This window comes from Cydia amplana, chromosome 25 (assembly GCF_948474715.1).
Source record: "Cydia amplana chromosome 25, ilCydAmpl1.1, whole genome shotgun sequence".
NCBI lineage: Eukaryota > Metazoa > Arthropoda > Insecta > Lepidoptera > Tortricidae > Cydia > Cydia amplana.
Genome location: NC_086093.1, coordinates 7,548,481 through 7,789,884, shown reverse-complemented (window position 1 = coordinate 7,789,884; position 241,404 = coordinate 7,548,481). Strand labels below are relative to the sequence as shown.

Below are 241,404 nucleotides of genomic sequence, written 5' to 3'. Positions count from 1 at the left end.
ATCGATTTTTCGCCCCCGAAAACCCCCGTATAGCAAATTTCATCGAAATCGTTAGAGCCGTTTCCGAGATCCCCGAAATATATATATAAATAAATATATAAATAAATAAATAAACAAGAATTGCTCGTTTAAAGGTATTAGAATAAAGATACATACATTCTTTTTTTTATTGATAGAGTATTTTTTTAAATAGGTAAGTGTTTTTAAATGATTGATTTTGCTAAATGATAGAGTCTTATTGTCTATAATAGTGTTTAAATACAAAATATAAGTAAAATTTGTATTTAATTTATCACAATAAATAACTAGGTTATATCAAATAACAATCCTGAGTCGTAAAAATAAAGCGTGGTATATTTTAACCAGTTTCAACAGAGGCCTACTATACCGCGGAACGAAAATCTAAATTTCTTTTATCTGCCTCTCTATCACTCTTGCATACTCGCGCGAAAGAGAGACAGATAACAACATTTCAATCTCAGGGTTCCGTGAACATTGCTTACCGAACTCCAGTGCAACGGAACAACACTGCTTCGAAATTTGAATTGACTCGATTCTGTGACGTCACCAATCGATTATCGTGCATTAACCTACAGTCGCGAGTACAGGCTAATAGTTAGAAACCAATTAACCTTGACCTCAAGACGTATACTTACTATGCGTAATATGAAAGCGCGCTTATACTGGTAAATAGAACCTTGAATCGCTCAAGCTATGTAAGCGCTTGGAATATAACCCAGCGATTACAGTGCAGTACCGTAGTCCAGCGATAGTGACATTACATAGACCATATTTATATACCTATAAGGTGCATCTATGATCAGTTATTTCTAGTACGGGAAATTCTTCCCCTTACAATAAATTTTCATTAGAACATGTACCTTAATGCAATGGATTAAAGTCCATTATTGTGTTTCGTGTGTAGATGTATGTATGTATTTAGATACATATTTGTTTCCGTAACGGTGAGAATTCTGATTTCGATTCAGATTTATATTTATTTTACATATGGATGCCATCGACCAAATATAGTTTTATATGAAAATGTACCTAAGATGTACCTAATTAGATTTTTGAGGATGGTGTTTTGTGAATCGAAATGTGTTTCATTCATAAGATAAATAACTACTAGATATTTACCTACTTAAGTGATAAAACTGCTTATCTTCGTAATTACATAACGATAATGTGAATATCTAGGTATACATAATAAATTAATAATAGCCTACATATTTAAATATAGGTAGGTACATATATATGTATGTAGTTAAAATGTATTAATGAATTTTAATTTCAATATACATGTGGACGACAAAATAGTGATACTTAATAATATATATTCTTGGTTCATTTAATTAGGTATTAAACTCTATCTATAAATATACATGTCTTTAAACATTATCAATCGTTATCAGTAGGTTTGTATTGTAATTACATTGGGTTACATTGTATAGTCAATATCGAGTACAAATATACAAAAATAGATATAAGTAATTAAGTATTTGTATTATATTTAAAATCCTAAAATAGGTAGGTATAGGTGAACCAGGATCTATTGAGGGTGCGCCATGTTGCGGAATTTCACTGGAACTATTTTTTTCATACTACACTGAATTGTCACCCTATACATGAGAATAACAGCGCCCTCTTGACAATTATCATATATTACTGGTCAGGCTATTCATAATTCATAACAATACTTTATTTAATAAAACTAAAACCGCCTAATGTGTACCGGTCCTACGCACACATTGAAGACGTGTTCGTTTTTCAAATAATCCGAACTTAGCACCCGTTCCAAATTATACCTTAATTACTTTACGTTAAGGTTGAGATTGCATTGGATTCTATTTTTATTATTAGGTGTGTGTACAATACGTGTAACTATCGGGATTACGGTATGATATGATAAATATTATTTTTCTACTCCAGCACTTAAATGTGTCAATTAAATGACTGACAGTGATATCTAAAGCAATGTCATTTGAATGCTTTGTCTATAGGCTCATAAGATGACTGCTAGCAGTCATCTTATGAGTATAATACAACTGCTTTATTTTTTTTAAAGATACAAGTTCCGATCATCTTGATTGAAAGAGGTATGTTTTCATTTACAATAATAACTCTTTTTTTTTTAAATAATAACTCAATTTTTTTTAAATAATAACTCTTTTTTTTAATAATAACTCTTTTTTTTTAATAAAAACTCTTTTTTTTTAATAATAACTCTTTTTTTTTAATAATAACTTTTTTTTTTTTTTTTTTTTTTTTTTTTTTTTTTTTTTTTTTTGCTGCAGCTGTCATAGAAAAAGTAATGTATGCAACAGCTCATAATTGGTTCTTAAAATTCTCGGGTCTTTTTTTACAAAACTCGACTTTTTTTTTTTTTTTTGCTGCAGCTGTCATAGAAAAAGTAATGTATGCAACAGCTCATAATTGGTTCTTAAAATTCTCGGGTCTTCGACCCTTGAATTTTAAGAACCCTTATTATATCACTGTTGCATAAACTACTATATTACTACGTATTGCAGATTTTCTGGTTTTAACTAGTATATAACTAGATTATTTAGTTGTAAAAAAAATATTGTACATAACTACCTTACCTATAAGTGTAAAATTATGAACTATAAAAAAATGGTCGAATTGGCAACCACCTCCTCTTCTAAAGTCTGTTGAAAACGATTCCTACCTCCTAGATAAATATTAAAGATAACCAATATCATTTATATAATGACACATTATATACATAACGTTATAATAAAGAATTAGTAGTGGGCGTGTCATAAAATAAAATAGTAAATACATAATTTACATAATATGTCGCCACAAACATAACACGTATAGGTAGACCGGCTTGAACATATACTATGTACATATGCCGATGACGGACATTTTTGTACGATTATTTACATTATGCAGAATTAAAGTAGATGTGGCCAATTCCGTAGGGACTATTCCGTCCACGACCGTGTATTTCTTTGATTTTAAATCGTAGGAAAAAACCCATTTGCTTTTGATTGTTGAAACGGACGAAATAGTCCCTATGACGGAATTAGCCACATTGACCTAAGCCCGTACCATGAGTCACTACAGTGTCAAAACTGACATACGCTATCGAGAACGTAATTTACTTTCTATACATCTCGTTCGCACTAATATGCGAGTACGAGCGAGATGTATAGAAAGTAAATTACGTTCTCGATGGCGTTTATGTCAGTGCCAATAAACTGATGGTAGCCGTACTTACCTACATATTTGAAAACCCCATAAAAAAGTTAGTTATATGGACTGAAAGTGATTCCTGTAATACAAAATAGCCCCGTATCCTGAAGAACCTATACTTTAAACTCTTTAAAGGTAAGTAATTAAAATACATAATTCAAAGGATTACGGCAGTAAATATAAATAGAAGTGTCTTGGTGTGTACGCGGCCTAAACAGCAATTTCAGCCAAATGGATACGACGCGGGCCGCGACACACGGGGCGGGTTTGTATTCCGCCATCATTATTATATTACTTTATTTTAATCATACATATGTATTACTTTTTTATTTATCACTACATAGTATAAAACAAAGTCGCTTCCCGCCGTCTGTCTGTATGCTTCGATCTTTAAAACTACCCAACGGATTATGATACGGTTTTTTTTAATAGATAGAGTAATTCAAGAGGAATTATTATTTTGCTAACCCGTGTGAAGCCGGACATAATAAACATGTACCTTACTAGCTACCATGATTTTCACACTGACATATTTGCTAACGTTTGCGTAGCTTTTTCTATGCATCTTGCTCGCACGAATATGAGTAATATGCCAGTACGAGCGAGATGCATAGATAGTAAGTTACGCACACGCTAGCGAATATGTTATTCTCAGTGTCAAACTGGTAAGGTAAGGCTATATATAGTCTTATAGTTGTCCAGAAACCTAAAAAGTCCTTCCATATCCATATATCTACCTATCTATCTATCTATCTAATCTAATACCTTTAAACGAGCCATTCTTGTATATATTTATTTATATATATATATATATATATATATATATATATATATATATATATATATATATATATATGTATTTCGGGGATCTCGGAAACAGCTCTAACGATTTCGATGAAATTTCCTATATGGAGGTTTTCGGGGGCGAAAAATCGATCTAGCTAGGTATCTCTGGGAAAACGCGCATTTTTGAGTTTTTATACGTTTTCCGAGCAAATATCGGTCTCCCAGATATTACCTAAAATCAAAATTGCATTTGTGTTGGCAAAGTAGGTACCTATCAAAATGCAGTACAGAACAAAGAGTGCAGAAACCCCCCCGTGTGGCCGCCGTGACCCGCTCGCTCCAAATGAATGTGCGCGGCCCGCGCCACACGGGCCGGTTTTACCTAATTGTGTTATGGCTTTATAATTCTTTGTTATTGTGGAAAATATTATCTGTAATTAATAATGCTAGGATTTTAACTGTCACTTATTATATCGTTTATTGTATAATGTGTTTTAAAAAGATCTGTGAGGCTACCACCAGTTTGGCACTGACATAAACGCCATCGGGAAAATAATTTATGTCAGCGTTTATGTCAGTTTTGACACTGTCAGTGACTCATGGTACGGGCTCAGTGTAAATTTCATTCGATAGCGTTTGCGTGCGTTTGCGTTTGATGGATTTTGAGTTTCCAAAACGTCTCGCTTGGCACGTTGTTCAAAATCCCATAAAAAAAAGAGACTTAACATGAAATTTACACTAGGGGTTCCGTGTGGCTACCACCAGTTTGGCACTGGCATAAACGCTATCGCGAACGTAACTTACTTTCTGTGCATCTCGCTCGTACTCGCATATATTATTATTTATTAAGTATGTCAGTTTTGACACTGTTACTGTCTCATGAAACGGATAATGAAAACCAAAATTTGTATTTACATTTATTTTATTAAAAAAATAGCTAAGTAGTAAGTTACATTTTAACATAATTTGTGGTGCCTGTTGTAAATTACATAATATTACATTTTAAATAGGTTACTTTAGAACAATTCAGGTCAGTTACTCTTTATTTAACATCATAACAATTTGTTACTAGTTAGAGATGACGTCACGAAATATTGTGATGAATACGCGTATATTATGAGTTTTTGATGATTTTAAATAATGGAACGATGTTTGACCTTGTTTTTTCGTGTGTTTTGTTAAAACAGATACCTAAATATATTTAAAAATTGGTGTAAAAAATTTAATTTAATAAACAACGTATTAAACTATAGTTCGTTTTTTTGCATTAGAAAAAAGGTAAACAATCTTGACGTGTCTTTTATTGAAAAACACTTTTGAAAAATAAATCACGGCAAATATGTATGTGACAATTATAAATCATATACTTACGATTATTTACATTATTTTGCTTTAATAAGTACGGTTACCATCAGTTTGTCACTGACATAAACGCCGTCGAGAACGTAATTTACTTTCTATACATCCCGTTTGCACTAATTAATAATATGCGAGTGCGAGCGAGATGTATAGAAAGTAAATTACGTTCTCGACGGCGTTTATGTCAGTGTCAAACTGTACGACTACCATCAGTTTGTCACTGACATAAACGCCGTCGAGAACGTAATTTACTTTCTGTACATCTCGCTCGTACTCGCATATTAGTGCAAACGAGATGTATAAAAAGTAAATTACGTAGGTACTCGATAGCGTAAATGTCAGTTTTGACACTGTCAGTAACTCATGGTACGGGCTCTTGTCAACTTAAAAATTTTAAAATAATAAATAAATTTTTATTTTTAATGGTAACCGTAAAGTAATAGTTACTGATTTTTAAAAAAACGTTTTCCAATTATAAGACACGTCAAGATCGCGTAGACTTTTTCTGATGCTAAAAAAAAAGAACTTACAATAATCGCAATTAGCTTATTAATACAATAATACAGGTAAGGTTTTTTAGAAACAACTCCGCGCAGTCGGTTAGCGGAGGGTATTAAACGGAATTCATTGAAATATATTCCAGTAAAAAGTGGACAGGGGAAACTGTGGAGTCGACTCGCAGTGTGAACATTTTGGTTATCCCACTAATCCGGGGTTAAGCGGTTAAATCGTTAACCTAGTGTCAAATTAATATATATATATATATATATATATATATATATATATATATATTTATACAGTCAACAACCCTATTGGACTTATGTGCTTATTGTGTCTTTTTTCTTTTTCCTTGTTTGTTTTTTTTTGTTACTGTATGTTTTGCGACAATAAATGACTTTTTACTTTTACCATAAATTGTACTGGTAACCATGGCAACTCCAGGTTTAATCGGTTAACTCCGGGTTAGTCCCATCCCATTAACCCGGGGTTAAGTGGTTAAATCGTTAACTTGGGGTCTAATCAACTAACTTAATTTTTAATCGGTTAACCCCGGGTTAGTAGAATGGAGCAAGTGAGCCTTAGGAGGTGCACAAATCGCGCGAGGTAATGTTTTCGGCAGGTTTTCGGCTACTTTTTGACACCAAAATTTTAATTGTGTAGCTGTCACGGTTCATGAGATACAGCCTGGTGACAGAGAGACGGACGGACAGACGGACGGTGGAGTCTTAGTAATGGTCCCGTTTTACACTTTGGGTACGGAACCCTAAAAATTGATGACTGAATTAATTGCTTTTATATAAAGTAAACAAAACTAATAAGTCATAATTTTAGATTTTTATCATAAGTACTATACTAGCGACCCGCCCCGGCTTCGCACGGGTTAACAAATTATATACACCTAAAACTTCCTCTTGAATCACTTTATCTATTAAAAAAAACCGTATCAAAATCCGTTGCGTAGTTTTAAAGATCTAAGCATACATTCAGACAGACAGACAGGGAAGCAACTGTTTTATACTATGTAGTGATAGTGATACTTGTATGATTAGAATAATAAACGCGTATCTATTCCCGTCTCTGTTCCACCCATCCTTTCCCTCGAAAAGCCTCGGCGACAAAAGTTTTAATTATATCTCTTGCTCCCTCCCTCTCCGTACCACGTCGTATATCGCCGTCTCGCTCGCACGCCAGACCGCTCTCCTAGGTTTTGTATTCGGACTTTTTATAAGATTGTGTTATTGGGGGATAGATGATTTTAACCGACTACGGTGCGTTTAGGAGGGTAATGTTTATAATACAAACAATGATTTATAACTCAAGATAGGTTATAGGCGTTCCAAAATTGAAGCGCTTAACTTGTGACAAATTGGACAAGTTGCCTTTAGTCGCGGCTGGACAAGCGAGAAATGTGCACGTGCTAACGAGCTCCCGTACACCGAAAGAGAAAAAGACGACCTTACGTTTCACAACGAGTGTGACAAAGATGGATGGAATGAGAAAATTAATCAAAAATAACAGATTTCTTCGTAGGCACATAAATAAATATGGAAGTATTTTTTGTGCTCCTCAAGTATGAGTACCTATAACCTATCTATGGTTATATAATATCATTGAATACAAATAAGATTAATCCATAGGCTACGGTGGCTGCTTACCATTAGGCGGTCCGTGTGCTTGTTTGCCACTAGAGGGTAGAAAACAGAGTTTCAAGTTTTATCTATAGTTTGTCGAGGGACTGTCTCATTTCACACATAGACAGAGAGAAGCATACTATCTTTGTCTTACACTAGTACTAGCACCCAAAAGAAAAGGATAAGTATAGTTTTACTGGTTCATACTGACTGACAAATTGGTTTGACCAACTATAATAAGCAGACATCGAATTGAAGGAAGCAAAATTTAATGACAGGTAGGGAGGGAGAGGGCGTTACTATATCGATAAATTAAATTATCGATACCTACTTTTCCCTAATAATATTTATTCTTCGATTGTAATTGTATATTATTTGTAAGTATTATTTCGGGGTCGATTATGAAGTTTACATCGAATTTATTTACATTTAATTTTAGAAAAAAATGTTGATGAGACAAGTTTCAAAAATCCCTATAAAATAAAGAAGGGAATTATAGTTTGTCAAAGGACTTGTCTCATTTCAAACATAGACAGAGAGAATCATACTATCTTTGTCTTACACTAGTACTAACACCCAAAAGAAAAGGATGAGTATATAGTTTTTATTGTTCTTATTTACTGACAAATTGGTTTGACCAACTATAAATTAATATTACTTTTCAAATACCTATTATATTTTTACAAATCAAATTAGGAGTGGTATTACATATCATATGAGAGAAGCATCGATGTAGGATCGCCTTAGATATGTCAATAAATTTTACGCCCAAAATTACGATGTCTGTATATGCAAATATGTATCTACCTACCTTTTAAGGGGCCCACTGACCAGTCCGCCGGACGATATCGGCCTGTCAGTTAGAACAAAAAGTTGACAGCTCCGAACAACTGACAGGCCGATATCGTCCGGCGGACTGGTAATGAGTGGGCCCCTTTACATATGTTGTACATAGGTACATGCAATTCCACGTCTGATTCTATTCGCTTAATTTCAGTGTATTTTTATGTATCTGTGTCGATTGAGTATATTTTATTGGTTCTACTTTTATGGGGACCATAAACCTGGCAATCCGGACAAATATGCAGTAAAAACAAGTGCGAGGCGGACTCGCGCGCTGAGGGTTCCGTGTCTATTAAGAGTCACATCACACTATTCCAGCCGCTATACAATCCAAGTCACGCTCTCATTGTAAAACAACATTAACCATATCTACCATATTATTCATAGTCATAATATATATTGTTCTGAGCCCGTATCATGAGTCACTTACAGTGTCAAAACTGACATAAACGCTTTCGAGAACCTAATTTACTTTCTATACATCTCGCTTGCACTAATATGCGAGTACGAGCGAGATGCATAGAAAGTAAATTACGGTCTCGATGACGTTTATGTCAGTGCCAAACTGATGGTAGTGGTACTGTATAAAAATCTAAGAATGTCCTACTTATAATATTTATTTATTTATATAAATAACCTACTAGACGACGAAATATAAAACAACAAAACCAATACGAGTATACACGAAATACATACAAACAAAACCGATATACAGTCGCCATCAGATACATAATATATATCGGAGCGGCCAAGGTGCTCACAAATGTCTGAACATGACTCTATTGTAAAGACGCTAGAGTGCGTGTTCAGATATTTTTGAACACATTGGCAGCTCCGATATATCTGATGGCGAATGTACCTACCTACTTATTACTTATATTATTATTGTTGTCAACTACTAAAAGATCAGATGTCCAGCTTCGATCAATAAATAAGTAGAGTAAAATGCGATTGCTATAAAGAATTAATAATTTCGCCCGCTGCCCACTTTTGGTGCTAAATCGGATAAAGCTTTGCTCCGCACTTTGTATCGAACGGTTTTGATACTTTTATTATTTTCATCAATAATAACTCTTTATTGAAATAAAATTTTGGTACACACGGGATAGTTACACCATTTAGGGTCCTAGCTAAATTGGTTGTTTCATACTTACGCTATGGAATATCCAATTTAGCTAGAACCTTAAATGGCGTAACAATTACGGAGCGTGACTGTACAATGCTCAACATCGCATCAACAGTATCAAACAATTTTGTTTGGTAAGTAATTACTTAAGTAGTTATTTCGAATGCTTCAAAAGTTAACTCAAATTTAATCTAGAATGCTGTGGGTACTAATTAGCTTCTGCTAACGCTGTAAACCTAAGACGGAAGTACAAATCCAATGTTTTAAAGAAATATTAATTTTGTAAAATATTTTTCACGAACTAGGTACATTTAACAAATATTTTTAACTGTCGATTTATTCTAGTCATAAATAAGTGTCATGATTTAAGTTTTTTTAAATAATTTCATTGATCTATTTTTTAGGATCATAGCATAAATTCAAATAGACATAAAACATAAACATGTCATATAATATTTATTGAATTTGGTTATTATTAAATAAACGAATCTGAATTTGAATATATTAAACAACTTTAAGTATTTGCATCACACTTGATATTTTTTACACCCATACTAAAATGCAAGAGTTGCAAGTTACAAGTATCAACCATAGTTCGTCGTCGTACACAGCAGGTCAATATTGTGTCTATGCCAACGCTGCACGTCCCTAAATACAACACACATGCCCCTTTCCAGCAAACAACACGGTGTACACCGTGTCGTTCGTACTAGTACACATTTAAACTTTAAAATTGAGAAATAGTACTTTAAAAATTATTAACCTTTTATAATTACGTGAAATACGTTTAGTTGTAAATAAAGTTTATAAAAATTATGAGAAAAATTATAAAAAAATAAAATATAAAAACACAGTGTCAAGAATTGTTGCACTTTGAATGACGCGTTAGTCAAGTACAAACTTAGTTTTGCCGTTTTCTTTATTAGCTTTAACCCTTATTTTCACACGAATAGGGTTGATATTTGTGTGTTTCTGAGTTAATAGGAGGTATGTGTATATTGGCAAGATGGTACACATTCAAATTTTTTATGTGTGCGTGCCGTGTATAAGCTGGAATGTCTTCCATTTTGTTTGTTGGTTTAGTGTGGATGCGTTTCAATGACATGTAACAATTATTGACAATAATCAGTGAGTTTACGTTTTTAAGAAGTTTTTATTTATTTATTTACTGACATTCGGATTCTAATTGAGAAACATTATTGCATGTACAATATTTAATAGGTACAGTCACCAGCAAAAATATATGACTGTGGGCAGCCATGCAAAAATTTAATTACAACTAACAAAAATAAAATAACCTAATAACTAAATATATACTAAACTAAAACTACCTAAAAAGTAAAAACCTACAAATAAAAAATTGGCCCCAAGTCTGTGCCGACAGGTAGGGTGCCCAGAAGGCTGGCGGCGTTGCCGCGCTGAACGGCAACGCCAATGCGTTGGACGAGGTATGCTCCAGCCTTCCGGTCACCCGTTGCGTCGATAAGGCGCTTGGCCAACTCCCTATAAACGCTGTGCGCGCCTTGACCCCACGGCCCAAGCGTCTCCACCGCAAACGGCTCAAACATGCAGCCGCTGTCTATGGCTGCATATTTGCGCCGCTTGAGATGCTCTGCCGCATCGGCAGCAGCGCCAGCCCTAGAAGAGGTCCCTGGAAGATGGGACGGCGCGAGGGTATCCACGCACGTGGCGTCCCAGACGAGTGGTCGACCCAGCCTCCAGGGAACCAGCGTCATGCCATCTGGTCTCTTCCCGTCGTCACGCGCTAGCCCCGTCGGCAGAGACGAAGGCCCGGCGCAGTATGTCATTAAGACTGGCGTGGCGTGCCATGCGGCCGGCGCTCTTGGTGCAAGAGAGGCCGTGAGTGCCAAACTTTGACACGTCAGTGCCGCAGTGGCAACGGTGTGGGGCCACGCATGCCGCCCCCAAGCGCAGCGATATTGCGAGCCTAAAAGTACTGCTCGTTAGGAGAGTGCCGAGATTAGTGGAAGGGAGTGCCTGCAGCCATGCGCCGGATTCCCATTTCGTTCCAGCAAGAAGACGAGCTCGCTCTACCGGGCTGGTGGCCGTTTCGTAAAGATTATCACGTACCAGCACGCAGAGCGGCTCGTCCCATTGATGCTGCGAATGACGCATCTCGGGCAGGTCCTTGTTGGGGCAGGCAGCCTTCCAGCTATCCACTGCTTCTGACAAAAAAGGTAAGTCCAAACTGTTGACTTCGTTGATTTTTAGAATTTTGATAAATAAACTTTGAATACTATGAACCGAAGAAAGGAAGGCAGGTAATGCGATACTAGAAATTTGACGGATCCCAATACCACCGTGTCTGATGGGCAAGGTGGCTTGGGTCCATTGACGGTTGTCCAAATGAATGTTCATGATTGAAAAAACTGTATTTTTTATAAGTTCGTCTAGTTTGGCCAAAAGTTGAGGATATTTCCAAAAGTGACTGCATCGAAGGGCATACGTAAATTTGGGTACAAACAAGCAGAATTTAATGATCGTGTAAGCCATGTGCGGGTTAATTTGGAGTAAGCGGTCCGAAAAATAACTAAAATTCTGGTTCTGTGCATGTACATAATATCTGTACTTATCATAATATCATATAAATAAATAAATAAACAAGATTTACTCGTTTAAAGGTATAAGATAAAATAATACTTATTTTATACAATTAAAATAAAATATAAATCTTAAAATGTAAAAAAATATAGGACGATATACGATACGAGCGATGCTAACGACAGTAACGACTGAAAAGTTTATAAACATAGCGGCCGGCACGCTTAACGTAATTCGAAAAAGATGTAGGTAGGTACCTAATATTATTTACATTTTACTGATGCGAGCGTGATGGGCACTTTTGCGTCGGGGCGGTCGCGGAACGATTTTTTCTGCTAGTTTAGACCAAATGTAATTTATTGTGTTATATTTAAGATTTCTTTGGTCATTAGGTACCTATTTAATTTAGATCGTATCTTTTTTTTAACTTACTTTTATTGACGTGTAAAACTCTCATATTTTTACTGATGCATTGAAATTCTGATAAATGAAAAGTCTTCTTCTAAATCACACAATTTCTGATTCAAAGTTTAATAGTTTTTTTTTTAACTTTAAAAATGCACCTGCACCTACATCCAAAATATTAAAATATGATTAAAATACATAATAATAATAATAACGCCGTATCCATATAAGCTAGCGTTCGGCGCACGCACACAGACGCGAGTTGTGCATGTGTGCGCATAAATGATGGTTGAACGGCGCGGGGTTAGGAAGTAACAGATATGTCGATTATTAATTACTGGAAAATTGAAGATGTTTTATCGACTATTCAAATAACTTGAGATTAAGAAGCTATTTTCAGAAATTAATATGTTTAGGTATTTGTTTTTAATTAAACTGGAGAAATATAATTAGGTATTAAAGATTTCAGTCAGAGCAGTCGTGGTCATTCAGGTCGTTGTATCGTAATTCGTAATAATTATTTAAAAAATCAAACTTATCATAGTGAATTAAATCTGTTATAAATATCTTAAGGGATTTTAAGTTTGCGCAAATAATTTTCTTAGTTTTGTCAAATTTAGATATTTAGTATGTGAACAGAAATAAGTACAACCCATTATTATTTTTTAAGTTGTATGAAAGTTATCTTAAAATTATGGTATCTAAATCGTTAACTTATGTTGTTTCTAAAGAAAAGACGCCACATTGGCTAAGAGCAAACCTAATAAATCTGTATTTTTAAATTTTTAGCTATTATTATAGTTTAGCATAGCCAACGCGCCGATTTCCCCGAATGTTTTTTTTTAATATAATTAACTGATCGGCGATTGGATCTAGTCACACCTGATGGAAAGTGACCCAAATATACAACGCGTTCGTGTCTGTCCGTTCGTCTGTCTGTTAGAGCGCACCGAATGTTAAAAACATGATAATTCACGGCGCAAACACTAAACTGACGATTTTACTGCGCACTCTTACACGGACGCCCGCCACATGCACTGGCTAATGGATTTTGACAGATTTGTATTATAAATATCTAGGAAACATGTAACTCAAAAATGCGCGTTTTCCCAGAGATAAGACCTAGCTAGATCGATTTTTCGTCCCCGAAAACCCCCAGATACTAAATTTCATCGAAATCGTTAGAGCCGTTTCCGAGATCCCCGAAATATATGTACCTATACCAAATATAAAATAAAATAAAAAAACAAATTACAAATTGTTACTTATACAAAGAAAATAGAGCGAATAGAAAACTTGCATTTAAAATGTACTCGCTCTAATTTATTTGGAAACTAAGGAGCGATCACTAAGTATGCGGGGAAAATATCGATATTATAATTTATCGATATAGAAGTTATAGAACCTCACTACATGTCATTAAGTTGTGCCCCCTATAATCTGATGTCTTATTATAACACATTTATATTAGTTATCTTTAATTATAAAACAAACTCAACGTGATATTTTTTACCTGACGATTTATTTATAAATTTTACGTTACAATACCAGGTAAATGGATTTTAGACCCGACAAATGAAAGGATTGGGAATGAAAGTCGAAGTTTAAATAGGATGGCTTTTAAATCATTAAACTATCAGCCGTATTCGAACAATAAGATACGTCAAATATTCGATATTGAAACGATATGGATCGGATATGTATGTCAGTGTCAAACAAGTGTCAAAAGTGACGTTTCTTCAAATAAGATGGTAGGATCCTAATCGATGTGCTATACGCGTTTGTCAGTGAGGGACAAAACATAGACATGCGACACTGTGATTGGTCGAATTTATTTGTTGCCCGCACTTGCCCCCCATAATATAGCTAGTCAAGCAAATCTTGTCAGTAAAAAAGGCGCGAAATTCAAATTTTCTATGGGACGATGTCCCTTCGCGCTTACATTTTTCAGATTTGCCGCCTTTTTCTACTGACAAGATCTGTTTGACCAAGTATACATACTAATTTATGGTGGGTAATAAAAAACAATCTGTGACGATGACAAGGACAAACAATAATAGCGGTTTCGCTGCTACTCCTACTAAAAGATACATAAGACTATCCCGTTCGGTCATTTTCCCCCACCCCTCATGTCTGATCCAGTTAAAATACTAGATTCATGCAAAAACGTCACTTTTGACACTTCTTTGACACTGACATATCCGATCCATATCGTTTAAATATCTTATATTTGACGTATCTTATTGTTCGAATACGGCTGTATGTTTCTGTTCGTCGTTAAAACCTCTTTAACAAACCCTTACGTACTCAATGGGATACCCATTTTATAAGCTTTACCCATTTACATATTTTAGTGGATTCGCATTGATTGTGTCGCAATTATTACGTGAAAATCAATATTTGGGTTATAGTTTTTTAATCGTTTCAGGTGTTGAAGGGTTAACGAAATAGGGATTGCCTGAAAAAAAGGACATTTTAACCCTTTACCTATGTTTTATTTAGGTACCTGTTTTAGGTAAGTAATTTTAAATGATTACTGGATAAAAAACGTTCATAACTAAGTAAACCTTTAATATCGTAGATGGGTTAAAGTTTTGTCGGAACCCTTTTTGGATAGCGAACATTTTCGTTTTGTTTGTTATTTATTTTAATAATGTACCTATTTCATTAGTTTTAGTTTCATATTTATTTAGTTTTAAGCTGCTTTGAGGTAAAATTTGTGAATTAAGAATGTTTTCGGTATTAAATAAATATTAACTATGTTAAAAAAAGTTGAATTAATAACCTCTTTTCCTCCAAAGTCGGTAAATAATGTAACAGCGCTGCACCTTGGCCACATTCCAACAAGCATCTCTGATAATATGCCAAGTTTAGAAAACATCAGCCATATAATAATGTGCCTGGGAAATTAAAGTTTCATTATTATTTAAACTAGCTTTTGCCCGCGACTTCGTCTGCGTGGAATAAGTAATTTGGGTACCTTACTTTTCAAACAAATTTGTTTTTTATTCATCCTTCTTTTCATCTCCAAATTGGTCCACTCTACAAATTTTCACCCCATTTTTTACACCCTTAAGGGATGATTTCGGGAATAAAAACTATTAATATATCCTTCCCAACAACTTAAACTATCCGCATACCAAGTTTCTAAATCGTTTCCAGTGGTTATTGATTCCCCATATAAATTTGCACCCCCCTTTTCACACCCTTGAGGGGTGAGTTCTGGGATAAAAAGTATCCTATGTCCTTTCCCTGAACCCGAATTTCAACTAAATCGGTTCAGCTGTTTAAGCGTAAAGAGGTACCAGACAGACAGACAGACACAGTTTCGCATTTATAATATTATAAGTATGGAGTATGGATTTGTTTATAAATTTAAACATGTATTTATTATAAATAAATAAATATTTTCCTTTTCCTATTCGTTATCGATGTATGAACATGAAGTAAAGATGAAACATTGCCCGACAGAAGCCTTGGCGGCGGCCTCGGCATTTTTTTTTTACCTATTAAACATAATACACGTTTTAATACGATACCATGGATTAGCCTGTACCTGTACAGTCACCTGCAATAATATGTTACTCTTCGAAGGCCGCAAAAATATGTGACACGCTCTTATGGCTCTACAAATCAGATCGTGTCCGATATCTTTGCGGCCTTCGTTGTGTAACATTATTATTGCAGGTGACATATTTTTTTCCATATCTGAAAATGACCTAAATGACAGACTTTTGGATTGAGTTATTATTTTATTTCTATTGTATGTAAATATAATGTTATAAAGAAGTCTTTTATAGATTAGGGTCGATTTTATATAAAAAAATGTATAAAATGTATACATGAGATAAAATTTTATTTAAAAACTTGCATCAATTCAAACTAATATTACTTAACTACTGGGGCCCGTTTCTCAAAAGCTTGTAACTTGTAATACAAGCTGATGTCACTGTTTGGCAGCTTTTGTTAGAAAGGGACTTCCACTTGTATTACAAGTTACAACGTTTTTTAGAAATCTGGGCCCCTGTTCTATCAGAATTTTTGTAAACATTCAATATACAATAACTAAACAAACTAGTAATATAAATAATTATATAACCAAACATTTATTTAAATAATAACAAATTATAGGCACAACTTAAGGGCCTACTGCAGCCGCGTCTGGCGCTTCGTAAACCACGCCCGCTAGTTCTTCCCTCCCCGCTAACACGCACACATGGAAACGATTCGCGCCGCACGTGAAGTTTGTGTGACCTTTTAGCACCATCTAACGTTACAGAAGTTAACTACCATTATACGTGGTCGCTGCGGTCGGCCAGAAACTTAAATTCGGAAAAAATTGAAACAGATGGCGTTGTTACTTGTTCATAATAGCAAACAATAAAATAATTAATTCATAAACCTGCATATTTATTGTTGTTTTGGAAGATGTTAACATCATAAAAGCAGCAGCGTATATAGCATATAAGTTAAGAGTATTGATAATAAGAAAATAGCACAAGAACAGAAAAGAGATTATTTTTGATAAAATATGATGAAAACAGATTTACTTGATTACGCTCACCTGACTTTGCGGTCACTAAATGCAAATTTCAACCTTATTGTTATGGGGTTACAATAACCCTGGGGTTGCAGGCGTCCATGGTCGTTATTATTATAAATGCTTTGGTTGAAATGCTTTTTAACCCTCGAATTTTTCATAGGTACAGTCACCTGCAATAATATGTTACTCTTCGACGGCCGCAAAAATATGTGACACGCTCTTATGGCTCTACAAATAAGATCTAACATGATCTACCGCAAAACGGCCTTCGGTGTGTAACATATTATTGCAGCTGACTGTACTCGTATTCATTGTTGTATAGGTAGGTATTAATATCTTTTATCCGATCGATTTGCATTTATTTGAAATAAATCACAGTGTTTAGTAATTATATGTTTTATTGAATAAGAGATTATTTAGGTATGTAAGGAATACAGGGTGCCTTTTTAAAACACTAATTTTTAGGGTTCCGTAGCCAAATGGCAAAAAACGGAACCCTTATAGATTCGTCATGTCTGTCTGTCTGTCTGTCCGTCTGTCCGTCCGTATGTCACAGTCACTTTTTTCCGAAACTATAAGAACTATACTGTTGAAACTTGGTAAGTAGATGTATTCTGTATCCGCATTATATTTTCACACAAAAATAGAAAAAAAAAATTTTTTTTTGGGGGTTTCCCATACTTAGAACAACTGAAACTCAAAAAATTTTTTTTCATCAAACCCATACGTGTGGGGTATCTATGGATAGGTCTTCAAAAATGATATTGAGGTTTCTAACATCATTTTTTTCTAAACTGAATAGTTTGCGCGAGAGACACTTCCAAAGTGGTAAAATGTGTGTGTCCCCCCCCCTGTAACTTCTAAAATAAGAGAATGATAAAACTAAAAAAAATATATGATGTACATTACCATGCAAACTTCCACCGAAAATTGGTTTGAACAAGATCTAGTAAGTAGTTTTTTTTAATACGTCATAAATCCCCTAAATACGGAACCCTTCATGGGCGAGTCCGACTCGCACTTGGCCGCTTTTTCTGGATAATTTTGAATTTCAATTGTCAGGGGTGCCTACATTATTTTTTAATACATTTTACAACGACAACAAACAAAAGTTCAAATTCGCCGTATTTTTATTACCCGGGTCGATCGCAACAAAATAGAAAATCATGTTTTTCAAATCTAAGCGTTATTGTAATTTATCTCAAATAACCAAAAAGTCAATCTGACTAGAACTTAAAAACGAACTGAATTATTTTAATATGTCGATTTTTCTTGGTGACCCAGGAGAATTTTTTTTTATCCCATACAAAAAGAGCGTATCCCAATCGCGTATCGGTTTTGGTTTTTACTTATAAGTGTGAAAAATATATTCTACCATATACGAAGGATGTGTGTTTTTTCATGTTTTATATGTCTTTTTGTACAATAAAGTGTTTTACTGCTACTAATATATCATATTAACGATTAACTAAAAAGGTATTTACATCTAATTTAACTGGTAAATTATTAAAGTCCGCTAAAATTAATATATATTCAAAAAAATATTTGTTAATATGTCCCAAAATCATGGCTCATTTTTTAAGTCTCCTGACTTACCAAACATATCGCAACGAAGGCAAGGGTACAACGCGGCATCGTGAACCTAATAACGTAACGTTTCAGTTACTTTTTTAGTCGCCGACCATTTTATCCGGGGTACGAAAAGAGGTATTAGATCTATCCTGGGTCTAATATGTTATAAAAACATAGTTTTTTGAAAAATGTTCGTAGGTAGTACACAAAATTTACATTTTCTTTTAAATGTGATTTGGGTCATCGTTCTCCCTGGTGACTTTTCTGGTGACCCAAGAGACATCAATTTTATTATGACTCAGGAGACTTTTTTTCTATGCACTTTGATTTTTTTGATGCGCTAATTTTGTAATCTAAAATAACTTTAAACTGCTGATATACTTATATCACTTTGCTGATGAGTGGAAGTGGAATTTAAACTTAATTTATTGTTCTCTCCCTTGACATTTTGGCATACATTTGACATGCTGCAGTGCACTCCTAACGTTAATTAAGACATAATTTTTAGAAAAAGCTTTAGGAAAACTCACTCTTGAGCTTAAAGCGATTAAGTCCTTATCATATTATGTTAGATTTTTAGTACAGACCCCAAATCAGTGAAAATGTGTCTTAGCCAACTAAATTTGTCTCTGGGAAAAGTACGATATCCCTAAAAATTGTACGTACATTTCGCATTTTTCTGAAGGAACGGAATTCATAAATTGGGTTATTATTATTTTTTCAGATTATTTGATTGCATTGACATATCACCAAGATAGATAGAACATTTAAGTTACCAGAAGAAAAGCATTTATGTTCTTTTATACAGTGTGGAAAAAGTAGGTTCGATTCCCGGGCGCGACTAAGCGAATTTAAAAAAAAACAACGTGTTGCATTCCGGGAGTGCCGACAGAAGTGAAAACTCAATGACTAGTCCAAAATGTCTGCAGCACTATGTATAATTGACCCATCCTCCTTTCTATTGAAAACTTTTGGTTCCGAAATTGCTGGTCAGTGAGCTTGTTTAAAATTCGAAATTCAAATGTATAGCGTTAATTGTTTAAAATTCGAATAGAAATTGTAAAGTTACCTTGCAGACCTCGCGTCTAAATATATTTGGTCATGATATTTTGAGTTTTATTCACCAGTACTAGAGTTCACTTTTATTAGCGATTTCATCAAGATGTAGCTTTATTGAATTATATTTGAGTGATATAAAGTTATAATACTGTGAGATCCTCGTATTTCAGCCCGTACAAGATTATAACCTTTTTCATGTAATGTCATTGAGTTTTTCTTTATTGATTTAAATGCCATCTAAACCTTACGGTCACATGATCGCCTTACGCTGTCTCGAGTTTATCATTTTTTCCCCACCTCAAAAAGTGCCTAGCGCCGCTAAAGAAGTTTTCACTTCAAAAATCTTTGAATGCAGTTGTTTCTTTAAAAAACAATAATGTTTCATTTAAGTAAAATGAGCAAACTTAAGGTTTTAAGGCACTTTCCCTCCAGGGCCCATAATTTTTTTCCACCCGGTAGTAGACAACTATTTTTTTCGACTAAATGAAGTTTTATTAGATAAATCGTTGATCACATGGTTCGTTTCACACATCACATCAAATCGTTTGTCATCACAATCAAAATTTGTCAAAAGTAATGAAATTTATGCCATAAAAACATAAATAAAACATATAAATTCAACACATTTTTTTAATAAAAATCTTTCTCGATGATATAAAAAAGAACATCGACAAATTATGTTCAAAGAATTAATATCAAAACAGATGTCATAATTAGGATTGGCTACTTTAAGAAAAGGACAGAGAGATTTAATCCTCTCGCTCTGCACGTTTTTCTCATTCCTCCTTGTCAAGCCAAAATAAACTATAAAATGATAGTAACACAGTACATTGTAATATTCACTTTTTCCACGGTATCATGTCATTGTAAATTACTTATGTGAAATTGTAGTGGCGTGCGACTTTCAAACCGGAGGTCACGGGTTCGAACCCCGGCCCGTGCAAGTGAGTTTTTGTAAGTAGAGACCTTTTTTAGTGGTACTTAAATATAATAACTTTTCGTATTATTGAAATAAAATATTTTATTCAAACAAACTTAATAATATAATCATTAAAACGAATAATATCAATTAGTTTTTAATATTTATTCAATTATTTTAAATTATTTGAGCATGAAACATACTAGATTTATTTTTATCATTACAATAGAAAAAAAGCAAAAAATATATTCTTATAGATATTTTATTTTCAAACAAAAATAAAGCAAAAAGTTACGGTTAGATTCTGATGGCTAAATACCAAACAGCTACCGATACATTTCAATATCTGTCGAAATTTCCTAACCCGTTGTAACTGACAAAGAGTATAGATTTCGATGTAGCATGACGTAGCTAAGCAAAAACGCACACATGCGTAACGTATAGGCCTGTAAGAAGGCACCATCATAGGTTTACCTCCGATTCCGTTACTACTCAATGGAGTTACGACTCAACGTTTATTGGATATTAAAATTTTACGTAATTCGGAGCGCTGCGCGAAGTGACATAGGTCTTACCTCTTTGAGGCACGACGGCCATCTAACATTACTGGCATAAAGGATGCATTTATGACTTTGACGCATGACAGAAAGAGAAACCGAACTGCGTAAAATGGGCGTTTGCTGTTGAATTCATAAAATCAAAAATCGGTAATAAATCCATCGGTAAAGGATAATAAGTTAATATTTAGTTCTTTGAAAGTTAAGACGAGATGAAAACCTTTGCTGTAAGGTGGATTGTGCTGGATATGGATGTGTTTTCTAGTTGCACGAAGCTAAAACCGAAAAATGAACACGTAAGTTTGGATTTATTTTCTATCGAGAAAATTTTAAGCATTCGTGTTTCGACTACTACGAAATGTCTTATCATATAGTCAAGAAACATATATCCGAAAATCACTACTGTTTGTTTCCGGGGCTAGCCACTGCCACCTTTCTAAGATCCTGTTATTTTTCGATGCACGGCCTTAACATGCTATCATATAATATCATAGCACCCATTACAAAAAGACGTAACTCCAAAATTCACCATTAAAAAATCGATCTTAAACAAACGTGAATAAGGTTGAAAGTTAAATGTGGTTATAGTATTCTGCCGTCGTAAGGTAAATGTGCCGATGCCGTTACCTCAACTCGTCCTTGACTTGTGATACGAAAAAAAACTGGCACAAAAAAACACGCTCGAAAACCAGAAATTTGGGAATCCAGAGCGATGATTATTTGTGTCATTTAATTGGATTGTCATCATTTAAGGTTAATTTTTATTTCAATATTAACATACCTACTTTTTTAATAGGATTGAAAGTGTTGAGATATTTATTTGGCGCCTTTTGATTTTGATATGTTAAACAAAGGTGTAACGACATATACACAGCGTGGGTCTGGGTATGTATGTATGTTGTGTAACATTTTATTATTATACTTAATGTTTAAAAGGCATGCAAAACTTTTACACATATTTATATATGTACCTATATACGATTTTAATTATTACTTAGTACCTATTAAAGTTATTTAACTACTAATAAACGTGTTAAACAGACTTAGAAAATTAGTATAAAATAATTATTTAATAAATATTGAGCGAGCGCAGTGTGCGCCGAGCCTTACACTGCTAATAATAATACGAGGTACATACCTCGTGCGCGACTCTGCTAACGCTAGGGATTGACGAGTGTCGATAAACTTGTCGATAATAAGTTCAAGGTGGTCTGAGCGTCATACCTACTTACTGATGTGTCGTCGGAAACTTTCCAAACTTGCGAAATTTTCACATAGGTAGTAAAAACTGGGAAATTTTTCATATTGTATGTCCATATGGGAATTGAAATTTTCCATTTCCAAAATAAAGTTTCCTTTGTTTCCTGTTAAATTTTCCTGAAATTTCCGAGAAATTTCTTTTTGGAAACTTTCCGTTACTTGCTTTGTTAGTAATATTTGTAGTTATACTCATATTTAGAATTAAAAATAGTGAACTGGGAGGGCGTATATATGAGGGCGGCTATATATATTATATACCGCCTTATCGTATTAGTTGTCTTATTATAATAGTTTCGTTTGTTTTTAAATGTATCATATTAAATATATTATTTTGAAAGACTAGCCTCTTCGACACTCGTCCTATCAAAATAATTTATCAAATGATTGGGAATCAATCAATGAAATAAAAAAATCGCAGAATAAAGAATTGAATTTATTGATACTATATTGATCGTCTGTTCATAGCCGAGGTGTGGTACGTAGGTTGCCCTGAAAGTTTCGGGAATTGGAAAAAATACGCGTTTAAATGAAATAAAAGTACTTTTATTGTTTTTCAAAGTATTCTCCTTTGTGTTTAATGCACTTTTTCATTCTCTGAAACCAGTTTTCAAAACAGTTATTGAACTCTGAACTGGGGGTTGACGAAATGGCCATTTTATAAGCGTGGACTGCTTCTTCCGCGGTCTGAAAACGCTGACCACGCAACCGATTCTTTATTTTCGGGAAAGTAAAAAAATCGTTGGGACTTAGGTCGGGGCTGTACGGAGGATGGTCCAGTAATTCGACTTTTTCGCCCTTCAGATAGTCGTTTGTTTTCTGAGCAGTATGAGGGCTGGCATTATCATGGTGTAGTATAATACGGCGGTTAGGGTTATTTTTTCGCAGTTCAGCAAAAACAATCGGTAAACAAACGCCTATATACCAATCGGCATTGACAGTTCTTCGATCTTCAAGAGCAATAGTCGCCACGTGACCCGATTTGGAGACAAACGTGGCTACCATTTTTTTGATCGTGCTGCGAGAACGAACAACTTTTGTTGGCTTCGGCTCGTCTTCGTAAACCCATACTCGAGATTGGTTTTTGGATTCAGGCTCATATGCGTAAATCCATGACTCGTCACCTGACACAATACTAAAAACGGCAGTTGAGCTTCCTCCATTAAATCTTTTTAGGGTTTTGTGGCACCAATTGACACGGACCGTTTTCTGCTCGTCAGATAACAAGTGAGGAATCCACCGGGAAAACAACTTCCGCACGCCCAACTCTTGCTGTAAAATAACTTGTACCTGACTCATTCCAATGCCTAAAGTCTCCTGAATTTCCCGATATGTAACATGCCTATCTTCTTTTATCAGTTGGCGAACAACATCGATGTTTTGATCGGTAACGGCAGTTTTCGGTCGACCCTCACGTACGTCATCCGCAAGAGACACACGGCCACGTTGAAATTCCGAATACCACCTGTATATTGTCGTCTTCGAAAGTGCTTCACTACTAAAAGCAATAGTCAATCGGTCTCCACATTGTTGTTGTGTTAATCCACTTTTAAAGTCATAATAAATCATTGCTCTAAAACTTTCGCGGGACAGCTCCATTTTCACCAGCGACTCAACGACTTTAAAAAACAATTGAAAATAGAACATTGTTTTTTTTTTCTAAGTGGCCAGTGTTTTCGAATAATGAGACTATGCTTGTAACAAAGAGGTATAACACATGTCAAATATACGTTCCTAAGTATGCAATTCCCGAAACTTTCAGGGCAACCTACGTACTGTAGAAAACCAGATATTTGCTAACACTTTTTAGTTGTTAATTACAAGCGAAAAAAACACGATTATACATATTTGTTTACCTACATTGTCATCAATGTCATCATATGAGTTAATTATTTATCTCATTATATTTACCCTCTAGCCCATACGTCAAACCTTGCCAAGCAAAATGAAATTTTATTTTGTCAACACAAAGTTCAAATTAGAATGGAACAGGAGACCTTTTTATCGGTCTCTGGGCGGCTAGAGGTTAAGTGTCCTCGTTAAAATGTTTAAAAACATTAATACAATTAAAAAAATATACACTATGTATAACAATAATGTCAATAATCTCTAAGAAATCGAAATAAAATCAATTTAGATAACCAAGCAAAACAAAATAAATAAGAACAAAGGAATGATCTATCGATAAGTTTATGATACCTGTCTCCGCCCTAGCTACCGTATCCATTTAGTTTGACAAGCATTCGGTTTCATATATCCGCCACGGCGATGTGTGCTGTGTGTACACGGTGTGAGTGTGTGCGTGCCAGGGCTGCCGATAGAATGCTATTTGTAGGGGTATGTTGTTTTAGTGATATTTACTCAAATAATGATTTTTAATTTAATTTTATTATGATATTTGATGTAATAAATAGGGAATTTGTGCTCGTGTCGATTGATATTGATAATTATTTGAAGTGACGTTTTAGGTGTACCTACATCAGGGGTCACCAATTAGTTTGTTCAGGGGTCCGGTTTTTAAAATATGATGACCATCGCGGTCCGTTTCTACTTGAGTTTCTTAAATAAGTACCAAGGAAAAGGACCAAGCACTTACTTTGAAATGAAATTGTAAATTTAACAAATATGTTTCATTCAAGATCAAGAAGTAGCAAAGAATGGAGGGTACGGGCGGGAAAAGAATTAATGAAATTAAAAAAAAAAACATGTCTAGAGTTCACTTATTAGTCAGAGATGACATTTAAATTAAGGTTGGCAACAATGTATTTCATACAATATTTTTTAAGTTGTCATTACACGAAGTATCGAAAAAGTGCCAAAAAGATACTGCGTGTATGCACAAATGCTTTTTTGGGGAATAGACTAAAGACTTGTCTTGACAACTATAAGGTAGGGTTTTAAAGATGTGTGCACGATCAATACACGTGTTAATACATAACTTATTACCAATATTTCGTGAAGCGCCAACCCTGAGTGTTTTCAGATCAACTGTGAGTGTGTGTGTGCAGACCGCAACGCACACACACGTAACGGTAATACGATAATTTTTATGAGTAGACAAACTAGCGTTGCCGCGCGGGTTTGCTTGCTGTATCCTTCAAACGGCAGTATTGAGCTAAAGAGATGATATATTTCAAATGAAAACGAAACGTTATATCATTAAATAGTTACATAAATATAATTCAATAAATAATAAGTATAGTACCGGTCGATTATTTTGAAAATTATAATTAAAATTACTTTTCAAACAACAAGTTAAGTAGGTAAGTAATTTATCGTGAACTCTATGATGCTTTCAAAAACCGCAATTACGGATAAATAATTAGGTATTTTGTTAGGACTAAAATGATTATTCTGAGAAATTGTTATTATTGAGTAATATTAACGTCGATATTGATTTAATAATGACATTCAAATTTCGAACATGTCTGAAAAACAAATGAATTAGATTTGACCTAATTTTTAGTATCAGTCGAGATGACGTTTTTCGAAATGTGATGTCAATTGCAAACAGATGCGATTAAAACGTTTCCTGAATACATCACAGGGAACATAATTATAATATGTGTGTAGCTGTGTAAATAAAACAGTGTTTATAACTGTAGGTACATATTTAGGCATTTCAACGACCGTGTGATGTTTTTATGAAACTCGCTTTCAGCTCGTTTTATAAACCCACACTCGTGTTCTAATGCCTTTCATTATGTAGCAGTCACATAAACTCTACTATATGAACACTTTTACACAAAAACATTAGTGTGGCTATCACCAGGCGGTCTAGCATGAGTTGCGTTCTCGCGCGACTCCATACATCTTGCGCGACTTCAAGTATGGAGTCGCGCGCGAGAACGCAACTCATGCTAGACCGTCAGTTTGGCAGTGACATAAGCGCCATCGAGAACGTAATATACTTTCTATATGCATCTCGCTCGTACTCGCAGATTAGTGCAAGGGAGATGTATAGAACGTAAATTACGTTCTCGATGGCGTATATGTCAGTTTTGACACTGTCAGTGACTCATGGTACGGGCTCTGAAGTGGGCGTGACCGAGTGACGTACAGTTAGGTTAGGACGATATACTAAGTAGATGAATATTGTATAATATGCTAAACAACATATTATCGAGTTGGTGCTAAACTTTTGTAACACTAGTTGCATTACATAGCCTGTTCTAAATCTGCTAGCCTAGTCGGCAGCATCATAGACAAATATAAGTAAAGACTGTCGCTACTGACGAAAAATTTATTACTAATTAAAACAATTTACAACTAATGTTATTTAAGCAGTAGGAGTTGAAAATAGACTTCCGGTGCATCCGGTTATAATATTATCCGAAAATTGTTTAGTATTAAAGTTTTACTTTGCCGTGACATCTATTGTCAACTAGCAGAACTGTACGGCTACCATCAGTACGGCGACCTTCAGTTTGGCACTGACATAAACGTCTCGTTCGCACTAATATGCGAGTAAGAGCGAGATGTATAGAAAGTAAATTACGTTCTCGATAGCGTGTATATGTCAGTTTTGACACTGTCAGTGACTCATGGTACGGGCTCTGATAATGGTCCGTTACTTGACGCTAGATGTCGACTACGAAATAACGAATGGCTCAAATCATTACTCTCTTTTGTACGCGTCGGTTAAGAATGCCCCGGGTACTCGACATAACTTCACAGCTGTTTTTGTGAGTATAAGATAACATTCTACGATTACTTATCGGCACATAACGATAACTTATCCAACGTTCACATATATAGAAAAATACTTGTCTGTCTGTAGTGTAGAATAAGTAATAGTATTACCGTTATTGGTTGTTCCATTCTTAAGGGGCCCACTGATTAACAGTCCGCCGGACGGTATCGACCTGTCAGTTGTTCGGAACTGTCAACTTTTTGTTCTAACTGACAGACCGATATCGTCCGGCGGACTGTTAATCAGTGGGCCCCTTTACGCTATGGAATGTCCAATTTAGGGAGAGGAGAACCCTAAATGGCGTAACAATGACGGAGCGTGACTGTACCTATCAAATATTGATTTACTAAATACTGTCCAATCTTCTTCCTCGCGTTGTCCCGGAATTTTGCCACGGCTCATGGGAGCCTAAGGTCCGCTTGACAACTAATCCCAAAAATTGCCATAGGCTCTAGTTTTTACGAATGCGACTGCCACCTAGCTAACCTTCCAACCCAGTAAACTAGCCGAGTAGCCGTATTGGGATTAGTCCGGTGTCCTCACGATGTTTTCCTTCACCGAAAAGCGACTGGTAAATATCAAATGATATTTCGTACATAAGTTCCGAAAAACTCGATCATTGGTACGAGCCGGGGTTTGAACCCGCGACCTCCGGATTGCAAGTCGCAGCTCGTATTAAACGTGATCGTATTATGCGGGACAATATTTTTTTTTAATGTGGGAGGCATGGGGTCCAGTTTAGACATAACATGGTAGTTGATCTAGTGATAACATGCGCGTTGCCTTAAGCTATGTTTTGTTTATGCTTTTTAGTGTGAATAAGATACTTTAACATGAATAAATGAGTGACAGTACGGCTACCATCAGTTTGTCACTGACATTAAACGCCGTTGAGAACGTAATTTACTTTCTATACATCTCGCTCGTACTCGCATATTTGTGCAAACGAGAGAAAGTAAATTACGTTCTCGATAGCGTATATGTCAGTTTTGACACTGTCAGTGACTCATGGTGAGATTAAAAAAAAAATTAAACGTGATCGTATTAAGCGGGACGATAAATTTTTTAATTTTGTTAAATGTGGGAGGCATGGGGGTCCAGTTTAGACATAACATGGCAGTGATAACATGCGCGTTGCCGTAAGCTACGTGTTGTGACCGTGGTGACCGGAACATGAACAATGAGCGAGGAAGCGGCGAGTAAAAATATACGGGACGGGAGAAAGGGGGTAAGTACGAAATTTAGTTTTTTCTGTATTATAAAAAAAGCCTTTTTATTTCTGGGTAACAACAACTTAATTTTTAGCTTAAATTTATCTATATCGTAAATTACTCCAGAACCCTCCTAAGAGGTATAGGCCTTTTTTCTGTATTAACACAGAATAAATAGTTTGTTGGAAGAAATTTTATATTACTAACTAGCGACCCGCCCCGGCTTCGCACGGGTTAACAAATTATACGTACCTTCTATCTTGAATTACTCTATCTATTTAAAAAAACCGCATCAAAATCCGTTGCGTAGTTTTAAAGATCTAAGCATACAGACAGACAGACAGCGGGAAGCGACTTTGTTTTATACTATGTAGTGATACTCAAGTGATAGTGATATCCTACGCAGATGACCCACTATGGAAAAGGCTTATAAGCTTTTAACTGCCATATAGGTGTACATTTGGTTATTTTATCTATGAAGCGGGTTGTATGTGTTACGTTACGGCCCTATGGCGTTTTCCTTAATAAGTACTTTTTTTCCCACCCTTTGATATGAGGATCCTGTGGTAGTTTATACATCTATTTGCCTATAGTTAGTCATATTATATTATTTTACTTCAAGTATAATAAAATTATAACCGAAAAAGCACATGTTATTATCATATTTTATAAATACATACAAGAAAGCGAAATTACTCAAAATTTTAAAAACATGACTTACTGTACTTTACCATATCGCCGCTAGAGACGACCCTAATTCGTTACCTGCGCGTGTGTGCGATCACTGCGCGTGTGTGAGTGCTGATAAACGCTAGGGCTGCCACCATTCAACATCGAATGTCAAGGCTAAGTTTTAATTTTAATGTTTACTTATTGATTTATTATCTTATTGTTTATAATTTAATTGGAATTGAAGGTGATGGTGCAAAAAGAGTGAATTAAAGCCTTGAGTGTTTTTTTTTTCCAATAAACTGGTAATCTGAAAGAGTTATATCGTAATTGTCGTAGCATGCCAAGTTTGAATCGTGTCAAATAGTATCAATTTTATTAATTTTGTGATTGAATTTATAAAATAGGTCTGTTTTTAGACGAAGTTCCGGGGATGTAGTAGCCAAGATGACAATAGTTTGATGCAGAAAACGAAACGAAACGCAAACATAATGTCTCTCTATCGCACTAATGTGGAAGAGTGATAGAGAGAGACACACATAGTTAGCGTTTCGTTTCGTTTTCTGCAAACGATTGTCATCTTGGTGTATCTTTATTTGACGTTCATAAGCGCATTGTAATATGATATGCCTACTTGAATAAACTATCTTTTATCTTTAAATAAATAAATAAATATCATGGTCTTTAATGGGTCTTTAGGCCTTTATCTTATCTTATCTTATCTTGGCTAGACCCCCAGGAACCCATACCCAGGATAAACAAACGCATGGTCAGCATTAAACGCATATTCATAACAATTATATGAACACGAACAAAACCGAATCTAAAATCTCACGTGGGGAGGGGGAGAGAGGGGTTTCGGTAGATATCATATTACGCAATAAATACACGCCCCAGCCCCTTATTCATTTTATTCACATCCTCAAATTTTGGGTTTCATTCATACTAGGTATTCTGTTTACAGACATCTGATTGTTTATTGTTATACTACTGACGAAATTGGCTTGCAAGACTAGGTATATTTTTGTACGATGGAAAAAACAATAAAATAATGATTATATCGGGTGGTGACAGCCCTTGCCGTTTAGTTTGCATTCCGTTCGCCGGCGCGCCACAATCAAGTGCTACGATGGAAATAACAGGACATGCCCGTATATTAATAAAAAAAAAGCATTTTTTTAACTAAGTACTATGATAAACCGAGAATGGAGTCATCATAATAAAACCGTCTTTTGATAATATTTGTTCTTTTTTAAATAATAGAAAACGCGTAGATATATATAACCTGTGGTTCACGATCCTAGTTATAGTAACAGAAGTTGCTAAGCGGGCGAGGTGTTCAAAATTATCTTGACACGCTCCTATTCTCTTAACAATAAAGTCACGTCAAGATCATTTTGAACACGTCGCCCGCATAGCAATTTCTGCTGCTGACTGTACTTATTCAATGAAATTTAAATTATTTTTAATTAGAACAGGGTTGCATTTGTTTTGTTTCGTTCAATTTTTAAACAAAAAAAAACTCTATTTCCTATATTGTAGATATAATTTTCACTAGCAAATTTTCGATTTTTCATTTATATTGCTAGGCCTGAGGATACCTGCTTGATCGTGTTTTTAATGTATTTCCGTACATCTGTGTCTGTAAAGCAATCCAAATTTTTTTATTCTAATTTATTTATCTATTCAAAATAATCAATATTCTTTTATTTACTTGAAAACAACCATATCCACACCGTTCTTTCGCTCACCCACACACCTGCACTGTTTATTCATTATGTAAGCACGCACACAGACACACGCACACACAGGCAACTTTTTAATTTTAAAATCGTACCAACATTAAGTAGCGAGTGATTAGAGTTGGCTTTACCGACTTAGGATAGATAGTTATGGTTTATGGTGTTTAGAATAGGGTATTTGACATGTATATGACTACTAGTGAAATCAGTTTCTTTTATCGAAATGTCAATACGATTTTCGAACTGTGAAACACTAGCATGTGACGTCACAATCAAATTACCTACTCTTTATAGTTTTACACGAGTTTCAAAATAGAAATTGTGTCTAAAATAACTCTCGTAAAGGCTCTCTTTATTTTTCACAAACTGATGAGAAAGCTGCAGTTTATCCACATTGGTAAAGTTTCGCATGCAAATTTTGAGTTGTAGTCGTGCTTTGAAACCCTCACAAATTTTTTGAACCACTCGCTCCAGGGACCGGATATCGGTATTTTTTGTATGGGAACGAAAACGGTATTTTTTCGTTCTTTGCTAATTATTTCATTTCTAATTGGGCAATCTAATAATAGGAAGGCGTTACTTAAACACACAACTGAATCCTACATTTCGAGTAGGTATAAAATAATTCGAGAAATATGGTTTTTTCGATGTTTTTGCAAAAAACCGGTTCCGATCCCTGCTCGCTACGATTGTTGATAAATTAAGATATTTCTCTTATTGCAAGCGTCTATTATAGGCTATTATGATAGTCACCAACGTATTTAAAAAGGTTATTTTATTAAAAAATCTGCATCCAAAAGTTCGTAACTCTATGATCGATACTAAAAATGTTAATTCACACAGGGCTGCCAACTTCATATTTAAACAGCTTATATATTATACATATATAATGTACATATCCTACATTATTAAGTGTATGTATATGTACCGTTGTACTACTTCAACTGTGAAAATAAAATTACTTTCAAGTCCAATTTATCGATAACTAACTTCTGCCCGCGACTTCTCCTGCGTGATGGGATGATTATGATGATTGATAAAAAACTATCTTGCTCTTCCCCGGGTTTCAAACTATCTACATACCAAATTTCATCTCATTCGGTTCAGCGGTTTATGCGTGAAGAGGTAACAGACAGACAGTTACTTACTTATTTCCTCGCGTTGATGTGGTAAAAAAACTTGTGATTCACTCGTAGCAAACTTTGATTGACTCGCGTCGCGCGCCTTGAAATCCTCGCAACGCTCAAGATTCAAATGGGGTTGAAAATATTTTAACCTTTTCACCTCGGATATATACTACATATATATAAACTCGTAAGTAACCTATATATGTAGACAAATTAATTTTAAACAGGACGGACACGCGATATCTGCATTGTATGTGTATATGTATATTTGCCGTATATATGTACACAAATAAAGTAGTTCCACGGTTTGTATGTAATGTCTTTGCTGTAGGTAGTTGGGAAAATAAGACTTATTTTGAAATGACTAGGGATTCCCTATAGCCTTACCACGACTGCCTTAGCACTAGCCACGGACTAGCAGTGTCAAACTGACATATTCGCTAACGTCGGAGTAACTTACTTTCTATGCATCTCGCTCGCACTAATATGCGAGTACGAGCGAGATGCACAAAAAGTTAGTTAGACATAGACATGATAGACATAGACACGCACACGCTAACGAATATGTTAGTGTCATTTCGCAGTAAAATAGTCAGGAAAATAGAATAGCTAGCTGTAAAACATTATAAATCTAGACCAAATACGACATTACGACATTTACAATTTTATAGTAGATTGACTATTTACAAAACACAAATTAAAATATTTAATAAATTAATTTGATTTGTTACCAAAAGTTGTATAAAAATATAGACAAAGGACTTTAGTCGTTTCCTAAAAAGTCATATTTGCGCGAAGTGCCTGCGGCGGTACGTAATACCCAACAATGACTACGTAGCTATGTATAGCTAGCAAGCTATACGGATAGCTACAGAATGAGCTTGGGGTCGGCTTACATGGTAGCTTGGTATTATTATTATTTAGATTGTTTTAATCATCAGATGATTATTTACTTTACATTTCAATAATATTTACTGGAAAAACCATTTATTTACATAATTCAATATACTTAGGTATATATATATAGGTATACCTACTCCTACTACAATACTGAACTAAATTAATAATTAGCTTAAATCTAAAATAGGCCCTTGCTTGAGGCATTGTACCAAGGATGCTGGCGGCATTTCCTCACTGTATCGCAATGCTGATAGGTACTTACGTTGTGCGAGGTAGCCGACAGCTCTTCGGTCACCAGTTACGTTTACTTACGTCAACCAGATGCAGAAAACTTGTGCGCGCTGGGACGCCATCCATGGACCTAAAGTTAAACGTTTTACATTATAGCCCTTAAATATTTTGACGTAGGCTCGGAAAGTGCGGGAAACTAGCACCATGTACCTACTTACAGTAAAATGTATTTATGTATTTTATTGTATTGTCGCATGGCTGCCCCTGGCATTCACGGCGCCATGTGAGCCCCCGCGGAACCAGCCAATACGCAGTTTGTCAAACATTTGAAACGATCTGCTTCCTCGAATTTGGATCAAATCAATAAGCATCAGCAACGCTCTGCCGCGCGGCGTTGCTTGCTTTTTAGTTTTTACAACATTCAGGGAATATGCTTAGGAAAGGAACAGGAAATGTGGAAAAATTCAGTGTCATTGTGGTATTGTTTGCAGACGTTTCTGCATTTAGGTGTTGTGTGTAAAAAAAAACCGGCCAAGTGCGAGTCGGACTCGCGCACGGAGGGTTCCGCACCATCAACAAAAAATAGAGCAAAACCAGCAAAAAAACGGTCACCCATCCAAGTACTGACCCCGCCCGACGTTGCTTAACTTCGGTCAAAAATCACGTTTGTTGTATGGGAGCCCCACTTAAATCTTTATTTTATTCTGTTTTTAGTATTTGTTGTTATAGCGGCAACAGAAATACATCATCTGTGAAAATTTCAACTGTCTAGCTATCAAGGTTCGTGAGATACAGCCTGGTGACGGACGGACGGACGGACGGACGGACAGCGGAGTCTTAGTAATAGGGTCCCGTTTTTACCCTTTGGGTACGGAACCCTAAAAACTGATAAGTGATAAATAAAATAAAAATAAATAAGGTACCTATATTTCACGAACTTACATGTGTTCAAATGTCAATAATTTATATTTTTCTATGAATCAACACTTCTTGTCGCCTAGCTACCACTTCAATATTATATTATTTAATGCAATTTCATTAATATTTAATTTTCTTTTGAATATTTTTCAAACATATCATCACATACTATCACCATCTATTGGAGTATTGGCAATATTGGCATAGTTGCAAAACTCCATTGTAAGAATACAAAATATGTTTAATAGCAACATCTATTGAAATACCTACGTATTACTAAACTTTAAGTGAACTCGTAAAAACACGACATCTGTGGGATATTGTCTAAACTACTAGCATAGACTAGTGTACAACATTGTAACTAACATAGATGAAGGACGTAGTAGGTTGGCATTTTTTTAGTAGATGTCGCTGCAAACCGTACATGTATGATGGTATTATACGGTTAAATAGAAAGGGCGTCAAATTGATAAAAACCGGCCAAGTGCGAGTCGGACTCACGCACGGAGGGTTCCGCACCATCAACAAAAAATAGAGCTAAACAAGCAAAAAAACGGTCACACATCCAAGTACTGACCCCGCCCGACGTTGCTTAAGTCAAAAATCACGTTTGTTGTATGGGAGCCCCAGTTAAATCTTTATTTTATTCTGTTTTTAGTATTTGTTTTTATAGTGGCAACAGAAATACATCATCTGTGAAAATTTCAACTGTCTAGCTATCACGGTTCGTGAGATACAGCCTGGTGACAGACGGACGGGCGGACGGACGGACGGACGGACGGACGGACGGACGGACGGACAGCGGAGTCTTAGGGTCCCGTTTTTACCCTTGGGTACGGAACCCTAAAAACGAGTTTTTGATAACTAGTTTTAAATTTGGACGGGTAATACTGCATAACAATGTTGCCAGAAATGATATTAATCGGCTTATCACACCGGATGTTTCTGAACGCATCCAGCAGTTTTCATTTCCACCCAGTGTTGCCAGATGGTCACAAAAGTCACATTTTTCGTGACTTTTCGCCTTCTTGTGTGACATGTGCGTGACTTATGATTTTGGGGCAATTTTTGTGACTTTTGAAGATAGTCGATTTTTGGACAAGTTTAGTTTTGAAATTCGTATTATTTAGGAATGCTCCCAACCAAGCTTACTAAGTCCTTTAAATTTGACACTTTGCACTGACCCTTGACGATACATCAACAATCATGTTTATCACTAGGTCTTATCATAGTCATGGTAAAATGAGATTTGTTACCTTGACGTGACGGTGTTATATAGTTTGATAAGAGTTTTTTTTTGTGTAATGAATCATTAGTAATGATTCATTTCTTTTAGTCTGTATCTATACTACTCATTGTACTACATCAGTTATTGTGAGATTTTTGAGCGCTCTAAAACCATTAATTTTAGCCGGGGGTAAATTATTTACGAATATACTTTTTTATTTTCTTTTGATTAAAGATTCGCAGACAGGGAAATCAACACCACACTCGCGTTCGCGCTTTCACACCACGATTCACGCACATAGTCTGGAGAGGGCTTAAACAGTGTAAACTTTAAAAAATTTCTCTCGCACTGACTGACTGTGAATTGTATCTTGTTAGTAGTTTGTGGACTCATGTGACTGGGTTAAGTTTGGTAGATTAAGGCGTGTCCAGACGAAGACCATCCCCCGCCAATCCGACCAAACTATCCGATCAAACCAGGACGCGCGGACGCAAACACCAATTTGGCCAGTTTTATCAATTTAAATTTTATGGTGATATTTGACCGCTGTTAATTAAAAAATGCCGCTAACCGCGAAAACTAGCGTCACAAATTGGTATTCTTGCGTCCGTACTCCATTATATCGGTACTATCGGTCATAATCGGCGAGCCAAATTGGCGTCCGCGTCCGCACGTCCCGACCCAATCGGACAATTCAATCAGACCGTCGAAAAATTTTCCTCGTCTGGACAGGCCTAAACTATAGTCTGTCAAGCCATTTCATTAAGTAGAAAAAAGCGTCAAATTTAAAAAATTTAGGCGCGAAGGGTCTATCATCCCAAAGAGAATTTAATTTCGCGCCCTCTTCCACTGACAAAGTTATTTGACTGACTTTATAATAACTTATTATGGTAATTTTTTTTTCGTGTTGAAAACGAAAAAAAATATCAAGAAATAAAAAAAGGAACTTACAATTCATGAAATCGATCACATAAAATCATATAAGGTTAGTAGAATTTTTGTGTAATATATTATTTTCGGAATTTCTTCTATTAAAATCGATTTACCAACCCATACTATAAAAATGTGACTTAAGCAGCAAAAACGTGACTTTTAGGGAAACGAAACGTAACTTATGACTCCAGAGCCCTGGCAACACTGTTTCCACCGGTCTGACGTTTTGGGCCGAAAAATTGACAATATTGCGAATTTCCACATATTAAGAATCATTGTTTACACAATAATTATAGTATTTTATGATATAAGCGGATAGTTTTGTAGTTTTTCAACAGTGTTTGGAGTTATTTATTCACCGTGGATCCGGAAGCGAGCGGTTAGTATTTGTTTATTACGCTTTCCTATCGGTACGCAGAATCGGTTTAGGTCCATATTTAGTGTTCTATATTTATTTTCGAGCCGAAAAATCAATAGGGATCACGTCATTTATTTTTATATAGGAGGAAAAATTATTTTAACATGGGGTGTTTTATTTCTTGTATAAACATGCTAGTTATAAATGAAAATATTAATGAATGTTTTTTAGATTTGGCGGATTATAAAGATTTATATAAGTGCAATTTTTATTTTGTATGCTTGTTTATTTTTAGGTGTTAATTGGCACCTTCCTTTTCTTGCTAAAGCATATCTTAAAAACTTATATTAATTTATTCTGCTTGTACGTTTTTTGCAAATTAATAGGATTGCAAATATTCTAAACTTTTAGGTATTCGAATATTCGACTTTTTCTGACGACAGATTCGAATTGCAAGACCTACAAATTATACACAAATATATGCAAGAAGGGCCTTAGTAAAGTTTTTACAAGCTTTTATTTTATTTAACTTGCCCTGTTAGTATGTATGTTGTATGTTAGTGTGGGTCAAATATTGGAAGCTAAATTTTACCCACTTCCAGATTTTCGGATTGAGTTGAAATTTTGCATACATGTGTCTGATGATCTGATCTGATGATGGAGACAGTAGGGGGCCATGGGAACTCTGTGATAAAACAATGTGTGTTTGATGTTGTTAGAATTATCTCATGATTATGAGTTGACTGTGGAAAGAAAAGTACAGTCAGCGATAAAATATTGTAGAAAAAAGTCGGTTCGGGTTTGAACCTGTAACCTTTGGATTGAATGTTGTTCGCTCTTACCGCTAGGCTACCAGCGCTTCTTAAGAGGAAAGGGGACGTCCGATTCTTCATACAAACACAGTCCTAATTTTCCTCACTATTTTCACACTATTTGACATATATTATTAACCGTAGCTATGCATCATTAGATTTTTTGTTTATTGTAAAAATTAGGAGCAAAAAACAATTTCATAAAAATTTATAAATGTAATTTGTAAAAGCTAGGAGAGCTTTTATAATAATTAAAAATGCGAAAATAATACATATCAAATTGTGTCAAAATATTTCCAATTGGGCCATTTTATTTGTCCTTTACACTTTTTTTTTAATATTCGGATTTTTTATATTATTTCTACTCAGAATCATGAGGGCGTTTTTAGGGTTCCGCACCCAAAGGGTAAAAACGGGACCCTATTACTAAGACTCCGCTGTCCGTCTGTCCGTCTGTCACCAGGCTGTATCTCACGAACCGTGATAGCTAGACAGTTGAAATTTTCACAGATGATGTATTTCTGTTGCCGCTATAACAACAAATACTAAAAACAGAATAAAATAAAGATTTAAGTGGGGCTCCCATACAACAAACGTGATTTTTGGCCGAAGTTAAGCAACGTCGGGCGGGGTCAGTACTTTTTTTGCTTCTTTTTTTGCTTGTTTTGCTCTATTTTTTGTTGATGGTCAGTCCGACTCGCACTTGGCGGGTTTGTTTTTGTTGTCCCCTACACCTATTTTTCAAATTTGGTATTTTTTATGTTATTTCTACTCAGAATCACGAGCTCTTTCTATCCTAATAGGAGAAAAAAAGTGTCCCAAGATTTCCATACATTTTTCGATCTTTCCAAATATTCCGAAACCGCCATACAAGGTCTATAAAAAAAATGGTAACGGAATGGGAAAAAAATCTTGGGACACTTTTTTTCTCCTATTAGGATAGAAAGAGCTCATTATTCTGAGTAGAAATAACATGTAAATTCACAAATTAAAAAATAAGTGTAGGGGACAACCAGTGATGCGATTTATTTGAAATACTTCTATTTAAAATGCAAATACAAAATGCAAAATACCTATTTTGTATTTTGCATTTAAATGCCTTTTAGTAAAAAACATTTTGTATTTTATTTGAAATACTTTTCGAGATGTATTTTGCATTTTTAATATTCATTTCAAAATGCAAAATACTTTGTGGTTAAGTTTAGTCAACATTACCAGTCAAACAAAATGAAATGAATGAATGACGCTTGTATTGCAGAATTTGACCGATAGAGGCGCCTGCTAGCCATGCGCGCCCTTTTTAGGGTTCCGTACCCAAAGGGTAAAAACGGGACCCTATTACTAAGACTCCGCTGTCCGTCCGTCCGTCCGTCCGTCCGTCCGTCCGTCCGTCTGTCACCAGGCTGTATCTCACGAACCGTGATAGCTAGACAGTTGAAATTTTCACAGATGGTGTATTTCTGTTGCCGCTATAACAACAAATACTAAAAACAGAATAAAATAAAGATTTAAGTGGGGCTCCCATACAACAAACGTGATTTTTGACCGAAGTTAAGCAACGTCGGGCGGGGTCAGTACTTGGATGGGTGACCATTTTTTAGGGTTCCGTACCCAAAGGGTAAAAACGGGACCCTATTACTAAGACTCCGCTGTCCGTCCGTCCGTCCGTCCGTCCGTCTGTCACCAGGCTGTATCTCACGAACCGTGATAGCTAGACAGTTGAAATTTTCACAGATGATGTATTTCTGTTGCCGCTATAACAACAAATACTAAAAACAGAATAAAATAAAGATTTAAGTGGGGCTCCCATACAACAAACGTGATTTTTGACCGAAGTTAAGCAACGTCGGGCGGGGTCAGTACTTGGATGGGTGACCGTTTTTTTGCTTGTTTTGCTCTATTTTTTGTTGATGGTGCGGAACCCTCCGTGCGCGAGACCGACTCGCACTTGGCCGGTTTTTTTCTCCTTTGGTCGGAGTGCGCGCCTTATAGCCGGTTTAGACTCGCGACTCGGCTCGCGGCGCGTCCTGTGGCTCGCCTCGACACACTCGCGTTCGGCTTGTCATTCGGTTATAAACCTTATGCCGTGCCGTTAGTGTTTAAATTATATTAGCTCGACGAGCTTGCGAGCTACGAGACGAGCCGCGAGCCCATTGATACGCGTATTGATAAATATGACCAAAATGTCATGCATAAGGTGCCATGTTATTAGACGTTTTTGTTCGGCTCGGCATTGTGTCACTATTTCTCATGATAAATACCTAAAATAAATAAAAATATCTGAGATTTTGTCAAAAGGTATTTTATTTTGAAAAAGTATTTTGAAAATACCTATTTTGCATTTAGCATTTGAAATACAAAACGCAAAACTATTTGGTATTTTGCATTTGAAATAGTAAATCTGAAAAGTATTTTGCATTTTGTATTTAAATGCTTTTTTAAAACCATTTTGTACATCTCTGGGGACAACTTTAAATAAAATGGCCCAATTACACAATACCATAGAGAAATATAGTAAGACAAGAGTGCTCACTCCATAAATCAGTTAGACTATTAATTTCAGTGTCTACATCTAGCATCGAGTAGCGGAACTATCAGTACTGCTACTTAACAATAGATGTAGCACCAACCGGAAAGTGTAATGCTGAACAACATAAGACTTTCCGGTTGGTGCTACATCTATTGTCAAGTAGCAGTACTGATAGTTCCGCTACTCGATGCTAGATGCTAGAATAGTCTTTTTGGTACTAAAACTGATGTATGGAGTGAGCACTCTATGTATTTTTTTCTCTATGACAATACAATACAAATCCTCTTTATTGCACAACCTCAGATCCTCAAAATAAATGTACATACTACATATGTACATGCAAACATAAATAATACATATATGAAGACAGAGGTAAACAACAGATGGCCTTATTGCTAAAGAGCCATCTCTTCCAGACAACCTTTAGGCAGTGCAAGAATGAAACTCCTAAATTAACCAATAATGTTAATATCTAGAGAGGAAAATGGGGACTACTTTTTTATGGTGTTTTCTAGGGGGTCGTCCACTTTCGTCTAAATCACTACATAGTATAAAACAAAGTCGCTTCCCGCTGTCTGTCTGTCCCTATGTATGCTTAGATCTTTAAAACTACGCAAAGGATTTTGATGCGTTTTTTTTAATAGATAGTGATTCAAGAAGGACAGACAGACAGCGGGAAGCGACTTTGTTTTATACTATGCAGTGATTTGTTAAACCGTACGAAGCCCTCCAGTACCATCGGTCCATTTTCCCAATCTGTCTACTTTACCAAACGGTCTACTTTCCCGATCTGCCTAATTGCTTTTCTCAATCCGTCTAATTACCTATCGGTCCACTTTCCCGATCCGTCTAATTACCGATCGGTCCACTTTCTTTATTGGTCTACTTGACCAAATGGTCCGCTTTTCCGATCCCATGAAAAACATTTCATGTAAAATGTTGCCAAGATGAAACCACAAGGCTCGGACTGTCAAAAAGTTATCAGATATCTTGTAGAGCCAAACTCTGCAAGCCCTAACATCACAAACTCTACACCTTAGTCAAAATACGTGGCTTGGCCGTTTTGTTACTACAAAAACAATTGTATAATAAAAAATATGAATAGATTTCAACTTCCGCCCATGTGACGGTAGCGAAACGGCCAAGCCACATATGTTGACTAAGGTGTAGAGTTTGTCATGTTAGGGCTTGCAGAGTTTGGCTCTACAAGATATCTGATAACTTTTTGACAGTCCGAGCCTTGTGGTTTCGTCTTGGCAACATTTTACATGAAATGTTTTTCATGGGATATTGTTTACTGGAATGATCCCAGACATTTTGTTCGTTGTAGTCACAAAACGGTAATTTGCTGCAACGCAATCAGTTATATTTCATTAAATACTGTCAGAACAATGACGGTGTCTCACTCGCACCTGTTACAATACTGATATGTCGGTCCTTTGTGGTTGATACATATTGACTTGGCATTATGTTGGCACTAAGCGTTTTTGGTATTCTGAGAAACTGGTGGTTTGCGTGTAAAAAAAATACATTTCGCGAATCGCCAAATGAAAGTTCGCGAAGTTGGTACTATGCTACGAAACGAGTGAACCAATGTCGAAAGTAGACAACGTGCTCAAGTAGACAGATAGGGAAGGTAGACCGTTTGGCAAAGTAGACAGACCGGGAAAGTGGACCGATAGTAAAGTGGACACATCGCGAAAGTGGACCGTTTGATAAAGTACACAGATCGCGAAAATGGACCCTTTGGTAAAGTAGACAGATTGGGAAAGTGGACCGATGGTACTGGAGGGGTACGAAGCCGGGGCGGGTCGCTAGTTGTAAATACATAAGTCAAACCGCTTATTTTTAATTAAGATTGAATTTCCAATGATCATAAATTTTGAGATGCGACCACATCTATATATAGCAGGCAGGGGACTATATGTACTACACTATACGAATACTATAAGTTAACACATTCATTGCCATAAATATTTGCCGCATAAATACGGCATGGCTTAAATGGAGATCAATCTCCGGAACTCTTTGTGATCCCAAAATGCCCATTAGAACAAAGGGAAAGCTCTATAAGACAGTAGTGAGACCTGCATTAATGTACGGAGCTGAATGCTGGACTACTAAAGCAGTACACGAGCAACAACTACATACGAGCGAAATGAAGATGCTTAGATGGGCAGGTGGTGTGACACGGCTGGACAGGGTCCGCAACGAACACGTGAGGGGATCGTTTAAAGTAGCGGAAAAAATCAAGGAAAGCCGACTGCGCTGGTTCGGACACATTTCCAGGCGAGAGGATGACTATGTAGTCAAAAAGGTCCTGAACATACCCAACCGATCCAGAGGACGAGGTAGACCCCCCGCTACTTGGTGGACCAAAGTACAAAAAGAGATGAACCAGGACAGCCTAGATACGCAGACAACCCAGAACAGAGCTCTCTGGCGCAAACGTACAAGGAGACCCGACCCCAGATGAGCTGGGAAGAGGGTTGGCCAAAGAAGAGAACACATTCATTGCCACCCAGCCTAACATGACATCCGCGCCAGGGCACAAAAAATCGTCAAATAAAGCTGTAGTACCACGATCCCGACTATCGGGTCGTCCGGCTTGGGAACGAAATCATAAAATACCCTATAGTCGGATTTCGGCACTGAATGTTTTAAGATAAGAATGTGGGCGCACAACCGCACAGCCCACACAATAGGCTGTATATAGCCTATTTCTGGTTATTTTTAAACAAAGCCCGTATTTAGGACAGTGCAGTGCTGACCTCCGTTCCCATTGTGAATAAAGTAGGGAACCGGGCTAGTTACAGTCTGCAGCAGAAGTTGCTAAGCGGGCGAGGTGTTCAAAATGATCTTGACGCGACTTTATTGGATAATAAGATCGTGTCAAGGTAATTTTGAACACCTCGCCCGCTTAGCAACTTCTGCTGCTGACTGTACCTAAACGATCTTTATTTTAAGCTTGGTTATGCCTGCGAGTCCGCCTGCATGGGATGGTTATGACTTATGATGATTTATAAAACATATACGAAGCGCGCATGAACTAGGCATGAACTATACTTTGTCGGATTGTATGAGTTATAATCCGTGCCAAATTGCAGCTTTCTACCACTAACGATCACTGAGCCTCGGACAGACAGACTGACATAGAGAAACTATAACGCGGCGTACTACGTAGGCGAACAACACGCGAACGCGAAGCGAAGCGATGCGGCGCGGGGTGAATCAATCCTTTGATACATATAGAAGTGTCCTACGTCTACGTGGGCGATCTCGTTGCGAACGCGAACGCCGTGCGCCCGCCGCGCCGCTTCGCTTCGCGTTCACGAGTTGTTTGCTTACGTCTTGCGTCTTAACCTTTTGGACGCCAATGACCGATATATCCGCACCGTAGGTTCAACGCCAAAGACCGATTAATCGGTCACAGACCCCAGAGCAACATAGACCTACGTGCATATGCATAAAGTTCAATTTCAGTTTTGACATTTCAACGACGTGGCGTCTGAGTGACAGCTTTTCTGTTTGACACGGCGTCGAAAAGGTTAAAGACGCAGCGTGAGGGTTCCTATAGTTGACTGCGAAACTCTAAAAACCTTTTAATGTATATTCTAGAAGTGGCGGGCGGCGAAAGCTGGCGCGGCGTCGCCCGCTCGCCGTCCCGAGAGTCTGTCACTACGGACTTATCGCTGTTCAGCGTGTCCAGCGCGGCCAGCGACGCGAGGGCTCTGAGACTACTGGCATGCAAGGTAACTCGCCTGTCAGGGGCAGTAACTCGCCTGCGAGGGAGAGTAACTTGCCTGTAAGGGACAGTAACTCGCCTGCGAGGGACAGTCACTCGCACGAAAGGGACAGTAACTATAGCCCCTAACTTCAGTCCTGCTTCGTCAATACACTTATCGCTCTTCGGTGTGTCCTGCGCCGCCAGCGACGCGCAGGCTCTGAGACTACTGGCATGTAAGGTAACTCGCCTGTCAGGGACAGTAACTCGCCTGCGAGGGACAGTCACTCGTACGCAGGGGACAGTAACTAGCCCCTAACTTCATTCCCGCTCCGTCAATACGGACTTATCGCTGTTTAGCGTGTCAGCGCGGCCAGCGACGCGCGGGCTCTGAGACTACTCGCCTGCAAGGTAACTCGCCTGTAAGGGGCAGTAACTCGCCTGCGAGGGACAGTCACTCGCACGCAAGGGACAGTAACTAGCCCCTAGCTTCAGTCCTGCTTCGTCAATACGGACTTATCGCTCTTCAGCGTGTCTAGCGCGGCCAGCGACGCAAGGGCTCTTGAGACTACTGGCATGCAAGGTAAATCGCCTCTCAGGACAGTAACTCGCCTGCGAGGGACAGTCACTTGCACGCAAGGCACAGTAACTAGCCCCTAACTTCAGTTCCGCTCCGTCAATACAGAGTTCTCGCTCTTCGGCGTGTCCAGTACGGCTATCCAACGGTTGTCCTTATCCTCCTAAGGCCCAAAGGTCCTACCTATAGTACCTATTCGGTTCGATGTAATTTAAACCGTGTTCAATTGGAACAGAGTCGCTTTTGCTTTGTTTTCAAACAACGCCAAATCAACTCTATTTCCTACAGTTTAGGTTAAATTTCAGTGGCAAATATTGGATGTTTTGTTTGTATAGCTGGGCCTTAGGAGGACATATGAGGATATTTTGTTCGCTATTGCCACTCAAGAACTTTTCAGCCCCAGTGGCCATCGGCTTTAGCAAATATATCGGCCTATTGCCATCTAAGGGCCACTTGCACCATTCATTAACCCGGAGTTAACCGGTTAAACCTGGAATACCATGGTTATCAGTACAATTTGACACTGGGTTAACGGTTTAACCAGTTATCCCCGGGATAGTGGGATGGTGCAAGTGGCGCTAAGTGAGGTAACGTTGAGCTATGCTTTGCCAGCCATCTTGTATACCCTCATTTCTCAATATTGTTATTATTTATTTCCGACTACATGCATGTTTCTTTTTTTTTTGTTTTTTGCAGGCCGGTCAGGGTCCGGATCCGAACTTGCGAGTGGCCAGCCCACATCCCGAAAGCAAGTTACTAAAGTAAGTCATTACTGTTTTGTTCAACTAGATTTTTGTGATCTGTCAGAGGTCAAAAAGATATCGTTATTTGTATCTTTAACCCTTAAATGCATGATTTTTTCTTTTTGCCCGAAATTAATATATGTGTTACGTAATTCTTTGCTGATTATGGGAAAAATTGTAAAAAAAATATAACATCGATTTTCACTGCGAAATCAGTGTTTGAAGTTGCATAGGCTAAATCATATTTATGTAAATATATAATTTTCAGTAAGAGATATATGATAAATTCTACTATCATCAGAAAGGTACACTATTTGTGATACACCTATGATAGAGTTTTTAAATATAAAATAATTTCAAAACCCAAAAAAACATCCAATATCACATACTAAAAATCATCAAATTCTGGATTTTTTAATATTTTCTGACATTTCGTCTTAAAACGAATGTAATTTTTATAAATTAAAATATTGCGTAAATTTATATAAAAAATCGGAAAGCGGATTAGTTTTTCTTATGATTAGGTATAAATAGTCCCAATTTTTAATAAATCTTTAATTCTTTGTAATGTACGCTGCATCGTACACCATGCATTTAAGGATTAAAGAAAAACTTACCATACAAAAGGCGGACTTAATGCCAAAAGCATTCTCTACCAGTCGTTATTGTGGGACTAGTTTTTTAGGGTTCCGTACCCAAAGGGTAAAAACGGGACCGTATTACTAAGACTCCGCTGTCCGTCCGTCCGTCCGTCCGTCCGTCCGTCTGTCACCAGGCTGTATCTCACGAACCGTGATAGCTAGACAGTTGAAATTTTCACAGATGATGTATTTCTGTTGCCGCTATAACAACAAATACTAAAAACAGAATAAAATAAAGATTTAAGTGGGGCTCCCATACAACAAACGTGATTTTTGACCGAAGTTAAGCAACGTCGGGCGGGGTCAGTACTTGGATGGGTGACCGTTTTTTTGCTCTATTTTTTGTTGATGGTGCGGAACCCTCCGTGCGCGAGTCCGACTCGCACTTGGCCGGTTTTTTTAATGTTACTCGTTTGTTTTGTCAGACGGCCGTCATCAGGGCTGCCCCTGCAGACGGCGGACGCGTGCAAGTCCCTGCTGGCGGGCTGCGCGGCCCTGTGCGCCGCTCTAGGGCTCCGGCGCTCGCTCAGCGCCGATGACGTCACCGCCGACAAGCCGCGCCCGCCGCGCAGGTACATTACTTACGGAACTGCTACCTAGGTGGCGCTGTACCGCGCGCGAAGAATCCTACATCGCGGTGTTAAGATTTTTCCGGGAAATATGACCTCTGCGTCGGTACTAAGGATTGGTAAGCTTTATAAATCGTTGTACAGCATTAGTACACTGTCGCTGAGGGATGGAAAAAAGGCATTTTGTGACTTTAGACCTCTGCCTGGCATTTTAGGCATTTTATGCCAGGCAGAGGCCTAGATACTCTAGATAGGCCTCGGTAAAAGGTCCGAGCATAGATCCATGAAGCGTATTCGCTAGGTGCACCACTGGTGCTGCCCTCATTTTGTCGGACTTTCTACGTTAAATCTTATGGAGTAAAATTAGTTCAAGCGGCTGCCGCTAGTACTAATGTCGGACATTCCATAAGATTACCTGTGTTTGTGACGATCAGCGCCACTTCCCCCTCCACCGACTTCGCACCTTCCCAATAAGATACTGACAATCGCACTTTACTCACAAAGCGCTCCTAACAAAATGGCAAGCTAACTTGACGTCACTATTGCTTAGAAGCCATTTTTATGTATGGAAAACAATTTAAAGTCTATTTTTTTATTCGGTAGACTGAAATGACAGTTAATAGTATGAAATGACATTTCATGTTCATACTATTAACTGTCATTTCAGTCTACCGAATAAAAAAATAGACTTTAGTTGCAATACATTTTTTTTTTAAATAAAATGCAAGGAATCGAATGGTACCATAGTACCATATTTTTGCCTTTTTGGATGTTGTATTACTTATTCCCATATAATTAGGTATTTTTTAAGTTCCCATTTTTTGTGATAATTTGCTAATATTAATATTCTATCTATTTAACTAGACCAAGTTATAAAAATCCAAAATGTGTCACCCGTATAGACCACTAGACCAGCATGTTTTTTTTTAGGGTTCCGTAGCCAAATGGCAAAAAACGGAACCCTTATAGATTCGTCATGTCTGTCTGTCTGTCTGTCTGTCCGTCTGTCTGTCTGTCCGTCCGTATGTCACAGCCACTTTTCTCCGAAACTATAAGACATATACTGTTGAAACTTGGTAAGTAGATGTATTCTGTGAACCGCATTAAGATTTTCACACAAAAATAGAAAAAAAACAATACATTTTTGGGGTTCCCCATACTTCGAACTGAAACTCAAAAATATTTTTTTCATCAAACCCATACGTGTGGGGTATCTATGGATAGGTCTTCAAAAATGATATTGAGGTTTCTAATATCATTTTTTTCTAAACTGAATAGTTTGCGCGAGAGACACGTCCAAAGTGGTAAAATGTGTGTCCCCCCCCCTGTAACTTCTAAAATAAGAGAATGATAAAACTAAAAAAAATATATGATGTACATTACCATGTAAACTTCCACCGAAAATTGGTTTGAACGAGATCTAGTAAGTAGTTTTTTTTTATACGTCATAAATCGCCTAAATACGGAACCCTTCATGGGCGAGTCCGACTCGCACTTGGCCGCTTTTTTCAGCGCCACGTCAGAGTTGGGGCTGTGCGCGGCGCTGGAGGCCCTCACGCTGAGCTCTGCCTCCCGTTCCTGCAGCACCTGGGTCGCAGGTTCGAGTCCCATTCCACCTCTAGCTATGCTAAACACACATCGAGATACTGGGGTTGGCCGGCAGTATTTAGCAGATGGCGCCATCATAGCTTGCCCTGTCAATCTCTAGGATTTTGTCTAATTTTTGTTTTTTTTTAATGCCCTGATTGCCAGCCCTTTAAGCCAAAGGGTTCATAAATTACGTCATCTATTTTTGAGCATCCAAAAATCATGCTTCGAATGACCCCATTTCCTCCTACGTCATGCTACCATCACCCGATGTCCAGACCCCCCCCCCCCTAATATGAAATGACGTAATTTATGAATAGCCCCAAATCTCAGAAAAAGGGGCAAGCTATGATGGCGCCATCTATGCAAACCTTTGACAGTTGCCAATCCCATTCTAAGAACCCCAAATACAATTAGGTTGCGTTGTTTTATCACAGAATCCCTATCGCCACCTCCTGTCTCCATCATCAGATCAGCTCGATGGTACCATAATATTGCATTGTCACCCGACTTACACATGTTTGCAAATTTTCAGCTTCATCGGAAACCGTGAAGTGGGTCAAATAAACTTGCAATTTTTGACCCTTACAAACATAAATAAATAAATAAATATTAGGGAACATCTTACACAGATCGACCTAGCCCCAAACTAAGCGAAGCTTGTACTATGACTGCTAGGCCACGATATACATACTTATATAGATAAATACATACTTACATCAAAGAGATTAACCTTTTGGACGCCAATGACCGATATATCCGCACCGTAGGTTCAACGCTCAACGCCAAAGACCGATTAATCGGCCACAGACCACAGAGCAACACATACCTAAGTTCAATTCCAGTTTTGACACATCGGTGACGTGGCGTCAGCGTGACAGCTTTTGTGTTTGACACGGCGTCGAAAAGGTTAATAGAGAGTTACTGTCATGGTAAATTATGTAGTACATTTACTGCCATCTTTCGACAGAAAATTAAAAGTTTTAGAACGCCATTTGACTTTGATCCTTATGCTCTGGTTTCCCTATGATAGCGGTGCCGTCATATAGCGGCCGTCTCCATACAAATACTACGACATCCATATTTAGCCGTATTATTTAGTATGGAGACGGCGGCTATATGACGGCACCGCTATCCTAGGAAAACCGATCTTTATTCTTTCACTGATACTCGTATGTGTCGATTTGTTAAATGTCAAAAATGTACGGCATCTATTCGACAGTAGGCCAAAGGTATGGCGCCACCATACCTTTGGCCTAGTCTCGAGTTTTTCTCAGAATTTCTAAAATATTATGTGTTTTAGTGGGCGGGTCGCAGCTGCCGTCTCCTCAGCGCGCGAGTGTCCAACCCGCACAGCGACTACTCTCCGATAACAAAAAGGTATGACACATTCTAAGTCACTGTTCTGAAACTTCTATCTCAGACCTTATATTTTTCTTAGTTTTCATTTAGGTATAAGTTTCTCCCAAAGAGCATTAAGAAGACATAGAGTGCTCACTCCATGCCATACACCAGTTTTGTTACCGGTGTTTGGACCTCTATTTTCGATAGGTTCTAGCGTCAAGTAGCCGAATTTTCATTACTGCTACTCGACAATAGATTTCGCGGCGAACGAAAATTATATTGTTCAACGATTTTCAAGTAATATTATAACCGGATTAACCGGAACTCTATTTTCAACTCCATACTGCTTATAATATTAGTTATAAATTGTTGAGCAATACACTTTTCGTCAGTCGCGACACTCGTGACATCTAGTGTTGAGCAGCAGTACTGATAGTTCCGCTACATGTAGACGAAAGTAATAGTCGTTTTGGTAACAAAACTGATGTATGGAGTGAGCACTCTTATGTCTTCTTAATTGTCCTTAGTCATAGAGAAAAAAATACATAGAGTGCTCACTCCATACATCAGTTTTAGTACCAAAAAGACTATTAGCATCTAGTATCGAGTAGCGGAACTATCAGTACTGCTACTTGACAATAGATGTAGCACCGACCGGAAAGTCTTATGCTGTTGAGATAAGACTTTCCGGTCGGTGCTACTGATGGTACTGATAGTTCCGCTACTCGATGCTAGATGTAGACACTGAAATTAATAGTCTGAACTGATGTATGGAGTGAGCACTCTTGTCTTGTCTTACTATATTTCTCTATGCCTTAGTATATGACATATATTTAGTTTAATAATAATGATGTGTATGTCAGATTCGTCAGAGCTACATAAAGCGGCGGCTGCTGACCACATACAAGGCCTTGGAGAGAATGTCGCAATCGGAGTTCAATTTGGATAAACTGGAGGTATTTCACACCACTTTATATGTATATCCACATATTTTAGTTTGCAGGAAATAAGTTTGAGTTTGTAAAAATAAATGGAACGAAAAAAAAGTGTTATAACTGGTTTATAGCTACATAAAATTGAATTTTATTCAGGAAGTGAAACTGTTTCTTTCGGGTATTTTCGGCTCCGTTCGACTCAGCATTGCTGCAGCGGTTTAACTGAAAAATTAAATTATCACAATTGATGACAATGATAACTTTGACAATTTGAGTGACGGATTTATTTACTATGGTACGATATTTTTTATTATTCTATGAAAATTCATAGAAAAGACATATCGTATATAAAGGCATGGTATTGGTATGTAAAGACAAGCAGTCGGGTGACAAGCAAAACTCACTAATTAGGTACAAAAAAAATATTTAAACAAAAATCAACTTTCTTTTAGTATTAAATATCTGGGTGACATAAAAACTCGAAAATACGCGTTTTCCCAGAGATAAGACCTAGCCTAGCTAGATCGATTTTTCGCCCCCGAAAACCCCCGTATAGCAAATTTCATCGAAATCGTTAGAGCAGTTTCCGAGATCCACGAAATATATATATATAAATAAATAAATAAATAAACAAGAATTGCTCGTTTAAAGGTATTAGATATGGTTCACTATGGCTATGAACTTGTGGTGGTAATTAGTGAGTTTTACTTGTCACCTGACGATATTCACCCCAAGAGTAAGGTCAAACTAAGGTCGTAAGTATATTTGTTGAAATATCTTCAATCCTCGATTATTATATAGTAGCAAATGTCGGACATTGTAAATAAATATATTCTATTCTATATGATAGGGTGCTATACATAAGAAAGGGACAGCATGATTCGTCCCTGAATCGTTATTCCTCAGTGTAAAGCTTTGGTTTCCTCCGAAAACGGTGCCGTCATATAGCGGCCGTCTCCATACAAATACTACGACATCCATATTTAGCCGTATTATTTAGTATGGAGACGGCCGCTATATGACGGCACCGCTATCCTAGGAAAACCGATCTTAAGGCCTGAGTGGACGCTCGCTCGGCGACGCGTGCGGCGTGGCTGTGGGCTCACTTGTGATGTGAGCAGCGTGCACTAAGGCCGCTCCTATACGTGCGCATTTGTTTAACATGCACGCCGCACGCCCCGCCCCGCGGCACGCACAACAAGAGCGTGCACTCAGGCCCACAGACAATCCAACCTCTAGACATAGCATAGTCGCGCTACCCCCTCTGCCACACATACGGTAGCGTTACTCCATCTTCGAGTCAATCCCGTGCCGTGATTGGTCCGTGTCTTTGAACGGACCAATCACGGCACGGGATTCGCTCACCTCGTCCCCCCGCACCCCCGTATTTTTGGCAGCATCGGTTTCATGAAAGATTTGGCCTAAGCTCAGTCTAGAGGTTGGATTGTCAGTGACTCAGGCCTTATACTTATTCTGTGCTGGTAATGTTATGGTTCAGGCGGCGGCGGTGGCGTCGGCGCTCGCGGCGGAGAGTGGTGCGGGGCCCACCGTGCACGTGCCCGCCGTGCACGTGCACGCCGCGCCCACCGTGCACACACGCTTCGTGCACCCAGGTTGGAACCACGAAACTTTATTCCCGATATTACATGTCACATTTTTGAAGTGAAAACTGCTTGTGACGGGGAAAAGATGTTAAACTCGCGACAGGTCACGTGACCGTAAGATTCGTAAGACGTAAGACGTACACGTGACCCGATCGAAAAACTGTTACAATGTCATTGAGTTTTCACTTCTGCCGGCACTCCCGGAGTGCAACCCGTTGTTTTTTTTTTAGATGGGTCACTAAGAGGAGCTATGAGATCCCGTGATCCTACGTCAAAATGATCTTAGGTGACCTTCCCTAACTTTTTAATTAAAAATTATTGGCATTCATAGATTTTTGAAAAAAAAGTGACATTGTTTATTCCAATCGATTTCATTTCTATCCAGAATCTAAATCTAAGAGACCAAGGAACCTAGTTTAGAGCATTAGCTTAAGTGTGTAAAAATAATTGTAATTTAAAATCCTTGTTGTGACAATATATGCTTTATCTATCTATCATTAGAAAAGTCAGAAATAAAAGTTTTTATCTACATATTTACACCGTTATAGTGTATACTGCTCGCCCTTAGAAAAACTCCTAGTCCTACTAAGTTGGCATATAGTCGAGAAATTGGGACGGGTTCCACCGTGGCGGGGTGGCCAAGGGGTTCAAGAGGTTAGCCCGGATGGCTAAAGACGCCGGTTCGAATCCGGCCTTCACCACTGGAGGGCTTCGTCACTTTTTTAGGGTTCCGTATCCAAAGGGTAAAAACGGGACCCTATTACTAAGACTCCGCTGTCCGTCCGTCCGTGCGTCCGTCCGACCGTCCGTCCGTCCGTCTGTCACCAGGCTGTATCTCACGAACCGTGATAGCTAGACAGTTGAAATTTTCACAGATGATGTATTTCTGTTGCCGCTATAACAACAAATACTAAAAACAGAATAAAATAAAGATTTAAGTGGGGCTCCCATACAACAAACGTGATTTTTGACCGAAGTTAAGCAACGTCGGGCGGGGTCCGTACTTGGATGGGTGACCGGTTTTTTGCTTGTTTTGCTCTGTTTTTTGTTGATGGTGCGGAACCCTCCGTGCGCGAGTCCGACTCGCACTTGGCCGGTTTTTCTTTAATATATTTCAGTTCAAAAACTAAAGTTGTCAAGTAAAAGGAATCTATAATGGTACATTTTCACTTGCAGAGGCTTGCGCCCTCGCGCTGACGGCGGCCGACCTGGAGCGCGAGCGCGGCCGCCCTCTCAGCAAGTACGAGAGGAACATGATGATATTCAACTGGCTGCACACCCTAGACGACCAGGCACCTTTCTAGGCTACCTACAGGCTTCCTAGTAACTGAAACCTATCAAAGAGCATAAAAAATAAGGAATCGCGCTATAAAATGACCCGTTTTCGTTGTAAAATGCGTTACAGTAAAAAAAGGAGGGAAAGGGGCGACGCCCCCTATCTTCCTTCAGGAAGTAGGAAAGGAATATGATAATCTTCAACTGGCTTCATACCCTAGACGACCAGGCACCTTTCTAGGCTACCTACAGGCTTCCTTGTAACTGAAACCTATCAAAGAGCATAAAAAATAAGGAATCACGCTATAAAATGACCCGTTTTCGTTGTAAAATGCGTTAGAGTAAAGAAAGGAGGAAAGGGGGCGACGCCCCCTGTCTTCCTTCAAGAAGTACGAAAGGAATATGATATCTTCAACTGGCTTCACACCCTAGACGACCAGGCACCTTTCTAGGCTACCTACAGGCTTCCTAGTAACTGAAACCTATATTGGTCGAATCAAAGAGCATACAAGATAAGGAATCTCGCTATAAAATGACCTGTTTTTATTGTGAAATGCGTTAAAGTAAAAAAAGGAAAAGGGGCGACGCCCCCTAACCTCCTTCAGCAAATACGAGCACAACTAGCACAATATGATGATCTAGGTATCCTAGTAACCTATCAGGCTACTCAAGAAAAACAAAGTGTTTTTTTTTATGTTCCTAAAAATGACCCGTTTGCAATTTGCGTTAGACTATAGTCACCAAACTTTAAAACATAATCGGCATAATCCTTCATTGTCAACATTTTGTGGGAGCCTTTCGAAAAAAAAATGTCTCAAGATATAATGCATTAAAGTCAATTTTTTTATTCGGTAGACTGAAATGACAGTTAAGTAATAGTATGAACATGAAATGTCATGTCATACTATTAACTGTCATTTCAGTCTACCGAATAAAAAAATAGACTTTACCTAAATGGAAGAATCTCGCTATTATCATTATATTACGTTAAGCATGTTGTAGTAATAAATAAGTAAGATAGGGGCGAAGCCCCCTAGTTTCCTTTCCTTAAAAAATATACATAAGTATACGTACAAAAAGGGGTCACCAGGGGCCCCTTAGTCTCCTTGAGCAAGACAAAACACAATATGATGAATTGATACGTATTTTAGTGCAAGAAAATGTAATGACAATGACAAACATGATACCCTCCTAAGGCATGGCTGGGCCTTTGGGACAAATGAAACATCCAAAATTTGCCACTGAAAATTGAACCTAAACTATAGGAAATAGAGTTGATTTTGCGTTGTTTGAAAATCGAATGAAACAAAGCAAAAGCGACTGTTCCAATTGAACATGGTTTAAGTTACATAGAACTGAATAGGTACTATAGGTAGGACCTTGGGCCTTAGGAGGATACATTATAAATATATTTACAGAAAAGGAGCGATGCCCCATAGCCTCCTTACAAGCGCAAAAAAAACTAGGGGCATTGCCCCTTAACCTCCTTAAGCGAGACCTACATAACTTATTGGAATATTATCTTACTAATATTATAAATATGTGAAGTGTTGTGTGTTTGTTAAAGGATAATTTACGTCCCGAATACATCCACTAAGGGGGGTGCGACGCGGTTTACAATGGGGTAGGCAGTAGGCAACTGTCAACGGTTTGCATAGATGGCGCCATCATAGCTTGCCCCTTTTTCTTTGAGATTTGTCTTAAAGGGCTGGCATCCAGGGCATTAAAAAAAAACAAAAATTTGACAAAATTCTAGGGATTGACAGGGCAAGCTATGATGGCGCCATCTGCTAAATACTTCGACCGGCCAACCGCATTTAGTACGAGAGTATTAAGGGAAAGGCGGTTGCCAGTTGCTACAAATGTAAGGTTCCAAAAAATTTCTCTGAAATTTCAGGAAACCTTCACATGAAATAAATACATTTTCCATTTTGGAAATGTAAAGTTTTATTCCCCATATAAATTAAATTTATGACAATTTTCCGATATTATCCTATAGGTATGAAAATTACGCAATTTTGGGAGATTTGTGACATCAGTAGTTGCTAGCAGAGGCATCATGATGTGTCTTTTAATTGAAAAACACGTTTTAAAAATAAGTCACGGCAAATATGTAACAATTATGAATCTAATACGATCATTTATATTCTTCTGCTTTCATAAGTAATAGTTTTTGATTTTAAAAAAGCGTTTTTCAATTAAAAGACATGTCATGATCGCTTACCTTCTTGCAAGTTCTTTCTAATGCTAAAAAACGAACTATAGTTGCAAGCAAGGCTAGTTTCAAATAAATTAAACCACTGTGGGCGGGCGTTTTTTTTTTGTTGTCCCAAACACTTTTTTTTCAAATTTGGGATTTTTTATGTTATTTCTACTCAGAGCGAATCACGAGCTCTTTCTATCCTAATAGGAGAAAAAAAGTGTCCCAAAATTTCCATACATTTTTCGATCTTTCCATTACGCGACCACCATACAAAGTCTATGAAAAATGGTGACGGAATGGAAATAAAAACCTTAGGACACTTTTTTTCTCCTATTAGGATAGAAAGAGCTCGTGATTCTGAGTAGAAATAACATAAAAAAAAAACAAATTAAAAAAAAAAAGTGTTTGGGACAACAAAAAAAAAAACTCCTGGTCTACCGGTCACTCCAATAGCATTTATCAGGATTGAATAATCCTAATGATCTCATGAATGTAAGATTATATAATTATGTTGAAATAATATATTGACATACTACAATGTGAGTTGTAAAAGTGTTAGTCTATGGGGTGTTAAAAACTTTGTGCTTCAGAATAATTCTCTATACACGACATTTTCAACGTTCTGTTTGGCCCGATAGTTGATGACTGGTAGAGAAGGCAATTATAAGTCCGCCGTTTGTACATTATTTTTATGTTTTGTGCAATAAAGTTTAGGTAAATGATATTGGTTGTCAACCGTGCTACTGTAGCTACCACCAGTTTGGCACTGACATAAACGCCATCGAGAACGTAGGTAATTTACTTTCTATGCATCTCGCTCGTACTCGCATATTAGTGCGAGCGAGATGTACAGAAACTAAATTACGTTTTCGATAGCGTATGTCAGTTTTGACACTGTCAGTGACTCAGATTGAATAAAACTTATGAAAAGAGCCATTTAAACGTTGCTCTAATTTAAAGCCATAGAGAAATATAGTAAGACAAGAGTGCTCACTCCATACATCAGTTAGACTATTAATTTCAGTGTCTACATCTAGCATCGAGTAGCGGAACTATCAGTACTGCTACTTGACAATAGGATGTAGCACCGACCGGAAAGTCTTATCTCAACAGCATGAGACTTTCCGGTCGGTGCTACATCTATTGTCAAGTAGCAGTACTGATAGTTCCGCTACTCGATGCTAGATGCTAATAGTCTTTTTGGTCTGTTTATACTACAACGGTTTCACTCACTTGAATTCAAGTGAGTGAAACCGTTGTCGTATAAACAGTTTAAAATATGTCTCACGAAAGTTTAATATCGATGAGTCTTTTTGGTACTAAAACTGATGTATGGAGTGAGCAATCTATTTAAAGCCCAAATTTTTTAACATTTCATAAACTAATTGACATTGTTGTTTGGTATGGTTTCATAATAAGATAAATAATTGTGACGTTATCTATGAAAAGGGACCTTATTGTCGATGGCGGTTACTCCATTATTAACGATGCTCCGATATAAATACAATGCCGCGCGACGCTGTGCGGCGTAAGCGCCATCGACAATAAGGTCCCTTTTCATAGATAATGCCCCAATTTTCAATGTATATAATGTCATATCAATATTATATTACACTGGCCGGCAAAGCATTGTCTGCCGAGTAAAGTTTACCATAGCCGAGCGCCAGCGAGGTCGCAATATTCACGAGTCAGTCTATGCCTGTTCTCAAGCCTGTAATAAATTATAAATGAATTGTAATTAATATAATACGGCAAAATTAACCTACACTTGAGTTCTAATTTATAAGAGATGTCACGTATGTGTAAAACTCCTTTTTTAAAGTTGGTTTAAGCTTGCGTGTTATGTCATCTATGTAATGTTTAGATAGACATGTTTATGTAATAAATCACTAATTTAAAGTAAAATGGTATTTTATTTATTGCGTTCCTATTCCTAGGTTATAATTTTTATTGTCCGAGCGAAGCGAAGGGCTCCATTGCAGGTTGGGCAAAATGCTTACGTCCGGATTTTTTCGTCTAGTCGTATTTTTCAACCGATTCTTGTGAGAATTATAAGCTATACTATCATAAAAAGAGAGTGGTAACTCCATACATCCGTTTTCTTACCAAAATGGGAATTGTTTCGTAGTCGACATCTAGCGTCAAGTAGCGGACATTATCAGTTCTGCTAGTTTACAATGGATGTCGCGGCAAAGTAGAACTAATGCTCAACAACTTTCAGCTAATTTTATAACCGGATGCACCGGAAGTCTATTTTCAATTCCTGCTTATAATATTAGTTGTAAATTGTTTTAGTAGTACATTTTTTGTCAGTAGCGTAACTTATGCCATCTGGTGTCAAGTAGCGGTACTGATAGTTCCACTACCTTGACGTTAGATGTCGACTACGAAATAACTCGTGTTTTGGTAAGAAAACTGATGTACGAGGGGCGTTCAAAATATTCTCGGTATTGATATCTTACGACCTCTTCTAAAATTTCTTTCGTTACTGGCCGCTAAGGTTTATTCATTGACATTAAAAAAAAGTATAATTCGAACCGAGATAGTCTTTTGTTTTTCTGCAATTGCTGAACAAACATGAACATCCTGTGCGAATTGACAATGTTAACTAAATTAGAACATCGATGCGTGATAAAATTCTTGACAAAACAGGGTAAAAATCAAAAAACCATAAAAGAGGAAATGGATTGTGTTTACCGTGAGTCTGCTCCTTCTTTATCTACCATTCAAAAGTGGTCAAGCGAGTTTAAACGCGGAAGGGAGAGTATTGAAGATGACCCTAGACCTGGCCGGCCTGTAGTAGCTACTTCACAAGAAAATATTGATAAAGTGGAAAAACTTATATTGGAAGATGGTCGAGTGAAGGTAAAATCTATAGCACAAGTAACCAATCTCTCTATTGGTACCGTACATGATATTATCCATGACCATCTTAATATGTCAAAAGTAAGTGCAAGATGGGTTCCGCGAATGCTGACTCGGCTTCAAAAAGACATGCGTGTAGCTTGTTGTTCCGATTTTATTGACCTGTGCGGTGAAAATCCTGATGAGGTGCTGCAAAGAATAGTTACTGGAGATGAAACCTGGGTTCATCATTATGACCCAGAGAGTAAACAAGAGTCCATGCAGTGGCACATTAAGGGTTCAGCTCATCCCAAGAAGTTGAAGGTCATCCCTTCAGCTGGCAAGGTCATGGTCACGATATTTTGGGATTGTGAAGGAGTATTACTAATCGATTATAAAGAAAAAGGTGTAAATATCACAGGACAGTACTACGCTAACATTCTACGTCAATTAAAGGATGTAATTAAAGAAAAGAGGCGAGGAAAGTTAACCAAAGGTATTCTGCTTCTGCATGACAACGCCCCCGTCCATACTGCTCATATTGCCAAGGCAGCTATTGTTGAACGTGGGTTTAAAACTGTTACTCACCCACCGTATAGTCCGGACTTAGCCCCCAGCGACTTCTTTTTGCTCCCCAATCTTAAAAAGGATCTGCGTGGAAATAAATTTTCTGACGATGAAGCATTGAAGGCGGCAGTGGAGGAGCATTTTTACACGAAAGATAAAAAATATTTTTACGAGGGATTAAAAAAAATAATTGATCGATCTTTTAAGTGTATGAACATAGGGGGGGAGTATATTGAAAAATAAAAATATCAAACTTTTCGTACTTGTTTGTTTTCATTCTCATACCGAGAATATTTTGAATACCCCTCGTATACCACTCTTTCTTTACTTATATCCTCCTAAAGCTTTGGTTTCCTCCGAATGCGGTGCCGTCATATAGCGGCCGTCTCCATACAAATACTACGATATCCATATTTAGCCGTATTATTTAGTATGGAGACGGCCGCCATATGACGGCACCGCTATCCTAGGAAAACCGATCTTAAGGCCCAACGAAAAATTGAGTATGTAGTACTATGTAGTCATTACGGACCCTACTACCCTAGTTCTACCAGTAGTACTATTGTTTTATACTCATTCAGACCCAAGTACTTAGAAGACTTTTTAAATGTTATTGTACTTATAGAGCACCTTGTACAACACTTCGTTTTTTTTTACGAACTTGTTAAAGGGCTCACAAAAAAAACAGTCCTTTAGAAGTTCGTACACGCCAATTTCAATAAGCTCGAAATTTGAAAACAAAATGATGGGTTTTCTATTAAGAGTATTGAGTGCGAACTACTGGTAGGACCATGGTACCCTATGACTACACAATTGTTGTAGGAGCTGGGTCTGAATAACAAAGTCAATAAGTACTATAGGTAGGGCCTTGGGCCTTAGGAGGATATTTCTCTATGATACTATACGTAGAATTACTTTCCCGATTCAGTTTTTGAAAATTGCTCATCATGGGGGAGCAACGGCGGTTCGCGAGGCCACAGAGAAATGTAGCATAGAGTTCTCACTCCATACATCAGTTTTGGTACCAAAACGCTTGTTTATGTTCGTAGTCGACATCTAGCGTCGAGTAGCGAAGTTATCAGTATAAGGATATTTGTATAAGGTAAATAAAACGAAAAAAAGTTTATCCAAAATGATTTTATTACAGTTTAAACTTGCCCTTGCATTACATAAAATATATTTTGACTTTAAAGCACTCATAAAAACAATAAGATATTATTACATAACATAATCATTTAGCATCACTAAAGCGCCATTTGCACTAACCCGAGGTTAACCGGTTAAACTGTTAATCGTGTCAATTTACAATGGTAACCATGGTAACTCCAGGTTTAACCGGTTAACCCCTGTGTCAGTGAATGGTGCAAGTGGCCCTAAATATTATTTCAGATGTGTACAATTTGGCAAAATTCAGTTTTAATGATTATGTCATGTAATATGACAAATGCTACATTTTGAGAACAGCCTATATTACTGAAAGACCTTTGACACAGATTTTTGGGCGTTTTCAAAATGTACATCACATATTTTACAACTAAAATAAATACTAAATTAGGTTTTATATATGTTTTTATCTAAACTATACTTAAATCCAAAAATGCCAAGGGCACACAATTTACAGACTAATATTTTTATACATTTTTAAACCAAAACGAGTAACTTATTTTTATTAATGATACATAAATCATGGTATATACAAGTGGGAATGAATCTTCACATATAACGTGATATGTTACTTTTAAATAAACTGTTTTACTTTTAATTTACTTTACCCATAATAAAAACTACAAAGAATTTAATGTAGGAAGAATTTTCGAGTTAAATTTTGAAATTGAATGTTAGTAAAGAATATTACTGCGGTACTAATGACGTAAGTACTCAAAATTACAAAAAAAAACATTTGAACATGATAACAAAATATATACAATCAATTCAAATAGAAAAGAAATATTAGTCAGAATGAAATTAGTGAAAACATTACAGTATATTATCAGAACGTGTTTTAATTCTATAATTTTCCTGTTCTGAATGGTTAAAAATAAAAACAAGTTCTAACTTCAGAATCTTCAAAACATAAACTTAAACTGTTTTATTTTTGTTTTCGACTCATTCTAATAAAAATAATAATGATTCATCTAATCTTGATCAAGTAAGGTAAACGTACTAGTGCTCGACATGCTAATGCCCAATAGATGACACCCTGCTGTCACCTCTATTGACAATGACTTAAGTATCAAGATGACATTTACTGGGACCGCGTCGAGCACCAGTACGTTTACCTTATATTGTTGACAATTTGATCATAAATAGTAGATAGTTGTAATGTTACTTGGTAAATATAGAAAAACAAGTGTTATGGAAAACTAAGATGGCATTTTCCTTTCTGATACTTTATTACAACAACCTTTACCTTCTCAAAACGGTTTACGTACTGTTATCAACATTTTGCTAAGGTAAATGTGGATAATTCCGTCATAGGGACTATTCCGTCCACGAGCGTATAGGTATTTCTTTAATTTTCAATCGTAGGAAAAAAACGATCTGCTTTTGATTGCTGAAACTAAAAGCAATCGCTGCTTTGTCGATGAAATTATCAATTTTGTTCGTTGTTCGAGAAAAACGCTAGTAGACGGAATAGGCCCTATGACGGAATTACCCACATTAACCTTATTGATATTTTGAGAAAATAAAAACAATATTTTTCTGATACAGTCTTGCAAGAAAAAGTGTTTTTTTCATTGTTGATAAAAGCTAAAGTAGAATGCATACAATGGGCAATACAATGTAATTCAGTTTGCATATGCATTGCCTGTTGATATTTTTACAAATAGTTTGTGAAAAATCCTTTTAGCTTTATCAAAGACATAATTCCTTCGGTATATTTCAGTGATAAAAATGACCAGTTTTGTCATTTTCAGTGTATTTTTGTATTTTAGATTCATTCAAAAGTGTGGGTGGTGTGACAAGCGTTTCGGAGTCGGATTCGCCACCAAAGTTACGGTACATTTAGACGGCGCGCGAACTCGTATACGATTTTAGTTACATTGCTCAAATGACGCAATGTAATGAAACTCGCATGCGAGTTCTCGCACCGTCTAAATGAGCCCTCAATTACATATCATTATAGATATATGTTGCTGGCAGTGCCCCCCGCGCGCCGCGGGTGCAATATATCAGTAAAAAATATCAACAATTGTATAAAACTGTATATTATCGGCTATGGCATCTGCGTCGACAGAGTATAATATCGTCAAACCATATTTTGCTTTATTGAGATCTTTTTATCATGTTGAAAACACGATATGATTAAATTTAAATGTCAGTATGCCAGAAGGCTACTTAAAAGAAATCTTTTTTAATTTAAGGTTCATCCACACCGCAGTTAAATTTCCGGAGCAACACAGTAACATTAGGTAAGTTACCTAATATTACCGTGTTGATCTACAAGTTAACTGCGGTATGGACCTTAACAGACAAAAAATCTACAACATTTTAAAAAGGTTTATAATAAATTCAAATTTAAATCTCAATAAAGCACTGCACAAAATGTCTACACTATAAAACAGCTTAGCATTCTGGCAACATATGACCTGATGATATTTGACTCTGGCAACCCAGACTTGACTATTGTACATGTGGAGGACAAGGGGGAATGTGAGTGTGTGTGTAAATAACTCTGTATCTAAGGCTATGTGTGTGGCGCGGGGCGCGGGAAACGGAACAGGGCAGGCAGCGTTCAGTCTTATTAAACAATCTTGTACCTTCCGATGGAAATGTGGAGAAATTCAAATGCAATACTATTAAGCTTAGAATAAATTTGAAAGTGGAAAAATTACTGTCTTGTCTTGTTGTTCTAAGCTTGATAGCATCGTTCGCAGACGTTACTGCTTGTTAAAAAATTTAAATGCATAAAATCTAGTTGGATTAAGCAACTCTGCATGACATTTGCTAAGACAAAGTGTGAAATGTCATTATAAACGTCAATTTGTATAAAACAATGACGTAAAGTGAGAACTTATGTTACGGAACTGACTGCCTAGCGACAGCAACAACAAATTCTACAGAGTTGTTGGGATTTAGAGTTGCTAATAAGCTTAATCATCGATTTTCTTTCGCATTTTCTCGAAATCCTCATCAGAAGGTACACAGATTAATATTAGTGGCAGATTCGACTCGTAGCGCTTCTTGGTGTGTGTACCCGGTGCACAATGAGCCACGGGTACACAGTGGACCGGACCAGTGCGGGCCGCGGCTGCGCACTGGGACTGTTTAGCGGGCTTATAACTAGCTTACGATTAGTGTTCTGCCAGGAGCCTTAAAATTTGTAATCAATAGTGTTGAGGAATAAAGATCTAGTTATTTATTCAAAAGCAAGGACGCTATGCACGAAGAATTGCGTACATTGACGCAAATGTTCCTATCTCTATCGCACGCGCGTAATTATATTGCTATCCTGCCCATGTGCCAGCGGTCAAGGCCACTGTGCGAGCGGGACTACGATATAATTATGCGCGCGCTATAAGAGATAGGAAATAGCGTCCATATTTTAGAAAATGCAATGCAATGGATGAGAATTTATTTCAAAAAACGAAATTTGATCTTGGTTATCAGTTTACAATTTACATGTTCATTCAACTGTTGTAGTTTATTTTTATATTTTCATTACTCCGAGGTAAACTTTGATTTGAATAGTGACTAGTAGTTTCTTTTTAAGCTATATTTTTTTAAATTCAATTTTTTTTTACATTTCTATTTTAATGATTTAAAACTTTTAAGGCACTTGGCAAAACAAGAGTGTAAAGCCTGTGTCTGGCTTAATGTTTCAGGAAATATATGTAGAGAAGTTCCCATGATTTAAAGAAAATGGTGTTTTAAACAATCACATTAACAGATTACCAACCCTGCATTATATATTATTGATAAATCTGTTAAATGTAAAAAGATAAATATTAAATTAACATGAATATGGAAGACAACTATCAAATCTAAATAAAATCAAAATGTTATGCAAGATGGCACCAGTGACCGACAGGGCACCAGTATCCAACACACCTATTTTTTATCCAAGAAAATGAGGGTAGGAATCCGATTTCTTAATGTGGCTACACTGAAGTAGCTGCAGTGTTGCCGCATTGGGAGATCAGTTTCCTAGCCTTATATTCTGTGATAAAAAATATGTGTCGGGTACTGGATCTCTGTCGGTCACTGGTGCCACTACATTACTTTGATTATAAATTCAAAACTACAAAATTAGCAGTGGTCTCCGAGATGTAGTCTTCGAGTATAAAAATACAAACATTAATTTGCAAATGTTTTCGCAGTAGAGATATTCAAGTCTAGACACAGGCCTCACCTCAGTAAAACATGTTAAACATTGTCATAACACTTATGCTAAGTAAAAAATGGAATCAACACATGTTACATGTGAACACACTTATTTAGGGCGGCCATTTTGTTTTAATGTGTATACTTTGCAAAAATGTAGTTTTATCGTGTACTGAAACAAAAAAATAATTATAAGTATAGCCATAAATGGAATCAAAACCATATGCCAAGTAATGCAATATGGATACTCCATTTGAAAATTATTCAGAAATTATGAAATTTTCTTCTAACATGTTTGCCGATGTTGAAGTCTACAAATACAATGTAGGTGATAAAACGTATATTATTTAACAGTTACAACATTTTATAACTGACCAGGCTGAACTAAGCTCATGGTTTAAGGTGTATCCACTTCACAGTTGACTTCTGCAGAGCAACATTGAGCAACAGTAAGTAGGTAAGTTGCCTAATGTTACCGTGTTGCTCCACAAAATGTGTACTGCAGGGTTTACTAATGAATGGGCCAAAAACGTTTCCCAAAGTATCACATCCCAAACTATGTTTCCCAAATTATCATTTCCCAAAAAAATGTTTGGCAAAACAACTTATCGCAATTTTTCAGTTAGCAATAGTCTTTTTTGGCAAATTATTGTTTAGCAAATAATTACTTGGTCAAGTTTCATTTTATCAGGTATTATTTAGTCAAATGTATCATTAAGCATAACTTACATGTCCCAAAATATTACATGGCATACAATTTACATACCAATAATAGAGGGCAGTATTTTTATTTTTGCTTTCATTTGAAATACTTTATCCCGACCTTGGTTTTTTTTTATCATTTTGGTTATGTTTTATGCAAACGGATGTAATTTTTTGAACCATGAATTCTATGCATTTCGCTCTTACTGACATATTAGTGCGAGCGAGATGTAGGTACTATAGAAAGTAAATTACATGGTTACGTATATGTCAGTGTTGACACTGTCAGTGACTCATGGTTCGGGGTACTGAATGGTAACCGTAAAGTTCCAATTTTAAAAGGCACGTATTACTAATTAATCGAATTTGGGTAGTTTAAATAAATAGAAATGGCTACTAAAATTAATAGTTTGGCAACAAAAACGGAGCCTTAAAATATATCAAAATGAGTTGTATTTTAATGCCGTTACAGCTTTTGATTATTAATTTTTAGACAGGTACCAAGTATTTATTTGGCAACTGAATTAATATATTGGAGACCATTTATGAAGCACATTTAAAAAAGAAAACGGCTATCTATTAATTAAAAAATTAAGTTCTTTTAAAATATTTTGTTTAGTCATTACACGGTCAACCTAACACGCTCCTCCTCGCTTCGCTCGTCGTCGCACCTATCTGTTGTCTCTAGCAGAATACAGTGATAACTATTGAAATAAGTAATTAAAAATTTAAAGATCTAATGGTATGACATTTCGATGATTAAAAATTTAAAAAACATAGTAATTTTTTTGGTACTGCATTGTACCTACCTACTATAACTTAATTTATGAAGATTACCCCCAATCTGCATTACACAGAACTGTGATTTTTTGTATTATTTCCAGTTAGAATCACGAGCTCTTTCGACCCTAATACGAGAAAAAAAGTGTCCCCAAAATTTCATACAAATACAGTAAAAACGAACGAACGAACGAATTTAGGTTCAAATTTAAATAGTGATGCCTATTTGCCAAATCTGCGAAGTAACAATTTGAGCAAACATCTTTTTGGAATATAATATTAGCCAATAAAAAACGTTTGCTAAATAAGTTTTTGTCCTAATAACATTTGACAAAGTAAAATCATGCCAAATGATAATTTGACCAAATAAGTTATTGCGAAATGTAACTTTGCTAAAGGTTCCTTTGGGAAATGAAACTATTGCGATAAGTTTGTTGGGAAGTGAAATTTGGCGAAATGTATTTGGGCCAAACGGAAGTACACCGTACTGCAGTGTATGTATAGACCTGTATAAAAATAGGAAGTAAAATCCCATTCATATATTATTGAAGTGTTTCAGATCCTATTATAAATATGAAATAGCCACTATGACACATTTAAGACATTGAATATGCCTCATAGCCTCCAAATAACAATAGTGTGTTCACATACAACATTAATATCACAACGACATTAAAAATGTCAAAAAAAACTTGAGAAAACTGAAAATTCTATAGAAATTAGATTGTGCGGAACCGTATACGGGTCGGTGCTACGCGACAAAGTCCAACGGTCGATTGAAACCTCCTTTCCTATTCATGTACTGTCGGTACTTTCGTTTTAAAACAACGTGGACATCACCTTCAACATTATCTTCGACTTTCTTACCTTTTGTCGTGTCGAAACCGCAAAAGCCCATAACTTTCAACATTTCTTGTTCCTCGGGAGATTTTCCCTCCAAATCAGCAGGGGTGACGATCGGGCGCTCCCCAAAAGTCTTCTTTTTAGCTACAAAAGACGAAGACGGCCCTGGGGAGATCGAACGCGAACGGCGTCTTCTTGCGGGCGAGGGCGACCTCCTGCGGTCCGGGGAGCGTCGTCTGCGGTCTAGGGAGCGAGACCTGGATCGCGTGCGCGGTCTTCGCCTCTCGCGGTCCCGGTCCCGGTCGTGATCTCTGTTTCTCCGCCGATCTAACCGATCTTCCCGCCGCCTTGGACTTGGCGACCGACCCATATTTCTCTGCGAAAATAGATGATTGTAGCTCAAATATGTGTTATAAGTAAACGGACTAGTAAACAATCATTAATAGCGTTAAGCTTACCTTTGTTTTATGTCAACAGTTTTAAAATTTTGAAATTAAACAAAAAGATAACAGTAACGCACAACCTACGCGTACGCCATTTTTGCAAAATGTGCTGCAGCGTTTTGTTCATTCGTTCGTTAGCCAGGGGGTCATGCATTGTCAATTCAAAATGACAAAACGGTTATTGAAACTTTGTTACTCAATTATTATTTTGTAATTTATTCAGTTTGTATCTAAAATTTAGATAACACAATTTTGACAACAATAAAGAAAAAACGACTGTTAAAGATAAATATCTTATTTGCAGTGCAATAATTATTATTTGCAGGTTTTTGCAAGACATTTACTTAAAGCATAAACAAAACGGCACACGTTCCATTCTACGCAATTCAGGCACTACAAATTCAATTTGGGCGAATGCGTGGAACGGAACTATAATGTTGCTAGTTTATAGAACAAATAAAATAGTGGGGTAAAGATTAAATTAACATTTATTTACTTCATTTACTAATCAGAAATCAAATATACAATAAATTACAGATATATGAATCTATATACCTACACGAATTCATATTAAAAGTTAAATGTGTCTACAATGTCCTTATGAGCGCCAGAACCTTATGTTGGGATTGTTGAGTTGGATGCCATGTTGTTGTGTTTGTGGACCTCAAGTCTGCAATATTATCCATTAGTAGCGATTGTTCTTTATATTAATAACAAGTAAAATAGCATTTTTTTTCTTTTCACAATCCTTTTTTTACTTTAGTATAAGGTATTTTTAAATTTCGTATGGCATCCCTCTATTATGACCGCAGCGCCATCTGGCTTGTCAGGCGGTTGTATTGGAACTAACATGCGCGACAGCAGCGACGCTGCGACCGTGCGGCAACGAAACGAAACTACGACATCGATCTGGCGGCGGCTGGTTGACGGGCCTGTGCGAACGAATTACGGAAATAAACGCGTTGACGCGTAATGTCGGTGGTGCTAGTGCATTAAACTATACTGAATAACGTTCTGTGCATCTAGATATTATAATGTTACTTCGTTTATGTGCTTAGTGAAAGAAATATAGCTACTCGCAAAAAGTGAAGTGATTTGGTGTAGTGTTCTCAGGAAAACCTGACTTAACGCCTTTGGAGTCGACTGCCGGTGCGTATTGCGTGCGATTAGCATTCATTGAACATGAAAATGTTTTAATTTCTAATTAGAACGCTATTGTTAATGCAGGAAATGCTTTCTTTTGCTGGAAGTCATTTAGGGTGTGTCTGGTGCTTGGTCCGAAATGGGTCATTTATTGTAGGAACGATGGTATTTGCGGGCAAGCCGCCGATTTATCGGGACGTCCGCCGAGCTTTTTATCTCATTGACATATTAAAACACCTTTTTTTCTTGATGTTTTTTCCGAGTTTTATGTGGAAACTAATGAAAAACGGCATTGAAAATGGCTTTAAAGTAGAGTAAGAATGTGTAGGTGATGTATATTTGGGCGTGCCATTTATCAATTGCATGTTATCTACCTCAATAAGACTATGACATCATCGTCGGGTGCGGGCGTATTGCTAACCGGCCGTGTTTGAAACACACCTATATTCTCGAGAGGATATAGAACGCGTAGCATTTTATTTCCGGTGGGTTTATAGAACAAAATTTAGTTTGACCCTTGGGTCAACCGATTGGGTTTGGATTGGTCACAGATAGTAGTTTCACGCTCTTGAGTTAGTACGAGTATAACTACAATGATTTAATCAAGGCCTGAGCTTTTTTATTACGAAATTGCAATAGTGCAGCAATAGCAAGGTGTGCTTTTGCATAAAAGGTCAATAAGAATATGCATTGAATAACAAGATTTCTGATCAGTACTTAGCATATTTTTGTTTACAATTATGGTAATCTATCACAAAATATTGAAATTTATATTTTAATTATGTTTTTTTACTTTTGTTTAGTTCCCATCAATGATGTAGTTGCTAATAGAGCAATTTTCTTTTTATCTTTATGTTTCATGACACAGAATAATTTCTAGTGTGACAATGATTAATTAATCATTAATTTTATAATATTTTAATCTATGTAATCACTAATCAATCATTTACAATAGGAATTTACTTCCAAGTTTCCAACCAAGTTGACTTACAAAAAAAGCAATATGACTTGACCGCTGGCCGGAGGCTAGAAATCCTGCAGGATGAATAGGATGATGTAATTTTTAAGTGACACAAACCTTGATTTTATTTTTATGACATGCCATCACTGTTATTAAGTTATATGGTCTTTAAATTTAAAAGGCTATAAAAAAACCTTATTCTGATTGTGATTGTTATAACAAATTATTAATTATTATTATTAATTATTAGTGGTTATAATGATTTTTACTAAATGCTCAAACAAAAACCATTATAGTAACCATAACTTGTAGAGTCAGACCAAGCTAATTCTGCAGCGATTTTGATAGCACAGATTGTGCAACTGTTATGTTTTATGTGTAAAAAAACTGGTATTGCCTAAGTATGTTGTTCGCATTGGGCAGATTAGAGGGCTTAGCTAAGATGCCAAGCACATTTTGGCTAAGCACCCAGGTCTCCCAATGAGAATATTTTAATTACTTTACCTATAAAGTACCATCATATAATAATATGATCACGGGCCGGAATTCTCATAGCTAAAGATTATTTTATTGACAATCAATATCTGACACACCACGTAAGATTAATGTAATTTTTTTATTGTGTTTTCTCACTCATTTACAACATGAGGCAAAATAATTTAATCAATACAATATAATAAAACCAATAGGGCATGTTACCGCAACTGGAGTTATCAATTTGGTATGATAAGGAAAGATTAAATTATGTGCCCAATACGGTTTATTTGTTGATTGTTGCAGTTCAGCGGTTTTTATTAGCTTTAAAATATGTTATTGTTATTTTTTACATTTTTTATTCAACATCTGTTAAATTTTAGTGTTTAATGTTGAATGTTAGCATAAGAGAAATTAAATAAGCTGAAGAGTGCATACACAGATTTTTTTGTAATAATTTAATAAGTTACATGGGAGGTATGATATTACTTTGAATACTATAGTTCGTTTTTTAGCATTAGAAAGAACTTGCAAGAAGGTAAGCGATCTTGACATGTCTTTAAATTGAAAAACGCTTTTTAAAAATCAAAGACTATTACTTATGAAAGCAGAAGAATATAAATGATCGTATTAGATTACAAATTGTTACATATTTGCCGTAACTTATTTTTAAAATGTGTTTTTCAATTAAAAGACACATCAAGATTGTTTACCTTATTTCTAATGCTAAAAAAAACGAACTATATAATGGATGGAATCATCATCATGGAACACATCATCATCATCTTCCTCGCATTGTCCCGGCATTTTGCCACAGCTCATGGGAGCCTGGGTTCCGCATGGCAACTAATCCCACAATTTTTTACCAAAGCGACTGCCATCTGACCTTCCAACCCAGAGGGGAAACTAGGCATTGTTGGGATTAGTCCGGTTTCCTCCACCGAAAAGCGATTGGTAAATATCAAATGATATTTCGTACATAAGTTTCGAAAAACACATTGGTAAGAGCCGGGATTTGAACCCGCGACCTCCGGATTGCAAGTTGCATGCTCTTACGGCTAAGCCACCAGCGCTTAATCAGAAAATTAAGATATTATCACTTATTTTTCGCCAAATTCCCGACGGTTGTCATGCCGCATAACACGTCTCGTTATTAACAACCACACAGCCGCCGGACCGTTAACTCATCCACTATTTATGTACTTGCATTGTCCAGTTTTTGTGCTAATGTCGTTTTTTCGCCGTTTACACGAACCGCCGTCTAAACGGGTAATCTCACAAAGGCAAGATTGCTCGTAAAATTACGAGACGTGAGCACAATGTTTTTTGCTTTTAACTACTTTTTGTCATATGATAATACTAGTGTTTTGGCCGAAGATTCGGTTTCGGATAAAAAACTGTCGGCCCTTTCTGTTAATCCAGAGAAGAAATCACTACATATAGTTCGTTTTTTTAGTATTAGAAATCAGGTAAACAATCTTGATGTGTTTTATAATTGAAAAACATATTTTAAAAATAAGTTACGGTAAATATGTAACAATTATGAATCTAATACGATAATTTATATTCTTCTGCTTTCATAAGTAATAGTTTTTGATTTTTAAAAAGCGTTTTTCAATTAAAAGACATGTCAAGATCGCTTACCTTCTTGCAAGTTCTTTCTAATGCTAAAAAAAACGAACTATAGTATAAAACAAAGTCGCTTCCCGCTGTCTGTCTGTCTGTCCCTTAGATATGAGCGCCGCGCCGGCGCGCCGCCGCCGCCGACGAAATTTTCGCGCCGCCGCCGCCGACGCTGCGCTATCAGCGTGGCATCGGCGTGACCTTGGTAGCTAGTACTACTTTCAGAATCAGATAATATGTTTTTAATCGAGTTTAGATCATTAACGGCGCCACTTCAAATAGTTTATAGCCATTCAAAAGGTATTTTAGGCCCAATATAATTCAAAAATATCGAAGGCAAATGCAAACTTATCTGTCTAGTAATCGCGCTACTAGTCTTGGGAAAACGAAATTATTTAATATCAATTTTAACATCAATATGCTTGTAATAAACATACTGATTTCCTTCCATTTTTATTGTGGGACATTCCACATTACAATTTATAGATTGTATATATACGATAGTCAATAGACATATGTCAATCACAATGAAAAAATTAACTGTGATCAACTCTGGCTAACGTGAGACTCGAACCCACATCTTTGGATTACCGATCCAATGCATAACTAATTTTGCCAGCTAACCATCATCATTTACCGCGAATTTAACCATTGCAAGCATGGTTAAACGTCTTTAAAAGGTATAAAATTGGGTTAATTTTGAGATATTAAGCGTTTCCACGTCCAAACGTCCGGCCGTTGGCTTCGCACGGAAGGGCGTCGGAATCGGGTCTCAATTAAACTTGGCCACTGTTCAAATTTCAAGCTTTGCTCTCTCACAGCTCAATCTTTGGCTGTGCATCGCTCGCATGGAATTAAACCGCTATCTGAACCTGCAAGTTTTTGGCCCTGGTTGGAGCTCAACTTTCGGCCTGTTTTAAAATGCTTGAGCATTGGGCCTTATCCGATCTTAGCTCCATTGCAGCTCGGCCTTTGGCGTCGCACGAATGCGCCCGCAGGAAAGCTCCAGATCTCTTTAACACTATGGCTTCAGTCTTTATCGGCCTGTACCCTCGCTCTGCTCTCTAGCAGCTCGGCCTCGCACTGAAGCGCGCCGCAATCGGCGCTCCAGGCGTTCGGCCGACAGCCATGCTTACACTTGGCTTTCGAACTTAGCTGTATGCTTACCTGCAGCTCTTCCTCTGGCCTCGCATTGGGAGGCGTCGAAATCAAGTCTTCGGTGTTACATGGAGCTCGGAGTTGGGCCTCACTTTTTGATATAAATCGGTTTTATTGGGTCGATATTGGTTAATGACGGAGCTCAATTTTCTTTGGACTGTCGACAAGACGTTTCCCTGATCATAAAGAAATATAGTAAGACAAGAGTGCTCACTCCATACATCAGTTCAGACTATTAATTTCAGTGTCTACATCTAGCATCGAGTAGCGGAACTGTCAGTACTGCTACTTGACAATAGATGTAGCACCGACCGGAAAGTCTTATCTCAACAGCATAAGACTTTCCGGTCGGTGCTACATCTATTGTCAAGTAGCAGTACTGATAGTTCCACTACTCGATGCTAGATGCTAATAGTCTTTTTGGTACTAAAACTGATGTATGGAGTGAACACTCTATGTATTTTTTTCTCTATGCCCTGATACAGCCAAACCGCAATTTTTAACTTAGCACAAAAGATAAGGGCCTCGCTAAGATCTTCCGGCCAGAGCCTCGCCAAGATTAAGACCGCCTCTGATGCCGCGCAATACCTCATATCCACAGTTTATATGATATCAATTTTTTTCGTAATATTATTCAATAAATTATCCTTGAAAATAAAAGATGCATTTATTTCATAACTTTCTTACAGCAAAAACATGTTTTTTCGGTAAAATTTTGGTTTGAATTCTTTTTTCATTAATCGAAGGTGTTTCAAGGCCACGCCGCCGATTCGCCGCCGCCGCCGACCTATTTTGACCGGCGCGCCGCCGCCGGCTATATGCATATCGGCGCTCATATCTACTGTCCCTATGTATGCTTAGATCTTTAAAACAACGCAACGAATTTTGGTTTATGTATAATTTGTTAACCCGTGCGAAACCGCATCAAGCGTAGTTTTAAAGATCTAAGCATACATAGGGACAGACAGCGGGAATCGACTTTGTTTTATTTTATACTATGTAGTGATGCCATTTTCAATATTATCCCGTTTTCGAAGTTACCCCTATTTTCATCTCGGACGTCAAAAACTTGCAAGATATGACCCATGGTAACACATTTAATAATACTATTTACAAGATAAAAAAAAGCTTGTAAAAAATTAAATGTCCGCCATGTCTAGTTACGTAACAAAGTAACATCGATCAGAGTAGGTATGTTAATGTCGACCAGAACCCATGGTACGCGTGTCCGTTTTTTGAACTCTTTTTTTATGATAGGTTATTATACTAAAGAGATAGTCAGCCGCTTGTAGTAAGGTTCTTATGGTGTAGCTAATGTAGCTAATCGTACAGGTTTCAAGGTTAATGGGATTTTAAGAGAGTATAGGTTTATTCACGAAAGCTGGCGCGGATTTTATATGAGAATCTAGGATCAGAAAAACGCCCGTCATTTTGAAAACAGGGTGGCTGCTATAGTTATTGTGGCCACTTCAAAGTAATTGGACACTTAACAACAAGACTTCTATTGGCTTGTTGAAGTGAAAACTTCTTTAGCGGCGCTGTGCACTTTTTGAGGTGGGGAAAAAATGTTAAACTCGAGACAGCGTAAAACGATCACGTGACCGTAAGACGGACACGTGACCTGATCGAAAAACTTACATGTAATGTCATTGAGTGTTTCTTTATTGATTTAAATGCCAGCTAGTGAGTTTCGCTCTAACTGGTATTAATATAACTCGAGTACTAACAGTGATGTGCTTAGGGGTTTCAAGTAATTAACGCTAACGCTAGATGGCGTTAACCTCAATTATACATAGTGCATTTTGGTCTAGTCATTGAGTTTTCACTTTTGCCGGCACTCCCTGAGTGCAACCCGTTGTTTTTTTCTTTCTGATTTGTTAGGAGTGGCCAATAACTCCTTTAAGGGGCTCACTGATTACCAGTCCGCCGGACGATATCGGCATGTCAGTTGTTCGGAGCTGTCAATTTTTTTGTTCTAACTGACAGGCCGATATCCGGCGGACTGTTAATCAGTGGGCCCCTTTAGCAGTCACCCTAACCATGATCTAGCCAATCTAGGACCCAATGGACCCATTAATGAGTCGAAAATGTTCGTTCACAGTGTACGGATGTCATTGGGGCATATATTTAATCGTTGTGGTATACGGCAGCTATATGTATATACAAGGTGTTACACCAGCCACTGAAAGTGGGATGGGCATACGTTGTGTAGGTCATATTGAGCAACTTTTACTATGGAACCAACCCCAAAATCGCGAATAATAAATTGACTCTCCCATACATTTTGGCTGGCTGATGTTGATATCTTGTATGAGTTGTATGGGAGTGTCAATTTTTTTTTCGCGATTTCGAAGTTGGTCCCATAGTAAAAGTTGCTCAGTATGACCTATACAACGAGTACCCACCCCATTTTCAGTGGCTGATGTAACACGTTGTATACATACAAGCGATCCGCCCCGGCTTCGCACGGGTTAACAAATTTGATATTATACACAAACCTTCCTCTTGAATCACTCTATTTAAATAAACCGCATCAAAATCCGTTGCGTAGTTTTAAAGATCTAAGCATACATAGGGACAGACAGCGGGAAGCGACTTTGTTTTATACTATGTAGTGATACAAGTATATACCGTGTGTGTAGTGAAACGCGAACGAGTATCTACTCGATGGAAAGTGTTTCTCCATTTAATAACAACCATGTTCGGGCGTGACCAGTTTTTATCATAACATAGTGCACTAACTAGATTCGCTAGGTGCACGACTGGTGCTGCCGTCATTTTGGCGGACTTTCTACGTTAAATCTTATGGAGTAAAATTAGTTCAAGCGGCTGCCGCTAGTACTAATGGCGGACATTCCATAAGATTACCTGTGTTTGTGACGATCAGCGCCACTTCCCCCTCCACCGACTTCGCACCTAGCCAATAGCACGACGTGTAAAGTATGTAGACTTGTCTCTGGCAAGAAAATTATTAAGGTTTAAACATACTATAGATGCATACACAACACGTCCCAGGTTCTCTGCGTAGACAGTATGGAATTGTATGTAAGCTGTCGTCTTGCTTATTTGGCGATTATGTCACGGGCACGTATGCCCTCGGTGATTTTTAAACGAACAATCTATGGTATATTTTTCTTTTTTTTATTTTATTTCCTAATTGTCTCGATCAGTCGTACCCTAAGTGTGTTCCGCGGAACCCTAGGGTTCCGCGACACCCCTGCAGGGGTTCCGCAACAATTTAGAACACTATGCTTTAGTCGCCTCGAAAAATCTTACTATGCCGCCACCGTATTGTAATAGGGTCCCATCAAGTATTTCGCTTTCCAAAAGGGTCCCGTCAAAAAAAAAGATTGAGAACCGCTGGCTAGATGGCAGCACTACATCTTTCGCTATACCGTAATACGTTCTGCTCGCCCTTTAGAGTTGGTCAAAGGCGCTTATTCTTTCAAAGATTGCATACTTATACTTGAAAATATCGGACGGGTACCGCCGTTGCTCGGTGGCTTAGTGGTGAAGACGCCGGTTCGTTTCCGATTTCAGCCACCGAAGTGCGTGGTCACTTTCTTTTGTATACGTGTGTAGTTCTTTTTTTTTTTTATTTAACACCACATATGTCATTAATTTCAGTTTTCAATATGAAACCGATGTCCGATCCGATGCATCATACAGTCCGTCTCACATGTAAAGTATGCATTATCAACACTGTCCACAGACAACTCCTAGACCTTATTTACATACACTTAAGGTCCATCGATGATCAATATAAAGTTGCGTTAAAGTACAGATGGAAGTACCTTCGTGATCTGATGTCATTTGGCGTTCTGCCAGATGTGTCATAATATCGGGAAATATCGCTCAGTGGTTTTGAAAACATTCACGTTTCCGTTTCGTTCTGAACCTTGAACCTATAATAGGTGATATATAATATCATATGAATGTACATGTACAGTAAAATGGGTTATTCTAGTTTGTTTAATTTCTACCGAATTGATAAATTGAATTATTTGTGTTATGTTTTTACGTCACCCTGCTACGCGAGTAGAAAATCCGACTATACCGACTCGCATTTGGCCGGTGTCCTTATTATAAATAACAATATTTTTCACACCTCCTATTCGGAAAAGAGCTTTTTCTTCCCTGCTAGGAGGGATCAAACTGGCACTTTTCCTCCCTGCTAGGAGGGATCAAAGTAACACTTTTCTGTTCACTATTTTTAAATTTTGCACATTATTTTTTCAGCTTAAATAATCTGTTTAAGCATCAGATTGTGTCAACACTATTTTTTTATTTATTTTACTCATAGTTGATGTAAAAGCAGTATGTGTCACACGGTATCAAAATTATTTCGTCTTGGGGGTACGCCCTTGACGGAAATATATCATTTTGATCCCTTATAACACTATTGCACAGTCCCGCTCATTAGAACTTGCTGAGATACCCTTTGTTGTGGTCACGGCTATTTTTAGACGTTACGATAAGGAAGCGGTTACTATTTGCTATTTTGTTATGTGAGAATGTTAAAGCTACATTGTGGCCAGAAATAGCTAAACGTTTAGTATGTTTTAATTGTTTGAGCACTACACACATAACACACACACAGAGAGCAATAAGAAGATTTTACGATAGTCCTTTTTAGGGTTCCGTACCCAAAGGGTAAAAACGGGACCCTATTACTAATACTAAGACTCCGCTGTCCGTCCGTCCGTCTGTCACCAGGCTGTATCTCACGAACCGTGATAGCTAGACAGTTGAAATTTTCACAGATGATGTATTTCTGTTGCCGCTATAACAACAAATACTAAAAACAGAATAAAATAAAGATTTAAGTGGGGCTCCCATACAACAAACGTGATTTTTGACCGAAGTTAAGCAACGTCGGGCGGGGTCAGTACTTGGATGGGTGACCGTTTTTTTGCTTGTTTTGCTCTATTTTTTGTTGATGGTGCGGAACCCTCCGTGCGAGAGTCCCACTCGCACTTGGCCGGTTTTTTTAACCCCCTACGCAAAAAGAGGGAAGGAAAAGTTTGACCGTCATGTGTGTCTGTCTGTACTCTGTAGGACCGTAGCTCTTAAACGGGTACCGATTTGGAAGCGGTTCTTTTATTTGAAAGCGGGTTTACTAACGCTGGTTCTTAAACATGTTCTACCAAAATGGCAGATTTTTTTTAAATATTTTGTTTATACTTTATATAAAGGTATCGGACTGGCAGTTGTTCGGAACTGTCAACGTTTTGTTGTAACTGACAGGCCGATACCGTCTGGCGGACTGTAAATCAGTGGGCCCCTTTACATGAATACCTGTCGTAAATATGGACGCATCAGAAACAGATAAGCGTTGTACGGGGACGTCTGTGTGGTGAATAAAAACTGATGATAATATACGCGGTTTAAAGAGATAACCCCTTATTTTTTTACCTCCTACTTGATTTTTTAACACGCTTTTATTAGGTCGACCTGTATGTAATTTGTTATGGAATCTTGTATGTTAAATTTGATCCACTTCCCGGTTTCCGATTGAGCTGAAATTTTGCATACACATGTGAGTCGGGTGACAATGCAATATTATGGTACCATCGAGCTGATCTGATGATGGAGACAGGAGGCGGCCATTATTAGGTCGACCTGTATGTAACTAACTTGTAATGGAATCTTGCAAGTTAAATTTGATCCACTTCCCGGTTTCCGATTGAGCTGAAATTTTGCCTGCACATGTAAGTCGGGTGACAATGCAATATTATGGTACCATCGAGCTGATCTGATGATGGAGACAGAAGGTGGCCATAGAAACTCTGTGATGAAACAACGCAACCTAATTGTATTAGGGGTTTTTATAGAATTGTCTCGATGAGTATTAGTTGTCTGTCGTAAGAAAAGTACAGTCAGCGTTAAAAGCGTGTACCAAAAATGATTTTTTTGCCAAAAACTTATTCATAATACATAAGTATACCCGAAATAATAGTTACTATACATAGTAATATTCCTTTTGAAAACCTTTAAATGCCTTTGTACCTACTTCTAGGTATATTCACGAATGCAATTCACTCATTATATCTTTACAATAACACATAAAAATATGTCAACCCGATTCCACCTCGTGATTACACACTGCGGTATCAATACTGATAATTATGTCGTCCAAATAAAGATTTATCGCTCGCTATCGCTTGATAAGTAATAACTCGAGGCGAGGCGTCGTAGAAAGTAAACTTGAGTGCATTCTAGTCAGTCAGTAAATATGAATTCTAGTAATGTCATATAGTTTTATAAAGTCGGTTCGTTTTTGCTGAAAGTTATTTATTTGCAATTAATTACAGTAAACACAGGCGTTGTCGTGTTTTTATTATGGACCATCTACAAAAAGGCTTTCTAGAATTAGAACATAATTTTTTTGAAGTGAAAACTTCTTTAGCGGCGCTGGGCACTTTTTAAGGCGGGGAAAAAATGATAAACTCGAGACGGCGTAAGGCGATCACGTGAGCGTAAGCCCCGTAAGGTGGCCAATCATAATTTAAATGGCATTTAAATCAATAAAGAAAAACTCAATGTTATTTGACATTTAAGTTGCGGACTCCTTTTCAAGACTCTTTACCTATGTTCAAATAATTTGACGTTGTCATGGCAGTATGTAAATAAACATGGCAATGAAAAAGTGTGAAGTTATGATATATAAGGCAAACGTGCAGATGAATCGCCTAATGGTAAACGATTGCCGTCGCAAGAGGGGTTCTAACTGCTGTCATAGAGAAATACATAAGTAAAGAAAGAGTGGTAACTCTATACATCAGTTCTCTTACCAAAACGCGAGTTATTTCATAGTCGACATCTAACACCAAGGAGTGGAGGGGGGGGGGAATTCTGCAGCTTATTGTACATGCGACCTTGCTATCATTTAGTATTTAGTCACGTAAAGGCAGACCTGCAGACGGTCTAAGTGTGATGTCATTATGACACAACGCTCAAATTGCTCTATTACGAGACAAATCACTACATAGTACAAAACAAAGTCGCTTCCCGCTGTCTGTCTGTCCCTATGTATGCTTAGATCTTTAAAACTATGCAACGGATTTCGATGCAGTTTTTTTTAATTAATAGATAGAGTCTGTGCGAAAAGAGAAGAGTCGTGAAATGTATGGGATCCAATACATTCTACGACCTTTCTCTTTCTGCACAGACTCTACAGCAGTGGTTCTTAACCTTTTCAGTCCGGTCACCCCTATGACTAACTAGGAAAGCTGATTTTACCCCTCCTCCCAATGGTATTAAAAAATAAAACGTGTACGTTTGTTGTATTGATATAATTAGGTTAGCTTATTACCCCCGTAAAATACCAGTTTTACCCCCACGGGGGTAATTGCCCCCAGGTTAGGAACCACTGCTCTACAGTGATTCGTCAAGAGGAAGGTTTATGTATAATTTGTTAACCCGTGCGAAGCCGGGGCATCATGGACCTTATTACGAAAGGCATAAGGTCCAGGACATTTAACAGTGTGGGCGATGGACCGATGGTATAAAAAATATAAAAATTAACCGCGAATCTAACCGCCAAACACCCATATCATATGAAGGCGCCAAGTCGCCAACCGAAATCTTCCATCCCGGTCACACCAATGGCAGTCGTCTCCCGTCTCCCTCTAATCAGGATTTCGAAGGACCGGTCGGGTGAGTCCGGTTTTGGTGCCAAAAAAAACTGTTTATACATGAAGTGACATCGCTATGTGTGAGTATAAAGCGTGGGTTCCGTCGGGTACTTTAAGTTTTTAACGCTCTCGTACAATCGGAGTTAAGCTCTCATTTAAAAACTCTATTAAGAAATGCTGTACTATAGTTTGTCAAAGGACTGTCTCATTTCAAACATAGACAGAGAATCATACTTTGTCTTACACTAGTACTAGCAGTACTAGCACCCAAAGGAAAAGGATGAGTATAGTTTTTTTGGTTTTTAGTTACTGACAAATTAGTTTGACCAACTTTCTATAATTGACACCATTTTCATTACGTTTTTTTAGATATATAATTACGTGTTTATGAAAGGATTTGAATAATTATTGACATTATTATTTCAATATTTGAAAGGTTTTCTATCTCAAATTCTTAGACAAGTTTTTCCAAAATCGGTTCATCCGTTTCATTGCGTTGGGGTTTTTGTTTATCTTTCCATTTGTTATGAAGTAATTTTACAGCTAAATCGTTCTCGAGTATTGACCCCATACGTGACGTTATCTATGAAAAGGGACCTTATTGTCGATGGCGCTTACGCCTTTGTTAACGATGCTCCGATATAAATACAATGCCGCGCGACGCTGAGCGGCGTAAGCGCCATCGACAATATGGCCCCTTTTCATAGATAATGCCCCAAACTATTCAGTAATGTTCATATTTTTATCGACGAATCACTCTTCGTTATCACAGGTTACGGTGGGGTTAACTTGTATCAATCAATAGCTATATTAAATTAACTTGTTGCAATGAATGAAACGTGACGTAATGGAATGGACATTTTGGGACATCTTTTTTTAATGGCGGGATGGAGAATGCTGTCGATTCTGAGTAGAATGTGCCCAAGAACGCCCAGATTTGAAAGTTCAGTCCAGGTTTTCAATATTTATTTAGAAAACGCCCGATTATGAATTATGTCTTGTTGTTGGGACTATGCTTTTGATGGCAGACATGGCAGTACAGTGTAGAGCTTATAGAGTCATTGCGCTCGTTTTCATCCACTTGACGCATTAGCGAATAATATACCTATTTTATTCTATGGTTCTAACATTTTGCTATTTATTTACTGGCCGACTGTTTTTCTGATCGGCGGAGCCGGAAAGCAGCAACTTCGTTTAGCGCAGCGGTCCGAAAGTTAACGCTTTCCGGCCGGAGAATATAAAAAAATTCTTTACAGTACATATGGGGCTACTTTTCCGTACTAGTGCGTAAAATAGCACTTTTCGTGCGTATGTCGAAACTTTAAAGTGCCATATGTACTGTAAAACGTTGTTCGATACACGTGCGAATAGGTAATTCGCAACTCGTGTCGATTTAAAACACTCCCTTCGGTCGTGTTTTAATTTATCGCCACTCGTTTCGAATTTCCCCTTTTTCGCACTTGTATCGAAAATAACTATTGCCACACACCTTTTTACTGTTACTTCCCTGACAGTGCGTTGTGTTTTTTTTGCTTGTAAGTAAAATCCATGTTGACGTGTAAAAGTGCCCTTGTGGCCTATTTGCTGAATAAACGTTGATGTTTGATGGTGTAAGTCAGCCATACTCTAAGTGTGTTCCGCGGAACCCTAGGGTTCCGCGACACCCCTACGGGTTCCGCAAGAATTTAGAACACTATGCTTTAGTCGCCTCGAAAAATGTTACTATGCCGCCACCGTATTGTAGGGTTCCATCAAGTATTTCGCTTTCCAAAAGGGTTCCGTCAAAAAAAAAGATTTGGAACCCCTGGTGTAAGTAAATAAATATACTTAGTCGTAATTAAATAGGGCGCAAGTGATCGATCGTAGTAACTAAACCCCGGTAAATATCTCGGATCGTGTGATCCATCGCTTTCATCCCTCGTCTAACAACCCGGGGAAGTAAATGAAGTAATTACTGTGCAAGGGTTCGCTTTGGAAAAGGCTCATAAAGACTTCGTCACACTGGCGCGTTTTCCGGGCGGCGCGTGAGCGGGGCGCGCCGCTTCACTACATAGTATAAAACAAAGTTGCTTCACGCTGTCTGTCTGTATGTATGCTTAGATCTTTAAAACTACGTAACGGATTTTGATGCGGTTTTTTTAATAGATAGAGTGATTCAAGAGGAAGGTTTATGTAGGTATAATTTTTTAACCCGTGCGAAGCCGGGGCGGGTCGCTAGTTTACATATAAAACGTGCCTGTGTGACGAAACCTTAAAACTTCGGCGTTGTGACTGGACTGGCTTAAAAAGATTACACGAATTACAATCTTTTTAAAAACAGGATATCACCTAGGCCTTTCATAGAATCATTAGTTTAAAATAGAAATGATGACACCTCAACTCGTCTCGTGTCACTATAATGACCGTCCTTGTCATACATCCGTATGTATAAACTGTTCGTACTGACCATTGTATGGAAGTTATCAGAGCATGCAGATTGACAGATTCAATGCCTGACCTTACTTGTGTAGCGAAATAGATCAAGTTTACAATCAAATTGCTAAATTGATTTTTCTGACTAAATTTGTACAGATAACATACGTATCACTATACATAGTATAAAACAACGTCGCTTGTCGCTGCCTGTCCCTATGTATGCTTAGATCTTTAAAATGACGCAACGGATTTTGATGCGGATAGAGTGATTCAAGAGGAAGGTTTATGTATAATTTGTTAACCCTTGCGACGCCGGGGCGGGTCGCTAGTAATGGGATTATACCGTCCATTAGCGTTTTTCTAGAACAACGAATAAAATTTATAAATTCATCGACAAAGCAGCGATTGTTTTTAGTTTCAGCAATCAAAAGCAAATGGGTTTTTTCCTACGATTGATTATGGCTTTCCCCAAAATTGGGGCCGAACGGATGCACTTTTAGCTACCTGTAGCAAAGCGACGAAATCGCGGAGTGAGACACGCCTGCCTCAGGTACTTTATAAAACCTGTGGTGTGTTGTGAATTCACGACCACCCAAAGACATCGGCATAAACAATCCAATGTCCGTAGATTCTAAATATACATTTAATGGCGCTCGCTGCCGTTTCCAGACCTATTGTCAACTGTTAACTATAAGTATAGGCGATGTATTAATAGCTTATTGACTGCGTTGGGTTAAACTTGTATCGTATTTTATGGCATAGTGCGTGGTGAGAGAAATAATCGTACAGTTGATGACAACGCAATGCGTAGAATAATTCTGTGGCCCTAGTGAGAAAGGGTAGCGCAGTTATGAAAGGGCGTTAGTTAGCGTTAGCGCACCGTATCATACCATGACCGTGCTGTGAACGTATCAGGCACGGAATGTAACTATGCCCACTACACCGTGTCCACATTTTTTCATATCCGTACATAACGGGTTTAGTGCCCGTAGTAACTGCGTATCATCCCCATAGCATCCGTCTATAATCCCCGTAGCATCCGCGTTTCATCCCCTTATAGTACCCGCGTTTTATTCGCGAGAGCCAGACTCGTCAGAAAGAGCGAGCGTATGGTTATCATACTAGCAAGAGCGAGCAACAGTTACGGCAACGCGTTTATAATGGGCTTAGAACGGTCACCATACGCGCGGTTATAACCCGTAGGTACTTCAAGTTTGTAATTATGTATAACTTATTAGTAGAGATGCCACGAATATTCGGCAACTATTCGGTATTCGGCCTATTCGGCCACTTTGCCGAATGCATTCGGCCGAATGTTGCCTACTATTCGGCCGAATACCGAATATCTGTTGCACCTACTTAAAAAGAAAAATTTCACAATAAAAATAACCAAAAACTATGTAGGTATATTTAGAATGTGTTCTTGGAAAGTTGTTAAATACGAAGACCCTTTTTTGAGCATTTGTTGATTAAAAAACATTTTATTTTTATCATGAGTCTGTTTTGTTTGACTCTATTCATTAATGCTGTCCAACAAAAATACATCTTAGGTAACGTTGAGCTTTGTTAGCGATCAGTTTTCAAAATAATTGTGACTCAAAATGTTCGCATGTCATGCCGAATATTCGGTATTCGGCCAAAACCACTATTCGGGGCATCTCTACTTATTAGCGTCCAACCGCACACAACACTATTCCTTATCTACACACAGTACACACACACACATTAGTACTTCAAGCATGTTACTTACTAGCGTAAACTTTCACGAAACATGCCCTCGCTCATTTCACTGAACCGAACAGTGACCTAACCCTAATCCGCCTAATTCGCCACATGTACCCACTAGCCTACGCCCATTGACGGCGACCTTGCCAGCTATTTCAGTTAATACATCTCCAACCGCACACAACACTAACCCTTATCTACACACGCATAGAGACCACTTCCGTATAAAGCTGTAACATGTTATAATGAAGCAATCTTCAATCTAAATTAGACTGTAGGTTATTATGATTAGGTGTATTTTTCTTTGACACCATATGGTATAGGTTGCAACAAGTCGCGTATTCTGTACACTTAGCAACGGATTTAGGTTTTGTGAGTGATCTCATTCGTATTTACTTAGCGTGTGGATTGATGTAGTTACTGCTAGTAATGTTTATATTCCGTAGTGGACTGTAGATTATATGGAGTTACGTCATATGTTCTCATACATTAGTACATTACATATATATAGAGAGAGCGATGTTTGCACCTATATCTTATACCTTTCAACGAGCAATTCTTGTATCTCGGAAACGGCTCTAACGATTTCGATGAAATTTGCTAGATGCGTTTCGAGCGCGAAACATCGATCTAGCTAGGTATTATCTCTGGAAAAACGCGCAGTTTAGTTTTAATATGTTTTTCGAGCAAAGCTCGGTCTCCGAGATATCTTATCTTTATTAAAGACTTAGCGAGAATAGAAAAGAATGTATTTAAATTGTAGGTACAAATATGTATGTACAATCTGTCTGTGTAGATTCGATATTATATATATTCCATAGTGATCATTTTAAGCATTCCTGCCCCTAGCTTAACCATAGAGAAATATAATAAGACAAGAGTGCTCACTCCATACATCAGTTCAGACTATTAATTTCAGTGTCTACATCTAGCATCGAGTAGCGGAACTATCAGTACTGCTACTTGACAATAGATGTAGCCACCGACCGGAAAGTCTTATGCTCTTGAGATAAGACTTTCCGGTCGGTGCTACATCTATTGTCAAGTAGCAGTACTGATAGTTCCGCTACTCGATGCTAGATGCTAATAGTCTTTTTGGTACTAAAACTAATGTATGAAGTGAGCACTCTATGTATTTTTTTCTCTATGGCTTAACATAACTTTTTTTTTTCAGATTGTGCATGGTGCCAAGAAGACATCCTTCGGACTGATAACAGGGAAAAGCTACAGGGTAAGTTATTTATATACTTTATTTCACCCTAGGCCCGTAAGTGGGATTTTCTTCCCGCTACGCGAGGAGATAATCTCACTTCCATGCCAAGGCAATACGTAAAACTTTAGCCAAACCACGGGCGGTAATTCGTAAAGCCCCAGATCTCACTACAACCTCAACTGCTGAGGAGTAGGGTTTGCTCCCGGTACTGAGTTTGTATGGCGAGAACCTCCCGGTTCTCGCCATACAAACTCAGTACCGGGAGCAAACCCTACTGAGGAGTGAGGAATCTCCTGGGAATTTGCGAATAGGTATAGCCAGGGGAATGATATTGCTATAGATTGACCCTCAACCTGTATAATGGCCAGGGAATGAGATTTTTGTAGAATGGCCCTTGAATGGACCAGATTTTTTCTCTTAAATAAAAAAAGAATATAGAGTCGCATCAAGCCAACTCTGCGTGGCAAAATGTGGCAAAGTCATAATTCATGTCAAATTTGTATGACGTTTATAATGCCACTCACTCACTTGTTCTATTCAAGTTTGTACAAAATTAGCTTAGAGGGACTCTAAACATTGTCGTATTAATGTATATGTTACAGCTCCACACTAACAGTTTAAACTAATTATACCACCTGTGAGAACTCATTGTTTAACTACTAATGACAACTGTACCGTTATGACACGCTATTATGTAAACGTTATAGTATAGTATTTAATATGTATTACGAGTAAGAATAAAAAGGATTTGTTAATTTATACTATCAAGTTTAAGATCACAGGCTATTTAACTTTATTATAGCGAATATAGCGGATCATCGAACGTAACGAACAAATGAATGAAAAAACATACATACAATCAAATAGTCTTATCTTATAATCAATTAGTATTAAAATCGATTAGACAACATGAAATCTTATGTCTATATCACAAAATCTTAAATAGGGTATTTGACTGTATTTCAAATAAATTATTTCACACCATGCATGAAATAAAGCACCTGAAAATTATTAGAAAAACATAGATAGCAGTTATTTTTAAGCACAAGTCTTATTTAATAAATCGGATAGAAATATAAAAAGTAGGTGAGTTGACCGTGACGTCACGATGTAATGTTTCATATAAAATAAAATCCATATTAGCAAATCGTTTTGACAGTTCTAAAAAAGAAACTGATTTTGACTAGTACCCTATTGTTGTCATCAAATTACACGTCCGTTCGCTTCCGCATCTCTCACTCAAATACCACTCGAAATCAAAATCGTTATCGAACTTCGAAATTTGAATTAGGAACGTTACCCGCCATCTTGCGAGTTCCGCCGCGGCCCCAATTGGACGCGTCCTGCGGAACGCCGCATCCGGAACCCACCTGTGCAGTGCCTGACAGTGTTGTCAACTTGTCACATACAATTTTGCCTGGCACTGCCTGTGACGTTTAGGTCGTTTAGCTAGTGTTCTAATGGCAGACCTAGTTAGTGATACAGCTTTACTTGGTTCTTCGACATATATGCCTGCTCTCAAAACTGAAATAAACGATTTATCTATCACATACTTAAGATGTCTTACAAAAAAACAAGTGCGACTCGGACTCGTCCATCTAGGGTTGCGTACTTTTTAGTATTTGTTGTTAAAGCGGCAACAGAAATATTTCATCTGTGAAAATTTCAACTGTCGGACGGACAGACAGACAGGCCGACGGACGGACAGCGGAGTCTTAGTAATAGGGTCCCGTTGTTACTTTTTGGGTACGGAACCCTAAAATACACGGCTGCAAATGTTACAGTTTCATCTATCTATAGTCAGAATCATAGAGTAATAAGTAAGCACAGAGTGCCAACTCCATGTACATCAGTTTTCTTACCAAAACGTAACGTACGTTATTTCGGGTGAATCAACTTTTACTTGTCACCCGTTGCCATGGTTACGTTCTCCTGGGTCACTCTTTAAAACCTGATTTTTAGGCATTTACATTCACCAAACACGCTTTTTTGTGATATATACTTATAACCCCTTTCCATTGAGGGTCGTCTACCAAGCGTGTCAGAAGGTGGTGTACAATGTCTTCTAACGAACTATGCTACTATTGTCTCTTGGCTGACCGGACAGAATAACAACAAGAAATAGTTGATCCACCCCCTGAAGTAGTCGACATCTAGCGTTAAGTAGCGGATTTATCAGTAGGCACCGGTACTCGACTTGAAAAAGCCTAATATTCAACAATTTTTAACCGACTTCAAAAATAGGAGGAGGTTATCAAGTTATCATCATAACTTCGATTCCTAACCCCTCAACAGGTCTAGCATGAACCTACGCCCAGTGACTCACGGGCCGTTGAACTGCGGGGGCGACAGGCCCTAGGCCTAGGTTAAGGTACTAGGTCCCATTCAAATGTAAATGAGGCATGATAATGCGCGAAGCGGTTTATTTCTGAACACGCACTTCTCGAGAGCAATGGAATAGGGTCATTTTGTATGAATTTTTCCATGCTACATGACCCGTTTTGCACTTACGCTTTGCGTTACGAGTGTGCACTGTACAAGATCAAGTCGTGATATTCCAGAAAAATACTTGCAATATATCAAGTGGAACACAACGAAGGACTTTTACGCAAACGGGGAATTGTTTAGGATACGTACTTTTTTTTTCACATATTAATCACCTTAATATTACTAACCGTTTGTGAGATACATTTTGTTAGTCCAAAAATCTGTATGTTTCAACCCTAGCAAGTAGATCCTGTTGAATGACATGACATGTGTCAATTTAAAATGTAAATAACTTTGGAGGGTTGTCACTGATATAAAAATATTTCATTTTAATGATTTTGTTTTACTGTTTAATCCAGCTTTACGATTATAGTAACTCGATTGTAGATCACTTAGATAACACTAGCTAACGCTCAGTCTCTAGAAATGTTCCACCAGTAGATTAGATTTATTGGTCATGCCTAACAACGCATGGGGTCAGTCAACCTTAAATCACTTAAACCGCTTTGTTTTATAAGTTTAAATAATATTTCAGGCCATTTGATGAAAGATGCTTACCCGTAAAATAAATCCCATCAAAAACATTTCATATAAAAAGATGCAAGTTTCGCAACGGAATTCTTCTACTACAGAAAAGTTTAGAGATGTAATGTGAAACCAAGTCGGTTATTTTATTCAGTGCCAGGGGGTGTTAAAACCGTATCAATAAGATATCTCTAATTTTTAATACATACATATAATGACTTGGCCAGATGCCAATAAAGATTTGCATGCAAACATTAAAATAAATTACTTTTTACCCCGAGCCATTAAACTAATGCCAGGCAAAAGCAATATGAAGAAAATATTAAACCTGGCAAGGTCATAAAAGTCACGTTATTTCAGCCCCAATACGAAAAATAATCGCCATAGAGTCTAGACTTACCGGCGGCTACCTATAATTACTTAGTTACTTACGGTATAACCTGTTCCCGTACCATGAGTCACTGACAGTGTCAAAACTGACATACGCTAACGTCTACGTAATTTACTTTCTATCTATACATATATCTCGCTCGCACTAATACGCGAGTACGAGCGAGCAAGATATATTGAATGCGAAGATTGAATCTTCTTGCTTAGACAGTCAATTATTTGAACAAGAGTTCATATAACCACCATGTCCATAACTCCAAATGAACACACCATAACATAACAGAGGCCTGACTCATCTCTGACGCCATTCAAAAATTAGTCTCATTATACCAATTATGTTTATCAATGCTCGACTATACAGTCGCCGCCGTCAGATATATCGGAGCGGCCGAGATGCTCAGAAATATCTGAACACGCACTCTAACACCTTGACAATAGAGGCGTGTTTGATATTTGTGAGCACCTTGGCTGGTCTGATATTATATGATGGCGACTTGACTAACAGCAACACTTAACTGACCAAAAATGAGCTTTATGTGTTTACGATAAGGGTTATGAAGTGTCAGCTCGACGGTACTTGAGGTCGACGACCTCAGAGGGCTTTCTTTTGAAATGAGGTCCCGCTTGCAGATTCGCGGAATGGCGTTGTGTTTTGGGACAAGACAGTCGTTGTACTCGGGAGCAATGGAAGTGGGTCATTGCGTATGGGAATTTGAAATGCAATTCTTAATTCTGTTCCTATTACGGGTTTCCACACGATGTTTTTCTTTACTGTTAAGCAAACTGGCTTTTATGATCCAAAATGCGATTACAAAGGTTTTCTTTATCACATAACTAGCGACCCGCCCCGGCTTCGCACGGGTTAACAAATTATACATAAACCTTCCTCTTGAATCTCTCTATCTATAAAAAAACCGCATTAAAATCCGTTTCGTAGTTTTAAAGATCTAAGCATACATAGGGACAGACAGACAGCGGGAAGCCACTTTGTTTTATACTATGTAGTGATGTGTATAGTTAATGTGTGTGTGTCATTCTTAATGAAGAACAATTATGTGTGTTCTTCATTAAGAATGAAGAAGAATGTTATACTAGCTAGTACAGTTAGCAGCAGAAGTTGCTAAACGGCCGAGGTGTTCAAAATTACCTTGACGCGCTCTCAATTATCATTCTCTTAACAATAAAGTCGCGTCACGATCATTTTGAACACCTCGCCCGCTTAGCAACTATTGCTGCTGACTGTATAAAAGAACGTTATTAGCACAGGCAACTATGTAATCGTATAAAAGAAACCAAACCTATTGTTTTACCGCAGATAACGGCCGTATAAAGATAAAGCAATTTGTAAGTGGGGCCAGAAATCTCGGTGATTACGGCAATTATCGCGCGGTCGATAGGTCGGCGCACTCGAAATGTGACTACATATGGCTACGTATGTGTGTGCGAAAAAGGCACAGCCTGCCGGCTGTTACACATTTAGTTGTATGATTTTTTTTAAGGTTCCGTCACACAGGCGCGTTTTCCGGCCGGGGAGTGAGCGGGGCGCGCCGCTTTTACATATAAATCCGCGCGGAAAACGCGTCTGTGTCACGGAACCTTTAACCCATTTAGCGTTAATCACGAGAGTACACGTTGTCGTTTTGCCTCTACGAAGCATTTCCGCTGCATACCGGGAAATCCATGTTATCAGCTACGACGTAGCGCTACGACCGTAGCTCAGCGGTGGATGTGTTAAATATTTATTATGAGATTGTGTGATGTAGGTAAACGGCCGCAAAAAGTCACATTTTTGCCACGCCGGCCGCACTCAGGTAATATAATCATCATCGTCCATTACTTCACAACGGTTATCAACGGTGACAGGTGCGACAATTGATGATGATGAGCTACGACTACCGCTTACCATTGGGCGGGCCGTATTCCTGTTTCTGTTTGCCACCATCATTGTATTGTAAAAAAAAACAGATATTTCTCTTGCGAAGTTTATGACAATTGTCACAAGAAACACGACAATTGTCACGAAATTCCGACACAGCCCTAGTAGCACGGTCGTATTTTTATCGTTTATCACCATGCCTGTCACGTTCTAACAAGTATGTAAGTGCGAAAGTGACGGGCATAGTGATAGTCGATAAAAATGGAACCGTGCTGAGCCCCCAGAACTCATTTCCTGTCAAGAATTACCGAAAATTCTTTTAAATCTTGTGACAATTGTCAGAAACTTCGCAAGAGATATAATCTGTTTTTTTCCGATATAATAATTTTTTTCTTAAATAATACAATGATGGTGGCAAACAGGAATACGGCCCACCCGATGGTAAGCGGTAAGTAACCGTAGCCCATGGATGCCTGTGAAGTCAGCAATAGTGATGTTTTACAATTGGCGCACCTGTCACCGTGGTGAAATTGGGGCCAGATGGTATAATATAATCCATAGTGATCCCATTTGGCTGCTAAGTATACAATTTAGCACATTCCCCTGGATCGTTTTACTGTACTAATACATAATAAACCATTTGATTATTTATTTTAAGGCTGTGCTCTTAATTGCTTAGTAATTTCATCTCAATTAGTGTTCCGTTAGACTTCCTAATAAAATAAAAATCCACTACTTGAGACACCCTTCCCATGTTTTGAGCATACTAAATAACACCCACGCCAAGCCAGAGCAAATAGACATTTATTTATAATAGATTAGGGTTTATATTACGATGAAGAATAGAGGAAAAACTCCGCTTAATAGGGGAGAGGTTTTTATAGTGGCATGTTTCGGGGGACATTTATTATTGACGGGGGAGGGTCGGGAAGGATGGAATTCAGGGGCATACCGCTATACAATGCTATTCGTGTAATGTACCTATTGGTGTCAACGTTGCATTTTTTTTAATTTATCAATCGACAAGTGAGAAGGGTTGTTGACTTGATTGTATAGGTAATAATGTTGGGAGAGATATGGTGTAAAAGTACTCATTTACACCACTCATATACAGTAGGCGCTCGTTAATCCGGCACCTGTTTTTTATTTCGGAATATTGGATTTTGATTTTTTGTGGGAAATAAAAGCTTTAATATCTGGGCGACATGCGCGTTTTCCCAGAGATACCTAGCTAGATCGAGTTTTTGCCCCCGAAAACCCGAAAAAATTTCATCGAAATCGTTAGAGCCGTTTCAGTGATCCCCGAAATATATATATGTATAAATAAATAAATAATTATACAAGAATTGCTCGTTTAAAGGTTTTAGATATAGAAAACAAATTCTACACATCAAATGCAACCGCTCTGTAATCAGGTTGTGTAAACTGCCGGATTGTAGAGTATAGGTCACTTGAGTCGCTAGTTACCGGATTACTGGGTGTGCCGGATTGTAATACAGAGTGCCTACTGTTACAGAATAAATAATAGTACTAAGTACAGAAGACTCACTCTCTAACAAAACGCGTCTGTTACGATCAGCACAGATATGGCCGCTAGGTGGCGACAGCTCCACACGCGGCTTATGGCTTTCCCCAAAATTGGGGCCGAACGGATGTACTTTTAGCTACCTGTAGCAAAGCGACGAAATCTCGGAGTGAGACACGCCTGCTACTGGTTAGAACTTTATTGCAATAAGTTGATTTCTATTATCGGTTACTATAAAGTACATCATCAAATCTATATAGTATAAAACTACCCACAACTGAGCAAAATAACGTCAGTAACAACGATAGAGGAGTTCATTCAAAAAGGTTTTCAGGGTAAAAACTCGATCTCTGACACGGAACCCGCAATGTATGCTAATAGGGAAACACGACGGTTGACGATCGATAATTAACTTTGGCGCCCAACGTTGGGTACAATCAAATGAAACGCCAAATATCAAGTTGAAGAATATACGTGACTATAGTAGGAAAAAAGAACATATTTGCAAGGGCAGACTCCAAAATCAAACCCTAAACTGCTAACTACAAGTACAGTATATCAGCTCAGTTTAAAAGCTTATTCTGCGCAAATGCGTCACGGAAACTCAAGCCGATATAACAGTAAGCTGCTTTCTTATTCAACAGGCTTTGTTGACCTAAAAATATCCTGGACTATAATACCTACAAGCGGCTTAGTATTTATTTAACCTTTTATTACTAATAGTTTTTCAAAACTAGGGACTAAATAATATTATGGGCATATTTACGAGTAATTTACTCATGGACAAATTTAGTAGAACGCAAAAAAAAGGTTTAATTACTGGCCAGCACCTAAAAACGGAATTTCAAAATTAAGTCACTAACTAATTAAACCTTTTCTTTTTGCGTTCCTCTAAATTGTTTCCATGAGGTATATCAATATCCAAATGGGTTCTGTGTTAAAACGTCTAGACTTGAGTTGTGTTAAAAAAAAAAGTTTTGTTGAATAGTCTAAGAACGCCTTTTTAAAAAACGACTAATTTTACTTACTTAGCCATTGTTACTTAACTGAGACCTGTGCCCTGTTCATCAAAAGCTTGTAACTTGTAATACAAGTGGAAGCCCCTTTCCTTTCTAACAAAAGCTGTCAAAAAGGGACTTCCACTTGTATTACAAGTTACAAGCTTTTGATAAACAGGGCACTGTCCCGTACCATGAGTCACTGACAGTGTCAACACAGACATATACGTCAACGTCTACGTGATTTAATTTCTATACGTGTCGCCGCACTAATATGTCAGTACGAGCGAGATGCATAGAAAGTAAGTTACGTTCACGCTAGCGTGTATGTCAGTGCCAAACTGGTGGTAGCCACACTGTTTACACTGGGCAGAGGCAGTGCAAAGACATCCCTGCAGCCTACCCTACCGATCGATATTTTTGGCGCCCAAACGCGGGGCCGTCCTTCCTTGCGGGTTATTGCGCGCTGACCCAAATATGGCTCCTTTGTCTGCTACTGTAACTAATATCGTTAAGATACAAGGTTACATGCTTTCTTTTCTTTTTTTTATGATAAAGGAGGCGAACTAGTAGACGGATGAACTGGTGGTAAGCGATTACCGCCGCCCACGGACACCCGCAACACCAGAAGGGTTGTTAGTGCGTTGCCGGGATTTAAGATGGGAGTACGCTCTTTTCTTGAAGGTTTGAAGGTCGTATCGGTACGAAAATACCGCAGGCGACAGTTAATTCAATAGTTTAGATGTGCGAGGCGGGAAGTTTCTGGAGAAACGCACAGTTGATACATATATAAAGTATAAAGTCAACTTCGTTACAGCTTCCACTTTTGTGAAGAACACAATAGCTGTTAAATTAGAAACCTTTCTCAAAACGCCTACGTGAGAAACACAATTACTGTCCAATCATGATTAATCAATACCCCATCCTCCTCCCCCCCCCCCCCCCCCTCTCTACCACGCATTTCTCATCTACTCACTCCGACTCGCACTTTTCCGGTTTCGTACCTTCTCACAGTGACAATAGTATGATGTCCATTGAGAGTTTCATATTGATTGTCACTGTGACAAGGTACGGGTAGGAAATTCAATTCTTCGACTGTAGGGCGACTTCGACTACAGGTACAGGAATATAGAAAGTAGGTAATTGGTTAGGTTTTTATGAGTCAGGAAACGACCTCAGGTGGGCTCGGATAGACGGTTAGTAAATATTTATACTATCGTGAGTGCTTATTACGCGTACAGGCGAAGTCATAATGTGTACGTATAGGAATATAATATATACACTCCACGTTATAGCATAAGGAGAATGTTGTATTAACACAATTCTGTTACGAACCAAAGCTAAGACTGTAGAATGTATTTAATTAAGGACAATGTGGCTAATTCCGTCATAGGGGCTATTCTGTCCGCGAGCGTATATTTCTTAGATTATCAATCGTAGGAAAAAAAACATTTGCTTTTGATTGCTGGAACGGAAGCAATCGTTGCTTTGTCGATGAATTTATATTTTTTTTCCGTTCGAGACGGAATAAAAAGAACCATCTATTTTCGCATAATTAATATTATAAAACTGGTGTAAGACAGTTATTCCCACAATTATTTGTGTTACTAGGTATTCGTGTAATTAACATGGCGTGTCTTTCACCTGCTAAAATGGCTATAAATGGTGTAAATCATTCACAAAGAATTCCTTTGTTCCCTGGAAAGGTAAACGGTTTAAGTCACAAAAGACACACTATAGGTACTTAGGGTCGGTTGCACCAAACCGCCTGTTACCGTTAAAGCATTCGTAAAATTTTATTGTATGGGAATTTTCATAGTTCTCCGCCGAGTGATGTTGATCAGTCTGTCAAATGTGGTTGGTGCAACTGGTCCTTAATCTTTTAAGGCTTGGCCAAACACAGAGCGCGACGCAGCGCCGCGTGATGCCTGTTCAAACAGGGCGCGCGCGGACCGCGCTCTCAACACGCCCTCATCGCGTGCGCGAACGCGCCGCGGCCGCGCGGGAACGCGGCGCGGCCGCGCGCTACCGCTCGCTGCCTAACGTCCGATCCGACTGATGTGACCCAGCGCGACGCGGCGGGACGCAGTCTGTTTGACGTCGGTAAACTGTTAGCATGTGCACTGCGTCGCGCTCTGTGTTTGGCCAAGCCTTTAACGGTGTCTGTTAGGGGGTCCGCTAGCTCGCCCTCAGTTTTAAAATTGAAAACACCTTGATAAATTAAATACAACAGCGATATCTAACGCATTAAAATGGGTTATTTCCTCCGGTTACCACCAAGTTGTTACCCAAGAATGCTAATTAAAATTATGAAATTTCGAAGAAAACCTGAACAGTTCTCACAGAAGCCCTTATCGAAAAAAAGAGATTGTTCTATCAGATCACTATACATTCATAAAAGATGCTCGCAAAGATGGCCGCAAAGAAAAAAAAGACCTTGGTATGGTAGTTGTTACCCGAGTGGTAACAGAACTGATATGTTACCAGTTGTCACAACTGGGTGGTTAGGTACATAAAATCGCATGTACAGCGCGATCCATTTTAGAAATGAATCTGAAAACATTTACCGTCTCCGCACTGTCGTGGGTGAAAACGAAATGCATTTCAACAAAGAAAAACAAATAAAGGAAGACTAATTGAAAGTGCTCAGAGCGTCTACCGCGAACCACGTCTGACGTGTTGCCTTTCTGTCGCACTTGTAAATTCGTACGTAAGTGTGACAGGGAGGCAACACGTCGGACGTGGTTCGCGGTAGGCACTCTGAGTTTTTACGGTTTTGCTTTGTGTATGTAAATGAGGACATGGGCTTGCATCATCCTTTCAGTCTTTTGAACTATAGTTTAAAGTGGGTAACAGTTGCAATACGCCCCCGACAAGTCAAGATGTCATAACGAAAGCGAGACGGTTATTAAAACGTGCTGAAATAGAAAAACTGCTAAACGGATAATACGAATACAATTCAAGCACTCAAATAGGAACATCGTACTTTCAAATACAGCCATCATCAAATAAGGCCATTGCCTAGCTAACGTAGCATTGCAACAAAAAAACCGTATATAGCAAATGCGGCATTTACATACATACATATAATCACGCCTATTTCCCGGAGGGGTAGCCGGGGTAGGCAGAGACCACGGATTTTCACTTACTACGATCCTGACATACCTCTTTCGCTTCCTTCACTTTCATAACATTTCTCGTACACGCTCGCCGGTTTAGGGTGCTCTTATAGGCCGGTTACTAAACTTTAAATTGTTCGAGAGCATCACATTATATCCTACAGTATATTTGTGTTTGGAATATAATAGAACACTATTTTGTGAATGTATGTGTAAAGTAATCTCTAAAAAATATATTGAGATTTTTGGAAAAAAATTTTTTAAAAATTTAGTTTTTAAAAAGATGTAAACATCAAATTCTACAGTAGCGATTTTTTGTTCAAAAGGCATAACTAAATATTTTACACTGTAAGTAAAATATGCACCACTTTTTTAGTGGTGCATACGTCACGAGCAATAAAAATGTTTGAAATAAATAATTATAATACAACATTAATTAAACACTTGGTGATTTTCCACTATATTGTTACGCCAATTATTCTACTCAATCTAATAAAATAAAAAACCAGGGGATTTTATTTTTACTATTTTTTAAACAATTATAACGTATTTTACCCCACGCGCATTAATTCTACAGTATATTTTTTTAATGCACCATACAGCCTGTAATTAATGTTATCACAACGTCAAAGAATCTCCTATTAATACAATGAGCTTTTGTCACAATTGTAAAAATGGCTATCGTTAAATTATTTAAATGATCGGCGCGGGGCGGGAGTGGAAGCGATGGCGATACCTCAAGGCCGCACGGCCGCAAAGCAACGGATTGGATAGAATGAAGGTATCTTAGGGCGGTTACAGAGTAGCGTTTTATACGAGCGTACGCGTACAGTCACCAGCAATTAAATGTCTGCTAGTGCACGAAAATACTAACGACCTTTTTTCCTACGTCCAGTTGACCTAAGTTTAAAATGTATAAATTGCGAAACTTGTAACGACATGTGTCCCACGTTTAGCTGACCTAAGTTTAAAAAGTCTACCGTACCGCGAAGAAATTCAAAGGTGTATGTGAAGTCCCCAATCCGCATTGGGCTAGCGTCGGGACTACCGTACGAAACTGATAATTTTATTTAACATCACGATTTTTGGTCGTTCATGAACTGTCAAAAGTGACGTTTCTTCAAATAAAAACGTCACTTTTGACACTTGTATGGATGGGATATGTCAGTGTCAAACAAGTGACTAAAGTGACGTTTTTTTTAGAAACGTCACTTGACACTTGTATGGATGGGATATATCAGGGTCAAACAAGTGAGAAAGGTGACGTTTTTTTAAGAAACGTCACTTTTGACACTTGTATGGATGGGATATGTCGGTGTCAAACAAGTGACAAAAGTGACGTTTTTGAAGAAACGTCACTTTTGACATGTATGGATGGGCTATGGCAGTGTCAAACAAGTGACAAAAGTGACGTTTTTGAAGGAACGTCACTCTTGACACTTGTATGGATGGGATATGTCAGGGACAGTCAGGTCAGGGTCAAATAAGTGAGAAAGGTGACGTTTTTTTTTATTGATATTGACTTTCAAAGTATTGTCATTAGGCTTTTTGAACGTAGCTATTTTGAGCGTAGCAATTTTAAAAGTATTGGTCTCAAATTATTTGTTATTTATTTTGATTTCTCGCAAAGCACTTGTTATTATTCCAATATTTTTTTGATAACACGTGTTAAATAAACAGATAATTGTAGAAATATAAAATTTTCGAGTGTAGGATGAATAAACATATTTTTTAAGCATAAAATAAAAAATAAAAAATCATAATAAATAGATCTCACGGTATCCGTGTGGTGCAAATTTCCATATCAATTGAGATTAATATTATGACCTAATCATCAAATTTTCGAATTGTGTAGGAATTTTTAAGTTACATTTATATCGATTATTTAAAAAAAAACTATAGATTACTGTACACAGCTCACAGGAAACTCTCGGGATTTCTTTGTTATTAATCATGAACTAACTTAAGACATATAATTGATACATTATCCCGACTGTATGACTTAGTCTGTATAGTGTTCTAGATATTGACCCTAGGGTCATTAATTTCATGAAGAGCTCAATTACGGTACTGGAGATAATCGTATCGTGGGCATCTGTAAACCCTAAATATTGATTTGAAAAAGCTTTCGAAACTGTACGAATTAATGCAAGCAAAATTTTTTCTTCCCCCGCCTATTAAGAGCCAACAGGAGTGGTCATTTCTCCATACAAACGTACTCGACTGTTTCCTCCGTGGGTTTTGAAGCTAGAGCAATGATTTTTTCAACACAGATTAATATTGTCAATATCTCTGTCGGACCGTTTTGCTTTTTTTGATATTTTTGTTTTTAAGGCGCTAGAGCCCTTCAAAAATGGCCAAAATGGCCTAATTGACTATGCCGCAATGAGAGGCGTGCTATTCAAAACTGACATCAATTAGTCAAAAAAGCAAAACGGTCCGACACAGATAATGTCATAATAATTTAGATTTCCAAATTTGGTTACGATTGGTTAAGTTTTGGAGAAGGAAACAGTCGAGTACGAAACCTCGATTTTTGAGATTTTTACGCAGGATTTTTCGCCTTGTCCTTATCGCACTAGTTTTAGCAGCCGCTTCCGTTAGCGAGACGGGTATATTTACCTAAAATATTTAAATCTTAGCTCCTGTTGGCTCTTAACCTGGCCTTTCTTCAGGATTTCCCCGATGTGATCAGAGAAAGTCCACCGAGGTCTACCGCTTCCAAATCCCTCTTCTTTTCTTCGGCATTTACTGCTATTTTATAGTAGAGATATCTAAAATAAGACGTTTAATTTAAACTGCCGATTTTCACCGTCTTTATTAACTGAGTGAGCACAAGTTTTCATCAATGACTTCATCATCAAATGTCGCTCATATTCATCAAATCCGACAACTGTAAGGACTGCCAATTCTCCAACTAGCATGTCATCGATAGATCCAATGTCAATGGTCCTATCTATATATACTGCACAGACATGGGTACTATTATTGTGATACTTGTAATTTTATCAATGACTTCAAATTCCAAATTCATCATCAAATGTCGCTCATATTCATCAAATCCGACAACCGTTAGGGCCACTCCACATCTAGCGTCTTTCGAGCGTCGGCGTCTCGTCGGCGTCTACAACTCTATGGCCCTGCTCGACGCAACGTCGACGCGACGTCGACGCAACTGCGCAGCGACGTCATTTTCCATAGCGCTGACCGACGCCGACGCTCGAAAGACGCAAGATGTGGGGTGGCCCTAAGGACTGCCAATTCTACCAAGTTCCAACTAGTATGTCATCAATAGATCCAATGTCATTGGCCCTATCTATATATACTGCGCAGACATGGGGTACTATTTGAGTTACGCGCGGGCGCGGCGCCAAAAAGTTTACATGCCGTCTGCGAGACAATTTGCCGGGTTATATCTGAATGCGTCCATTAGGTGATTGTATGATGCTAATGGAATTAGGTATATTATTCCCTGTTTTTGGCAATTTTATACTGGAGATCCCTGAAAGGGATAAGTTTGCCTTTTTAGAAATGATGTGTGTTTTTTCATGTTTCATTTAATTCATTTTGTACAATAAAGTGTTTTACTACTACTACTTTATCATGTTCAGCAGAAAATGAAAATGCAAAAATGAAATTTTTGCCATAAAATTATTTAACCCTGACTCGCAGCCACATGATATAATATACTTAACTATGTTTAATATAAGCTATGGTAGACAATAAAATCCTAGCGTGCGTAAGATATCGATTCGGCGCTCAGTCGCAGTGGCGCCCCACGTAAGCCTCGCAAACTATAAGATGAGGCGGATACGTACAGAGCTGAAAATTTCAGGGGAAATATTTGAATGAATTCATTTATAAAGGGGCCATGCACTTGCGATTAAAAAATACTCGATAATGGACTCCACTCGGGACTTAAAAGACTCGGAAGTTTTTTTAGCGCAGTCTCATAAAAACGAAAGGTTTCCTCGAATTTAGACTCAAAATGACATGTTGCTAGGCAGAGTGATGGCCGGTGGACTAAAATGTTAACAGAATGGTGGCCGCTTTCGGGTGAAAGAAGCGCCTGGCGTCCGTTGGCTCGTTGGGTGGACGACATCCAGAAGATTGCGGGTCACTTCTGGATGAGATTAGCTTAGGACCGTACGTGGCGTACTAGATGATAGGCCTATGCTCTGCAGTGGGCGATAAAGGGCTGATATGATGATGATGAGACTCAAAAGACTTGAGTTCCTACCAACAGTACCAATTACAAGGTAATACGGGAGCCGGCATACGTAACCACACTGACAGGTTGAAGAAATGGCTTACGGAGTTTGTGGCGAACAATTGTGTGGTTAACAATGTTTACTACAAGGTAAAACCACATGGCAACAGCAATTTTCTAGTCATATTTCCACAGAAGCGATAACGGATAAGGAAATAGAATCAACATTCATATCAGGACAGGAATAGAATGAATTAACTTCTCGCAGCCCCTGCGAGCTGATATGAATGTTGATTCTATTTCCTTATCGCTTCTGTGGAAATATGACTAGAAAATTGCTGTTGCCATGTGGTTTTACCTTGTAGTAAACATTGTTAACCGCACAATTGTTCGCCACAAACTCCGTAAGCCATTTCTTCAACCTGTCAGTGTGGTTACGTATGCCGGCTCCCGTATTACCTTGTAATTGGTACTGTTGGTAGGAACTCAAGTCTTTTGAGTCTCATCATCATCATATCAGCCCTTTATCGCCCACTGCTGAGCATAGGCCTATCATCTAGTACGCCACGTACGGTCCTAAGCTAATCTCATCCAGAAGTGACCCGCAATCTTCTGGATGTCGTCCACCCAACGAGCCAACGGACGCCAGGCGCTTCTTTCACCCGAAAGCGGCCACCATTCTGTTAACATTTTAGTCCACCGGCCATCACTCTGCCTAGCAACATGTCATTTTGAGTCTAAATTCGAGGAAACCTTTCGTTTTTATGAGACTGCGCTAAAAAAACTTCCGAGTCTTTTAAGTCCCGAGTGGAGTCCATTATCGAGTATTTTTTAATCGCAAGTGCATGGCCCCTTTATAAATGAATTCATTCAAATATTTCCCCTGAAATTTTCAGCTCTGTACGTATCCGCCTCATCTTATAGTTTGCGAGGCTTACGTGGGGCGCCACTGCGACTGAGCGCCGAATCGATATCTTACGCACGCTAGGATTTTATTGTCTACCATAGCTTATATTAAACATAGTTAAGTATATTATATCATTGTATACCTGCCTCTAGGTATGTTATTGTCTAAAGTGTCTTGAACTTCATAATTATGTAAACAAACCGCCATATTGAAATTGTCTCTGAATGATGAATTTACTAGAGACTTTTGTTTACATAGTTAGCAAGTTCCATAGAATGGCACTTTATGCACTGCGCTATACTTAAATATCTATTTTCGTAGGAACGTTTGCTGTTAAATATATCCACTAAGTTACTGATATTATGGTGTATTCCCATCTGGGAAGGAATCCTTCCCGTCTGTGTCCGCCCCACGTAACCAAGGCGGGGACAGCTGGGAATAGAGACCAAGCTAAAATAAGTTTAGCGAATTAAATATAGTTATTAATGAGATTTAATTATGAGTAGGTACTATAAATTGACTCTCTGCAGTCAACAAGTCAAGTCAACATGAATTAAGTAAGACTGAAAACCTATTGTAATAAAGCTGGGTCGTTGACCGGCGCGATTACTCGATTAGCACTTGTACATACACACGGTCACGCCACGCCAGCCAGGCCCATAAAGATATAAACTGGGTCGAACTAACCCATTAAATATATATCTATGGTGATCTTTTACTCTTTTCAGCAGAGTGTACTTACAGGTAATTAATTTTTCATTTTTGAATATGAAGTGTTTTGTTACGATTTATGGTGGTATTCTTTAACTGTTACCGCAACGGGGTCCCTTTGTTTGACATAAAGTTTTAAGTCATAATGTATTGTTTGTCATATTATATCATTAGTCCTAAAACTGAAACCGTTAACTTTTCAGGAATTTCGTAAGGTTGTCCTAAAAATAGGTCAGGTTAGGTTAGTTGGCAATCCTGAAAAGTTACCCGTTTCTAAACCAAACAAATTATGAATAACGAAAATTACATTTCCCTAAAACCGTTTGGCTGTTTAATCTATAACACGTGCGAAAATTGTGCCATCCATCTATTTACTTTAAATAATCTTTATTTAAATAATCTTTATTTTATTTATTTACTTGAAACCTAATACAGTAAGTATTACAGCCTTATACAATTACAAAAAAAAGGAAACAAAACAAAAAAAAAACTTATAAGCCTCTGTTTCCTGAACTAGGACAAAGCCTGTGACTCAGGATTCAGCGATTCCTCCGAGGAAAGTGGTACAAGTTATTTTTATTTACTCTTACTATCCCGAATTAGACACTATAAAATACCGATAACTTGGCAAATTGGAACCCTAACTACCGCTAGTACTATCAAAACGTTTAAATGAGCAATGAAATATAGCCCTTTAATCCGAAAATTTATGGCTCAAAGTGCATTGACGACGTATCTAGGTTTATGCTCCGCGCCGGCTTGCAAGATGAGATTGTCAATATGTGCTATGTCACAGAATAAATAATAGTACTAGGTACAGAAGGTTCACTTAAAACAAAACCCGTCTATCACGACAGATATGACCGCTAGGTGGCGCGAGCGCGAGCATGTGTCTGTTCCGTAGCGGTGCGCGACTATGGCTAGACACCACAATTGGTGTGAGCCGCATGTAATACCTGTAGCGACGCGACTAAATTGCGGAGTGAGCCACGCGCCACGTCTGGCTATGTGGTGACGGGATTGCCATGGTCTGGTAACTAGGGTTGTGTCTATAGATAAAGTAAACTGTTTCACAGCGGCCGTTACTTCAAATTTATGGAATAAACAGAATCTAACAGAGCTGGCAGCGTCCTCGCTCAACGAATAAGCGTTGCGATTCAGCGAGGAAATGCTGCCAGTATCTTTGCACTCCCAGGGGCTCTTTAGATATGTTTTAAACTCATTTTAAATATTGGATCATTTAAAGTATTTAAACCTTTGCATCACACCATCAGTTCTCATAGTCATAGACGTCATAGTAATATAAGAAATCGTTTTGAACACTACTAGAGTCTGTTCGGAAAGAGAAGAGTCGTGGAATGTATTGGGCCCCATACATTCCACGACTCTTCTCTTTCCGCACAGACTCTACAAGACTTATGCCGTGACCTACGTACTGAATAAGTCCGAACTCTGGCTGTAAACAAGGCATTTTTGGCATAGCAGTTAAAAAATATTAAACTCGATTAATTGCATGAATAGAACTTTAATAAAGAAGAAAAAACATTTGTCCAGATGTCGGAAACACCACAAAAGTGATGTTAATATTTTTTTATTCCAAAACAGCCTCAAAATATGTGGTAATTCTTAATATTAGCAGTTTCGTCAGCTTTTTTTTTTTCATTTTACATTCTCGTGGAGATAAACGTTCCTGATTGCACGTAATTTAAAGCGATTGCTCCGGCAAATTAAAAAAGAACTGACCTTTTTGGAAACCGGTCCTTTTGGTCATCGAGGAGTCAACGACAGCGTGATGTCAGATATTTAGATCATATCCTTGTCATGACAGAAAATAACTACTTTGAGAATTCTCCGAATGAATCCTATTTGACATGTGATGTGAGTCATTCAATTTAAATTTTTATTTGAACTAGCCGCGCGGCTTTGGGGTTGTGCACAAATCGTGCCAGGTGTTTTCGGCTACTTTTTGACCTAACCGACATATGGAAACAACTCAAAATTAGCATCAGATTACTTTGCCACACATGTGGATAAAATGCGACTTTCTCATCAGTTTTTGAACAATCAAGAGAGCGTTTACCAGCTGGTGTGGATAAAATACGACACTGCTCAGGCGGCCTAACCAAGGTGACAAATTGACAATCGCTTGCGCTTCGCCACCGAATCGCTTTGTCTTTCTCTATCTCTCTGTCACACTAATGACAGTGACAGTTGCGTTTCGTTCGCTACGGAGCGTTAGCGATTGATATATTGTCTACGGGGCCTGCGGGCGCAGCATGGTTCCATTCTATTTTTAATAAAAAAAAATTATCCCCTGTCACTATGACCGTCACTTTCGCACTTACATACTTGTTAGAAAATGACAGGCATGGTGACAAGCGATAAAAATGCGACCGTGCTACCGCCGCTGAACCTATATTAAAACGATCCCTGCAAGGAATACGCGGCTCCGTGCGCCCGCGCAGCTCCGTTTAGGAATAAAATTAAAAAGTGTGTGAAATTTTATATTTGGTGCGGCGGAAGCGCATTCCAGCGCGCGCTAATTCGGTCACAGGGCAAGCTCTATAAACCACCAGCCAGAGATCCGCGGAGGGATACAAAAACCATTTGGGATATTTTTGTAACCAAGTTCGTTTGCGGATGGGAGCTAGGCGAAAAAAAAGTGTAACATTTTGCCGTCACAACATACTAGTGCCATGGATGCAAATGTTTGATATTGGCGTCACACGCCATATATACCTACTAGTGCGAAAGATACCTACAAATGTCAAATATTGGCGTCACAGGCCATACTAGTACGATATATGCAAGAACAGAACAGAGCAAAGCAGAGCACAGCTCAGCATGAGCATGAGAACACGTCACCAGCCTTTTTATTGTAGTTTTTTCATTGTTCTTATATTTTGATAAAATGTGGTTGACAGATAGAGTTCCTTGTTCTGTTAGTCTGTACACCGTAAGCGCAATTTCACCGTATGTCTTAATTAACAGAATCTTCCATTTAGTTACGCATATGTATGTATGTTTTTGTTACAGGTACGTTCAATAAATCTACAGCCTCTATCACACAACTGGTGAAATAACCAAAGCGTATATATTATATGATATTTAATAAAACTAAAATTAAAAGTATACAAATTAAGTCGTCACCGACTTTATACATCGGCGCCATTTATTAGATTAAATCCATTAGATTTTTTTTTTAGTTGGTAGTAATTATCTAATGCAAAATGCATTAACTTTTCAAAAATATGTGTGGTGGTTCAATTAATTATCGTGGGATTTAATAAAGAGATAGCTGAGTTTCGATTTCGCGTGTCCCGGGTAGGCCCATTGTAAACAAATCGCCTTGATGTATAATTATGTCATATTTTATTGTCTGTGAAAAATTGTCAAAAAACAGTTTAAGATACGGTATGTGTAAGTTACTCTATGGTTTACTAAAGGCGCTAGTGCTGCGCTCTGGCGGCAAAACATTGCAGTAATACTCCCTATTGGCTGTAGCGAACGTGTTGCAACTCAAGATATGACCTGTTATGCCTGTACATGTACAATCTCTACATCATGTACATGCTATGTCAGACACACCTAACACGGCCAATGATTAATGATCTAATGATTCACTGCGCATGCGTTATCTGGTAAACAAGGCTCTGTAAACACGCTTATAGCGTACCTAGACTTATTTGTACCTTTTTATTTGCCTTTAAATGTGCCATTCTGAGCCAAGAGCGTACTTATTGTCGGTGGTCAATAAGGCGCTATTTCCATATGGCTTCGATTTAAAATCAGCCTTACCGACAACCGACAATGTGGTACCTTTTGGTTGAAAACGTCACAAATAATTGCAGTTTTGTATAGGTATGTTAAAAATATCCAAGGTCCCAACTGTTAATAAACAGAAACTATATTTGAAGCCCGATTTCTTGGTAACAGATACATTATGAGGAACGTAAACTAATCGAGTTCTATAATTTAATAGACTGATTAATCTTGATTCTCATTTAAATTGTCTCGTGTGGAAGGGACTTTAAGTTTAATCAGACGTCTGTTTAACTGTAAATCTGGAAAGCCCTTAACTCGGTATGTGAAGACACATCTTGTAATGAGTTTTACAACTATGTTTGAATAAGCAAATGTAATTGACAGAAGTAATGACCGTAAACCCGCTTGACTAGTACATTTACGGTCTCTAATAATAGGGTACTTGCCAGACGGGTCTAATCGACTGTATGTATATTTGCTGTGCTTGGGTGAAGTCTTGGTAGATCAGATGGCAGAGCATTGGGCTAGTGATCAAATGGCCGTGTGTTCAAGTCTCACCCAAGCCTGTACATTTTTCATTTTTTTCCACTTTTTATTAAAAAAAAATTATGGGTTCACATTCGAAGATAGCTTACTCATCTCTCTCTCATAAGTGGTTCACAGTCACACTTATATGTGTATGTTGTACTAATAATAAGTAATCAGCATTATAGTTCGTTTTTTTTTAGCATTAGAAAGAACTTGCAAGAAGGTAAGCGATCTTGACATGTCTTTTAATTGAAAAACGCTTTTTAAAAATCAAAAACTATTATGTACTTATGAAAGCAGAAGAATATAAATGATCGTATTAGATTCATAATTGTTACACATTTGCCGAACTTATTTGTAAAATGTGTTTTTCAATTAAAAGACACATCAAGATTGTTTACCTTATTTCTAATTAGTGTCCGACCGAAGGTTCGGTTTCGGTTTCGGTTTCGGCCAGTTTCGGCCAAAAAATCATGTTTCGGCTGTAGTTTCGGTTTCGGCCAAAAAACGGCCGAACCTTTCGGCCGGGCCGAAACTTACGAAATGGTACTTCGTACTATGAAACTAAACATGTGACAAAGATCAAAAGTTGGGGAACAAGTAGGACAACAATATTAATATGCTGATTAATGTATACATAAATTAATTGCTTTATTATAAAATTCCCCTAATCAAGGCGCCACTGGACGGGCGACGCAGTCTTAATGTGTATGTGTACTAGTGGAGTGGCCAAGTTGAAGAATAGCAACTTTCGTAGGACTAAAAAGGTTTATACTCGTACCAACAAGTGGTATTGTTGGAATCAGCATGGTCTACTGATTATCAAAATGCATGTTGTCGCTTCATAAAGTGGTGGAATAAGTTTATATGACGTCATAAAACTCATAAAGTCAGCAGTACAAAGTTGTAAACTTTTTTCTTTTAAACATACCATGTGTGGTACCAAATGAAAGGGCTTAGTGAGTAGGTTCCAAATACACAACATAGTTTAACATGTTCACCACTTGGTCTAACAAATTATTAGAATACTTTCAAAATTTGGACAATCCAGAGTTGGATTGGAACTGCTCTAAATTGAAAATGGCTGAATGGATTAGTCCAACTTTTATACAAAATGACTGCGACTATTCTCTATACTATGTCTAAAAATAAATAACCAAATATATCCAAAAATAAGAAAAGTACATCAAGTTGAATAATAATATAAACTGTTACAGTAGACTACTAAATACTATTTTTTTTACTGAAAACATACCATGTGGGGTATGAAAAGAAAGGGCTTTGTCAGCTGATTACAAATATATTTTAAACGCCCAAATAGTGGAAATGGTATAGTATGTTATATTATATATTTATTTGTAATTTACTCATAAATCATTTAATACCTCACTTGGTATGTTTACAGTAAAAAAAAAATGTATTTTAGAAGTTTCCCATAACAGTAAATTATACTGTTATTCTAATTGATGTACCTATTTCTCTTATTTTTTTTAATATTTCTGGCTAATTATTTTTGAACATTATATAGAGGATATTCACAGTCACTTCACTTGGTATGTATTTTAGAATAATCCATTCAGTAGTTATCAATGTAGAGCAGTTCTTAATCAACTCTGCAATGTGTAATTTTTGGATGTTTTCGGTCGGCCTAAAGCAAAGGGGGTGCACAAAACGTCAGATTTTTTGACTAGAAATGTATAGGAATCGTAAAAAACTTAAAAAAAATTCAATCAAAACGCTAAAATAAGCATGTTTTGTAGGAAAAACTATTCTCTAAAATCGAAAATTGCCAAGATATTTGACCGGAAAGTTGGGACAATCTAGGACAGTAAAAATTTCGATGAATGTTGTGTCATTATAACACCTATTTTTTATTGTGTTATCGTAGAGAATACGCTAAAATAAGCATGTTTAAGGAATAACTTTTGTCTAAAATCAAAAGCGTATTCTCTAGGATAAGATCATGAAAAAGAGGCATCATAATAACATCACTCTGATGAATTTTTTTTTAAGTACTGCACCCCCTTTGCTTTAGTCCAATCCGGTATAAACCTTCCTACGAAAATCGTAAATAAGGTAATTTCTACGAATTGGCCTCTTCTCTAAAAAGCGGTTTAGTGACATATTTTCAACGATTTTCACAAGTCTACAAAAGGTTCGGTTTCGGTTTCGGCCGAAACTGGGGCCAAAGCCGAACCTTCGGTTTCGGTTTCGGTTTCGGCAAAAAAACATGTTTCGGTCGGACACTATTTCTAATGCTAAAAAACCGGCCAAGTGCGAGTCGGACTCGCGCACGGAGGGTTCCGCACCATCACCAAAAAATAGAGCAAAACAAGCAAAAAAAACGGTCACCCATCCAAGTACTGACCCCGCCCGACGTTGCTTAACTTCGGTCAAAAATCACGTTTGTTGTATGGGAGCCCCACTTAAATCTTTATTTTATTCTGTTTTTAGTATTTGTTGTTATAGCGGCAACAGAAATACATCATCTGTGAAAATTTCAACTGTCTAGCTATCACGGTTCGTGAGATACAGCCTGGTGACAGACGGACGGACGGACAGCGGAGTCTTAGTAATAGGGTCCCGTTTTTACCCTTTGGGTACGGAACCCTAAAAACGAGTCTTCGAGTTATTTTACATTTGAGTATATATGTTTTGTTTACTAACATTTTAAGACATGTTAATTGAAATCTACGGAAACCCGGGCAACACCGTCTCACGCTTGACACTTCCCTATTCGCTATAAATATAGCCCACACCACAAATTCCATCTACAGCTTTCTCTAACACCGCACATTTTAAACCTTATTTTCCTTTACATTAAAGTTCACACTTGCATGTGCGGTCTCGTCTGAAAATACCGATACGGAAAAAGTACCAAAAATAAGTATACACTACCATAATATATGGGCAATAAGGTCGTGTATACATTTTTTGGCACTTTTTTCGTATCGATATTTTTAGAAGGGACTGCTATGTTTTGACAAAACTTATTATCTCTTATGTCCTTACGAAAAGGTTCAAAGTAGAATGTATAATTTTAATTCAGGAGTAGATCCGTGTTTGTTTTGACAGAACTTGAGAGCATCAAGATAATGGTATGGCTTGTTGTGTTTGAGAATTTGATGAAACAAGTTGCTACGTTACCAAAACATTTATTCACATATTTACAGTTTCTTATATAGGCTCTAAGTAATACTACTGTTATCCAGTTTCACAGACAAGACATCCTCTATTAGACTGAACATAGTAACGCTACCCCCTCTGCCACTTATACGGTAGTTTTACTCCATCTTCGAGTCAATCCCGTGCCGTGATTGGTCCGTGTCTTTGAACGGACCAATTTTTTAGGGCTTTTCGGTCAATTCCGTACGACTGTCCTGGTTTCATCACCGAAACGTCTGTCAAAGGTTTTCAGATCAGTTCTGTTTTGGTTAACAATGGATTGCAATATGGTTGTGCGTTCTCGCGCGCGTATGTATGGACGCAACTCAAGGCAACTCATGCTAGCAGGGGCCCGTTTCTCAAAAGCTTTTAACTTGTAATACAGGAAGCCCCTTTCTAACAAACGCTGTAAAAGTGACATCCGCTTGTATTAAAATTACAAGCTTTCGAGAAACGGGCCCCAGGGCCATGTTGCATAACAAACTACAACTAATATTACAAGCGGAACTCCTTTTCTAATTAGTGAAATTGGAAAATGAGTTCTGCTTGTGATATTAGTTGTAGTTTGTTATGCAACATGGCCCAGGTCTGGTCGAACGCAAAGTTTGAATGGCCTGGATTTGCCGCTCACCGCCCCGCTGGTCGCGTGCGTCCTGGGGCCCATTTCTCGAACGATATAGGGAGTATTCAGGAGGTAGTAGGGAGTGCAATGTTTGGCCGCCAGAGTGCAGCACTAGTGACTTAAGTATACCATAGAGTAACTTATACATACTGTACCTTAAACTGTTTTTTGACAAGTTTTCACAGACAATCAAATATGACATTGATACATCAAGGCGGTTTGCTTACAAAGGGCCTACCGGGACACGCGAAATCGAAACTCAGCTATCTGCCTCTTTATCGCTCGAATATGCAAGAGTGATAGAGAGGTTAGATAACAAAATGTCGACTCTCTCGTTTGCGGTAGACCCTTAGATTTTTTACTTGTTGTTGATATGGCGCCCCCTACGCGGACTTTCGCGTAATATTCCCTATTAGACTAATATTATTAGTCCACGAACTGTCAAATCGTATGGGTTACCATGGCAACGCACTAATAAAATTGGACTAACACCGTTCGAGAAATGGGCCCCAGGCCGCGGCCTACCCTGTGGACAGTTGTTTCCAACTTGAATGATATTTACAGAATAGAAAAGAAGCAGGTATAGTTAGTTTTGTAACATTAGAAAAAAGGTAAACAATCTTGACATGTCTTTTTATTGAGAAACGCCTTTGAAAAATAAGTCACGGCAAATATGTAACAATTTTATTATGAATCATATATACGATTCTCCTGCTTTCATAAGTAATAGTTACTGATTTTTAAAAAGCGTCTCTATTAAAAGACACGTTAAGATCGCGTTGTCCTTTCTAATGCTAAAGGTTCCGTCACACAGGCGCGTTTTCCGGGCGGGGCGTGAGCTTTTTATATGTAAAGGCTTGGCCAGACACAGAGCGCGACGCAGCGACGCGTCCGCGCCGCGCGACCGCGGCACATGCTAACAGGTTACCGACGTCAAACAGACTGCGTCCCGCCGGTATCACGCCCCGCTTCTGTCGCGCCCCGCGCCGCGCGGCCCCCGGCGCAGCGCTGCGCGGACGCGGCGAGACGCGGCGGGCCGCCGCGTTGCGCTGGGTCACATCAGTCGGATCGGACGTTAGGCAGCGAGCGGTGGCGCGCGGCCGCGCCGCGTTCCCGCGCGGCTGCGCCGCGTTCGCGCGCGCGATGAGGGCGTGTTGAGAGCGCGGTCCGCGCGCGCCCTGTTTGAACAGTCATCGCGTCGGCATCACGCGGCGCTGCGTCGCGCCAAGTCGCGCTCTGTGTCTGGCCAAGCCTTAAAAGCGGCGCGCCCCACTCACGCCCCGCCCGGAATACGCGCCTGTGCAGTGTGACGAAGCCTTAAAGAAAACGAACAATAGCTTCAACGCAGTTTATATCAGAAAATTAAACTTTGACGTGAACTTACATGCTGTGTATAAATAACCCGTTTACCACGGTAAGATGCATAGATAAGCGTTTGATTTTATATCTCCTTTGTTTACATACACACATCCTTATCTCCCGTAGGTCAAGACGATAGTTTCACGGACATGTCAACTGTCAACGTATGACGCGTGACGGTGACGTGACGGTTACGGATCCGGTGTTAAATATAGACGGACCGGCAGTAGGTCAGTTGGTTCACATGTGTCGATATTGGCTCGGATGTCTTTTAGTTCCTGCTTTTGTACTCTGTACCGTGGGTTACTGTGATTTCTGGGGTAGCATCCCTTATTTGTCTTATCTGCCGTAGGTCAAGACGGTAGTTTCCCGGACGTGTCAATTGTCAACGTATGACGCGTGACGGTGACGTGACGGTTACGGATCCGGTGTTAAATATAGCCGGACCGGTAGTAGGTCAAGTGGTACACTTGTGTCCATATTGGCTCGGATGTCTTATAATTCCTTTTAGAACTCCGTACCATGTTGTTACTTTGATTCGTGGGGTAACATTGATCAAGGACTCTAGTTTTGGAATGCAAGTATTTATGATTCATTATGAATGCTTTCAGAAATAAATTCCGTATAATGACAGACCAATAGTATATGATCATTGTCAAGAGGGCGCTGTTATATTGTCAGATTGTCAGAAAGTTACAGTTTTGTCTTAACCTCCTGACCCGCTTCCTACACATAGTACATAGAATAGAATAAAATATATTTATCCGTAAGCACAAACAAACGAGACAATACATAATATAAAAGAACAAGCAAAACTCACCTCACTATGTTACCGACGCCCGGTAACACGATACATACGTTTAGCGGAGGTATTCTATTTATTTATTACATATTATTATCATTCTCAAATAAGATCATACTTTTTCATTGACATGTTTATTTACATACTGCCATGACAACGTCAAATTATTTGAACATAGGTAAAGAGTCTTGAAAAGGAGTCCGCAACATAAATGTCAAATAACATTGAGTTTTTCTTTATCGATTTAAATGCCATTTAAATTATGAGTGGCCACCTTAAGGGGCTTACGGTCACGTGATAGCCTTACGCTGTCTCGAGTTTAACATTTTTTTCCCCACCTCAAAAAGTGCCCAGCGCCGCTAAAGAATTTTTTCACTTCAAAAAAACAAAATAAGTTTAAAGTGCCACGAAATGGCCTCATCTCAGCATGTTGCTGGTGGCTTCCAGCGCCGGTCTTCCGATGAGACCATCAAGTGAGAAGAATCACGGAGGGTAACAGACAAGAAGAAAGACATTAAATAACATACAGTTAACAAATGGTTAAATAAAAGTTACACAGAAAGAAGATATAAGGCCCCATTTAACTTTTGTCTTTTGTCAGTTTGACAGAGTTCAATTTATGCTGGGAATTTTTGAAACTCAGTCGACCTCCAACTGCCAACCATGTATGTAATATTAAAATGTCTTGATTTCCCAGTAGATAGTGGCGACCCGGTCGTACCACATAAGAGTCTTAAAGGATTATCCCCTATCGTGTTTCTATTTCGCCCCTACAGGGGTGAAGACCGCAGGGGCAGAGCTACGTGTCTATTTAAATATATTAGCTCCATGTTAAATACAGCCCTTTAAATAATCAAACCGTTAAAGTCGAATCACACCAAATGCGTAAAGCAATGATTTGATTGATATCGTCTCGTTTTTATAGCCCGGGTGCCATTAGGCATTATAAGACAGAATATAGACATAGATTTATAGACATTTTAGCCCTAAAAAAGTTCCCGATAAAACTGATTCCCGAAATGGAAAAGGTTTTCTATTTAGTTATACCGAAAAAATCTGTAGTTGGCTTGATTTTATTCTGTCGTCAGTGGTAAAAAAATTGGTAAAATTTGACCATCATATACTTGATAAATTACGCTTCAGCTATATTATTTGCTGACTATTCATTGCAAATTTGAAAGCTTTGACCTTGTAAGTAAAATTTAAGTAAATTTCGTTTGTTTGAAAATCAAAATGCTACTTTATTTGATTCAGGAAACGTTTTAATTTGACTAGTGTACATTGTAATGCACATTGGGCCTTACGAGGTTAAGCTATGAGCAACCCTGCGCGTGACCCGCTTTTGCGCAAGTACGGAGGAATACTGCTACGTGACCTTTTACAAGTCGTCATGAGTCGGCCTTTACTTTGCAGTTTGCACATTTGACCTCGTACCAATAATACACCTTAAGAGTTATTGAATATCGACGCTTAAAAACAAAGTGAACCGTTTTCATTGTCCTTAAAGGGGCCCACTGATTAACAGTCCGCCGGACGAAATCGGCCTGTCAGTTAGAACAAAAAGTTGACAGTTCCGAACAACTGACAGGCCGATATCGTCCGGCGGACTGGTAATCAGTGGGCCCCTTAAAAGTATAAATAATAATTATTATCACTCCACTTCAATTTACAATGTAACATGTGAATAACTTCATTGATTGTAACAGACAGACTGTCAATTCTACTAAACGCAATAAATAAAGATAAAGATATTAAAGATAACTGGCATTCATATGCATCACAATGTATGTCCGTCTGAAGAGATGACTGACCTTACGTGAACCTTACTGCGACGACATAAGGTTCAACATTCAGTTGAGCTTGTGGCTGGGAGTAATTGTAGCAATCAGGGCAACGGACGGATCGTTGTCTAGCCACAATATAGTTATTTGGAAGTATTTTGACTCGCCATAAATGCTAGAGTATTTTCAAATATTCCACGGATATGATGTTTTGTTAGAACTTCAACATTGAAGTGATAAAAAAATGGAAGCGAGGAGAGTCTAAGTTTTCTTAAGTATTTCAAAATTTTACTTAATCTCTTTTCTGATTCGCCGTCGGCCAAAAATATATCACCTTCAGGTTTCCGTAGTCAACTATGAACCCTAAAAAGGTTTGATGAAAAACCTGAAATAATATGTTACTCTTCGAAGGCCGCAAAAATATGTGACGCGCCCTTATGGCTCTACAAATAAGATTGTTTCACATTTTATTGCAGGTGACTGTACATTTATCTGGCACCGCTGTTAAAGGTTCCTACATAAAATTCGTAAGGTCGTATTTAATCATTCAAAATGTATAAATAGTTATTTTACAGCGGCACGCTAAGTACCTATTGTAAATTGCCGTTCTGTTTTCAACAGCTCAATATTTCCCTACAAGCACTTGTTAGGGAACAATGGGGGTCTATTAGTACTACTTAGTAATACGTATTACGTATTGTTTACATTCAATTCTAAAGAGGAGTAGTAATTCTGAAATTTTAATGGTCCATTGTACAGCGAACAGGAGTCGCTTACGAGCCAGCCATTTGATTTATTTGGTTGTTAACATTGTACTCTGAATAGTAAAGTAATAGATATTAGGTTTTTGGCAAAAAAAAACATTTTTGGTAACTTGTAAAAATATGCTTTTATTAATTGTTCGGTTACGTTTGAAGTTTGAAGTCACGTAGCAAATTACTCGTAGGTATGCTTCTGATGATATGTACATAATATTTTACTTATAACTTAACTATATTTACCTGTAATATCTTGCACAACGAAGCTCGCATAAATATTTGACGATATCTGATTTCTAGAGCCAGCGAGCGATTGTTTTTTAACACGCTTTGTTGTGCAAGATTATTAGTTCCGACAATTGTGCACAGATGTAACCGTAGTGCGACCACACAATAAGTTACTATACTGCCTATAATAATAGTACTATGCGGGTTAAAGGGACCACGATATATGCCTGAGACATTTTAAATTATAGTTATGTGACCTTTGCCCTCAAGCGTAGGTGTTATTTAAGGACACGCGCCAAGACGGGACATACTTAAATTAAAAAAAAAACCGGCCAAGTGCGAGTCTGACTCGCGCACGAAGGGTTCCGTACCATTACGCAAAAACGGCAAATAAATCACGTGCGTTGTATAGGAGCCCCAGTTAAATACCTATTTATTTTATTCTGTTTTTAGGGTTCCGTAGCCAAATGGCAAAAAACGGAACCCTTATAGATTCGTCATGTCTGTCTGTCTGTCTGTCTGTCCGTCTGTCTGTCCGTCTGTCTGTCCGTCCGTATGTCACAGCCACTTTTCTCCGAAACTATAAGAACTATACTGTTGAAACTTGGTAAGTAGATGTATTCTGTGAACCGCATTAAGATTTTCACACAAAAATAGAAAAAAAACAATAAATTTTTGGGGTTCCCCATACTTCGAACTGAAACTCAAAAATTTTTTTTTCATCAAACCCATACGTGTGGGGTATCTATGGATAGGTCTTCAAAAATGATATTGAGGTTTCTAATATCATTTTTTTCTAAACTGAATAGTTTGCGCGAGAGACACTTCCAAAGTGGTAAAATGTGTGTCCCCCCCCCGTAACTTCTAAAATAAGAGAATGATAAAACTAAAAAAAATATATGATGTACATTACCATGTAAACTTCCACCGAAAATTGGTTTGAACGAGATCTAGTAGGTAGTTTTTTTTTTATACGTCTTAAATCGCCTAAATACGGAACCCTTCATGGGCGAGTCCGACTCGCACTTGGCCGCTTTTTTAGTATTTGGTGTTATAGCGGCAACAGAAATACATAGTTTCTGTGACAATTCCTGGAAGAGATCGCTTAAAGTGATAAGTTCGCCTTTGTACTAATGACAAATGTTATTTTTCCTGTTTTGTTCTGATTTTTGTACAATAAAGTGTTTTACTACCTTACTACAAATACTAAATAAATATTTAAGTGGGGCTCCCATTTGCCGTTTTTTTCCGTAATGGTATAGTTTGTAGCTTTCTAGTAGACCCCGAAGGCTTATCCTATTGTCTATTGTTCAGTAAAACCGCACGTGCTACTTACCTGCAAAAAAGGGTCCTAATTATTCTATTTGGCACCTGAGCGCGGGCTAGTCCAACGCTCAAAAAACCAGTGTAGGTGCGCTCTCCGATAACGCGCCTTTGTTACGCATCTCGATGACACATTTTAGACTGGTTCTGTAGCGTTCGACTCGCCGGCACTCAGTAACCGAAGTACCGATTTTTTATGCAGGTGGTTGTGGCACGGGGCACGTGCGGTTTTTCTTAACAATAGACAATAGGATTAGCCTTCGGGGTCTATTAGAAAGCTACAAACTATACGGAACCCTTCGTGCGCGAGTCCGGATCGGACTTGGGCGGTTTTTTATTAATTTTAATTTTGAATTGGGCAGTCGTTACCATATTCTTTTATTTTAGTATTTATTGATTGAGCCTAATAGTGAATAAATATGTGTGGAATTTGATGAATCATGTCATCAATATGTAAGACGGCCGTAATGCCGTCATAATAGCATCGGGTTACATAATTGAATAGGTACTTTGAATGCAGGCTGCATTCAAAAGGGTTTCACACTTCATTAAACAGTGATTTGGTGCAGGATACGCGGCTTTTTTGAGTTAATTATCTACTATAGATATTTTTAGTCTTAAAACAATGTTTCTTGTTAAATCACTATGCGTATATTTAAAAAAAACGTCTACTACTATTTTAGGTAGTTTAGGGTCAAGGAGGGAACAGTGGCTCGTTAGAAAAAGGCCGGGTAACATGCAGTGGCTCAATCAACCTAATTTCAACTTTCAACATGAGAGAGGCGATATTTGGACGACTAAGCCACTGTTTAGACAGAAAGTTTAAGACAACCGTAATGAAAAATATGTTTTGTTCGATGAAAGCTCAAATTCTTTGGTGTTTGAAAACTGAAAGTTTTGCTGACGCCTCGTTTAGTGAATATAGATACTTAGTACAGAAAAGTGCAGAGAAAAGGTACCACCCCTGCATACAAACTTCTATGCAGGTGTGGTACCTTTTATCTGCAGCTGCCTGTACCATCGGGAAAGCTATAATGCATTATAATAAATCGGCGACACACAGACTTAAAATACATACAGCTAAGGACTTAATTATGACATTTAGCTGCTTACATAAACTTGTTAACTTATTGATTTTTATTATTTTGTCTGTGTCTTTGAAACTCGATACCGTTAAGTAGGTGAACCTACTCCCCCCCCCCCCCCCCTGTCAACCGTCAACCCCTTTGATTTGTGGCCCTGACTGAAGCCGTACGCACGGTGACACGGTCTTTCCGATCTATTGTAATTAACACCGTTTTATTTCCTTCAGGTATGTCTGTCAGTTTACCTGTAGTCATAGCTTGATGCTGTAAAAACTTAGGCATGAATGGTGGCCAGTTATTGAAACCGTATTAACACATTCAGTGCCGGAAACCCGACTATCGGGTATTTTATGATTTCGTTCCCAGGCTGGACGATTCGGTAGTCGGGATCGTGGTACTACACCTTTATATAATATATGTCGCAGGGAAATGATCAAAACAGAGATTTGAACAAATCTCTAAGGGATATGATCAAATCACGCAGGATGTTAAAATGGCGAATCCATATCATCATTTCCCTAGAAAAATTCAGTCATTTGACCAAATCACTGACTCTGTTTAGTGAAAAGACAAAATCGGCCAATAAACGCGAAACGCTTTTTCATTTCACTAGATTGGTTTAGAAATTTGACAAAATCCCTAACCACGACAGTAAGTTGACGAAACGAACTCAAAAAGTCAACTAGTTTTATCATTTCGCTAAACAGGTTTAGTGAAATGATAAAGTCTCAACTGGAAGATGGTACATTATATGGTGATTTGATTAAATCTCTGAACGGTTTAGTGAAATGACGAAAGCGAATACAGAATACAACAGTTTACTCTACAGTTAAGCGATTTGTAAGCGATTGAGGTAAAATGTCAATAGTACTGTAGGTATCAAAGTTAATCGAATACAAGAATAGGTGGTTGTAAACTGAAACATAATAATTAATTATTAAGAGGGATTGTCTTTTTAATTATTATAATTATACCATACTTTCTTACTACAATAGACTATGGTAAAGTTACCTTTTGATGGTAAAGTTGCCAGTTTTGACGGTAATGAAAACCGAAGCTACAAGTGCGTAAACGTAATTTTAATAAGTACTTTCCTCTACTTCAAATTAATTATTTCACACCGTGCACGAAATAAAGCACCAGATAATTATTAGAAAAACATAGACAGAGCAGTTATTTTAAACATTTTTTTTTAATAAATTGGATTGTAATGTAATAAAGTATGTGAGTTGACCGTGACGTCACTATACAGGTTTTCATATAAATGGGCGTTTTCTAAAATAAATATCGAAAACCTGATTCTTTCAAATCTGGACATGCTTGGGCTCATTCTACTCAGAATCGACAGCATTCTCCATCCTTCCTTTAAAAAAAGATGTCCCAAAATGTCCATTCCATTACGTCACGTTTTATTATGAGAACATTTTTCACTTGTATGGACGTGACGTAGTGGAATGTACAATTTTCATACAAATTTTTGGGACAAGTTTTTTTTATCATCAGGATTGAATATGCTAGTGATTCTGAGTTGAAAGAACCCAAAAACACCAGGATCTGTGAGAATCGGGTTTTCAATATTTATTTTAGAAAACGCCCAAATTCCATATTAGAAAATCGTTTTGACAGTTCTAAAAAAGTAGCCGATTTGACTAGTAGTGTGCTAGTAGGAAAGTAGCCAATTATTTGTTAAAACATGTGTAGATTTGTGGCATCTTGAGTTACACATGACATTATTTTTTTTACAGGCACATCTATTTGTTTTACGAGGGGCGTTCAAAATATTCTCGGTATTGATATCTTACAACCTTTTCTAAAATTTCTTTCGTTACTGGCCGCTAAGGTTTATTCATTGACATTAAAAAAAAGTATAATTCGAACCGAGATGTTCTTTTGTTTTTCTGCAATTGCTGAACAAACATGAACATCATGTGGGAATTGACAATGTTAACTAAATTAGAACATCGATGCGTGATAAAATTCTTGACAAAACAGGGTAAAAATCAAAAAACCATAAAAGAGGAAATGGATTGTGTTTACCGTGAGTCTGCTTCTTCTTTATCTACCATTCAAAAGTGGTCAAGCGAGTTTAAACGTGGAAGGGAGAGTGTTGAAGACGACCCTAGACCTGGCCGGCCTGTAGTAGCTACTTCACAAGAAAATATTGATAAAGTGGAAAAACTTATATTGGAAGATGGTCGAGTGAAGGTAAAATCTATAGCACAAGTAACCAATCTCTCTATTGGTACCGTACATGATATTATCCATGACCATCTTAATATGTCAAAAGTAAGTGCAAGATGGGTTCCGCGAATGCTGACTCGGCTTCAAAAAGGCATGCGTGTAGCTTGTTGTTCCGATTTTATTGACCTGTGCGGTGAAAATCCTGATGAGGTGCTGCAAAGAATAGTTACTGGAGATGAAACCTGGGTTCATCATTATGACCCAGAGAGTAAACAAGAGTCCATGCAGTGGCACATTAAGGGTTCAGCTCATCCCAAGAAGTTCAAGGTCATCCCTTCAGCTGGCAAGGTCATGGCCACGATATTTTGGGATTGTGAAGGAGTATTACTGATCGATTATAAAGAAAAAGGTGTAAATATCACAGGACAGTACTACGCTAACATTCTACGTCAATTAAAGGATGCAATCAAAGAAAAGAGGCGAGGAAAGTTAACCAAAGGTGTTATGCTTCTGCATGACAACGCCCCCGTCCATACTGCTCATATTGCCAAGGCAGCTATTGTTGAATGTGGGTTTGAAACTGTTACTCACCCACCGTATAGTCCGGACTTAGCCCCCAGCGACTTCTTTTTGTTCCCCAATCTTAAAAAGGATCTGCGTGGAAATAAATTTTCCGATGATGAAGCATTGAAGGCGGCAGTGGAGGAGCATTTTTACACCAAAGATAAAAAATATTTTTATGCAGGATTAAAAAAATAATTGATCGATCTTTTAAGTGTATGAACATAGGGGGGGAGTATATTGAAAAATAAAAATATCAAACTTTTCGTACTTGTTTGTTTTCATTCTCATACCGAGAATATTTTGAATACCCCTCGTACATTGTACTTTGGACTTTTCACAGGAACACTTCTTGAACTCCTGACCTCCAAATACAGATAACTTAGCATAGCTTAGCAGTAATTTAAAACAATCCCTGGTACATTACTTCCATCTAATGGACCTCTGTCTACTTTAGGGACGTCCACCAACACGCTTGATTTGATTAGCAACTCTTTGAATTTGTGCAGAGAAGTCTCTTTCATTTTTTCAGCCGATATTTTCAAAAAAATTCACTTAATCTAGTCAGAGATTTGATCAAATCGCTTAACTGTAGAGAGTAAACTGTTGTATTCTGTACTTGCTTTCGTCATTTCACTAAACCGTTCAGAGATTTAATCAAATCACCATAAGTATATGTACCATCTTCCAGTTGAGACTTTATCATTTCACTAAACCTGTTTAGCGAAATGATAAAACTAGTTGACTTTTTGAGTTCGTTTCGTCAACTTACTGTCGTGGTTAGGGATTTTGTCAAATTCCTAAACAAATCTAGTGAAATGAAAAAGCGTTTCGCGTTTATTGACCGATTTTGTCTTTTTACTAAACAGAGTCAGTGATTTGGTCAAATGACTGAAGTTTTCTAGGGAAATGATGATATGGATTCGCCATTTTAACATCCTGCGTGATTTGATCATATCCCTTAGAGATTTGTTCAAATCTCTATTTTGATCATTTCCCTGCGACATATAGATGGTCAAGCAGATCTTGTCAGTAGAAAAAGGCGGCAAATTTGAAAAATGTAGGCGCGAAAGGATATCGTCCCATAGAAAATTTGAATTTCGCGCCTTTTTCTACTGACAAGATTTGGTTGACCCAGTTTATGAAGAAATGTTTGTGGCCTGGCGCGGATGTCTTGTTTGGCTAGGTGGCAATGTATGTGTTAAAATTAATTCTGTTTATTGGTGAATAGAATTCATTTTTTAGTATAAGGTAGCCAGTTATTGACGATTTACCCTATATAACGGAACACAACAGACACAATTAAATCCCCGCCGTTCACCAGAACTAGTAAAAACAACATTGTCACTGAACACGAGCCGTAACTGGACACCGCCCGGCGGGCGATATCGTCTGTGTAAACATTACTCACATTACTATAGTCTGACGAGCACGGGCGACCGATAATAACGGGTCACTTTTTAGGGAATATTCACGTACAGTGAGCAGCAGAAGTTGCTGAGCGGGCGAGCTGTTCCAAATGATCTTGACGCGACTTGAGAATAAGAGCGTGTCAATGTCAAGGTAATTTTTAACACCTCGCCCGCTTAGCAACTTCTGATGCTGACTGTACAGTCACCATCAGATATATCGGAGCTGTCAGCGGGCTCAGCACGGTTCCATTTTTATCGACTATCACAATGCCCATCACTTTCGCACTTACATACTTGTTAGAACGTGACAGGCATGGTGATAAACGATAAAAATGCGACCGTGCTACTAGGGCTGGTTCACGAATAACTGAACACACTCTATTGTCAAGGCGATAGAGTGCGTGTTCAGATATTGTGAACACCTTGGCCGCTTCGATATATCTGATGGCGACTGTACAAAGTGGTATGGTTCATTGATCCGATAGGAATAATGTGATAGTTTAATGTTATTATTATTAGGTATTGAGAAAATTCGACCCATGCCGCCGTGGCCCGGGTGGCCGTGGCTTAGACTTGAGACCAGGGATGTTGCGAATATCCGCATCCGCATCCGCAACCGCGGAACTTCCGCATTATTTTCAACATCCGCATCCGCATCCGCATAAAATCGATGCGGATTTAATGCGGATGCGGATGTGGAACAGTTCGGTACAGGAACGTCTTAGCATCGGCGTAAGTGCTAGACTGCTAGGTAATTTAGTCATTAACCAAAAAACCTATTAGAAATGAGCAGTCAAGCGTGAGTGGGACTTAATGTACGGAACCCTTGGAACGCGAGTCCGACTCGCACTTGGCCGGTTTTTTGAAATAAAAATTACTAATTTGTAATATTTGACGTTTTTTATGGTACTATCTTGACATCCGCATCCGCATCCGCATCCGCGGATGTGAGCCTTTAAAAATCCGCATCCGCATCCGCGTCCGCGGATGTCAAAAAATCGGCATCCGCAACATCCCTGCTTGAGACTACTTAGCTTAGAGCATACAGGAATGCCTTTCAGTAACTTACCGTGTAAACGTGCTTGTGGCTCTTCGTGTTTCGACACAGATTACTATATTGCTTAAAGCCGTTGCTGTTAATATGATAAGTTACAAAAAACATAAGAAAACTAAGGGATTCAGATTGAAGGTCATTGGCGTGGGCCCCTTAAACTTCGCGTGGGAAGCTCTCAGTGGCGTAACTAGGGGGGTGCTGGGGGGGGCACGTGCCCCGGGCGCCGTCCAAGGGGGGGGCGCCAAAATGGGCAAAAGACCTCCCATAGAAAATGGACCAGCCAAAATGTAGGCAACAGTCAAATTTTTTTTTAGCTACTTAGGGGTTGGTCTCATAGTAAAAATTGCTCAGTATAATCGCAAAACCTCCCTGGCAACGGAAATGCAGTTATTTTTTAGCCACCCTGTAATTGGCCTATATACACGGTGGTCCAAACCTTGACGTCCAAAAATTTTTTTTTAAATCCTCGTCGTTGGTAATCAGAATATCATATCATATCAGATTTTTCGTAGTTTTCGAGTTTAACTTTTGTTAAGAAATTCCGGAGTGAAGCTTTGCGTTACTTGTATGCCTTCTAATAATTGTTCGTGGTATTTGCACTGATAACATGAAATAGCGATGGGGAAGTGACCCCATAAAATAATAGTAGAAATAACAAAAGAGGATTTTTGTAATGAATTACTAATTTGGAAGCTTTCCACCTCAGTTCCTTTGACCGGCGACTCTGACATCTTATGACTATTAAGTATCACTTTTTTGACCTATTAAAAAAACGTAGGGTTTAGCAGTTTCTAAAATAACCAAAAGTCCTTGAAATCGCTTGTATTTTTTATTTATATAGGTAAGGGCAACATCTAAGCTTGACATGCTTGAACGTAAAAGTTTGTCTTTTTTTCCCAACTCGGCCAAGTGAGAATGCTGATTTTTAGCAACTGCGCCGTTTGTGAAGGATTATGTTACAAAAAGAAATATTCAAAAAAGTTCAATAGTTTTTTTTAATAAATAATTGCTTCACCCCGGAATTTCTCAACAATAGTTAAAAGTAATAAAAATAAAAATCATAATTCGAAAACTACGAAAAGTCGGCTAACATACATATTCTGATAGCCCACAGCGTGAGGAATCTAAAAAAAATTTTTGGACGGCAAGGTTTGGACCAACCTGTATAACACATGCCGTGCCAACATCGCTCGTGCTGTGATACTTAGAATGCCGTGAAAAACCTGTGTCAGGTATTGAGAGCATTCTACCCAGAGTTTCGGTGTGGGATCGGGAGAATTTAGTCCAATTCAATCCCACCAAGGCACAACTTTGTTTACCGCTAAGAAAACCTCATTTTTCAAGGCACAACCCTTCCCATGTCAGGGAGTATTGGGAGCCTCGGTGTTGACATCTCCATCAGTGACGTCCAATAATTTCGTAGCCACCTTGCTGGGTAGGCTGCGCTCGTATCTAAAAAACTCGGTGTGCTCAATAAAGGGAGGCGATACTTTACTCTGGGGCAGACAGATCCATAGGCGTACCCACGGTGGGGCAAGGTGGGGCAGTTGTCCCACCCTGGTCTCTGACCATAAGCTAAGAATCTCTGTTTCAACCGTACCCTGTTACAACGTCCCCAGCCTCCCCTACTTCTGCCCCACCCCTTAAAAAATGCTGCGTACGGCCATGGACAGATCCCATATAATGAGTACTGCTGTCACCTTTGGGCAGGAGCACCTAGATGCCACCTTGGTCCCTTCAAATCAGTCCAAAGGCGCGCTATGAATAGTCTACGATCCCAAATTTACAAGCGATATTGAATCTTCAAGTCTAAGGAGATCTCCAAAAAAGAAGTGTATAAGTTTTAAAATGGTCGGCAACGCGCATGTAACGCCCCTGGAGTGTAGACGTCCATAGGATGCGGTGACCGCTTACCATCAGGTGAGTCGTAAGCTTGTTAGCCACCGATGGACTAAAAATAAAAATAGAAATATCGTTTATTTGCCAGAAATGTGGTAAAAAAACACTTATTTGTCTAAATCAAAAGTAAACTTTAATAAGTAAAAAGTAACCCTTTCGTTAGTTCATTTCGTTTGGGGGGTGGGGGCGCAAATTTGGTGCCTGCCCCGGGCGCCATATCCTCTAGCTACGCCACTGGAAGCTCTTGTAGCAAGTTACTATTCTACTGACTTCTAATTTATGCGTTTTGGTATGACTAAGATGCTTTAATATGAAACATTAACATGAACAAATGACTGACAGGACATGACTGTCATGTCAAAGAAATGTTTTCACTCAGAAACGCGAAAACTAAACTGCGATATCATGAACAAATTCTCAAATATCGAAGACTAGGTGAAGATACCGGATTACTGCATAAACACTACGGTATAGTCAGCAAATATAAGTGTGGTCGCGGGGTCACCGACCGCCGCCATCTTTGATTTTCACTGCCCATTGTATTGTGCGCCCGCGCTTGATTTGTTTCGACTTTCGGCTCTAGCGGGCATGCGTATTGATGTACGGTCGCCATCAGATATATCGGAGCGGCCGAGGTGCTCAAAAATATCTGAGCACGCCTCTATTGTCAAGGCGTTAGACTTGAAAAAAGGGGATCTTATATCCTTTTTTTTTCACCTTCATGCATGACCGGCTGACCTAGTCTGTAGTGACCCTGCCTATGAGGCCGGGGTTATTATAGTAGAGTTTAGGGTTGCCAGATCGAAAGGCACTATTATCGGGAAAAAATATCAATTTTTCGGGATTTTGGGCCTTAAGTCGGGAAATGAACCATTCAAATTAAATTAATTGTATTAAAAATAACGATATTTTACATTATTGGCACTCGTCAGCTGCTCTGCCCAATCTCGCCACCCGCGCCCCGCGCGCGCACTGACGGGCTCGACGCGGGTCGCTGGTTCGCTCGACGACAGTTCAGAACTTGAAATTATTGTTTTATAACGTGATGCTGTTTTTCGGGACAATTTTCACATTGTCGGGAATCGGGAACACATGCTAAAAATCGGGAGAATCCCGCCGAATCCCGACCATCTGGCAACCTTAGTAGAGTTACTTGAATTGAATAGAAAAAAAGGAATATACCGTCTTTATAGGTATAGGTACTAGCTTTTACCCGCGACTTCGTCTGCGTGGAGTTAGTAATTTGGGTAGCTTATTTTGACCCAATCTGCTTTTAATCGATTTCCTTTACAAAGTTCCTCCCCCCTTTTCACCCCCTTAAAGGGTGATTTCTGGGATAAAGACTACCCTATGTCCTCCCCCGGGACTCAAATTATCTTCATATCAAATTGCACCTAAATCGGTTCAGCGGTTTAAGCGTGAAGAGGTAACAGACAGACACTCTTTCGCATTTATAATATTAATAATATGGATTAAGTGCCTGCAAATTTTATTTTGGATTTTAAAAGGCACATGACTCCTGCTTCTTTAGATAGAAGATCTTTGCAGTTCGTACAGTACATTTGTCAGTTACTAACACTTTGCTCTTGTGCCAAAATTCACTACCAGCAACCTCTATAATACCTATCGATAATGTACCTACTAATGTATTACTGACGTAGTTTATAGCTATTATTCTAAGAACATCAACAAACCGTATGTCTCGTTGCGTAAACATCCTTACGCAACGTCGGTTAAATGTTCTTCGAACTGTTTGTTGCTGATTTGACAATACTTTGTTAATGATGACTGTACGTTGTGATGAATACTTGAATCTAATACCTTTAAACGAGCAATTCTTGCATATTTATTTATTTATATGTATATATATTTCGGGGATCTCGGGAACGGCTGTAACGATTTCGATGAAATTTGCTATATGGGGATTTTTGGGGGCGAAAAATCGATCTAGCTAGGTTTGGTCTCTGGGAAGACGCACATTTTCGAGTTTTTGTATGTTTTCCGAGCAAAGCTTGGTCTCCCAGATATTAGGGTATTATAGGTACTGTATTTAAAATAAATTATTTCACACCATGCATGAAATAGAGCACCAGATAATTATTAGAAAAACATAGATAGCCGTTATTTTTAAGCACTAGTCTTATTTAATAAATCGGATAGAAATATAAAAGTAGGTGAGTTGACCGTGACGTCACTATGTAATGTTTCATATTAATTCCATATTAGCAAATCGTTTTGACGGTTCTAAAAAAGAAACTGATTTGACTAGTAGGAAAATACCCTATTATGCGTCTGTTTAATGTTTATTTATTTATTTAAACTATTGCACATAAGTATTAAGAAGTATTTATTGAGTTTTAAATATAGGAGTTTCTACCGCTATTTATAGTTAGTTTTTATATATAGCATTAGAAAAAAAGTAAACAATCTTGACGTGTCTTTTTATTGAAAAACACTTTTGAAAAATAAGTCACGGCAAATATGTAACAATTATGAGTCATAAGTATACGATTATTTACATTCTTTAGCTTTCATAAGTAATAGGGAGTGTAGTGTTTTTCAATTAAAACTATTAAAAGACACGTCAAGATCGCGTAGTCTTTTTCTAATGCTAAAAAAACGAATTATAGTTACGAGTATAAGTGATAAGAGCATTTTACTCGGTAATTTTCTTCACTTAGGTATACATGTACAGTAGTAACTTTGCTTTGAATTGATTTGTTAGAGTTTTTTGTGGTTTTGTATATTTTCACTTTTTGTTGAAAAGCTATTAACTCTAAAGTTCCCCTCTTGTTGCACAATTGTATCATGTAAACTTGAGTGCGCTCCGAGCGCTGAGTCAGCAGAGTTGATGAGTAGGTACTTATTACTCAATATTGACTCATGGTACAAGATACAGGCGTTAGTACTCAAGATGAGGGTTGGCCCGGGTCAAACGCTCGCTCACTAGGTCAACGGGTATCTCGCTGGGAATTGTAAATCGCTCACATTCATAAAAACAGCTAATAGGAAGCTCTCAGATGGGGATTTCGCTATACCAGGCGTGGCTCACTCCGCTCGCTCCCGCTTGCTACAAGTACATGCGGCCTACACCTATGTTGGTGTCTAGCCATGGTAGTTGCCGTGCACCGCTACGGCACGGACGCCTGCTCGCGCTTGCGCCTCCTAGCCGTCACATCTGTCGTAATAGACGCGTTTTCTTAGAGAGTGAACCGTCTGTGCCTAGTACTATTATTTATTATGTGGTTAGTCGCTCGTAACTTGCGTCTCACGACCTCTCCAAACTAGCGCTTCGCAACTAAAATGGCGGATTTGCGCAACCTCGTGGGACGCCTGCGCAACCCACTATTAAATACAGAGATTCAATCGGGATCTCTGCATTAACACCGTGTTGCAAAAACTTCATTAGTGCTAACGTTGTTTGACTATCGTCCCTATCGGGGGCCATGCTGTTAATTCGGATTTGGACGATCTTCAAGGCCCTGGGCCTCCAAACTTAATGGCCCGAGGGCCCTGACCAGGCCTTCTCTTTTTCTTGCCAGGATTGTATGGAATATGCCTCTTCGGGGTGAATCGGACCCGCGGGCTCGCAGGACACAGTCACACACACACATTATGGACCTATATCCAAGCCGATAACTGACGTGGACCCGTACCCGTGAGGCCAAGCCACATTTTGGATTGTTATTATTTATTTTCACGAATTTAATCACGTATACTTAAGCTTTAAAATTACCTCCGACGTTTCGAGAACGGCTTTGTCTCCGTGGTCTCGGAGAAAGAATGGGTAAAGTTAACATCATCTTCTAGCTGCATGAGTTTTTCTAAGTACCAGCAGTTGGTCTTGTTTATCGACTTGAATGTTTAATTAAAAACATGTTGAGTCGCTGCGCCATTGACTGCATAATGTTTAATTAGGCCATGACTATGTCCTGTATTTATTACACCGATTTAATCGAGAGCTGTACTACCAACTGCAGTAATTAGTGGTAGTATATAATTAGATCATGGTTCTCTCATCTGTTAATAGGGTATTTGACTACTTGTCAAATCAGTTTCTTTTTTCGAACTGTCAAAACGATTTTGCGACCATGGAATGTATAAGAAACACTAGCATGTGACGTCACAATCAAATAACCTACTCTTTATAGTTTTATACGGGTTTTAAAATAGAAATTGTGTCTAAAAATAACTGCTGTCTACGTTTCTCTATTAAACTTGTGGTGCTTTATTTCATGCATGGTGTAAATCAGGGGTCGGCAACCTGCAGCCCGTGGACCTGTCACTTGCGGCCCGCGAGCCTCCCTGGCTATTTTGTATGTAATATTGACAAACGACAATGCCTGATAAAGTCACAAAGTGCGGCCCGCGTCAACTTCGTTACTACTATATGGCCTACTATACTTGGCTGCTAAAAGGTTGCCGACCGCTGGTGGATATTAATTTATTTTTAATACAGTCAAATAGCCTGACTATTATATAGATTTCATCGGGATCTCTGTATTAATACTTTAGTGCAGCACGTAGGAGGATGTACGATGTACTTGCATAGATTTAAATGTGTCGTTCCACTCACCGCGTCAAATCGCGTGGTCAGTGGTCACCGTGCGAATCGCCTCACTGATTAGAAAAAATACCATCCGGTTGTGTTTTATAATTAGCATTCATGTCATGTGCATGGCACTTGTCACATATTAATTATATTTTCGCGTCAAGCGGGACGTTTTGAAAACTCAAAATCCCATAAAAATTTAGGTACACTTAACGCAAACGCGCTTAAATCGAATGAAATTTACACTAGGCCCCGTAGACAACATGCCAATCGCTATCGCTACCACAGAATAAGTAATAGTATTCGCTACGTAGCGAACGAAACGCAACGGTCACTGTTACACTAATATGGAAGAGTGATAGAAGACACAAATCGATTCGATGGCGAAGCGCAAGCGATCGTCACCTTGGCTAGGCCGGGTCTTATCATTGCGACATCGTGTATCGAATATGTATGAAATGAAAGTTTATTCACGAAAACATATGGTACCTGCTCCATAAAGCGGTTGTTCATGTTATAACATATGTATATGTGTTATATGTAATTAGGTTCTAGGCAGCGTCGATAACACCATAACCTGTAATTACCGCCCACTCGTTTCATATTCATAGAGGTCATTGAACCCTCTGAATCATACACTGTAGAAATACTCACCTAATATGTGAATTACCTAATACAAAGGAGGAATAACTTGTTTCATTAATATAATCATACATTCTATCTGTGCACAAGCGTTTTGTAAAAGTAGTAACTATTTTCTAAAACGGTAAATTTTTAGTCATTAGTATTTCGTCAGGAGTTATTTTAAAGTTCAATTACTATTGAAACATCTATCGATACGGTCGATTGACACAAATCGATAGGTAATACTGCTTACCGGTGATATGATCGCTTAATCGATTAAGTCAGGTACTTAATCAAGATGCAAATAGTGTTCGATTTTTTCGGTCTTGGAATTTGGTTTCTTTAATAACAAATATCTGGGAGACCGACCTTTGCTCGGAAAACATATAAATCTCAAAATTGCGCGTTTTCCCGGAGATAACACCTAGCTAGATCGATTTTTCGCCCCCGAAAACTCCCATATAGCAAATTTCATCGAAATCGTTAGAGCCTTATGTATGGCGGCGGTCACGTGGGGCGGGGACAAATGGGGGAATCATAGACTAGGAATCCTCTAGACTGAGCATAGTAACGCTACCCCCTCTGCCACTTATACGGTAGTTTTACTCCATCTTCGAGTCAATCCCGTGCCGTGATTGGTCCGAGTCTTTGAACGGACCAATCATGGTACGGGATTCGCTCACCTCGTCCCCTCGCACCCCCGTATTTTTGGCAGCATCGGTTTCATGAAATAATTGCTCTAAACTCAGTCAGAGGATTCCTAGTCTATGATGGGAATACTTATAAAGAGTTCACTAACGTTTTTTTTTTTTTCCAGAGCGATGGCGGACACTGCCACAGAGCAGCTGCCGAACGGCAACGCGGCGGCCGAGGAGGAAGAGAGGCTGAAGCAGCGTCCAGCTGACATTGACGCCGTGAGTATTTCTTACACTAAGGCCTGAGTGGACGCTCGAGTTGGGCGTGCAGCGGGGCGGGGCGTGCGGCGTGCATGTCAAACAAATGCAAACGTATAGGAACGGCCTTAGTGCACGCTGCTCAAATCACTTGTGAGTCCGACGCCACGCTGCACGCCCCGCCGAACGCTCCGCTTCGAGCGTCCACTCAGGCCTTACACTTAGGGCTCCGTACCCAAAGGGTAAAAACGGGACCCTATTACTAAGACTCCGCTGTCCGTCCGTCTGTCCGTCTGTCTGTCTGTCCGTCCGTCTGTCTGTCTGTCACCAGGCTATATCTCGTGAACCGTATTAGCTAGACGGTTAAAATTTTCATAGATGATGTATTACTGTTGCCGCTATAACAACAGATACTAAAAGGTACGGAACCCTCGGTATGGGCGAAACCGACTCGCACGTGGCCTGTTTTTCTAAGGTCCTCTGTCACGGGTCGGCCACGACATTGTGCGACTTGCGACGGCGGCAACCATAGGTGGGAACGAAAGGTCTGATCGCTGTGTCTCGCTTTAACCTATTCGTCGCCGTCGCAAGTCGCGCAATGTCGTGGCAGAGCCGTCACACAGGCGCGTTTTGATCACATCACATCATCAGCCGTTTACTAACATTAAGCATTTTACGATGTACTCACGTATATTTAATCACTCTGTACTTTAAAAATCTCTTCTAAAATTAGGTGAAAGTTGAGTATTAAGTATTAGAAGTATTAGAACATTCCTTCCTTCCAACAGCACTTAAGTGAGAACAAATACATATTATCGCACACTTAGAACCCCTCGCTGTCAACTTAGCGCCGATAAACAAAACGATAAGAGGGTGCCAATGAAGAGACGTTAATGTGCTGATGACTGACGCATTATTGTTGCACTTGTGTTGATTTCTGGGAGGATGTATGACAGTCTGTTACCTTTTCACGCCTTAACCGATTTAGATGGACAGACGTATGTATGGACAATTGGTCCGATTGGACATAGTTTGACTCAAAAGGAAGGACATTAGGATAGGTTTTTATCAAAAATCAACATTCCAGACACTAGCAGAAACTAGTAGAGCAAGATTTTGTAAAAAACTAAACTATTGAAGTCCCGAATTCAATACTCTCGTGCTCTTGACAAGATTAAATATATTTACATTCGTAAAATTACACAATTCATAGGTATATCTGGCGGTCTAGCATGAGTTGCGTTCTCGCGCTTGAGTCCATACTTGAAGTCGCGCCAGATGTATGGAGCGCGCGAGAACGCAACTCGTGCTAGACCGGCAGAGACAGTTTTACCACAATGTCAAATAATGAAACATTCACTTTGTACCCAGGATGTCCGCGAAATGGAGCGCCGCAAGCGCGTGGAAGCGCTCATGTCCTCCAAGCTGTTCCGTGAGGAGCTGGAGCGGGTGCTGGACCAGCAGATGCACGAGGGAGGCGATGCGCCGCTGCTGCAGCGCATACGGGAGATGGTCGGCGGCAGGCTGCACACCGGCACCTTCAGGGTAAGGAACCATCCGAGCTGTTCCGTGAGGTGCTGGAGCGAGTGCTGGACCAGCAACATGAGGGAGACGCGCCGCTGCTGCAGCGCATACGGGAGATGGTCGGCGGCAGTCTGCATACCGGCACCTTCAGGGTAAGGAACCATCCGAGCTGTTCCGTGAGGAGCTGGAGCGAGTGCTGGACCAGCAGATGCACGAGGGAGGCGACGCGCCGCTGCTGCAGCGCATACGGGAGATGGTCGGCGGCAGGCTGCACACCGGCACCTTCAGGGTAAGGAACCATCCGAGCTACTCCGTGAGGAGCTGGAGCGAGTGCTGGACCAGCAGATGCACGAGGGAGGCGACGCGCCGCTGCTGCAGCACATACGGGAGATAGTCGGCGGCAGGCTGCATACCGGCACCTTCAGGTAAGACAGCCACAGTGGCAGCTCATGTCCTCCAAGCTCTAACGCGAGGAGCGGGGAGTGCTGAAGCAGCACGACAAGGGAGACGCGCCGTTGTTACAGAGCAAACGGGAGATGGTCGGCGGCAGGCTGCATACTGCACTCCTGACCCTGAAGATGCCGTTCAGGGTCAGGAGACAGTTTAATTCCAATGAGGTTTAATGTTAGTTCCACTTAATCTGCGAGCAGTTGAATTAGATTATCTAATATTGATGTGAAACGTTTCAGAGCCCCAGCTGCGTGCTTCCCATCAACGACATCCGCGGCATCGAGGGCTTCGGCTACGAGAAGGGCGAGAAGATCCTCCGCTGCAAGCTGGCGGCTTGCTACCGTCTGGTGGACCTGTTCGGGTGGACCCAGAGTAAGTGGACGGCTCCAGGTCCCTACAGGGCACGGTGTGCTCCACATTAACGGCATTGAGGGCGAGACCCTCGCTGCATGTTGGCAGCTTGCCAACGTCTGGTGAACCTTTTGTGGTGGATATTTTTACAGGCAACTCTTTGCCCCCGACGAATTTATAGATCGAAATCTAAAAACCTAGACCATAGCTTGTGCTAGTATCCTGCTGAACTGACCTTGGTCATTGGGAGATTGTGTTACATGAGAGATTACTCATAACGCTTTTACTTCATCAACCAGTTAATATTATGATTTATTTGATGAAATTATACCTATTTCGCAAAGTAATTTATACGGTTTCTATTATTACAGCCGGCATCAATGGCCAAATCACCGCCCGTCTGAACACCGCCGTGGAGCAAGTCCTGACCACTCCTCGCGGCCTACTCCCGCATGAGGTCACCGCCTCCTCGCTGGTGAAGGTCGACATGCAGGGAGTAGTACAGGACCAGGGGACCACCAACTTCCCCGTGAACGTTGAAGGTGAGTGTCTCAACACCCGCGGAGCAAGTCCTGACCACTCCTCGCGGCCTACTCCCGCACGAGGTCACCGCCTCCTCGCTGGTGAAGGTCGACATGCAGGGAGTGGTGCAAGACCAGGGGACCACCACCTTCCCCGTAAACGTTGAAGGTGAGTGTCTCAACACCATGGAGTGTCCTGACAACTCCTCGCGGTCTCCTCCCGCATGAGGTCACCGCCTCTTCGCTGGTGAAGGTCGACATACAGGGAGCGGTGCAGGACCAGGGGACCACCAACTTCCCCGTGAACGTTGAAGGTGAGTGTCTCAACACCCGTGGAGCAAGTTCTGACAACTCGCGGCCTACTCCCGCATGAGGTCACCGCCTCTTCGCTGGTGAAGGTCGACATACAGGGAGCGGTGCAGGACCAGGGGACCACCAACTTCCCCGTGAACGTTGAAGGTGAGTGTCTCAACACCCGTGGAGCAAGTTCTGACAACTCGCGGCCTACTCCCGCATGAGGTCACCGCCTCTTCGCTGGTGAAGGTCGACATACAGGGAGCGGTGCAGGACCAGGGGACCACCAAATTCCTTGTCAATAATGAAGATGAGCGTTTCAACACCTGAAGTCCTATACTGCCATTAGTTTATAGCTCATAATCTAAGACATGACTCCTGGAGGTATGCATCATGAGAACACCGCTTATTCACCTAATTTCCTTGGTTTTCCAGGTTTCTCCCTGCACGCGTCCGTGCACGCGGCGCGTCCGGACCTGCGCTGCGTGCTGCACCTGCGCTCGCCGGGCGCCCTCGCCATCTCCAGCACCCGCCGCGGCCTGCTGCCAATCAGCCATGAATCAGCTCTGCTGGGACCCCTGGCCTACCACAGCGTGCCGCCTGGTAAGTGCCAGTTATCCAGGCTTCCTCCACGCGACCGTGCATACAGCCCGTCCGGGCCGGCGCTATGTGCTGCAGCTGCCTTCCGGTGCACTCGCCGTGTCCAGCACCCGGAGAGGCCTGCTCCCGAGGCCGCGCCCCCTTATTGGGACCCCTGGTAGAGTCTGTGCGGAAAGAGAAGAGTCGTGGAATGTACTGGGCCCCATACATTCCACGACTCTTCTCTTTCCGCACAGACTCTATACCACAGCACAGCGTGCCATCTGGTAAGCATTTACTTGTGGCTCTGTTAGCTGTAGACCGACCGAACACTTGAGGTTCTGCAGTTTTGAAAATTTACCGAAAACTGAATCGACCGAAACAAAAACCTGATCACAAAATTTTCGAGAATCGGCTGAGAAATGCGACTTGGATAGCGGGACAAAAGTCGGGTGATACTGTCCTACCGACCGCGCCAATAATGCAGGAGCTTTCTTAGTTCTTACCATTAGGTTGCTAAACGGATCATTGCAATCGAAAGCAATAGTCTATCTAATCTAAACCCTTGCACTGCTTGAACACGTGCACCAGAATGACTTCCGATCCGATTGCGATAAAACAAATCGTACGGTTAGCTTATCTGCGCCCATAGAAATATACATATGTCTGCGCCTGATACTAAAAGATAAAAGACTGAAGGATCTCTTTGTTTTGAGAATCTACAGCACCACTCTTAACTGTCCATCGGTGGACCTTATGTCTTTTGTAATAAGGTTTACGTACGAGCTGTCAGTTCTATGCTTTCCGCAAATCTGACGTCATACATCTTTCAGGTCTCTTGGACAACGAGGAGCATGAGAAGATGGTCCGCGCCCTCGGACCCTCAGCCAAGGTGCTCATGCTGAGCGGCGCCGGAGCCCTTTGCTGCGGAGCGTCTCTCGAGGAGGCTTTCCACCACGCCAGGCAACTCACTGCCGCTTGTGAGGTCCAACTGCGCCTGGCAGCTGTTCCTCAGGATGACCTGCATCTGCTGGACGAGGAGACTAGGCACAAGGTGAGGACACAGAACTAGGTGTTCCAGGTAGCTGTTGAAGAGGCCTTCCACCACGCCAGGCAGCTGACTGCCGCTTGTGAGGTCCAACTGCGCCTGGCAGCTGTTCCTCAGGATGACCTGCATCTGCTGGACGAGGAGACTAGGCACAAGGTGAGCACACCAGGTCTAGGCGTTCCAGGTGGCTGTTGAAGAGGCCTTCCACCACGCCAGCCAGCTGACTGTAGCAGTATTGATAGTTCCGCTACTTGACACTAGATGTCGACTACGAAAATAATAGTCATTTTGGTAACAAAACTGATGTATGGAGTGAGCAATCTATACTTACTTATTTCTCTATGGTTTAGACGGATAAAGTATTTAGTATAACTATTCACGTCTACCGCATGCATCCGGAGAGGTGGGCTAGCTTGCCAAGTGGATGCCGGTAGAGGGATGTGGACGGGGCAGGCCCAAACGGAGATGGCGGGATGACCTGGACAACTTCCTGAACAACTAGCCAGAGGAAACACCAAATTGGGAGTCGTGGAAATCAAGGGGAGTGGCCTTTGCCCAGCACTGGGACACTCACATACATACATACATAACTGGCTCAGTGACCCAAAGAGGATCTTGGCCTCTGACACAAGAGAGCGCCACTCTGCCCTATCCTGCGCCACTTCGCGCCAGTTGGGTATTCCGAGGGCGGACAGGTCTTTTTAGGTTTCGTCACTCCAGCGGTATCTGGGACGCCCAGACGGACGTTTTCCGCCCGGGCGCCCCACATACGCTCTTCTCACAGCACGATCCTCCCCCATCCTCTCCAGGTGACCAAGCCAGCGGAGTCGTGTGGCTTTGATCTCGCCAATTATATTGGGCATCGCAACCAGCTCCTCTAGCTCCCTATTTTTCTTTCGCCTCCGAGTTCCACCTTCCTCTCTGATAGGCCCCAGAACTCAGATAGGCTGTGGAACACCTGTTTGTTTTTTTTTGGTTTTATTACAAGAGCCGGTATTGTTTCAGATCTACGAGCAGTCGCGCTCTGCGCCGGCCGGCGACGCCAAGTGGCGCGTGGGCGGCGAGGAGTTTGAGGCGCTGATGCGCATGCTCGACAATGCTGGCTTCCGCACCGGCTACATCTACCGGCACCCGCTCATCAAGGTACACAACTTATGTTCACTTATACCTTACATACCAGGGATGTTGCGGATGCAGATTTTTTGACATCCGCGGATGCGGATGCGGATATTTAAAGGCTCAAATCCGCGGATGCGGATGTCAAGATTAGGTACTTAGAAAACGTCAAATATTACATTTTTAGTATTTTTTTATTTAAAAAAACGAAACGTTTAGTATTTGAGCAAGAATATAGGTGCGTTATATTTAATAAACAGTAACTTGGCCGACTTTTCTGGATCTAGACGATTTCGTTATAGGTAATGACGAAATTATCTAGCACTTACGCCGCCGCTAAGACGTTCCTGTACCGACTTGTTCGACATCCGCATCCGCATAAGCTCCGCATCGATTTTATGCGGATGCGGATGCAGATGCGGATGTTGAAAATAATGCAGAAGTTCCGCGGTTGCGGATGCGGATGCAGATGTTCGCAACATCCCTGTTACATACTAGAACAAATTAAATTATTTTCAGAAAATATTTTAATTTGTTATTATTTCGAGTAGTCACACTAAAGTGTCATTCAATAGAACTTGCGAACTATGTAAACAAAGTTACTAGTAATTTGACATTCAGTGTCAATTTTAGTATGGCGGTTTGTTTACATAGTTAGCAAGTTCTATTGAATGACACTTTACTATATAAATTATAAACTGAAATAAATGTCATATACTCAGAAAAAGTGACCCAAGCCTCTAGTGCACCAGGCTGGAATCGAACCAGCGTCCTCTGCTATCGCGGCAGGTGCCTGTTACCTCTCGGCCACCGGGGGACAGCGGCATAGGTCGAATTTTTCCAAGTATATGCACTTCATACTGAAGGCTCATGGCGCCCCCTGGCCACCTCTAAGGTAGAACAGTATGGTTCTACCTTGAGCGCTGGTGGCCTAGCGGTAAGAGCGTGCGACTTGCAATCCGGAGGTCGCGGGTTCGAACCCCGGCTCGTACCAATGAGTTTTTCGGAACTTATGTACGAAATATCATTTGATATTTACCAGTCGCATTTCGGTGAAGGCAAACATCGTGAGGAAACCGGACTAATCCCAATACGGGCCTAGTTTACCCTCTGGGTTGGAAGGTCAGATGGTAGTCGCTGTCGTAAAAACTAGTGCCCACGTCAATTACTGGGATTAGTTGCCAAGCGGACGCCAGGCTCCCATGAGCCGTGGCAAAATGCCGGGATAACGCAAGGAAGTATGGTTCTACCTTCTAACTGAATCATCTCAGATGATACCGAGTTGGGTTGGGTCACTTTTTCTGAGTATATGACATGTATTTCAGTTTATAACTTATACCTTGATCGACGGAAGATGGATCCTGTGATACTGCTTTAGATATAACCTTGTAACGACATCTTGTCACACCGCTATTTTTATACGCCTAAAACAAATGATAGCACATGTTTTCATGTAAAAGCTCGACATTTAAGTAAAATTAATAGCATGTGGTTTTGTTAAAAAAAAATTAATTAATCCAATATGAACTCGCGAGGGACGTCTTACAAAAGTTAAGAGGGCATGTTTGACAGGACATATTTATTTCCACATATTGTGGACCCTAATCCAGTACGGAGCTGTTGCTGACATTCACGAGGCCTTATTACAGAATTTTTCGAAGCCTCCTCGAAATTATCGTATAAAAAAATTACTGCAATGTCTTTTTTCCAATGTCTTATAATGGGGTTGGCCGGTGGAAGATGGCGCCAGCATAGGTTTCACATGTCAGTCCTGGATGATAGCCCTTTGTGCGAAATCTCATACAATAAAACTCGACACAGGTAAAACCTGTGCTGGCGCCATCTATACAAAACCAGGCGTGTCTCACTCCGCGATTTCGTCGCTTTGCTACAGGTAGCTAAAAGTACATCCGTTCGGCCCTTTGAGGAAAGCCATAAGCCGCGCGTGGCGCTGTCGCCACCTAGACGCTGATCGTGACAGACGCGTTTTGTTAGAGAGTCTTCTGTACTTAGTACTATTATTTATTCTGTGACAAAACTTTGACTGTTCCCAACCACACGTAGCTATTCTAAACAGGAAGTAATTTTCGTTTACTATAATGTGTAAATATTTTGTTTATTACCAGAACGAGGTGCCGAGACCCAAGAACGATGTGGAAGTGCCGCCGGCCGTGTCCTCTCTGGGATATCTTCTTGAAGAAGAGGAGCTCTACCGACAAGGGTATGTTGTATTAAGAGATCCGTAGCCAAAATGACAATGAGAACCTTTACCAGGCGTGGCTCACTCCGCGATTTCGTCGCGTCGCTACAAGTACATGCGGCCCACACCTTTCGGTGTCTAGCCATAGTAGTTGCCGCGCACCGCTACGGAACGGACGCCTGCGCGCGCTTGCGCCACCTAGCGGTCATATCTGTCGTAATAGACGCGTTTGTTTTACAAGCTTTTATTTAGTTTCACCTGTCCCGTTGTCTGTCTGTAATCAAATCTTGCAAGTTAAATTTGATCCACTTCCCGGTTTCCGATTGAGCTGAAATTTTGCATACACATGTAAGTCGGATGACAATGCAATATTATGGTACCATCGAGTCGATCTGATGATGGATACAGGAGGTGGCCATAGGAACTTTGTGACGAAACAACGCAACCTAATTGTGTTAGGGCTTTTTGGAATTGTCTCGATGAGTATTAGTTGTCTGTCGTAAGAAAAGTGCAGTCAGCGGTAAAAGCTTGTACCAAAAATGTTTTTTTTGCCAAAAACTTATTTAGAGTGAACCTTCTGTACCTAGTACTAATATTCTGTGACTAAAATGAACATTTCTTCACAGCATCTGGAAGAAGGGCACCGGTAAGGTCGGCGAGCGCACGCGCTGGCTCAACTCCCCCAACGTGTACCAGAAGGTCGAGGTCCTCGAGACAGGCACCAACGACCCCAAGAAGATCACCAAGGTAGAATACCTCCGCGTCGAGGCCGAGTAGTCCCACTACACACTTCTGTGGCCCTGGTAACAGAGCGAACCTTTTAAAACCAAATGGCTACAGTTTTAAATACATAATAGTAAGGAGTGACCTTGAAAAAGCGGGTCGTTGACCGCACGCGCCGGCGAAACAACGCTAGGGTTGTCTACGCTTAGACTTTGTTAGGGTTTTAAACAGTTTTGAACAAAAATTTAAACAGTACATTAGAGTAGGTGTATGTACCGAAAGCTTAAGCAACTCCCCCATCGTCTACCAGAACGTCGAGGTCCTTGAGACAGGCACCAACGACCCCAAGAAGATCACCAAGGTAGAATACCTCCGCCTCGAGGCCGAGTAGAGACCCTTGACGGACATCCAGGGCCCTTAGCGGAGCAAACCTTTAAATTACCAACAGATAATCACAAAAAGCGAATAGGTGCCGTTTTGAAATACACAGCAATGCGGAGTGACCTTGAAAGTGCGGGTCGTTGACCGCACGCGCCGGCGAAACAACGCTAGGGTTGTCTACGCTTAGACTTTGTTCGGGTCAAAAATATTTTTGAACAAAAAATTTAACAGTAAATTAATGGATGTCCGGCATTATTTAGTATAGCGTCTGCAACTCCTACAAAGCCTACCAGAAGGTCAAGGTCCAAACATTTTATCATTAGATTAAAGCGTTCAGTACGAGGGGCGTTCAATAAAAAGTGAGAATGAGTATGTTATATACAACTTTTATTAAATGTTATTTTATTTTAGTCACCTTTTAGCATAATACACTTAGTATATCTTTTTTCTAAAATTAAAATTCCATTTCTAAAAAAGGTTTCATCTTGAGTACTTGAAAAATCTTATATTGCAGCGACTACCGCGTCGTCGTCTTCAAATTTCTTGCCTCTTAGGTATTCCTTCAATCTCGGAAATAGGTAGAAATCACTAGGGGAGAGGTCTGGTGAATACGGAGGATGCTTAAGGATATCGAACCCAGCATCACGTATTGCAGCCATTGCAACGGCGGACTTGTGTGCCCGTGCATTGTCCTGATGGAACAACACAATTTTCGAGAGTTTACCTCGCCGTTTTTCACGGATCTAATTGCGCAATGTTGCTATTTGTTTGGCATATAAAGAGCCCGTAATAGTGGCTCCATGCTCGAGATACTCAATCATTACGACCCCTTTACCATCCCAAAAAACAGAGCCCATGACCTTACCGGCAGATGGGCCCACCTTGAATTTCTTCGGAGTTGGAGATGATGGCCTTTTCCATGTCATAGACTGCAGTTTCGTTTCAGGGTCGTAATGATGGAGCCATGTTTCGTCCATTGTTATAAATCGCCCCAAAAAAAGTTCCCGGTCTTGCTGTATCAGGTCCAAAGCTTCTTGACAAATCTCGACTCTAGTTCGTTTTTGCGTGTCAGTAAGCATTCTGGGTACCCAACGCGCCGATACCTTTTTCATACCCAAGGGTTCATGTAAAATATTATGCACGCTCCCCGTTGAAATCTTTACATTTTCAGCAATAAAACGAACCGTGACACGACGATCCGCCAAAACTAAGTTTTCAACTTTTTTCACAATTTCTTCAGTTACTGCTGTAGTAGGGCGTCCGGAGCGGGGGTGATCCATGGTCGATGTTCTTCCACGTCTAAATTCGGCGCACCAACGTGCGACTGTCGAATACGGAGGAGGATTAGACCTTAAAGTGTCCCGTAAATCTAAATTGACTTGGTCCATAGAAAAAAATTTCAAACACAAGTATTTGATAACGGCGCGCAGTTCAATTTTCTCCATTATCGCTAACGTACTCAATATCATCGCAAAGAAATCGCCGTATTTTTTTTTTAAACAAAGAACAGTTAGTTTTTTTTTTCATGGCAATCAGCTAGGTAGATTAGCTTTGTCGGCCAGTATTTACTTTCCTAATATTTAAAGAGTTTGCATCTCATTCTCATTATATATTGAACGCCCCTCGTACTGTGAACTGTGGCTCACTGTTCTACTATTTTTACTGTAAAATGGTTCTTAAATTTTTTTTCGCTTGAGAGTCATTTGAATACGCTCCTGTTATCGGGCCCAACAAGTATATTCGTAATCACTCATAAAATCCTTTTTAAAATCAAGTTTCATAAAAATTGGCTATAATATTCTATTGGGTCACTTTCCGTCACTTTTCCTTTCCTTAAAATTAAGTGTCTAGAATTTGGATAAAATTCTGGAAAGTAGCACTTACACTTACAGTCATATCCTTCAAACATCGATATGAGTAAAATAATAAAAAAACTGGAATTCCCACGATGTGACGTCACCATAAGCGTTGCGGCTCATATATGAGCCATGGGTTATGACTGTTATGAGGGGAGTATGTTCCGAGAATATCGGCTGGCAACTCTATAGCCGAGAAATACTCTATGTTATTTTATAGTTTGACGTATACGTACGACGTAGAAATACGTATTATGTGTACGGTTCTCCAGAATTAGACACTAGATGTCTATTAGTTACGCTTTAGGAATAGTCTCGGTCTATTAATAATTTTGATCAAATGATCACCCTAATAGCCAAGGGGCAAAATTATGCTAGTATGGAAAATTTTATATTTTTGGCAAAGATTATTTTGTAAATTTTGAATTTATATCGCTTTTGTGTGGTAATTAGGGTTTGCAATCCGGATCCGAAATGTATGAAATTATCCGGATCCACGCGGATATTCCCATACATTTCGGATCCGTCGTGCAAACCCTAGTGGTGAGTAAAATATTAATATTGTTGGATATTCGATTAAAAAAGTTCGTATTTGGTTTAAAAAATATAACTACAAAATCATCACAGTCCAATCATATAATAATGTTTTAAGATGTTTAGATATACGTAATTTTATTAGGGTTCCGTAGCCAAATGGCAAAAAACGGAACCCTTATAGATTCGTCATGTCTGTCTGTCTGTCTGTCCGTCTGTCCGTCTGTCCGTCTGTCTGTCCGTCCGTATGTCACAGCCACTTTTCTCCGAAACTATAAGAACTATACTGTTGAAACTTGGTAAGTAGATGTATTCTGTGAACCGCATTAAGATTTTCACACAAAAATAGAAAAAAAACAATAAATTTTTGGGGTTCCCCATACTTCGAACTGAAACTCAAAAATGTTTTTTTCGTCAAACCCATACGTATGGGGTATCTATAGATAGGTCTTCAAAAATGATATTGAGGTTTCTAATATCATTTTTTTCTAAACTGAATAGTTTGCGCGAGAGACACTTCCAAAGTGGTAAAATGTGTGTCCCCCCCCCTGTAACTTCTAAAATAAGAGAATGATAAAACTAAAAAAAATATATGATGTACATTACCATGTAAACTTCCACCGAAAATTGGTTTGAACGAGATCTAGTAAGTAGTTTTTTTTTTTACGTCATAAATCGCCTAAATACGGAACCCTTCATGGGCGAGTCCGACTCGCACTTGGCCGCTTTTTATTACTTTATGGTCACAACTACGGTGACTATTAAGCTTACTTTTTCTAGGACATTCCAAGTGTTTATTTTTACTATTTTTATTATATTTTATACTTTTTCTTCATTACGGGGCTGGGTTGTGCTTTTTTTAAAATGTAGTTGTTTCGAATTTAATCGAATTTATTTAGAATTCTATGTACCTAGTTGTTTCGTGCCTATTTCTACATTTTTTGTTGTTTCTTTAAATAATTGTCATAGAAATAGGAAATAAAAAGAAATGTTATCCTTCTTGATATTCTACATTCCCTGTAACACAGTCAGTAAATATTTATTGAATAAATAATTAATAATTCCACAGTAATAGCAGATGCGCTCAAAATGGCTCAAAAATCTTTACAAAAAAGTTTTTTGACGTTTGCAATTTTTATCCAATAATAAGCATCGAAATTATTTTAGTTAAGTAGAGAGATATTTTAATCAGATATTAATATATTTAACGTGTTTTATTATAATCATTATAATGCTTATTGCTATTGTGTGTATGATTTGAGGTTTTTTCTAAAAAGGATATCCCGATTTTGCAAGGCCTTTGGTCACCCTATTTATTATAATAGGGTTGTCACCAAAGGAAAAACAATTTATTTTAAAGTTTTGTAAACTTACAATAGAAATCACATTCGGAACAACTTTTTTTAATGATGATTAATTTGTAATTTCACTTTTGATAGCAAATAGTGTATATATTTATATTAATAACTATTAATTAATTATTGTTCATTTTACCAACAAAATAAGGATGTTGAAATACCATCGTTATTTGCAATCTCTTACTGGCACAGATGAACTGCCACCCGACTGCAACTTGTATGCAGTTGGCGTGCAGTTCCCATACAAATTGCAGTCTGGTTGCAGTCCTTCTGTATCGGGCCCTTATGCAATCTCAGAAGTATTCACTTTTAATTCACTATTGTATCTCCAAAACAATCTGTTTTGCGTAAATCGGGATATACCGTACTTCGCTTCACATATAATTGTGCTTATAGAGTTATATATGTTTACAAATCAATAAAATATATGAATAAATAATCTTTCACTGGCTTCTCTCACTCGTGAAATGCTTTTGAAATGTTTTTTATAACTGTTTTTAAAAATGTTTTTTAGAACTAAGTGTTTTTTTAAAATAATGTTGTGTTTTTATTTTATATTAGATCATAGAGATAAAAATACATAGATTGCTCACTCCATACATCAGTTTTGATACCAAAAAGACTATTAATTTCAGTGTCTACATCTAGCATCGAGTAGCGGAACTATCAGTACTGCTACTTGACAATAGATGTAGCAGTACTGATAGTTCCGCTACTCGATGCTAGATGTCGACACTGAAATTAATTTATATTATTATTATAAATTAATAGTCTTTTTGGTATCAAAACTGATGTATGGGGTGAGCACTCTTGTCTTACTATATTTCTCTATGATTATATATACAATTAATAGTTTTTTGTGACTAATGTATATAATAATGTTTTGCAGTGGGTCGACTCTAACAACGAAGAGGTAATACATACGTCCGATTTTTTTATTTTTTAAACACTTTTTTTTTTCTAAATACTTTTTGCCGCACAAAGCGCTAACGTTAAGGGAGCTTGGTTACGGGGCTTTTTAAAGCACTATTTTTTGCAGGTTAAAGTTACTATTATAAGTTAATTATAAGCTTTCTGGGGAATATGGGAGGAAATCTAATCAATTCAACTCTAGTTTTTATATATTACAGATACTAAAATTACAGTGCTTCAGTCTTCATCTATCGTTTTTCTACTAAATTAGTGTAAAACTGAATTTTTACGTTTTTTATAAGTACATCTCAGATTGTTGAAACTTGAGTAGTTTTAAACAATACCTAACTTTTTGCTTTTGATATATTTGTCAGCATATCAAAATTTAAAAAAAAGGTTATTATAATAATGTCAGTTTCGGTAATTGTTAAAATGAGGGAATTTTTAATTAGAAATATAAAAAAGAACTGCACGTCATTTGCTGTTTTAAAGATCAATTATTTTTCATCAAAGATAATATATTAAAAAATAAACTCGACGTGTGCGTGTAAAAGTATTTAGAAAAAAATACTTTTCTATTATTTTCCGGGTACTTTTTCTCTTTCTATCACTCGGTTTATTTTCTTCATCTCGCTTTCTCTAACAAGTTAGTCGTCGATTCTGGGCATCGTATGGTATATCTACATATTATTGTATGTTTGTCTGTCTGGTTCTCTTTTTAGGGATTTTGCAGTAATGGTTCTATATTTTACTCTGCTTTTTACAATGACAAAGTGTGGTTATGTCTTCATTAATGTCAAATTTCTATGGAAATAGACGTTTAAAATGACACGGCCTTACTTTTTTCTATTCAATGCGGTGCAGAGTTAGACGGACGCTAGCTAACTATAGTACAGTTATAGCGTATAATTGTTTTCCATCGTATTTTCTCGGAAACGTTGGTATTTGTCATGGTACTTCAGTCAACCTCAGTACTTTTTGTACCGAGACTGTCTGAAATGGCAAAACACGTTCGTACGTTTCCGTGAAAATACGATGGAAAATAATAATACACTATAGGTAACTGTATAGATAGAGGGTCGCGTTAATTCGCTATTTCGGGGTATGTCCCATAGTAAAAGTTGCTCAGTATAATTCCAAAACCTCCCTAGCAACGGGAATGCAGTTATTAGCATATGTTATTATTTAAAGAACCAGATTAGACTAATAACACTATACGATATATATCGTAACATTATTATTATATTTAAAGCTTGTACTAAGTTATCAAAAATATATCAACAGCATTTCATTTTACCCTGGTATCACATCGAGTTTGTACAGTGTAGGGAAACAAAAAAAGGTTACATTGGTAAAAGTGTTGCCACTGAAATCCTCTCCTTGCACGCCCTTTTCCTGTTTTTTTTTATTGTTTTTGCACGTTTTTAATTTAGCACCTAGTATGAAAATTTATTATTATTAATTTTTTAACCCACAATAGGGAGAAAACCGGTTATTATATTAACCGGTAAAAAATTAAAAACCGGTTACAAATAGTAATCAGTTTTACAAACACTTTTACATGTCGCTTCCTGAGTTTTTCTTTTACACATATTGTTACATATTTATATTGCGCAAAAGCGAATCCCAAGCGGGATAAAAAAAAATGATGCTATAAGATTTGTAGAGTTCCGTATTTTTCTTAAAGTCAAATTTACTCAGAAACAATACGAAAATGGAATGTACACAAATTCTTGAACAATGTGAAATTGTCTGTTTAATGATTTAGAAATACTTATTTATCAATAGTAATGTGGGTTACGTGTGGGTATATATTTATGTATTTATATTTGCTTTACAGTAATTTTGATTAAAAAACGGGATCTTTCACTTTCTTGCTTTAGTTTCTTTTATGAGGTTTGATCATAATCACATAATACATTACAATTCACTTCTATTTATTTTTTCTTCCAAGCATGCTTGTCTTTGCACGAAATCTGGCGATTTTTATTAAAAAAAACTGTACATGCTCGATGTAACCAGGTAAATAAGATAATTTTGAGCCATTATTTTTATTTACCACACAAATTATATTTGCACACTTTTATTTCTCAGTATATCCTGTCCTAACCTTTTTTTTATGGCTGGCAACATTTTTACTCATGACTTTTTTCTTTTCCCACACTCGCGTTACCGTCGACCTGAATTGGACCTTGTGGCGTACGGCAGTGGGTGCAAGATGGCTCGCCCGCGCACTCGAGCACGCCGGTCAAAATTGACACGCTACAGTTTGTGCCCAAGAACACGAACCCTAAGGAGTTCAAGGCACTCCAGCAGCAGGTATGTATCATTTTAATTATTATATCATTTAAATATCTAAGGGAAAGTGCGTAACCGGTTCAATAATCAGTTAACCGGTTTTCAAAAGTTTGGTCAAATGAAATTATTTTATTAAACATTTTCGGAGTTGTTTTTTTAAGTAGTCACACTAATATGACTAATAATAAACTGAAACAGAAGTCACATAGGTACTAAAGAAGAAGTTACCAAGCCCTTCGGTGATTCCTTTTTTTTATTATTTACAAGTTTAGACAGAGTTTGTGATTATTAGAACAATAGAAAATAAATCTTTAATAAAATGTATTGATTTATTAACAATAGATATTATATTTGTAATGATAGGATAGGAAAACGTCACATTTTGTGAATTTTATATCTTTTAATCGTATGGCATTCACTGTTACGTACAGGTACATTAACACGTTTAAGTTGTTTTTTATCCCTTTCTTTAAACAAAGAACCGGTTTAGCACTTAGCTCCTTAATGAGTAATGTATATAAATATGTCAACTAATTAAAATAATAAAAACTGACATCACCAGATCAAGGATAACCGCCGTGCGGATAAGATCAGCGCCGGACCTCAGTCTCATATCCTCGAGGGCGTCACTTGGGACGAGGCTAGTAAGCTGGTTGGCGAAGATGCCGTCAACACACACACCGGGGATCATGTGGTGAGTTAGAACTCTTACATCAAGAATAGAGACTGATCAGTGCTTCCATTTCGAAATTATTGTAAGACCCTTTACCCCCAAAAACAACTGACGCGTGCGGCTACAACCCAATATCATCCTTCGTGCATTTGCAACAAGGTTTACGTAGGTTATTAAGGTAGCTGCAGCCAGGCCCGGATCTAGGGTAGAGCGAGTGGAGCGGCCGCTCTAGGCGCCGGATGGCAAGAGGGGCGCCAAAATGGCAAATGAGAAAAAAAAAGTTTTAAAAACGCGAGTGTGGCGGGGGCCCAAAATACGCTTGAAAACTTAAACGAAGGGCGCCAAAATCCGATTTCGCTCTAGAGTCTACGCTGATCAAGGGCTCGGGCCGGCACTGGCTGCAGCACGCGTCACGTCCCCGACAAAGTAGACCTTTTTGTGGATAGCTTAACAACATGGTTGTCCTTCAGGTCCTAATGGGAGCAGCGTCCAAGGGCATCATCCAGCGCGGCCACCAGCACAACGCGACCATGTACAGCGCGCCGTACGCGCGCAACCCGTTCGAACACGTCACCGACAGCGACATCGACGAGTACAAGCGTCAGGTGGAGCGCCGCGCCCGTCCCGACTGTGAGTAACACGTCACAACAAGCTCTAACACAACGTGTACAGCGCGTCGTACGCGCGCCATCCGTTCGAACACGTCACCGACGAGTACAAGCGTCAGGTGGAGCGCCGCGCCCGTCCCGACTGTGAGTAACATGTCACAACAAGCTCTAGCACAACGTGACCGAGCACGTCAATGGTAGCGACATCGATGAATACCGCCACCAACTCGAATGCCGCGAGTGCTAAACCGGTTTGCGGAGAAACCGGTTACATGTTAAGGAAACCGGTTTTTATTGGTTTATCATAAGGGCTGGATGGAAATCCATTATATCTGTGTCCTTCTCCACGAAACAGGCGTGATTAATATATGGGCGTATACATACGTTCGTATATTATGGAAGCTGATATTTCCAGTGGCGTAGCCGGGCGTGGGCGAAGTGGGGCCTCGCAGATGCGACTTCGCCCACGGCTGGATTAGTTCACGCTACGCCACTGGATGTTTCTTTGTCGTAACCTCGTAACGTGTGTATCGCAATATTTCAGACGACACGGACCTGTCCGAATCCGAGGCCATCAGCGCCGCGCAAATCACGTCGCCGGCCAGCGCCACCGAAACCGAGGAGGAGTCGCGGGATGGTACTATACTTTCATCATCAATATTTAACCTTTTGGACGCCAATGACCGATATATCCGCACCGTAGTTTCAACGCCAATGACCGATATATCCGCACCGTAGGTTCAACGCCAAAGACCGATTAATCGGTCACATATCACAGAGTAACATAGACCCACGTGCATATGCATAAAGTTCAATTTCAGTTTTGACACTCCGGTGACGTGGCGTCAGCGTGACAGCTTTTGTGTTTGACACGGCGTCGAAAAGGTTAAGAGCTATGGTATCTTGTCGGTGGAGTAATCGCCACTCTTCTCTTTTCTGGGCCAGCCTACGATACTATATTTTTTTATAAGTAATTTAATAATAGATACTACTAGAAGCGCTAGTGGCCTAGCGGTAAGAGCGTGCGACTTTCAATCAGGAAGTCGCGGGTGCAAACCCCGGCTCGTACCAATGAATTATTCGGAACTTATGTACGAAATATCATTTGATATTTACTATCGCTTTTCGGCGAAGGAAGACATCGTGAGGAAACCAGACTAATCCCAATAAGGTCTAGTTTATTCTCTGGGTTGGAAGGTCAGATGGCAGTCGCTTCTGTAAAAACTAGTGCCTACGCCAATTCTCGGGATTAGTTGCCAAGCGTACCCATGAGCCATGGCAAAATGCCGGGATAACGTGAGGAAGATGATGAAATAAATAATATATTATACTATATACGTTACTAGTATACAGAATGAAAATATTTATGTACAATATTTTAGTATATGTTATAAATTGTATAAACTCTCGTTTCCCAGAGCACCGCGTCCTCAGAATAGAGACGAAGCAAGCGCCGGTGAGAAGTCAGCCAGAGGTCGTGTTGAGCGATGGTGAGTTTTACCCAATTCACTCATAATTAGATTGGCCAGTGGACGCATGTTACAGATGGCGCCAGCATAGGTTTTACTGTCAACCCTAGGAAGTGTCAAATTATTTTATTATTTAGGTTTTTTTGCCTGGATGGCAAATCTCATAGAACCAAACACTAGAGACAGGTAAAACCTATGATGGCGCCATCTATACCAAACTTTGACAGTTGCCAGTTTTAAAGTTCGAAAGTCGAAAGTATTCACTTAGTTAATTTTTACATTTTTACTATAAGTATGCAAGTTTTAGCAGCTTTTTCCAAATTTCAATCCGCGGGCAAAATGACAATTGTCTATTTAATCACCAACAAGTAATATTAGAAAATAATTGTACTTATTTGCATTTAATACTGTAAAATGTATAAATGTAAATATAGCGTTCTGCTATCGTATGAATAGACGTGTTCACATCGAAAACTAATAGACAGTGATCGTTTTGCCTGTATTTGAATATTACGATTTTTCCAAATATATAAGCACAACCTTTTTATAAAGTGCATGATTTTTTCTCTTTTTTTTAAGTAGTTGGATGAGTTACTGTTACCAAAAAAATATTGTTTTGTACATGCTGTTTAATGACATTTGAAATTACTTGAAGATATGATATATGTTATATTTTTATTTATATATGTTTTGTATGTACTACGTTTATATAATATGTATTTTATATATTTATTTATGATAACATAGGTATAGGAAACCTCAAAAACCGTTGCACGTACTTGGTAAACAAGGCGAAGGGCACGCTTCACAGAAGGCCCAGCAAAAAAACGGGCAAAGCTTTTAACCGGTTTGGCAGCGGTAAGTGTAATCGAAATAAACCGGTTTTGACAGCCACCGGAAGTTTGGGTTTTCGGTTTTTTGGATTTTATTTGATATGTCAAAATCATGATTCATATGTCATACATTTCTATCCGTTTTTGTACAGTAGTTTTTCTGCAACACACAGGAATTAGATAGAAATATCCCTTATTTATCACTTTATATTATATGTATTTATTTATATTTTTTTATAATATTACAAACTATTTTTTATATATCCTTCATGTTAAATACATTTCATATTTCATAAATATACTGTTCATAAGTGTGTCGTTCTAATATGTTTTTGGTAACGTTTTTAATCGTTGCGAGTCTGAAACGCGGTTATCACACTGATGCAGGTCCACAATCCGCACCGGTGTGTGAACGACACAGCGCTATACACGTATGTATCGTTGTCCCGCTCGCTCACCGGATCGGCGTGCGAATCTGCATCCAATGCGAAGACCTCCTAAATAAGTATTGCAAACCGGTAAAAAAATTAACGAAAATTACCGGTAAACCGGTTACTCATACTAAACATTTACCGGTTGTATTCCCTACAACTAAATCAGCTCGACACGGTTTTGTTTTATTTTTTACTGCATGTGTTTGACGTATGATGTCTCCGTAGTGGACACGACAGACTTTCTGCATGCCGAGCGGTCACATGCCGATAGGACCCGAGGTTAGTACGGATTTTAGTAAATTAAGATTAAGAATACATGTGGCGTTCTTAGACAAAAAGGTACTATTTCATAAGTGATTCTGGAAGTTATGTCAGTAGCGTGTTTTGATATTTAATTACTGATAATATACCTTTTGTCTTAAAACGACATGTTTATGTCACTTCTGTGCACGATTTTATTTGGCGTGGAAAATATATTGGGAAAGATTCTTAACAAACCTGGCAATATTATTTATTTAAAAGCATAACGTTAATATTTGATTTAAAAAGAAACAGTAATGGTTTGCAAAAATCTTTCCCGAAGCTATCGCTCAAATTCCTATTAATTTTTCAACGGTGGTTTTAATTTCCCGCTTATTTTCATTTTAATACCCTTTGGTTTAATTTCACTTCTTTTCTTAATATCTTTATATTAGGATTTAGTCATTTGTTCTTATCAGTCCGATTACGAATTACATTCCTCGTAAAAAAAATCCAATAATTGCAAACCTCGGCTAATTGCAAATCTTGAGCACAAAAATACAAGGCTGTATCTTTTTTCATCGGCCTAACCTAAATGCAGGCTCAATTCCCAAAGAGCCGCGGGACCCGAACCTCTTGTCCGATGACGAGGTGTTCCTGGACTCGCCTGTCGGGTCCACCGCCTCCTCGGCCGTGACGTCACCAGCTCCGCCCGTCACTCCCGTGACCGTCGTCCGCGTGCAGGCTGGGGTCGTTAGAGGTAAAGGTGTAGGGAGTTGGGGTAGCTACTGACGCGTGAATGGAAATGAAAGGCGGAACCGGTTTATGTTTTAAAAAATAAAAACCGGTTTAAAAAAAGGAACTGGTGCGTGAATGTTGTAAGGAAATTGGGGTAAATGGCTGGCGCGTGAATGAGTTTGAAATGCGAAACCGGTTTCCATCGTATTGTAAAGAGGAAACCGGTTTTATGTTCTTACAAATAAGAAACCGGGTTAGAAATACGAAACTGGTTTTAATATTCTTATAAAGAGGAAATCGAGCTTACCGTGAGTTTTATGTCGGTTAGTAATGTTTTGTTTGAAAATTAGCGTGTGATTGTACTTTAAATTAATAAATATTGACGGACCGAGATTATGGACTCAGTTTGATTGGTTGAATGGTTTGCTTTGAAAAGGGAAATGAGTATAATTCACGTCGTAATCGTTTGGAAAAAATTGGTAAAACGTGAAAAGTAAAAGCGGGATTGAATGAAAGTGCTTTGACAATCTTCAAATTATCTCTGGGAATCTTGTGTTGTCTTTTGGGCTTGTGAACCGTCTGTGGGGCCTAACGCTGACTTTGAAAATCGATTTTGTATCTCTGTTACTCCATTGTTGCGAGAGTGAAAGAGAAGAGATCATCTTCGATATTTGACGTTCGGAATAGCCCCCTGTTCTAATGTTGCGTCTTCATGTTTTGTTCCCTAATGTCATCATCAGCTAATTGAGATCGTGTTTTGTTATCCTTGTCTGTCTTCGGATAATCTCTGTTTGTACACTCAAGTGTCAAAATATGGGTACATACAACTTACTCGAAAATATGTCCCATAGTTCTTAATTAGCTGACATAAGAGCTATGGGACAAATTTTGGAATATGATGAGTGCACCCATATTTTTACACTTCACTGTACCTATTTGAATTGTGATGTTGATGTCTTCTGTGTCGTTTTTGTGTTTCATAAACTAGGAGATTCATTTCTTTAAATTTACTTTTTTTAAATAGTTCGTGTCCATTTACTGTTGTCCTTATATATGTATATCGGCGTTATCGAATCATCGTTTCTCATTCGAACTAAGCTCATGATATTTGCTAATAGTATCTGTCAAACGGATGAAAATCTGTCATATCTGTCAAACTTGAAATGGTTTAAAACCTGTTTCTAAAAACGTAAGATAAAGCTAACATTCCAACAACCTTGTATCTTATAATTTTGTGTTTGTGTCCTGTTCCATTATTAATTTCATTTGCTTCAGTTAGGAATCAGTCAATTTAATTTGACTTATTCTTAACACCTAACAAGTTCTACAAATCACTAGTCCATATTTTTTTGAACTTGAGGTTGAATTCAGTTCAGAATCTTTCGGTGATGATTGTTAGTGCTTTGTACAACTGGTTTGCACGCTTTTTAATCTCATTGCAGGTACTAAGCTAACACCGGAAGCTAGCGAAGCACTGTCCACTAACAAACGATCCTTGCATGACTATTCCCGAAACAGCAACCTTGGTAGGATCATTCAGAAATATGATGATGATAAAAAACATCCCAAGTGTAAAGTCAGTCTGAATGATAGGCTAGGTAATGAAGCTAGGGCTAATGTAGATGCAGTCAAGGAGAATTATGCGTTTAAATCTAATATGGCTTTAAATTTAGATATTGCGGAAGCCAACCAAGTCGCCAAAGATCCTATGGATCTAGAAAGAAAAAATAATCAAGACGATCTAAGCAGTAGGTCCAGCCTGTATTCCATCCCATCTATAGAATGGGACGGGAGATTCAGGGCCGATTACACCCTTCGAACACAATCCTTGCCCAGGAAAAGGGTCAAGCCCACGACCAATTTGTTTAGAACCAGATCCCACAGCGGATTCCTAAATTCTTACATCAGAGACCCGGAACCGAATCATTTCCACATTCCCAAATGTAGATCTTGCGGGTACAGCACTAACTCCTTCGTCTGGGAGCTTAACAAAGAAAGGAAAAGTCAGAAATCCCATTCCGTGTATTTCTCAGTAGATAACATACACCAAGAATGTCAAAAAGAAGAATTGCCTGACATAGTTAAGGTCAAAGAGACGATAGTGCCAGTTTTCAAAGTAGCTGAAATTCAGGATGAGTTTGTTGAAAGCCAAGAGTTCAATGAAGATAACTATCTGGCTGATTTGAATAGTTTTTCTTCAGGAAATCAGACGGTTATTGAATCCGCTGATCAAAACGATGTCACTATCACAGAATTCAACGTTGTCGAAGATAACGTTCTAGTACAAGGAAACGATGGTATTGCTTCTAAAGCTGAGATTGTCCAAGTAGATTCGGAAAATACACACGAAAATCCGGATACTAATGAAGGCGAATACCACAGCTTTTCAGATGAAATGGACTTTGAAGACGTTTACGAGAGTCCAGTCAAAGATCTAGTTGAGAAGGACATAAGGGATTATTCAGTGCCTGTTAATTTCTATTGTGAAGATTACACAAAAAAAGAAAGTCCGAAAAAGTCACCGAAGAAAATTATAGCGGCGATCAAAGATAATATGATTCTAGAACCAATACTTGAAGAATCAAAAAGCTCTTATGACGAATCTGGTAGTTTTAATAATGATACTACTAATGTGAGAAAATATTCGGATACCGAGAATGTGTTTACCGAAGCAAGTAATGAAATTAGTGGCTGTAGTGACCACGACGTTAAAAATAACCAATTCAAAGATATTGTAGAGAGAAACATCGAACCCTCTAATGAAGAAATGAACAAACCCAGTAAAAATGACAATATTGATGATGTTGAAATTCCTTGCGCAGATATTCTCATGCAGCTAAAATGCGAAATTACAAACCAAGAAAAAGGTTTGTCTGCCCAAGATGTGGAACATGCACCAAACGAAACATTTGCGATGCCTAATACAACAGACAATGTATTCAAAATTCCTGATGCCATTCCACCACGAAACATAAAAAATGAAATTATTGACGACATCAAACTGCGAAAGTCCGATGACTACAGTATTGCGTCTAGTACCGAACTAGCGAGCTTCAATTCCACCGCTGAATTCGAGAAATATGAAGTCATTGCTGATATTTTAGGCAAGATCTTAAATCGCATCGATGTGCAAACAGAAAATGACTATTTGGTCAACATTCCTGATTTTAAGAAGGAAAGTGATGATCTTCATTTTGACTACAAAAATCCGACTGAAGAAAGTAAGCTGGATGTGTCTGATCAATCAGGCAACGGTCAAGCCGAGACCTTTTCTATAACCAAAATAATTCAAGAAATCGAAGGTACAGCAACTTTTAATGAATCCGTGTCAACTGAAATCAGTGAAGTGGATAGTCAGCCCCACAAAATAGCCGAAGCCATTGTTTATTACATATTCGAAAGTGCATGCTCCGTTTGGGAAAATAAAGAAAAGAGTAAAGCGAGGATTGTTAAACGAGTTATAACTGTTGTGGACTCCGAAGATATACTGTTTACTGCGGCAAGTATGTGGCTTGAAACAATTGTTTCAAATGAAGAATTGAAGGCAATCGATAATGAACCAGAATCCGTAAAAGAGACCACACAAGAGATCCCCAGAGAGAGAGGCCATAGTCCCAACAGCACGGAACTGCGTACGCATATCATGAGATCCACAGATGAGAACGCAGATGATGGTTTTGACAGGTTAAATTTAGGGCCTGAAATACTTAATGAGTTACTTGACAAAATAGTATGTGAGCCTGACCTTCAAGTTTTAAATAATGACATGTCAAATACAACAACTCTTTCATGTACACTTCCAAATTTAAAAGAATTTAATGAAGACACTAATGAAGCCGAGACACAAGTAGTAAGCCTAGGAGAAGATGCCTTAGACAATCTTTTTCGGCATTTAAGCGACGACACGCATTTGAAATCGAATGATAACTTGAATAATATGCCCGAAATTAATAATACGAATGTGCAAGAATTATTGCAGGCGGATTCAGGAATGTTACCTGTTAATAGTAGCATCCAACCACAAGAAGAAAGCGACAATGCCTATGAAGGAGCCATCTACGACAGTATGAATAATAATGTGGAGTTCGAGCATGAACAAGAAGATATACCTCTCGGTTACGAACCTGAAAATATCAAATATTCCAACGTTATTGACAATATTGAAGACGCCGAGCAAACCGGAGAATTGCAAACTGACGATGATATTACTATTGTAATATCATCAAGGTTCGATACTTTCAATGATAATATTGAAATTGATACAAGAATACTCGATGAAATCAAAGATGATGATGGATCTCATGATGTTGGTGCAGAACTTTTGTATCAGTTGTGTGATAACGATGATAGTGAATCTATTCTCTCAGAAATAGTGTATACAATGCCATCTGATCATAAAATACCATCTGATGCCGAACCAGATGAATATGACTCTGAAGGTGATGTTGTTAGTCAAAAAGTTGTTAAAACCGAAGAAAGTGCAGATTTTAATGCAACTTTCGTAATAGGTCCTGACGAATGTTGCAGTTCTGTGGTGGGAAGCGACATGAACACAGCGTTTGTACAAGACGATTATTTCAACAGTATATCCTCTTCACCAAATACACAGAAAACTAATTTCGAATCGTGCACAGAATCTCCGATAGTGAACACCAGTAATTGTACACTTTATGAAAAAGATGACTCCATTCTTGGTTCGCCTTTTGTCAAAAGAGCACCCGTCATTTCTATGTCACAGACAGAACATAGAGGAGGCGTCAAATACTGGCTGTCATTCGATGAGAGCTTGACAGAAACAGATAGACATAAAGACTCATACAGACCTGTCAAAAAGTTCAACGAAAACAAAATACCAAGCTTTTTCAAAGTTGATTTCGATAGCGACCTTCACAACAGCTACGAAAGTAGCTTTAAAAGATCTAGTGTACTTTTAGACGATTATAGTACTGAAGAAAGCGTTGCGATGGAAGACAGCTTCATATCCGCTAAACCTAACTCGAACTACGACACTTGCGATTCAGATCTATTAGAAAATATGCCTCAAAAAATGCTTCTCTACAATACTTCTAGATCCGAATGTCAAAAAACCAATAAACGGCTTTATTCAACATGGCCCCCGTTTGAAGATACGCTGTTTTATAGGATTATTTCTAAGTTTAGGATGTCTGAAAGTTTTGATCCAAGTGACCTGGATAATGTGCAGAAAAATAATATTACCCAGTAGTTGTTAGTTCTAAGATTATAAGAAATACTTGTTGCATGCAATATTACAAACGGAAACGCGTCTTACCAATTTTGATACACATTTCGATCAATTTAAAATGTCGATAAATGAAATGCATGTATGGTTGTCATTATTAATACAAAATAGGGTATAATAGTTTAACAAAACAAAAGCAAGTTTTCACAAACCAAATAATGTGTTTTTTACATACAAAATATTAATTATACGGTTTAGTTTTAATGAATTGCTCCTTATTGAATGATCCGTCCACATTTTATGATATGATTTTCGCGCAAGGTTTCAGGAATAGTCACGCCTTTTTAAATGTTAGTATGCATGTTTTATGTTCTATGTTTTCATGGTTTGTATGTTTTTAGCTTATTTATTTGAATTGTAGATAAATAGAACAATTTCATCAAAGGAAGTGGTTCTAATATAATCCATAGTGACAGTAATTATAAGTGTAAGGCCTGAGTGGACGCTCGAAGCGAAGCGTTCGGCGGGGCGTGCAGCGTGGCGTCGGGCTCACAAGTGATTTGAGCAGCGTGCACTAACTAAGGCCGCTCCTATACGTTTGCATTTGTTTAACATGCACGCCGCACGGGTGGGGCCCGCTGCACGCTCAACTCGAGCGTCCACTCAGGCCTTACACTAATGGTTAATGATGAAATTATTCTATTTAGTTCTATTGTTTTTTATTTTATGTGGCAATGTATGGGAAAATTGGGAAAATGAACGTTTGTTTTGTTATTTTTCTTTTACAATAAGTACATTAGCTTGGCAAATATTCACAAATATTGAAATACAAAGAGTTCTCCGATATTTTTGGATTTAGTACTATGTTTGTAATAAGTTTATAGAAGAGTTCTGCTAAGTTATTGTTGTAAATATGTCCCACTTTTATTAAAATACGTTTAATGCTTACGTGTTTGTTTTTACACTAACTTTTAGAAGTAATGTTTTGTCTTGAAAATAAGACCCTGCCTGTCAAGTATGGAATTATGGGGATATGTATGCATTCTTAATACTGCAAAGTTAGCGTGGTCCGATTCTATGTATTTTGTATAGCTTGGGTTTCTTTCAAGTAAAACATTGCCCTTTTAAAATGTCACTGCTTTTACTTGTTTTTTAATAAGACTGTTGATATTGCTTTTCATACAATAAATAAGAAATTTCGACTCCACTCTGGGTTGTGATATAATTATTTAACGCACCCCATCATACAAATAAATATAATTTAATTATAAATATGCTAGCTTCTTTGTTTTTAACGGTTTCTATTTTTAAAATATTACGGTTAACTTAACCGGTTTATTAGTAATGCAAACATTTAACCTTTTGAACGCCACAGACGGCAATTGACGTCGACGCAAAATCGTGACAACGACGCCAAAGACGGCATTTGCCGTCGATCGTTTTTTGATGAAAATCTACTGATAAACACCCCACTTTTAGGTTGGCATTATTTATTCACAAAACTAAATTTTACCCCCGTGGCGTCAGTGGCACGGCAAATGGATGCGCCGTTTGGCGTTCAAAAGGTTTTAGTATTTTTGGACTTTTCTGAGACGGTAAAAAATCCTATATATACAATAAACAACAGTATGAAAGCATTTCACCAGTCTTATAACACTGCACATTCTATGCATGAAGCGTTCGGATGGTTTGGTTCGATGCGCGAGCGCCGCCTCGTACTAACGTCGTTCAGAGGTGAGTCACGCTTGCTTATTTCATTTTACGTTTTTACTAATAATATTAATACAATACAATACCGATGTATCAATGTCATATTTTATTGTCTGTGAAAACTTGTCAAAAAACAGTTTAAGGCACAGTATAAGTTACTAAGTTTGTGTGTGTATGTATAAGTTACTCTATGGTTTACTAAAGGCGCTAGTGCTGCACTCTGGCGGCAAAACATTGCAGTAATACTCCCTATTCAGCGTTGATTTATGTGGCGTCAATGAGCAGAGTATTAACGTGTTAATTGTGGTTTTCAGGCGAGCACACCGTGAACGGGGACCACTCCGACGCACACCAGAGCACTTTCTCGCACAGCAGTAAAGAGGTCAGTAAAGTTCCTTTCATACGAGTGTGGCGGGCAAAAATCTTGGATTGACACCTGGATTGTACTGTATAGAGTAGAGAAAACATTCTCGAAATAAAAACGCTAAAAGTAGACTTAATATTCGATCAGGATGCTTACTTAATGAGCGGAATGAGATATATATCACCACGAGCGAAAGATATGAATCAATCTTTTCAACTCAGTGAAGCGTTTTGCGCATATCTAGTGTGTTGCTGTTGCTGAGTTATAGATGTTTTCTATGTATTTAACTTTTTATATCTATCTATTATATACACCGTCGTCTAGCACCCACAACTCAAGCCTTATTGAGCTTACTTTGGCACTAGGTCTATCTGTGAAAGAATGTCCAATATATTTTTTTTATCGCGCTGCTCAAAAAACTTAATAAAACTCGTGTTGACAGTTGCAAACAGACTAAATTTATTCTTCAAATATACCGTTATCCGAGATACAAGTTGTTGCTTAGCCATTAACAGATGGCAGCAGTAGTATACAATATACAGGGTGCTTCCTGTAACAGGAGCAATAAATTAAACTGTAGGCTGTACTCCTCAAACTGACCAACATTTGTTCAGCAACTTTTAAAAATTATGAATCCTTTAGACTTCCTCTTTTTCATACAAAATAAATATTGCCTTCAATGTACGCTGACATCAGTGTGTTTGACGTTGCTTGTCACGCTATAAACATAATAAAATTTGCAGTACATCGCGTCTTAAATAAACTTTAAAGTGTAATAAAAATCAAAACCTGAGTTATTTTCAAAAGTCGCTGAACAAATGTTGGTCAGTTTGAGGAGTACAGCCTACAGTTTAATTTATTGCTCCTGTTACAGGAAGCACTCTGTATGATGAATTTGTTACAAATTTAACAAAACCATAGAGAAATATAATAAGACAAGAGTGCTCACTCCATACATCAGTTAGACTATTTATTTCAGTGTCTACATCTAGCATCGAGTAGCGGAACTATCAGTACTGCTGCTTGACAATAGATGTAGCACCGACCGGAAAGTCTTATCTCAACAGCATAAGACTTTCCGGTCGGTGCTACATCTATTGTCAAGTAGCAGTACTGATAGTTCCGCTACTCGATGCTAGATGCTAATAGTCTTTTGGGTACTAAAACTGATGTATGGAGTGAGCAATCTATGTATTTTTAGTGTACAAAACTAACTTGTAATTCCAGGGCTCCCCATCCAAGGAGGTGTCTACAGAGGAGTCCCCCAAGAAGGACAAGAAGAAGAAGAAGGGGCTGCGGACGCCGTCCTTCCTCAAGAAGAAGAAGGAGAAGAAGAAGGACAAGCCGCAGCCCGCCTAGAGGTAACCACTGCACCACGCTAAAGCTCTCTGCCCACTACACCGTATCATGACCGTGCTATAAACGTGTCAGGCATGGAGTGTAACGCGATACGGACTTACTCTTCATGCCAAGTGCTCGAGCATTCCATTCCTCAAGAAGAAGAAGGACAAGCCGCAGCCCGCCTAGAGGTAACCACTGCACCACGCTAAAGCTCTCTGCCCACTACACCGTGTCATACCACGACCGTGCTATGAACGTGTCAGGCATGGAGTGTAACGCGATACGGACTTACTCTTCATGCCAAGTGCTCGAGCATTCCATTCCTCAAGAAGAAGAAGGACAAGCCGCAGCCCGCCTAGAGGTAACCACTGCACCACGCTAAAGCTCTCTGCCCACTACACCGTATCATGACCGTGCTATAAACGTGTCAGGCATGGAGTGTAACGCGATACGGACTTACTCTTCATGCCAAGTGCTCGAGCATTCCATTCCTCAAGAAGAAGAAGGACAAGCCGCAGCCCGCCTAGAGGTAACCACTGCACCACGCTAAAGCTCTCTGCCCACTACACCGTATCATGACCGTGCTATAAACGTGTCAGGCATGGAGTGTAACGCGATACGGACTTACTCTTCATGCCAAGTGCTCGAGCATTCCATTCCTCAAGAAGAAGAAGGACAAGCCGCAGCCCGCCTAGAGGTAACCACTGCACCACGCTAAAGCTCTCTGCCCACTACACCGTATCATGACCGTGCTATAAACGTGTCAGGCATGGAGTGTAACGCGATACGGACTTACTCTTCATGCCAAGTGCTCGAGCATTCCATTCCTCAAGAAGAAGAAGGACAAGCCGCAGCCCGCCTAGAGGTAACCACTGCACCACGCTAAAGCTCTCTGCCCACTACACCGTGTCATACCACGACCGTGCTATGAACGTGTCAGGCATGGAGTGTAACGCGATACGGACTTACTCTTCATGCCAAGTGCTCGAGCATTCCATTCCTCAAGAAGAAGAAGGACAAGCCGCAGCCCGCCTAGAGGTAACCACTGCACCACGCTAAAGCTCTCTGCCCACTACACCGTATCATGACCGTGCTATAAACGTGTCAGGCATGGAGTGTAACGCGATACGGACTTACTCTTCATGCCAAGTGCTCGAGCATTCCATTCCTCAAGAAGAAGAAGGACAAGCCGCAGCCCGCCTAGAGGTAACCACTGCACCACGCTAAAGCTCTCTGCCCACTACACCGTGTCATACCACGACCGTGCTATGAACGTGTCAGGCATGGAGTGTAACGCGATACGGACTTACTCTTCATGCCAAGTGCTCGAGCATTCCATTCCTCAAGAAGAAGAAGGACAAGCCGCAGCCCGCCTAGAGGTAACCACTGCACCACGCTAAAGCTCTCTGCCCACTACACCGTATCATGACCGTGCTATAAACGTGTCAGGCATGGAGTGTAACGCGATACGGACTTACTCTTCATGCCAAGTGCTCGAGCATTCCATTCCTCAAGAAGAAGAAGGACAAGCCGCAGCCCGCCTAGAGGTAACCACTGCACCACGCTAAAGCTCTCTGCCCACTACACCGTATCATGACCGTGCTATAAACGTGTCAGGCATGGAGTGTAACGCGATACGGACTTACTCTTCATGCCAAGTGCTCGAGCATTCCATTCCTCAAGAAGAAGAAGGACAAGCCGCAGCCCGCCTAGAGGTAACCACTGCACCACGCTAAAGCTCTCTGCCCACTACACCGTATCATGACCGTGCTATAAACGTGTCAGGCATGGAGTGTAACGCGATACGGACTTACTCTTCATGCCAAGTGCTCGAGCATTCCATTCCTCAAGAAGAAGAAGGACAAGCCGCAGCCCGCCTAGAGGTAACCACTGCACCACGCTAAAGCTCTCTGCCCACTACACCGTATCATGACCGTGCTATAAACGTGTCAGGCATGGAGTGTAACGCGATACGGACTTACTCTTCATGCCAAGTGCTCGAGCATTCCATTCCTCAAGAAGAAGAAGGACAAGCCGCAGCCCGCCTAGAGGTAACCACTGCACCACGCTAAAGCTCTCTGCCCACTACACCGTATCATGACCGTGCTATAAACGTGTCAGGCATGGAGTGTAACGCGATACGGACTTACTCTTCATGCCAAGTGCTCGAGCATTCCATTCCTCAAGAAGAAGAAGGACAAGCCGCAGCCCGCCTAGAGGTAACCACTGCACCACGCTAAAGCTCTCTGCCCACTACACCGTGTCATACCACGACCGTGCTATGAACGTGTCAGGCATGGAGTGTAACGCGATACGGACTTACTCTTCATGCCAAGTGCTCGAGCATTCCATTCCTCAAGAAGAAGAAGGACAAGCCGCAGCCCGCCTAGAGGTAACCACTGCACCACGCTAAAGCTCTCTGCCCACTACACCGTATCATGACCGTGCTATAAACGTGTCAGGCATGGAGTGTAACGCGATACGGACTTACTCTTCATGCCAAGTGCTCGAGCATTCCATTCCTCAAGAAGAAGAAGGACAAGCCGCAGCCCGCCTAGAGGTAACCACTGCACCACGCTAAAGCTCTCTGCCCACTACACCGTATCATGACCGTGCTATAAACGTGTCAGGCATGGAGTGTAACGCGATACGGACTTACTCTTCATGCCAAGTGCTCGAGCATTCCATTCCTCAAGAAGAAGAAGGACAAGCCGCAGCCCGCCTAGAGGTAACCACTGCACCACGCTAAAGCTCTCTGCCCACTACACCGTATCATGACCGTGCTATAAACGTGTCAGGCATGGAGTGTAACGCGATACGGACTTACTCTTCATGCCAAGTGCTCGAGCATTCCATTCCTCAAGAAGAAGAAGGACAAGCCGCAGCCCGCCTAGAGGTAACCACTGCACCACGCTAAAGCTCTCTGCCCACTACACCGTGTCATACCACGACCGTGCTATGAACGTGTCAGGCATGGAGTGTAACGCGATACGGACTTACTCTTCATGCCAAGTGCTCGAGCATTCCATTCCTCAAGAAGAAGAAGGACAAGCCGCAGCCCGCCTAGAGGTAACCACTGCACCACGCTAAAGCTCTCTGCCCACTACACCGTATCATGACCGTGCTATAAACGTGTCAGGCATGGAGTGTAACGCGATACGGACTTACTCTTCATGCCAAGTGCTCGAGCATTCCATTCCTCAAGAAGAAGAAGGACAAGCCGCAGCCCGCCTAGAGGTAACCACTGCACCACGCTAAAGCTCTCTGCCCACTACACCGTGTCATACCACGACCGTGCTATGAACGTGTCAGGCATGGAGTGTAACGCGATACGGACTTACTCTTCATGCCAAGTGCTCGAGCATTCCATTCCTCAAGAAGAAGAAGGACAAGCCGCAGCCCGCCTAGAGGTAACCACTGCACCACGCTAAAGCTCTCTGCCCACTACACCGTGTCATACCACGACCGTGCTATGAACGTGTCAGGCATGGAGTGTAACGCGATACGGACTTACTCTTCATGCCAAGTGCTCGAGCATTCCATTCCTCAAGAAGAAGAAGGACAAGCCGCAGCCCGCCTAGAGGTAACCACTGCACCACGCTAAAGCTCTCTGCCCACTACACCGTATCATGACCGTGCTATAAACGTGTCAGGCATGGAGTGTAACGCGATACGGACTTACTCTTCATGCCAAGTGCTCGAGCATTCCATTCCTCAAGAAGAAGAAGGACAAGCCGCAGCCCGCCTAGAGGTAACCACTGCACCACGCTAAAGCTCTCTGCCCACTACACCGTATCATGACCGTGCTATAAACGTGTCAGGCATGGAGTGTAACGCGATACGGACTTACTCTTCATGCCAAGTGCTCGAGCATTCCATTCCTCAAGAAGAAGAAGGACAAGCCGCAGCCCGCCTAGAGGTAACCACTGCACCACGCTAAAGCTCTCTGCCCACTACACCGTGTCATACCACGACCGTGCTATGAACGTGTCAGGCATGGAGTGTAACGCGATACGGACTTACTCTTCATGCCAAGTGCTCGAGCATTCCATTCCTCAAGAAGAAGAAGGACAAGCCGCAGCCCGCCTAGAGGTAACCACTGCACCACGCTAAAGCTCTCTGCCCACTACACCGTATCATGACCGTGCTATAAACGTGTCAGGCATGGAGTGTAACGCGATACGGACTTACTCTTCATGCCAAGTGCTCGAGCATTCCATTCCTCAAGAAGAAGAAGGACAAGCCGCAGCCCGCCTAGAGGTAACCACTGCACCACGCTAAAGCTCTCTGCCCACTACACCGTGTCATACCACGACCGTGCTATGAACGTGTCAGGCATGGAGTGTAACGCGATACGGACTTACTCTTCATGCCAAGTGCTCGAGCATTCCATTCCTCAAGAAGAAGAAGGACAAGCCGCAGCCCGCCTAGAGGTAACCACTGCACCACGCTAAAGCTCTCTGCCCACTACACCGTATCATGACCGTGCTATAAACGTGTCAGGCATGGAGTGTAACGCGATACGGACTTACTCTTCATGCCAAGTGCTCGAGCATTCCATTCCTCAAGAAGAAGAAGGACAAGCCGCAGCCCGCCTAGAGGTAACCACTGCACCACGCTAAAGCTCTCTGCCCACTACACCGTATCATGACCGTGCTATAAACGTGTCAGGCATGGAGTGTAAGGCCCTGGTCTCCTATTTTATGCTGTACGCGGCGTCTGGCGTCAGCGTCAACGTTTTTGAACAAAAAAGACGCTGACGTCGACGTCTAAAAACAGACCACAACAGTACATCTCTATAGTAAGCATCGTGACGCAGACGCTGTAAGCGGCCGATGGCGTTTGACTTACTCTTCATGCCAAGTGCTCGAGCATTCCATCGTTACGTAAGGGACATTCGAACCTAATTTTATAATATCATAGGCAAAGGCAACTAGCTAACATAAATAAAGTTTACCCCAAAATAACAATTTATAGCAATTAGTTTAATGTTTATTATCTAACTCCTGTTAGCTACGTAACCTAACGACCTAAACATACTGTTTCGACATCGAATTAGGACGAACTCTAGCCCCTAAGGCATACGTGCTTACCTAGTTTAGGGGTCGAATGTTTGACCACTACATACTGTCATGTTTGTACAAACTCTTGTGTACTTGTTTATTATTAATTTTTCGACTTTCCAAGTCTGGTTCTTTTTTGGCTTGCCTTTTTATAGTGCAATTTGGTATCATCTTAAAGCTGCTTGTTTCCTTAATAAACTGTTTAATTTGCTTTTACTATAATACGCAAGTCGATAAAGTAATTCAGAATTAAAGCAAATATTTCGTAAGCGACTCGCATGCAAAATACGCCAATACTTTGTCCTACACGTAGGCATTGTATAAATAAAGAATTTTGTTAAAAAAACTTACCGTTTTCATGGAATGCTCCTGCTACGTCAACTACGTGCTACTATCGTCGTTTTTCATATTAAATAGTTTATGTGTAAAGACAAATCGAAATGAAATCCTGTCAAACTATAGCAGCGCCATGTATTGATATAGTTATAGAACTGTGTCCTCTTTCCTATTTTCGTTGTTTAAACGAATTCAATAATCAAGTAATAACTTGTAAAATATCTTTGTTTCAGATAAAATTACTACAAATCACTGCCATCTCGCTTTCAAGATACTTGTAATTTTTTAAAGTAAGGCGTGAGCCTGCCGGCATTGTGAGTGGCTTCCGCTTAGGAGGGCTCCGCGATTCTCCCGAACTAATATTACAATTACACGCATCACCAAAATAGTTTTTCAAAATCTGTCATTTTCTGAATATCATTTGGGCTTATAAATGCACAATGGGATGAAAAATGTAACAAGTGCGAAACCGGTATTTTCCACAGTAACCGAATTTCATGAAACCGGTTTGTCATTCGTTTACAATAATCAGGGGAACCGGTTAAACTAGCATTAGATTGGTGCTCAAATAAAACAGTGTCAGACTTTTCTAATATTGCGTGGAATGGGCACAGCCTACTCGATTATGATTGTCTCGAAATAACCATACTTTGAACACGGTCCAACAAACAACTGGTTTGTTCTCAAAATATTTGGAAATGGTTTATTTGTTCTTTGGACTGGGTTAAGTTTCAAAAAAGACTATAAAATACGTTGCCGGTATTTTGAGACTATAATAATATATAAGGCGATATAAGGTTTAAAATTGTGTTCGGGAGCTATCGTGTGACAGTTTCGACGTGCAATAGTATGAACAATTTGACAATAATATAATATATTTGTTTTGAGCGTACAAAGTTCAAGATTTACTTTGTGAAAAATAGGATATATGTAACACTGCCTAAATATACTGATAAATGTCAAATTGTTTTGACTAGACGCATAACTTGTGTAAAGATACTTGTCGTGTTTTGACAATGGAAGAACTGATATTGACAATTGTCAATCCTTGCAACAGTTGTATGAGAGATGACACTCGCAACTTTTGCAAACATGCTTGACATATGTCAAAACGTCAGTGATACATGAAGCAAAACCGGTTTTTCACGCAGCGACATCTATGTTTACAGGAGTGAACTAAAGCCCGATGTTTTATTTATTTGGACGATTTCTTTTGACAAAATTTCACTTGCCAACTATGGTCCTTTTTTGATGTGGTTTGAAGAACAATAATATTTTTATTAATTATTTAAAACATTTTTTTTTACTATCGCACTTCTCAGTCATGTTTAAATTAGCGAATACACACCGGTAAAAGTTATAAAAATTACTGGTAAACCAGTAAATTACCAGCTTTTTTATTAATAAATATTTACCAGTTGCATTCCCCAGTTTAAATATATCCCAGCAGTCTAAATATATATACATCTTCCCGACATCTTAGAATTATATACATATTATATATATTCGGGAATGATGAAATATTTGGGGCAACGCTTAGATATTTCTATGGCTGTAATTTAAGAAATACAGTAATATATTAAGACTTTGGCAATCGCCTTTGTAACCCACCGTTATTACTAAAGTGCAATAAAATATGTATATGTAAAATGTATTTTTTAAAGATATATTTTAATTGTAATTGTTATTTTAATTTAAATATTTTTCTCATATATGATATATGATTTTTTTCTTATATGTGATGATATTGGATCCTGTGCCTTTACTTGACGTATATCACTTAATGCGGAACCGCACGCCGCTCCGTTGTGCGAGAGAGACAGCTATGTTCGTTTTCCGGAGCGGCCTCGACGTAACTATCCTTAATACACTTGACGTAAATATCCTTTATTTTTTTATAATTATTGTTCTTCGAACCAATCGTTTTGGTGCGTATCGGGCATGTAATGCTTTTCGTGTTAGGGGGGCCACCTTTCTTTATTTCGGCCCTACGCCACTTGTGCTTTTATAAATAATTATGAATATTTTATGTATAACTATGTGGGTAGCGATATATCGACATATAATGGATAAAGACAATATTCAATAACAGTGTCAAAAATAAGGGTCAATATAAAGTTTGTCAAAGGACTGTCTCATTTCAAACATAGAGAGAGAGCATCATACTATCCTTGTCTTACGCTAGTACTAGCACCCAAAAGAAAAGGATGAGTATAGTTTTTTTTGTTCTTATTTACTGACAAATTGGTTTAACCAACTATAGTTCCGACTACTCTCCAACACTTGATCAAAAAAGTGTTTAGATATTTTTTAACTCTTTATCTGTACCCTTATATTTGCCGTTGCCAAAAGGAAAACTCAAATCTGATTCAGTTAATTAACTTAAAAAAAAACGCGGCGTGCATGAGCCTTTTTTACATTTAAAATTGTTTTGTTATTGTTATTATAGATGGCGTTACTGGTATATAAATTAGAGAGGCTTTAGGATTGTGTATTTGGTGTCTGAGACGGTAATAAAATTTGAGCAGTATTTTCGTTGATATTGTAATAATACTTAAATATAAGAAACAAGAGATAGAGAGGCAGTTGTGCGTCCAAATTATGGGTAAAGTGTGTGCATTTTAGAGCGTTTTTTTAGAGTTAAACTACTGGTTGTAATGTTTTAACTGCCCGCATAGTTATAAATATACATTATTATTAGGTAATCAAACAAAATATTATAATGTATGTTAGCTACTTATGTAAAGTTAAGTATACTCGCCTACACCTTTTTTAAATTATTTCCAGTAAATTGGGACGTAACTATTATTTTGACAGGTTTTAGGGTTCCTCAAATGTCACAAATAATGTAAAAGGCTGGACCGTATCAGGATAAAAACGCATTTACATACTGCTTTCTGTTAACTTGTGGCGTTCACCAGATACATCCTTTAACACCGCTGGTTGTGATATGAATAATAAAAACTACAAAAACGTACTAACAGTAGTTTATAAATGCAAGAGAATATCCTGAGTCATGTGACGTTCCTTTCACCGCCATAAGGTACCTTTATTCGTGGAACGTCACATATAGGCCACGAAATGCCGACATGTTCCACCGCTTAGTTTGAGGGTTGATGCCTTCGGACTCATAGACGGCATATCTCGTCCAAATCAATATCTAACGGCAACGTAAGGGTTAAATGGCAGTCCAGCCCAGGGATGTAACGGATGTGGTTTTATCGGAACCGAAAGCGGAACCAGATGTTTTAAATCTAGTTTATCGGAACCAGAAACGGAATCGGAACCGAAAACGGAACCGGAACCAGAACCGGAGCCTGAGTCAGTACTATCAGTAGGTATACATTACACAACACAACACATACGAATACGTACTTTAAATTCAAAAACACGGATAAACCAGAACATGTAATTACTGCAGCACGTGGCAAGCGGGGCTATGAGCGAATGACTGGTATAAACCTGTTTGTTTTTGATGTACACCGCTCATGTCCCGCTGCCGCACTAAGCATTGACATCCGATATAACTTCCGTTTCAAAAGTAACGGAACCGGAACAGAAACGGATGTGTAATACCAAACGGAAGTTCCGACTTAACGGAAACGGAAATGGAGCTCCGTAACATCCCTGGTCCAGCCTAACCCACTCGGTGCAGAACCCTAAAACATTTGCTTGCTATAAGTACATCCACAAGAGATTGTACATTTTGTTGTAAGGAGATCATTTAAAGCTATATTTTTTATTATTTTTATTTTTTAAGGGCAGTATGAATATTTGAAAAAATATGACAAACATGGCATTTACAGCTAAATCGTAATATATTTTAATAAGATTTATTTTTGTATTACTTATTAAGTTAATGTTATAAATATTAATCAACTTCATTAGTACATTTTAGTGCATGCTTCGTCAGATAATTGTTTTTTATTTTCGTAAACCGGTTTAAGTTTGCATGAAAACCGGTTTTTCTTAACGTTTAATTTGGCGGCATTACACGGGTTATGTTTTATATCGTGATATTTTATGTAGTCTCGAGATTTTATGGTAATCATTACGTAAAATTGACCATGATAAAACCTTACCTCGGTGAAATAAGAATTACGTATAATCAGTTTGATTCGACAATAGTACATTCGTGATTAAAAAAATATGAGAAAAATACTTACGATATTAGTATAAGAACAATTCAGATATTCATACTGTCAGATAATCAATTTGACATTACCTAGATGGGTCTAGAGTTTGTAAAATGACAAGTTGTTGTTAAGGTGCTACATGCACCTAGGTATGTGTAAAGTTCACTTGAGAGACGCCATTTTTAATTTCTAGTTTTATTAAACCAGTTAAATATCACTGAAATGGATCTTGTTGCTGATTTTAATTTTTGCGACACATGATTTTTGAATTATATAAAAAATATTAATAAATGTAATTTTTCTTCTTTTCTACGTAGTTATTATGTGTATTATTTAGTACCTTTAGTTATTTGTGACGTATTTGCATCTTTTTTTTGTTAATGTATATGACAACTTAAAAATGGCGCCCTCGACGAAACTGTAGTTTAAAAATCGACACCGGCATTGCAATTTTATTGTACTTTTAATGAAATAAATTATTAGTTTAAATTATGGCCTTTTCTTTACATTCTATACAGCAAACCCCTAGTGTAAATTGGGAATACATATTACGCAAAACTCTGCGTAGGGGGCGCCACTATCACAATCCGGCACAATTTAAGGGCCTAACGCAAACGAGAGTCGATTTTTTGTTATCTAACTTCTCTATCACTCTTGCATATTCGAGCGATAAAGAGGCAGATAGCTGAGTTTCCATTTTGCGTTTCCCGGTAGGCCCTTTGTAAACAAACCGCCTTGATGTATCAATGTCATATCTTATTGTCTGTGAAAACTTGTCAAAAAACCGTTTAAGGCACAGTATGTATAAGTTACTCTATGGTTTACGATGGGCGCTAGTGCTGCACTCTCGCGGCAGAACATTGCAGTAATACCCTCTATTTCATACGTCACAATGAAATAGAGGCTAAACAAAAGCTAAAAATATGAAAATTGCTTCTAAAAATCTGCCATACCATCAACCGCGGGTCACAGAATAAATGCCTAATGGTAATATTTGATTCATTATATTTTATATTTGATTAAAATTATTGTATGGCTACTATACAGGGCGTTTCCTATAACAGGAGGAGCAATAAATTAAACTGTAGGCTGTACTCATCAAACTCACCAACATTTGTTCAGCAACTTTTAAAAATAACTCGTGTTTTGATTTTTATTACAAAAGTTTATTCTAAGACGCAGTGTATTGCAAATTTTGTTACGTTTAAAGCGTGACAAGCAACGTCAAACACACTGATGTCAGCGTACATTGAAGGCAATATTTATTTTGTATGAAAAACATGAAGTCTAAAGGATTCGTAATTTTTAAAATTTGTTTAACAAAAGTTTTACAGTTTGAAGAGTATAATATATGTTTTAATTATTTGCTCGTGTTACAGGCAACACCCTGTATATCTTACCTTGACAGAATTAATAAAAAAACGAATAAAATTCAAATCATTTATTACTTTTTTTACAAAATCAACAACCTGCATACAACACCAAAGAGAAAACATTTTTAGGTAATTAAAAACAATACAAAACCGGTACTTTTATCACTTAAATGTTGGGTATATTTAACCTTTTGGACGCCAATGACCGATATATACGCACCGCAGGTTCAGCGCCAAAGACTGATTAATCGGTCACATACCACAGAGCAACATAGACCTACGTGCATATGCATAAAGTTCAATTTCAGTTTTGACACTTTGGTGACGTGACGTTCGGGTGACTGCTTTTGTGTTTGACACGGCGTCGAAAAGGTTAAGAGGGCCGGTTTTGTGTTCATAAAATTGGCCAAAACAATCATTCTACCATGTGAAATGTACTTTGTTGACGGTGAGCGGTCGCCTTAGCCTATGCACGACGCATTCTCGGCTCTTGTGGCCTTATAAAACGGGGAAAAATCCAGTATGAAATATACCTAACTAACGCCGGCTTAGTGAGCGCTTGTATTTGATAAGAAGAATTTGTTTTTAGGGTTCCGTAACAAAAGAGACCCTATTATACTAAGACTCCACTGTCCGTCTGTCTGTCACCAGGCTGTATCTCATGAACCGTGCTAGCTATCACAGTTAAAATTTTAACACACCATGTAGGTATTTCTGTTGCCGCTATAACAACAAATACTAAAAACAGAATAAAATAAATATTTCAGTGGGGCTCCCATACAACAAACGTGGGCGAACCCTCACCCTCGGTGGGCGAGTCCGACTCACACTTGTCCGGTTTTTAAAGGTTTTATTTCCCGTACAAATCCAATAATCCGGCAGTACCAACAATCCGTCATAGGGGGATCTCAGGTGCCGGATTACTGAGCGCCTACTGTATTTTATTTTCTCGTATTAAGCTGTCAAAAATGTACCTTTCTGGCAGAATGATTTGCATGATGAACCAAGACTGCTATAGGTACTTATTGGCCACTGCATATTAATTGGACACTTAACAAGCTTAAATTGGCTTGTTTCTTTCTGATTAGTTAGGAGTGGCCAATTACTATGCAGCCACAGAACAAAACAAACAAAACGCGTCTGTTACGACAGATATGACCGCTAGGTGGCGCAAGCGCGAGCAGGCGTCCGTTCAGTAGCGGTGCGCGGCAACTACTGTGGCTAGACACCAACATTGGTGTGGGCCGCATGTACTTGTAGCGAAGGAATTGCGGAGTGAGCCACGCCTGGCAGTGTTCAATAACTATAGCAGTCGCCCCATACAAACTTGTAGATCGGTTCTTAAGTACTTCGACATTACATTTTTAACCCTCACCCAAATATATTCACACTTATATAATAAACCTTAATAATGAAAACTTAACCCTGTACAGCGGCAACGCCTTACAATTAAAACCCTTCGAGTGCCACCGTGAAATGCGCCAAAAGAAACGTTTAAAATAAACATAACTTTAGAACAGGGGTCACCAAATGACGGACCGCGGACCTATTTTATTTTATTGCTTAATTTTTGCGAAACGGACCGCGATGGTCATTTTATTTTAAAAACCGGACCCCTGAAGAAACTAATTGGTGACCCCTGCTTTAGAATGTCTCTATAGTGCGTTTTTTTAGCATTAGAAAGAACTTTAAAGAAGGTAAGCGATTATGACATGTCTTTTAATTGAAAAACACTTTAAAAAATGAATAACTATTCCTTATGAAAGCAGAAGACTATAAAAGATCGTATTCGATTCATAATTGTTACATATTTACAGTAACTTATTTTTAAAATGTGTTTTTCAATTAAAAGACACATCAAGATTGTTTACCTTATTTCTAATGCTAAACAAAACGAACTATAGTGATAGAATTTTCCTATCAATATGGTATTTATGTGTAAAATGTATTCGGGCAATCCCGAATACTTCAGGATGTTGGGTAAATCAGAAAATCACCCTTAATTCCATCAAATTAGACTACATTTTTGGAACTTTCCGACAATTTTCAGTACTCTGAATTACCCTAATACACGTTACGATTTTTGTGACATTTCAGGCAATATTAAAAGCATACTTTTATTTTATCCTCTCGTGTACATTTTTTTTCTATTTAGAATCTTATACAGGGTGGTCCAAACCTTGACGTCCAAAAATTTTTTTTAGATTCCTCACGTCGTGGGCTATCAGAATATACCCCCATGTATGTTAGCCGATTTTTCGTAGTTTCGAGTTATGATTTTTTAAAACTTTTAACTTTTGTTATGAAATTCCGGGGTTCCCATACAGGCTGGTTAAAAAATAACTGCATTCCCGTTGCCAGGGAGGTTTTGGGATTATACTGAGCAAATTTTACTATGGGACCAACTCCGACATCGCGAAAAAAAATATTTGGCTTTCATACATTTTGGCTGCGGTCCATTTTCTATGGAAGGGTAAATTTTTTTTTCGAAGTAAATTCAAGGTTTGGACCACCATTCTGTTTTAATTCAAATATAAAATTCGATTTGAATTTGTCCTTATAAAAGGACACCAGGACTCTGGAGGATATTGTATAATCGACACATTTAACCGAGCGCGACAGAAGGATCTAAAACAACCCACAATTAATAATTAATAATAAAGACAACCGTTTCATAAACTAACTTAACTTAACATTAAAAACTACATTATTTACAATCCTAATAATTATTAATTTTCACAAGAACACACAATTTTTTTAATAACACAAATATTCAATATAAAACAAAATTATAGTCGTAATCAGAATTAGAGATACAAAATGTAAAACACACTAGTACAGTGGCCATCAAATATATTGGAGCGGCAAAGCTGCTCAAAAGTATCTGAACACGCACTTCTCAATCTAACACCTTGACAATGGAGGCGTGTTCAGATATTTGTGAGCACCTCGGCCGCTCCGATATATCTGATGGCGACTGTACTAGTCTTTTAACAGTTATATTTTGTAGAAAAGTTGTAGTCTAAAAAATCATATTCAGAGTTTGATAGATGAATGTCTTGAGGCAAAGATAATTTGAAATAGAGGAAGATTAGAAGATTAAAACTGTTAGAACGCTATTTGACTTTGACCCTTATTCTTTCACTGATGTGTTAATTTGTTAAATATTGAAATTAACGCCATCTACTCGTCAGTAGGCCAAAGGTATGGTGCAATCTTTTCGACCAATGGCGCCATAACCTTTGGTAGTCGAGTAGATGGCGTTATGACAGTAACTCTCTATACACTATATTCTCTTCGTCTATACTAAACATAACCCGATATGTTCTTGGCTAATTATTTTTCAATTGCACAGTGTATTGTTATTATGCATCAGTTAAAAAATAAGTCCGTTGACAGTCTCTAATTATAATTACGGCTTGTTGTAAAATAAGTTGTAAAAAGTCGGTTTCCAATGTCTGTTATCGAAAATGTTTAACAAATTCGGATCGTATAAGACTTTTCATTCATTTAAAATTATGTTATTATTACAAAATATATAAAAAGAAGATGGTACTTTGATACAAAATCTTCTTCTTCAACCTAGCGTTTTCCCGGCCTAGCGCCAGGGTCCGCTTTCCTGCTCAGTCTTCTCCACTTTGCCCGGTCTTCGGCATCCTCATGTGTGAGATTGTACTCTTGCATGTCCGCTGTCACGACGTCCAGCCAGCGCTTCTTAGGCCTACCGCGGCCGCGTGATCTAGGGCCTTGGACAGTGAGATTCAGGCATCTATTTCCGACGTAGTCTACCGGTCTGCGGCGTATATGGCCATACCATCGGAGGCCAGGGATCGGATACCGGTATTTTTTGTATGGGAACGAAAACGGTATTTTTTCGTTCTTTGCTAATTACTTCATTTCTAATTAGGAAATCTAATAATACGAAGTCGTAACCTAAAAACACAACTGAGTCCCACATTTCGAGTATAAAATAATTCTAAAAATATGGTTACTTCTAAGTTTTTCCAAAAAACCGGTTCCGATCCCTGTCGGAGGCGATTTTCCTGCAGCTTATCCGCTACGTCACGGATTCCGAGGCTGCCACGGATGTTCGTTACGTATGCGATCTAGTCGCGTAACGCCACACATCCATCGCAACATCTTCATCGTGACGTGAAGCTGCTGGACATGCCTTCCGAGGACAGGCCAGGTCTCGCTACCATATAGGACTGGTCGGATGATGCTCTTGTACACAAGGCCCTTTAGCTTCACCGGTATCCTGGGGTCGCAGAGGACACCGGTTACTACTCGCCATTTTGCCCAAGCCAGGGATCGGAACCGGTTTTTTGCAAAAACTTAGAAATAACCATATTTTTCGAATTATTTTATACTCGAAATGTAGGACTCAGTTGTGTTTTTAGGTTACGACTTCGTATTATTAGATTGCCCAATTAGAAATGAAGTAATTAGCAAAGAACGAAAAAATACCGTTTCCGTTCCCATACAAAAAATACCGGTATCCGATCCCTGGCCCAAGCAGCGCTAATTCGGGCTTGGACGTCGTGATCGATTTCACCCGATTCGTGCAGCACGGACCCAAGGTATTTGAATTTATTCGTTTTCACGACAAATTCGTCTCCTACCTTTATGGGGTTTATGGGGTGGGGTCTTTTGGTGATACAAAATCATATCAGAAAAAGAATTTGAGTTGTTTCATCATTTTCTAGATATGTACATTTAATTTATCCCTTTTTATATACATTGTAAATTATAATAATGCCTAAAAATTAAACTATTTACATTTAATGCTAAGTATGAAAAAATAAAGTACCTTAGGCAAGATTGAATCCATATTTACTATTAATTTACAATTGACATTAATGAAATTGAATTCCTTTTATTTTCCAGCATACGCGCTCAAAACAACTGAGCTACCGAGATCCTAGGTCGTTAACAAGATTTTGCTTAAAAATAAGTTATAATAACATACCTTCACCGCTACCCGTCCATTGGAGGTATATGACTCTCACTTAATGGTACAAACCAGGGATGTTGCGAACATCCGCATCCGCATCCGCAACCGCGGAACTTCCGCATTATTTTCAACATCCGCATCTGCATCCGCATCCGCATAAAATCGATGCGAAGCTTATGCGGATGCGGATGTCGAACAAGTCGGTACAGAAACGTCTTAGCGGCGGCGTAAGTGCTAGGTAATTTCGTCATTACCTATAATGAAATCGTCTAGATCCAGTAAAGTCGGCCAAGTTACTGTTTATTAAATATAATGCACCTATATTCTTGCTCAAATACTAAACGGTTCGTTTTTTTTTAATACAAAAATACTAAAAATTTAATATTTGACGTTTTCTCAGTACCTAATCTTGACATCCGCATCCGCATCCGCGGATGTGAGCCTTTAAATATCCGCATCCGCATCCGCATCCGCGGATGTTAAATAATCTGCATCCGCAACATCCCTGGTACAAACACTAATAAAATATACTTAGTAGTCACATGAAACCACCGCCTAAAAGCCGCTGCCATACATTCGAAATTGTACTGTACATGAAACTTGGCATGAATATTAATGTAAAATGTAGACAAAAAAAGGATATGTATACAAAGAAAATAAAATGAAATTTTATATGAAAAATTTCTACTAGCTCTATTTCTGTTTTTTGTAATTACAATCTCTAGCCTCGTGCCGCCCATCTTGCAAAATTATAGCCAAGGAAGTTAGAATCTTGTTGTATTTTCAATTACTTTGTTTATAAATTTTTTTTTAATAAATCAAGAACTATTTATTAAAGACATTATAATTTAAAACATTACCGTAATTTACATTAATACATAATATTATAATATAATGTATTTAATTAAGGTTGACATTCCATCGAAACTTGAGTGTACATCCTAATGTACATTGGCATATGTTTACATTTTTCGCCTTATTACAAAGGAGTAAGGTGCAAAAGTGTAAACATCTTTGACGTCGACTGTACCTAAGTGTCCTAAGTAAAACTAGTATCAGATATTAATATATGTTTGAATGTTCATGTCAAGTTTCATGTCATTTTAGAATGTCGTTTTAAAATGAGAGCGTAACTTCGATATGGCGGCGGCTAGTTTCGTGTGTCTCTTATTGGTTTTGGGTAGATCAACTTTTTGGTGTTATTCTATTCCGTTGTCCGAGGGACAGTAGTGACACAGTTTGTTAGAAGAAATGTTGTATTGTATCACGTTCTACTCACATGCTTAGTAGGTAGATGGCTTATATATAACCACAAATATGCATGTTTGGTAAATTTAAATACCGTAAAATCAGGATTTTTAGAGTTGTTCTTCCCATGGACAACTAATCGAAACCAGCAACTTCGAGCAAAGAGTTACACTAAAAGTTGATTTACCCTTTCCTGTGCTGAATAAGCTTAGGAATTATAAACACAAAAATGCATGTATGGTAATCAAGTCATAAAAAATAGTCTTAAAAAGTAACCCAGGAGACAAGCGCCCTAATTCTGTGTGCTGAATTAGCCTTAGAATTATAACCATGTGTATATGGTTATAATAATGGGAATATCAATTAATAAAAAATTGTATTAAAAAGTAACTCAGGAGACAAAAAAAACCCTAATTCTGTCTGTGCTTAATTAGCTTTAGAATTACAACCATATGTAGTTATATGGTTGTAATTGGTAATTTTAATTCGAAGTAAACATTTTTTTTAAAGTAACCCAGGATACACTAATCGTTATACTGCGTCATAACCGGCAGCAAGGGCGCAGCCAACCCAAAATCCTTCCCTTCCCTAAACCCTACCCTAAAATTATAGTCCTGGTTCCCATGAATAGTCCTCACATGTATCCTAAGATAGCTAGGTCTCGTAAAGAACTTATAACATATATGACATTGGTACTTTTTAAGACCTGAATGCGTTTCTAAATGCCTTTTTAGTTTCCCTTTCGTTATAAACCCTTTCCCGCATTGCTGACATATGTAAGGTTTTTCCTTAGTATGTGTGAAACTGTGTAGTTTTAAGTAATAATGTAGTTTAAAACTTTTATTACATACTTGGCATATGTGTTTTCTTTCCTCTTGTTTATTTTCGTCTTCGATGGCTATTCGGGAGCCGTGGCTTTTCAAATGCTCCTCTAAGTAGTAGAAGTGTTGGAACATTTCGCCGCATATGTTGCACACGCGGCTTCGCTCGTCGGCTGGTATGAGGTCGGCTAGGTTGGTTGGGGCGTCTCCCTGTAAAATAGGGTTAAATAAGTGGTGAGTACTTGGGTGGATCAACTACTTCTTGTTGTTATTCTGTCCGGTCAGCCAAGAGACAATAGTAGCATAGTTTGTTAGAAGACATTGTACACCACCTTCTTCTGACACGCTTGGTAGACGACCCTCAATGGAAAGGGTTTATAAGTATCACAAAAAAGCGTGTTTGGTGCATTTAAATGCCTAAAAATCAGGTTTTAAAGAGTGACCCAGGAGAACGTAACCATGGCTAAAAGTTGATTCACCCACTTAACACATTCATTGCCACCCAGCCAAACAAGACATCCGCGCCAGGCCACAACAATTTCGTCATATAAAGCTGTAGTACCACGATCCCGACTTGGGAACGAAATCCTAAATACCCGATAGTCGGGTTTTAGGCACTGAATGTGTTAACTTGCAATATTTGACCCGTACAAACATACTAGTTACATACTGTATATTGCAAGTTAATAAAAAGCTTGTAAAAAGCAGTTGAGCCTCACCTGTTTAGGTATCTTGCGTGCGTTCTGCAGCACCATGGCTAGTATATCGTTTCGGTTCTCTTCTAAAATCCTGTAAACGAGAAATTATGTCGTTAATAACAGTCATGTTACTTTTAATGCGAGTACAAGGTCGGACGGTGCGACGCCGAGCGAAGCGAGGAGCATTTCACGATTGATGTCTAATGTGTGAGTAACAGTGTATCATTAAACCGTATGTTCAGGTTATTTCTTTCTTTAGTTATGCTCTGCGAGAAAAAAAATTGCTGACATACAGAAAACATCAGCATATCGATATTCAGTTTTAAACATAACATGCGCAGAGACTGGGCACTCGTACCGCAGCACGAACTTGTCGCGACACCGAGTGAAGCGAGGAGTGACGTGTGTACTTACAGCCCCTCCTTCTGATGCGTGGACAGATGCATCTGCACGTGATATTTCGTGTTGAACATGTGCGCGCACACTGCAGTTAGGTGCGACCACGAGTGCAGCGAGGAGTGACGTGTGTACTTACAGCCCCTCCTTCTGATGCGTGGACAGATGCATCTGCACGTGATATTTCGTGTTGAACATGTGCGCGCACACTGCAGTTAGGTGCGACCACGAGTGCAGCGAGGAGTGACGTGTGTACTTACAGCCCCTCCTTCTGATGCGTGGACAGATGCATCTGCACGTGGTATTTGGTGTTGAACATGTGCGCGCAGACGGGGCACTCGTACCGCAGCACGAACTTGTCCGCGCGGTGGCTGACGATGTGTCTCTGCAGCTTGCACGGCGCGTTAAACGTCTTCGAACAGATGTCGCAGATGAATTTCTTCTCGCTTTTGTGGTTTTTGCGGTGGTATACCTGGAAAAAAATTGACAAAAATATGGTTAACACTGATTCAAACTTTCACGATTTTTACACATTATTAAATTGTACAACGGGACTTAATCGCGTATCGCGTTTCTACAGTAGGAAAGTACGGGAAGCCATTGAAATAAATAAAAAAACATAGTAATTTCAATCGGGACGAGGGTTTCAAGATCTCATCCACATGGAATCCAGTCATTAGTAAATGTAAGCGTAAACGAATATCGACAGTCGATAAATCGAATATCGTTAGTGTTGTGTGTCGACAGAGTGACATCCCTAGTGCGCAAAACGTTCAAGCGGATAAACAAGACCAAGTGCGGGTAGTTCGAAAAACTCGCGCGGTTAGATGATGCTGATGTCAACTTAGGCCAGTCTTCTCCGAGACCACGGGGACAACGCTGTCCTCGAAACGTCGGAGGTAAATCTTAAAACTTAGATACGCGATTAAGTCCCGTTGTACAACTTAATAAAAATATGGTTGTCTGTAAAGTCGGTTTACGGACGATAATTTTACGTGATAACTTCATAAGAAAACATTGATGAAAAATTGCATACTTTTATACGTTACCATGGAGATCTGTCCACAACGTGACACTTTTTCGTGCATGCTACCGGTGTTCATCGATTTATAAGACGGTATCACGTCAAAAATTCACTTTTGATACTTTTTATCGCTGACTGCACTTTTCTTTCAACAGGCAACTCGAGATAATAGGGAATATTACGCAAAAGTCTGCGTAGGGGGGTGCCACTTCCACAATCCGTCACAATCTAAGTTTTCTAAACGAGAGAGTCGAAATTTGTTATCTAACCTCTCTATCACTCTTGCATATTCGAGCGATAAAGGGGTAGATAGGGGGGGATTTTGGATTTTCGCGTTTCTCGGTAGGCCATTTGGGCGTTTTTTTTTGTTGTCCCCTACATTTTTTTTCAAATTTGGGTTTTTTTATGTTATTTCTACTCAGAATCACGAGCTCTTTCTATCCTAATAGGAGAAAAAAAGTGTCCTAAAATTTCCATACATTTTTTGATCTTTCCATTTCGCGACCGCCATACAAAGTCTATGAAAAATGGTGACGGAATGGAAACAAAAACCTTAGGACACTTTTTTTTCTCCTATTAGGATAGAAAGAGCTCGTGATTCTGAATAGAAATAATCCCAAATTAAAAAAAAAGTGTAGGGGACAACAAAAAAAAACGCCCATTTGTATCGGCCGTCAACAATAAAATACTATCTGTATTATATTGTCGCATAATTGTTTTCCATCGTATTTTCTCGGAAACGGTCGTATTTGTCATGCTACTTCAGTCAACCTCAGTACTTTTTGTACCGAGACTGACTGAAATAGCAAGACAAAGTTTCGGTGAAATAATGATGGAATATAATTATTTACTACATGTGTAAGGGTGGTATTCATCTGTCCAATCTCATGGCGTCTCACTCTCTCTCTCAAGCAAAATGTGAGACAAAACACACATTGGACCGGGCATGAGGGGTGGGGGGAAATGACCGAACGGGATAGTCTTATGTATCTTTCAGTAGGAGTAGCAGCGAAAGCGCTATTATTGTTTGTCCTTGTCAGTCTCACATTTTTTTTTATTCCCCGCCATAAATTACTATGTATTATGGTGGGCAACAAATAAATTCGACCAATCATAGCGTCGCATTGCGTATGTTATGTCCCTCACGGAGGCACGCGAATAGCACATCTATAGGATGCTACCTTCTATGTTGGACCATAGAGAAAAAAATACATACGATTACTCACTCCATACATCAGTTTTAGTACCAAAAAGACTATAAGCATCTAGCATCGAGTAGCGGAACTATCAGTACTGCTACTTGACAATAGATGTAGCAGTACTGATAGTTCCGCTACTCGATGCTAGATGTAGACACTGAAATTAATAGTCTAACTGATGTATGGAGTAGACATGCGCAAAACCGCTCACTGAGTTGAAAAGAGTGATTCATATCTTTCGCTCGCGGTGATATATATCACTCATTTCGCTCAGTAGATCTGTAGACTATTGTTCCCGAGTGAGTGGAGAGAGAAGTCAATCAATCAGATACATACAGCCATAAGTGCGACCAAGATGGCGAATCACGCGATACGATCCCGCCATGTTTTTCCGAAACCCTCTGAAAACTTCCGAACCGCTCCAAAATAGCGATGCGACGAGTCCACTTTTTTCAATTCGAATCATTCGAATTGATTCGGCCGCTGATTCGAATTCAAAATGGAGTTGACTCGACTCGACGATTCGCGTGGTTCGCGACAAGGTCACAGGCACAGGCGCGGAGCGAGTTGAGACGGCGAGTTATGCGGCAGTTGTTGTAAAAAGAACCTTCAAGGCACGGAATTAAGGTTTATTTTTGAATTGCCATACTAGCAGTGCACTCGAGTTGGGATACTTGGGATGGCGAATCAAGCGGCAGTTGTTGTAAAAAGAACCTTTGGTCACGGAATTAAGGTTTATTTTTGAATGGTCATAGTACCAACTCGAGTTGAGACGGCGAATCGAGCGGCAGTTGTTGTAAAAAGAGCCTTCGGGCTACGATATAAGGTTTATTTTTGAATGGCCTTAGTAGCAGTGTGATAGCGTTGACTCGGCTCGGCGAGTTGGCGATTCATTCGCCGTGTTAGCTAGTGGTCGAGTTGATTCGAACTGCCATAGTCTTGATTCGAATTAACTCATATGTAGGCTGATTCGAATTATTTTACTTAGTTTACTCACCATAGTCTCTCTCCGCTTGTACCCCTTTCCGCACAGCGTACACAGAAACGGTTTCTGCCCCGTATACGTCGCCTCATGCTCTTTCAAGCCGGTCTCATCATCTATATCCACCAAACAGTAGTAGCACTTCAAAGTAGCGCTCTCCCCTTCGTGACTAGCAGCATTTCTAGATGTAGGAATAGTTTTTCACTTAGTTTACTCACCATAGTCTCTCTCCGCTTGTACCCCTTTCCGCACAGCGTACACAGAAACGGTTTCTGCCCCGTATGCGTCGCCTCATGCTCTTTCAAGCCGGTCTCATCCTCTATATCCACCAAACAGTAGTAGCACTTCAAAGTAGCGCTCTCCCCTTCGTGACTAGCAGCATTTCTAGATGTAGGAACAGTTTTTTACTTAGTTTACTCACCATAGTCTCTCTCCGCTTGTACCCCTTTCCGCACAGCGTACACAGAAACGGTTTCTGCCCCGTATGCGTCGCCTCATGCTCTTTCAAGCCGGTCTCATCATCTATATCCACCAAACAGTAGTAGCATTTCAAAGTAGCGCTCTCCCCTTCGTGACTAGCAGCATTTCTATATGTAGGAACACTTTTTACTCACCATAGTTTCTCTCCGCTTGTACCCCTTTCCGCACAGCGTACACAGAAACGGTTTCTGCCCCGTGTGCGTCGCCTCGTGCTCCTTCAAGCCGGTCTCATCCTCTATATCCACCAAACAGTAGTAGCACTTCAAAGTAGCGCTCTCCCCTTTGTGACTAGCAGCATTTCTAGATGTAGGAACAGTTTTTTACTTAGTTTACTCACCATAGTCTCTCTCCGCTTGTACCCCTTTCCGCACAGCGTACACAGAAACGGTTTCTGCCCCGTATGCGTCGCCTCGTGCTCTTTCAAGCCGGTCTCATCATCTATATCCACCAAACAGTAGTAGCACTTCAAAGTAGCGCTCTCCCCTTCGTGACTAGCAGCATTTCTAGATGTAGGAATAGTTTTTCACTTAGTTTACTCACCATAGTCTCTCTCCGCTTGTACCCCTTTCCGCACAGCGTACACAGAAACGGTTTCTGCCCCGTATGCGTCGCCTCATGCTCTTTCAAGCCGGTCTCATCCTCTATATCCACCAAACAGTAGTAGCACTTCAAAGTAGCGCTCTCCCCTTCGTGACTAGCAGCATTTCTAGATGTAGGAACAGTTTTTTACTTAGTTTACTCACCATAGTCTCTCTCCGCTTGTACCCCTTTCCGCACAGCGTACAAAGAAACGGTTTCTGCCCCGTGTGTGTCGCCTCGTGCTCTTTCAATCCGTTCTCATCCTCTATATCCACCAAACAGTAGTAGCACTTCAAAGTAGCGCTCTCCCCTTCGTGACTCTTTTTGTGAACTTGCAGCATTTCCAGGTGCAGGAACCGTTTCTGACAGAACTCGCACGCGTGCGGACGTTTCTGGTAGTCGCGTTTCTTCCTTTCGCCTTTTTTCTTTTTCGTTTTCGTCTTGCCCTTTTTTCTGGAATATAAAAGATAAGATACATCATTTTTCGGACCAAAACCACAGAAAAAATATTACATTACAGAAAGGACACTTCCTACAAGACCGAAGTTTGACAGCGATTCAGGGACGAATCATTATATCCCTTTCTAATGTGGCACTATGCCAGGGTTGTCAAAATTCAAGTCTTAATCTTATCCGTGGTCGTGCACGCAAAAGGACGTCAAGTGGTGCCAACCCTGATAGTTGCTCGGAGCAATGCTGAGCCGAATGGAGCCGAGTTTGCCCGAAAGTCTCCCCACTGCCAAAACGCCTATTATTTTCACAGTCGACATCTAGCGTCGAGTAGCGGAATTATCGGTACTGCTAACCCATGTTTCTATTAAGTAGGTACAATAATTAAAACCACTTACTTCGTGTCCATGTCGCCATCTTCCTCTTTCGTCGCTTCGTCTCCCTCTAGCTTCACTTCCACTTCAATCTTGACACCGTCTTCTGTAAATTACATAATTTCTATTTCGTTAAATTTTCTTTAATACGAAATTGGACGACCGCGCGAAATCGCTTTTTAATAAAAACGTAGTCCTCATTTTCCTCTTTGGATATTAACATTATTGAAAATATTTGGACGCAAAATGTATATTAACTAACAGCTATGACCCATCGTTTGATTTTATTTGAATATTCAATCATTTTTTAGGGTTCCGTACCCAAAGGGTAAAAAACGGGACCCTATTACTAAGACTTCGCTGTCCGTCCATCCGTCCGTCTGTCACCAAGGTGTATCTCATGAACCGTGATAGCTAGACAGTTGAAATTTTCACAAATGATGTATCTCTGTTGCCGCTATAACAAGAAATACTAAAAATAAAATAAATATTTAAGGGGGGCTCCCATACAACAAACACGATTTTCTTGCTCTATTTTTTGTTGATGGTGCGGAACTCTCCGTGCGCGAGTCCGACTCGCACTTGGCCGGTTTTTTTAGACTTAATAGGCTTAAAAACGTACTGGCATAAGACCCAGAGTGCGTTAACACAAGCCTATGCAACTTATTCGACGTTATAAATTCCTACTGCAGATATAACACGTATACGGTTTTTCTCTAGCGTGTGTCCATAAATGTATCCGCATACTAATGTAGCATACTTCACTACATAATATAAAACAAAGAAGCTTCCCGCTGTCTGTCTGTCCCTATGTATGCTTAGATCTTTAAAACTCAATTTGTTAACCCGTGCGAAGCCGGGTCGGGTCGCTAGTGTTAAATAAAACTGTCCGCACTCACTGTCAAACGATTCCGAATGCGTTAACTTACTCGACGTTATGAACCCCCTGCTGCATATGAGCACTTGTATGGTTTTTCCCCAGTGTGTGCTCAAACATACTCGCATATAGTACTTAAGTAGCACATTTATTAAACAAAACTGTCCGTACTCACTGTCAAACGATTCCGAGTGTGTTAAAACATGCCTATGCATCTTGCTCGACGTGATGAACCCCCTGCGGCATATAGCACTTGTATGGTTTCTCCCCTGTGTGTCCATATACTCACATATAGTACTTAAGTAGCATATTTATTAAACAAAACTGTCCGTACTCACTGTCAAACGATTCCGAGTGTGTTAAAACATGCCTATGCATCTTGCTCGACGTGATGAACCCCCTGCGGCATATAGCACTTGTATGGTTTCTCCCCTGTGTGTCCATATACTCACATATAGTACTTAAGTAGCATATTTATTAAACAAAACTGTCCGTACTCACTGTCAAACGACTCCGAGTGTGTTAAAACATGCCTATGCATCTTGCTCGACGTGATGAACCCCCTGCTGCATATGTAGCACTTGTATGGTTTCTCCCCTGTGTGCGTCCTCAAGTGTATCCTCATGTAGGAGTGCGTGCTGATTTTCTTGTCGCATATCTTGCAGGTGAGGGGGCCGTCTGTTTTGGGGCGACGGCCGCGCGCGGGCGGCGAGGGAGGCCCGGCCTCCATGCTGGGGGGTTCCGCCCAAGTGTTGGAGGGGAAATAATCCTCGTCTGATAAACTGGAAAATACAAATACAAATGTTATTGAAGAAAGTATTATACAGTAGTCAATCTAAACATAACAGAATAAAATACATATTTAAGTAGGGCTCCCATACTGCACTGGTCTGCACTGGTCGTTCATTACTGTAGGTTTATTTAAGGTTCTGACGGAAGATCAGCGCTGCGGTCTCCGCAATATCTATGCTGAGTCAGCGCCTATTCTTTACCACAACACATGACCCTCTACTTAGGTAAAATAAATATGTAAATTGCTATTACTGCTATTAGTGACAAATTGTATGTTGCTTTCTTCTTTTTGTCTCTTGTCAACTTTCTTTTTGCCTCTTGTTATTTATTTATTGTGTCACAAAACATGTAAGTTGTGGTTGAATAAAGATTTTATCTATCTATCTATCATACAACAAACGTGATTTTTTTGCCGTTTTTAGGATTCCGTACCCAAAGGACAGAGATGTACAAAATGGTTTAAAAAAAGCATTTAAATACAAAATGCAAAATACTTTTCAGATTTACTATTTCAAATGCAAAATACCAAATAGTTTTGCGTTATGTATTTCAAATGCGAAATGCAAAATAGGTATTTTCAAAATACTTTTTCAAAATAAAATACCTTTTGACCAAATCTCAGATATTTTTATTTATTTTAGGTATTTGTCGTGAGAAATAGAGACACAATGCCGAGCCGAACAAAAACGTCTAATAACATGGCACCTTATGCATGACATTTTGGTCATATTTATCAGTACGCGTATCAATAAATTCTGTTATTAATAATAATAATACTTCGTCTAATAGCGAAGAGTCTCGACCAACATCTTGAGAGACTCTCGCTAGGTGGTTGGATCAAGGGCCAGATGCAGAAGGCGGTGATCTTGGACACGGCACGGATAGTCCGCCGGTTCCTCTCTCTGTGGCCCTGACCACCGCCAGCTTGGGCCTTGCCCCGCTGCTGGCGGCACCCTAGGTTAGGTTTTTTTATAATATTTTTATATTGTTTTTGTAAGTGTTTTTATATTTTAATTTTATATCCATATTGTAATAAAACCTAACTTAAGACGAAAAATGAATAAAGAGAATAATACTCACTTAAAATAATGTAAAAAACTAGACTAACGAAAAGAGAGCCATGGCTCCATTTTGTGACTTGTGTGGCCATTTATTTCGATTGATTGTGCATCTAGTTCTTATTTTATTATTATTACACTTTTCTTTTATTAATAACAACTGGACTGGTATTTTTAAAAAGTGAAAAAAAAAAATACAAATACAAAATACAAATGCTTTATTCGTCGATCATAGGTGTACACAACATGATATTGCATATGATGGTAAAAAAGAAAAATTGTTCCACTATGTCGTACCCAAGGGCATACGAAATTAAGTTTGCTAATAGCAATTAGCATGCACCATGCACTAAATTAAGATTTACAGGCAGTGTGTATGTGAAAGAAATAAACATCAATTTTTATTTATTACGCTTTTTAACAATACCTGGCGCTGGCGCCTCCCGCTAGCAGGCCCCTCTATCGGTCAAATTCGGCAATACAAGCGTCATTCGTTCATTTCATTTTGTTTGACTGGTAATGTTGGCTAAACTTAATCACAAAGTATTTTGCATTTTGAAATGAATATTAAAAATGCAAAATACATCTCGAAAAGTATTTCAAATAAAATACAAAATGTTTTTTACTAAAAGGCATTTAAATGCAAAATACAAAATAGGTATTTTGCATTTTGTATTTGCATTTTAAATAGAAGTATTTCAAATAAATCGCATCTCTGCCAAAGGATAAAAACGGGACCCTATTACTAAGACTCCGCTGTCCGTCCGTCCGTCTGTCACCAGGCTGTATCTCACGAACCGTGATAGCTAGACAGTTGAAATTTTCACAGATGATGTATTTCTGTTGCCGCTATAACAACAAATACTAAAAACAGAATAAAATAAAGATTTAAGTGGGGCTCCCATACAACAAACGTGATTTTTGACCGAAGTTAAGCAACGTCGGGCGGGGTCAGTACTTGGATGGGTGACCGTTTTTTTTGCTTGTTTTGCTCTATTTTTTGTTGATGGTGCGGAATCCTCCGTGCGCGAGTCCGACTCGCACTTGGCCGGTTTTTTGCGTAACGGAACCCTTCGTGCGCGAATCCTACTCGCAATTGGCCGGTTTATAGGGTTCCGTAAACGCCAATTCGTCTCGAATTGCAACGCCAGTGTGATAACCGCCTATTAGCTAAATTATCCTTCGGTTATCATCCACATAATCTAAACAGAAAATATGTTTTTGGCAAAAATTTCATTTTTGGTACAAGCTTTTATCGCTGACTGTACTTTTCTTACGACAGACAACTAATACTCATCGAGACAATTCTAAAAACCCCTAACACAATTAGGTTGCGTTGTTTTATCACAGAGTTAATCCTACGGCCACCTCCTGTCTCCATCATCAGATCAGCTCGATGGTACCATAATATTGCATTGTCACCCGACTTACACACGTATATAAATTTTCAGCTTCATCGGAAACCGGGAAGTGGGTCAAATTTAACTTGCAAGATTTGACCCGTACAAACATACATATCAAAGACATACCTATGTAACTCCGTATAAAGTCTAAGGAAAAAACGTGCCTCGGAAATCAAGAAAAACTCATTCTCGGATAGATGACGCACACACCTTTGGCATATGCTCGGCTAGATGGCGCTGACGACACCGTTTCATATTTAGCAATTTTAACACATAGGTATCAGCATAGAGAAAAAAATACATAGAGTGCTCACTCCATACATCAATTTTAGTACCAAAAAGACTATTAGCATCTAGCATCGAGTAGTGGAACTATCAGTACTGCTACTTGACAATAGATGTAGCACCGACCGGAAAGTCTTATGCTGTTGAGATAAGACTTTCCGGTCGGTGCTACATCTATTGTCAAGTAGCAGTACTGATAGTTCCGCTACTCGAAGCTGGATGTAGACACTGAAATTAATAGTCTGAACTGATGTATGGAGTGAGCACTCTTGTCTTACTATATTTCTCTATGGTATCAGTGAAATAACATGGGTCAAAACTATATAAAAATAATAAAATCATTTATCCATATATATACATTTTTTTGATAGTTTTATACATTTTCATTTTGAGTTTTAATCGTGTGTCGATAGATGGCATTTTAGGCATTTACTATGGCAGGATCCCTCTATACTATCTATGCTGTTTGGTTAATACTTAATACATACAATGCAAGTTAAATAGGTAAAAGCTTGTAATCAAAGTTTGTCGAGTTTGTTGCCGGTCCCATATTGGGATACCCTCCTCCAATTGAAGGGGGATTTAAATCTTCTCGGGGCAGAGGTGTAGGGTTGGAGCCGGTGTAGCTTTATTTGACGTTCATAAGCGCATTGTAATTATGCCTACTTGAATAAACTATCTTTTATCATTATCTTTAACGCATATTCCTCGCTGGTATTTACGAGAATGCGTCCCAAAAATATCGTATAATTAAAATAGAACTTCACTAAATTTATAACGTTTATTGTACGATTCTTTATACAATTTAAGGGAACACAACGTAAGCGCCATCTAAAGTACAGACAGCGCTATCTATCGGAGAGTAGTGTGAACTTTCCTGCTATAGAAGTGGCATATCGTGCCTCCGTGAGGGACAAAACATACGCAATGCGACGCTATGATTGGTCGAATTTATTTGTTGCCCACCATAATAATCCATACTAATGTATGGTGGGGAATTTAAAAAAATGTGAGACTGTGACAAGGACAAACAATAATAGCGCTTTCGCTGCTACTCCTACTGAAAGGTACATAAGACTATCCCGTTCTGTCAGTTATCCCCACCACTCATGCCCAATCCAGTTTAATATAATACTAGATTCATGTTGAGAACCGTCCACGGTTTACAATCTTCGGAATTTTAAACCGACCGATAAAAGGACCATGTGATATATGATCGCAGCTATCTGCTAATTAGTTGCCTCGGCAATTCATTAAACGGCGGCATCCAGTTTGACGCCTAGGCGCATAGAGAAATATAAGTAAAGAAAGAGTGGTAACTCCATACATCAGTTTTCTTACCAAAACGCGGGTTATTTCGTAGTCGACATCTAACGTCAAGTAGTGGAATTATCAGTACCGCTACTTGACACCAGATATCACTAGTTTCGCTACTGACGAAAAATGTACTACTAAAACAATTTACAACTAATAATATTAGCAGAAGGAGTTGAATAGAGTACCGGTTAATCCGGTTATAATATTAGGTAAAAATTGTCAAGCATTACAGTTTTTGTTTGCCGCGACATCTATTGTCAACTAGCAGAACTGATAATGTCCGCTACTTGACGTTAGATGTCGACTACGAAATAACTCGCGTTTTGGTAAGAAAACTGATGTATGGAGTTACCACACTTTCTTTACTTATATTTCTATATGCGTAGGCCGGTAGTTAATTGAACTAACACTCAACGTTTAACCACAGAGAAATATAGTAAGACAAGGGTGCTCACTCCATACATCAGTTTTGGTACCAAAAAGACTATTATTTTCAGTGTCGACATCTAGCATCGAGTAGCGGAATTATCAGTACTGCTACTTGACAATAGATGTAGCAGTACTGATAATTCCGCTACTCGATGCTAGATGTCGACCAGGGATGTTGCGGATGCAGATTTTTTGACATCCGCGGATGCGGATGCGGATATTTAAAGGCTCAAATCCGCGGATGCGGATGCGGATGCGGATGTCAAGATTAGGTACTTAGAAAACGTCAAATATTACATTTTTAGTATTTTTTTATTTAAAAAAATGTTTAGTATTTGAGCAAGAATATAGGTGCGTTATATACTCGTTCAAGCAAATCTTGTCAGTAGAAAAAGGCGGCAGATTTGAAAAATCGCGGGTTAGCAACACTACGTTTGAAGTATTCTAAAATCGCGTGTCATTTATATCTTATCTGTGGAACTGTTTTGTTTATAGCCGATTTAGACTCGCGCGAGCCACGAGACGAGCCGCGAGCCGCGCCACGAGACGCGAGTCCACCGCTTACACTCGCGTTCGGCTTGTCATTCGGTTATAAACCTTATGCCGTGCCGTTAGTGTTTAAATTATATTAGCTCGACGAGCTTGCGAGCCACGAGACGAGCCGCGAGCCCACCGCTTACACTCGCGTCTCGTGGCGCGGCTCGCGGCTCGTCTCGTGGCTCGCGCGAGAGTTTAAACCGGCTATAACATTTCATCGATGTTCGATGTACATTGCTGCTTTTTGTTCGTTTCCTAGGGATACCATACTTTAGTTTGCTTTACATTGCTACTGACATATCCGGCTTGACAGACTATATTTAATAAACAGTAACTTCGCCAACTTTTCTGGATCTAGACGATTTCGTTATAGTTAATGACGAAATTACCTAGCACTTACGCCGCCGCTAAGACGTTCCTGTACCGACTTGTTCGACATCCGCATCCGCATAAGCTCCGCATCGATTTTATGCGGATGCGGATGTTGAAAATAATGCGGAAGTTCCGCGGTTGCGGATGCGGATGCGGATGTTCGCAACATCCCTGATGTCGACTATGAAAATAATTGTCTTTTTGGTATCAAAACTGATGTATGGAGTGAGCAATGTATGTATCTTTTTCTCTATGGTTTAACAAATTGGCGTATTGAAAGTCAGCCCTTTATTTAAAAAAAATGACTGACCTTTCATCTTTAACATTGTCGTGATCGTTGTCAGGCAGATCGTCGTGCAAGTCGTCGTTGTCCTGCTCTTTCTCCACCTTGATCTCTATCTCCATCTCTGTCTCCATCGTTTCTACTGGCACCTGGAATAGGATATTTTCCTCACTTTCAAAAAAAATCTAAGGGCCACATGCCACCATCCCACTATCCGGGTTAACCGGTTAAACCTGTAGTTACCGTGGTTACCAGTACAATTTGAGACTGATATTAACGGTTTAATTTAACCGGTTAACCCCGGGTTAGTGGGATGGTGCAAGTGGGCCTTATACTTTAAACGTGAAATGGTAAGCTGTTTGGACTTGTTTTGAGAAAAACACTAAATAACTAGGTATTGCCTGCCTCGAGTTACTAAACGACCTCGCTTCACTCGCACTGTAAACGAAGCTCACCTTGACATCATCCATGACTATGTCCAGGTTCATAGCAAAGTCGTTCTGATCCATCTCCGGCCAGTAGCTCAACAGCTTGTTTTGAGATAAAACACTAATTTTTACCAAGATTAGGGATTGCCTGCCTCGAGTTGCTCGACCTCACCTTGACATCGTCCATGACTATGTCCAGATGGTTCATAGCGAAGTCTTTCTTGTTATCCAGGTCATTCCTGTCCTGCATCAGCGCTTGGTCCATCTCTGGCCAGTCGCTCCACAGCTCTTCAGCTTGTTTTGAGATAAAACACTAATTTTTACCAAGATTAGGGTTTGCCTGCCTCGAGTTACTCGACCTCACCTTGACATCGTCCATGACTATGTCCAGATGGTTCATAGCGAAGTCTTTCTTGTCATCCAGGTCATTCCTGTCCTGCATCAGCGTTTGGTCCATCTCCGGCCAGTCGCTCCACAGCTCTCGGCTTGTTTTGAGATAAAACACTAATTTTTACCAAGATTAGGGATTGCCTGCCTCGAGTTACTCGACCTCACCTTGACATCGTCCATGACTATGTCCAAATGGTTCATAGCGAAGTCTTTCTTGTCATCCAGGTCGTTCCTGTCCTGCATCAGCGCTTGGTCCATCTCCGGCCAGTCGCTCCACAGCTCTCGGCTTGTTTTGAGATAAAACACTAATTTTTACCAAGATTAGGGATTGCCTGCCTCGAGTTACTCGACCTCACCTTGACATCGTCCATGACTATGTCCAAATGGTTCATAGCGAAGTCTTTCTTGTCATCCAGGTCGTTCCTGTCCTGCATCAGCGCTTGGTCCATCTCCGGCCAGTCGCTCCACAGCTCTCGGCTTGTTTTGAGATAAAACACAAATTTTTACCAAGATTAGGGATTGCCTGCCTCGAGTTACTCGACCTCACCTTGACATCGTCCATGACTATGTCCAAATGGTTCATAGCGAAGTCTTTCTTGTCATCCAGGTCGTTCCTGTCCTGCATCAGCGCTTGGTCCATCTCTGGCCAGTCGCTCCACAGCTCTCGGCTTGTTTTGAGATAAAACACTAATTTTTACCAAGATTAGGGATTACCTGCCTCGAGTTACTCGACCTCACCTTGACATCGTCCATGACTATGTCCAGATGGTTCATAGCGAAGTCTTTCTTGTCATCCAGGTCATTCCTGTCCTGCATCAGCGCTTGATCCATCTCCGGCCAGTCGCTCCATAATTCTTCTGTCTTGGGTTTGCTTTCGGCTTCGGCCTTCTCTCGGAGCTGTTCCTCTAGTTCTTTGAGGTAGGGCAAGATAGCGTTGTAGTCTGTGGCATAGAGAAATATAGTAAGACATGAGTGCTCACTCCATCAGTTCAGACTATTAATTTCAGTGTCTACATCTAGCATCGAGTAGCGGAACTATCAGTTACAGTTACAGTTACTTGACAATAGATGTAGCACCGACCGGAAAGTCTTATCTCAACAGCATAAGACTTTCCGGTCGGTGGCTACATCTATTGTCAAGTAGCAGTACTGATAGTTCCGCTACTCGATGCTAGATGCTAATAGTCTTTTTGGTACTAAAACCAATGTATGGAGTGAGCACTCTACTTATGTATTTGTCTGTGGGGTGAAATTAAATAGTATTGTTGACAACATGTCTAATTTTGTAACTAAATCTAAATATAATTTATCACAATTGTGATTAATGTATTTGTTTCTAAGTCATGGGTGTTTTATATGTGTACTAGCGACCCGCCCCGGCTTCGCACGGGTTAACAAATTATACATAAACCTTCCTCTTGAACACTCTATCTATTAAAAAAACCGCATCAAAATCCGTTGCGTAGTTTTAAAGATCTAAGCATACATATAGACAGACAGGTAAGAGACTTTGTTTTATACTATGTAGTGATAGTATACGTATCTATATAAGTATGTATATCGTCGCCTAGCACCCATAGTACAAGCTTTGCTTATTTTTTAATTTTAACAAGCAGAAACGTCTGCGATCGATGCTATCCAGAGGCCGTGAGTTCGAGTCTCACCCAAGACAGTAATTTTTCCACTTTTAAATTTAAGCTTTGCTTAGCTGGGGCTAGGTTGATCTGTGTAAGATGTCCCCTAATATTTATTTAATTAACTGAAAATTGTTGAGCATTAGACTTTCCGTTCCTCGCGGCATCTATTGTCGAGTAGCAGTACAGATAATAGGGATGATGACACATGTTGAATTTTATAACAAAATCTAGTAAAATAGATAGCAAACGAGCAATTTATCACAATAATGTGGATATTAAAATAAAGTATTGAAAAATTACAAAATTACAGGACCTGAAAGTTTCAAAATTTAAGTTTTCTTTAACTTCCAAAAACGATAAAAGTAAGGGGGTACCATTCGATTCCTTACATTTCATCCAAAAAAATATTGTATAGTAACTATATACATAAACGCAACATTTCACCGACAAAAACGCAATTTTCTTGTTTTGTCCATACTACAAGATGGGCGATGACGTCACGGCCTCTGGCCGTTTTGTATAGGGCGTTTCGCGAGTGAAGTGCGACTGTCGGACTTTGACTACAATTTCTGTGACTTTTGTGTTACTTTAATGCAATGGGTCCCATATAGACATTTGATCCTAGAAACAAACCCGATCGATTGATACCACAGACATACAATTCGCGCTCGCGCTTGACAGACAGCTTAAGTGTGCGAAAGGGAAGCCATCACGTATATGAACATCCCATGCGTGCGAAAAAGTCAGTTTTGAGTTTGACGACGGCCGCGGACGGCCAAGAGCGTATCACGGTAATTTTCAAATTGAAAAATATACACGGATTAGGACGAAAAGTAATAAATAAAGTAATTTAGTGAAGATGGTGTCTTGTAGTGTGCCGGATTTCAGTGTTACAGTGCCAAATAATCCAAGGAAATACTCATTTCAGAGGATTTATGATATTCCGAGCGAAATTTTCATAACGATATTTTGTCAAATTAACAGCGTAAAAAGTGTAGGAAGCCGGTTTATAAAGTTCATTATAAGTTTTTCTTCCTTTGTGTGCTAATATTTTATCATATTAGTCTATAATTTAAAATATTTTGTGTAAAAACATAACCTGTTACTTTACGCTAGGGCTTGACAAAATGTTCATATGACAGTATCGATAACTTGTCGGTATATTAATAGCTATGTAATTATTTCTTCACAAGACATCATTAAGATATTAGCTTTTATAACCGACTTCAAATAATAACGATTGTTATACCTTTTTGAAGGTGCTCATGTTTAGCGGTAAATTTAAACTTCACTTTCCAACACAGTAAGAGTTACATTAAGATAAGTCTGCAACGATTTTGATAGCACACGCAGTGCAAGTGTTATTTATACGTCATAATGTCGTAGAATTTTAAAGTTTAAAATAACACATTTGAAAAAGTAGTCGATAAAGCAATCAAACATCGACAGATTATTAATATGTTGTAACATGACATCACTATTTTTGATCTCACATAGACAATTTACGCACACACTTGCATTTCATTTTTGGTCGCACTTTTGAAGATTGACAGTTGTTCTAGTCATATTAATTCTATGATTGATACTATAAAAAAAAATTAGTCATGTAGCCTATTCCGCTACTTAACGCTAGATGTCGACTGCGAACATAATAGTCTTTTTGGTAACAATACTTGCGAGCTCTATGCTTACTTATTTCTCTATGACATTACATAAAAATGTTTTCTACATATAATGTTAGTAGCCAAAGGGGAAAATGGGGACAGCGTTTGTATTGTATGCAGAAGCAGTGGCGTGACCTTCCTCGTGCCTTTCCTCTTAAATACATATCCATAAGGTTGAATTTTACATAACAGCCCAGTTATTAGTATACGAATCACTACACCTTATAAAACAAAGTCCCCCCGCGTCTGTCTGTTTGTATGTTCGCGATAAACTCAATAACTACTGAACGGATTTTCATGCGGTTTTCACCTATCAATAGACTGATTCTAGAGTTTAAGTGTATAATTTGTTTCCCGTGCGAAGCCGGGGCGGGTCGCTAGTTTGTGATAATTATCTTACCTTATCCTTATGATAAGATAATAAACAGAACTAACCATAAGGCTCCCCGTCCAGTTTGTCTTCGGCGTGTTTTTTGTCAAAATGGCGCGTCAGATACTCGAACCTGAAATTAAAATATTAGGGAGTATTACCGCAATGTTCTGCCGCCAGAGTGCAGCACTGGCGCAAACTGTAAACCTAAGAGTAAACTGTATATAGACCTATACTATGCCATAAACAGTTTTTGACTAGTTTTTACAGATTATTGTTACAAATAAATATGACATTGATGCATCAAGGCGGTTTGTTGACTGTTTGTGCTAGTGGCGGCCCCTATGTACAGGTCCGTACGAAAACCTATAAGAAAAAACAATCTAGGAATATTTTTCACGTTACTTACACACGTTATTTACAAAATGTCACTAAACTTTAAAACTACTATCTTTTGACTAAAACCAAACGTAGGTATTATCTTTAAAATATTCTACTTTAGTTTTACAAAAGTTTGTTCAAATTATGAATTATTTTCTTGTATGGCCGGGCCTTAAAGGGGCCCACTGATTAGTGATTACCAGTCCGCCGGACGACATCAGCCTGTCAGTTAGAACAAAAAGTTGACAGTTCGGATCAACTGACAGGCCGATACCGTCCGGCGGACTGTTAATCAGTGGGTCCCTTTATATCGACCGGGATATGAACCGTGATTACCTTTTGTATTGTTGAAAATATGCGTTGGTAACGTCATAGAGAAATATAGTAAGACAAGAGTGCTCACTCCATACATCAGTATTGATACCAAAAAGACTAATAATTTCAGTATCTACATCTAGCATCGAGTAGCGGAACTCAGTACTGCTACTTGACAATAGATGTAGCACCAACCGGAAAGTCTAATGCTCAACAACATAAGACTTTCCGGTCGGTGCTACATCTATTGTCAAGTACCAGTACTGAGAGTTCCGCTACTCGATGCTAGATATAGACACTGAAATAGTCTTTTTGGTATCAAAACTGATGTATGGACTCCATACATCAGTTTTCATCATCAGGGACCGGATACCGGTATTTTTTGTATGGGAACGGAAACGGTATTTTTTCGTTCTTTGCTAATTACTTCATTTCTAATTGGGCACAACTGAGTCCTACATTTCGAGTATAAAATAATTCGAATAATATGGTTATTTCGATGTTTTTGCATAAAACCGGTTCCGATCCCTGGTATGGAGTGAGCACTTGTCTTACTATATTTCTCTATGACGTTACCAACGGACATTTTCAACAATACAAAAGGTAATCACGGTTCATATCCCGGTCGATATAAAGGGGCCCACTGATTAACAGTCCGCCGTACGGTGTCGGCCTGTCAGTTGTTCGGAACTGTCAAATTTTTGTTCTAACTGACAGGCCGATTAAGTCTAGTGAAATATTGTATAGTTTACCTGGTAAATATCTTGTAGCATATCCGGCACTGGTACTTGATGGCGAGGTGTATACGCTTGTTGTGTCGCCCCAGTTTGCTCGCAGTTATAAACGACTGGCCGCACTCGGCGCAGGTGTATGGTTTTTCGTCTGAAATTAGGATAACTAGTTAAGGGTGGTATTCTGTGCAATGTGTATTTGCGCCTCACATTTTGCTTGAGAGAGTGAGACGCAATGGCATTGGACAAAGAAATTAGACAGGTGGAATACCACCCTTAAGGACAGGTGTAAACCAGGGATGTTGCGGATGCCGATTTTTTGACATCCACGGATGCGGATTTTTAAAGGCTCACATCCGCGGATGCGGATGTCAAGATAGGTACATAAAAAACGTTAAATATTACATTCAATCCAAAAAGACCTGTCCGCCCTCGGAATACCCAACTGGCGCGAAGTGGCGCAGAATAGGGCAGAGTGGCGCTCTCCTGTGTCAGAGGCCAAGATCCTCTTTGGGTCACTGAGCCAGTGATGTATTAATTTTTTTTATTTCAAAAAACCGGGCAAGTGCGAGTCGGGCTTGCGTTCCAAGGGTTCTGTACATTAAGTCCCATTCACGCTTGACTGCTCATTTCTAATAGGTTTTTTGGCTAATGACTAAATTACCTAGCAGTCTAGCCCTTACGCCGATGCTAACGTTCCTGTACCACATCCGCATCCGCATTAAACTCCGCATTGATTTTATGCAGATGTTGAAAATAATGCGGAAGTTCCGCGGTTCCGGATGCGGATATTCGCAACATCCCTGGTGTAAACCGTGCAAAATGGCGTAATCCATAGAAAATCGTATTAAACATGATCATATTAAGCAGATTCTATTATATTAGTGTCTAATTCTGTATAACATATGTTGAGTTGGGTTTAGTAGTATTTGTAGTGTCCGACCGGTTTCGATTTCGGCATAAAAATGTGACGTTCCACGGGTAAAGGTACCTTATGGCGGTCGGCGCTTGCGTCGCGTGGCACTGCATTAGTATAGTTAATAAATTAATAATGTAAGCGTCGACCGCCATAAAGTACCTTTACTCGTGGAATGTCACAACAGTACATTACATACCTAGGGAGGTGAATTAGGACGCAGGTGTCATAAATATGCGATCTGGGGCTTTACGAATTACCGCCCGTGGTTTGTCTAAAGTTTTACGTCTTGCCTTGGCCAGGAAGTGAGATTTTCTCCTCGCGTAGCGGGAAGAAAATCCCACTTACGGGCCTAGGGTGACGTAAATATTATAAAAGCTCGTAAAACTTACCCGTGTGAGATCTGACATGTAGTTTCAAGTAGTAACTTAATGAAAACTGCTTATTACACGCAGAACATTTGTATATCTTCTCCAAATCCTTATTATACTCCACCTCCTTCTCCGCTTCTCCAGTTTTACCATTATTTACATTAACATCAACCTTATTCACAGTTCCATTATTTACATTAACATCAACTTTATTCACAGTTCCATTATTTACATTAACATCAACTTTATTCACAGTTTCATTATTTACTTTATTCTCAGTTTCATGATTCACATTGGCGTTTACATTATCATTATTTTGGGTAATCTCTGCAGCTACAGTATTTAACGTGTTCTCAACAAAATCTGCCGCTTTTTCATTCCCAATATACCCATCCTCCGGTTTAATTTCTATATCCTCTTGCTTAACTTCTTTTTTCAACTTTTTCAGCTTTTTCTGTTCCTTTTTCAACTGTTTCTTCTTTTTTTTATTTTTCATCCGCAGATCATAGCTAGTGAGTCTCTCTTTATGGTCGACTAGATGGGAATCTAAGTCTCTTAGTAGCTTGTAGCTAACGTTGCATAGCGCGCAGGCGTAAAAAGGGAAGTTTTCGTCTGTGATTTTCTGTGACCAGTAGTTGCTTTTCTTTCCGCCTTCTTTTTTAACTTTATTTAGATCGAACACCGGTTTCTCTTCTTGTACTTGACTGCTTGTAGCTTCTTGTACAGTATTTGTATTACTATTTGTATTAGTATCTTTGAATGTATCTTGAGCTACGGGAGGTATATTGTTGACTGGCTGAGTTTGGTTTTGTATGTTAGCTGCTAGATTAGCGTAGTGAGCTAGCGGTTGTTCTAGCTTTATCTCGTAAGAGTAGGGGTAGTGCATGTGCTGGTAACCATAGGGGGGGTAGTCATATGTGCTGAGCGGATCCAATTCCGCCATGTTTTGATCCATTTTGGTGGGTATCTGGAAGTTAGATTTGTTATGTATTAGTCTGTCAGTCAATTACAAGGCGGCCTTATCTATTACATAAATATTAGATTAGTCCATAAGATAAATGATTACTTAAAATTGTAAAAACTCTCAAAGTAACAATTAAATTGCTCAAAAATATAAAGTTGTGATATTTTCTCTCCATAGACAAGGCAGTTTCCCTTTTTCTTGTGACTTTCATATTGATTATTACTGCAACAAGGTACGAAAAGGTACGGAAATTAAATTCTTTGACTTTACTCTATTTTACGAAATAATTTAAAAGCATAATTTTAAATGTGAAAAACCATAAACAATTAAAAATCGCCCTTTATGGTTTATTAAAAACAAAGTGTTTTAAAGTGGCCCACTGATTAAAAGTCCGCCGGGCGGTATCGGCCTGTCAGTTGTTCGGAACTGTCAAATTTTTGTTCTAACTGACAGGTTGATACCGACCAGCGGACTGTTAATCAGTGGTTCCCACAGACAAGACATCCTCTAGACTGAGCATAGTAATGCTACCCCCTCTGCCACTTATACGGTAGTTTTACTCCATCTTCGAGTCAATCCCGTGCCGTCATTGGTCCGTGTCTTTGAATGGACCAATCACGGCCCGGGATTCGCTCACCTAGTCCCCCCGCACCCCCGTATTTTTGGCAGCATCGGTTTCATGAAATAATTGCTCTAAACTTCGTCTAGAGGATTCCTAGTCTATGGTGGGCCCCTTTAGATAATATGTATTGTTAGTGGCAATACTAATAACTCATAAAACTCATTAGTGATGAGATTTAATTGAATAACTTGGTAATTATTAATATTACAGTTAACGCCTTACCATGATATTACCATTATGTGTGGAACATTTTAAAAAATTAGCTTTCCATACAACATTTAAGATTAACTTTCATCCAAAATAAATAGGTACAACTAAACGAGTATTATCAGACAACATTGAATCTCAGTTTGTTGATGGTATTTTACAAAATAGGAAAAGTTTACAATAACTTGTTAACCAAGGTACAGTCAGCAGCAGAAGTTGCTAAGCGGGCGAGGTGTTCAAAATTACCTTGACGTGCTCTTATTCTCTTAACAATAAAGTCGCGTCAAGATCATTGTGAACACCTCGCCCGCTTAGCAACTATTGCTGCTGACTGTACTGGCACAGTGTAAATCTAGCACACAAATTCAGTCATATAAATTACGTACTCTACCTAGGAGAGACAAAAAATAAGCAAACTTATTTCAGATAGAAAATATTCATGGAACCAGTTTTTACATAGTAGTCAAGGTAAACTACTACTACAAGTAAATGTACGGCCAATGTTTTGGTGTAGGTTATATAGCATCAAAACTTTATAAATTCAGATGACAAATGAATATGAGTTAATATTAAAAATATGTGATCAATGTTTAATAAAACATAGAAAAACCTGCAAATTAAAATAAACCAGTAACATTTAATTTTGGCTCTGATAGCCTCCTAGCCTAGTTGGTAGTGACTTGCCTACAAAGCAGGAAATCCCGGGGTTCAATCCTGGTGAGAGCAGTTATTTGTGTTAGTCACAAATATTTGTTCCCGAGTTATGGATGTTGCCTATGTATTTAAGTAATTTATAAATTACTATATATTATTCATATCATCTAGTACCAACAACACAAACCTTATTGATCTTACTGGAACTAGCTCGATCCGTCTAAAAATGTAGCAAAAATGTCCTAAAATATTTATTTATTTAATCAATGTGTGATCAATTTATTTTATCTACAAATGGAAGTGACATTTAATTTTCAATAATACCTTGTTGATATTTTATATGTTTAGCTTTATCGCCATACAAACCAATTATCAACAAAGATCCCATACTAATTATACGTACTAAACGTTCACTTACAATAATATACTTTAATAAGTACGTAATAAATACCAGAATAGCACTAACAACACAGAATAAACACGCAACACGCGCTTGTAAGTATAAAACCGTTTCACACGATCATTTGTCCTCGGCAATGAGCCGATTACAACAATAATCGCGATTAAAACTCCACAGCCACATCAGCAATAACATATTACGCTAGATTTGTTTACATACACGCGAAAAAAGTTAACGAATTATGTAAACAAAGGCTTTAAAAGCTCAGAATAAGCTCACAGCGAGCCCGGAGTGCCGCTGTACGGCCCAGAGAGCTAATCGATATCTTATGAAGGTAAAAAACGTACCTATGACGGACATTTGATACAAAAAAACACACTTTTTTTAACAACACTGTACGTGCGTGGTGAATAACTCTTGATTTCCCTCCAAAACTCACTCGATCACGCACACATAACCTATAGGGCACATCTTGAACAGTTCATTTGCAAAATTATCGCGATTTTAAACTAAATAGCTTAGTTAAAACAATGAAAAATTTAATCACAAATTCACATTTTTTTCGCGTGACCGAACTACCATGGCCGTCATTTTAATGTTACCATTATTAAAAAATATTTTTACCCTATTCGCATTATTATTGATTTTTTTTTTAATATTAAAGCGTTACCATGGAATTTATTCTCATTCAAACTCACAGAGGACTCATTCGTTATTTATTTTTTGATTCTCTTCCTTCTTTAGGTTCACTTTGTGGCTTGTGTTCTCTTTGTATGGTTGCGTCACTTTCGTTTGCAATATTAAAGAACGAGAAGTACGTATATTTAGGACGCGGCCGTAGCGTGTGTTGAGTTGGGGCTTTACTTTAATAATACTTTTGGTATACTCGCTGAGCAAATGAGCAGTCTGAGCACCTTAGTGGTTTTTATTCAATTAATATTGAAACATTACTTACGTTTATGTTTGTAATATAAATCCCAGACTATTATATATTATTATTACTTAGACTACTTACTTTATACAGGGATATAGATAAAACTCGAATATTAATTAATCAAGAACTTACAGAATAGAATACAGTCAAATTGTATTTCCTACATACTTCTCAGGCCCTTCTCTCACGAGACTATTCAAATGCTACGCGACTGAGATGCAAACCATGATCGCCTACTGGTATGCTACTCGTTTCCGCACACGGTGCTACGCAAATGAGACTATTTTGTGTCATTTGCGGAACAACATTGGTGCGACAATGTCTAGCTCCAGCGATGAAGACAATCTTCTGCTCTATTTTTATTGGAAGAACAACACACAACCACATAACATCTCTCCTACTCCTCCATCTTTCTCACATCATCACACACACAAGCACACACACACACACACACACACACACACCAGGTCTTTTCTTACATAATCAGGCAGCTTATAATTATATAAACATGGATACGTTTCCACCTCTTGAACGAAATTTATGTTAAAAACTTGTTCCGCCGCCATCTTAAGCATACAACGCGTATACGACTCGAGTCGCGTGCGACCAGCAAGACAGTATCATGCGACTGATACGAGGGGTGTTCAAAATATTCTCGGTATGAGAATGAAATCAAACAAGTACGAAAAGTTTGATATTTTTATTTTTCAATATACTCCTCCCCTATGTTCATACACTTAAAAGATCGATCAATTAATTTTTTTAATCCTGCATAAAAATATTTTTTATCTTTGGTGTAAAAATGCTCCTCCACTGCCGCCTTCAATGCTTCATCATCGGAAAATTTATTTCCACGCAGATCCTTTTTAAGATTGGGGAACAAAAAGAAGTCGCTGGGGGCTAAGTCCGGACTATACGGTGGGTGAGTAACAGTTTCAAACCCACATTCAACAATAGCTGCCTTGGCAATATGAGCAGTATGGACGGGGGCGTTGTCATGCAGAAGCATAACACCTTTGGTTAACTTTCCTCGCCTCTTTTCTTTGATTGCATCCTTTAATTGACGTAGAATGTTAGCGTAGTACTGTCCTGTGATATTTACACCTTTTTCTTTATAATCGATCAGTAATACTCCTTCACAATCCCAAAATATCGTGGCCATGACCTTGCCAGCTGAAGGGATGACCTTGAACTTCTTGGGATGAGCTGAACCCTTAATGTGCCACTGCATGGACTCTTGTTTACTCTCTGGGTCATAATGATGAACCCAGGTTTCATCTCCAGTAACTATTCTTTGCAGCACCTCATCAGGATTTTCACCGCACTGGTCAATAAAATCGGAACAACAAGCTACACGCATGTCTTTTTGAAGCCGAGTCAGCATTCGCGGAACCCATCTTGCACTTACTTTTGACATATTAAGATGGTCATGGATAATATCATGTACGGTACCAATAGAGAGATTGGTTACTTGTGCTATAGATTTTACCTTCACTCGACCATCTTCCAATATAAGTTTTTCCACTTTATCAATATTTTCTTGTGAAGTAGCTACTACAGGCCGGCCAGGTCTAGGGTCGTCTTCAACACTCTCCCTTCCACGTTTAAACTCGCTTGACCACTTTTGAATGGTAGATAAAGAAGGAGCAGACTCACGGTAAACACAATCCATTTCCTCTTTTATGGTTTTTTGATTTTTACCCTGTTTTGTCAAGAATTTTATCACGCATCGATGTTCTAATTTAGTTAACATTGTCAATTCCCACATGGTGTTCATGTTTGTTCAGCAATTGCAGAAAAACAAAAGAACATCTCGGTTCGAATTATACTTTTTTTTAATGTCAATGAATAAACCTTAGCGGCCAGTAACGAAAGAAATTTTAGAAGAGGTTGTAAGATATCAATACCGAGAATATTTTGAACGCCCCTCGTATCAAACGCTTCGTCGACGCGTCTCGTCGTGTGCGAAACGTAGGAAATAAATATGGCGGGTACTCACAAGCGACGCGTAGGATACGCGTACGAAACACAAATCGCTTGAGAGTAGCCTCGTGAGAGAAGGGCCTCAATGACTTCTCATGAATACTCTACTCATAGTAAGGGTCAGTCTTCTTTTACTGGCAACATTGTTTATCATATGTCAACTCTTCAAGGTCACGTCCCATTTTTATATCATTAACTTTTTAATTTAAATAAAATTAAAGTAATACTGTTTATTTTCATTCAAAATATTATATTGAATATTATTTATTAAGTTCAATCAAAAAATAAACGGAATTCTTTACAAAGCCAGTTCACTAACCTAGTACAGCTGTATACGTAGTTCATCAAGAAGACAATAGATGGCGCGATTATATATATCGTAAATAATAACGGCTTGCGAAATATGTTTATTTTATAGTTACACTGTTTGTTTGTTGTGGGATATTCATATAGCCTATAGGTAATATACATAGGTAGATATAGGTAGTTAACATATTCCTTCTTGATTCGTATATGATTCGTATGTACTAGATAGGTACCTAATTGATAGCATAATTAATTCATAATTCTTTATTGCAACCATGGTATTGCAATTGTTATTAGTACATACTTGTTATTTTATTACTCAGTAATACAGAGTCCAAACTGTAACTGACTCACAGGAATGTAGATAAAACTGTATCGGAAAGGACACACATGTCTTTGTTCTAAATGGCAAAAGGTTTTCAACCTCAAAACCCGTACCGCGTAGTCTACGAAGAAATGATAAAATAGTGAATTGAAAGGTTTATTTAAAACATTTGAGGTAAAAATTTAGAGCTGTAATCAGATCTGTCCATAAATTTAATTAAGTTTTCTTACAAATAGAAATGAGTGCATACAATTTTTTAAATAAGAATTTCAACAACATTAATTCTGCGGCCAAGTGTGGCGCTAGTGTCTATCGTTTCTGAAGATTACTAAGTATGTGTGTTTTAGTTCCTATTTTGTCCGATAGCGATGATAAGTTTGCCATGCTATACTTTGTGTTGCCAGCTTAGGATATTTTCTTGATTTCGGTAATATTATATGTTACCTATGAATATTATGTGTTAGTCATAGTTTTGTTTAAATATAGATTATAGGCCCTATGAAAAGATAATGCTGTCGGAAAGACCAAAAAACCTATAAAAACATTTTTTTAAAGAATATATTTATGGTGAAGAAAGTGAAGTGACGTAACTAATACAGTCCCAGCCAGAACCTATACTAGAGCAAATATGTAAGCTTAAGAGTGTTCAACTGCTCACTCATTCATTACACATATAATTTGTGTGGGAGGATTGGTAAAATGTACTATTAAAAAGTTTAAAACTAAACTAAACTAAACTATAAATGGGTTTTAATAGATAAATATGGAGTGAACATTTTAAGCTTATAATTTCTCTATGACTAAAGCCATACCCATACTAAGTCACTCGCTCTCAAGTAGGTATCTCTGCACTGCAGGGCCGGATTAACCCTAAGGCAGAGTAGGCAACTGCCTATGGGCCCCGCCTCGGCTAGGGGGCCCCGCGCGCGCCAAAAAAAATATTTGTTTCATATGGCCAAAATAAAAAAAAAAATATGGTACCTACTTATACCTAATCCTAATGTCCAATATCAGTTTCTCAGACACACAATCATTAGATGATTATGTAAATTATCTTATTTTATAGCTTTTAATGTCTGTAATGTCGAGCTCGAATTTCAGGCTCCTGAGGGCCTAAAACTCTTGTACATATGATACATACCTATTATTGTTGAGTAACATTTGACGATTGGTTCGTGTCAGAGCGCTGCACGCTGCTTTCTTACAGCTCGATCCTCGGCGTCGCTTTTTAACAAATATCAACATTGATTTCAGAAGCTTGGCCTTTTGCCTCGCATGAAAGCTCACGTCGCTGGTTAAAAGTACGCTTTGGGCTTGTTAAGTAATGTGGAGATTGCTGAGCTCGACCTTCAGCCAAAAGTGAGGCTACCTCAATTTTTGGTTTGTCTTCCAAATCTCCTCTTCTTCAGCTTAGCCTTTGGTCTCGCTGCGCCAAGCTCGGCCTGCGGTTTCGCTTTTTAATACAAGGACATTCGTTGGCGTCTGTGCTCTAGCTGAGCTTGTCCTGAAGCACGGCTTTGACCTCGCATGAAAACTCGCCTCACTGGGGAACTTCGAATTTTTAGGGCCGGCCCGGCCTTTCTAACACGCTCTCACAATTTTTTCACAAAAAATTTTGCGCTCGCTACGCTCGCGTTTTTTACTGGTTGACCCTGTACCTACATGGTAGCTTAACTGGTCAATGAATACATGGAAAATCATTATTAGTAGTTTAATTTTAATCATGTGGCTCAGCGTATAGTCTTATAGTCGGACAATCGCTGATCAGCCTCGTAAAATATTTAACTACCTAGCGAAAAAGTCATCGCTCGGCTTGTTCGGATCGGCTCAACCGACACCTGTAGGTTGAAATTAAAACCAAAAATGCATGCAGAATTGACTATAAGGGGGCCCCGAGCATTGCACTGCCTAGGGGCCCCGACACGCTTAATCCGGCCCTGTCTGCACTATACCTTGTGCAGTCGTATTTGCGTCATTTGACACATGACACTGACAACAGCAATAGAACGTAAAATATCTTGCACATCGAAATTACAAAGGAAGATAATTGCACTGCGAACGTTTACGTTTTACGTCTTTTTTTTTTTAATTTAGGGTTGGCCGGACACCACCGTTATGAATCGTTATGAATCGGTAGTCGTCTAAGTAAATCGATATAATTTTTTCATTTTAGGTCGCGACAATTCAATTCAATTCAATGTTTTATTCATAAAATATACATTTTACACGTCAAATTTTTAATCATTATTAAATCTAGGTAAATGTATACAGTGTATTACTATTAAAAGAAATTAAAAACTAGCTTAAAACTAAAATAGGCCCTTGAGGTAAATGTTGTTATAAATCATTCATATTACAATAGTTATTCGATATTTATAACAAATGATTATTAAATTTATTATATCGTCTTATTATTATTTATTAACCATATAATTCTAGCTTTATTTAAATCTCAAATAAACATTCATTAAACGTCACAATTCGATACCTCAGTCTAGGTGCCATCCAATCGTAATCGCTTGCTATGACAATCGATTTGGGTTAGTTACATCTCTATATACGACTATACGTCAGTCATAATGTGTCAAAAGACGCAAATAAAAATAATTCCAGTATAACTGGGTAAGCTATAGAGAGCGTGGAAGTACCACCATGATCGTTCAATTAGTTATAACAATATGACATTTATAGTGACATATTCACACTTAATCATTGCAAAATCTGTGCAGAGTTAGCTGAAAGGCTCGACTCACGTTGCAATTGCGTGCGATTTCAGATGATTGCTGGCTAAGTAGGTGCAACGAATTTAATCGAATAGCAAATCATACGCAATTAGCAGTGAAGTTCGTGGAAAACCTTTGTCGGACTCATAAGAAAATGCCTGAAATGCACACCTAAAATCTATAATCGGAAATCAGTCAAACGCGCTAGCAACATTCTAAACAACAAAACGCGACAGTTTCCCGCGAAACTGCGCAGCGGTCGGCCGCGCGTTCCTTTTTCAAACATCGGAAGTAAATCGAAACGGTGTTCTATTTACAAACTATTCAATCGTTAATTATTTGTTTACTGTGTCTATTGTTTATGGTTGTGGAATGTCGTTTAAAATTGGAATGCACATAATGTAAAGGTGAGTTCCTAATTGGTTTAATAGTTGTTGCGTTGACTAAGGCAGTGTTTAGGAAGGCTTATGGCATACGCAATTTTAGGGATTATTTACATAATCGGATTTGGTAATGGCAATTAAGTAATGATTGGTAATTTTCGGTAAGTATATGTAGACAAGTAGGTATAGGTCAGTATTAGGTATTAGATAAATCATAACCTTGAGTTTTACTTCGCCGTAATCGGGTAAATCGTATTAGTGGCCTTCCTCTGGATTCCATAATGGTTTGCCAGAGCATTGAATCACAAATCATATAATTAATAGCTGCTAATTATATATTTAAATAATTTGGTCCTTCGAGCCGGATTGGCCTTTGATTTCTAATCTATGAATTATTATGATATACTTATCTTTTATTTTAGTCCTCGCAACAAACACTTTGTATATTCATAATTTCATCATCATCATCATTATCATCGCTTGTGAGTCTTGTGACCGCCTAATCCTATATATAGACAGTATAGACATCTAGCGATAGCAACAACAGTACAAACAGGGTTCTAAATTTGCTACTATTGTTTCTATTACACTTACCCCCTTAGGCCCCTTATTCATAAAACTTTACTAGCCTCAATTAGTTAAATTATGTTTTATTTTGTTCCTAAGAATACGTACATAAGTCAAAATGACAGATTCAGACAAACTGAGGCTAGTTTGAGCTGTTAATACATCAGATCAGCCATACTCTTTTAAGTGTATTCCGCGGAACCCTAGGGTTCCGGCGACACCCCTGCAGGGGTTCCGCAAGAATTTAGAACACTATGATTTAGTCGCCTCGAAAAATTTTACCATGCCGCCACCGTATTGTAGGGTTCCATCAAGTATTTCGCTTTCCAAAAGGGTTCCGTCAAAAAAAAAAAAGATTGAGAACCGCTGCATCAGATAATACAGGAAATAAAACTGATTTTATTAAACAATAGTTGCCACGGATATTCGTAATTGTAAGTTATGGGCCCAGCGCACACCCGCTGCATTAGGCGGCCTTTCCACTGTGGCAGAGATGAGAGGATCTTCTCCGTCTTCTCCGCTCCGCTGGAATACAAAGTGGAAAGGCAGCCTTACTGCCATAAACAAAGAGAATCCAATTACAGTCAATGAAATCTTTGGTTTAAATATTTAAGCCAAAATGTCAACAAAACATTAGCACTGAATGAACGCAGAAACTGAGGGCCTACCGGCGAAAACAGAAATTCGCAAATTGCTGGGATCCTTCTCTTTTACTCCAATGAAAGCGTAATCAGAGTGACAGAAAAAGATGCCCGCAATTTGCGAACTTCGATTTTCGCGGTTATAGCACTGGTTACTAAAATGACGCATATCTGAACAAAAGTACCTATGTATTTTTTTTAGTAAATACGTCTTTGATATTGTTATTGTTTTTAACTAAAAGTAAATAACAGGTTTCTTTATTGATGTTACGCCTAATACACAGCGTAAAATATTAGTAGGTACCTACCTAAAAATAATTTTAATATTTTATTTTATTCTAATCCATTGACTACCGCCATCGTCGAGTTACTTCTTATTATTTACTAGCGACCCGCCCCGGCTTCGCACGGGTAAAGAAATTTTACATAAACCTTCCTCTTGAATCACTCTAATATCTATTAAAAAAAAACTGCAGCAAAAAAGATCTAAGCATACATAGGGAGGGACGGACAGCGGGAAGCGACTTTGTTTTATGTGGTTTTTAGGGTTCCGTACCCAAAGGGTAAAAACGGGACCCTATTACTAAGACTCCGCTGTCCGTCCGTCCGTCCGTCCGTCCGTCTGTCACCAGGCTGTACCTCACGAACCATGATAGCTAGACAGTTGAAATTTTCACAGATGATGTATTTCTGTTGCCGCTATAACAACAAATACTAAAAACAGAATAAAATAAAGATTTAAGTGGGGCTCCCATACAACAAACGCGATTTTTGACCGAAGTTAAGCAACGTCGGGCGGGGCCAGTACTTGGATGGGTGACCGCTCTATTTTTTGTTGATGGTGCGGAACCCTCCGTGCGCGAGTCCGACTCGCACTTGGCCGGTTTTTATACTATGTAGTGATAGTGATTTTAAACTTTATTGCACATAAAAAAACAGTACAACTCTCTAGAGCTTTATTTAGGTATATAAGTAGGATTATAGACAGATTTTGGTCTTAAGGCTGCCTTTTAACTAGAGTAGTGCTAGAATGCTGGAATCAACCGATAGTATTGGTTGTAATTGTAAGTTGTAATACTACGCCTACTAAGGGAGTTGAGAAGAAATGTGAATTATTACTGTCCGGTTGACGTAACTGGTGACCGAATAGCTGGCGGCTTCCTCGCACAACGTATCAGCGTTGCGATACAGCGAGGAAATGCCGCCAGCATCCTTGGTACAATGCCTCAAGGGCCTATTTACTAACTTTGTTTAGTAGTACCACTGTAAGTATATATTTTTAATGTAAATAAATGCCATTACCATTCTCAATATAATACATATAGACCGAAAGGTTTCGGACGTAATAGTAAATTATTGCCCACAGTATTGCAGTTAATGAAGTTAAACCCGGGAGTCATGTAGTCACTAGTCACCTATAATATAGTATGTTGTGACGTACTTGTCGTCATGCAATCGTCATGAAAATTACAGGCTGACGTGTTTCTCTTTGTTTAAATGTCGGCGGCCGATTTGGTGTGACCAACTATAAACTCGCTCTATCTATTTTCTTTTTATTATAATTTCTAGCAAAGAAACCTAGTACAGTCAATAGTATTTTATACAATCGTGATATAATGGAGAGCTTTTCAGTCGAGTACCGTGTTTAGGCAACGAAGCTTGCTGAGTTGCCTAAGTAAGGTACGAGATTGAAAAGCTTGATTATATCACTATTGTATACAATACTTTTTCTACGAGTCAACAAAAAATACTTAAAACTAGTAGAAGAATCATATATGTATGTAGGTAAAAAAACCAAAAGTATACAGCTAAGATGCGCGAGCAGCCGCGATACCTTCATACTCGGACGCGACCCGGCCCCGCGCCCCCGGCCGGTTGGTCAACGACACCTTCTCGTAACTCATGAGGCCCTGGTACTTGCTCCGCGCTTTCGATTGGTCAATTTCATTATAGTTGCCTAAACAGTATCGAAATGAATATTATAGTTGAGTTGGGGTCCCATAGTGAAAAAAGTATGCGATTTCACTTTGGTATACGAAGTCTTAATTCAAGCATTGCAGTCGACGAGTAGAAAAAGATTTTTTACGACCCATTTCGTACCTTGTCTCAGTAACAATCAATATTAAAGTGGCTATAGATACCTCATACTATTGTCACTGTGACAAAGAACAAAATGCATGGGTCGGAAATTAAATTCTTTGACTGTGCCAGACAAGAGACATATATATATGTATATAACGTAACTTGAATGTATTTCAGTATTCATTTAATTTTTAACAAGCTAAAAACGTCTGCGACCAATGCTATGCTGCTATTTTTTTATGCCGTTATTTATTTTTTGATGTTTGCTGGCTATGGATACCTAGTATGGATGAGGTCTTGGTGGCTCAGATGGCGGAGCGCTGGAGTATCGATCCAGAGGCCGTGAGTTCAAGTCTCACCCAAGACAGTAATTTTTCCACTTTTAAATTTGTATTTAAGTATGTTGATTTCAATAGCGAACATCAAGAATTTGCATTTATAGCTTTACGAACTGTAATCATAACATAACATATGACTCGAAACAATGTAAGCCAGTACCTATTGATAATTGCCTGTAATTCACATGTGTGTTACAGGAAACAAGATGGCGGTTTCCGGCGAGGTATACGAGGACGGAGGAGTCAAGTTGCATCCGTACCTCATTGCTTTAGCGTGAGTAACATCTAATATTGAAATTTACAACACTCTTTTTAGGGTTAACATGAAAAAGCAGGGGTTCCCAAACTTTTTGACCCCAGGGCCACACTACACCTTAGATAAAATAAAGTCATGCGGGCTAAAGGCGTGTCCAAACGAAGACAATTTTTCGCCAATCTGATTAAATTGTTCGATCTAATCAGGACGTGGACACAAACGCCAATTGGCTCGTAGACTTCGACCGCCGATTATTACCGATATAAGATGGGGTGCGGACGCAAGAATACCAATTTGTGACACTAGTATTCGCGGTAAGGGGCATTTTTAATTTAGAGCGGTCAACTATCACAATAAATTGAAAATTGGTGAAAGTGGCCAAATTGGTGTCCGATCAAATCAGGACGTGCGGACAACAATTCGACCGCCGATTATGACCGATATTACCGATAAAATGGGGTGCGAACGCAAGAATACCAATTTGTGACGCTAGTATTTTCGTTTTGAAGCATTTTTTTAACTTAGAGGGCTCAAATATCACCGTAAATCTTAAATTGATTGAGTGATTAAATTGGAGATTGGCGCCAATTATTTTCCTGATTTGATCAGATCGATTTGCCCAGCTCGTCTGGAGATGGCTTTACAAAAAATCTGCTAGCGGCGGGCTCAGCACGGTTCCATTTTTATCCACTATCAGTAAGCCCGTCACTTTCGCACTTACATACTTGTCAGAACGTGACAGGTATGGTAATAAATGATAAAAATGCGACCGTGCTACTAGGGCAGGCCTCAACAAGGGCTCTTTCGCAAGTCAGTAGGTACAACGTTACAGAGACTTTCACTACATACATTTTATTTTGTTACTCCGATTCCGACCGTGTTACTTCCGACAAACTGTGGATGACATAATATTATTAGGTCATGAAGTATGTACATACTACATACCAACCTACCTAGGTACTATATATACATATAGTATTTACATTTCTCGCGCATGCTGTGATAACGCTATAGTGCATATTTATTAGCTAATAATACCACACGTGACGCGTTATCGGCGCGCACGCCGGGTCTTCGACCTCTGTCATTGTCATCGCATTGAGAGCGCCGCCTCTGAACCGGCCAGTAATCTGATTAAATTGTCAATTTAATCAGGTGGCGTGGACACAAAAATGAAATTTGCTAGATGGAATCTAAAATTGGAGTTGCAAACGCAAGAATGCCAATTTTTGACGCTTGTATGCGTGTTTAGAGCAATTTTTTTAAATTTAGAGTGTTGGAATGTCACCATGAATCTAAAATTGGTTATAATTGTGTAAGTATATGTGTGGACGCTAGATGAAATAGGCACCAGAGATGAGAGTGACACCAATTTATTTTCTGATCAAATCGACCGATTTGATCATCCCGTCTGGACGGACCTTAAAATTGCACCGTATGATTTGCGCCTGTGGTGACCTCACGCTCTCCGAGCTCCGTTTACTCATTATGATGCATCAGTATCTAAGATATTTGAGAAGCGCTGGTGGCCTAGCTGTAAGAGCGTGCGACTTTCAATCCGGAGGTCGCGGGTTCAAACCCCGGCTCGTACCAATGAGTTTTTGGGAACTTAGGTACGAATTATCATTTGATATTTACCAGTTGCTTTTCGGTGAAGGAAAACATCGTGAGGAAACCGGAGTAATCCCAATAAGGCCTAGTTTCCCCTCTGGATTGGAAGGTCAGATGGCAGTCGTTTTCGTAAAAACTAGAGCCTACATCAATTCTCGGGATTAGTTGTCAAGCGGACCCCAGGCTCCCATGAGCCGTGGCAAAATGCCGGGACGGGCTAATTCTCAATAGTCACAAGAACAACAGCGCGCATGCTGTGGATCCATGCCAACCGCCACAACGTAGCCAAAGGACGTATATCTCTACGGACTTACACACACATACGATTGTGTAGCAAAACGGTGGCTTTCGCTTTATTTTAGTATACAGATACATGTAATAAAATGTATCCTACGAGTGGCCCTTGCGGCATTCTGCTGAATTTTATTTCTGAGGCAGATAATATTTTATTTTTGTCTGATGAACATATCTTCTATATGAGAGGCATTTTAATCTAAGTACGTACTTATTAAGATACGTAATTGGCTAGGATATACGTACCTACATTATGTGTTCTTCTAGCCCTTCTGTCTAGCCCAGTCTCAGAAGGCCTACCGCGAACCACGTTCGACGTGTTGCCTCCCTGTCACAATTACGTACGAAATTACAAGTGCGACAGAGATGCAACACGTCGTACGTGGTTCGCGGTAGCCCCTCTGACCTCAGACCAGACACATCGGAAATGTCGAAAAGAGTCATACCAAATTAATTTTACCGGCCACCGACAGCGTGGAAATGCCACCATAGACATTTTTATTCAAATAAATCATGCGGTTATAAAGTTCTATAGTTGGTCAAACCAAATTTGTCAGTAAATAAGAACAAAAAAAACTTATACTAATCCTTTTCTTTTCGGTGCTAGTACTAGTGTAAGACAAAGATAGTATGATTCTCTCTGTAGTTTGAAATTAGACAGTCCTTTGACAAACTATAATCAACAACAAAGTCCTCAACCCTGGTATCTAGGCTATAACAGCGAAACATCGAAATTCGCAAATTGCAGGCATTTTTCTCGGTCACTCTACTTGTGCCTTCATTGGAGTCAAAGATGTCCGCAATTTACGAACTTCGATTTTCGCTGTTTCGTGTCACAGTTGCATTTATCTTCCCGATGTACAGTATGGACTTCACAGTTTCCAGTGTTTCCACTACCGAGAATCGACTTAATGAAAACTAGACTGTAAAGGCCCCTGTACACAATGGGCCATCGCCGGCCAGTCTAAGGGACGCAGCCATGCGGTAGAATGAGATAGCAATATCACTTGCTCCCTCTAACGCATAAATGCGTCCCCCAGAATGGCCCACGCTGGCCCATTGTGTAGGTCCTGGTCTCCTGGAGCCTTACGAAAAGCAGAGTCGATATAAATACATTTTTTGACAAAATACTTAATTAGCTTGAGTCATCCATTAGCATGATTAGCGTGACCTTGATCGTTATCTAATGAAGCCGCTTACCTCATTCATATGAACCGAACGACACGTTTATCATTAGTTTCTTATCTGCTTAACCTACATATACACTTATTCAGTTCTTTTGTTACTATACTTGTTACTGACTGATTAACAACATAATTAATAGACTATTTAAAATCTGCACATATCACATCGGTGACTGATATATTACTTAAGTATAAGCGAAATACAATAGGTTATTTATCGTTTAAAGTCCGTCAACCAAATCTTGTCAGTAGTAAAAGGCGGCAAATTTGAAAAATCGCGGGTTAGCAACACTGTGTTCAAATAATTCCAAAACGCGTGTCATCTGTGTTTTATCTGTGGAATGTGGACCGTGAATGACAGCCGTCACCTTATTTGTTTTCATTTGGTTTTCATTCTGAATCGTTTCTGTTTCAAGAGATATTTCTGCTGACACCATTAAATACCAATACATTAAATAAGAATAAGCAAAGCTAAGGGGCCTACAATGTACAATCATGCTCGTTGATGGTAAACATTACTAAAAATTGAGGTTATGACTTGTCTTCGAAAGAGTTCTTCCAATACTTGTATTGGAAGAACTCTTTCGAACTTTTAAGATTATGTTCAGTTTTTTTGTTTTAGGGTTAAAAGGCATAAATAAAATTAAAACGTATGCCTAAATCTATCCAACAAGACCATAAATTGTGTCCTGGAAACCGTCCATAGGCCCACATGTCTAATATTTTCAGCAATCAGTTGTGACTATTTACAAAGGTAAACCTTTTAAACAGTATTAAGAGCCTTGATTATATCCTCGCTCGCTCGCTCCACCTCTTAGACCACGATATATTGGTAGTAGGCATTTATCATTCCAACTGCACTAGTGACACGCAGTTTCTAACACTATTAGATAAACTCCTTTCAAAAATAAACGAAGAAAACCTCAGTGCCATAATAATGGGCGATATTAACATTGATCTCCTTACCAACACAACTTCCAAAAACAATATTTCAGATATTTTATCGTGCCATAACTTTAATCAACACGTCAATTTCCCAACCCGTACCTGTAATAATTCTAACACCGCGACGCTACTCGATCATGCGTACTCGAACATCTGTGCCGACCGTGTGTATGCCGATTGCGTCACCACGCACCTGAGCGATCACTCGGCGCAAAAGATAAGGATCGTAAACAAACCGCTCGCGCAACGCACTCCTATACCTAAACGCATTTTCAATATTGCAAATAAAAACTGTTTCTATGCAGCCCTAGAATCTATTGACTGGCCTTTGGTTGTTGCAAACAGTAACAAAAATTGTGAATCGCTAACTGTCACATTATTAAATATATTAGTTAATAAATTTGAGATTTGTTTTCCTAAGAAATTACATAAGGCAAATACAAGTAAATATCCATGGATTGATGATGAGGTATGGAACTTGAAACTTCTTCTTCACGATATTTCAAATCTAAAAGATAAATACCCATCTAGCAATCAGGTCTCGGATATGTTGGCTAGCATCTCATCTAAATACAATTATACGTTAAAACGCAAGCGCACTGCTTACTACAGCGCGCTAATACAGAACGCACCCAATAAATGCAAACGTATGTGGGGAGTAATAAACAAAGAATTAGGACGGGGTTGTCGCGAGCGCGCGGACTATACCGACGTTATAAAGGACAGTCATGGTTTAGCATTTGTCTCTAAAAAACAAGCAGTCGACTCAATTAATGCAGAATTCATAACTGCTGCTATTATATGCGGTGCACCGAAACCGGACGTCCAACGCTCGTTGACAGCTATAGCTATGAATATTCCCGAGTGTAACCGTTCATTAAGATTAAGATTTTTTACAGCTCATGAAGTAGAATCTATACTACGGACTCACATTGCGCCGAAAAACAGCACCGACATCTATGATCTTTCTGCCAACATCCTTCGGTACGTGGGTCCGGCACTGTCCTTCGTCCTATCAGAGTTGTATAATTACTGCATACGACAAGGGACAGTTCCAGAAGGCCTCAAAAAAGTTAAGATTACCCCACTGTACAAAGGGAAAGGTCCCAAAGCAGCCTTAAAGTCTTATCGCCCTATATCGTTAGTACCGGCAATAAGTAAAATTTTAGAAGTAGGTATTAACATTAGATTATTATCCTTTTGGTTCCCACAACTAACAATATCCGACCGACAATACGCATACCGCCAGGGCCGTTCGACTACGGATCTGGTGCGCGAAGTGGTGTGGCATACGCTGAGCGCGCGAGAGGCCGGGATGCAGGTGGCGGTAGTGTGCTGCGACCTCTCGCGCGCCTTCGATACCGCCAATCATGGACTTATCGCGCAGAAACTCAGTCACTACGGCATTCGTGGCCCCGCATTGGCGCTTCTAATGTCATTTATGTCGAACAGGAGTCAAGTTGTCGTAGGGGATAGTGGCCGCATCAGGTCTGATGAGATGAGAAATCAGCTTGGGGTACCGCAGGGATCGTGCTTGTCAAATACTCTGTTTAGCATCCTCCTAAATGATCTCCCACAAATAATAAAAGGGTGCGATATCTTTATGTACGCGGATGACGTCACAGCGATCGTCGCCAGCTCGTCTTTACCGGAACTGGAAACGAAGGTAACCGACACGCTTAAACAGCTTTGTAACTGGTTTACAACAAATGGGTTAGCCCTCAATAAAGACAAAACCTTCGTCATGAGACTTAATCTAAATGGCCACACATCCAGGCCCATGACCGCGTATGCCGGCGACGATGCTGTCCGTCAAGTTGCGGACATAAAGTTACTAGGTTTTACCATCGATAGTGGCCTGAGGTGGAACGTACACATCGACCATCTGTGCGCGAGGCTGGGCAGCGCGTGCTACGCTTTAAAGCGTCTCGCGAGTACTGCGACCAGGGACGTCGTCAGGAACCGTGCACTCGCTCATTTCGTACGGCACCGAGCTATGGGGTGGAGCCGCTGACTGGCGTCGAGTGTTCTCATTACAAAGACGAGCTGTACGCGCAATAGCATGTGTTTCTGATGACGTCTCTGCTCGTCAGTATTTCACAGAATACAGTATATTAACACTACCCTGTGTACTTATTCAACAAATAGCTATATTTACTCACACCAACTCAAACAAATTTGCTGTGAAACAGGTAAATCCAAATCGCCATCTGCGTAGCAACAGGAACGCGGGCTGCCTAGTATCTGTGCCACATAAGTTAACAAAAAGCGGACGATCAGCCTATGTACTTGGTCCACGCATATACAACCACCTGCCTAAAAGTATCAGAGATGCACCTTCCTTCCATAATTTTAAAATGAAACTAAAACACTGGTTACTAAAATCACCGTTTTACGATATTGATGAATATCTTTCATGCAAAACTGATGATGTACTTACCTAAATAAAATTAATTATAATAAATAAACATGTATACTACGACATATGTATTAATAATTAATAAGTGTAATACGTATAAGTATATCTACAATGATATTTCAGATTTTATGTAATCTTTGACTTGTAACCTAATGTTATGAATAAATTTTCATTTTCATTTTCATTTTCATTTTCATTATCGCCGTTCTTTCGCAATATCTACCTAATCCATACATGTTTGTTGCAGGATTAAATCTTGCCCAATATAAGGCGTTCGTAGTAGGTAGTATCTTTTCAGACAATACTTACCTATGGCGGTTTATGTACGTGTACAACGCAACCAAGTCGAAAAGTGACCCTTATCTTATTTACCTTTAAATTAAATAAACACCCAAATATCAGTTGTTTTATTTTTAATATGTATATTGTACAATATATACCAATCAAAAAAATTACACAGGTATGTCATATTCATCCAGAACAGTACACTAATTTACATTAACAAGTGGCATATTATATTGTAAATAACAAATATATGCACTATCTAATTATCTGCATTTTGATATGATTTTATTTTAGTAAACTTAGAAGACATAGATAGGGAACAAAGAGAATATAAGCACTACAATAGGGAGTTGTTTTTGATATCTTCAAATTTGTTCATCATTTTGATTAACATTGTTTTATCATCGCTTTTAAATTGTCCGTCCATGTTTCAATTTTTTTCAATAAACCGCGAGTGACAATTTGAATTGACGTACGCAGGGCGCGCTCAGCGGAAAAAAAAAACTGTTGGTTCGATGTACATTGCTGCTTTTCTTAGCGCAATACTGCTCTTTGAGTGTTGCCCTACTTTAGTTTGCTTTACATTGCTACTGACAAGATTTGGTTGACGGACTATAGTTACAAATTATAATACTTGTAATTATTGTTTGTATTGAATAATTTTACGGTTTAGACTCACTTGTTTTAAGTCACTCGCGCGACATCACGACGCGTAAAATTATTCAATGTTAGTATGTCTCACAACAGTTTAAATTCGATTGTTTGTATTGTTCTAAAACATGTGTTGTGAAAATGACAGACGATATCTCTAACTTCCGTATTTATCACTATTATTTCTATTTCTTCGCAAGTGTGATGAAAAACAGTATGTATAACACGAGAGGTATGAACGTTGTAGGTAAAGAGTCATAAAAACACTATGCTACCTGCATCGTTTTTCTAAGGTGTTAACAAGTTTGGACATACACACCTCCCTTATTGCCCAATGTAACGTAGGTACTGTTATGTAGTGTCCAAAGTTTTTGACGATCTGACAATCAAGTTTATGTCTAATCTCTAAGCCTTAAGGTTTATAAGCAGCTTAAAAGAGTTTTTGGAACCAAGGTCGTCTATTCGTGATTGTAATGAAGTACAATTTAATTCATTACTAGCGACCCGCCCCGGCTTCTCACGGGTTAACAAATTATACATAAACCTTCCTCTTGAATCACTCTATCTATTAAAAAAACCGCATCAAAATCCGTTGCGTAGTTTTAAAGATCTAAGCATACATACCTACAGACAGACAGACAGACAGCGGAAAGCAACTTTGTTTTATACTATGTAGTGATGATAAACACGAACAACTTTATTAGAGCCTTAGAGGGCATTTAAATTATCCAACTGAATTCCAATAGATTTGAGTAGAAAAAAAATCTAAACTATAAAATGAATGATATGTTTTATTTAAGTAGTTTTTATAATAAAAAAGTTTGAACCGTTTGCTTGTTTGGCAGTTTTCAATCCCACACTATTGAATTTGTATTTTTTCTTTATTATTGTAATGTTAAAAAATGTTAGTCTGTAAGACTTGACTACTGAGAATACAGGGCCTTATGGCCTGAAAGAAATTAAAAAATATGATTTTGACTAAAAACATGTTTTGGCCCGCTCGAATTGAAATAAAGTGTATTATGACCCTAGGGTCAAAAAGTTTGGCGACCCCTGTCCTAATCCGTCCGTTTCTACCGTCATTTCGTAACCGAATAGTTACCAAACTTACATAATTATTAGAAGTGACCATGGACCTATAATAATATTCTAGGTCCATGGAAGTGACCTTCGAGACGAAAAGAATCGTCACGTTTTACCACACGTGTGGAGTGTGGACATAGCCCAAGTGATAATATATCACGTCAGTGGAAAACATACCTTGTCGTTTGTAGATAGAGTAGATTTTAGTATATCGACGAATGCATGTCGAAGCCCGCGAGGATTTTGTGTCATCGGATTTAATAAAGGGTTTTGTTAGAAAACTATGAAATGCTGCCATCCCACTAACCCGGGGCTAAGCGGTTGAACCGTGATTAAACCGTTAACCTAGTGTCAAATTGTACTGGTAACCATGGTAACTCCAGGTTTAACCGGTAAACCCCGGGTTAGTCGAATGGTGCAATTAGGCCTAAGTGTTTTTGCACTGCCCGATCCTAAAAATAGGGCCCTAGAACTAGAAATAGTCACTATAAGTACACCTTATTTAAAACAAAGTCCCCCGCCACGTCTGTCTGTGTCTGTCTGTATGTATGATCGCGGTAAACTACAGAACGGATTTTCATGAGGTTTTCACCTATCAATAGAGTGGTAGTAGTTGAGGAAGGTTTCTTAGCGCCATCTTGCACCATCCCACTAACCCGGGGTTACGTGGTTAAACCGTTAACCCAGTGTCAAATTGTACTGGTAACCATGGTAAGTAAAGTGGCGGTTACGTATATAATTGTGACGTTTTCAACCAATAGGTAGGTATACTACATTGTCGGTTGTCGATAAGATTGATTTCAAATTTAAACTATATGGAAATATCGCCGTATGGACAACCCACATGTACCCTTTTGGTTGAAAATCACACAATTTGTTGTTTGCCCGTGCGAAGCCGGGGCGGGTCGCTAGTACAGTCTAAAACAGGCTTAAGTTGGCTGTCAAATAAGTACATGTCAGCAGCAGAAGTTGCTAAGCGAGCGAGGTGTTCAAAATGATCTTGACTCGACTTTATTGTTAAGAGCAGTAGGAGTCTCCAAACCCCGGCCCGCGGACCAAATTCAGCCCGCGCGAGGCGTTTCAATCCGGCCCGCGGACAGCTAACGCGGAAGCCCACTGGGGTCAACAGTGGGCCTTCGCCTTACAATAGCCGATTTTCCGGTGCAAAAATAAAACCGATGGTGGCCCGCGTGAAAGTTTGTGGGGGTGCAATATGGCCCCCAGGTAAAAAAGTTTGGAGACCCCTGGTTAAGAGAATAAGAACGTGTCAAGGTAATTTTGAACACCTCGTCCGCTTAGCATCTTCTGCTGCTGACTGTACGTACACTACGTACTCGTACTGCGCATTTTTAGGTCGCTATAGGTATCTAATGCCCTTATACCGCTTGCGCAAGAGAACCAGTTGGCGCAGCTTAATTATGACGGCCAGAATTTTAACTTAAGTTTTTCGTTAATTGTGTTTTACCGAGGCGGTTGTAAACAAACGCACAGGTAATGGAAATCTGCTAATACTTATTTTTTTTAATACAGATTTGAACAAGAAGAAAAGATGTTATATTTCGTAAAGGGACCAGTCCAGTCTGATGACCAGTCCACCGGATGATATCGGCATGTCAGTTGTTCGGAACTGTCACCTTTTACGTTTAACTGACAGGCCGATATCGTCCGGCGGACTGGTATACTGGTAATCAGTGAGCCCCTTAAAGTAGTAGAATTAATAGAAATAACAAATACACAACAGAGAGTTATAATAATTTTCTAAAAGTTATTCGATTTCAAACATAATAGCAATTTACTAAATCGGTCCAGCCAGACTTAATCATTAACGGGATAAATACCGAAATTTTGAAATAAATTATCACAAAGCAAAGCACCGTGAAACACCATCTAGTTCAGCTGCCTTTGGGGTCACTTTTTAGTCTTAACTTCTTATTCAAAATTTACAAGTCTCAATTAGTTAGGTAAAATATGTTTTATACCTTTCGTACATTAAGTCAATAATAGATTGACCATTAGACATTTACCTAAATTGTACAAATATGAATACATCATACAGTATTAAAATACTGGTAACTAAAAATGCACTGTGTCAAACTCGACTCTATATCTAACGTGACCGGGCGACCTTAATACAATATCTATTTGTGTATATTCCATTTTTATTAGGGTTCCATACCTTAAGGGTAAAAATGGGACCCTATTACTAAGACCCTACTGTCCTGTCTGTCTGTCACCAGGCTGTATCTCATGAACCGTGACAGCTAGATAGTTGAAATTTTCACAGATGATGTTCTGTTGCCGCTATGACAACAAATAGTAAAAACAGAATAAAATAAATATTTTTTGCGCAATGGTACGGAACCATTCATGCGCGAGTCCGACTCGCACTTGGCCGGTCCAACGTCACAAATAAACATAAACTCAACATAACATGTAAACATATCCTTACAACATACAATACAAGTTGGACACGCGCACGGTCAAGGTCTTGAAACCCTACGCGATGCGGTCGGTTAACTGCATTACCGCCCACACTGCATAAAGCCCTGTCCACACGGGACAATTATTCGCCAATTGTCCGATCAAATCAGGCCGTGCGGACGCAAACGCCAATTTGGCTTGCCGATTTCGTCCGTCGATTAGGACCGATATTGCAACCCCGAAATCGCGAAAAAAACAGCTCTTCTACAAGAAGAAGACCTTGACTCTGATTTACCGAAATGTACCTACCTATGAGACGGCAGATTTTTTTTCGCAATATCGGAATTAGCCCCATAATAAAAGTTGTTTAGTTTGACCTACATATCCAACCCTCAGAATAGGGAGTATTACTGCAATGTTTTGCTGCCAGAGTGCAGCACTAGTGACCAAAGTATACCATAGAGTAACTTATACATCCTGTACCTTAAACTGTTTTTTGACAAGTTTTCACAGACAATCAAATATGACATTGATACCTACATCAACATCAAGGCGGTTTGTTTACAAAGGGCCTACCAGGAAACGCGATAATCGAAACTCAGCTATCTGCCTCTTTATCGCTAGACTATGCAAGGTTAGATAACAAAATTTCGACTCTCTCGTTTCCGGTAGACCCTTAGATTGTGACGGAATGTGGTAGTGGCGACCCCTACGCAGAGTTTTGCGTAATATTACCAATTGGTTCAATTGCTCGTTATTGCGAGGAAGCGCTGCAAATTGTCCATATTACTCGAGTGGGCACAGATTTGCTGATATCGTTAAGTACCACTTGTTGTGCTAATTTTAGTTGACCGAGCGAGAGCGAAGGTTTACGTTTCAACTTGAAACCTGATCCTGTGTTTTTAGGGTTCCGTACCCAAAGGGTAAAAACGGGACCCTTATACCTACTAAGACTCCGCTGTCCGTCAGTCCGTTGTGTAATGGTACGGAACCCTTCGTGCGCGTGTCCGACTCGCACTAGGCCGGTATTCTATAGTGGGATGACGGCGGGACGCGAATTAATACACTTGGGACCCTGACCTAAGTTTTAAGGTCAAATACAGACTTCTAATCTATATTGCAGGCTAATTGTGTTTGAAAAATGAGTTTGCTTATGTATTAACATACCTACTAATTAGTAATTATACTAATTTAAATATAGGTAGGTATACAATCACTGCCTAGGTGACTTCTACAAAAATCACACAATTGTTCAGTTGGAGTACAGAAATATCTCTAGTTACAAACTTACGTTTTCGCACGAATAAGTCGAGTTTTGTTTTCTAGATCGAATTAACTGTGTTTGGGCGACTGCTTGTATAATTTTGTCGACTTATATATCATTTGTCTTTAAAGCGGAAGCGAATGTCGAAAGTATTAAAAGTAATATTCAAAATGATTCACGCAAATCTACGTGACGTGTCTAGAGCACAGAATAAATAATAGTACTAGGTACAGAAGGTTCACTCTCTAACAAAACGCTATTACGACAGATATGACCGCTAGGTGGCGCAAGCGCGAGCAGGCGTCCGTTCCGTAGCGGTGATTTACGTATTTTTTTCAAAATTTTAGACCTAGTACTTTCGGAGATAAAGGGGGTGGGGAATGGTCGGACAGATAGACAGACGCACGAGTGATCCTATAAGGCAGCGGTCGGCAACCTTTTAGCAGCCAAGTTCCACATAGTAGGTAACGAAGTTGAAGCGGGCCGCACTTAGTTAATATTTATGACTAGACTAGACATTGTCGTTTGTCAATATTACATACGAAATAGCCAGGGAGGCTCGCGGGCCACAAGTGACAGGTTCACGGGCCGCATGCGGCCGTGGCCATGGCGACCGCTGCTATAAGGGTTCCGTTTTTTTCTTTTGAGGTACGGAACCCTAAAAAATTGAAATAAATAATAGGTATATTTGTTTCAGACGATGGTGCGTGTCCTGCCTGTGGAGTACGGCATCCGCCATGTTGTATCGTCTGTTGACCAACCCACTACCACAGATCACAGGTAACAGACAACGCGAGAGTATGATCTTTGATGTAGAGGGGCTACCGCGAAAACCGAAAATCGCAAATTGCGGGGATCTTTCTCTTTTAGAGTCTGTGCGGAAAGAGAAGACTCGTGGAATGTATTGGGTCCCGACTCTTCTCTTTCCGCATAGACTCTACTCCAATGAAGGTGTAATTAGAGTGAAAGAGAAAAATTCCCGCAACTTGCGAACTTCGATTTTCGCGGTATAGCCCCAGATGAGAAGTTTCAGCAGCAGGTCAGGGGAAGCCAAATACTGTACTGTAGATGTCACTGATGATGACTGTCATGATGAATTGGCAAAAGAGCTGGCAGCTTCCATAAGCGTTGCGATTCAGCGAGGGAATGCTGCCAGTGTCTTTGGCACTATACCCCAGGGGCTCCTGGGGTATAGTGGTTCCACGAGAAAAGGTACCTTATGGCGGCTGGCGATTACAATGTTATTCACGACGCTCCAATACGAATAAGCGCCAACCGCCATAAGGGCTCATTTAGACGGTGCGAGAACTCGCATGCGAGTTTCATTACATTGCGTCATTTGATCAGTCGGCTGAATTGACGTAACCTCAATGGTCCGCAATGTAACTAAAATCGTATACGTGTTCGCGCGCCGTCTAAATCAGCCCTAAGGCATTTACCCATGGGATGTCACAAATATTCTGTGCTTATGTTTTTATGTTTCCAGCTCCAAAGTACTCAAAGCCGCGGCCCGCGGGCAAGGAGCACCTGCACCCGGAGCCCAAAGTTGAGTGTGTGGTGCTCCATCAACCTGCGACACCCAAGGTTGACGTCATCTTCGTACACGGACTGTATGGTCAGTACCATTACATCCATACTTCCATACTAATATCTCGACACACTGTGAATTTTAATTATTTTGTGGTGAGCGGGTTCCGACTGAACACCTAGCGACCTTCACCAAAGGAGTTTTGGCCGAAGAGTGTCAAGTTCCGGCGGTTCCGCGGCCGGCTCCCTGACACTGCGGGGTTGCGAACTGCATTGCAGCCATAATTGTGTGTTTTTAACCGACTTCCAAATCTAAAAGGAGGAGGTTATCAATTCGGTTGTATGTTTTTTTTTATTTTTTATTTTTTTTATGTTTGTTACTCCATATCTCCGTCATTACTGGACCGATTTTGAAATTTTTTTTTTGATTGTATGTATATGTATACAGATTGGTCCCGTTTTTGTCAAAACCCAGTTCTGATGATGGGATCCATGAGGAATCGAGGGAACTCCTCAAATCTTAAAGGCATACATATAGTGATTTTTGTGTTTTTATCAATAAATCAAGCATATACATTTAAAAAAGTGACATTTGATGAAGTGGAACTGCTGATGATGATCAGAACGGAACTCTTCAACGACGCATAGTACACGTTTGACGATTTGTCCTCTTCGTTATGTTTGTTAAGCAAGTTAAGTTTTTAAGCCACATTTTTGTCAAGCTCGAGTTCTGATGATGGGATCCATGAGGAATCGAGGGAACTCCTCAAATCTTAAAGGCATGCATATAGAGATTTTTGTATTTTCATCAAAAAATTAAGCATTTTCATTAAAAACTGTCGCATTTGATGCAGTGGAACTGCTGATGATGATCATAACGGAACTCTTCAACGACGCATAGCTCGCATTTGGCGATTTGTCCTTTTCGTTATGTTTGTTAAGCAAGTTAGGTTTTTAGGCACATTTATGTCAATCTCAAGTCCTGAACATGGGATCCATGAGGAATTGAGGGAACTCCTCAAATCTTAAAGGCATACGTATATAATTTTATATATTTTCATCAGAAAATCAAGCATTTACATTACAAACTGTGGCATTTGATGAAGCGGAACTGCTGATGATGATCAGAACAGAACTCTTCAACGACGCATAGTACACGTTTTGTGATTCTGAATTTCGATTTTGACTTGGACTGGGCCCGCCTCGGCCGGACTCGGAACTCGGACCCGTATTCGGACTCGGACCCGTACTCGGACTCGGACCCGGATCCGGACACGGACCCGGACATTGATCCGGAAAACCACTATGATACCTAAACTAAACAAACCACTATGATTACCATAAAATGTATACATATTACCAAATAAAGTATAAGCGCCGTTAAGTGGGTCCAGGCTAGTAGTTAGAGAAGTCGGTTTTTTTCTATTAAAGATTATTTAGTCTTAAGATATATTTTATAATAATATATATACTAGTTTTAAGGTATTTATCTATGGGCCAATAGTTGCCAAAAATAACGATTTTCATTTCATTTCAATATTATAAATGCGAAAGTGTGTCTTTCTGTCTGTTTGTCATCTCTTCAAGCTTAAACCGCTAAACGGAATTAATAGAAATTTGGCATAGAGATAGTTTGAGTTCCGAGGAAGGACATAGGATATACGAGGGCTGTTTGATAAGTACCCGTTTTCCAAATGTATTAATATCACGGGCCGAAAATATGTATACAATCGTTTTAAGCCATTTTTCAGAGGTGGGAAAATTTAAAAAAAAACAGCATTCTTTTGTTTTTTTCTCATTTGACAGCGATTCAGTGAAAGCGTGAACTTAAAATTGTGAAAATGGAGAAAGAGCAGTATCGGTCTGTAATTAGATTCTTGTTTTTGGAAGGAAAAACATGTGATGAAATAAAAGTAAGAATGCAAGCGGTTTACCATGAATGTGCTCCTTCTATGACAACCGTCAGATACTGGTTTAACGAGTTTAAGCGGGGGAGAACAACCGTCTTTGATGAGGATCGCCCAGGCCGCCCAATTGAGGTGACTACAGACGATATGGTTAAGAAAATTGAAAATATCGTTTTAGCCGACCGCCGAATTGAACTTCGAGAAATCGTTGATGCTGTAAATGTTCCAATCGAGCGGGTACAAAACATATTAGAAGAAAAATTGGGTATGAAGACAGTATCGGCGAGGTGGGTGCCGCGTTTACTCACGGAGGAGCAAAAACGGAACCGACTGACTACTTCGGAGCAGTGTTTGGCCGTGTTCAAACGTAACCCGAAGGAGTTTCTGCGTCGTTTCGTGACCGTAGACGAAACGTGGGTCACCACTACCCCCCGGAAATGAAAGGGCAGTCGAAGCAGTGGATTTTACCGGGTGAACCTGCGCGAAAGATAGCAAAAATCGTTCCATCGGCTGGAAAGGTCATGGCGACCGTTTTTTGGGATTCGCAGGGTATTATACATATTGAGTTCTTAGAAAAGGGGAAAACGATAACATGGCAGTACTTTGCCAATTCATTGGATAATTTGACGCTGGGTTGAAGGACAAACGACCCCATTTAAAAAATAAAAAAGTACTGTCTCATCACGACAACGCACCAGCTCATTCGTCTAGAGTTGTGATGGCTAAATTAACACAATTACGCTACCCCCTATTGCCTTACCCCCCGTATTTTCCAGATTTGACCCCATGCGATTTATTTTTGTTTCCCAACCTGAAAAAATGGCTCGGTGGTAAGCGATTTGGATCAAATGACGAAGTCATTGCCGCCACAGAGGCCTATTTTAATGACTTTCCGAAATCATACTTTTTGGATGGTTTATTGAAGCTTGAATATAGGTGGAACAAGTGTATCAGAGTTAAAAGGAGACTATGAAGAAAAATAAATGCATATAAACAAAAACAACTCATTATTTTTTTCATAAACGGGTACTTATCAAACAGCCCTCGTAGTTTTTATGTCGAAAATCATCCCTGAAGAGAGTGCAAAGGGGGGTGGAGTTGAAAAAGTTAATGAATTGCCTAATAATTGAAGTATGCAATGCGCAAATTGAATGATTGCTATTAGTATTATCCAGGCGCTATACTTACTTTAGCTGCTGTCACTAATTTCACGCAGACGAAGTCGCGGGCAAAAGCTAGTTGTAAATAAATATTAGGGAACACCTTATACCTTCCTTACACAGATCAACCTAGCCCCAAACTAAGCAAAGCTTGTACTACCGTACAGAAAGGACACTTCCTACAAAACCGAAGTTTGACAGCGATTCAGGGTCGAATCATGATATCCCTTTCTAACTTATGGCACTATCCCTTTCGGCTAATTAGGGTTGTCAAAATTCAAATCATTATCTTATCTGTCGTCACGGTGTCGGGACGTCAAGTTGTGTCCGCCCTAATAATTGCTCGGAGCAATGCTGAGCCGGACGGAGCCGAGTTTGCCTGAAGTCAGGAGTGTCTTCTACTGCTATGGGTGCTAGGCGAAGATATAGGTACATCATCATCATCATCATTGGCCTTAGCGTCTATCAGATGGATCAATACCTATATCAAGTGTCAAATCAAATAGAATATACCACAAATCATCGTGCCTTACCTCGCCTTAACCAGTTAGATGCGGGTCGCGGAAGTCAAGACAATTCAGCATTGTTTCATCACAATGGCTGACTTATAACCTGCGTTTAGTTCATTATGTTACTCCATACTTGAAGCTAATCTATTCTACAATACAATATCAGGTACTAAGTTACAATGCGTTGAATTGAAATTTATGATCAGGTAACTAACCTAACCTACTATAAACTACTATCAGCATGTGGCCGGAGAGCTGGCAGCTTCTATCGGAGCGCATAAGTATTGCCATTCAGCGAGGGAATGCTGCCAGCATCTTTGGCACAATGCTGCGGCCGCGGGGGCCTTATTTATAGATGTACAATTGTACATATTTTAATTTAGATTAGTTCCGTTTTAAATTTTATTATAAGTAGTTTTAAATATACCTACATATAAAGTTTAGTAGTTTGTAACACCCAATTTTATAGTAAAATAAAGACCATAATATAAACTATCAGCATTGCAAATCACTACACCTTATAAAACAATGTCCACCGCCCCCGCCACGTCTGTCTGTTTGTGTGTATGTATGTTCGCGATAAACTCGAAAACTATTACTGAAAGGATTTTCACCTATCAATAGAGTGATTCTTGAGGAAGGTTTAGGTGTATAATTTGAAGGTTTTGTGTAACCCGTGCGAAGTCGGCCGGGTCGCTATAGTATAATATTATAATTATCAGAAATTAAGCATTTAAGCCTGTGACTAAAAGTTTGGTATAGTATTCGTGTCAATAATGATAAATTGATAATGTTTAAGCAACACTAGCAACAGCAACGAAACAGAAAAAGTGTCAATGAAGTCAAATATATAACGATCATACAATTTTAAAAACAACTTAATTGTAACTGTTGCCAGTACGTAAGGAATGAAATGGACCGACATTCCGCCAAATTTGAATTGACGCATTTCTTTTGCGTAGAATATAGGTAATTTCCACTACAGGTCATTAGCATACAGTATATTGAATAGTAGGGTAGGGTAAGCGTACAATTTAGTAGGTATCGAAATATAATTTATTTAGATCATGTTAGCAGCCACGTATACCTAGCGATTGTCGCATCGCATTGTCCGTGCCGGACAGATCACAAAGCAAATCGCCGGATGTCGCTGTTATATTGGTACATGCCGCCGGAGTTACGGCAGTTTAATAATATCTTCACGTGACGATAGATCTAGGCTATACCTACCTATACCCAGTACCGTCTTTACCATAAGGGCACACGGGGCCCGTGCCCAGGGCCCCCATCCTCAGGGGGCCCCCAAGCACAAACAATAACAGTATATTTGATTACCCATAATAAATGTTAGTTTAATTAGCTTTCTTTACTTTCCAAAAGGGCCCCAAATTCTTATGTGCCCATGCAGGGGCCCCAGCATAGTTTAAAGACGGCCCTGCCTATATACCTCCGTAGCGGTACCGGAGCTGTGGTCACACACACTAAGAGGGATTTTGAAATTAGTCTTAAAGATCCTCTGCCCAATTTGCTTAATTAAGAACATTTATTTTTGACTGCGTATCAGTATACTGACGTTTCCCGCAAAATGCCCCCTAGAGTGCAATATATGCTCATTAAATGTTGAATAGGTATCAATGCCAGAGTCAAATTTGAAAAACAATACGCTGTCTTTTAGTATTCGTATTTTGTTAGATAAAGATCAAATATTTTTATATTGACTATCACAAAACATGTACGGACATGTACAGACAACAACAACAGCAAGAAAAGAAGGAATCAATAAGTGTGCATCACGAAATGGAGCCAACTCAGCATAAAGCTAGTTATAAAGCCAGCGCTGGTTTTCCGTAGGGCCATAGAGAAATATAGTAAGACAAGAGTGCTCACTCCATACATCAGTTCAGACTATTAATTTCAGTGTCTACATCTAGCATCGAGTAGCGGAACTATCAGTACTGCTACTTGACAATAGATGTAGCAGTACTGATAGTTCCACTACTCGATGCTAGATGCTAATAGTCTTTTTGGTACTAAAATTGATGTATGGAGTGAGCACTCTATGTATTTTTTTCTCTATGGTAGGGCTCATTCGGTGATGCCACGACAGATAACACGTAAAGCTACGTATTAAAACACTACAAAGATGCACAAAAGGAATAATTAAGAAAATAGAGAATACAAATGTTAAATATTTCCTATTCCTAATCGATGGATTGCTTGCGTTTTCCAGGTTCCCTGGGAAACACCTGGAGACAAGGAGAGTGGAGGTCCAAATACAAAATAGAACCAAACAAGATATCCCTCAGACGACCCAGCTCCATCCCAGCCTGTGATTGTAACAAAGCAAAAGACGCATTTAATGAAGATGCAAACAAAATTGAAAGTATTAAGAACAGTATCAAACTAGAAAACGAAAATATACTCAATTTCAACGATAAAGAAATCACATTTACAAACATAGATGAATATTATAAGAAGAGGATTACGGATGATGAAGTGTTCATAACTGAGAAGTTTTATAAAGACGGGGACCAGTGTGAGGTTGTTGATAATTATGATGCTCAAGCGAAGTTTGTGAGGGACTTGTTTAATATGGAGAATTTGAAAGTTGAGAAGAAGGGGAATGATAATTGTAGGTGTCGAGCGGAGGAGACACGGTGTGAGGTAAGTTGTCTAGTTTCAGTTTTATAATCTTTAACATCTTCAAGCTTATCATTTTACAATACGTTTCTAGACGCTTGGCTACATGAAATTCTTCATAAATTTTCTTCTTCAACCTAGCGTTTCCCGGCCTAGCGCCAGGGTCCGCTTTCCTGCTCAGTCTTCTCCACTTCGCCCATCTTCGGCATCCTCAGGTGTGAGATTGTTCTCTTTCATGTCCGTTATCACGACGTCCAGCCAGCGCTTCTCAAAAAAAAATTATTCATAAATATCTCTTATTTTCGCTTGTGTCTATTCTATCCCAGTAGCATCCTTAGCAACTCTACCAGATTCTATCGTTCGTATGATGATATTTCTGCAATATTAATTGGTCAAGTTTTGCTTTGACACGAATTTTTATCCAGCCATGGAATATCATCAGAGCAATCGTCTCCATAGCAATTTCAGAAGTATTAAAGACTGTTCTTACAAAATTATCGGCTGAATGCTGAAACGGCATAAAACCTGCTTTCCGAAAAATTTTCAAACATATTCATGAAGGTGTATAGAATATAATTATAATTTCAACTGAAGACTGTTTAGGTGGGTTGTGGCTGCATTTGTGATGAGTGCTACTCCGCGTGCTGGCCCCGGGACTGGATCAAGGAGGACTACCCCCACGCTAGGGTCATATCCATCAACTACACCAGCGACCCTCATCTGTGGAGACCTCTGTGGATCAAGCAGTGCAAGCGGTATGTCATCATCTTTAACAGTCATTCTTTCTCGATGCCGGATGGTGGTTTACTTTCACGCCAGGATCATATCCATTATTGCCTCCATTCCTCACTTGTACCTCTCTGGATTACCTACTGATTATTGGGTATTACCACTCTCAATAGCACCAGTAAGATCTTTGTCATTAATGATCTCTATCATTAAGTACTAGAGTCATTCATAACCTTCATTTTATCATTACTAAGTAGTTTGATAAGATTGCAGAATGTGCCATATCATTTGCAATCCAAGTATAGAAGGCCAAGTTCAATTGTCTGTGTCACTGTCAGCGGGCTTTTCAGATGCATCCCTTGAAATGGTTGAATATGTATTTCTAATTTTCTCTTTTTGTAACGAATAATTAACGTAGTGACGAATAATTGACGTTCTTCAAAAAGATTTGTCTAATATTTTCATATAAGTAATAGAGATGAACGGAAGAAAGAGAGGGAAGCCTTAGCTCAGCAATGATTATAGACTCATGAGTCAAATTAAAAATGTTCTGAAAAGAAAATGGACTCTGATTTCAGGCTACACCTGCACGAGCGAGCAGAGCAGATGATCGCACAGCTGCTGGCACTAGGGGTGGGGCGGCGACCCATCGTGTGGGTGGGACACTCCAAGGGGGGGTTGTTCATCAAGCAGATATACTGTGAAGGTAATTTAAAGTGTTAGTCTATACTGTCGCTGTCACACTAATATGGAAGAGTTTTATTTATTTAGTCGTATGGCATTAATAAAATTCATAGTCGCTTTCTTTACAAATTAATATCTAGGTTCTTCACCCAGTGGGCTGCGTTTCCGCTTAACTTAAGTAAGTCCAGAGGATCTCCTGGGTACTTTCTTTTTGGGCACTCGTGGACAATGTGGGAAATGGACTGTACAGGTGCTCCGCAGTCGCACTTCGGAGTATCTCGCCACCCACACTTAAACATAAATTCTCCGCATCGCCCGCTTTCAGTGCGGAGTCTAATTAGTTGGCACCATTCCCGTCTCGGAGCCGAAAAACCTTGCGGTTTGTGGGTGGGATCGTATGAATGAATAGGATGGGATGCCCTGGGCGAGTTGGCAGTCCAGTCCTCTCTCCATTTATTCTTGATGTTAAAGCTGCTCTCTTTAAGTTCCTGTGCCGTATTGTAAGGTGGATGCCGGGATTTTAAGCGTAGCCTGGGCGGACAGAAAAATTCAGAGTAAACGGGCAGCTTTGGGTTTGAGGCAATTTTGTTTGCTTCCTTTAGCAGGGCTTGTTGTCGATTGTTGCCTGGAAGAGTGATAGAGAGACACAATTGACACAAAACAATTCGATGGCGAAGGGAAAGCGATTGTCACCGTGGCTAGGCCGACTCGGCTGACATTTTTTATTACAAAAATTGAAAAACACGCTTTACTAAAACATAATTTTACCTTAATTTCAGCTTACGAAGCCTATATCGAATTACATGGAAATAAAAGTGGAGAAATTAATGATAATGTGTACAAAAAACAAAACTGCGACGAATACGATAAAGACAACGAAATGAATCACAAAGCTGACAGCAATATTGACAATAATGATCATGATGATAATGATGATAATGATGATGATGATATGATGATCGAAGAAAATAAGGGTAAGGATGAAATGGGTGTAAAGGAAATACATTTAGATGATACGGGTAAAACAGAACATGAACAAGTTTATGAAGAAAGCATAGAATATAATATAAATAATGATGATAATTCCAGCAATATAAGTGATAATTGTAAGAATAATTTAGAATTGAGATATGATGAGAATGATATATATGATGATAGCTCAGCTAGTGAAAGTTCTTGTGATTTGAGACAAGCGAAGGATGGGAATAGACCAGGGTCATCAAACAGAAAAGGTAAGCATAATGTTAAATCATTTGTCTAAAAATAATTACTTGAAATTGTAACGCGAACTTTCCCAAATACATCAAAGCTATGTTTAGTTCACATGGTGCCTACTAGATGGCGCTAGTATTCCTCGATATCCATGTAAACATTGGCGATATTTTATTTTTCCAGTAGCTTTAAAATTCCTAAACCTTGTGTAATGTGTTGACTACTTTTTTATGTAAACATAACGAATGTGCAAATCAAGACTAATGTAAATTAGATAGCCTTCAGTTTATACATGGTTTAAACCATAGAGAAAAAAATACATAGAGTGCTCACTCCATACATCAGTTTTAGTACCAAAAAGACTATTAGCATCTAGCATCGAGTAGCGGAACTATCAGTACTGCTACTTGACAATAGATGTAGCACCGACCGGAAAGTCTTATGCTGTTGAGATAAGACTTTCCGGTCGGTGCTACATCTATTGTCAAATAGCAGTACTGATAGTTCCGCTACTCGATGCTAGATGTAGACACTGAAATTAATAGTCTGAACTGATGTATGGAGTGAGCACTCTTGTCTTAATTATTTCTCTATGGTTTAAACTAGGCAAATGACCTATAGTTCATTGCACCTTCATAAGATGGCGTTACTAGTACCCAACGTTTAATCTTAATCGTAGTGTAACAGTGTTCCTGGAGCCTTAAAATGATGACTACACGCATTTCGTAACACTTGTATTTTTACTAAAACGTAGCAAATGTATAGATATAGATTAATGTGATTTTGTCAACTCATACATATATAATTCACCTATGAGCACAGAGATGGCGTTAGTAGGCCTATCATATCTCGTTTCTGAAACCTGTAAAAAGTACAGAACATCATGTAACATGTTCCTAAAAATATATTGAATGTGTCCAGATGGTTTAACATATAAAAAACAACGCGCATGTTCGTACAACCATGTTTAATATTAATTTTACAAGCTTTTATTTAACTTGCATTGTACCAATCCTAACTACGAGTCAAATCTTGCAAGTTGAATTTGACCATATTTGCATACATATGTAAGCTGCAAATTTGCATACATATGTAAGTCGGGTGACAATGCAATATTATGGCACCATCGAGCTGATCTGATGATGGAGACAGGAGGTGGTCATAGGCACTCTGTGATAAAACATCGCAACCTAACTGTGCTTTGGGTTTTTAGAATTGTCTCGATGAGTATTAGTTGCTGGAAAAAAAGTACAGTCAGCGATAAAAGCTTTACCAAAAACAGTGGCGTAGCTGGGCGTGGGCGAAGTGGGCCGTCGCCCAAGAGGGGCCTCGCGCGAGGCCCCTTCGGTCATAGTGAAAGAAAAGGGCCCTGCAGATGCGATTTCGCCCACGGCTAGATTAGTTCACGCTACGCCACAGACCAAAAATTATTTGTTTACTAGAAGACCTGTCGAAGCGTGCTCAACTATGGACCCTGAGCTCTGGTTTCATGTTCTACTCGGTGCCTCACCGGGGCTCCCCGCTCGCCGACATCAAGACTCCCTTAACGGCGCGCTCCATCGAGCTGCTGGAAATGGGACAAGGTAGGCTATCATCATCTTCCTCACGTTGTCTCGGCATTTGCCACGGCTCATGGGAGCCTGGGGTCCGCTTGGCAACTAATCCCAGTAATTGGCGTGGGCACTAGTTGAAGTGGAAACTTCTTTAGCGGCGCTGGGCACTTTTTGAGGTGGGGAAAAAATGATAAACTCTAGACAGCGTAAGGACCGTAAGGGGCGTAAGGTGGCCACTCATAATTTAGATGGCATTTAAATCAATAAAGAAAAACTCAATGTTATTTGACATTTATGTTGTGGACTCCTTTTCAAGACTCTTTACCTATGTTCAAATAACTTGACGTTGTCATGGCAGTATGTAAATAAACATGTCAATGAAAAAGTGTGATCTTATTTGAGAATGATAATAATATATAATAAATAAATAGAATACCTCCGCTAAACGTATGTATCGTGTTACCGGGCGTCGGTAACATAGTGAGGTGAGTTTTCACTTCTATCGGCACTCCCGGAGTGCAACCGTTGTTTTTTTTTACGAAAGCGACTGCCATCTGACCTTCCAACCCAGAGGGACTAATAAAGTCCTTATTGGGATTAGCCCGGTTTCCTCACGATGTTTTCCTTCAGCGAATAGGGACTGGTAAATATCAAATGATTTGGCCTGGGTTTGAACACGCGACCTTCGGATTGCAAGTCGCATGCTCTTACCGCTAAGCCACCAGTGCACCTGGGAGAAGGTAGGCTATAACCAGTTAGTATAGTTCGCAAATTGTGGGCATCTTTCTCTGTCACTCTAATTGGATTGGCCGGTCGAAGTATTAAGCAGGGATCGGAACCGGTTTTTTGCAAAAACTTAGAAATAACCATATTTTACGAATTATTTTATACTCGAAATGTAGGACTCAGTTGTGTTTTTAGGTTACGACTTCGTATTATTAGATTGCCCAATTAGAAATGAAGTAATTAGCAAAGAACGAAAAAATACCGTTTCCGTTCCCATACAAAAAATACCGGTATCCGATCCCTGGTATTAAGCAGATGGCGCCAGCATAGTTTGCCATGTCATTCCCTAGTATTGTGTCAAAATATGTAATTTTGTATCCACAGATTGTTCGCTAGTGACGGGGCTGCACGCGCGCTGGCTGAGCGCGGCGGCGCGCTCTCCGCCGCTGGTGCGGAGTCTGGTGGAGACTACCAGAACACTCATGGCCGTGCTGTGGCTCAGGATAGTGAGCACCGACTCTGCTGGTGAGTTAAGCTTTGGTTTCCTCCGAAAGCGGTGCCGTCATATAGCGGCCGTCTCCATACAAATACTACGACATCCATATTTAGCCGTATTATTTAGTATGAAGACGGCCGCTATATGACGGCACCGCTATCCTAGGAAAACCGATCTTTACTCCACAGCTCGCTAGTAACGCCTACTATGAACGCTTGTGTCGTGTGTAACTTTCCGTTCGTCGCGACATCTATTGTCGAGTAGCAGTACTGATAATTCCGTTACTCGACGCTAGATGGCGACTAAATGGACTAGCATAGACTAGGAATCCTCTAGACGGAGTTTAGAGCAATTATTTAATGAAACCGATGCTGCCAATAATACTGGGGTGCGGGGGACGAGGTGAGCGAGTCCCGTGCCGTGATTGGTCCGTTCCAAGACACGGACGTCACACAAAGACACTTTGACTCGAAAATGGAGTAAAACTACCGTATATTTTGTGGAAGAGGGGCTAGCGCTACTATGCTCAGTCTGGAGGATGTCTTCTCTGTGTGGACTAGTTAAAAATGTTAGGATAATCTCGGTATGATCATTTCCAAAAGCTTTGCGCATTGAATGATCCAAGTTCTTTTTATGGAAGGACCACAATTGGAATTGTATTGCAAAATCTCTGGTATCCCTCCGTCCGTCTGGCAGCGAGTTGCTTGGATAAAACTAAGGGCAAGTTCCACCCATCCAAGACACCTTATTTCTTACTAGCTTTTGCCCGCGATTTCGTCTGCGTGGAGTTAGTAATTTGGGAAGCTTATTTTTACCCAATCTGCTTTTTAACGATTCCCCATACAAACTTCCACCCCCCTTTTCACGTACCCCCTTAAAGGGAGATTTTTGGGTTAAAAACTACCCTATGTCCTTCCCCGGGACTCAAACTATCTCCATACTAAATTTCAACTAAATCGGTTCAGCGGTTATTTATTGCCCATACAAATTTCCACCCCCTTAAGGGGTGAGTTCTGAGATAAAAAGTATCCTATGTCCTTCCCCGGGACTTAAACTACTTTCATACCAAATTTCAACTAAATCGGTTCAGCGGTTTAAGCGTGAAGAGGTAACAGACAGACAGACGGACAGACACACTTTCGCATTTATAATATTAGTATGGATTGTATGGTTAAACGTGAAAAGATTAAACATGGTATGATTTTAGAAAAATATGATATTTCACAACAATAAAGCACAAATTGATCAAAAATAGGTCAGTCTTGTGATAAATAGAGACAAATACATATGGTTGATAGACGTTCATAGTAAATTAATTGTTTTTTTTTTCAGATGCCGGTATAGGCGCGTTGTGCGGCGTTTCCGTGGACCACCGCGAAATATGCAAGCCCTCGAGCCGACACTGTATTCTTTACACGGAACTCAAAGCGCTCATACACGCCGCCTTAGAAAAATGCGGGAAGTAACGCCATCTAGCGGCGAATAGCTGAACTAAACGTCTACATTTCGGCGGTTGCATTATGTTTAGCCATAGAGAAAAAAATACATAGAGTGCTCACTCCATACATCAGTTTTAGTACCAAAAAGACTATTAGCATCTAGCATCGAGTAGCGGAACTATCAGTACTGCTACTTGACAATAGATGTAGCACCGACCGGAAAGTCTTATGCTGTTGAGATAAGACTGTCCGGTCGGTGCTACATCTATTGTCAAATAGCAGTACTGATAGTTCCGCTACTCGATGCTAGATGTAGATACTGAAATTAATAGTCTGAACTGATGTATGGAGTGAGCACTCTTGTCTTACTTATTTCTCTATGGTTTAGCATGCTATATACAGGGTGGATTTTCTTTTTGGGTCAGTGAGGGCAGCTACCAGATCCCGTACTGCTACGAGAAAACGGTCTAAGAAGACCTTCCCTCGATTTCAAATTAATGAAGATTGGCTTTTACAGATTTTGGAAAAAACATACAGGGTGCGAGAAAAAGGTCATTTTTGACAAACTTTTTTTTTGATGCCAATCGATCCCATTCCTATTAAGGATCAAAAGCTTGTATGGAACCAAAAAAAAATTTCCGGCTAGAAAAGCCACTAATCGAGGAAAACTTTTCCCATACAATTTGTATGAAAATGAAAACTTTTATTTTTCACATGCTGTTTTTGTATGCCAATCGATTCCATTCCTATCCAGTATCAATAGTTTCCTAGGGGTCAACTTACGGTAATGTACTAAAAAGCCACAAATTAATAAAAACTTTTTCCATACATTTACTATGGGGAAAATGTGAAATATTATTCTCAATTTTCTATCTCGCCCATCAGTCCTACAGCAATGTCTTCATACAGTATTATGGTCCTTAAATGTAACAGGACTGATTGGCCAGATAGAAAAATGTGAATTAAATTTCACATGTTCTCCATAGTAAATGTATGGAAAAAGTTTTCTTTAATTTGTGGCTTTTTAGTACATTACCGTAAGTTGACCCCAAAGAAACTATTGATACTGGATAGGAATGGAATCGATTGGCATACAAAAATAGCATGTGAAAAATAAAAGTTTTCATTTTCATACAAATTGTATGGGAAAAGTTTTCCTCGATTTGTGGCTTTTCTAGCCGGAATTTTTTTTTTGGTTCCATACAAGCTTTTGATCCTTAATAGGAATGGGATCGATTGGCATCAAAAAAAAAGTTTGTCAAAAATTACCTTTTTCTCGCACCCTGTATGTTTTTTCCAAAATCTGTAAAAGCCAATCTTCATTAATTTGAAATCGAGGGAAGGTCTTCTTAGACCGTTTTCTCGTAGCAGCACGGGATCTGGTAGCTGCCCTCACTGACCCAAAAAGAAAATCCACCCTGTATGTCCATGACAAACCAACGTGCTAGCCGCAACTGCTTTCTTTACACGGAGCTCAAAGCGATCATACTCGCAGCTTTAGAAAAATGGGGCCATCTAGCAATGCAATAGCAATGCAATGGGCAATGGGGCAATAGCTGAACTGACCTTACTTCAGACATACCCAAAGAGTAAATGGACATACCTTAGGCAATACACATCTTGATACTTTGATAGTTTCGATACATGTTATGCGCAGGGAGACCACAAGGACTGCAAGTAGTCTAGCCGCTGCTGCATTCTTATGACGCCTTATAGGTACTTGTAGCTTCGGAAAAGTGCGGACAGTAACGCCATCTACTGGGCAATAGTTCTGAAACGGCCAAATACTAATTGAACACGCCAAAAAAAAACTTTAACTTAAATTATATATCACTACACCTTATAACACGAAGTCCCCCGCCCGCCCGCGTCTGTCTGTGTGTATGTATGATCGCGATAAACTCAAAAACTACTGAACGGATTTTCACACGGTGTTCTATCAATAGAGTGATTCTTGAGGAAGGTTTAGGTGTATACTTTGTTAAGGTTTTGTGTTACCCGTGCGAAGCCGGGGCGGGTCGCTAATATATTGTAAAATCGTGTAGACCACTATCACAGAATAAATAATAGTACTAGGACTAGGTACAGAAGACTCGCTCTCTAACAAAACGCGTCTGTTACGATCAGCACAGATATGGCCGCTAGGTGGCGACAGCGCCACGCGCGGCTTATGGCTAGCCACCAAAATTGGTGTGGAACGGATGTACTTTTAGCTACCTGTAGCAAAGCGACGAAATCGCGGAGTGAGACACGCCTGACACAATTTTAATAAATGAACATGTAGTTGTATTCTAAGCAAAAGTTGAATAGTGGAGTAATACAATTATTTTAATTAGTAATTACAAATGTTAGAAAAAAATGAACGCCATAAAAAGTGCCACAATGTGGCTGTGTTGTTTGTGATAAGCGTGTTAACTTAAGATTTCTTTAAAAAAAAAAGATTGTGAGAATGGCTTTTGCGGCCTGGGCACTTTGCCAACGTCAAGTTTTTTTAGCCATATTTAGCAAGGCTGCATATTTGTCAGTTGTCATGTCATGCGTCACTTTCGCACTTATATACTTGTTAGAACGTGACAGGCATGATGGTAAATGATAAAAAACTGACCATATTAGCTCTACTGAACAGAAAATGTTAACAATGAATTTTCAGTTATATTAATGCATTATATATCGTACCTGCCACATTTATATTCCATTGTGTCTGATACTCTCCCTAAAATTTTTTTTTATTTTTTTACGCAATACTAAAGGTGCGTTTACAATAGTT

At 39.1% G+C, this 241,404-nt stretch overlaps 5 protein-coding genes across 5 annotated transcripts; 3 read left to right on the top strand and 2 right to left on the bottom strand.

Moving 5' to 3' along the window:
- Positions 1-11,034: 11,034 nt before the first annotated feature.
- Positions 11,035-52,722, top strand: LOC134659460 (uncharacterized). Its single transcript, XM_063515102.1, has 10 exons — positions 11,035-11,328; positions 36,322-36,373; positions 43,313-43,446; positions 44,692-44,756; positions 45,805-45,951; positions 47,461-47,546; positions 48,839-48,915; positions 49,743-49,835; positions 51,313-51,427; positions 52,595-52,722. The coding sequence occupies exons 1-10, from the start codon at positions 11,035-11,037 to the stop codon at positions 52,720-52,722; spliced, it is 1,191 nt and encodes a 396-aa protein (XP_063371172.1).
- A 12,988-nt stretch (positions 52,723-65,710) lies between these two features.
- On the bottom strand, positions 65,711-66,524 carry LOC134659579 (U4/U6.U5 small nuclear ribonucleoprotein 27 kDa protein). Its single transcript, XM_063515242.1, has 2 exons — positions 66,416-66,524; positions 65,711-66,333 (listed from the first exon to the last, which is right to left on the bottom strand). Exon 2 carries the CDS (start codon positions 66,325-66,327, stop codon positions 65,866-65,868), a length of 462 nt encoding a protein of 153 aa, XP_063371312.1. The 5' UTR covers positions 66,328-66,333; positions 66,416-66,524; the 3' UTR covers positions 65,711-65,865.
- Positions 66,525-67,253: 729 nt separating this feature from the next.
- On the top strand, positions 67,254-165,623 carry LOC134659622 (protein hu-li tai shao). The gene is made up of 22 exons (XM_063515304.1): positions 67,254-67,549; positions 84,711-84,767; positions 130,014-130,110; positions 131,461-131,634; positions 132,303-132,435; positions 132,786-132,956; positions 133,665-133,832; positions 134,642-134,862; positions 135,862-135,999; positions 138,099-138,193; positions 138,799-138,919; positions 143,914-143,937; positions 146,145-146,255; positions 146,797-146,928; positions 147,378-147,537; positions 148,060-148,152; positions 148,934-149,005; positions 150,477-150,530; positions 151,108-151,257; positions 158,454-158,521; positions 159,731-159,864; positions 165,475-165,623. Exons 3-21 carry the CDS (start codon positions 130,018-130,020, stop codon positions 159,860-159,862), a joined length of 2,310 nt encoding a protein of 769 aa, XP_063371374.1. The 5' UTR covers positions 67,254-67,549; positions 84,711-84,767; positions 130,014-130,017; the 3' UTR covers positions 159,863-159,864; positions 165,475-165,623.
- An 11,855-nt stretch (positions 165,624-177,478) lies between these two features.
- On the bottom strand, positions 177,479-202,079 carry LOC134659459 (zinc finger protein 44-like). Its single transcript, XM_063515101.1, has 13 exons — positions 201,708-202,079; positions 198,782-199,480; positions 198,535-198,685; positions 197,248-197,377; positions 195,865-195,932; positions 192,867-193,069; positions 191,338-191,459; positions 185,336-185,616; positions 183,982-184,063; positions 183,298-183,586; positions 179,130-179,341; positions 178,495-178,564; positions 177,479-177,985 (listed from the first exon to the last, which is right to left on the bottom strand). Exons 2-13 carry the CDS (start codon positions 199,466-199,468, stop codon positions 177,479-177,481), a joined length of 2,802 nt encoding a protein of 933 aa, XP_063371171.1. The 5' UTR covers positions 199,469-199,480; positions 201,708-202,079.
- A 5,812-nt stretch (positions 202,080-207,891) lies between these two features.
- Positions 207,892-238,711, top strand: LOC134659628 (uncharacterized). Its single transcript, XM_063515310.1, has 11 exons — positions 207,892-208,038; positions 211,841-211,916; positions 224,753-224,835; positions 225,542-225,670; positions 231,389-231,822; positions 232,402-232,553; positions 233,106-233,233; positions 233,991-234,443; positions 235,866-236,006; positions 237,087-237,227; positions 238,531-238,711. The coding sequence occupies exons 2-11, from the start codon at positions 211,849-211,851 to the stop codon at positions 238,662-238,664; spliced, it is 1,863 nt and encodes a 620-aa protein (XP_063371380.1). The 5' UTR covers positions 207,892-208,038; positions 211,841-211,848; the 3' UTR covers positions 238,665-238,711.
- Positions 238,712-241,404: the final 2,693 nt, after the last annotated feature.

Bases quoted from the DNA above. Each gene is read 5' to 3' on its own strand.
- LOC134659460 (XM_063515102.1), top strand. From the start codon at position 11,035: ATGCAGCCGCTGTCTATGGCTGCATATTTGCGCCGCTTGAGATGCTCT. The intron at 45,952-47,460 runs GTACATTACTTA...CGCTTTTTTCAG, and splicing joins AAGCCGCGCCCGCCGCGCAG to CGCCACGTCAGAGTTGGGGC. The intron at 49,836-51,312 runs GTATTTCACACC...GTTATGGTTCAG, and splicing joins TCAATTTGGATAAACTGGAG to GCGGCGGCGGTGGCGTCGGC.
- LOC134659579 (XM_063515242.1), bottom strand. From the start codon at position 66,327: ATGGGTCGGTCGCCAAGTCCAAGGCGGCGGGAAGATCGGTTAGATCGG.
- LOC134659622 (XM_063515304.1), top strand. From the start codon at position 130,018: ATGGCGGACACTGCCACAGAGCAGCTGCCGAACGGCAACGCGGCGGCC. The intron at 134,863-135,861 runs GTGAGGACACAG...GTATTGTTTCAG, and splicing joins ACGAGGAGACTAGGCACAAG to ATCTACGAGCAGTCGCGCTC. The intron at 138,920-143,913 runs GTAGAATACCTC...AATGTTTTGCAG, and splicing joins ACCCCAAGAAGATCACCAAG to TGGGTCGACTCTAACAACGA.
- LOC134659459 (XM_063515101.1), bottom strand. From the start codon at position 199,468: ATGGATCAAAACATGGCGGAATTGGATCCGCTCAGCACATATGACTAC. The intron at 198,686-198,781 runs GTAAATAATGAA...ACTGTGAATAAG, and splicing joins ATCATGAAACTGAGAATAAA to GTTGATGTTAATGTAAATAA. The intron at 197,378-198,534 runs GTAAGTTTTACG...TCCTAATTTCAG, and splicing joins ACATGTCAGATCTCACACGG to ACGAAAAACCATACACCTGC.
- LOC134659628 (XM_063515310.1), top strand. From the start codon at position 211,849: ATGGCGGTTTCCGGCGAGGTATACGAGGACGGAGGAGTCAAGTTGCAT. The intron at 225,671-231,388 runs GTCAGTACCATT...TGCGTTTTCCAG, and splicing joins CTTCGTACACGGACTGTATG to GTTCCCTGGGAAACACCTGG. The intron at 236,007-237,086 runs GTAGGCTATCAT...TTGTATCCACAG, and splicing joins GCTGCTGGAAATGGGACAAG to ATTGTTCGCTAGTGACGGGG.